Source organism: Toxorhynchites rutilus, chromosome 3, assembly GCF_029784135.1.
Source record: "Toxorhynchites rutilus septentrionalis strain SRP chromosome 3, ASM2978413v1, whole genome shotgun sequence".
Taxonomy (NCBI): Eukaryota; Metazoa; Arthropoda; class Insecta; order Diptera; family Culicidae; genus Toxorhynchites; species Toxorhynchites rutilus.
Genome location: NC_073746.1, coordinates 280,387,806 through 280,676,163, shown reverse-complemented (window position 1 = coordinate 280,676,163; position 288,358 = coordinate 280,387,806). Strand labels below are relative to the sequence as shown.

Below are 288,358 nucleotides of genomic sequence, written 5' to 3'. Positions count from 1 at the left end.
AGATGATTTTTGAACATTTACATTTGATGCGGGGTGATTTGGACTAGCAATTGTTAAACGGTTTTTTCGGTAGTATCGGGTCATTTTTCATTACCGATTTACCGGTAATTTTACAATCAATAACCGGTAATTTATGCCACAAATAATAACTGTATGCTGCTTTTAAATATTACTCGAGAATCAAAATAAGATCTAAAAAACCCGAACTTCAGTTCAAAAATCGCTGCTCGATCTGAAAACGAAACACAAGATGAGCTTCAACGATGAAGAACTGACAATAATAAAGGAATTATTTGATGTCCTCGAACCAATTCTGGACGCTGTTGGACTGCTATATCGGAAGAACTGCACTCTTTATGAAGCAGAAAGCCGTTTCGTATATGCGGATTTGTTCGAGTATATGAATAATCATTCTGTTCGTGGTCGTGACACAATTAATGATGATTTTGGCGTCTTTTATCAAACGTCACGGACTCCATTTATCAAGCAGGCATTTGAAATTGTTCGTGACTTGATGACATTTGACGATGACGGTATTGATTCAATAGCTGGACAACAGGAAGAAAAATCCACTGGACGATGCAGAACCTGCAGAAAAGTCATTAAAAGCCATTTGTTCAAGAAAATGGTTTATGTTAAAAAAAATTTTACCAGTAATGAATTATCATTACCGAATACCCGATTATTGAAATTTTGGCACGGTAATGCAATCCCTAATTTGGACCATCTCTGGGGTGATTTGGTCCAGTGTGTGTTCCATCGAACAAAAACATACTTATGATCATGTAAAGTAATTTGCGATAATATTACAATCAGTAACAGTGTTCTGGGATCGATATCAGGTGTCTTGGTCAGAATTGTGTGGGCTCCGAAATGCGTATTGTCAGTCCTACCCGCTATAACGATCTCGCCATACTCGTTCTTCCCACCATTCATATATACTCCTTTTAAAGCAACCCGACGAGCAAACCACGAGCTCGGTTTGACCTAAGACAAGACGTGACAACTGGCTTCTTACTCTTCTTTCTGCATTTTCGTCGACCAAGTGCTAGATAACAGGAAAGCGAAATGTGAAGGTTGCCAAATGTTATAAAATTTCGGAAGATTATTTTCCAAAGAAAAACATGTGTTCTTCGTATCATGTATTTTCTGAGCTGCACCATTTTTTTGGTGTTAATTCTTCAACCGAATGTCATATATTTCAAACAATAAGTACTTTCCTGTTATTTTGGTATGCAAAAAAATTAAATGTGAAGAGATGAAGAAAACTAGAAAACATAGATTTGATAGTAGGAGTATATGTTGAAATACATGAATTAAATTCATAGTTCATTTTATTTATCAAGAGATTTATGGGCCTTATCATTTACACTTCACGATGAAATCGAATGAACGACGCGCCATTAAATTTCGTTTCACGAGTTAAAGAAAAATATGGGTTTTCAGGTAGAATGAACCCTTTTCAAATAGAAATTATGAATAAAAATTAAATTTTCCGTATCAAATTAGTGTGAATGTGAATGTGAATGGAAAACTTTGCTTTCTTCATTTGGTAAAATAATCTCGTACAAAAATTGTATTTGAAGATAATTTTATATTATAATGATAAGTTTTAGTGAGAATATCGGAAAGTGTATAGAAAATAGGTCAAGTTAGGGTAAGAAAGACGTGCTTCAAGTAAATAAATAACGCCAAGTAAAAATTTTCATTCAGATTTTAGCAATTTAAAAGTGCCTTCGGACTGAGTAGTAAGACTTGTTAAAAACTAATTTCGTATCCAGATGTCGGCACCGTATCGTTGTTATTTGTTATTTGATCCTAATTTTATTGCTAACTGCTTTACTGTTGGAAAATAATTGAATGTTCTTCTCTGCTAGGCCGCTGCTATTATGCTATGCTAGATGGCAAGAGAATCACAAAAAGATGTAGTTGCAATGTTTTCCTCTCTTCAGGAACTGAGCACCGGACGTAACAGAAACGAAAATATACAAAGAATCCATAATAGAAATTTTATAATAGAATAATTTTGAATATATTTGGCAACACTGTGAAAATGTTGGAAATCTCATTTTTGTATATTTATCTTTGTCAATTGTTTTCCTCATCAACCAATCAGAAGCCGAGTTGCAAGTGGTCCGAGTTTGACAGAAGAAGTGGTCCGGAATCGGCCCCCTATTGTCATGTCTCGTCTCAGGGTTTGACAACTCATCTGAGCACATCAAACTAGAGATGGGCAAATCAGCTCATCATGGTGAGCGGCTCAGAGCCGTTCAGCTCATACAAGTGAGCTGCTCATTTGGAACAGCTCTTCAGCTCAGTTGAATTTTGCAGTTGTCCACACAATTGCATATGAAACGTAATCACCATGGGACATTGCATAGTGTGCATTTTTTTAATAGACGGAAAGCAAAAAATAAACGAATTTAATTCGTAATTGTACAAAAACTAAAACTGATATGAATTCTAATAATATAATATACAACAAATACTGAATGCTGAAATCCAACATAGAAGATGCTTAGGATATGCTGAACTTAAACAACAGAAAAACCAGCAGTAGCCAAATAGAATGCCTCCAGGAATATTGGCCGAGACAACGTTTTTTGAAAAAAAAAACCATCGAGATTTTTTTTTGCATCCGAGGATATAAAAATAAATCCACTAATAGGTGCAACGAGAAATAATTATTCGCGATCACAAAGGTAACAAAAGGACCAGTATCAATCATCAACATTTATGCCGGGTGGTTTTCTGAATTGTTTTGATTCAGCACGCGGAAATAAATGTATGTGTTTCCACAGTAATGTTTAAATAACAATGTAATATATTTAATTTATTTACAAGCATATAATAATGTGTATTATTTTGTTTGGCCATATAAGAAAAATTTAATGAAGTAACGAACGATTGAATATCTTCAAAACAAAAACCTTTTTTCCTATCTGGCATCTCTGCTAAAGCTAAAGTACGAAGAGGGATACACGAAAACAAACTGACGTCATGCCATGAAGCGCGGGAGACGAAAAATCCTTTCGCGTCTCGCAATTCACACTCTCTGCAGCTTTTGCGCTCCACAGCTATGCAGCTCAACAGCTCATCAGCTCAACAGCTCATCAGCTCAGCAGCTCAACAGCTCAATAGCTCATCAGCTCAACAGCTCAACAGCTCATCAGCTCAGCAGCTCATCAGCTCAACAGCTCATCAGCTCCAGCTCCGTAATGAGCTGATGAGCTGCGTTTTTTGATTGCGAGCCGATCCGAATCCGCTCACTATGATGAAGCGATTCGAATGAACAGCTCATGAGCGGATGGCACATCTCTACATCAAACGGAAAAGCATGGCTTCTCTCGTTTCCAGCCATAGCAGAGGTCAGATGTGGTTTCCGTGTCCCGGGGCAAAACAGCATACGGCAAGGAGCCCGGGTATTTACAAGAATCAAGACCAGAAATTTGTATTGAGATAATTTCGAATTGTGCATGGATCTTTTCTATGTTGTTCGAGCATTTTCAAACACTTTCGATGCTTGGTCAAAGAAAATCCGTCCTTGATTGCCAGCGTTGCTTTTTCAAGCTCCTCCTTCCAACGTTGTCTGTTCCCTCTTTTTTTGTAAATCCGCGGCATACGGAATAAATTAGACCAAAGAAAAGCTTGTCCATGTCACCCCACACAAAATGCAATTAATTTAATTCATTGTTGTCAAATTTACAGTTTCGCTGCATCAAATTGTTCCTATTATGTAGGCGACCAGAACTTTACTGCACAATACACGAAAAGTTTGTTTAATCAGCGAAAACCTTAAAACCACATTTGATCAACAAGTGTTGTTATTGATACCGAGGTTTTGTTTGGCACATCATAAAGGGTGTGTCACATCAAATTGCATCACGGAAAAAACGCTGTAGAATTATATCTTCAGCTTTCGCTTATAATCAGATAAGAGTGTATAGATCACGTTGGCCATGCTTCACTGTCAATTTTTCGTAAATTTGGAAAAATGTCGTCGAACGAAAAAGAGCGACGTGAAATAATCCTGTGCACTCTTTTCGAGAATCCGGAGTTGTCATATCGGGACATCTGTAAGATGCTGGGAATCGTCCAATCCACGGTCAGCAGAGTACTAAAACGATACTTCGAGAACCTAACCATCGACTGGAAGGTGAAGAACGGCAAAAATGGATGCTCCGTCAGTGAAAAAGATCACAAGCGCGTAGTTAAGCAGTTTAGACGTGATCCGAGAAGTTCGGTCCGGGATATCGCCAATAAGCTGAATTTGTCAAGTTCATTCGTCCAGCGGACCAAGCAGCGGGAGGGCCTGCGTACATACAAGGTTCAGAAGGCTCCTAACCGCGACGAAAGGCAAAACATGGTGGGGAAGACGCGAGCCCGGAAGCTGTACACCGAAATGCTGACGAAGCCGCATTGCCTGGTAATGGACGACGAAACCTACGTCAAAGCGGACTTTCGTCAGCTGCCGGGCCTGTTGTTCTTCTCCGCAGAGGACAAATTCAGCGTTCCGGAGGAGATTCGCAAGCAGAAACTATCCAAGTTTGCCAAAAAGTACATGGTGTGGCAAGCGATCTGCTCTTGCGGAAAGCGGAGCGCCCCCTTCGTGATGACCGGCACGGTAAACGGGCAGGTTTACCTTAAGGAGTGCCTACAGAAGCGCTTACTACCACTATTGAAGCAGCACGAGGGCCCGACCATCTTCTGGCCGGATCTCGCTTCGTGCCACTATTCAAAGGACGTGTTGGAGTGGTACTTCGTGCCAAAGGAAATGAACCCGCCCAACGCGCCGGAGCTTCGCCCAATAGGGAAATATTGGGTGATTATGAAGCAGGCCCTCCGGAAGAACCCAAAAGTTGTCAAATCGGAGGCGGACTGCAAGAGAAAATGGATTTCTGTTCAAAAAAAACTACAACCTGACGTTGTACAGAACCTTATGGACGGGGTAAAGAGGAAGGTGCGAGCCAAGACGGGTCTATGGTACTAGGTGAGGCCGTTTCGTCACTAAGTTGGTTAGGGAAGCGGTATATGAAAACAGTACGGAAGAAAGCAGAAGGGGAATTATTTGCTTGTAGCGTGAAAGAGACAGACTGATCACGAGCGAGCTTCGGCACTAGCGTATTCTGTTTTGTTTACAAATAAAGCACAGTAGACTTCCAAGATGGCTGAAGAGTGGTTTTAGCAAGTTGACCCACCTTAGGATATACTTCTAGGCGCCTTGGTACGAGCATACGGGCTTGGGCTCGAAGTATGAATAAAAAGAAAATGCCAAAAGTTGTTTAATAGTTTTTATTTTACTGTCTAAAATTTTCAAAAGGATCGGTCTACTGGGCGAATTTCTACAGCGTTTTTTTCGTGATGCAATTTGATGTGACACACCCTTTATTGTCTACCTATCCAAGTGATCTGTGAGGTTCGGTGAAAACAAACAAGACATGTCTGAAGAGATGGTGTATTATATTAAATGCGATAAAGAGGAGAAAGACCCGAAAAAAGTTATCGAGTGCACATATTGCCACAAATCCGTTCACTTCAAGTGCAATAACGTTAAAGGGAATGCCGTCCGAAAGCTACGAGAGCAACCCTATTATTGTTCTTTGGAATGCTGTGAATTCTACCAGCGGATAACTGCTAATGTTAATGCAGAATCACAGGTACTCAACGATCTACGGCAAGTTTTGACGGAGGTGCGAGAAATCAGAAGCGAGATGCAGTTGGTCAAGCAAACAATAGGTGAAGTTGAAAAATTCCAGAATTTCCTGTCGGAGAAGTTTGACACTCTGCTATCCGAACAGAAGGCTTTGAAGGTGGATTATAACCTGCTGAAAACCAACGTTCAATCGATATCAATGGATCAAAAATCATTGAGGGAGCGTGTCGTCCACCTAGAAGGAGAACTTGATCGGGTTAATCGAGCTGCGATCGCCAAAAATGCAATCATACTGGGGATTCCATCGAAAAGTGGCGAAAATATAACAGAAATAGTTCGGTCATTCGCTGCTAAACTTGGTTGCCATTTACCAGATGATGCAATTGTGGAAACTCGTCGATTAATAACGAAAAACTCTAATGCAATTGATGGCAAAGCAGCTCCAATTAGAGTATGTTTAAAGGATGATAAGATCAAGGAGGATCTGTTTGCAAAAAAGAAAATTCGTGGGCAGTTGCTCTCTTCTGACATGAATGAATCATTCTCTAACCCTGTAAGGAGAATAGTTTTGAGGGATGAGCTAACTTCGTTTGGAATGAAACTGTTGACCGAAGTCCGCGAACAAAAGGAACTTGCAGAGTGGAAGTTTATTTGGCCTGGTCGTTATGGAGCGGTTCTTGCAAAGCGTACTGAGAATTCGAAAGTTGCAGTTATACGAAACCGAGCTGACCTTGAAATGTTGGAGAAGAATGGATCGAAGAGACAACGGAACTTATCAGGGAATTTGAATAGTCCTTCCTCGCCTGCGGGACCATCTCCAAAACGCTAGTGTTAGGAATGGAATTTCGAATCGCCGTATACAAATTTCATTATTAAATATGTATTGTAATAAGAGCTATATTTGTATTGAAGATTGGATCAAAAATAAACATACTTATAATACAAATTCCTCATTTAGAATACTCCAGTTCAACATACGAGGGATCAATGAGCTGACTAAATTTGACAGCTTGAAAGAAATACTGCATAGATATGAAAATCGTATTGATGTTATCGTGTTGGGTGAAACCTGGCTTAAAGCTGACCGAACGAACCTGTACCAAATCGATGGATATAGAGGATTATTCTCTTGCCGAGACAGCTCTAACGGTGGACTAGCTGTGTTTGTGCACAATGAGCTAGATGTTGATGTGTGTAGAAATGTAACGATAGATGGATTTCATCACATACATTGTCGATTGAAATCACAGGGAAAGGCAACTAATTTGCATGCGGTCTATAGACCTCCTTCTTTTGATGCCAGAAAATTTTTGTATGAAATAGATAATATGGTCTCGGAATCAAACAGCGGCGATAGAAGTATTTTATGAACATCCCAACAAACATCACCTCTAATAACATAGTGTGTGAATATATGCGAATGTTAGAAACATACAATATACGGATAACTAACACGATTGTAACGAGGCCTATCAGTAACAATATATTAGATCGTGTAGCTTGCTCAGACACTTTAACTGAATCTGTTGTAAATGAAACTGTATTCACTGAGCTAAGCGATCATTGCCTGATTTGCACATCATTCAATATGACATGCCATACCTCAATAAAACTTCTGACGAAACGAATCGTTAACCATTCTCGCTTGGATGACCGATTTAGACAAACCATAGCAAATCTTCCACACAATTCATCTGCTAACGAAAAACTAACATATGTAATAAATGGATACAAAGCGAATTTAGAAGAATGCACAAAAACAGTCTCAGCTAAAGCCAAACTCAAAGGTTTCTGCCCCTGGATGTCGCTTGATTTATGGATGTTGATCAAAGTGAAGGATAATGCTCTTAAACGTAAACGTAGAAATCCGGACGACGTACATGCATCAGAGATACTAACACACGTTTCGAAGATGCTACAAGAAAGGAAAGTGAAAGCGAAGCGCGAATATTACGAACGGATATTGAGTGGTAATAATCAGAAAATGGTATGGAATCTCATTAACGACGTGACACGAAATAAGGACAATCACAATAAATTGATCACGTTACGTGACAGCACGCAAATAATAACGGATCCGAGTTACATTTGTACTAAGTTCAATGAATTCTTCTGCGATGTTGGACCTAGCCTTGCTTCCACGATCAATACTAATAGGAATATTAATAGATTTGAAACCATGCAACCACTACAGTCTTCGATGTTTCTAAGACCTACCTCTCTTAATGAGGTAATCGTTATAATCAACCAATTGGATTCTAAGAAAGCATCTGGACCAGACTCTATGCCAGTGTCATTCATCAAAAAACATCATGAGTTTTTCTCGTCACTGCTGGTAGACGTATTTAATGAAATTATCTATACTGGCCAATTCCCGGGCTGCCTTAAAATTGCTCGTGTAGTGCCCATCTATAAGTCAGGTGATCCGAAGAACATGAATAATTACAGACCTATATCCACATTATCTATAATGGATAAAATACTAGAAAAACTTATTGTGTTCAGGATTGTGGAATTCATCATTCATAATCGTATATTATACAACCACCAATATGGGTTTAGGCAAGGTTCTAGTACGTTGATTGCGTGTAATGAACTAGTTGAAGAGATTTATGAGGCTTTAGATAATAAAAAACATGTTGGAGCCTTATTCATCGATTTAAAAAAGGCTTTCGATACGGTGGATCATCAGCTACTTATTAAGAAGATGGGAGCATATGGTATGAGAGGGAATGTCGGGAATTTATTGGAAAGCTATCTTACAAACCGTTGTCAATTTGTAACATTTGGAGATTGCTGTAGCACGTTACGACACATCTCAACTGGAGTACCGCAAGGAAGCAATTTGGGCCCTATATTATTTTTGCTCTTCATTAACGACCTAGCAAAACTAAAGCTTCATTGCGACTCTTTGCTGATGACACCGCTGTCTTTTATCCCGGTACAGATACTGGAACTATCCGTAATCATATCAAAGAAGACCTGAAAACATTGTTGGAGTTCTTCAACGAAAATGTATTGTCCCTAAATCTAATGAAAACGAAGTACATGATGATACACAGTTCTAGGAGAAGTATTCCTGATCATACTCCGATCACGATTCATGGCCATGATTTGGAAGAAGTTTCTCAGTACGAGTTCTTAGGACTAACCTTAGATTACACTATGCGATGGACTGCACATATCAATTCTTTGAAAAGGAAAGTTGGCTCCTTGTGCGGTTTGTTACGGAAAATTTCACCGTTTATGCCACAATTATGCCTAAAAAACATGTATTTTGGATTAGTTCATTCCCGACTGCAGTATCTCGTGGCAAACTGGGGTTCTGCTAGCAAATCAAATCTGCGAGAGTTGCAAGTTCTACAAAACCGATGCTTAAAAGTTGTTCTGCGGAAACCGTTCTTGTATCCCACCGCTAACTTGTACTCAAACATAAATGATTCACTGCTTCCAATAAAAGCACTTCATGAATTGCAAATCTTGGAACAAATGCAAAAAATCATCAGTGACCCTTCATTACATCATAATACAGTTTTACGAAGAGGTAATTTGACACGAGTAACCAGACAAGCCGGAAATTTTGCTGTAATGAGATCAAACACGGAACTAGGGAAGAAAAGGTTTACCTATCTAGGAACCAAGCTGTACAACAACCTTACGGAACAGATAAAAAGTATTCGCCGTATTAAAACTTTCAAAGCCGTCGTTCGTACCAAACTGAAACAGAACGTTCTGAGATATATTTGACGCTCCTGGTCTTGTGAACTTCAATGGTTGTATTTTAAGGCATTCGACATCGTTTTCTCGATGTGAAATGCTTTTGTTCTACTCGAGTAATTCTTCCCGTGAACAACAATCTGTGATGTAGTATCCTGACGCAGCGATCAAGCGGGAAACTTAACGGTCCCTGGAGCAGCATCCCGACACCAAGCGGAAAATAGATTTTGTAAGGTATATGTCTGGCCGAAGCCAGTGATACTGCGCGCCTAATGTAGCCTAAACAGTTCTAGAACTCCCTCGATCATGCCTCGTCCACGCAATGTACATCATCCGTCAAAAACTTCAGTTCTGCCGGAGCACTTTTTCACGCGGACAACGAACACGATTGAAGACTTCCATCCTTGACCATGCCTCTTCTGTGCCGCTGTCACCGCCCAACCTGCAACTAGGTCATCTGCTGATGCATCTTCGTGATACAATCCCGTCCTCTATACGCCATGGACATCTGTCGGTTGTACTGCTTCCTGGCGCGAAGGCCAAGCGGAACTCCCATTTTTGCCAGGAAACACCTCAACTGCAATCACTTCCTGCTTATGAAAACCGCACATCCGTAGCTGTCAACCGATACGCCAAGTCATCCTCCCTCATTATCATCTTTTTGACCGACCATAGTCTCATAGTTTGTCATTTTAAACATAAATATTGGAAACAGTTGAATTTGTGTTATGAAGTAGTTTTTGAATTAACTATAAAATAGGATAGTGTGCTTCCTTTAAAGAGATTTGTTCTCACTGGAAGCGTATAATTTGTTGTAATCTAAATAAAGTGCTATTGAAATATTAAAAAAAAAACTTATATTTTATGACAACCAAAGTGCTTGCTTTGTTCATGCTACCGTTTCTCTCCACCTGGCAAATTTTACCAAAGTTTTTTTTTCGTTAGGTACATACGGTTCAAAAATGAAGGGAGATGACATTATAAAAAATCCAAGTTGAGCCATACTTTTCGAGATGAAGGGGTGGTCCAAGTCACCCCAACTTACCCTACTAAGAAACAGCGGGTTCTGATAATATAAATATATACCGTTCTGAATCATATTTCAGACAACATCATATTTCGGACACTTTGTTCTTATATCTTGAAATGCTTAATGCACTGATGATATAACTATAAAATTAATATCACAATTGCTTCTTTAGAGTAATCACTTGGTTTCACTATCATTTCACATTAGAACTACATTTGAATTATAACATAATCGGCAGAAATCTTACAACACTACTCATTATCGTTTGTGTTTGACGTTTCCTTAGCGTGAGCACGTAGAATTTACCCGTTCATAAATATATAAATTTCTCCCGTGTTTTATCAGTTCTCATCATCGTTGACAGTTTACTGTGATTGCTTGATAAGTGTTTCGCAGTTGACTATAAAATATAATCAAGTGTAATGTAATTTTCCTCCAAAAAATTACAAAATAAAGTGTCCGAAATTTGAATTCAATCTGTCCGAAATTTGATTTAGTGTCCGAAGTTTGATTCTTATTCGCTTCATTTGAAAATCATTTTATTCGATGATTTTTTTATGTTTTCAATCAAACAGGTACCAAAGTAGAAAGCCTAAAAGTATATTGAACTAATTTATTGAAAATATCAACCAAATAATACCTGTGCCTAAAGTTTAGATCTGTTTTCTGCATCAGATGCCTTAAGCGTCCGAAATATGATTCAGAACGGTATGTGACTGAAAAAAATCGCAAAGCAAATAATCGTAACAGAAATAAAAATGCATAACTAGAAATGCCTACTAGAAATATTCTCACGCGGAAAAAATGTCATGTATATAAATTCAACACGGAAAAAATGATTATAAATTATATCGCATTATATTTTAATTACAAATTTATTGTTTTGTAATGAAATTTATTCTGAAAAAACAGGAAGTGGGTTATATCTATGGTATAACCGCAAGGGTGACGTAGGACTATCGTTGATTTAGAGATCATTTGTATGAAGTTGAATCTGAATGAATGAATATTTGGAGAACTTCGAAAACGAGAGCGTTACGTTGGAGGCACAAGGTTTTATGCATCCAATATTGGATACGGAAATATCCTACTGATGGGGAAGAATAATCTTCAGAAGCTATCCTGTTGATTGCGATTGATTGAAAAATCACAAAACCTAATGTATTTGGTCACAGTGTTACATGGATAGAAAACATTAAAATAAACTCTTTCATATGAATGTAATTTTAAATTCCCAGAGGAACTGGCAGATTATTTTCAGTAACGATTAGATATTTCCACATTTTCCTCGATACTGGAAGCCCACCAGTGGTTAATGCTAACTCGATAACCATCTGTTAATAGCACTTGATTGAAACATATTTGGTCACAGTGTTACATGGATAGAAAACATTCAAATAAACTCTTTCACATGAATGTATTTTTAAATTCCTAGAGGAACTGGCAGATTATTTTCCGGATCTTTCTCGATCCAAACGGAAAGAATTCCGTGCGTGTATGTGTGTGTGTGTGTAGCGGCTGCTTCGAGATCTTCCCGGGGAACCGTTTGTAGCATCACTCTCCTCCTGATGGATTCCCTTCTGGCCTAAGGTGCACAAACAGGCTCTTGGTGACACCGTTCATCCGCGCTTTCATGATAAATGAAGAGCTTCACCACAACAGCGACAACATGCTCCAATCGCTGTTCAATTAGAACTGAGTGGATTTCCGAGCGGCGCTCGCTTATATACCGATTGGTGATTTCAATAGCCTATTTTGAAAGCAAATTTAGAACTATTGAAACAAGTTTTTGGATCAGAAAGTAACAAGTATAGAACGCGTAGACATTTTATCTTTCGAATGAAGTGTTTATCATACCATTTCGTTCAGTTGTTTAGGAGCTATTAACACTCAAAATCTCGGTCTCCGGCGTAACGCTTTCGTTTTCGAAACTTTGATTTTACACCCCGGTATAGAAATGAAAGACGTAGTCCTACGTCAAAAAAAATTATTAACCGCCGAGATTACCAGATCCATCCGCCAACCCGCCGTCTGAAGCAGCGGTCTCTCATAAACAAACATGTGTTCCAGTGATTATCCGGTTAGTTTAAAACCTAGGATACGATTCTTTAGTAAGCTTAAGCAAGCATCGAACGCCATACGTTTGCTTGGTACATTACGTTCACCCGGTTAACTTCTGTTTTAAAATATATCATTCATTGCAATTCAAAACTATAGTACCACGATCAGAAGAAATTTCCAAAATTATTGGTATTTTGGTTTGGACATTTAGCAATTTTTGGAAATGCTAGGTTAACCCTCCTTTACTCGCGCGCAAAGTAACTAACTCGTATGCGCGCGCATGGTATCACAGACCGTGCGTGTCTCTGTAATAGTGCTATTGTGTACTTTTTAGGCATTATTGGTGTTCATTCAAAGAAAGGATATAATTGAATGAAAAAAAAACTACAGGAAATATTTTTTCTTTACTTCATTCAGTTTTCATCGTCATTATATGCACCATCCTCAGCGCAAGTATAGGAGAGTTAATAAAAACATTGTACTTTTTTCTGTATGGCATTCATGCCCATGATGGTTTTCCACATCAAAATATTTTTAGCCTACTTGTGACAAAGCGCCTTTTTTCCCTCGTGTTATTTCTGTTGCTTTTGCGCTTGATCACGAACGTCACTCCACGGTGAAAACGAAATGATTTGTATGGAAGGTTATATGCACTTCACTTCGTTTTCACCATGAAGTGACGTTCGTGATCAGGCCCCTTATTTCCTTCGTGATTTTGTCCGGGAATCGAACTACTTTATGGTGTCGGACGTTATTTGCCGGTGATTTCTGTATGAATGAATGATGATAAATTAAAAAATAAGAAGCATCTTGATGTTTCGGTATGTTGTACGTGATTAATGAATACACAGATATGACACAAGTCAAATTTGTTAATTTTCCAACTAGGGGTTGTTCAAATATTAAGTAACAAAAGTTTCCAACTATTATTTATCCACGTAAAAAATGTTCCACGGTGTTTTTGCAAAGTGTTATTCCCATTTAGTTTGCATTATTAACCATAATCAGGATTGACAACTCTAATTTTTTTAAAAATCAGGAAAAATTGAATTAAAAATCAGGAAGAAATCAGGATAGCTAACATTGGGTTGTCCGGAAAGTTCGTCCGATTTTTGAGAAAACAAAAGCACGATTTTGAGAACCCAGAACATATTTGTTTTCTCGTATGTTTATTACAGAGTTGTAGTGTTCTATACATGTGAGTTTACAGTCCAGGACGACGCCTGGATCTCTAACTATTTTACATTTTTCTACATTTTGTTTTCCAAGTATATATATTCGATATATTTGGTTTATGCTGGCCATACAGTTGAAGTTTTTGTTATTGAAAGATTTTTTTCCCATACTTTGGAATGAATTTTTACTCACCAAATGAACAAAGCATACCAACAATGGGTAGAACTACAACTTTCAGGAAGGGCACCAAATCAGAAAACAGGTCACGTTTTTATGAAATAAAGTTAACGTTAATAACTATTTTCACTGTGGACGAACTCTCATGATTTGCATACCAATTGAATCGGAATTCTCTAAGATTTGTTTGATATACTATACATTACAGTTCTCTAATCTCTAAACGGTTTAAATTCATGAAAACTAGAAGAACTTCCTTTTTTTCCCATACATTTGTTCTGCCGATTTGTGTGCTGATCCTACCCGTATTTCGAATGCTCGAACTCGAACATTTCTTAACAGATCGGAAAGATGTTTGCATCAATTGATAGGAAATATTTCTACGCTTCTATCACAATTAATAAATTGAATAACTGTAAAATGTCAAGCGTTATCTAAACGCCCTAACTGCCAAGTTTTGATTGGCCCGATTTACGTTTTCCCCAACACAGACTTCAAAATCGAGGTACCTGTGGAAATTCGCTTTGCAAATATACATGCAAGTTGGGGGTATTTTTGTTCCCACCGAGCTGTGTTTCCCTAACACGGACTTCAAAATTAATGTGCCTGGGGGAATCCGCTTTACAAATACATGCAAGTCGGGGGTATTTTTGGTGTTAAGTATATTTGTTCTCGCTTGTCGTTGTGCAGACCGGAATGTGTTTCCCTAAAACATACTTTTAAACTGAGAAGCATGGGAAAATCGTCATTTCAGATACTAGAGGTAAATGAACTTTCGCGGTTCGAGAACTACGTTAACTTGAAATGTGTAATAATTTCAGAGAAAAATGTAAAATACAATCATTTGACAAAATTTTTCGTTCACATATTTTGGTAGTCCTAGGCATTATATCAAACGTAAAAGAAAGTGCATCAAATATATTTGTAACGAAGAACATAATCTATTACAAAAAATTTCGATGCATTCTAAAATAATATTCGAAATGGTAAACAAGTGGATTGCATAATTTAATTGCGTAGTTCTACGTCGAAAATATGCGGTCGTGTCCTAGATACAACCCCTTACAGTTTTTTTGTTTTTTTTTTAATTTTGATATTATTTTATTCGATAATAGATTCACCATTAAAGTTGATTCTACTTCGAATCTGGCGAGCAATTGTTGTATAACATCTTATTATATTGACTTCGAATTCAGAGAGCTTCTCTTAAGTAGTGTTACACTCTGAAACATATTCTTTCAATAATAACTTTGCGGCTATTCGTACATAGACATCATACAAGGTAATGTTGTTCCCCAAACTCAATCTCATCATTATTTTTAAAAATCGTCAGATATTCTGGTTTCATGAAATGTTCTAGCCCTATTCTGAACAGCCTAGAAACATTTGTATAGGATATAGCTGTGAAACATCTAAATTAGTAGATTTCAATAACATTTTGAAAGTGAAAAACTTCAAAGTTAGTAATTTTTAATGTGTTATTACTAATGTTATCCAAAAAAATCATATTGAATGTGATTGTTTCTATCAATTAAATTTAAGCTTTCTAACCGCTCTACAATTAAGATAGATAGAAGTTGGGTGTTTTGACACCCAACTTCTATCTATCTTAATTTCGCTGCAATATCGATATGAACAATTCCTGGTGAAAATTCAAGCAAAATCTTCAAAACTCAGTATATAATAGAGTCACATATAATCGAGTCTGTATATAATCGAAAAAAATATTTATCATGGAATAAAATTTTGTTCATTGTGCTAAATATTTTGATTTTCTTGGGTCCTCTAACTAGGAGTCGGAGTCGGAGTTGGTAATTTTTTCCCGACTCCGACTCCGGCTTCTAAAACGATGAAATTCGTTCCGACTCCGACACCGCCTGCTTAGCCCTGTCAATAAGCGAAGTACGTAGAAAAACTATTCCACGTACTTTGGTCAATAAGTTCGAATACCAAAGTAGAGATGGACAAATCAGCCCATCATGATGAGCGGCTCAGAGCCGTTCAGCTCAAACAAGAGAGCCGCTCATTTGGAACAGCTATTCAGCTCAGTTGAATTTTGCGGTTGTCCACACAATTGCATAACTACCATGGGACATTTTATAGTGTGCATTTTCATAATGGACGGAAAGCAGAAAAATAAACGAATTTAATATATAATTGTACACAAACAAAAACTAATATGAATTCTAATAATATGATATAAAACAAAAATTGAATGCTGCAATCCAACATAGAAGATGCTTAGGATATGCTGAACTTAAACAACAGAAAAACCAGCAGTAGCCAAATAAAATGCCTTCAGAAATATTGGCCGACACAACGTCTTTTGATAAAACTTCCGAGATATTTTTTGCATCCAAGTATATAAAAATAAATCCACTAATAGGCGCAACGAGAAATAATTCTTCGCGATTGTTACGGACGGAAATGTCAAATCAGGGCCGGTGGTAAAATTTGTTTACGATCTAGGGATAATAAAAGAAATATGTGTTTCCCTATCTCGAGCAACGGCGAGAATAGGAGAAACTGAATTATGAAACACATGTTTTCCCCGTATCTCGTATAGGAGCGAGAAAGGGAGAAAACAACTAGAAAATAGGTACTTAGAATGACGCAGGCAAAAAGAGATTGCCGGATAAGCAGGTAGAACACATGGCAGGAATAACTGAAATGACGCAGGCAAAAAGAGTTTGGCACCAAGGCAAAAGAGAAGTAATGAATACCCTTGCGCACCAACAGGCAGTTATTATTGTGATAAGATGTTCAGGTAGCTTATCGCTATGTGTGGTGAGGGTAGAATTAAGAACTGGGGAGATAGTTTTAGTATAAAAACTGTAGAAATCACAGAAATAAATTACTCTCGATTCGTCCACGGAAGAAGCGTTTTCTTTGTGAGTAGAATCCGAACCAGCTAGTCAAATTACTAGCATCTAGGGAATGTCAAAATTCATTCATTCAGACATTCCCTAGATTAACAGCGATGACAAAAGTAACAAAAAGACCATTATAAATAATTAGCATTTATACCGGGTTGTTTCTGATGTGTTTTGATTCACCACGCGGAAATAAGTTTATGTGTTTCAACAGTCATGTTTAAATAACAACATAATATAGTAATTTCATTTACAAGCATATAATAATGTTTATTATTTTGTTTGGTAACGAACGATTGAATATCTTCAAAACAAAAACCTTTTTCCTATCTGGCATCTCTGCTAAAGCTAAAGAAGAAGAGGGACACACGAAAACAAACTGACGTCATATCATAAAACGCGGGAGACGAAAAATTTCGCGTCTCAAAATTCACACTCTCTGCAGCTTTTGCGCTCCACAGCTATGCAGCTCAGCAGCTCATCCGCTCAGCTGCTCATCAGCTCAACAGCTCAGTAACTCATCAGCTCAACAGCTCATTAGCTCCGTAATGAGCTGATGAGCTGCGTTGTTTTGATTGCGAACCGATCCGAATCCGCTCACTATAATGAAGCGATTCGAATGAACAGCTCATGAGCGGATGGCACATCTCTATACCAAAGTACGTAGAAGGTAAACGAAATGTGTTACACACACACAAAGAAGTTAATATTAAAAAATTCTCAATTTGTTCAAAGCTCTGAAGTTTTTTAAATATTTCTTGATTTTAAAAGTTCTGAAAGTCATGAAAAATGACAAAACCGCAAGTCGAGCCGAAGATAAACACGATAGTGTTTATTCATTTTCATTTTTAAATTTATTCTTAGGCAATGGAGACGCGCATAAGGAACCGAGGTGACACAATCCCAGTAGAAAGTCGACCCGCCGTCGGAAGCGGCGCCCTCTCGTAAGCGAACCGGTTTTCCACCGTTGGCCCGGTTAGTTTGAAACATAGTATCCTTCAGTTAGGTCGGACGGCATACGTTTGACCGGTTTATTTTTGCTTTCAAATATGAATGGAATCGTTTATGAGTTACATTTTCCTCATTAAAAATTTCATTACGAAAAAATAAATTCACAATAGAAAAAAATTGCTTCAGTGGCGTTAACCCATAAGCACCGAAACTTCATATAGGAACCTACAGAAGTTATTGTCATTCTTCTCAGACGATATACAATCAACTTTACGAGTGAATTTTGCAGTTGCTTCCAAAATGTGTGACCTGAAAGCCCGGAAAGGACTAAGGGCTAAACTTTTCTAGCGTTTAAGAGAAAGAGAAAGCGACATGCGATTCGACTTGTGCTCAAATCAAGAATCAATTCGATCAATTTTGTAGACAAACGAAATTGTCAATCAATTCTTGTTCAAAGTAACAGAGTCGCAGCAAATGTTGCAAATTTCGGCCGGAACAGGAATCGGTCATCATTCTACTTACTTCTAGTGTCGGTCATGTTCAACAAAATCGGACTGACGCTTGCAAGAACATCACCCAAATCACGCCTTTTGCGTCCGGTTGTGGTTATTGGGTTAGGTGCTGGCGTTGTTTGAGGCAGGACAGTTATATTGTTGGGAGGTGGTGCTACACAACAAAAAAAAACAATATTTGAGTGATCGATTACTTGTACAATATTGATACTTGCATACCTTGCGTAGTACTGGTAGTGGTGCTTGTTGTGATAGAAGAAGTAGAGGTAGTAGTGGCCGGTGTCGTCGATGTAGTAGTGGTAGTAGTAGTAGTAGTAGTAGTGGTTGTTGTAGTCGTTGTAGTTGTAGTTGTTGGATCCGGAAGCTAAGAAAATAAGTCACACACTTGAGGTACAGTTGGAGGATTCATCGAGATATACTTACCTTGTCGAACGATGCAACCACCAGCGCTTCGATAGTGTATTCCTCGTTTTCTCTCGTGAAGTTGTCCAGCTTGGTGAACTCATCAGATGTTCCCAAATATTGACAATTGACAAACCAATACGTCCGGACGTAGGTTGCCTTGGCGAGCACCCGCTCATCGCTACCCGTTAGTGTAATCGTTTGGTTTAGTATCGTGGCGCTTGATACGTAATCTGTCTCCACAACAGAATTGTTCTGTGACAACTGTAGCCGTCCGTTAAGGAGACCTAGAAAAGATGGAAATCTATATAATGCCGGCATCAAAATTGCTGCCCGTAACTTACTGGTTAGATTGAACGCAACGGATTTTCTGGCTATCTCAACATATAATAAGTAGTAGTAGCGTCGCACAACTACCGTAGCAACGTAACTTCCAGCTTTGAGATCATTCCCGTACGTTACAGTCCAGTTGAAGGTGGGTTGTTTGCTTTCACCCTAAAAGATTAATGTTGCACATTAAATTTTAATCTGATTGAAGCGTTTCTCTGTTTCTCATAAGAGTATTAAAATTCAAATTTTCGTCATCATTTAAAAAAAAAGAACAGTTTCACTAGCAAACGGATATCACTCACTTACCATTTGTTTGTGCGGTGGATTCATATTGTCTGACCATTCCACTTCATAAAGGTCTTCCTTTGGTTTTCCGTCTATCAATATTGTGGCTTCAAATTCCACCGTTCCTCCCAAGACGACTGAACCGGAAGTTTTCAAATCGATAGCATACTCGCTTGCAGAAGCTGTTTATGGATATAAAAGTGAAACAAAGTTATTCCCAACACATATTGCCGATAAGAAATATGAAATCCAGTTGACTCACCCATTCGGTTTGCTATTGTCACAAACAGCAAATTCATCAACAGCCACAAACTCGCAGCTGACATGTTTCCCCACTTTTCTGTCTACGTAAGATTATAGATGTACTGCACAATTTATTAGAAAATCGACACAATCGGTCTCGCGAAGATATTTTCAATCACTATCGATGAATGACATGCACTTATTCCGGTCCTAATCCACTGATAAGCTTGTTTCCGAACCAAGCGACAGTCGGTCATTCAGGCTATGCTTATCTGTCCATTGGAACTATATCTTTCGGCGAACAGTTTCCCGGCACATACCCGAAATGCAATCCTCTTCACGAAATTGTATCGATAATCTTCGACATGATCTATTATTACCATCGGCTCAAAGACTATTCAAAGACCAAATTATGTATTCAGTATGTTTCTGTACAATTTATATTCATTTTCTATGTCACCACCGCGATTTCGTGTTTGGCAGCAGTTCCAATAATTAATGTAGTTCTGAACACACCGAACAATGTTGAAAAATGATGAAGCAAAGTGCAGATTTTCCCGTTTTCCTCCTTATTCGATCAAGAAACGCAATATATACATACGAAAGTCTCAGATATGGGGAACTGCGTGAACTGCAGAGGAGCACAGCACAAACAACACTGACATATGCACTACACCAGTGAACATACATCGGGGTGGAGTGTTAGGCAAAGTATATTTGTATTGGTAAACAAAAACTTGTGTCGTAATTAAATATATTGGAAAACATAATTGGCGATCTAACGCAAAACTTAAGGTGGCCGTACACTGTTTGCCCGGAGGTCAAACGTGTCAAACGTTACGTGTTGATATTTTTTGACAGATAAGGTTTGATTTGATATTTGTACAAACACTATTTTGTTTGCCACTCTTCAATTTTAAACAGTAGTAAACAATATCAAACACCGAACATGGAAAAAAATCAACTGAAATATCCAAGGTAACCTAACCATGTACCGACAGGTTCGCAGAACAGACTGAAAAAATATTGTAGGCATCCAATAATTGAATATTTGCTTGTCGTGTTTTGTGTAGAATATATTTGATCAGTACACGTTGACCAAATTTTATCTGTCAAAAAGAGTCAAATATTTGGCATCGGTCAAACAGTGTATGAGCACCCTTAAACGATCGGTGAGACATCTAGATTCTGTTTTTGAACTAAGAAAATGATGATAAGGTAACCTAAAATTGAAAAACAAATCACGTATGTTTTACTTCCGGACTTTCCAAGGTAGTTCTCACATGCAAGAACCATGCATTTTTCTACTTGTTTTTGATGGTGCTCTCGGATTTCCGTCTTTGATTCAACCATTGTCAACATTTATACAGTTTTCACTTCTGAAAGAAATAAAAAATAACATGTTATATATAAAAATGCGCTTGTGCTCCCGTGGCCGAGTGGTTAACGTCATAACTAACATGCCGGGTGTTCGGGTTCGATTCCCGTTCTGGTCGGGGGAATTTTTCGTCAAAGAAATTTCCTCCGACTTGCACTGTGATCACGCGTATTCTAGAGCTTGCCACTCAGAATGCATTGCAAGGCGTGTTATTTGGCATAGATATCTCAACTAAGTACTAATAAAAATGACGCAAGTAATACTACGTTGAGACGGCGAAGTTCCTCTAGGAACGTTAGTGCCATTGAAGAAGAAGAAGATATAAAAATGCGCAGAATTAAATTTCTTAAAAACTCATCGCGATCAATAATCTTTTATGATTAAAACATTGTAATTTATGGAAAAAACTACAAACCTTCCATAAGCTCACATGGCAAAATTTAAAACCATCAACACTTTCACCGCAGCGCCGCCTAGGTGTAGATCGCCAATCACGTTTCCTTGATATATTGGGCCAATGCTCACAAACTATAAAGATGTTTGTTTTTAATGGATCACAATTATATTGTGACTTATTTCTTTAAACAGGGAATAAGAAAATATTCTAATATTCAAACGTCGATAGCATTTTGTTTTGTTCCTCAAAATTAACGTCACAAGAAAAACTTTAAAGTTCAGAGCAGCATTTTCCAGGGCATTCATCTTGGGTCGATTCCATGATCATTTAACCCTTAGAGTACGTAGAGAGGGACTTTAGGTCCCCTAAGATTTGCTTTTCTTCAATAACTCAAACATTTTTCAGCCCATTTAGTAGTTACGAATCGGTTGAAAGTTAACATGCGAATTAGGTCTTTTAGATTTCTTCTTTTCAAAACCGGTTTAACTGTAAGATCAGCTCATGGAACTGTGGTTAAACTTGTCATAATAACACACTCTGTACTCTAAGGGTTAATTAAATAAATAAACTGATATTTGTCCAGAACTCAGCTGACAACGATCGTATGAAAGCCAACCGTTCCATTCGTCCGTCATTTGTAGGGACGAATGACCTACGTGTTAAGTGCGATTCACATACAATATCCACGTCACGTTCACGTCCCATCACGTCACGTTACGTCAGTTATTCTACCATGCAATTCTTATGAAAACATTCACATACACCGGAAACGTAACGACTCGTCAGCATACGTTCAACTAAAACGACCGACAGGATTCGTAGAAAAGAATAAAGTGCGATTCACATACAACTCCCACGTCACGTTCCCGTTCCATCACGTCACGTTGCGTTACTTATTCTTCCATGCAATTCTTATGGAAGCATTCACATACACCATCAAGTCGAAATTTCCGTTGCTGGTGTATGTGAATGTTTTCATAAGAATTGCATGGGATAATAATTGACGTAACGTGACGTGACGGGGCATGAACGTGACGTGGATGATGTATGTGAATCGCACTTAATTGAAAGAGAGAGACGGCTCTTTGGATTTTTGTCTGGGCTTTGTGTCTCGGCTTTCGTTTTTATTTTTGTTGTTGTAATCATTCGCAACTAGCTGAGGAAAATAATCTATATTTTGTTATTGTTGAATAAGGGTTGGAACTACCGGGTTTAAGTAAAAATTTAGAACTGATTCTAGGTATGCTGGTTTGAAAAAGGGCATTGCAATTTAAAATTCTTGTAGGTGGCGACACCATGAATAATAATAAATTAATCATTCGTTTGACATTTGACATGACGGTGCTAGTGCGAGCATTACCTGCATCTGTGAATTGATCGAGACGTTGACGGAACGTAGACGTTCTTTTCCGTAACGTTCTATGTGAATCGCACATTAAAATACTTTTGAAAAGCAAGAACAGGAACCAGTGTTACCACATTTCAAGAGGGGTTAGAAATCTTTCTCGTCTGTACTTTTTTTTCCAAAAATCTGTACCATCGAAAATATTCGTTATAGAAAAAAAAATCTATTTAAATAGCATGGAACAATACTCATTTATTTACCACAAATGCTACATTTACATTTGCAAGTCATTCTTGTGTTTGATGATGCTTATACATCGGTTTTCTGAATCTATACTGCATACTATCATTTGGTCGGAGTTCTGTCAAAACGAACCAAGCACCTAAAATATTATTTTGAGATATTTAAATTTGAAGTTGAGGCTCCCACTAATTGACTGTGTCTGATCAAATATATCATTTCATCGCTCACGTGTTACAAACAGGATGTCAAACATAATACTCCCTTTCATGCTGTAAGCATACATTTTCGTAAATTTCTGATTTAGAACCTGTAAAAAAATGAAAAAAAAAAACAATTTCGTTGCTGCTAGACACGCGAAACATCGTTTTGTTTGCAGCCAGAGCGAACCAAGGTCATACTAACAATTAACATAATATCAGTACATACATAACACACAGTATTTTGTAACGGCTCTGGACTAATTTCTTGAATGGTATATATATATATATATATATATATATATATATATATATATATATATATATTGACACACTTTTACTATTTTTGTGTCTTACTTGCCAGATCTCGACATCTCATTCCAGGAGCTGTCCGAAAAAGAAACATCTGGTAAAGATTCGGATCTGCCTTCTTGGAGAAAACGATCACAATCATCCGATGCCATATTGTGGGTTCATGGTTCGCTTTGGTTGAATGCAATTTCGTTTTTTCTAAAGTCTGCTACACAGAATTTTTGTTTTGGAGCAGTTGGCAATTGTCCGAATGACATGGTCATTCCACAGTTGATAGATTATTATTTTCTGCATGCAGTGGTGTAAGTAACTCAATTTTGAAAAAAGGCACTTGGTTCGTTATGGCTGAAGCCCGACCATTTTTAAACATTTTCGAGCGTCCACCACGATGTTTGATCAAATCTTTTGATTTAAAAATAACGTTCATCATTTCGTTACTGAGACGATTTCGAAGCTTATTTCTGTTTTGATAATCCCTCCCTCGACAGTTGCCGAGGAGTGAGGCAGAATGAGAACGTTACAAACACGGCATAGCGCCGAAAATACGAGCGAACCGTCAATTCTTTTTAGACATCCAATTTCTGTCCATGCTCGCCTTCTGAAACTGTGATTTCCTTACGGAGTAATTTTACCTTTATGATACGGAATTTATTCTCCAGATCTTGAATATTCTCATCGTAGAACCGTGGAAACGCTTCAAACACATTTTTCCTGAATAACGAATTCCTTAGTCCTTTTGGGCAACTGAATATATTCCATGTATATCCCTAAAAAATATATGTCCCTTAAAAAATGCTCTAGATAGTCAGTGATTTTCTCACATGCATAACTAGCACACAAAACCAGTGAATGACATTTGACGACTACTAGATCTGGTCAATTGATTTTTATCAAGGGCATTACGGAATTCGAAACCCCCATCATCACGGTTGAACCGTCCGATGCGAATCCTTTCAGACGATCCTTGTAAGAAATTCCGTCCTAATGGAACAGATCAATTATTGCATTGTAAAAACTTTTATGATCAGCCGCACCAAGCGATACTGCGGCGTTAAAGTCGACATGTACCTTAATGTTGCTTTGTTCAAATATAAGAAATTTCACATGCGGAAAAAATCTGTACTAATATGTTTTTTTTTCGAAAATCTGGAGTGCGCATTTCGAAACGAGTAACTCGTTTCGAGAAAATTCGAACTCAAATCGAATTGGTTTTAGTATAATGTATCTTTTTCAAGTTAATATTTTCAGTGTACTAGATTTAGAGCAAAATTTGTCTTGTAGAGAAATGTAAAATTGTTGGGTTCGTAAACAAAACTAAAGGTGGCAGGGTTGTCGTACGTGATCCACTTTTCATCACCAGTCACCATCTTCTTCAAAAATGGGTCGAGTTCGTTCCGTTTCAGCAGTGCATCGCAGGCGTTGATTCGGTCTAAAAGATTTTTTTTGCGCCAACTCTTGTGACACCCATACTTCCAGATTTTTTTGAATCCAATCTTCTGCAAATGGTTCCAAACGGTTTTATGGTCTATACCCAGTTCCTGGCCAATCGAGCGAGTGCTCACTACTTTGATGATTTCAACGATTTTATCGGTTTCCACGACGATTGGCTTACCAGTACGGGGTGTATCTTCGACAGCCACTACACCAGAACGAAATCGATCAAACCAACGCTGTGCTGTGCGATCCGTTACAGTATCGGGTCCATAAACTACACGAATTTTTTCGGCCGCCTTCGTTGCAGTTTTACCGTAAAACGTAAAATATGGCGAATTTCTTGCTTAGTGGACTCCATCTTTGACGCGCTATAACTTGAGACTGAAAAAAACAATCACAACACTGTCAAAACGACACTTGTAGCACAGATTGTCGTCTTTAAATAGCCGTATAGTATGACCCGATGCGATAAGTACAACACAAAACATGTTTAAATGTCACCGTCCCGTCAACTATTCTCTTGGACTTATTTTGCCGACGTCAAAGTTGCCGGTGATGGTGTATCTGAATGCTACCATACGATTTCCATGGGAGAATATTTTACATTTCATTCTTTTACGTTACTTCACGGTGACGGAACGTTGTATGTATAGCGCACTCAAGTTCTCGATTATGTTTTGATCTTTTATCAACTGATGATGACAAGATGACGTCACCCGAACTCGCGAATTCGATAAATTCCACAAAGCTTATTATGCCTACTATGTAACGATTTTGTATTAATTAATATTAATTAATAGTAATGATTTGATTTGAAGAAATATATTTCCAGTTTTTCTTCATTTCGGTTCCCGTCAAAAAAAAACTACCCAGCAAACATTAAATCGTATAATTTTGCACGTGCACGGTCTTACAAGAAATCCGAATAAATCATAATCGCATATAAATGATGATGATGATGATGACCCACCTCATACCCCTACAAAGGTTTGAACAGGTCGATTTATCTTATAGATAGTATGTATGTTTGCATAAAATTTAAGAGACCAGCATTATAAAGCAAAAACAAAAACAAACTGACTCTGTTGCAGGCATGAATTTCTATTAATCGAACATTATGAATTGGCGAAAACTGTAAAAAAACAATGTTTCTATCCGTATCGACATTGACATAATCATAGTCTCAACTTCAGATCCAAAGCTTTCACAAGGCCTGTCAAGAAAATTTCCAACCCGGGAAGATCCTTGACTGATTGGGAATTTAACCCAATATCTAAAAGTGTCAACTAAGAACATATTAGAGATCTGCCACTATTCAGAAATACTCGATATAACCATCTTATGATAAGATAGTTTACGACAATTCTGAATGAGCTATCCCCATTCCAGTTTCCACTTCAGACCCCATATAAAATTTCATTGTGTATCAGTATTCTGCCAGTGTTCACTATTAACATAGTCCAGACCTACCAAACGCGCGCGAGGCTCAAACTTTCGTAGACAACGCTCGTTATTATTTTTTACAATATACATTAACAACAAAGAAAAAAAACATCATCATCATCAGTACGAACATGGTAGTTTTACCTGTAAATGAATTTTGTAAATGTCAATCAATTATAAACATAAATAAGTTATTAAGCAAAAAATTCATGGAAACCTGTTTACAAAACAGATTTTACGTGTGAAATACACATTTTCTTAAACTCTGCCATTGTTGCCGCACGTTTTATTTCTCTGGGCATCGAATTGAAAAAAATTATACCTTTATACAACAACGAATTCTGTGACCTACTAAACATAAAGCCGGGTTCAGACGGTGCGAGTAAGCATACGAGTCGGTCTAGTCAGTTACTGCAGTACAGCTACTCACACCGTGTGAACACATCATGCCAGTTAGTGTCATGTGTGATTCGGCGTGCGAGCTACTTCAAATTTTTTTGAATTTACTCGCACTCGCATCCCTCAAAACGTCAAAAACAGAATTTAGCGCTCGAATCAGGGAGGCCAAATCTTTACATTGTCTTTACATGTCCCTATTTTTAAGATATTTGAAAATATGCGAAGATTATTATAGACTTGAAAATTATTGAAAAAACAAATAAAACCCTCATAGTTTCTAAGCGGAATCGTTGTTATTAAACGGTTTTATTTAGCTTGCCCTGTAATCTGTTTGTATGTTTGTAACATGTCCCACATTAGTAGAAATTTGACCCCCTTCTTGTTGACCGATTGATCTGAAATTTGGAACACACCTTTATCTCTGTAGTCATTACAAAACTGCGTATTTCATTATCTTGTAAATCCAAGATAGAGGCCGCTACAAAATGGCGGATCCCTTTCTTCCTCAAAACCTCATCAATGTGGGTTTTCCAAAACCCCATCAATATGGGTATCAAATGAAAGGGCTTGACTAGCAGAATACAGTTATTTAAGAAAAATGCAAATCCAAGATGGCTGCCACTACTAAATGGCGGACTACATAGTTTCCCAAAACTTCATTAATATGGGTGTTGGGGGGAAGCAAACTACGCCACTGATGACTTGATCTGAACCTGCGCATCCGGACGGTGCCACTCCATGACGCACCCAGACAATCATTGACAGCTAGCTGTCATCACTGTCATTCTGAAAACTTCTCTCGTACCACACATTCTTTGCTAATCACAAAAAAGGAGTAGAGATAGAACCCAAAATAAAGTTGAATTCCCAAATTGTTAAATAATTGAATCATCCTGTCGTGCTTTGAATTTAAAACGAGGAGATCAAATGTAGGTAAAACCTAATAATGTAAAGTTCTTGTTTAATTATTGTTTCTCTTAATAAATACAGCTTTGAGCTCGCTATACATTGATAAAAACGCGTGCTGAATAGAACCTCCGAAACCCCCGTAACAATGGGTATCAAATGAAAGGGATTGACTAGCAGAACACGGTTATTTGTGAAAAATGCAAATCCATCAAAATTCTACCAAATGGCGGACTACATATTATGTCAAAACACCATTAATATGGGTATCAAATGAAAGGGCTTGAATAGTAGATCACAGTAGATCATGAAAAATTAAAATCCAAGATGGCCGCAATCACAAAATAGCAATATACTTTATTAAACGGTTTTATTTAGCTTGAACTGTTCGTATGTATGTATGTATGTCTGTAGGATTGTCCCACAGTAATAGAAATTTGACCAATAGGAACTGACCGGATAGGAACTGCTGTCATTTTAAAACTGCTTATCTTGAAAAATCCAATTTGGCCTCCGCTCAAAATCGCTGATTCCATATCATCTCAAAAAAGACGGGTGGGTAATGTCGGGGACATAACCGGAGTGACGTAGGACTATACAAAGGGGACAGCTTTTGTTAAATATATATTTTAAATATATTGTTTTATTTTCTTCACCTACGTGAATACCTACCTATCTACCATGGATTAGTTTACTGTTTACTCTTTATGAATATGTTGATGGTTCTGAGAAGAACCTTTGGTGTTGTGTTTTTGTTATCACTCGATATCCCCATCTTGTTCGGCTAAACCTTCCTGTTTAGCGATTTGTTGTCACTCGCCACAGCTTTCACAGTTGGAAAATTTCTTCCCATCCAGCTTGTGACATATTTTACAGTAAATTACATTCAATGACACGTCGCATTACCAATACTCAGGGTCGGATTGGAGGTAATTTTAACCTGTAATTGAACATTTGCGATGACAGTGGTACAGTGTCGACTTTCAATGTGGGATCATAATTTGGATCTCTATGTTTACAAAAATGTCCAACTAAATAAGTCACATTACATGTCCGTCCAATTAGCTAAATGTCGAACTAATTATAGATTACTGTACTTTAAATCTGGAAACAATTTAAGAATTGGTGAAAATTGAATAATCAGGAAAGTCCCCAACTATCAATAAGCTCAGAACAACTGCCAAATTCACATACTCATCAGATCCTGGCAAACAAATTATGAAAACATCAATTTGTGTTTTATTATTATTTTGGATAATGTTTTAGAAAGCATTGAACTTTATTTCCTAAACTCTTTTTTGGAAGGTTTAATGGCCCTGAAAAGCGCCTTGTTTTATGGAATGGTTCCAATTTAGAAAACTTAGTACTCGTGGTTTTGAAAAAAACCATTTCGAACGCCCTCGAAGCCGCCTTGTCCTGGATTTGCCACCAAAGCAGTTTGTATAAAGAACAAACTTTTTTCTTGTGCTACCTGATGCCGTTTTGCGATTGCGTTTGCCACTCGCCACTCGCTGCAACTGCCTGTTGTCTTGATGTCCACCGAACCGAATGTGTTCTGTTCCGAATGCGGGTTTTCTTATCGTCGCGAGCAGCTTTGCCAGCTAACTCGATCACTTCGGCGGCCGAAACTATATAACGCCGGCTAGGTGGACTGGTACACTGGTACTAACGCGCTCGGCCTAGCTACCCTTGCGGGGAACTCCAGATCAACACGGTTCGAGCGGGATTTTGCCTTTCCCTTCACTTTTCCTCCTTTACCATGTCCAACCATGGCTGCTTGTGTTGGTTTGTTGATGTGAGGTGATGCGAAACGATGTGGTGTACGGTTCGGATGAGAATGATCGTTACGGCAGCGGAGAGGGGATTTTTAAGCTGACTGGCTGGCTCGAGAATTACGCATGTGTGAGACTGCGACCAATGTTTCCCTCATTTTTTTTCTTTTTCCTTTCCAATCGTGCTTCATTCTATTTCGCTGCTGCTCTGGTTGCCCGTTTTGGTCGGTACGATTTGAGGAGCACAAAATGGACCAATCAAAAATGGGCACATAGTGTATTTGGACAATGTTTGATATTTCACAATTATTCAATTATTTATCTTAAGAAAAATGAAATGTTATTCGTTATGATAGATGCGTAGATATATTTCCTATCAATTGATGCAAAAACCTTTGCGATCTATTGAGAAATGCTCGAGTTATAAGCGTTCCAAATCTTGCATTTTTTCCTACTTGTTCAGTGCCTAGATTTCCATTTCACCCCCTATATCTTCCGGTTAGACGTAGTCCTACGTCAAAAAAGGTTGATTGAGATATGTGTATCAAACCAACGAACTTGACTTGGAGAACACACTATGTATTTTCTGCAATCTACTCAATATCGGTATCAAATGAAATTTTTTGACTGATAGAATACAGTACAATGCCTTTATTGTAGAGAAATATTCTAATGAAACAGATAATGTACTAAAAACTAGAAAATAAAATGAGTAAACAAAAACTTTTTAAATTATAAAATCCATTCATTTTCATTATCCACAATTAGTGATTTCATCATATGTCCCACTATTTTATTTTAGTCTTATCAATGCCCTAGACTAATGAAGGAGAGGTGTGATAACTACTAACTGCAACTTGCCTAATTATTTTCTCTAGCTTTTAGTACATTATTATGTTTAATCACAAATAAACCGTTTAACTTAAAAAGTTTTTTTACTCATTTTATTTTGTTTTGCACGCTGGTGGGGCACGTTTTCTTTTTGAGATAGTTTTCTTGGGATTCTAAATATAAAATCATTATCGGGCACAATTTTCATTCGAAATTCACTCACAACTTCCAAAAAAAGTATTGTTCTAAAAAACAGAATACATATTCCATTTAAAAAAGTAGATTTTTATTCATTATTTTAGTTTTTGAGGCGTATTTATTCCTCCTGCAAATCTACTATCATTTTCATTTCACAAATTGGTACACGAAGCTGCTGTCAAGGCGAAATAATTCAAAATTTGAAAAATCTTTTAGACTGCCATTTGTAGCACTACATACTTTCGGAATTATTTTAGCTATGGATGCTTTCGAGATTCTAAAAAAATATCGACAATAATCTGAACGATATTCCAGAAGAAAGGTACAACATTTCTAGTTTCACTTATGTAGGTATAGCATCCCTCATGAGTGTATCTTGCGTTGTATTTGTGGAGCAATTAAATCCAACAGTTTTTTCACTTTTTCAGGTGTTATTCTCAACACTGCTCTGTACTCTCGGGGATCATCATCGTAGAGTTACTTCAATATTGTATTTGTTGCTCCTTTTTTTTGCATCCAATTCCTGGACCGAATCCTTTTTTCTTTCTGCTTTTTCCGGATAGTACCTTCAGTTCAAAGAAATTCAGCACAAAGTATTTTTAAACACGGCCAGTGTGTGTTTAGCGATAAAATTGTGTAATGATAAATTCAACTGAAAATCTAAGACGAAAACTGCCAATAAAGAAGTCGATTTCGGATCAATCATCTGACAAATTCGGATCTGATTGCTGTTTCTGACGATTTGATGGACATTTGAAAAACCGCCTGGCATCTCTGGAAAACCTGTGCCGTAGTATCTAGTTTCTTGCCAGCAGCTCACATTGTGTGAACGGACAAGGCGAGTCAACCATTTGTCAAGCGAGTTCACCGGGTCAGTAGCTGCTCATTGTGAAGCCAGCTACTAGCAACGTATAAATGGGCCTTAAAGTTTGGTGTTCTCACATCATTCGCGTTTCTTGTATTGTATCTATGAATAGTAATGTCTAAATTTTTCATTTATTCGATTATCGATTAATCGTTGGGGAATTTTTCAATATTCGATTCATTCGAATAATCGTCTTTCAATATTCGATTATTCGAGCGAATATTTTTTTCTTGTAATAATCACCCAGCAAACATTAAATCGTATAATTTTGCACGTGCCAAGTCTTACAAGAAATCCGAATAAATCATAATCGCATATGATATCAATCAAAGTATGTATCGTGTATATTTGAAATCGCATAAAATGTAAAAACTCGATTTTATATACCATTATCAAATTAAGTCGCATGTACATCATAAAATTGATGTTTATTATACCGATATAAACATCAATTTTATGATGTACATTGTCGTAAAATTTATTTAATCCGCATCATATGCGTATATTACGCTGATGCAGTTTATGTGTCGTATAAGCGTATAATTTAAATCGATTCAGTATTGTAGTAAATCGTGTTGCATGCTGAAGAAAATCATGAAACAGTAAATCATATTAAATTCTAATAAAGGACATATTACATCATATTGAAATATCAATGAAATGCTGATGCACTCGAAAGTTTTAACCGCTGTTGAATTAAATTGCAGATAGCCGCGCGAGATAGATGGTGGATGATAATCCAGACGACCGGAGTTCGAACCCATATCGGAGCAGTTTTCACCAAACATCAATCTGTGCCATTTTAAACATTCAATTCCACTCCCAACACAAGTCAATCAAACAATTATTATTTCTACAAACATAAATACACATATATAAAAATGGCGATTCGTGAGGCTATAATAAACATTTCACGAAAATATTTTGCGCCATTTGTTTTTTTCTCTATGTCTGTAATAAATCGTATATGAGTATGGCACAAGTCGCTATTATAGCCGGTCAAAGTTGCATATTCATCCAAACAAATTCGGTAAGCATTTGCCATGTATGTATATGGCCTCCACTTTTGCATGCATATGCCAGTTAGGCGCATTATATGCCAACCAAATTTTAGGGCATATGATGTTATATATACGCTTGTTATGCGATTTAATGTCTGCTGGGCACGTAACATGCCCAGCAAACATTAAATCGTTTTGCACGTACCAAGTCTTACAAGAAATCCGAATAAATCATAATCGCATATAATATCAATCAAAGTATGTATCGTGTATATTTGAAATCGCATAAAATGTAAAAACTCGATTTTATATACCATTATCAAATTAAGTCGCAATTCGGTATAATAAACATCAATTTTATTATGTACATTGTCGTAAAATATACTTAATCCGCATCATATGCGTATATTACGCTGATGCAGTTTATGTGTCGTATAAGCGTATAATTTAAATCGATTAAGTATTGTAGTAAATCGTGTTGCATGCTGAAGAAAATCATGAAACAGTAAATCATATTAGATCCTAATAAAGAACATATTACATCATATTGAAATATCAATGATATGCTGATGCACTTGAAAGTTTTAACCGCTGTTAAATTAAATTTCAGATAGCCGCGTGAGATTGCTGGTGGATGATAATGCAGACGACCGGAGTTCGAACCCACATCGGAGCAGTTTTCACCAAACATCAATCTGTGCCATTTTAAACATGCATATTCCACTCCCAACACAAGTCAATCAAACAATTATTATTTCTACAAACATAAATACTCATATATAAAAATGGCGGTTCGTGAGGCTATAATAAACATTTCACGAAAATATTCTGCGCCATTCGTTTTTTTTGTATGTCTGTAATAAATCGTATATGAGTATGGCAAAAGTCGTATTTGGTTCTTTGACAATTCATGAATATATTCATATTAGATCGCAATTCAATTCCAACATAATCGCTATTATAGCCGGTCAAAGTTGCATATTCATCCAAACAAATTCGGTAAGCATTTGCCATGTATGTATATGGCCTCCACTTTTGCATGCATATGCCAGTTAGGCGCATTATATGTCAACCAAATTCTAGGGCATATGATGTTATATATACGCTTGTTATGCGATTTAATGTTTGCTGGGTACAACTTACCCAGCAAATATTAAATCGTATAATTTTGCACGTGCCAAATCTTACAAGAAATCCGAATAAATCATAATCGCATATAATATCAATCAAAGTATGTGTCGTGTATATTTGAAATTGCATAAAATGTAAAAACTCGATTTCATATACCATTATCAAATTAAGTCGCTATTCGGTATAATAAACATCAATTTTATGATGTACATTGTCGTAAAATATATTCAATCCGCATCATATGCGTATCCCAGTAAACATTAAATCGTATAATTTTGCACGTGCCAAGTCTTACAAGAAATCCGAATAAATCATAATCGCATATAATATCAATCAAAGTATGTATCGTGTATATTTGGAATTGCATAAAATGTAAAAACTCGATTTTATATACCATTATCAAATTAAGTCGCAATTCGGTATAATAAACATCAATTTTATGATGTACATTGTCGTAAAATATATTTAATCCGCATCATATGCGTATATTACGCTGATGCAGTTTATGTGTCGTATAAGCGTATAATTTAAATCGATTAAGTATTGTAGTAAATCGTGTTGCATGCTGAAGAAAATCATGAAACAGTAAATCATATTGGATCCTAATAAAGAACATATTACATCATATTGAAATGTCAATGAAATGCTGATGCACTCGAAAGTTTAAACCGCTGTTGAATTAAATTTCAGATAACCGCACGAGAGGTGGATGATAATCCAGACGACCGGAGTTCGAACCCACATCGGAGCAGTTTTCACCAAACATCAATCTGTGCCATTTGAAACATTCATATTCCACTCCCAACACAAGTCAATCAAACAATTATTGTTGCTACAAACTTGCGATTGCTTGTTATGCGATTTAATGTTTGCTGGGTATACATAACAATTTTTTAAATTTGATATAGAAAACTAATTGGTAGTGTTTCTCGCATTTTTTGAACAACCCTAACACACAAGATATGACCGACCTCTGCATGACACTGTTTTCATAATGAATGAATATTTTCTTTTTCTTATGTACAGTATTTACTACGATCTTATGTAGAAACCGTTCCCAAATAGCTTACATATGTATACAAACAACTTCACCTGTACTCTCACATGCTAATCGCAAACATATTCATGTACACAATTCTCTCGATTCATGGCAAGTATTGGATTTGAATCTTATCATGCGACATGCGTGAGGCTGAAACTCGTTTTCCTCCAGTTGTAATCGCTGATTGTGATTGTACAAACGCAAATTCCTTTCATCCCGTGTATTCGCTTTAGCAACTTTTTAAATATATCGAGCTACGTGCCGATTTTTGTAATAAGTGTTGTGTGATAATTTTTTATATGATATGTCTCAGAATTTTTTCAAATCCACGCGCAAAATAATTGGTGCTGGTGTTAATTACAAGTAAAGTGATTGTGGCTGTTTCTGTAAAGTGTAAATTATTCACGTTTTCTTTCAGAGAGGTTCTGCGTATAACCAACGCCACCAAGCCAGAGAACCCTGTGATATTCTTCAAACCTATATCATCTCTTATCTCGACCGACGAGAACACAATCAAGGTCATTGCTGTCCTCTCGTCTCTGGTTTCGTTTGTTACTAATCATTGATACGGGTATGATTGCAGGTCCCAAAGGTTTTCGGAGCCATCAACTACGAAGCCGAACTGGGAGTCGTTATTGGAAAAAGCTGTAAAGATGTGACACCAGACCAGGCGCTAAGCTACGTGGCCGGCTATTGTCTGGCGTTAGATATGACTGGAATGGATTTTATTCTTGGAGCACGCCCGAAAGGTCTTCCGTGGTGTCTTGGCAAAGGATTCGACACCTCGACGCCCGTGAGCAGACTCATCACCCCCGAAGAAATCGGTAATCCAAGCGATGTGCGCGTGTGGTGTATGGTAAACGACCAGCTGAAGCAGGATGACTCCACAAGAAACCTTATATTCTCGGTGAGTCTTTGTACGCGATAACAATGACCAGATTGTATGCAATAAGTTGAATGTTTAACAAAGCTGTTTCTTGGTGTGTCCAACTCCAAGTGATACTTTAAACTTATAACTGTCGAAAATTTACGTCGCGCCTTATTACTGCCATAATGACCAACGAACTTAAAGTTTCGTGTTCGATTCCTGCCCTGAACCACTAATCACCAAAAACGATTCCTTACATTCTCTCGTTTTTTTCCTTATTCCCCAAAATGTGTCCAGCATTGTGGATCAGTAATTCTTGAACATTGGAGGCAAATTAATTTTTTCGTACTGTTGTTCGACAAAAAAGAGCACTTAACGAATTGTCGAAGCAAATTTTTTATATATCAATACCATTGTGAAGCCATTGTCATACTCAAGTGGAAAAATATAGAGGGTGGTGTCCAAAACGTAAGACGATTTTTTGACCCCCGAAAATCTTTCAAGTACATGAAATTAAAAAAATCGAAAAACTGTTTTCGATGCCAAATGAGTTTAAAATGTATAAAACGTCGAGATCTGGTGCTACCTCGAAAAAAAAAATTTAAGAGAAAATCGACCTTTTGGGACTTCAGTGGCTAAAAGATCAAACCATGTCATGTCTAAACCATGAGCTGAAATTTTGTATAGGTCATTAGGTCGTTATCATTGCTAAATTTTATTTTGTATTTTTTCGTGAATCTCTTCAAAGGAACTATGTTCCACTGGGATTTCACTGTTTCTTTGTCTGTAATTATACTCTCCGCGTTTTTTTTTTCAAATGATAGTAAGTGTCCACTACCAGTGGGCTCTGCCTAGGAGGGTATTAAAAAAAACTTTTAAGAGATCAAACATGTCAGTTACGTTAATGAAATACATTCACATTCGATTAATTTTATAGATCGTTAAAACGTTCATACACGCTTACAATACATTATATATGTTTCATTTAACACCCAAAATATTCACTAGAAAGAATTTATATGGCAATACAACGATCACCGGATCGACGGCGCCAGTGGTTGTATGGTTAGCGTAACAGCCTCACAATCCGATCGGCCTGGGTTCAATCCCAGCTGGCGTCGTTGGGATTTTCTGAGGCGAAAAATCTCTGGTTACGTCTTCCTTCGGAGCGGAAGTAAAAGAAGTTGGCCCGGCTCATGAGTTGTTGAGTCTGATAGGTAGGAACAGGTGGAGTCGCCTCCCTGATGTCGGTGATTGGCACTAAAGTGGCGGAAATAGGCCGACGAAAAATAAGCGAAGATAAAAAAAAAAAAACGATCACCGGATCAGCTAGTGAGTATATATGAAATTAGTGATGTCTAAATTTTTCATTTATTCGATTATCGATTAATCGTCAGGGCATTTTTCAATATTCGATTCATTCGAATAATTGTCTTTCAATCACGTATCATGTTGTCATTCGGGTCGCGAGGTCTATCAGGTTGTCGATGTTCCATTTTTGGAGAAAAAAAAGTTAAATAAAAAAATTATATGGCCTAATTCTTAACCTAAAAATGCATTAACCTTGAGAAAAATGCCTTCTTTCATTAATCGCGACTACAGTGACAATTATTCGATGTATTCATATTTTGATTTTAAATTATTCGATACAAAATTACTCGATTATAAGTTCAGATATTCGATCATTTGAATTAATCGAACGATTAACCTACGTCTCTATATGGAATGTTGGTAGGTTTAGTTTCAATGTTTGTCATCTTCGGCCGGTCTTTAAGTTTAGTTAAAACAAAATTGTTTAATATGGAATGCGCATTTGAAAAAAATTATGACTACTCCACAATAACTTTTAGCTCAATGACATCAAAATCCGTTCTTAGCAAAAATAGTAATTGACGTTAAAACTTTTTTCGAGTTATACTACCAATGGATAAAAAATTACTACTAAAAATTTATGTGCGCCTATCAATACTGGAAGAAGGGAATTTGTCTAAGTACAATCAGAATCTTGTGTATTTATTTACTTTTACTTCCAGATCCCAGAGCTGATTTCCTATACCTCTAAATACATGACGCTGGAGGAAAACGATTTGATACTAACCGGAACGCCAGCCGGTGCTGGTCCGGTGAAACATGGTGACGTAATCGAATGTGGACTAAGTGATATCGTGCAAATGAAATACCACGTTAAGGACGAGTAATTCCCATCTCCATTGGCGCTTCGTCAAAATAAGTGCCATTGTTGCATTGTTGTTGTTCTGTTATCTGATATTATGTTTTAAATTGATATAAATAAAATGATAGTCTGGCTACCAATCACAGTGAAGTAAAGAATGAATTGTTGGACACATTGAACTTCGTCTACCATACGAACTAGGTCCATTTATTGTCCTTCTCTGCAGTGTCCACTAACATTTCGTTTTCGGGGTTGACTTCAATACCGGAAGCTTCTGGCTTGGAAGTTGTTTTTCTGCTCGGATTTGGATACATAGCATCACTAGCGTATGCCAGATAACAATAACGAGAATCTAAAGATGGAAAATACTGTCGATAGCAAAGATAACCTTCAATAAGTCCTATCACGGATCCAACGACAACATCCTGCCAATGATGATGATAATCACATGTCCTACTGATCGCGACCATTGTGGCTGCAAGAAGTGGAACCACGGAGACAACCAATCGCCAAGCCTGCCCTCGACCTCGCTCGTTGAATACATTCAGCTTCCCGAACAGATACAACGAAATGAATCCAAGTGAGGCAAAGGCAACTGGGGAAGATAGAGGATTTTGTTGGAAAACTATCTTTGACAGTTCAGAACAAATTATCTTACCAGACGAATGCCCACTAGGGAAACTTTTTCGGCCCTCCATTATAGAATGGTGATCTCCACTGCACAACATATCCTCGTTCATCACACCGTCCGGGAAACAGCGCCAGAAAAAGTCTGGCCTAGGACGACCCACGGCTATCTTAATCGACTGGGTGATCACCCCATTCAAGGTACCGGCCAGTGAGATTCCCAGCCATGCACACTTGAAATCGGTGAGATCTCGTGTGTGGAAGAAGTACGTCACGAACACGAGCGCCGCAAAACCATACATCGAAGGATATAGTGCAATCAGAGGAACGTAGCTTTCCGTACGAGGGTTCCTGTAGAGCCACATCTCGTCAGGTTGTATTTTTCGAATAAATGGATCTTTCCATTCGAAGTACCTTAAGATAGGAAAAAGAAACGCATCAATACTCACCGAATTTTCATATAGTTATATGGTTTATAGTCATTGAATTGAATCACTTTTTTCAGTAGCAATGAAATGAACAATAAATGGTAGAGAAGAAAAGTGTTGACTATTAGAACACATTTGTTAAGCACGAGGAAGATCGATAGACTAAGTTTAGCCAAACCAAGAAGCATAAAAAAGCTATATAGGTATTCATTCAAGGTCAGAGATATTTAAACGTCAAATTATTCCTCCGGGATTGTTCTCAAAGATCATATATGTAAAGTCCTGTTTTGATTTTGTTTTTAAGGAATTAACCCGAAAGTCATTTCTGCTATTCATGAAATGGTATCTTTGGTTTCGATAACTATTCATTATGAAGTCGTTGTAGAAATTGAATAAAACGCGCTAACATGACGCTCACATATTTCATCTACAATTTAAAAAGTACATCCCAACTCACATGTAAACAGCGAAGAGCGCCAAACGTACCAGCGTCTCCTGGAAGAGATTAAGAGCGGGACAGTTTCGCGCAACTGTCGTTGAATGCCCATTTTTCGTCATCTTGGTAATCTGAATTATTCCTTACGAAATAGCAGCCACCACGTCATCGAAGCTTCGTCACTACGCCTCAGAGTTAGTTCCGCAAACAGCGACTCAAGCCTTTCGTTCGCGCTGTCTCACTGTTTCATTCTGAAAAATTATTGATCACAAATGATATGAACATTGTTTACTTTTTCGTAGCTATTGTCTTTTGCTACGAATATTAATATTTTCCTTACAACTTACTTCCAATGAACTTACGCTGTCAGTGAGCAGCAAGTACTGAATGGAGTTGAAACTGTGACCACCACTTGGCGACCTCAAACAGCTGATGCGATAGGATTATTAACTAATACATGCAAACCTGTTGCGCCAGACATAGGGGTGATCGTTTCTCAACAACCAATTGGTCCAATTTTTTCCGAATAAAGCCTGGTTTAGAGTTCCCGTGAACGTGAACTTGAACAGGTGGTGGAATAGTGCGATCATTTCACGGTGAACTACATTGCGAACAAACAACTCAAAAAATCGTGGTGAATAAAATGATTTTGTTCACGTTCACGTTCACGTTCATATGAAAAGTTCGGCAGTAAACGTGAAGTAAATAAACAGAGATCCGATTGAATGGAATTGTATCCATATCAAAATTACATTAAAAACTTGAAAATTGCTAAACATATCCTTTTACAGTTCACAGTTCACGGTGAAATAATTTTCAGAATACCTTGGGACATTCGAACGTGAACATGAACGGAGAAATATTTTGACGTCTATATTCACCACTGTTTTCACGTTCACGTTCACCGAAGTCGGTGAACTATGGTGAGTTCACCAACATCTCGATTCCACGGCGGAAATTCAGAATCGTTGTGAAATATTGAATTAACCCACTTTTATCAATATGATTGTGTTTAAACATGTTTTTCAACTAGAAAATGTTTCTTCCTATCGTGTCAAGATGTTTTCCTCGCGTTTTATATATGGACTGATGAGTTATTAACAAAAAAGTGTTTGCCATCGTTCACCTTCGCGGGAACTCTAAACCTACCTTAATACGGAAACATGCAGGAAGTGACATTCTTCCGTGATGAATTGAAATTTTCGGCCTACGTCCCATAAAAAGGATTTAAAGAGGCATACCATCAGAGTCCATACCAAGAAAGTTTCAAAATTACAGATCATTCTTGTAATGCGTGTTTGAAGATGTCATGGCGTGATCCATTGGGACATTGGATGTGAGAACATCCTCTAAATTCGCCCGACTCTAGTTCAATATACGATTTTTTCAGGACTATGCGTAATCTTATGTGGAATAGAAAATTCATATATGGACGATGGACTTCTATACGGATTATTTCAGCTTGCCATACTTTGGCATGTAACTTCGACGTTGCAGTTGGTAGTCAATGTGACTGCGGCTATGATATTTCCATGTGGAAATATTTTAATGTGGTATATCTTTACTTTAAAGTTAACGTTTTGTGTGTGTCGCACTTAAAGGCTTGTTTAGAATTCTCGTCAACGTGAACGTGAACGTGAACAAACTCTTTTTTGTTAATAATGCATCAGTCCATATATAAAACGCGAGGAAAACATCTTGAAACGACAGGAAGAAACATTTTCTAGTGAAAAACATATATGAACACAATTCATATTGATAAAAATGGATTCATTCAATATTTCACTACGATTCTGAATTTCCATCGTGGAATCGAGATGTTAGTGGATTCACCATAGTTTACCGACTTCGGCGAACGTGAACGTGAAAACAGTGTGTCGTATCCGTCCATTTCTTCTCTGAGCATCTCCTCGATGCACGTCAATCCGCCTTGAAAGTAGCCAAGAGAATCACGAACCTCTCGTTCGGACTTGTGCTGCTCACCGACATTCGTTTGCATCCGAATGCGAACGAGGGGCTCTGAAATGTTAGAATTACATAAATTTGCATTACATTTATGTAATTACAATTTACAGCGTTTATAGACGTGTATTTGAAACTCGTATATTAAAACATTCCGTTCACCTAATATTAATTTTCTCTTTATTTAAATCTTTTTTTTTTATACATCCAATTCCCATCCTCTACATTTCCCTTCTCCTCTACACTAATTTAAAACATTATACACAAATTTATCGTCGAACCTATCTGGTTTTCTGATATGATCCCTTTGACGTAGCGTTCTTCTAAGTAATGGTGGCTCATCTGTGCAGGATTGTGTTTCACCATCCAAAGTACTTTCATTTTCTTCATGATTACCGTTAGAATTTTCTCTTATTTCAAACGAATTTTTTTTGACATCGTGAACATTACGAGTGTATTGAGAGCCGTTTCCGTTGACAACAACAATTTTTGCGCCATCTCGAGCGATTACCTTAAAGCGCTCTCTGGAAAATGTCGGATCTGTTTTACATTTTCTATGTTGTGTAATCCGTACGATATCACCCATTCTGATAGCTGATTCCTTTGCTCCACGAGCTGAGTCGGCGTATTCTTTGCTATCTAATTTTGTTTCTGCATCCTTCTCACAAATATCAATACGATCAAGTTCCTCTCTTTGAAACCTGTTCCACAAGCTGGGAAAGGTGCCCCGATATTTCCATCCAACCATTAATTCGAACGGTGTTACACCTAATCGCGAATGAGCAATTATTGTGTTGTGATTGTGTACGTATTGACGCAACGCCGATCTCCAGCTACGTCCATCTAAGTTGGAAGCCGATACTGCTTTAATAACTCCCTGGTTTTTTTCACTCTCGCAGGTTTTTTTTCATTGCCATTATTCCAACGTGACCACTATGCGCTGACTGCATTGCTATCTCACGGAGGGACTTCGGTAAGACAGTTCTATTATCTTTAAAAATTAAACAGCCAAGGTCATGAAGATTTTTCTTTTGAGCTTCGAATTTGCGTATTTCTCTCGGCCATTCTCCACAATCTATGGTTAATTTTACCCTCTGTAACTCCTCATCAGCTTCAGAAGCCGCCTCGATTTCACTCCAGGTAATGCACATGCATCTACACTGAGAGAAATAATTAGTAAATATAACGAATTTTTTGGTAAATACTACCAATCTATAGTCATTTTCGACCGTACTAATAAACACATATGTCAAGCAGAACCATGATTCGGAAGCCCAATATCGGCTACATTTTCTCGCCGAAAATGCACGTATCAGAATTATATCCTTATTATACCTCCGTATTGCCTTATGGGAACAATGAAAATGGTTAATACGCGCTTTTCTCACCAATTTTCAGATATGACAATATCCAAGCTTACTAATGTTATCGAGTAAAATATACTAAACTCTGGTAGGGATGCGGGTTTGTTGACAATATGTACAAAAAATTTGTACATTCTACTAATTTTGCATTACCAAATGTATTTAGTAGTTTTCGACCGAGGATTTTTCTAAGGGTAGTATCGAGAGCATATAAAAAGTGATTATCGTCGTCATCTTCGAAAGAAACAGGTTCTCGTGCCTCATCTATCAGTCGAGAGAGTGTATCCGCTACATTTTGTTCGCCCGAGACCCTTGCCATAGTATAATTAAACGATTGGAGACGCAACATCCATGCCTCGTATCGAGAAACTGTACGTTTTCCGAGACGATGATTGTTATTAAAAATAAATTCTATAGCTTCGGCATCTGTTCTGATTATGAATGATCTGCTCAAGAGGTAGAACGAAAACCGCTCGACACCCCAAATTACAGCTGAAGCTTCTTTTTGTGCATGTGGATATCTCTGCTCTGTAGCGGTTAATGCCTTGGACGCACAGGCGATGATCCTTGGTAATTCCTCCTTATCGAATTGTACAAGTACTGCTCCCAGACCTATAGGTGAAGCGTCAACATAGAGTTCAATTCTATCCGTGGTGCTATAGTATCCTAGCTTCTTGATGTTATTTAGGGCTTCATTCTGTAGAAATTTAAATTCTCTCTCCTCAGCATTAGTCCTTTAAAATCTACCTGATTTAACTAGCGCACGTAGGTATTTTGATCTGTCTGCTCGATGAATAATAAATTTATCGGTAAACGTAACTAGTCCGAGAAAGCTTTTAACTTCAGAGCAACAGCTCGGTCTTCTAAAGTTTTTGATAGCACTTAGTTTTTCCTCTTCTACCATCCAGCCATTACCAGTCAACACGAATCCAAGAAATTTCACAGACCGACTACCGAATACACATTGGAATAATTCAACTTAACATTATGCTCTCGTAGTTTATGCAACACCTCCTTCAAATTTTCATCATGCTCGTGTTTCGTTTTCCCGTATACTAGGATGTCGTCCAAATAATTCCTTACGCCTGCCCTATTACTTAAAATTACCGTCTGCATTACCTCTTGAAACAGATCTGGTGCATTACAAAGACCAAACGGAAGCCTGGTGAAACGGAACATTCCGAATTCGGTGTAGAAATTCGTCAAATGTCGAGATTCCTTATCGAGTTCTATGTGAAAAAACGCGTTCGATAGATCAATCGTTGATAACCAAGTAGCTCCGTTTAGGTCAGCTAAGATTTTCTCCAAGGTTGGCATAGCAAAAGGTGTTCTATGAATATATCGATTTGGTCCTCTCAAGTCTATCACCAGGCGTATGTCGTCTTTCCCTTTAGGTACAATAATCATTGATGAACAAAACGATGTATCCGATGTAAAACAAGCTGTTGAATCCTCCGTTCGACTAGGTGTTTTACTGCCGGAGGCACATTTGTAAAAATATTTCTACAGGGTGGTTTTGATTTGTCATATACTATCTTGACCGGTGAAATGTTAAATTTGGGAAAGACTTCATTCTCTATAACAGCAATCTCGCCAGTTTTGTGAGTTATCCTTGATGCATTGGCGTCTTTTACTGGAACCTCTAATCCCAACATCAGCACACTGTACCTCATTGCTGTTGACCTACCCAATAAAGACCGAGTCTCTTTGACGACATAAAATTTTTCAATCAGAACTAGCCTGTCTTCTGATATGAAAAGATAAGCTTCAAATGTTGCCAACACATGAATTTTTCCAACTGAAGCATACGCTCTGAGTGGGTTGTCTGTTTCAGATTGCAAGTTGAACAATTTATTCATGTACTGTTCCTCCTTCTTCAATATGCAGAAATTATCCTCTGTCAGTGTGTTGACTTGAGCTCCTGAATCAATGAGAAAATTGCAAACCAGATTCGCTACTCTTGCTCTGATTACAGAACCGTCATTCGAACCCGAGATCGATGCAATCAAATAATCGTCTTGTTTCACATCACATTCAACCTGTTAAATAATGGAAATAAAATTGAAATTGACGCTGAGGGATTTCGAAGTCAATTATCAACTATATCAACTATCAACTTTTTTTTATTTGTATTTATTTCACTCCAAGTCTAATAACTTCAAGAAGAACAACAATATATAAAATAGTATGTAGAAGTAGAAGTTTTTATAATTATTCATCTTCTGAAATACTTACAGATTTTTTTATCTCTGGATCACCTCCCGTTTCCTCAATGGATGCAACTCGTTTTTGAATCTGATTTTCTTGTTAAGTTGAATAAAACACGACTTGGTTGAACAAATGAACAATTACGAAAGAGGTATATTTCTGATTATTCTAATGACATAAATAATCCTAGCTCACTACGACCATTTCCGTTTCTACAACAACACTCCTCCTAAACGGTTACGGTCAGTCCAATCAGCTTGGCTAACTTCTCCAGTCTAATGCGCTGCAATGGTTTTGTCATGAGGTCTGCTACCATATCTTCAGACGGGCAGTAGACACACTTCATCTCTTGCTTCTCTATCAGGTTTCGAGTAAAATGAAACTTCGTGGCTATGTGTTTCATCTTCCTCGTTAACTTCTCTCTCTCCATAATCTTCAGGCAACTTTGGTTGTCTTCATGGATGACTACTTGCTGCTCATCGTTCAGCTCTTGCAGCAGTAACTTCAACCACAGAGCTTCTTGTGCAGCCTCAGCCAGGGCGATGAACTCAGCTTCAGCGGTTGATAGGGCCACACAGGTTTGTTTACGACAAACCCAGCTCACCGTTCCTCCATTAACCTTGAAAGCGAATCCGCTGTGTGATTTTCGGTCATCTCGATTTTCAGCCCAGTCAGCATCTGAATAACCGATGATGGTTCCGGTTTCACCCTTCTTGCTCAAACGTAGCCGATAGTTGATCGTCCCCTTGAGATACCGCACCACGCGCTTGAGTTCATTCCAGTCCTCTTGGGTGGGATGATTTGTCTTCCTGCTCAAGATGGATACAGCAGTCGAAATGTCAGGTCGTGTGTTTACAGCTATATACAGGACCTTCCCAATCAGCTTCTGGTATTCGGTGTTGCTAGCTAGTGGGATCCCTTCGTTCTCGCTCTTGTAGTATCCTGGATCCAACGGAGTTTTTGCGATCTTGGCATCCGTCAGTCCGCTTGACTCCACAACTTCTCGAATATACTTCTGCTGGCTCAAGAAGTAGTCTCCGTGATGGTCCTTTTCGATTTCCATGCCCAGGTAATAACCGATATCACCCAGCTCGCTTATCTCGAACGACCTCTTGAGACTTCCAACAAGTGCTGCAATCATTTTCGGATCTTCACTCGCTATCACCAGGTCGTCAACGTATACGAGTATGTAACACCATCGTCCATTTCGCTGCTTCCGGTACAAACACGGATCGGATGTACATCGTTGAAACTGCTGCCGCTCCAACTCTTCATGCAGTCGTTGGTTCCATGCCCTCGCCGCTTGTTTCAACCCGTACAAGCTTCGGTTCAGCCGGCATACCTTGCGCTCGTTGCCTTGCTGTACGAATCCGCTTGGCTGGTCTTCTCCTCAAGATCGCCATTCAAGAATGCGGTCTTGACATCATACTGCTTCACGGCCATCTTCTTCTTCGCTGCGACTGCCATCAACGTGCGGAAAGTGGTTTGCTGAACTACCGGAGCGAACACTTCGTCGTAGTCCGATCCATACTGTTGGCTGAAACCTTGGGCAACCAAACGAGCCTTGAATCGAACCATATCTCCGTTGATGTCTCGCTTGAGCTTGTACACCCACTTGCATCCTACAGCTTTCCGTCCTGGAGGGAGATCAGCCAACGTCCAGGTCCTGTTGGCGTGAATCAACTCCAATTCCTCCGTCATAGCTTGCTTCCAGTTCTCAGCGTACGGCGAAGCCATCGCGTCCCTGTAGCTCTTCGGTTCATCCGATGCAGCCGATCCATGGTTCGAATCCAACGCCAAGCATTGATGGGGACCGTCGTCCTCATCACTGGAATCCTCGACGTCTCGCGGTTCATCGGATCTGACCTGTGGATTAGGATTGACGTGGAGACCTTTGCTCTGAACGTGAAAGTCTTTATACTTGCCTGGAAGTACGTGCTCCCTTCCACTGCGCCTCAACACCTGTGACCGAGGTGGATTTGAAAATTTTCGCGGAGGGAGCACAGTCACATCGTCAGAGTCAGTAGAGGTGTCATTGTCGTCTTCGTCTTCTGAGATTTCCTCTGCGGTTTCATATGCAGCCTCATCGAACTCTTGATCGGTAGGAACGGCCATCGATGGAACGCTTCCGAAGTCCACCGGAACCACAGTTCGTTGTTGGTTTGCTGGAAGTCCCTTTTCGCCGATGCACTCGTCGATGAAACACACCTCTCTGCTCTTCAGGAAGCACTTCGTCTTGAGATCATACAGACGGTAGCCTTTTGTCTCCTCCTCAAATCCAGTCAATATACACGGTCTCGACTTTGGATCCCATTTCTGTCGTTTCTGTTTGGGCACTTGCACCATGGCCTTCGTTCCAAATACCCTGACATGGGAAATGTCCGGTTTCCGTCCGCTCCAGACCTCTTCGGGAGTCAAGTCATGCCCACGAGTCGGAGATCGGTTCACGAGATAAACCGCCGCAGCCGTTTCCTCTGCCCAGAAGGATTTCGGAAGATTTCCTTGAACCGACCAAGGACCTCCTCTTCAGGTTTTGTCTTCAAGAAGTACACGAAAATCTTCCGAGATCGATCGTCTATGAATGTAACATAATAACGGCTTCCAGATGGTGACGATACCTCCATTGGTCCTGCTATATCTGAATGGATCACTTTCAGTAAGTCCTCTGCTCTCGATCCGCTCTTGCTAAACGGGATACGGGTCTGCTTCCCCATTGGACACACAGTGCAATCGCTACGGTTTTCGCTTGAAATTTGTATTCCGCTCGCAACGCCATTCGCCAGCTTCTTCACGCTGTTGTAGTTGAGATGCCCCATCCGCTTGTGCCAGGTTTCTACAGATGCACTGGCGGAGCTCAACATTGCTCGACCAGCTCTAGGACCAGCCTCTTCCAACTGCGCCAGCTTGAATAGATCATTCTCGATGACTCCGGTTGCCACCAGCTTACCTTGAGGATTATAGATCTCACAGCCACTGGATTCGAATACAACCTTGAAGCCCTTCTTCACAATCTGCACCACTGACAGAAGGTTTGTCGACAGATCAGGGATGAACTGCACATCGTGTACTGGAATCTCGGTTCCGATTTCCTGGCACGCTGGATGGAGAGTTGCCGTACCACAAGCTTCGATTCTCATTGTTTCTTTGTTGGCAGCAACTACGACTCCGTTTCCGCTACACACGTCTTCCAGAAGTTCCAGATCCGGTGTCATGTGGCGAGTCGCTCCCGAATTCAGGTACCACTGGTTCTTCTTTTGACCTTGAATCGTCGACAACACCGTGCAAAAAACATCTGCTTTTTTGCTTCCGTTTCCTAAATTCTCCGGGCAGAACTTCGCGATATGGCCAAACTTGCTGCATTTTCTACATTGCGGGCCTTTTGAATGTGCCGAGTTTTTCTTGCTTTTTCCGTTGCCTTGGGCGACTTCCGTTTTTGGTTTGAACTTACCCTTAGCAACGAACGCTGTTTTTTCACTTGGCAACAGCTCTTCCTGCAGCAAAATGGTCTTTATCGAATCCCCCGTTATCGCTGTTCCCGAGTTCTTCAGAGCCATGACCATGGGTTGATACCGCTCGGGAAGTCCAGCTAGCAGAAGAACACCTACAAACCGTTCCGGGATCGTGAATCCAATTTCGTTTAACTGGTGGCATGTCGACATCATCCTGTTCGCGTAGGCTTCCATGGTTCCGCAAGATTCCAGGTCGGTCCGGATCAGCTTGTAAAGCAGACCAACTTCCCGCGTCAGGCCACCTTCCTCGAACGCGTTGTTGAGCTTCGTCCAAGCTTCCCGAGCTGTTTTTGCGTCACGTACATGGTAAAAGTTTGCCGGTTCCAGGAACAGGATTATCTTCCCTCTGGCCTTGTTATCCTTGACGGGATCCACCGCTTCCAAACTTCCATCTTCCTTTTTTATCGGTTCGATAGCTTCCCAAAGGTCTTCAACCTCGAGATACGTTTGTACGGCGAATTTCCAAGTACTCCAGTTCTCTCTGCCGAACAGTCGTTCAATTCCGAGATTCGAATTGGCCATTTTCAACTTCGTACTGGGCCCAAAACCTCTTGTAAAGTAGAATAAAACACGTCTTGGTTGAACAAATGAACAATTACGAATGAGGTATATTTCTGATTATTCTAATGACATAAATAATCCTAGCTTACTACGACCATTTCCGTTTCTACAACAACAGATTTGTATGCGAGTCGTTGTCTTCCGCCGGTCTCTTCAATGTTTGAGCTTTGTTAGCATAACTGCATGCTCTTTAGAAATGTCCTATTTGGCCACAACCCCTGCAGTTTTTGTCTATGGAACTGCATTCAGAAGGCAAATGATAAGCACTGTTACATCTCCAGCATCTATTGACGAAAGTAGAATCCATTTGTCTTGTATCGTTCCTTGGTTGATCACTTCTTGGTCGTGTATAGCGAGTTCTATGAAAATTTCCCCTTTGATAAGGAAAGTTTGCGCGAGTTACAGTACGTTGGTAAGGATGTCCACGAGTAAACGAATTCAAAGGAACATCAGCGCGTACTGAAGCAATAACTGTACGATCAGAAACATCATGATTCTGCATGCAGAATTGCTCATTCATACGAATTGTTTCAATCTCCCGAACTTTATCGACTAAGTCAGTGAAACTTCCTTTACGATTTATCATTTTCAAAGCAGCTATGCGAACTTCCTTTGTTCTGGAGTGTTCCGATATGGTGCTTATAATTTCTTCGAACTCTTTCTCTCCACTAAAATTACACAATTTAGCGGTCGCTCCAACTCTTGAAATGAAGTTTAAATCAGATTCATCCGGTTTCTGTACCATCAGTGCCAATCTACGACGAAGTAACAAAATATCCGAGCTTGATCCAAAGTAAGTTTGAAGTCGATATAACGCATTTTCAAAAGGTTTTTCTTCAACGTTCGGTGCACCATCATCTGATTTTGTATTCCGGTAAATTTCCATCAGTCGTTGTCCAGCCTTGATTTTAAAAATTGTGAATTTTATCATCTCATCGTCAATACCAGCGAGTTTTAATGAGTCGTTAAGAAGCTCTTTCCATACTCAAAAGTATGTCTATGAATTTCATTTTCACCTTCAGGTGGTGCACATATTTATCGATGATATCGACAGTTGATGAATAGAAGACATGAATTTTGATTCATCATTATTATTTGTCATATCATCGTGTCGAGTACTAGAAGCTCGTAAGTTTGTATTGAATTCGGCACTGTTGCTCATGTCCACTGATGACAATTTATTCAAATCACTTTGTAGTGCATTCTTTTCCTTCTGCATGGATTTCAACTGTTCAAGCAGAATAGCATTATGAGCTCGCTCCTCCTCCAACTCCCTAGACAGAAGGGCAGTTTTATTTGATTTCTTCGATCGAGATGTTTTCAATTTTGTTTTGGCCCTGAAACAGAGAAGAACTGTCAGTTCAATTCCGATGAACTAATCTGTGATAAAATCACTTTCAACTTATTATCTCGTTATAAATAATTTTCACATTCGAAACATTAATGGCATTACTTACAACATAATTTTTTTTTACCACTTCACTGATCGCCATTTTTTTTCATAGGACTTATCACCCAATACAATTGTTTTCAGATGTATGGGATCAATCGCCCATACATATTTTTCATACATGGGACCTATCGCCCATTTATAAAATCCATTGGGACCTATCGCCAAATAAGTTTGTTTTCAGATGTATGGGACCTATCGCCCAATACATGTTTTTTTGAAATCATATGTTTCATGTATGGGACCTATCACCCATATATAAAATTCATTGGGACCTATCGCCCAATACATGTTTTTTTGAAATCATATGTTTCACGCATGGGACCTATCACCCATATATAAAATTCATTGGGACCTATCGCCCAATACATGTAAGTCTATCCAAGATGCAAGGGCCCTATTGCCCTAGATCTACGCCATTTTTTTTTTCACAAATCTAGTGTACAATATATTTTTTTTAATTAGTACGCGGCACCTATCGGCCAATGAAAATTAATTATTAAAACTGCATGGAATCTAACACCTAATGCATATGTTTTTTTCATAACTGCATAACACTTTTATCACTCACTGCTCCCTTTTTTTTACCTACGTTTTACCGAGCGTCTACTGCGCCATATCGTATCCGTCCATTTCTTCTCTGAGCATCTCCTCGATGCACGTCAATCCGCCTTGAAAGTAGCCAAGAGAATCACGAACCTCTCGTTCGGACTTGTGCTGCTCACCGACATTCGTTTGCATCCGAATGCGAACGAGGGGCTCTGAAATGTTAGAATTACATAAATTTGCATTACATTTATGTAATTACAATTTACAGCGTTTATAGACGTGTATTTGAAACTCGTATATTAAAACATTCTGTTCACCTAATATTTATTTTCTTTTTATTTAAATCTTTTTTTTATACATCCAATTCCCATCCTCTACACAGTGGTGAATATAGACGTCGAAATATTTCCCCGTTCATGTTCACGTTCGAATGTCCCAAACATTCTATTCACCAGGCTTTTTTGAGTTGTTTGTTCGCAATGTGGTTCACCGTGAAATGATCGTATTATTCCACCACCTGTTCAAGTTCATGTTTACGGGGACTCTAAACCAGCCTTAAGGATAAAAGTAAACAAGCTAAACTGATAAAAAAACGAACTAATGCCACTGAGACAAAGCCTTACTTTTTCTGGCGATATGTTCGGTCAATAGTAGGAATCATATCTATTATACTAAAATATCTTCGCAAAATCAAATGTCTCCACAGTATGACAAATGTCTTCAAACCTGGCATTTCTGCTTGGCAATCATGGATCATTCCGCGATGAAGACATTGAGCTTCGTTTACTAGTTTGGGGGAGAACTGAGCACGTTTTTAGAATTAAAATAATGAATGAAAATTAACTTTTCCGCATCAAATTAGTATTCTATTTGAACGAGAAACACTTTTTCTTTGCAGGTGGTGAACAAATCTCATACGAAAATTGTTTTTGAAGACAACTTTATATTATAATGAAAAGTTTCAGCAACAATGTTGGTTATGTATAGACAAATCCCAGCAAACATTACTTCGTATAATTTTGCACGTCTTACAAGAAATCCGAATAAATCATAATCGCATATATTATTAATCAAAGTATGTGTCGTGTATATTTGAAATCACATAAAATGTAAAAACTCGATTTTAAATACCATTATCAAATTAAGTCGCAATTCGGTATAATAAACATCAATTCTATGATGCACATCGTCGTAAAATATATTTAATCCGCATCATATGCGTATATTACGCTGATGCAGTTTGTGTGTCGTATAAGCGTATTATTTAAATCGATTCAGTACTGTAGTGAATCGTGTTGCATGCTGAAGAAAATCATGAAACAGTGAATCATATTAGAACCTAATAAAGAACATATTACATCATATTGAAATGTCAATGAAATGCTGATGCACTAGAAAGTTTTAACCGCTGTTGAATTAAATTTCAGATAGCCGCGCGAGATAGCTGGTGGATGATAATCCAGACGACCGGAGTTCGAACCCACATCGGAGCAGTTTTCACCAAACATCAATCTGTGCCATTTCAAACATTCATATTCCGCTCCCAACACGAGTCAATCAAACAATTATTATTTCTACAAACATAAATACTCATATATAAGAATGGCGATTCGTGGGGCTATAATAAACATTTCACGAAAATATTTTGCGCCATTTGTTGTTTTTTCTATGTCTGTAATAAATCGTATATGAGTATGTCAAAAGTCGTATTTGGTGCTTTGACAATTCATGAATATATTCATATTAGATCGCAATTTAATTTCAACAAAATCGCTATTATAGCCGGTCAAAGTTTCATATTCATCCAAACAAATTCGGTAAGCATTTGCCAAGTATGTATATGGCCTCCACTTTTGCATGCATATGCCAGTTAGGCGCATTATATGCCAACCAAATTTTAGGGCTCATGATGTTATATACCCAGCAAACATTAAATCGCATAACAAGCGTATATATAACATCATATGCCCTAAAATTTGGTTGGCATATAATGCGCCTAACTGGCATATGCATGCAAAAGTGGAGGCCATATACATACATGGCAAATGCTTACCGAATTTGTTTGGATGAATATGCAACTTTGACCGGCTATAATAGCGACTTGTGCCATACTCATATACGATTTATTACAGACATAGAAAAAAAAACAAATGGCGCAAAATATTTTCGTGAAATGTTTATTATAGCCTCACGAATCGCCATTTTTATATATGAGTATTTATGTTTGTAGAAATAATAATTGTTTGATTGACTCGTGTTGGGAGTGGAATTGAATGTTTAAAATGGCACAGATTGATGTTTGGTGAAAACTGCTCCGATATGGGTTCGAACTCCGGTCGTCTGGATTATCATCCACCAGCTATCTCGCGCGGCTATCTGCAATTTAATTCAACAGCGGTTAAAACTTTCGAGTGCATCAGCATTTCATTGACATTTCAATATGATGTAATATGTCCTTTATTAGGATCTAATATGATTTACTGTTTCATGATTTTCTTCAGCATGCAACACGATTTACTACAGTACTGAATCGATTTAAATTATACGCTTATACGACACACAAACTGCATCAGCATAATATACGCATATGATGCGGATTAAATATATTTTACGACAATGTACATCATAAAATTGATGTTTATTATACCGATATGCGACTTAATTTGATAATGGTATATAAAATCGAGTTTTTACATTTTATGCGATTTCAAATATACACGATACACACTTTGATTGATATTATATGCGATTATGATTTATTCGGATTTCTTGTAAGACTTGGCACGTGCAAAATTATACGATTTAATGTTTGCTGGGTATACGCTTGTTATATGATTTAATGTTTGCTGGGATGGTTAAATAAAAGTCAGAAATACGTATTTCAAGTAATTAAATTACATGATGTAAAAATTTTCATTTAAATTTTAACATATCAAAACTTTTTTTTTGTGTTCTATAATATGATATAGCTTAGCATGCGATGATTTTTTACGACTTTCGACGTGGATTATCACAACAAGAGTGCGTCAATCAACTTAATTTGACTTTTGGCGATGAAGCTCCATCAAAAACCACTGTGTATCGCTGGTATAGTGAATTCAATCGTGGTCGTAGTTCGCTGTCAAATGACCCAGCAAACATGAAGTCGTATGAATAGGTATAATTGGAGGCGATATACATACAACCAAGACACATTTTTTTTTATCCAGTTCATTTATTTGTAAGGCTCAATCGCATAAGCTTTGCGGAGCCGCTAATTCAAGGTTTGTTTATACAAAGTTTCAACTAATTTCTATGTTTAGTAGGATTCGACCGAATACTCGCGGTTTATTCGAGGTTAAAAGGGCAACATTTTTGTGGGACGGGTCAGGTTGGGGATATGGATATGAGGTATCGTTGTCTCAACCGAGGGTTGCCGCACGCACTGTAGCATTGTGCATAATGACCAGGGATAGCATCTGGTGTTCGACTAGCTGTCGAGGGTGGGCGACGGTGAGATGGGGGGACAAGACAAACAAACTAATAACGAAAAAGAAAAACACAAAAGCATTAAATACTTATACTAGACCGTTTCACAAACATATAGATCAACTGCATATAGCAGATGTCGCGAGTTCCCAACACGTCTCTAACAGGAACATAGGGTTGTCTTCCTTGGACCTCAAGGGCATTCAAAAGGTACTCTCTGGCTGCGTAATTATCCGTACATTGCCAAACTGCGTGATCGATGTCATCGTAACCGTTTCCACACCGACAGACGTTGCTTTGAACAAGATTTATTCTGTGGAGATGCACATCTAGCGAGTAGTGGTTGGACATAAGTCTACTCATTACACGAATGAAGTCACGACTTAAGTCCAAACCTTTGAACCACGCTCTCGAAGAAACCTTTGGAATAATTGAATATAACCACCGCCCAAGACTTCCAGTGTCCCAATCGGTTTGCCAACTCAAGAGGGAACTCTGACGCAGTAATTGGAAAAATTCATCGTATGAAATCTGTCTATCAAACAATTCGCCTTCCTGGGCACCCACCTTTGCGAGAGTGTCCGCCTTCTCATTGCCAGGAATTGAGCAATGAGAGGGGACCCAAACACAGGTTAACTTATAAGATCTTTCGATCAGTGCACTCATCTGCTGTCTCACTTTTGTGAGGAAATAAGATGGGTGCCTACTAGTTTTCATCGACTGGAGAGCCTCAAGCGAACTGAGACTATCCGAGAAAGTGAAGTAATGGTCTGCAGGCTTGTTGGAGATCATCCCCAATGCGAAGTCGATTGCTGCCAGCTCAGCAACATAAACGGAACAAGGTTCCTGCAGTTTACGGAAGGCGCTTGAATATTCATTGAAAACACCGAAGCCAGTGGATCCATTGAGGCGAGACCCATCAGTGAAGTTTCTTTGCATGCAATTGACTTTTTGGTACTTTCGGTTAAAAATACGGGGAATGAAAGTTGGTCGAAGCTGATCTGAAATCCCAAGTATTGCTTGTTTCATCGACAAATCGTATTCAATTGAGGAACTGCTGATGGTGAAGTGAGCACGGTCTGGAGTAAACGATGGAAGACAAATATCTGATGAAATATAGTGATGATAAATTCTCATAAACCGAGATTGTATATTTAGATGAAGCATTTTATCAAAGTTTTCAATCACAAGTGTGTTCGTGATACCGGATTTCACCAGTATTCTGAGAGAAAGTTCCCAGAATCGGTTCTGTAGAGGAGTTACTCCTGCCAGAACCTCGAGACTCATGTTATGCGTTGAGTGCATACAGCCGAGAGCTATACGCAGACAATGATATTGAATTCGTTCCAATTTTAGAAGGTGACTTTTAGCTGCTGAGAGAAAGCAGAAAGAGCCATACTCCAGAATAGATAGAATAGTTGTTTTATAAAGCGTTATGAGATCTCCCGGATGAGCTCCCCACCACGTGCCGCAAATCGAGCGGAGAAAGTTGACTCTTTTTGACATTTTTGCTTCAAATACGTAATGTGGGTATTCCAAGTGCATTTTGAATCAAACCAGACACCAAGGTACTTGAAGGTCAATGATTGGGTAATGTTTCTCCCCAAAAGCTTAAGTTGCAATTGGGCTGGGGACCGCTTTCGAGTAAACACTACCACTTCTGTTTTCTGCGGCGAGAATTCTATCCCTAAGTTCCTTGCCCAAGAAGACAAGTTATCTAGGGAATTTTGCAATGGTCTTTGCAAGTTTTCGGCATGGGGACCTCTGACGGAAACCACACCATCATCTGCAAGTTGTCTTAGCGTGCATTGTTGTGCCAAACTACTGTCAATATCTTTCACATAAAAATTATAAAGAAGGGGGCTGAGACATGAGCCTTGGGGTAGACCCATATAACTATTTCTGGAAGTTGTCAGCTGTCCAAGGGTGAAGTTCATTTGCTTTTCTGACAACAAATTGTACAAGAAGTTATTCAAAATTCCAGGAAGTCCACATCTGTTCAGATTGTCTGACAGAATTTCTATGGAAACTGAATCAAAAGCTCCCTTAATATCCAAGAATACTGAAGCCAGTTGCTCCTTGTGCGCAAAGGCCAGTTGAATATCTGTAGAAAGCAACGCTAGACAATCGTTTGTTCCTTTGCTCTTGCGAAACCCAAATTGTGTACTTGATAGCAAATTATTTGTCTCGATCCATTGATCGAGTCTTCGAAGGATCATTTTCTCCAGCAATTTTCTAATGCACGAGAGCATAGCAATCGGACGGTATGAGTTATGGTCAGACGCTGGTTTGCCAGGCTTTTGAATTGCTATCACTTTGACCTGTCTCCATTCGGGTGGCACAATATTGTTTTCTAGTAGAGTATTGAATAAGTCTAGCAAGCGTCTTTTCGCGATATCGGGAAGATTTTTTAGAAGAACGAATTTAATCATATCGCTTCCGGGTGAAGAGTTGTTCGATGAAAGAAGAGCCATAGAAAATTCCAGCATTGAGAATGGTCTGTCCAGAGGTCCACCGCTCGGAGACGTTTCTCGAAGAATATGTTGGGCTGGAACTGAGTCTGGACAGACCTTTTTAGCAAAATCGAATATCCATCGGTTATAGTATTCTTCACTCTCGTTGGTAGATGAGCGGTTACGCATGTTGCGAGCTACCCTCCACAAGGTGCGTATTGAGGTTTCACGAGAAAGACCTTCGATGAAATTGCGCCAGTAACCTCGTTTTTTTGCTTTAACTAATTGTTTCAGCTGTATTTCAAGCTTTGAATATTCCTCGAAGTGTGTGGATGTTCCATGTCTGCGAAAAGCTTTGAAAGCATCAGATTTTTTCAAATACAATTTTGTGCATTCATCGTCCCAGCCAGGAGTGGCTGGTTTTCTTTTAAATGAAGCACTTGGAACTTTTCTTTTTTGTGCTTCCAGTGAGCTTTTATACAATAAATCGACGAAGAATCGATATTCTTCCAATGGTGGAAGTATATCTATTGATTCGACACCGATTGTTACCGCCGTTGCAAATTTTTGCCAGTCGATGTTCCTTGTTAGATCAAATGGAACTCGAGATGGTTCAGTGGATTGCGGGCTACACTTGATTGATATATTGATTGGCAAGTGATCGCTGATAAATCGTAAAAAATAGCCGCCCTAGCGTCATCATAAAGATCGCCCCACCCAGTACCATGGGAGTTCATGTCACCCAAAATTAGAACTGGGGTTGAGAGAATCGAAATTAGATTCCAAAGTTGACTACGGCTAATGGAAGTATTCGGGGGAACGTATACTGAAGCTATGCAGAGTTCTTTATTCTTTGCAGTTATTTGACAAGCGACGATTTCGACGTCTGATAGAGCTGGGAGAGGAATTTTATAGAAAGAGTAGCACTTTTTGATCCCTAAAAGTACTCCTCCATAGGAATCATCTCTATCCAGGCGAATAATATTAAAATCGTGGAAGTTGAGTTCTGTGTCAGAAGAAAGCCATGTTTCGGAAAGAGCGAATATATCACAATCATAATTTTGAAGTAAAAATTTGAACGAGTCTAGTTTAGGCACTAGACTACGGCAGTTCCATTGTAGCACATTGATCATATCTTCTACTACGTTAGATGAATTATCCATCGAAAAATATGATTGATGCAAGGAGGGGCCATGAAGCAGTCAATTGCTTAAGATAAGACTTTAAAGATGGAAGCAAGGCAGAAATAAGGCTTCTGAGGGGGTCTTGAATTTTGAACGTGTTTAGTATGAAGTCCACAATGTCCGAAAAAGCTATCAATCCTCGATTAGACGCGAATTTTCTACGAGAAGAGCGAGGAGCAGCGTTTTTATTTCTCTCTTCTCTGGGTAATGACGTAAAATCCTTGCTGCAACCAGGAACTGGCTGAGAAGGAGCCTTCGGATTCGTTTTTTTGCTACTATTACCCTTGGAATTAGACAATCTTCCGAGGGTCATTTTAGCTTTCTTACGGTGCACCATTGGTGAAGAGAGCTTTCTTTTTGATGATTCATCCTTTATTGAAGATTCTGGTGCAGCCGAAGTATGACCCTCATCAGAATCAGAATCCGATTCTTGAGATGACAAAACCGAAAATTGGTTTTCATTTTGAGCGGCTGATGCGGTCTTTAGCATTTCAGCATAAGTCCGCTTGGAGCGTCCAGCGAGAGAACGCTTCACTTTATCGGAGTGCTGTTTGTACCTTGGGCACTCTTGTAGAGGGTGAGGATTCTCGCCACAGTGAATACATTTTTCCACTGTTTGAGTGCAAGAATCCTCACTATGTTTATCGCCACATTTGCCGCAACGAAATTTGTTGCCGCAGTGGCTAACCGAGTGTCCCAACTTTTTACATTTGGTATAATTATAAACCCGCGGTACAAACAGGCGCACTGGGAAAAAAACATTTTCTACTTTCACATAGTTTGGGAGAACAGAACCTGCGAAAGTAACTCGAAAAGAGTGCGAGGGCTTATAAACTTTTTTATTTTCTTCCAAAGATGCTGAATGCAGATTTCTAACATCCAGGATCTTTACAAGATCTCCAATCATCGAGTTTTTGAAGGAACCCGACGCTTGTTTTAGTTCATCGACACTCAGACTTGCGTCGGTTACTACGCCTTCTATCTCCACTTCTCGAGAAGGGATGTAGATGTGATACTCCCTGTTAAAAACTTCGTGGTCAACAATCTTGTTGGCCACATCAAAAGTCGGTGCTTCTACACGCAGTTTGTCCGGTCTCTCTTTATGTATCGAGACGCCCTTATAATTACATAGCAAATCTCTTGGAATATCAAGAGTTCTCAAAGCTTTTTCCTTGGGCCGAAAGAAAACAACTCATGGTGCCTTCGAGGACTGTTGATAATAACGCGTCCGCGCAACATTGGCATCAGCAGATGGCATAACGGTTGCGCAGACGGTGCGCAACCGCCTATGAAAACGAAAAAAAAAACTCGCACGCACACACACAACTCACACGCACACACTCGCGCAAAAACTCAACTTAGACTAAAAACTAACTTAAACTAAAAACTAGCTCAAATTAAAAATCTTCTTGAAAAGAAAACAATAATTTCGTAAAAAAAAAAATTTAATAAATAAAAACTCAATAAAAAAATTTAGTCTGATGAGTTCGAACAACTTGAACAACCCTATTCAGGGAGCTATACAACGCTGCACGCTACGGTATAAGCACAATAGCGAGACGGCAAAAACTATTCTATTGTACTTCTCTGTTTGATGTTTGGTGAAGATACAAATGTGACGCTCAATGGAACCAATTACCAGAACACCGGTCCAGCGTCGCTGGAGAGGTGCTGCTTCCTCGCTGTTCCGGATGCGTTGGCACTTAACTTGTCACCAATGGGCGAAAGAAAAAAAAAACAACAACCAAAAATCACTTTGGCGGAGGGGGAAAAAAAACTTTCCAGCTTCGATATTGTAGCGGAGGACGGACAATGTGTGTCCGTCTCTTGCAAATAATCGACGAGGAATCCAAGACACATTTGTATGATATATGATGCAGATAACTAGCATATACACACAAAAGTGGAGGCGATATACGTATATGCCATATTTTGTACGCATATAAAGCCGTATATAACGATATACGATGCTTTTTGGACCACTCAATCCATCGATGACATGGAAAATCGTGTTTTTGCATTTTATGCGATTTTAGACATATATGATCGATATTTTGATTGATATTTTATGCGATTGTGATTTGATACGAAATTATATGTGACTTATCATGTGCAAAGTTAAACGATTTAATGTTTGCTGGGGAGTTTCGTGAAGGTCGTCCAAAATCGACTGTAGTGCCAGAAAACATCGATGCTGTGCACGAAATGATTAAGAAAGATCGTAATGTAACCTATTGTGAGATTGAGGCATCACTAAGCATTAGTTCCACCAGCATATATGCGATTTTACATGAACACTTAGTTGTGCAAAAATTATGTTCACGTTGGATCCCACATAATTTGACAATCGCTCAAAAAAAAGGCTAATGTCGATTGGAATAAATGCTTTGACAATTGGTTTAAGCGCATGCAAAAGTGTATCGATCATCGTGGCGAGTACTTTGAAAAACAATAAAAATATATTCGCAGCTTAACTATTTGTTTTTGTTCCTATTCCCGAAATATAAATAGTGACCCTCGTACAACATCAAGTCACGTTATTTTTTGGCGTTCCCCTAAACTAGTAATGCCGGATTTACAATCATTCAGAGCAAATCGCGAAATTACCCATGACAGTGCGATAAAAGATAGAACTCTCCAAGCTTTGGCTGCGAAAATCGCGTTGCTTTGACATGAGACGCTACATACATCAGGCAGGTGGAACAAGATATGCTAGATGGGGGGAATGATATATCGAAATAAATGTTCAGCTTTATACATACGAACCGCTCCAATAAGTGAGAGCTAAGTCGATCAACTAATGCAAGCATATTGCTGCATAATCATAATTATTTTTACATATTTTTGTTAATAAAGGGTGTGTCACATCAAATTGCATCACCGAAAAAACGCTGTAGAAATTTAATTTTTAGGAATTATATCTTCAGCTTTCGCTTTAAAATCAGATAAAAGTGTACAGATCACGTTGGCCATGCTTCACTGTCAATTTTTCGTAAATTTGGAAAAATGTCGTCGAACGAAAAAGAGCGTCGTGAATTAATCCTGTGCACTCATTTCGAGAATCCGGAGTTGTCACATCGGGACATCGGTAAGATGCTGGAAATCGTCCAATCCACGGTCAGCAGAGTACTAAAACGATACTTCGAGAACCTAACCATCGACCGGAAGGTGAAGAACGGCAAAAATGGATGCTCCGTCAGTGAAAAAGATCACAAGCGCGTAGTTAAGCAATTTAGACGTGATCCGAGAAGTTCGGTCCGGGATGTCGCCAATAAGCTGAATTTGTCAAGTTCATTCGTCCAGCGGACCAAGCATCGGGAGGGCCTGCGTACATACAAGGTTCAGAAGGCTCCCAACCGCGACGAAAGGCAAAACATGGTGGGGAAGACGCGAGCCCGGAAGCTGTACACCGAAATGCTGACGAAGCCGCATTGCCGTAATGGACGACGAAACCTACGTCAAAGCGGACTTTCGTCAGCTGCCGGGCCTGTACTTCTTCTCCGCAGAGGACAAATTCAGCGTTCCGGAGGAGATTCGCATACAGAAACTATCCAAGTTTGCCAAAAAGTACATGGTGTGGCAAGCGATCTACTCTTGCGGAAAGCGGAGCGCCCCCTTCGTGATGACCGGCACGGTAAACGGGCAGGTTTACCTTAAGGAGTGCCTACAGAAGCGCTTACTACCACTATTGAAGCAGCACGAGGGCCCGACCATCTTCTGGCCGGATCTCGCTTCGTGCCACTATTCAAAGGACGTATTGGAGTGGTACGAAGCCAACGGGGTCACCTTCGTGCCAAAGGAAATGAACCCGCCCAACGCGCCGGAGCTTCGCCCAATAGAGAAATATTGGGCGATTATGAAGCAGGCCCTCCGGAAGAACCCAAAAGTTGTCAAATCGGAGGCGGACTTCAAGAGAAAATGGATTTCTGTTAAAAAAAAACTACAACCTGACGTTGTACAGAACCTTATGGACGGGGTAAAGAGGAAGGTACGAGCATACGGGCTTGGGCTCGAAGTATGAAAAATGGAAAATGCCAAAAGTTGTTTAATAGTTTTTATTTTACTGTCTAAAATTTTCAAGAGGATCGGTCTACTGGGCGAATTTCTACAGCGTTTTTTCCGTGATGCAATTTGATGTGATACACCCTTTATCCTATTGAGTTAGCTAGTTTTCCAATTATTAATTATCTGGATTACTTGCATACACACTTCTAACGATATAATTTTGTTCCACCAATCTAGTACGACCTTGTCCATATCAAAAATGGCAGTGTGATTAGAGGGATGCAGGTTTGACAGACTGATTATGACAGATTATCGCGCAATACCGCGCACCATTGTAAAGAGCTTCTCTGAAAAATGTCGCGCGTGAGTATATCGCAGGCGATTAAAAACCTGCATTGTAAAGGAAGCATTATGCTTCCTTTACAATGCAAGCTTTTAATCGCATACGATTTACTCACTCGCGATATTTTTCAGTGCAGCTCTTTACAATGGTGCGCGATATCGCGCGATAATCTGTCATAATCTGTCTGTCAAACCTGCACCCCTCTAATCATACTGCCATTATTTGTTATGGACAACGTTGATTAGATTGGTGGAACAAAATTATATCGCTAGACGTGTGAAAGCAAGTATTCCAGATAATAAATAATTGAAAAACTAGCTTATACAATAGGATATTAACAAAAATGTGTAAAAATAATTATGATTATGCATCAATACGTTTGTAATAGGTGGTCGACTTAGCTCTCACTTATTGGAGCGGTTCGTATGTATAAAGCTGAACATTCATTTCGATATATCATTCCTCTTATCTAGCATATCTTGTTCCACCTCTCTGATGTATGTAGCGTCTCCTGTCAAAGCAACGCGATTTTCGCAACAAAAGCTTGGAGAGTTCTATCTTTTTTCGCACTGTCATGGGTGATTTAGCGCTTTGCTCTGATTGGTTGGCGAATAAAAATCGTTATTAAAGAAAAAAAAATCGCGCTCAATGTGAATGATTGTAAATCTGGCATAAACGAAGCTCAATGACGTAAACGTGGATATCAAGAAAGAAAAAAGAAGGTTGTCATTGCAGAGTCTGGCAGCACTTACGGATGGTATAAATGCAGTACTAGTTCGTTGCAAATTTTCCACATCCTCTCGCTCGCAGCGACTCGTTCATTCTGTTTTCGGTTGTCGACTGGTTAACACGCGGTCCTTGATTTGTTTTATACATTTAACCAATTATAAAGAAGTGAAGCTCCGGTGAAGTGCTGATAATCGAGGTTTAAAGTTGCGTCTAGTGTGTTATATAACGCAAACAAATAAGTGTCCCAAGAAGAAAGTGGTGAAAATGGAAGTAGCTAAGCCAGAAGTTAACGGTACACCATTGCCACAACGTCAGCAGAACAATGCAAACCAGGGTCCCCAACCTGGTGGCGCAGCCCCAGCCAATCAGAATCAAGGAGGTGGCCCGCAAAATCAGCCCGGTGGAGGCAATAAACCGAATCAGAATATGAATAATCGCAATAATAACCAGAACAAGAATCGCGGAAATATGAATCGATTTGGAAATCGCAATAATCAACAGCAGGGTGGTAATCGTCAGAATAACCAGGATGGAAATAACGAAGGAAATCAGCAACAGCAGCATCAGCAACGTCCAGGAAATCAAGGCCATCAAGGAAATCGTGGAGGAAACAGAAACCGGAACCAAGGTGGCGATGTGAGTAGATTTTTCGGAATGAAAACTATTTTTCTTCGAAGGTGAAAAATGAGGCGGCATTTTTCAAGATGGCGGCTAATAGCGACACAGTAGTGGCATACACATACTTTTCAAAATGGTGTAGTTACGAAGTTTCAAATATTCGCCGCTCTAGAGAGTGCTGTCCTTTTAATTGATTTTTTTTTTTGTTAGATATTGTTCTATCGTTAATCTTGCAATACATTTGCACAAAGAGCAAATTAAAAAGTAGTTGTTGAAACACGTTGGCTTTGTCTTTCAAGCAATACTTGAATTACTGTCGCCATCTTGAACAATGACCGGGGGTTGGTCAGCTTCTGATCCTCAATATAATTCTGTGCAAAAAAAATTGTTGGGCAAGCTTTCCCCAAAAATTCAGATAATTTGCACGTAATTTCAAAGGATTTAAATTTTAATTCCCATAAAAAAACTCAAGAATGAGTAATGACTCATTTTGGCTTCTAATATTGAATACATCGAAAGCTACACCACTGTTCGTAAATGTGTATGGTAAACTATCATATATTTTATTTTCTATCAGTCTATTTCCATCAAAAAAGTGATAAAACTCGAGTCTAGTGGAAATAAGTAGTGATCAGCGATTATTCGCTCCAGTAGACATTAACTGCGATGAGAACAAATAAGGCATAAATTTTTCGTAATTAACGATACAAAATATTTTTGCAGGGTGATCAAGGCCAAGGCTTTGACCGACGCCGTAGCGGTCCGGGAGACCAATATTTCATCAATGAGAAACTGCGTATGCTTCAAGGACCGTTGATGGAAATCCCACCGATCGAGACCGAAGAAGTTAAGTTTTCTGGTCGTAATCGATTGTACATCGGTAATTTAACAAATGACGTGACCGAGGACGAGCTGACGGAGCTTTTCAGACCGTACGGTGACATTAGTGAGATTTTCATGAATAAAGAGAAAAACTATGCCTTCGTGCGTGTGGACTATTTTTCCAACGCCGAGAAAGCAAAGCGAGAGTTGGATGGAACTTCGCGCAAGAATCGCATTTTAAGAGTGCGTTTTGCTCCGAATGCAACGGCAATTCGCGTAAGGAATTTGACGCCATTCATAAGTAATGAGCTGCTTTATAAAGCCTTTGAAGTATTCGGACCTTTGGAGCGTGCTTCGGTGCAAATAGATGAGCGTGGAAAATCCACCGGAGAAGGTATCGTTGAGTTTAAGAACAAACCTGGCGCTATGTCAGCTCTACGATACTGTACGGAAAAATGCTATTTCTTGTGCTCTTCGTTGCGTCCATGTATTGTTGAGCCATATACTTATCAAGATGATACGGATGGATTGCCGGAGAAATCACTGAACAAAAAAATTCCCGACTTCCAAAAATCAAGACAGGTTTGTAGCGATATCAAGAATAATATCGTAACATTATATTAATAATTTCTTCATTGAGCAGCTTGGACCACGCTTCGCTGAACATGGTTCGTTCGAGCATGAGTATGGTCAGCGCTGGAAGCACATGCATGAGCTGTACAAGCAAAAGGCTGAAGCTCTAAAACGCGAAATGATCATGGAGGAGGAAAAATTGGAAGCTCAAATGGAATTCGCTCGGTACGAACACGAAACTGAGCAGCTGCGAGAACGTATGTTAAAATTACGATTATATTATTAGTTTGTGTGTGTTTTATTCGATCTTGCCAAAATCGAAACGTACTGTGTGTTTCCATAGCAGAAAAACAAAATTTAACCCATGTGTCTTATGGTTGTCCTCATCATCAGAACTAATATTTTAGTATTGTTAAGCTCATAGACTAGAGTCATTGTGATCGATTAAAAGTCTGACTTTTTATACCAAATCCAATACACTATCGCGTTGTTTCTTAGAACAAAACCTTCCAATCCATTAACTCGTCAATTGTTTCTGAAAATTGATTTTGCAGTCTTTAACTCGTTGTAGTAAAATTTAGGATATTTCGCTTATGGGGTCATCATTAACCAGAATTTTTTCGTACAAAATATAGAACTTCGCATGCGTGAACAAGATCGTGATCGTCAGAAGGCTGAATGGGAAATGAAGGAACGTCAAGCTTCGGAAGCTAAGCAGCGCAATGAGATCCAGATGAAGCACGATGTGGAAGAAATGCAGAACCGCATAAAACGAACTGACGACGAGCTTCACAGACGTCAACAGGAAAATAATCTTTTTATGCAGGTAGGTTGACGCGTTTTTTTTTTCAACACCGTCTTGAGTTTAAATGTGCTTTCAATTTATTATCTAGAACCAGCAAATGCACCTCCAAGATAACGATAACAACCGCCGACCGTTTGACATGATGAATCAGGGTGGTGGTGGCGGCGGCGGCGCTGGTGGTAACAACTTTGGTGGAATGGTAAGTCGATTCCTTCCCTTTTTTTATGATCGTTGCCTTGTGCGGCAAGCGAAGAAAGAGTTTCAAACAAATATGAGAGACCGAATCGCCCAATGTAGGCATATGTTCACGATTATTGTGAGTTTTTTTTTTTTGAATATGTTTTCCACATGTTTGAGAAGATTACGTCTTTCTGTACGTGTTTTCGTGCCACAGTAAAATCTTGAAATTCCGCGAAACCTAGACTTATCGCGTTCGTCTTCCAACTGCTTAATTCATTGTACTGTTACCTTCATTCAATTTCTCTCCATTTTCCGTTACAACCTACAGATGTGGGATTATATACTCTGAGCGTTATCACAACGCACTTTCGATTGATCATGTTTGATCCACATTTCACTAAGAAGCTATCGATATTAAAAGAGTCATGTTTGCAACGACCCACAAGCGCGCAAGTATGGCGAACATTTGCCCTAGCCACAATATTCGATCCACACTCGAAACTTGTAATATCTAATGGAAATGCTCCACACGCTGACATGTACTACATATAGCTCACATTTATTTCGGGCTACTGGTGGATCACGAATATGTCGCACTTGTTGAAGTCTGCTAGTTTCAATAAATTTTTAAATCCCAATACCAACAACCAAGAAACTCGTACGGTTGTAAAAACACAGAAAATATCGTTCTAACCTCCTTGCATACAATTCACAATTCTTTTCAATTATCTGGTTTTTTCTGATGCCGATAAAAGTGCGCTACACATAAAAAACGACGTAACCATCGTAAAGGAACGTAACTTCGCATATTTTCCCATGTAAATCGAACGGCTGTAATTCACAAACACACAATCAACGATAATAAACCCAATAATAAACATAATAAATTCATGAGAGTAGTTGACGCATCGTTAACATTGACGTTGTGTGTGCAGCGCACTAAACTCGAATAGCAGTGCCGTGTGTAATTGAATGAATGGTTGTTAGGATGTTTTTTAAACCGATCGGAAAAAAACCATCTTTTTCCGTTATTTTTTCTGTGAGTTAATGTCGGTGGCGATGGCAATTTTTTTGATCATCAAGGAAGATTTACAAAATTCATGGTCGTATTGTCGTTGCAAACATGTTCTTTGCAAAAAAAATCGATCACACTGTCACTCTCTTGACATATTCCTTTTTGAATGGAAAAGTGTGTATGGAAAGTTCATGAAATGAAGGAACCCATTCCGGTGGTAGCAATACGACGCCACCCATATATTCGATGACATATTTTTCGACAAACAGCACGATGATATCGCAACAATTGCTTATAAAATATGTCCGTTATGAGTACTGTGTACAATGTTCAATCTTATATGTATAAGCCTCTAAAACTGATCTAAAAGCCTCTAATATAATTGTTATTAAGAGAGGATGTTGTATATTTGTAAACTAGCAAGTAATGCGGAGTACTGTGACGAAAAACGTATGTATATAAGCACTAAGCACGACCTGTGCATAGCACATTATTCTCCGCTATAATTCTTGAGATCGTACTTGTCCCGTTGCATCCTATGGATGTTCTTAAATTGTACTTAACACATGAGAATGTGAACATTAGACGACGCTAAATGAGTGAATCAGAAAGTTTTGTGTAACCCCAATAAGATTTGTATAAGTGACGGAAAAGGTGTGCTCGCAACGATTCAAATGAGACGGAATGAAACCGCTTTTGATTGAGACAGCAAGTTCCATAGTAAACCTATAGGCCTTCCCGGACTTTGTCAGTGTAGCGCAGGATCATGCTATTTTTCTTTGGTAATGATTTTCACATTATTCTGACCACTGGTGTACACGATCTAGTAGATGGATAGTTTAATGATTTTTGTATTGATAAAACATAATTTTCATGCTGAAATATCTTTTTTTTTTCATGTTTGGATCTTATTTTTAGATCTTTATTGTGTTATCCGAGATTTTCGTTATTCGCAGTGACCTTGCCCGACTATTCCGCAAATAATCGGGGTTCTACTGTATTTCACTTTTGGCGGGTTCTTTCAACTGATAATGATGTCTCAGATAATGATAAAATAAAAAAAATCCGCCCATCGAAGCAAATGCCCATTATTGCTAGCGTGATATTTTTGATGACATAAATTTCTGCTCATGGGACGAAGAATATGAATTCAGATGAATATAGAAGAATATATTCATGATCTGATTTTCAACAGTCCAGTGAACTTGTCTTAACTTATTAACATAGGAATTATTTGCTTTTGATGAGTCGAAATGATGGAACTCCGCTTGTTATTTTTGGTACCAATATGAAAAAGACCGCTGTCCTCGAAATAACAAACGTGTAGATTGTTCACAGTCGATTTCTTTATGTTCGATAAACACAATACAACAATGGGATATTTACTATAGTTGGACTATCTCGGATGGCTCCTCTGATTATACTATTTCGCATGTATGAGATCAATTACGCTTTGAATGATTACAACATTATCTCTCGAATTCGTATGATGTGGAAATATATTCACAATTATAAAAAAATCCCTATAAAGAATGAATTGGCGTTATATGCGGTTATTTTTGTTCGACAGACAAGTGCCCTAGGAATTCACAGTTTTCTGAATGGAAATATACAAACATACAGAGCATATATTCTTGGGAATAAATCTGACCTAAACAAAATGATTCTTTTCCAGCATACTCATACGACATATTTAGATTGAAGCGATATCATCGATGCATTTTTCGTATCATTCCCCCCTCAATACTGCTTATGTCAGTACATTTATTGTGTATGCCTAATGGCGCAGAGCTGGTCTGATTTTGCTAGCGTCCGCAATTGTTTATCTTTCTTCTCGCAACCAGACAAAATCTACACGAAACGAACCGAATGTGTTGTGTCTAAAAAATAAGGCATTTCCGAAGACGATGCACACATGATGTTCTTTTTACACTCACACAAAACCCGCTAATCTTTAATTGAAATATTAAATCATAATTCCAATAGGAGATTCGTGACTATGAGCATGGTCAAAATAGACAGTCGCGCTTTAACGACGATGGCCAACAACAGAACAACCAGCAGGGAGGCGGAGGAGGACCTCAGCGCCAAGGCAATGCTTTCGGCGGCGGTGGTGGAAACAATCGTAACTGGATGAACAACAACAATGATCGTCGCAACAATGATGATTTCCAGAGCAAGCGAAGGCGTTTCTAAAGCGATGGCAAAATGGCGTGTATGCATCATGCACCTTGCTCTCAATCTATTATGCTAGAACGAAAACTTATGGGCCACAATGAGAACATAATGAACGTTTGATACAATGCATCAATTGTACCGATCGTATTTGCTTACTGTGTGCCCATCAATCTAATATCAATTTTGAAAAAGAGAAGAAAAAAATAGTTACGACGTATACTGATCACCAGGGGACCTAGGCTACTCGAAACCCTGTTTTCAACAATCTTTTGTTCTAGCAGTTTGTTGCAAAACATTATGCAGACTATTCGTAACTATCAGAATTGGGATTATTTTGACGCGATACATATTGTCAGGTGGGCAGTAAAATATTGATCCTTAACATCCTTTACTTTTTTAAAAGATACAAGCAGCAAATCTACATCTGATTTTTTACATAGTTCAAATTGAAGTCGATAGAGAGTATTTATGTAAACTGGCGCATAATCATTTAGATGGATCTTGAGATAAGTTTTAAGAATATTAGATTATGAGCATTTCGCATAATAGAGATGAGTACATATTCCTTTCATCTGGCCGGAGTAAGCTGATGACTTATTCCTGCAAATTGCACTGTACTAGAAGGAACAAAATATTTTTAATTGCTAATTTGAAACTTACCTGTAAGTTATTCGAACATTATATGTGTAATAATATAAATTATACTGATTGGAAACAATAGCACTTGCCTTTTTCTATGTTACAAAATTATTGTAGTATTGGGGAGAAATATATCGTTATTCATAATTGCCAAAAAACCCAGTTCCGAACAAGTTTTAGAGGAAGTTTTTCTTTCAGGAATCGATTATTAAAAAAAATCGTTCCAACAACCTTGCCACTCAATTTCGCAGATAATCGGGGTTCTAATGTATATCTTATGTTGTCTTCGGATTATGGTATCGTGCATACCTTTTTGAATTTCGCTTTCTTCTGTGCAAAAGCTGGTTATGTTGGGTTATTTTCGTGGGTCGTGTTTATTGGAGGAAATTTCTTCGTATTCATTGAAATGTTCAACTCTAATAAATGATTTTTAGGATACTAAGAGTTTCCCATTTGGTTTAGGAAGTCTATGGGATATACTTTTGTCAGAGATTCTCAAAATCATGTAGACATTCCCTAAAGTTTTTTTTTCAGAAGTTGGTCAGGGTACCTTTCTACTGCCTGTAGAGCGTTTTTTAACATCGATAACAGATGAAAGTAGGGGCAGCTATCTAGATGTGGTTAGATGTTCCAAGTATTCGTATTTGATCAATTTAGGCTTTATAAAATCGAGTATACACATATTTTATATTTTATTATAAACACTTTCAGCATCCTGCCCTGGCATTTGTCTTTAACTGAGTTTACACAGTGAATCGACCGATTTTTTTTTCAAAGAAGGCTAATTGACTTCAATTTGATATGTTAATCGTCAAAATAGGTTCAGTAGTTCAAAAGTGATGAATTTTTGAAAAAAAAGTCATTTTAGAAAAAGTGGAAAAAAGTTGATTTTTCGAATCACCCTTATAAAAAAAATTAGAAATATGGGTCTAATATTTTTCGATTATGAACAAAACTATCACTTTCCGCGAAAATCAAAGAACCACTATATCGGTTTGACATGGAATGGCTGATTTTGGGAGCTGTGTTAGCACAAGAATTGCTCCAAAATGAATAGCTTTTGAATTTTTCGCGCTAAAAAACAGGCATGTTGCTAGATATTAGAACTATTTAACCACAAAGCTAGAAGTGGTAAATTATTGTTAAAGTAAAAAAAAGGTTGGTGGCAATATAGTTGCTACTACCGTTAAAAGGGTAAAAATTGCCTTCGGGGCCTGCTAATTTAACCCTTTGCGGTCGGAATTATTATCCCGTGAAAAAGATCCTCTTGTTTTTCCACTCTATTTTTTTATTTACACCGAGTGCCGTTATCTTTTATCTATAGAAACTGCGTAGTAATTTGTGAACAAGTTCACTAGACATTAAAATTCGTTCAGAAAAATGTAAACTATTAAATATGGTTGGATAAAAGTATTTAGTATGATTCCTTGCTGTGGTGGCTGAGAGCAGACATACGATCGCAAAGGGTTAATAGATAGTAATTCGCCACCAGATTTTTACATTGCATATTCGTCATCGCGAATACAACTACAGCAGTTTACTACTGACGATTGCGATTCATACGCCACAATTTTCGTGCAAAACAAAGAATTTTTCCGCGAGTTTTTCAAACAGCATTGTACCGTTCTGAATCATAATCAGAAAACAGGTCTAAACTTTATGCACAGGTATTTGGTTGATATTTTAGATAAATTAGTTCAATATGCTTTTAAGCTTTCTACTTTGGTACCTATTTGATCGAAAACAAAAAAAAATCATCGAATAAAATGCTTTTCAAATGAAGCGAATAAAAATCAAACTTCGGACACTAAATCAAATTTCGGACAGATTGAATTCAAATTTCGGACACTTTATTTTGTAATTTTTTGAACGAAAATTACATTACACTTGATTATATTTTAAAGTCAACTGCGAAACACTTACCAGGCAATCACAATAAACTGTTAACTATGATGAGAACTGATGGAACACGGGAGAAATTTAAATATTGATGAATGGGTAAATTCTACGTGCTCACGCTGAGCCAACGTCAAACACAAACGATAGTGAGTAGTGTTGATAGATTTTTGTCGATTATGTTATAATTCAAATGTAGTTCTCATATGAAATGATAGTGAAACCAAGGGATTACACAAAGCAATTGTGATATTATTTTTATAGTTATATCATCAGTGCATCAAGCATTTCAAGATATTAGAACAAAGTGTCCGAAATATGATGTTGTTCGAAATATGATTCAGAACGGTAAATTAGATACAATTTCTATACTCCCATTGGGAACAGACAATAATGCTCTCAATTGTGTCACAGAAAAATAGAACGGTTGGTGTTTTATGATTAAGTGTTTTTTTCTAATCCGTTGGCAACAATAAAATATCTTGAAAAATTTAATTGATTCGTGATGACCACAATTGAAATAGAATCTAATGACCATGGGAAACTACTTTTACTTGCTATAATTCTTGTTCGGGAACCCTGGTACACAATAACAAATTATTCCCATAAAAGATAATACTCTATTTCGAAGATGAGTGACAAGGGAGGGATTTTTGCTGTGAAATGGCACCGATACTCACTTTCAGGTCATCGTGTTTCTTTTATTTTAAAAAGAAATCGCGTGAATGTTACGGATCCATCGAAAATAAGGCATCCATGAAACTTCAACGAATAAGAAGCATTCCATGAAACGTTCATGACGAAGAATTAGTTAGAGAGCCTGTCGAAAATACGACACATATGTTCCCGGGAAAGAGAAAGACACACTTCGGACATAATGTGGCCTGGACTAGCAGGCTAATTCTATGAATGTGAGAACTATCAAGGACGTATCCATCATCGCTGGACACGACGAATCATCTATATTAATGATAAACAGAGCTATTGTTCAACGGAAGCAAAGGTACTTATGATTTCCGTCCTCGAGTTCCTTCATACCACATATTTGCAAATGATGACCATTACCATGATTACCACAAATCTGCCTACACATCACTGGAAAATTCGCGACATGTAATGGAAGTACACAAACAACTATATTCACGATCATGTAGTACGGAAACCTCGGCCACAACTATTGTTGATTGATGCTTTTTCCGATCCGTAAAATGTAAGTGTGGGATGGAACTGGAATGAGGACACAAAGGAAGCGCTATCTTGAACGGATTCACACGAACTAAATCGATAAGGAACGCTGTCGGATAAATGGAACTTATCTCCAATTGATCCAAAACAAATACTGCTGTGTTGCAGTTTTTGGCTGAAAATCGCAATGTAATACCGTCAGTGTGGAACTACTTTGGACCCTTTTTTAGGTTAAACCACTTTAAGAAGTTATAAGCACACTATCAGTGGGTGGAACCTAGAACTAGCACTTTCAATTGTCTGAGATTGTCTGACAGTCAATAAACATGATTTAATAATGGTAAAAGGCACTAAATCAAATTGATTTTAAACGCGGCTATTGTCAGCTTCTCTACTCGAAAATCTTGGATGAGTTCAAATTGAGTTTAGCATTTTTATCAAACGAAACACCTTTGGAACTTTTGGATTTTTATTGCAATTCCTCGGATGTTTTAGGATTTCCACGGCACGATTTCACACTTAATAAAGCCATAAAGGCTAGTGGCCTTTAAAATTAACCGATGAGGTTCCCAAACTGTTGCATTCTTAGGCCTTTATCAAGAGGAACTCCACCATAATTTTGCAGTTTCTCGAGGCATTTCGACAGTTTCTTTCGCGAATTATTTGCGTTTCAATAGTTCGGAACATTTTTGAGCCTAGCAAAAAGAAAGTAACGGACGCATTAAAAAATAGACTAATTTCGGTGATGAAAAAAACCTACCCTAGCCATGACCGATGAAAATATAGATGTCGGCACGTTCTTCAACTGTTTCTCCGTTTTTACTACGATATTATTGAAATAGATCCTCCGATATCTTGCACTATATCTTGGCATAATGGGCCAAGGTCCGGCTGCGAGACACTTCTTGATAAAGGTGGCAACTCCTTGCAGGCACTTCGTGCTGTTAACTGTGAATGGAGACCGCAAGCTCCGAACGAGAGAACAGCGTCTTGGACATTCTCTTCTCGCTGATCGTCAGCCCAGGAAGGATCTTCTTCGTGGACATGGTGTGGGAGAAATATTTGACGTCATCGTTTCACCTCCTTGATGGCGGACGTAGAGTACCCTCTGCCAGTCGTTGTCGTCCAGCGTGAGGTAGGTTTTGTAATCCATTACGATCACGACGTCGCGCTTCGTCGGAAAGTTGTTTTTCACTAGCACCTTCAGCCGTGATTGCCTGCTGTTCAGACACGGCCGGCCTTGAATGATGCTTCCGTATAAAATGTTTATTTTGATCAGGTAATTCGTTTGGTTCACCTTCGGAAGGAAGCTGGTAGTACCAAAAATCTCGTGAATGTTACGGAACCAGCAGAAAATAAGGCATCCATGAAAATTCAACGAATAAAAATTTCATGAATCACGACAAAGGATAAGGTAGAGAGCAAATGTAGGATTCAAGCAAAAATGGTCCATTGATTTTTCGTAGGTTTTTTTTCATATACATTATAAATTAGTCTATTTTTTTATTCACACGTTAAACAAACATGACCTTGCAATATAAATATGGTTTACGAAAAAATTGTCCACCCTATTTTTTGTCCTACCGTAATTTATGAATTGGTGTTTAAGGAGCAAAGGTTTTCAAAGCGGCCCTTTGAAATACAATATAAAATGTATTGTAGTATTTCTGTTAGAAAACATTGAATAGCTAGTGTCCAAAACAGTCCCGCGTGTCAAAAGTAGCCCCACACGACGGTACTACACAAGTGTATGCTCATTCATGTTATGATCATTCTATCTCAATTCAATGGATATATTCTACTAATGACAATAATTTATTTTTCAGGTTCTTTGAACACAACCAGTAAATTGATTGTATCGACGATTAGAAACACTCGGCAGTATTTGTTTGTGTATGTGTGTGGTGTCTTCTCGTGTTGTGTTGGGTTATGAGTCGGTTATTAACGATGGTGTGTGTGAATTGGTCTGTTCGCTTGAAATTCCAAATGTTATTTATGGCCCGCATTAGAGTTGAATGTTGTGTAGATACGTGCTTGACCTATTCTGTTTAAAGTGTAATTTTTATAAGGTTACGAAAGGATTCATCAAAAACGCTTCTCCCAGTAATGAATTCTTAACATTTGTTAACATTCTTGTATTCCAGTTATGGATTTTTTGGTAGAACAATGAGACTTCGTTGTAATACTGTTTTTCCACGAAGAATTGATTTAGTAATAGAGCCTTCGATCTTAAAATTTTGACTTCAAAAATGAACATTTTTTCCATGTTTTCTCACAGTAACCACCATCTACACTTGGAATCAACACTTTTGTTTTGCTTTAGGCTCATTAGCATTTTCAACTGTAACAGAGCCGAGTTAAATTGTGTACATGTTCATCGTATCGATACATATGGTAAATTACACAATATCGCATTTTTCGATGTTAGTTGCGTGGACGTAGTAACTATAATAAACAAAAATGGTGAATTGAGGTGCCTGAGTTTTTTTTTGGTTAATTCAATTAGTATTATAGAAAGAGAACATTATCATTAGGCTTCCGCCGAATTCGGATAGCCGTGGCTTTTACTTAACACCCGCCATTGTACAGTGACCTCACCGCAGAACGCCAGTTTGTTTTGAGCAGTTTGCCGCTTTTCACCGTTTTTTTTTGCGTCATCAAGATGACCATATATCTCTCTATGTGGCGAAGCTTTGCGGTGTTGGGAGGTTTGTCGCCTTTGTTGATGAAAGCCAACAGATCTAAGTCCGTGAGCATCTCCGTATACAGCTTCCGGAATCGTTGTTTGGTCGTCGTGTTCTGCCTGTCGTTGCGATTCGATGTTTTGTTCTTCTTGTAGAACGACAGTCCAGCTCGTTTCGTGACTTGAAGCACTGTTGTATACGAAATTTCCTACTTATACCGGACGCTTCGAGAATGAGAGCTTGGAGCCACTTTTTTCGCCGTCGCTGCAGCTTCCAGCTTTCGATTTTCCCCCGATTCTGGATTCTTGACAGACGATAAACGTTCTCCGATCACTATTATCACGCTCATCACAGTTGATTTGGCTACATTCAAAATTTTTCTAACTTCTGGTGCGAGAAGCTTGGTTTTAGCAGATCAAGATAGAATCATACAGGCGCACATTCATAAAACGAGGAATGTTCAGGTCTTTCAAGCACACGCTAAAAAGAAATATGGAAATTTAAATTAACCAAATTTTGATATTCCCACACTTCAACTAAAATTATGAATTATTACTAGGCTTCCGTTGACAAATGGTTAACATTATAAATATCGTAAGGGGAGACACGGATTCGCTTCCAGTTCAATTTATTTTTTCATTAAATAAATTCCATTCCTACATGATACTCACGCGTGTTGAAGTTGCTCAGAATAGAATCAAGATGTGGCAAAGAAATCACAATCGAGCTCTAGCAGAAATAACGTGTTGAGACAGCTAGATTTTCCAAAGAACGCTGGTGTATAATTGAAGAATGAGAATTATGATAATGATTGCTATGTACAGTGTCGGACAAAACATTAAGACCACTGCTCAATCAAAAAAAAAAAAAAGAAAGTGATCCAATCCAGTGCTTCAATCCATTAATAATAATTTATTGGCACTGTTGGAAGAAATATATAACATCTGTGGTTAAAACAATACGCATTCATTAAAAAATCATTCTAAGGATACTCAACAACTAAAATGGCGCGACAAAAATTAAGACGAAAAATTAAGAAAAGTTAAGAGAATGCTAAAAAAATAACAAGAAAATTCATACCGTGAAATGCTTCAAAGGTTAGTACTAGGTCGTGTAACCTTTGTTACGCATCACTTCACGCACCCGATTCAGCATGGATTCCACCAGCTTCTGGCACGTGGTGACTCGGATGGCGTACCAACAAGTTTGGATCCTATCCCACAGTTGCTGATTATTGTTCGACTTGTCCGTGTACATCAACCTTTACACGATCTTCCATAAGTTCTCTATAGGGTTCAGATCCGGTGACTGCGCTGGCCACTCCATGACGTCGACATTGTTATCCTGGAACCACTTTTTGACGGTCTTGGCGGTGTGCTTCGGATCGTTATCCTGCATGAACTACAGGGGCATCTCCCACTCGGTGTGTAGTAGCATAACATCCCTTAGCATTTGGGCGTAGAGGTACTGATTCATGATCTTCATTCATGAAGCCAACCCAGTATCAGGAGAAACACCTCCACACCATAATGTCCTCTCCTCATGCTTGAATGTCTTCGTGGTATACTGTGGCATGCAAGCGCAGCCTATTGAGCGATGGTTGGTATTGGGCGGATGGAAGTTTTTCCGTCCGAGCCGATGAGGTTTACTTTCGTCTCATCCGACCACAGTATATTTCGACACTGCTTTTTCTTCTCCGGACCGATCCAATCGAAGTGGTCTTTCGCGAACTTCAACCGCGTCTTCAGATGCTCCTACCTACCCCCTACCCCCTATCTAATGAAACACCTCTCAATCACAGATATCTATCAATTATTATTGCTTATATTCTTATTGGTTCCACTGTGAGTCACTGTAAGTGTAAGCAAATAGTTTACTACTTATATATATTACCGTGAATCATAAAGAAAAGTAATGAATGTCCTCTTTTTGTATGTTTGTGGTAGAATGGGGTTTCGTTTCGTTTCTGCCGGCAGTTTTCTACCTCTATTTTTGTATACTCCAGTTCGTCAGCGTCAGCATCGAATGGATTAAAAGGGAAGACAGTTCGCATTGTATTTCAGCTATATCTGAAAGCACAACACAACTAATGAAAGGATGAGGTGAAGAAAAGCTTCTCTGTACTTGTGCATAATAATTCTCACTGTCTGAATTGAAATGGAAGAAGAATACACACATCAACTTGTCTGTGTGTAAAGTATGAACTAATTATCGAGGATATAAGTTTGTAACGGGACCACACAACCAGTGGGTACAAATAGCTGATGTCGAATTGACCACTTTGCTGAATGTCGTACTATCAACAAGATAAATAGGTAATTTATAACTAGTTATGTATTATCACTTTCTACCGTTCTATTACTATCTAACTTTATCGATTCTGACAGTTACAACGGAATAATTATATACCATGATTGGCTTCGTTACTCACATCAAATTAATAAAAATTATAGGAACAATATCAAATATACACTGCAACAATTTGATTCTTGTCTAATCTAGGCAAAACAAATCTATAAAGAATAATGAATGAAGACATTTACGGCATGCATATTTTGAAACGATAAATTGTTCGATCAACAATTTCTATGACGATTAATTGTCATGCGGCGATACTATTTGAATAACTGAAACATTTTCATCACTTTCATATGATCAAATGATGGAAACGCTTACCCAAAAATCAAGGAACAAGATATCCATGTGCATCAATAACTGACTCGTAATAAGTTAAGTTATGAATTTTGGGCACAATATGTGTGAACATTATTTAAATAGTTCAGTCAACAAAGTTTTGTCCCTTTCACGATTCAACGATAGATGTGAGCCCAAATTCGTTCATTTTTGAAATGATGGTTGGATTGATTCAGATGAAAACAACCGAATTATCAAATCTATATGTTAGGGTTGCCTTTAAATTCTTCAATTAAGAAAATGTGAAATTAGAACACATCAATGTGTTATCATTTCGCTTGTAAGTATAGAAATAAAAATCAATCAAACACAACACACTTCAAGCTGCACGGTCCTATTTTAGTCTCTACCCTAATGATCCCAGGTGTATTATTGGATCAGGATCGTGGCAACAACGGTCATCATGAGTCTTCTAAATCAAATGCTATTTTCGACATACTATTAATTCTGTCACGATACTTGTTAGTGCATTTGTCAGATGGATTATCGCTAGATACTTCGTTGTTGTAAATCAAACATACGCATCGTTAAACATGTGAAACGTTTTTGTCGAATATGCTATTCGTAAATAAACAAAATATTTGAAATATACTGATAACAAATTATGTATTTAGTAGCGGCTTTGTTCTAATTGGAAAAATATATGTGTTGGACATCGTACTAAATTCCGATAAGTCTAATTTCAGGCCATTTATTTATCCTATTCGTTTATTTTATTTACCCTTATTTGCATAACAGCTGTAACAGCTGTTGTTTATGTGTCCATTGTATTGAGATTCTCAAAGGCTGTTTTAATCATAGTACAAATAGTCCGATGTTTCAGAGCATTTGTGAAGTGATCGGATAGCGGCTAGATCACCGTCACTTGATGATAGACGCTTGAACGTAGCTATAATAAAAAACAAAGGTCAATTGAGAGCCCTGAGTTTTTAACTGATCGTTCGCTTAGTAAGCTGACGCGCAAACTATGTGAGAGTGTATTTTAACGATGATCATAAAGTTCGATATCAACGCCAACCTCTCAAGAATGAACGAATTGGATATTCTCCTATCCATTTCTGATGTAACCTTTAACACATCGAGTGTTAAAGAAAATTACCGAACTTTTAATTTCGTTGTCGGGACAAAAACTACATTTTTGCATTACAAATGAATTTAAATCATGTGGTTTGATATGAACAGTGTCAAATCGAATAATGTTTCAATTATGACATGAAATTAAATATTATCTATTTTCAACTTTTTGGTCTATAAGCTGAATTTGAAGTGTGGTTTTTGAAGAAGAGCAATGTAACATTTATGCCAACATATGGTTTCACATAAAGTATTTTGTGGAAAATAACAATTCTTTTTTACGGCATTATAGCAAATAAATAGAGAATTACATATGTCTAAATGTGTGATGAGATACCTTAGCCTCCTGTTACTTGAAAACAATATCTAGTCACATCGAATGTTGCTGCACATATCTGTATATGTTTCTCGTGCTAAGCGCGTTGATGTTTGACGCATTTTCTGCTAAGGATATCCAAATTTTGTTCTGTAACTCAAATAGACAAACTCTATAATGCCATCTGTTAGTTGCATAATGGAATGACCACTTCTAGAGAATTACTGGAATCATGTGAAATCCGATTGTGAATTAATGAATCAATCGCACAGTCGATTAGAAATACTTTTATTGTCTGTAATCAAAGTAAAATATAGATAAGGAGGTTGTGTTATGATTTTTCGTCGAAAACGAAGTCTACGCTCAAGAGAATATTTTCTAATATATTTTTGGTTCGTTCCAGGCGATGTCAAGGAATTTCTTTCAAAGGAAATCATCTAGAAAGGTAGCTAAATTAACACACTTTGCATTTTGATATTAATTCTTTTTTTTTCTTCATTTTCGCCTAGGTTTTCTGAAACAGTGTTGGATGACTGTGGGTGGTTGTACATTGCAAAGCCATATTAAACTACCTCAATGGAAACGCGAAGTAGAGAGATGTACATACAACATAACTGCAGAGTGATAACAGAACTATTTTCTTGCCTCGACAAATCAGGTGAGAGAATTCAGTTTCTGGTACCGGAAATGATCAAAGAATTTTTTTTCGATAGGAGACACTGATGCCACGACGGCTACGCTGTAGCACATGGACGATAAAGGTAATATTTGTTCTTTGTCGTTTCAAATTTTGTATTCAATTATTTTTCAATGTGATGATAAGCTGGTCCGTGTTTATGAATTTCTTTGATTATAATAGCAAACCACTACTGATATAATAGTAAACAAAAGTGTAAAGCTCATGGAAAAAAAAAATAATCGATTCGTTATTTAAATTTGTTTAAAAAAAGTTAATTCCTAACCTACGTTTCCACGTGTTTATTTTTCCGTGGTATTTACACAAACGTATTCTATGTGGTTGTTATGCATCATTGGTGAATTACAATATTGATTTGAGCTTTTTTCCCTTCATCCGCAGGAAGTTGACAATGGGAATTATTATCAATATCTGTCAATTCGTTGAAGAGGGAACACATTGTGCAATAAGCGGTCTAGGGTATTGTCACTTTTTTGTTATAGCTTAATCATACATCTGTGTTTCTTCTTGTTGATGATATTAATTGGTCCGTGTTGATGAATTTTGATTGATTATACTTTTCCAATTACTGAAAAATTGAAGAAATGCAAATATATGAAGAAAATTACAATTAATATATACATAGTTTACTCATGAACCTAATGTTTCCATCATATATGTTCTAGATGCTTTTGTGGACAAGGGAACAATTACATCGCTTAAGCGACGAATATCTGCAACAAGGTGCGTTTAGTATTCAAAATTATCCTTTTGTTGAACACATTTCTTGCACTATTCGCATGATGATAATAATTACCGATTGAGCATTCAAATGATAATAAAAATTCGGCTGCAAATAAACTTCTTGTTTATTTGTCTGACAACGAGTAGCGCTGCAATATGCTCAAATGATAATTGAGATAGTTGAAGCTCAACAGTTATTTTTCATCAATTTTACGTCGTAATAATTTGCAGATGCGACAGTGATGGAATATTTGGATGTGTCTTGAAAATGCTCAAAGCAACGTCATACACAACCTTCAATAGCTGCGCAGTTTGTTTGGAAGATATCATCATACACTGGAAATATGACGAAAGAAGAAGGTAACTATTATGATTTTCCCGTATAGGAAAATAGTCTTAAAATTATTATTGTGATGAAAATAATTGGTCCGTGTTGATGAATTTTATTTGAATATGTTTTTCTCCAATTACTGATCATTTTATGATAATTTAATAGTGTAATCAAAATAATTCTCGTTATTCTTCAAATGAACATATCTTTTCTTTATTCTAGCGATACGCATGATGACACTTCTTCGGTGAAACTGCAGTTTGAAGGTTTGTACAGTTTGCTTCATTGTCCTTAATGCAACATATTTTGCACTATTCGAATGATGCTAATAATTACCGATTGAGTATACAAATGATAATTACTATTTGGCTGCAAGTGAACCTGATGGTTCATTTGTCTGACAACGAATAGTGCAGGAATATGGTAAATTAACAAAAGAGAATATCATAAAATGTTTTGTTAACCAGTGCAATGTTTTTTTTATTTTTCAGAAAAATGGAGATCCTTTCCAGTGATATGAGAATTATTTCTATGGCAAAATGTGGAAGGTTGGTATGGTCAAAGAACGGGGACTGACAATGAACTTTCCTCTGAGGTGCAATTAAAGAAGTACTAACTTAAAGGATGTTTGTGCTCATTTCATTCAACGACAATAGTATTTTCAATTATTCCCGAGAATTATGTTGAATTCAAACATTTTTTCTCTATCATTAACCCTTTCATCCAAAACGTCGAACCACACCCGCGGCGATTATATTGGGCCAGAACCTACAACATCGAACCTCACTCGTGGTGTATCGATGTGAAATGATTACATAGCTTCGAGTGCATGATGGTCGTGGGAATGCTCGAACGATACCAGATACCTAGAGATTACTATTTTTAGTTAATTTTTTCTCAATTTTGGGTGAACTTTAAAAAAATGTGAATTGCTATCACAGGTCGGACTTGATAATATATATTCGACCATTTTTTTCAACAATTATTTTCAAATCCTATACATAATCGAATCTCAAGAAACCAATTTTTTCATTAATGTATGAATGTCAAACATCAATAGAAAAATAGCTTTTTTGTGATTCGATTATATATTGAATTCGAAAATTAACGTTGAAAGTGAAATTGCGATTATATATAATCGAGTCCGACCTGTTATTAAAACAAAAATGTATGTAGCAATGAATCGTTCGTTTTTATTGTTCAATTAGTTGCATTATACATGTATTTGCATATCATCACTTGGTCACTGTTAGGTACGTATGCCCAGCAAAGTGATGAAAGATTCGATTAGCTCATGTTTGGCCCGTGCTGTTGGGAATTAACCGTTTCGCTACGAGCGTCGTCTATAGGCAACATCCGCGCGACGACCTGTGTGTACGAGCGTCGTCTTTAGGCGACATGAAAGTCATACATATGCACATCGATCACACCAGCGCGATGTGCAGACTTTTCGGCGCAGTGCTCCATACGGAGCACACTGCCGTATTGAAAGGGTTAAATCGTAGGGAAAGGGGGTAATATTCCCAGTTTCTCATACCAAATTCGACCGATGAGAAGTCCATTGTTAGTCCCTAAAATCATTAATGTACAAAATAGCTGCCCTTTACTAATGATGACAATAATTACCGATTGATTATATAGGTGATAATAAAAATTTGGCTGCAAATGGGCCTATGGTTCATTTGTCTGATTACGTATAGTGCAGCGCATTTCAACTGCTATCTTATTCTGAACTAGTTATATATAAAAACAGATTCTAACCAATACTTATTCCTTTCCATTCACAGGGAAAATCTATTTGTCGGATCTCGGACAATCAATGTAGGTATAACTTATATAAACATAGAATAGTCCCCTCTATTCCACGCGTCGAATAGCTCAAACCACAGGGCATATTCCCGTATACACTTCACGGTAAAAACGAAATGAACTGTGTCTGCGATGATCACTTGCTCTACACTAAAGGTAAAAATTTTTAAACTCATGTACTTGTTATCAAAATATAGATATGATGATATTCTTTCAAAATCATGTCTTCTTTTCCCGACTGAACAAAACCGTGATAGAAAAAAAAAACAATCTGACAGTTCATCATCATAAAGATGATTATCTCATAGATTTCTTCAGCATTTAATGAATCTTTTTGTTCTACAGATCTTGAGCCGATTTTTGGGAACCATGATCCAACTGAGCGAACGTGTCAGATGAGGTTTGCATGATTTAAAAATTGATTTGGAAAACGAAGAACATTCCAGACCGCCAAAAAAGTTTGAAAATGAAGAATTGGAGGCTTTACTCGATCAAGATTGCAGATACACTTGGTGTAGTTCAGCAAACCATAAAAACCAACCATTTAAAAGCAATGGGAATGGTCCGAAAGATAGGACATTGGGTGCCGTATGAATTGAAGCAACGAGACGTCAAACTCCATTTTTTCATGCGCGAACAACTGCTCCAACGGCATAAAAGAAGGGTTTTTTTTTGCATCGAATCGTTACTGGCGATGAAAGGTGGGTTCATTACGACAACCCTAAACGTCGGGCAACGTATGGATACCCCATCCATGCATCAACATCGATGGCCACGCGGAATATTCACGGTCAGAAGGGTATGCTGTCTATTTGGTGGGACCAGCTGGATGTGGTGTACTATGAGTAGCTAAAACCGAATGAAACCACCTCTACCGACGACAATTGATGCGTTTGAGCCGTGCATTGAAGGAGATACGGCCACAATACAAGCAAAGACACGATAAAATTAGCCGACAAACCGCCCGATTATTTCAACAAATGGATTCGTGAATTGCCAGAAAGATGTGAAAAAGTTGTGACTAGCGATGGGCAATACTTTAAATATTAAATTTGTAACCATTTTTGCAGAATAAAGCAATAATTTTTGAAAAAAAACTTAGAAACTATTCTTATTGATAAAAAAAAATTAAAAAATCGTTTACGTTTGTCATTTGAAAGAAAATCATTGTGGGATGATACATGAGGTAAACCGTTCGTCCTGTTTTTAAAATCATATGTTGTAATAATTGTGATAGCCTTCGTGTACACACACCCTTATTCTACATTCCGCCGGATTTGCATTCCGATCGAAACCATCATTTCGTTCGAGTTATAATTTCGTATTTCCTATTTCGAACTTTTTGCCCATTTAATGTTGGAAGAGTAACAGATCGAACGAAATGCAAAAACAACTCGAACGGAATACAGAATAGAATTTTATCAAGTAGTTCGAAATATTTCGAATCTATCGAAATTTTATTGGTGCAGTGAAAAGCGCTCGCACTGAACCGAGCCTTCGCGAGTGTGACACCGTAACGAACAACAGCGAAATAGGCGATTTCGGCGCGTCGGTCGAAAATGTAAACGCCCAGGCAGCAACGAAAATGAAGCTCCCCCCGCTGGTGGTGAAAGCGGTCGCTCTTGACAAACTCATCAGCGAATTTGCATCGATGGGTGTTACAGCAGAGTACAAGCTGTGTGGCATAATTCAGCCTTTTTCCAAGCAGTTAACATTGTTTATTTTCCGTCTTCATAAGGGCTTCGTTGGTGCCTTTGAGAATGCATCAATGCATTAAACTGACGTTATGGCGAAGCAGACGTTAAGGTTGTGCACCAAAAAATTATTTGGGAAATACCAAGCATCTTGAATGTCTTACTGGAATGTTATAAGTTATTTGGGTTCGCGTGCCAGTCGCAAAACTGCATTCAACTAGGATTGCATTTGCGCTAATATTGATCATAATGAAGCATTGCTACTGTTTTCGAGGTTGTTATTAACAAAAAGAGTTTATTTCGCTTGTTTAGTCATCAAGAAAGTAAATGTTCTGGAATTTTGTATGTAACTTCCTCCACTAAGGGTGACAGCTGCGCTTCTCTCGAGCATGAGAAAGTAATGCATCTCTTCTCGAGGCCAGTAATATTAACAGAAGCGTTTCTTTTGAGAATAGCGCAAAATGATGAGAAGTGTTTATATTCCTTGTAGTTTCAAGCCACCAATGTATGGCTCTGTACGCATGCTATGGTGAACGCTTGGTTTACGTTGCACGAACGATACCTAGAGGTGCGATTCTTTTGAGGCAATACTATATAACATGTAACATGATATTTGATACTTGCAAGTGTTGTCATTGTTGTTGTTTCCATGCGGTAGAATAATATCCAAAGGTATAAACAAGCGACTTATATAAAATAACAGCGTAGTTCTACGTCAACAATGCGGTCGTGTCTTGGACACAACCTCCTATAATTTTCTTTGTTTCATATGCGTTTCTGAGCGAAACAAGCATAATTGCGTCCACATTATCCACTTCTCAAATCATTTCCATCCTTCCATCAAATTCTCTAAGTTGCGCACGACATAATTCAATAGCAAAAAGTTTCGACATACAACTAAAAGCACTAAACAGCCACGCGCAACAGAAAAGGAAAACTGTTCCATCGCAAAGTATGGAAACAGAAAGAAATCGAACAGTGAACGACGTGGATTTGAGTTATTTTCTTGGGAAAACTATTTTTGTACAATCCCTATCTACCGCACAAAAGTTTTTTGACGTAAGACTACGTCTTACATTAAGGGTGCCAAATCAGAAAACGACACGTTTTTATGAATTAAACTTAACGTTAATAACTATTTTTGCTGCGAACGGATTAACGATTTGCATACCAATCGAATCGGAAATTTTTGTTTTATTTGCTATACATTACAATCGCATAGTCTGTACATGACTTAAATTGATGAAAATTGGAAGCATTCCCATTTCCTCATACATTTGTTCTATCCATTTGTGTACTTTTCCGAACAGAGCTGTTATTAACGGGCAATTTATGCAGTCGCTAGAATAGAAACTAGATGTGGGCAAAACGGTTCACTTAAGTGAACTAGTTCTTTTGAGCACTTCACTCATCCTTTTGTACAGTGGAGGGATATGTCAAAGTAAGTATAAAAAGTGTGGGACGTTATGTAGGACTGTTAATTCATAAAATGCCGTTTAAATCATTATTCGTCCGATATTTGTTAGAAATAACTTGGCACAATAGTGAATCATACTTTGATTTTGTTTGAGTCGTTATTCATTATTTTCTGCATAAACTAGCATTGTACTGCTCTTTGCTTACGATGTATTGCAATAAATGCTATAGTAAAACGTCCCTAACCGCGAACATTCATCCCAAAATTATCGAGGACAATATGATATGATATAAAACATATTTCATATTAGCGATGCGAATTTTACTGTTTAACAAGACTGTTTAAATCTTTCCGCCTTCAACTATATTTTCTAATTGAGGTAGATTTGCATATCAACTTACTGAAATATTTACCCTGAACTCCAAATATAAAATTCAAATTTTATTTGATAAATAATTTAACAATCCAATTTAAAACCATCGTATCCTGAAATGTTGCGTTTTTTATGAAAGCGACAATACCGACATTTTATTTTTGTTGTTTCATGGAGCTATCGTTTGTTTCCATTCGTTAATTTGAGAACTATTTACTTTGCAGCACCATTCATCTATCACTCGTTCGTTTTCTTTTCTCTTATGCACCGCTTACCATACACAGTTCGTTCTGAACTGCATACACAGTTCATTCGGCGGTCATCGCACACAGTTCGTTCTGAACTGCATACGCATTTCGTTCTGAACTGTATACACTGGAGAAAACCATTAGTAAATGCAGCTACCAAATCTTTAGTAGTTGAAACATTGGTAAAATTTACACATGTTTTGTATATATTACCAAAATTCTGTAAAACTGATGTCAGATACAATTTACATCCCTACTAATGATTCGTAAATTTTACTTCATAGCATAAGTAATCTCTAGTATGTTCATAACTAGCAACTGTGTGTGCAATCGCCATTCCTCTAGTGGAAGAGAATCTTCTTCTTCTTTTTGGCTTTAAGAGGGTTTAAACTTTTCAGTTCATTCGCCTCTAGGTGGAAGAGAATCGATTCGGAGGTAAATGATGTTTTGTTATGATTCATTTTACCTAAATATTTTTCTTTTTTAGTTTCTAACCGCAGAAAACAATAACGAATGTTTTACGCGGCGTAAAACGAAAAGCTGATAAGTGTTAAGGAGCGAAATGTTTTTTGGGCAAACTAATCATTGGAGGCTAAAAACGACAGAACTCCACGTGCATTGCGATGACGACATTTGATTGATGCTCCGACTAATGTTTACTTTTTCCCTTCTTCCGTTTTCAACAGATCACAACCAGCTGCAGCAATGAATTGCTCCCCCTCGATCGACTCGTCGTCTCAGGAAACGATGGGTATCAGTATGGCAAAAATTACAATTCGGACAAAATCGACTCGGATGAGGAGCAGTAGCACCAGATCGTCTGTGCTGTTTCAGTTAGACACTGTCTGCAGCCAAAATTCTCACCAGCTGATGGACAATTTGTTCGAAAGTTCGATAGTTCCAATCACATCGCCACAACAATAACAACTACAGCGGGAAGCGTCCGCACTCGCTTATCACGGCTAGCAACAATCTAAAGCAGCTCTTTGCGATGGCACTCAGCGACGACTACCAACAGCAGCCCACAAACCCTACCATCAAAGCACGATTTCCGGAACATATCCGGTCGCTCAACAACAAAAAATTCGCGTCCGGGGGTTAACGGAGAGTCATTTTGTGTATAAAATTGCTCCAAAGTGATTTCGTCCGCTTCCTTGCTGGAACCGTCGGCGAAGATAACGGTACGAACGTGGTGTACGAGAACTATTTTAGGTAAATTTCGACTTTTTTGTGTAGTTAGATTTGTGAAAGATCTTATATATTATGAATAAGAATATTTTTCTTACAGCAGATCCGATGTTCCGCTGCACAACTGCGACACAGAAGATTCAAATCAATCGTCGATACAGCAGAAGAAAAAATCCACCTGCAACCTAGGCCCAAACCAAGTCAGCTGCCTCGATTGTCAATGCATGTTCCCCTCGGACAACTTCAGGAGACTGCTATCTCGTCGAATGAATTACTCATGACAGATTCTGCCGCGACCTCCAGATGAGATGTTAGAAAACAGAAAAGAAAGGTCCTCGATTCAAAGCTATAATGCGGCCGAGTGAAAAACATACAACATACATGCAGCTTCCATCGGGATTACCAGTGAAAATAGGTGAATATTCAATTATTTTCTAAATGTTTGCCGCACTGTTACACAACTCGTTCTATTTTGTAGAAATCAAGCTATTCCATGTGTTGAACGCGATTGTTGCATTTGGCAACGTATTCGCGATAGGGGCACCCGTGATCAACGTGAACCACATCAAGAAGAGCAAAGAGCGTACGACATGCATTATCGAGGATTTGTGTTTCGATGTCCCATCCGAGTATGTACGACCTGGTTCCGATTTCCATCTTCAAATCACCTTCGAAGTTGAGGATGAATTGATGTAATTTGCGATTCGGGTCGCGTAGCGAGAACGACGAGGTTGATATATGGGAAGCACTGAGAGTCCAACTGCCACTAACATCAAACTTCTACGAAGGCGATAAGTTGCGAAGGCTTGTATGTTTGTTTGTATTTTTACTCTCTATTGTTTGACATATGAATTTTTGGCGTGTTTGGATTCTTTTTAACGGTTAAGTTAATTCTATATTTTCTTTTCAATTTTTGACTGTGCATCTTTTTTTTTCATTTTCAGGTGAAAAACATCGTATAACGTATAACGAAACTCAATTTTTGTATTTCAACCATGTAGTTCTGCCTAAGCTGTAGAGGATGAGGATGCCCGAAAAAGCATGCTATTGAGTACTGTAATACAAAACTCACTCGTTAAAAGCCTACTGGAAAAGCTTTTCTATAATTAAATAAAGATAAAAATATTTCAACACAGCTTTTGAAATATATATTCAAAACATATTGTTAATATCCCTAATCCCAATTACAAATGAGAACCATCAATTTCACTTGTACCGATGGTGGGCCAACAAATCAGCCAACACTGAACGGACGAATCGATTTTGTTGGGTCGAAATTGAGCCAACACTGGACTTATAAACCGTAGTTTCGTTTGGCATTGGTGTCTACCAATTTTTTTTTCGTAGTTCGATGTACCAATGATTAGTAGGTTCGAAAACGACTAACGAATTGGTAATATTTACCAAAAAATTCGTCATATTTACTAAATATTTCTCTCAGTGTACATAGTTCAGTCAGCGGTCAGTTCGTTCTGAACTGTATTATCAGTTCATCGTTCACCGTACACAGTTCGTTCTGAACTGGGTATACAGTTCATATGAACTGTTGCCCAGCAAAAAAGAACGGCAGTTCGTTCACTCTTTTTGGCGAATTAGTTCTTTTGATCAGTTCATGAACGGTTTGCCCATCTCTAATAGAAACAACGAAGGGGGATAGCGAAAAGAGAATATATCACTCCACCAAGCTGTCGAAAGCGTATAAGTATTGCATCTCCTCTTAGAAAAATTCTCAGAATCTTTCTGTGCCCGAAACAGCAAAGGTCGCTTAGAGCCCCCAGATACTACAGACTTTCTATCAACCAACAGTTTGGACGGGCCGGCCTTCTGGTGCAAAAACCGACCCAACTGAATCGGCGTAATGTGCGCACATGCATACCTCTCCGTACTGATTAAGAAGCCGACCAAACTATCGGCCCACAAATCAGTCTGCAGTCGGCGGGGGCCCTCATTCTGCTCGTTTTTTTTATGTTTCCCCTCGAGCTGTGAACGCTCGCGAATATTTCCCTTGAAGTGCGTCTGGCATTGCAATTAACACAACCATCCGAGCCATGGCAAAGCAGGCGAAACAAGAGAAGAGTGCAAATGAGTTTAGGCCGCTTCTACACTGAGAGAAAAATTTAGTAAATATAACGAATTTTTTGGTACATGTTACCAATTCTCTAGTCATTTTCTACCCTACTAATCATTGGTAAATGTTACAAAAAAAGAATAGTAGGCACATATGTCAAACAAACTACAAATTTTTGGTCCAACATTGGTGCAATAACAGTGAAAATTTTGCTTCATATTTGTTAGAGGTAATCATCAGGGATAATGACAATATTTTTTAATAATTATTTTTAATTTAAAAAATTGTATTTGATTGCGTTTAATTCTACATACTTAGAATACATTATACTAATAACTTATTCTATAAACAACATCAATAATTCTCGTTGGAATCATTCTATAAACTGCGTACAAGAGGCAAATTTTAATCGCAGCCTCAACCACCTCAATTTCATGAGCATTTCCAAAGCAAGTTCCCGAGCAAGTTCCCGTTCCTCTTCCTGCTGCATCGCTCTGATTTGCATTAGCTGATTAGCAGAGTGACGGTAGAATTAGCACGTTTCATCCGTATTTTGTTCTCTCGTGTCCCTATGAAGAAAAGAAATACATATGTTAATGATATTAAATATGCAATAAATTATGTATGTTCACCTTATTTTTTTTACGGTCGATGATGTGTTGAAGAAAGATTCCAATCTTAGCGACAAACTCGCCGTTACCTTCAATCCCATAGCTTGGATGGTTTTTGGTAAACAAGTATTACGAGTCTGGGATCATGCCAACTGTAAAGACAAGGAAAAAGGTCAACAGTGTTGTAATGTATAGACTATAACTGATGTTTATCCTTGGCGGGAATATGAAAATAGTTCCCCGACCGAGGTGACTGACGTAATGATGTAAAAAAAACGAAAAAAACTTATCTCCGATTTGTTTATGATGAATGATTGTACTGCATATAATTTGAAGGCCAACTAAAAAAGAAAAAAATGGTATTAGGTCAATTATGTTAATATGGATCAAAATTTCTTGTGATATTTTCCCCGCCGAAAATATGAAAACAAATTCTCGGGGGAGATGAATACATAATTGAATTCAATAAAAACAAAGTGCTTACCTCCAAATCGCTTCGTCTCCAAAAGACAAATGGCGATTGCAAAGTGCGCACATCACAGTTGTTAGGTATGACAATAAAAACAAACTTACTAATGGTATGAAGTAAAATATACGAATTCCTGGTAGGAACATTCATTGCGTCTGACATCTTTTTTACGCAATTTTAGTAATATTTACAAAAAATGTGTATATTTTACCAATGTTTTTGCTACTAAAGATTTGGTAGCTGCTTTACTAAACTATTTCTCCAGTGTAGCCATCAGTGTTTGGCTTTGTATGCGTTGCTTGTTTTCGTTGCGCGTAACGTAGAACTTGTTCATTTCCTGTACATGTGCAGGGTTGCCAATAATATTTTTCAAAAAACTGGAAGATTGCTATTAAAAAAAACTGGAAGAAAACTGGATCCTGAAGAACCGTTTCATTTTAAGAAGATTGGCTATGATTTATATAAAATTATTTTTTTATCCATTTCAATGCTCAAGAAATAAAATTTTGTTTGAAGCTTCGTGTAGTAATTATATGGAGCTCATAAAACTGTAACTGTAATTACTGTGAAACGATATTTGAGGGACGGTTTTATTTGGGCAAAACTTGAAGAGTCTCGCATTTATCGCTTCATATCCATAAAATCGCTGATAGAAGATCGTCGCAAAACTGCGAATAGTTCGATACCTCAAAAAGATACGGATTAGCATAAGATACGAGGTAAAATACCAAAGAAAAATACCAAAAACAACTTCCCATAATTTTATTTCAATACTCAAATGAGCACATTCAATGCATAAACAACACTGCTCAAGCATTACTTTGATATTGAAATTATCAAGTTTTGGTATTGCGAAGCTGTTTCTCTCATTTTTTGGTATTATTGGTAATTTACATCTTATATAAGGCTTGTCCTAACCAAATTTCAGTTTGAAGCTCAAAATGAGGTATCCTTAAATATTATCTCTTATGGTAGATCAATTGGTCTGAACTTCAGAATGGTTTGGAGGACCTACAAGATCTGAAATTTATATAAATAGAAACAAAGTGTAACACATTGGGTAGGCTGTTAAATAAGATAGAGATTGAGTGATAGCTGTTTTTGAAGTAGTTTGATAAGTTTCCAGTATTCGGTTTGCTCTTCGTTTTATCATTTCTGACAAAACACCGACGAATTGAACGTAATGGGAAGAACCAAATAACAAACTCGCCTGTTGCAGAAGTCCATGAAATACATGAAACACGACTGAAAAACAGTATATTTCCACTACACGCACTCTGCGCGAACCATATTCAATTTGGAAATATAAGCAATACTGAGTTGACTATGTAAGAAAAGAGAGATCGATTCAAGGTCGAACGATAAATGTCAAGAAAAAAAACGCTCAAAGAATACGTAGGTAGAGGGAGAGATTATATTTATCATTGTTAATTTATTTTACATGAAATGGATAAAACTAGAGCACACATATCAAAAACTGGATAAAACTGGACGATCTGCCAAAAAACTGGAAGATTTTAGGGTTCAACTGGATGACTGGATCGAGAAAAAAAAACTGGAAGAATCCAGTTTAAACTGGAACATTGGCAACGCTGTACATGTGAATAGTGCACCTTCGATACTTTTAGTTGTCAATCGTATTTGCTCTCGTGCGCTTCGGCTCTGTTCTGATGCAACAAGCTCCTAGCTTTGTTCATGGGTTTGACCGAGAGTCGAGAAACGATTTTTCATAAACGGTCATTCTCACGATGTTTCATTTTTATCGCTGCAGCTGTGTGCATCTGTTAGACGCGTGTTTGATGCTTGTTGAATGGCGATGCACGGAAGATGCCTCTCGTCGAATACTCAGTGCAATGCATGCATTGATATAAAGAAACAAATTGCGACATACAGTCAATCGCAAAATTGAATATACATTCATCGTAAAATCGATCTATTTTACTCTCATGTAGTGATAAGAAAAAATAAAATGTTCACATTCATGTTTAAAATACAAACAAAAAATCTCCAATTAAAACGTGGCAAAATTGAGTATACAGTTCAAGTTTTTCTATAAAAGAAAATTGAAATCAGTTCAGAAATGTTAACAGATAACAAAAATCAATCCCCTAGTATTGATCTGGATTTTGATGGATGGATGGTTCATGATTTCCCCCGTAGATATTCAATAGTGTTCTAGTCCGGTGATTGCGGAGGTGTTTTTAGTTGATTGGGACATTATACACCAGGTATCTCCGCACGATGGGGTCAGTTTGCTTCGGGTCATTATTCTTTTGAAAGTAGTAATCACGAGGGAGAATTTCTGAACGGGAGACTGCAGGTAACGTTTCAGGAAGATCAATTCAGCAAATTTGTCCGTCACCGAATCCATAAAATCTATGGTTCCAGTTCCAGAAGCCACTAATGTACCATACATCGGGCCCTATTATAGGAATCGAATCGAGGATTCGATACAATCACTATCACTATCACACCGAGTCTAATCTGGAATTATAGAAATCGAGGAAAACAGCTCGATTCGTAACGGTGGGTTTAGACTAGTGATACATTCATGTGAAGAAATATGAGATTTATAGAAATCGCATCAACCGTTTACACTAGCGCGAACTTATATAATGAATATATTCATGTTTTGGGTGGATTTATTCACCTGAAGTAGAACTGCTTCCAACTTTAGTGATTTCTCACTAGTGAGGTTCAGGTTTCAGGTTTTGGTTAAGGGACTTCAACCCGATGGTCATTCGTCCCTGAGATTCTCACCAGTGAGAAATTCATACCTGAATTGATTCCATTAATAGAAGTTATATATTCCTCGACGAAGTGCATTATATATATTCTCACCCGTTTACATCTATTTTCGCGTGAATAAATCCATCTATAGCTATAGATCTCCCTAAAGCCGGGTTCAGACGGTGCGAGTAAGCATACGGGTCGGTCTAGTCAGTTACTGCAGTGCAGCTGCTCACACCGTGTGAACACATCTTGCCAGTTAGTGTCATGAGTAATCCGGCGTGCGAGCTACTTCAAAGTTTTTTTTATTTTACTCGCACTCGCATCCCACAAAACGTCAAAAACACCATTTAGCGTTCGAATCGGGGATGCCAAACGTAAAGAAATGTCTCCATTTTGAAGATATTAAAAAATATGCGAAGATATTAACAAACTCGAAAATCCTTGGAAAACAATTCAAACTTAGATTACCGATGTGAATACTCCTCGATTGAATGACAACGATAAAATAACGCGATTCCAAACAGGCCGATTAATCACTTCCATTGAAGTTAGCTGACGTATCGCTGTTTTCCAATTAATGAACGAGACCAAGCTGTTATAAACTAAGCTATGTTGAAAATCACATGCACGTATTTTCGAACAAGGAGACAGCAATAAATATTGATTTTCTATATTTCATTTTTTCTACTTTATGACAAACTTTTACTTTTTTCAGTTGACGTTTAACTTTTAAGAGATCAAACATGTCAGTTACGTTAATGAAATACATCAAGAAACATCATATAACCTTTCGTTCAAATCATTTAATTCGTTTTTTTAACGGTCACATTCGATTTTTTTTGAAGATCGTTAAAATATTCAAACACACTTACAATACATTAGTGTGTTTTATTCAACACCCAAAATATTCACTAGAAATAATTTATTTGGCAGAACAACGTTTGCCTGGTCAGCTAGTTATAGTATAAAGTTATCATCAGACACAATTTTCGTTCAAGATTCGCTCACTACTTGCATAAAATGTATTGTTCTATGAAACAGAACACATATTCGATTTGAAAAAGTTCATTTTCATTCATAAATTCAATTTTGACGCGTATTTATTCCACCTGTAAATGTACTATCATTTTCACTTTACAAATCGGCACAAGAAGCTGCTGTCAAGGCGAAATACGAAGAGACAATAGTCAGTGTGCATTCTGTTTGTTTGCATGTTTTTTCGTATTAGCAGTAGCAGTTAAAAGCAAAAAAATGGCGCAAAGATGGAAGGAATTCGGAACAAAATGAACACTATGTGGAATTATATAAAGAACAAACCATTTTGTGGAACTGTATGGATCCCAGTTATAAAAACAGATTTGCGTAAAGCCTCGCTTGAATACATTCGTTCTGAAGTGGGGTTATCGGATACGAAAGAAGTAAAATAAAAAATAAAAACATACGTTCTACATCCAACCAGGAGAAGTAAAAAGACGGGTGGGTAATGTCGGGGACATAACCGGAGTGACGTAGGACTATACAAAGGGGACAGCTTTTGTTAAATATATATTTTAAATATATTGTTTTATTTTCTTCTCCTACGTGAATACCTACCTATCTACCTGAAAAATGGATTAGTTTACTGTTTACTCTTCATGAATATGTTGATGGTTCTGAAAAGAACCTTTGGTGTTGTGTTTTTGTTATCACTAGATATTCCCATCTTGTTCGGTTAAACCTTCCTGTTTAGCTATTGCGTTTGCCACTCGCCACAGCTTTCACAGTTGGAAAATTTCTTCCCTGGATAGCTTGTGACATATTTTACAGTAAATTACATTCAATGGCACGTCGCATTACCACCACTCAGTATCGGATTGGAGGTAATTTTAACCTGTAATTGAACATTTGCGATGACAGTGGTACAGTGTCAACTTTCAATGTGGGGTCATAATTTGGACCCCGAACTCTATGTTTACAAAAATGTCCAACTAAATATGTCGCATTACAGGTCCGTCCAATTAGCTAAATGTCGAGATAAGTGTAAATTACTGTACTTTCAATCTAGAAGCAAAAAAAAATTTGTGTTTTATTATTATTTTGGATATTGTTTTAGAAAGCATTGAACTGTATTTCCTAAACTCTTTTTTTGAAGGTTTAATGGCCCTGAAAAGCGCCTTGTTTTATGGAATGGTTCCAATTTAGAAAACTTAGTACTCGTGGTTTTGAAAAAAACCATTTCGAACGCCCTCGATGCCGCCTTGTTCTGGATTTGCCACCAAAGCAGTTTGTATAAAGAACAAACTTTTTTCTTCTGCTACCTGATGCCGTTTTGCGATTGCGTTTACCACTCGCCACTCGCTGCAACAGCCTGTTGTCTTGATGTCCACCGAACCGAATGTGTTCTGTTCCGAATGCGGGTTTTCTTATCGTCGCGAGCAGCTTTGCCAGCTAACTCGATCACTTCGGCGGCCGAAACTATATAACGCCGGCTAGGTGGACTGGTGCACTGGTACTAACGCGCTCGGCCTAGCTACCCTTGCGGGGAACTCCAGATCAACACGGTTCGAGCGTTTCCCTTCACTTTTCCTCCTTTACCATGTCCAGACATGGCTGCTTGGGTTGGTTTGTTGATGTGTTGTGAAGGAAGGAAGGTATTGTATTATAGAGACTTTAAACTTTTTCAGTTCATTCGTCTCTAGCCTTGAGAAAGGCCCTTTGAAAACTCTACTCTATTCTACTCCAGCGCTACCACCTCCGCCCTCTTGCCTTGAGAAAGGCACTCGATCCCTCGCCGTCCAGCTCGTCCAGCAACGATGTTGTCCAGTCGGTGTCCACACAAATAATGATCGTTACGGATGCGGAGCGGGGATTTTTAAGCTGACTGGCTGGCTCGAGAATTACGCATGTGTGAGACTGCGACCAATGTTTCGTTCATTTTTTTCTTTTTCCTTTCCAATCGTGCTTCATTCTATTTCGCTGCTGCTCTGGTTGCCCGTTTTGGTCGGTACGATTTGAGGAGCACAAAATGGACCAATCAAAAATGGGTACATAGTGCATTTTGACAATGCTTGAAATTTCACAATTATTCAATTATTTATCTCAAGAAAAATGAAATGTTATTCGTTATGATAGATGCGTAGATATATTTCCAATCAATTGATGCAAAAACCTTTGCGATCTATTGAGAAATGCTCGAGTTATAAGCGATCCAAATCTTGCATTTTTTCCTACTTGTTCAGTGCCTAGATTTCCATTTCACCCCTTATATCTTCCGGTTAGACGTAGTCCTACGTCAAAAATTGAGAAGCAAACGAGGTGAATGTGGTACTGATGAGATCTATAAACTTTCCATCCAATGGTTCGATGCCATGGATTACATCATGAATATTATTCATCTGAAGGAAAAACAATCAATAAGTATTCTGGTAAGTTACAATACTATACATAACTATATTATTTTATACTATACTATACTATGCTGTACTATACTGCACTAAACTATACTACACTATATTATACTGTATTCTCTAATAAATAAATCATATTATTTTGCCAAGTAACCGCTCCCTCGCTATTAAAGTAATGTTTATATTTATCTCGCATTTTCTCTGCAATAGCCTTTGATCTATTATTCATCCGTACGGCTTTAATGAAAACGCATCATCACCTACTAAAACGCCATTTTCAGGCAATAGCATATTGTCAATTGAGCAGTCTACAATACACGCGGCCGTGAATGAACTGAAGGAACTGAATAATAATTTAACAGTGTCTGCCTCGAGTATGAGTAGAACCAGAAGATAAATGTGACGCAATTGGAAGACATGTTATAATGCAGCTCAGACAGTTATCTCCAATTGATAGAATTGATGCGACAGATGAAATACATGCAATTCATTCTAGATACCGTAAAAATGCCCTCTGCGTCAGTAGAATGCAATACACACATTCTGATCACGAATATACTGGAACATCACAGGCGACTGCAGATTTTCCGCCAGAATCACCCTAACGTCCTACATCTTCACAATCAAATCAACAGTCGCGAATACTATAACCAAGTCATGCAATATTATACTATTTTTAAGGATCATTTTTCATACAAATGAACTTAGATAATAAAAAAAAACTACTTACTTTAATAAAATCTTTTAGACTGAAATTTATAGCGTCACATACTTCCGGAATTATCTTAGCTATGGATGCTTTCGAAATTCTAAAAAATATCGACAATGATCTGAACGATATTTCAGAAGAAAGGTACACCAAAGTAATTTCTAATTTCACTATTGCAGGTATAGCATCCCTCATGAGTGTATCTTGACGTTGTATTTTTGGAGCAATTAAATCCAATAGTGTTTCCACTTGTTCTGGTGTTACTCTCAACACTGCTCTGTACTCCCGGGGATCATCATCGTAGAGTTCCTTCAGTATTGTATTTGTTACTCCTTTTTTTGCATCCACTTCCTGGCCCATATCTTTTTGCCTTTCTGCCTTTTCCGAATAGTACCTTCAGCTCGAAGTAATTCAGCACAAAGTATTTTTGTAACCGCTTTTGTCACGGTACGAACTACGGTCAGCCGTGTTTTTTTTGGACAACATTGTATACGGTATAAACTACGGTTGTGTAATCCGCGTTTATGGCATTGAGCTTCGTATTACGAAATGGAGGAGTAGACATGACAATATGGGTTTGCAGAGGAAATGAACACACTTTCAAAATAAAAATTATGAATGAAAATTATTTTTCCCAAATCAAATTAGAACTCTATGTAAATGAAAATCACTTTTGATTGCAAGTAGTGAAAAAATATCATACAAAAATTGTGTCTAAGGATAATTTTATATTATAATGGCAAGTTTTGGTGAGAATATCTAAGAATTCATTCAAAACAGTTTAAAAAACGGTCAGAACAACGTACTTCTAGTAAGTAAATAACGCCAAAAAAAAAAATTAATACAAATTTTAGCAATTTAAACACTGCCTTAAGGCCGAATAATCTGATAGAGAATAGTAGGTCTCATACAAACTAATGTATCCAGATGTCGACACCATTCCGCCGTCAACGCAAATAATAAATGCAATTAAAAACCTGAGATGAAAACTGCCAATAGAGATGTCGATTTCGGATCAATTATCTGTCAAATTCGGACCTGATTCCTGTTTCTCATTTGATGTACATTTGAAAAATCCCTGGTAAACCCGTGCTGTTGTATCTAGTTACATGCCAGCCACTCACACTGTATGAACAGACAAGGCGAGTCCACCGGGTCAGTAGCTGCTCCCTGTCAAGTCAGCTATTCGCAACGTATAAATGGGCCTTAAGACGGATTCAGACGGTGCGAGTAAGCATACGAGTCGGTCTAGTCAGTTACTGCAGTGCAGCTACTCACACCGTGGCAACATATCATGCCAGTTAGTGTCATGTGTAATCCGGCATGCGAGCTACTTCAAAGTTTTTTGAATTTACTCGCACTCGCATCCCTCAAAACGTTAAAAACAGAATTTAGCGTTCGAATCAGGGATGCCAAATGTAAAGAAATGTCTCTATTTTTAAGAAATTTGAAAATATGCGGAGATGTTTATAGACTTGAAAATTATTGGAAAAACAAATAAAACCCTCATAGTTTCTGAACAAAATCGTTGTTATTTTGTTATGCACGAATTCTTTTTGCGATAGTTTTCCTGAGAATCTCTAATATAGAATCTCTATCAGGCACATTTTTTTTATACAAAATTCACTCACAACTTACAAAGAAAGTATTGTTCATTAATTATTTTAATTTTTGACGCGTATTCATTCCACCTGCAAATCTAATATCATTTTTATTTCATAAATTGGTACAGGAGCTGCTGACAAGGCGAAATAAATAAAATTTTAAAAAATCTTTTAGATTGCCATTTATAGCATCACATACTTTCGGAATTATCTTAGCTATGGATGCTTTCGAGATTCTAAAAAATATTGACAACAATCTGAACGATATTCCAGAAGAAAAGCACATCAATGTCGTTTTTTAATTTCACTCTTGCAGGTATAGCATCCCTCATGAGTGTAACTTGGCGTTGTATTTTTGGACCAATGAAATCCAACAGTGTTTCCACTTATTCAGGTGTTTTTCTTAACACTGCTATGTACTCTAGAGGATCATCATCGTAGAGTTCCTTCAATATTTTATTTGTTGCTCTTTTTCCTTGCATCCAATTCCTGGCTCAAATCCTTTTGTTTTTCTGCTTTTTCGGATAGTACCTTCAGTTCGAAGAAATTCAGCACAAAGTATTTTTCTACGCGGTCAGCGTGTATTTCGCGATAAAATTGTGCAACTAAATAAAATAAATGCAACTGAAAACCTGAGACGAATACTGCCAATAGAGAAGTCGATTTCGGATCAATCATTTGTCAAATTCGAACCTGATTGCTGTTTCTGACTATTTGATGGACATTTGAAAAATCATCTGGCATCCCTGGTAAGCCAATGCAGTAGTATCTAGTTTCTCGTCAGCAGTTCACACTGTGTGAACGGTCAAGGCTAGTCAACCAATTATCAAGCGAGTTCACCGGCCCAGTAGCTGCTCACTGTCAAGTCAGCTACTAGCAACGTATAAATGGGTCTTTAAGGCTGGGCAATCAATTTCGTAGGGAAGTACGTAAAAACTCATTCCATAATATAAAAACAATGTATTGAAAAATCATTTTCTTCGTCCTTCACAAGCCTAAAATGGAATGCATCGAGCAAACAATATCGTAAAGGCACAGAAAACCAACTTTAAAAGAAACCCAGCATCCGTTTTCTTCAACATCCGCCTAAAGCTATTCAGTTTGTCTCTTTGTGGCGGAAAAGAACAAACAAACCCGGGATAACCATCCATGTGGATGCGAATTGTTTTTCCGAGGACTCTACACATGACAATGGGGCAAAACACACAGAAAACGACGGGAAAATTAAATAGGTCCACATGGATGGGTTTCACGGGAGAATTTGTGTGGACCGCGCGGAGCTGCTTTCGGTCAACTCGGCTCTGGTCGTTGCATTAGAGCGAGAGGAAAGCAAATAAACAATCAGTAGAGTCGGTATGAATCAGTTTCTGAATGCGCGCATGCAAGCAGAAATCTCTGAATGAAAGCGCTTCCTTGTGGTGTCACATTATCTGCTCTCGCGAGTGTGCGTTTATCGTCTAGCAGTGTATGCGTGTCGAGCGGGATAAGGCCCGTTGTGCGGCAAGTTGAAAAATCGGTGAGAGGAGCGTTTTTAGGTGCGTCGTCCTTGCGATGGTATCGTCCTATGTCTGCCTAGCTGTTGTGGGTGGGTGGATGGCTCCTAACAGTCGGAGACATTTGCTCTCTTAACTCTCCGCCTCACTCGCAGCTGGAAGCAACTGAGAGATCAACATTTTGACGTAGGACTACGTCTTTCATTTCTATACCGGGGTGTAAAATCGATGTTTCGAAAACGAAAGCGTTACGCCGGAGACCGAGATTTTGAGCGTTAATAGCTCTTAAACAACTGAACGAAATGGTATGATAAACACTTCATTCGAAAGATAAAATCTACGTCTACGCGTCATATACTTCTTACTTTTTCATCCAAAAACTTGTTTCAATAGTCTTAAAATTGCTTTCAAAAACAGGCTATTGAAATCACCAATCGGTATATAAGCGAGCGCCGCTCGTAAATCCACTCAGTTATGATTGAACAGCGATTGGAGCATGTTGTCGCTGTTGTTGTGAATCTAATTTCGTTTATCATGAAAGCGCTGATGAACGGTGTCACCAAGAGCCTGTTTGTGCACCTAAGGCCATCAGGGAATCCATCAGGAGGAGAGTGATGCCACGGTTCCGCTTGAAACATCGGAGCAGTCGCCACACACACATACACGCGCGGAACCCTCGTTGCGGAAAAATAATCTACCAGTTCCCCTGGGAATTGAAAAAAACATTCATGCGAAAGAGTTCATTTTAATGTTTTCTATCCATACAACACTGCAACCAAATACATTTGGTTTTGTGATTTTTCAATCAATCTCAATTAACAGGAAAGCTTCTGAATATTATTTTTCCCCATCAGTAGAAAAGTTTCGTATCCAATATATAATGCTGCGACCAAATACATTTCGTTTTGGATTTTTCAATCAAGTGCGATCAAAGGAAGACCACGGCTTTCGGCAATTTATTAGAGGTGCAATGAATCTTAAGGAATTCCCGCTCTACGCGCACTGGCAAACGATGTTTACTCAACAATTTCTCAAACGAGAAATGGGTGTTGTGAGAAAGGATTAGCGAACGCAATAACGACAAACGGGAGAAAGAGATGTTTGGAGGTTGAAGGAAATTGGCAGAAAACATCTTCATTTTATCTTTCGAAAAATGTGATTCATACCACTTCGTTTTGCCAGAAAGAGATTGTTGATGCTCAAAGGAGGAATCGAGTCCTCCGAGGAAATTAACCAGCGCAAATTAGAGAACACTATCGATTGCGGCACTCGTACACAAATAATTTTATAATGCAGTTTCATCAAAATGATTTCTTCGATATGGGGATATATTCACTACATCATGTCATATATTTCATATTCTTCATTATGAAATCCATATCCATGGCACCTATTGGTATCGAATTATCATCGACACCACGATTTTCGCTAAATGCTCCTTTCAGCTCGGCCTGTAAAAAACTTTTCTGAACTCTAAATCATCAAATTTGGAGCCCTGAAAAGGACCGTTGATTATATGCTAAGCTAATATAGTACGCTCTCCTCGGATACGATGGGCCAGCTGGATGTCCTTGGGCATGATGTGACGCGTTTTGCATGGATAGCACACAAATTGGTATCTTCGAATAGGCCTCCTGCAGCGTCATAACCACGGAACTTTGGAAACGCAAGTTGGTTTTGAAGACCTGAGTAATTCCAGCTCGTTAGTCTTTCGGTGGTAAGGCACCACGAAAGCAGCTCGGATAAGCGCACCAGCCGCAGGAAGCGCGAATAAGCCACATCGCTATCGACCGGGAACTTTGCGTGAAATTCGTCGCTATCAGAAGTCGACCGAATTGCTGATCCGCAAGCTACCTTTGCAGCATTTGGTTCGTAGAATTGCTCAGGACTTCAAACCCGACTTGCGTTTCCAAAGTTCCGTGGTTATGACGCTGCAGGAGGCATATTCGAAGATACCAATTTGTGTGCTATCCATGCAAAACGCGTCACATCATGCCCAAGGACATCTAGCTGGCCGATCGTATCCGAGAAGAGCGTGCTATATTAGCTTAGCATATAATCAACGGTCCTTTTTAGGGCTCCAAATTTGATGGTTTAGAGTTCGGAAAAGTTTTTTACAGGACGAGCTGAAAGGAGCATTTAACGAAAATCGTGTCGATGATAATTCGATACCGATAGGTGCCATGGATATGGATTTCATAATGAAGAATATGAAATATATGACATGATGTAGTAAATATATCCCCATATCGAAGAAATCATTTTGATGAAACTGTTTACCATTTTTCGTTTTTGATTGTTGGGAAAGGGCATTATTTTTGCTGAGTAAATTCCAAGAAAAAATCCATTCCTTCTTTGACCGTGATTCATTCTGCTTCGGATCAACGGAACAGTATGATAATCATTTCATACAAAAGATAAAGTGTCCAAGAGTTATATGATTGCTATTTATTGACTCGAAAAATTGGTTCAATAGCTTAATGATAGCTTCGAAAACAGGTTATTGAAATCATTCGTTTCCGTATGTAGCGCGCTCACTTGGAAACCCATTAATCTTATTAGAATGTGAGATGGGGAAGCTCACACTCACGTCTATGCATTATGCTGTACTCTTCCAATTAATTTCGTTTTTGCAGACCGAGCTGAAAAATTTTCAGTCGAGCTAACTCTCTTTTACAGTAATGCTTTTGAATCCGGACGGTTTTTAATCCGGACACTTTGCTTTACATTCAATATCATACCACAGCCACAACATTTTTTTCATATTGAATTTATGTGATTAATAGTTACTAATATAGTTACTGATAGTTACTTGATAGTTACTAATCAATCGCATTAATTCAACATGCACAAAATGTTGTGGCTGCGATATGATATTAAATGTAAAGCAAAGTGTCCAGATTCAAATACATTACTGTATACTTACTTCGATGTTATTCGTTTCTCTCTCAGGGTAAGCTACGAATATAATAAAGGTGGGGCGCACATTCGATACTTTTATGGTTTATAAAATGATGCTTCCTTTGCTTTCGTTCATTTCTTACTCTACTCTCGCACCGTGAGGACTCGTTTGTTTGGGACCAAGCAGACAGCTCGTTAGTCTTTCGGTGGTAAGGCACCACGAAAGCAGCTCGGATGAGCGCACCAGCCGCAGGAAGTGTGAAGAAGCCACATCGCTATCGACCGGGAACTTTGCGTGAAATTCGTCGCTATCAGAAGTTGACCGAATTACTGATCCGCAAGCTACCTTTGCAACATTTGGTTCGTAGAATTGCTCAGAACTTCGAAACTGACTTGCGCTTCCAAAGTTCCGCGGTTATGACGCTGCAGGAGGCCTATTCGAAGATACCAATTTGTGTGCAATCCACGCAAAACGCGTCACATCAAGCCCAAGGACATTCAGCTGGCCCGTCGAATCCAAGGAGAGCGTGCTATATTAGCTTAGCATTTAATCAACGGTCCTTTTCAGGGCTCCAAATTTGATGGATTAGAGTTCAGAAAAGTTTTTTGCAGGCCAAACTGAAAGGAGTATTTTTATTTGGATGTTATTCAGCATCGAGAAAATTCCGGAAAGATCTAATCGTTGCTGAAAAATAATCTGCCAGTTCCCCTGGTAATTGAAAAATACATTCATGCGAGTTTATTTAAATGTTTTATATCCATATAATACTGCGACCACATACATTTGGTTTTGTGATTTGTCAATCAAGTGCAGTTAGCAGGAAGGCTTCTGAAGATTATTCTTCAGAATAAGGTTTTTTGTATCCAATATTGGATGCATAAAACCTTGAGCTTCCAACGTAACGTTCTCGTTTTCGAATATTCATTTATTCATTCATTCAGAATGGATTTAGATTCAACTTCAAACAAATGATCTCTAAATCAACGATAGTCCTACGTCTCCCTTGCGGTTATACCATAGATATAACTCACTTCCTGTTTTTTTTTCTTCAAATTTATGCTGCCGGCGATGTCGTGAGCATTTGTTGAAAGGACACAGCTCTTTTTCGTGTGGGTGATAACTCATGTCGGTGATTTAGCAGTGCTGTCGGAGTACTAAGAGCTCTTTCTAGTGCGATTCGAACGCATTATAGCGAAATTGTTTGTTATGTTTCGTTCCTTTACGTTGATTTTACGTTGCATGCGTATCGCACTTTAGTGATCTTCAATTTTCGTTATCAGAAAGGACGCCAGTTTTTTACTCAGTTGCAATAAAACTTATTCAAACAATGTGTTTTTGTAAGTTTTCAATCTTTGTTCTGTTACCCATCAGCGGACAAGCTGTAATATCAAATATTCGTTTTACGAAAGGTGTTGGTGTAAATTTGATTTTTGACACTAAAGAAATCCCAATGTTCAAGAATTATTGGAATTATTATATTATTATTGTTATTATTATTAAACATCTTCCATTTTCCGTAAAGTACAAGTACAAGTACAAAATTTTGCAAGTACAACATGAAGTTGTATGGGTACAAACATAATTAACTTGTTTACATTATGCCTACATTGTACCTGACGTCAGGTATCTTTCAGGTCCATACCTCTGTATTTGTACAATGACTCAAACTCGTAATTGCAGATCTCTTTTCCCTTCTTCTGGAAGTCGAAAACAAGCTTTCAGAACATTCTATTTAGAAAAAGTCATAGTGTCATATGAGAGTTAAAAGGTTTGCTATCTGTTCTCAGAATAATGGTTTCTATTGCTCATAAAATGGTGAATGTATGTGCTAATGTATGAAAATTGACTCATACTCACATTCGTACGCTGGTTGAAATCTCAACTCGACTACGAAAGCGTTGACCACATTCCGAATTCCATCATTAGTGTGGTATCCCTTGTTCATTGCAACTATCTTTAGCTGTCTCTAGCCTTATCTACGATGTTTTTGGTGTTTTCGAAGGGAATATTTATCATTTTTTTCATCAAGCCCATACATGCACCCTCATACCATGCCTGCACCACCACCGTGTTTAAACGTTGCTTTCAGATCTTTTACGTTTAATTCATCGTTGGCTTCCTCCATACTGAACGATAACAAATGGAGCCAAAAATATTAAATTGGGACCCATCTACGGAAATAACACTTTACCATTAAGACATTGATGTGTTTCATGCTGATTGGAAAAATCAAATTAGAGTTTCTGATTTTTTTTTTGCTGAGAAACGGTTTGTCCCTCTGTGCTCCGGCATTCAAGTTGCCCTTCCTAGGCACATTTCAAAAACGCTTTTGTTTTGCTTAATTTGGTTTTAATCGATGGTGCAATTGATCAGAATGTTTACTTGAACATCCTGAAGGAAAATATGAAGCAAAGTGTCAACAAAATGGGATGGAATCGAGTATTCAGGTTTTGCCAAGACAATGACCCAGAGCTCAAATCATATAAAGTTCGCACATAGTTACGTTACAATTGCTCAAAAGTAGTTGATATTCCTCCACAATCTTCCGACATCATTCCCTGTAAAAAATTAGTGAATTTATCTGTGTAGGATATTCAGAAACCATCCAATTTCTAAAAATAACGATGATGCAAAAATTGATAAATACACCAAAAAATTCGTAGATACGGCTAAAGATAGTTGTAATGAACAAGGGATACTATACTAATGATGGAATTCGGAAATTGGTCAACGCCTTCGAAACCGAGTTGAGATTTCATCCACCGTACGAATATGAGTTTGAGTCAATTTTCATACATTAGCACATACATTCGCTATTTTTAGGAAAATGAAAACTATTATTCTGAAAACAGATACAGTGATAGACATTCGTTTAGCCGCACTTGAAAAAAAAATTGAAACACTTACAAAACAACTAGGAATGTTCTTTTGATCGGGATACTTATTTGCTGTAGTAGTAGTATATTTAAGTCAATTTTATTGAAAGGACGCGCGTCACAATCACACACACACAAGAAGGCATCGGTGGAAATAGACATTCAAACGTCGTTTTTTCCGAGACATATGTTTAACCGCAGGGCATAAAAATCAGGTTTTCACATAATCACCAAGCCTTTATCTGTGTTTTTTGAAAAATTACTTCGGAGTGTTCTATTTACAAGGTAAATATTAGATGTGCAACGTAAGAAGTTGGTCAGATTAGTGATTTACGTAGAATTTAAAGGAATGGCGAAAGGTATTCTATTGACGGAAGAGGGGCGGAAAATAATAAAGATATTCAGTGAACAAACATTTTCTAATCGCTCGATCGTAACAAAAATTGGTCTATCTGAGAAAGTGGTACGGAATTTCTTTAAATAGTACCAGAAATATGGGATATAACGACCAATAAATGGGAACACCAAAGCTACTTTGCGTCTTAAAGGTCGAATAAGACACGACGCAACCAGGAAACGATGACCGGCTGATACATTAAGGCAAAATCGGTTGTTCCAGTAACGAAGAGGCATATTGCGCGCATCTTGAATGGGTCACCAAACATCATGTGGAACAAAATTCGAGGGAAGCCGAAACTGACCGCCACCCATAAGCAGAACCATCTCATTTTCGCCCGGCAACACATGGAATGGAAACTAGAATGGAGAAATGTTGTATTTTCCGGCGAAAAAAGATCAATTTGGATGGTCCGGACTTTTACAGTTGCTATTGGTACAATTTAAGTAAACGGTATGTCGTGAGATCGAAGCGAAACTTTGGGGGCGGAAGTTTGACGGTGTGGGGAGTCGTTTCCTATCACAGTAAGCTTCTCATTTGTTTCATTTTCACCCGAATGAACTACGAAAAGTATCTTCAATTACTGGAGGACGTTTTGATTGGCCATATTGAGAATAACGCTACCGAGGATGTCGTTTTTTCAGCGGGATTATGCATAGATCCACGTTTCCAAGCAATCGAAGGCATGGTTTGCCGAGAAGGACATTCCGCTTCTTGAATGACCTGCTGGCAATCGATTGGAATCCCATAGAGAACCTATGGAGAATCTTGGCCGAGATGGTATATGCAAACGGATGACAATTTGACAACATTTCCAGTCTCAAGACAGTAATTCAGGAATGTTGGGCTATAATCAATATGGCAACACCTTAAAAGCTGTCTGACTCGATTTCAAATCGAGTTTTCAAAATGATCCGAAATGGAGGTGCACATACTACCGCACAAATTTTCTTTTATTGAAATTTTAGGATGCGGCTAAACGAATGTCCACCCTGATTCCACATATTTGAATTACTTAGAAAACAAAAAGTGAATTTATATTTTTTTTAGAATGAATTCGATGAAAATAAACAATAATCGTCTCTTATGAGCAAAACTGTACAAAGAATTGACTTATTTTGCAAAATATTGAGGAAAAATAGGCTGCGGCTAAACGAATGTCTACCACTGTAGCAAACCTTTTAACTCTCATATCACATTATGACTTCATCTAAATAGAATGTTCCGAAAACTTGTTTAAGACTTCCAAAAGAAGGTAAAAGAAGTCTGCAGTGACTCAAACTCGTAAACTCGTAGATCTATAAAGTCAAGTATCTTTAAGGTACCACTCTGAGAACAAAAAGTCGCTTTAATTAGTAAATATACGGCATTCACAAAACCAACGAAAATTATTGCTGTTATTTGCATTGTTGGCGGTGGAGAAATGTCAATGATCAAGAATTATTTCTTTCCGATTACCCGTTTCCCGTAACAAATATGATTGCTTTCCAAAGACATGTTAAATTATCAAAATTACTGTTCGATTTTTGGATGGGTTAAACTTGCTATATGTCTCATGAATAAAGCGAAATGTGAGAATTTTGATTCAAAGCACAAATGCTTGGAATTTACTCTACACGCTTCATCAAGGGGGAATTCCGGTCTGGAAGGTCGAAGAAATCGTTTATTTTTTAATTTTTGGGAAGCTTCTTCCCTCAGAAATGTTGTCCTCAAAGAATTTTTCGATATTTGATTTCGTTGGGAAGTTACAGCCAAGAGTATGAGGTCGATATCTCAGGATCTACGCGACCGATTTGAATTTCTTCTTATCAGCATGTAAAAATGGATTAAATTGAATAAAAAAGCATTACATACCCGTTTTGTTTTAAATATCTCACTTTTTCGGTTTTTTATGAGTTCTCAAAAAACTCAAAAAATTGACAAAATGGCGGTAATTTTGGTTGAAAATTTCCCAAAGTTTCAAAATATTCATTGGAATTCGTTCTGCGTCACTCCGTTGTTTCAAAAGTTTCACCACCAGCGAAGTACCGATTTTCAGACAGCATCTACGCATCCATCTGTCAACAGCGTAATAATTAATGTTCGTGAACCCAAAAAATGGAAAATACATATTCAAATATACCTTAAACAATAACCAAAATTAGAGATGAACCAGCCTTTGGCTGAAAATGTCTTTTAAAAAAAGAAAAAAAATAACCAAAATACCCGAACACTTCACTTTACTCCTAACATCCGAAAAAATCACGAAAATTCATTATTGTTCGACCTTCCAGACATGTGTCCCCCTCAAAGGAATTCTGATGAAGTGATGTCATTATACATGATTGTTTAAGGGTCATTCTAAGCTCATATGAAGTAGCGTACTGCATGCCTTCTTTACAAATCATACGAACTAGATTCCAACAAAGTTCATTTCGGAGAATCTTGCTTCTTGTCCCTTACTAGTATGCATAGCGGTATCGTATTATTAAAAACTAAACTAAACTAAACTGTTTAATACTCGCGTAAAAATGGTTAAACTGATCCTCCCAGCACTGTGATATTTTCATTATGTACTGTTCATTTTGAAAGATCTATACAGAGTGAGACGCTGAAGCAGAACTTGATGATGATTTTCTCTCAGCAACATAGAAGTAACTTTGAGAGCTTATTCTTCTTGAACTCTAAAAGTCCACGCTGACGCCATGAACCGGAACAAAAAGTAATCTGAGCGAGCAATGACTGGTGAATATGGAGGGTGAGGTAGACCCTCCCAATCCACACTTCCTAGATAATACTTAACAGATCCATGAACATGTGAAATAGCGTTGTCATGCTGTAAAATTATCTTGTCGTGTCTATCATTTATATTTCGGTTGTAATAGTATTAATTGCAATCGGTGCAATTCACCTTCGACAGCATGTGACAGCTCACTCTACTGGGCTCAACCATAAAATCGGCTGAAACAACGCGAAGGTCAAAAAGTGTGTTAGGAAGGCTTCCTATCTAAATGCATGGGAATCCATGTTCACTCAATCCGCTGAGCCGCCGCTTATGAATGAGATTGAAGCCCCAATTACATCGCAGCTATTCTATTTGACAAAGCAAATCATCAAATGATTTTACTTCTCTTCGACGAAGCTTTGTGGAATTAGTCGGACATCGTCCCGTAGATGGGCAGCATCGAGCCCGATACCGGTCGGTGTTTATAAGAACCAGAAGCGTTGTGTCCTGGCTCGTACCGCGTGTTGTTTGTGATGAAGATATTGAGACCTGACCGAATTTAGCTTCGTATCATTACGCAGAGGCAGCTCGGGATTGGTTGATAACCATAAAACAATCCCCCAGATGCGGCCAATCGAGTCATACGGTCCCAGTCGGTGTACGAAAATGGTTGGGAAGTCACCACAGTTCAACAACTCAAACCCCGTATCATCAGATGTGCCAAAAAAGTGGACCTCAAGGAGGTTCAGACCATAATGGCGAGGGTTCCGGGAATATTGAGGAAGATTGAAAATCAAGGTCCACTATCTGTCAAATTGTGTCCTACATCAAACGCACATTGTATGGACTTGTGAAAATGACGAATTGAATTGAAAAAAAAAGTTTTTATCAAACGTGTTTTCATTTAATCCCGCTACTTATAACTCATCCGTTACCATTTGTAATATCAAGGAATTCAAATAATCATCCTCGCAACTCGCAATAAGAGGTCTCCGATGGGGGTGCATGTTTGCTGGAGCAAATTGATTTTCATCGTTGAATAGATCGTGCCGCTCCGAAGGACTTCGACACCGTGACGCGAGATTTTTATATATTAGAAGGATATAAAAATAAAAAAATCTCATTAATAAAAAACAAAAGCCAATACAACAAAATTCATACTCAATTTTAACATAATAAATTTTCAGCAGTTGATGGTGACAGTGGTTTTGTTTTGCTTCGTACACCAGCACGCAGAAGACTACTACAAGGATCTGAAAGATAAACTTTTAGAAAACCTCGCCAATTGGGGGTGCTGCTTAGAATTCAAGCACAACAAAATGTGAGGATCGTGATTGCGATCGGTTCGAAGTGTTTTCACAAGTCGTCGATTTTGTTTGCAATAATTTTTTTTCTGACTATTATATTCATTTGCCACTTCTTAGAAACTGTCGTAAAAGGTGTCGGGAGCTTTGGTTTCATTCAGTTTCATCTCTTGCGAGAGTAACAGCTCAACTCTCAGAAGATTCGCAAAATATTTCACATACTCCAATAGGATTTTTTGCCGGGTGGTTTCCGTTTCAAGAATTCCTAAATAATTTGACTTGAACTTCGGGTTCAAAAAGGTTATTCGGATTTTACCCTAAGTAGTTGAAGTGACTTCCCAATCTAGCATATAAATATGCTCTTATGCGAGGTAATATCGGTCCTTGTCTAATTTCTATTTTATGCAGCAACATGCGAAATTAACTCGGATATACAGGAGAGGGCAGAACTTGTGATTTTTGCTGTGTCTCCAAACTATTTCAGAAGCTTAACGCACTGCTCCACTGTTGTGTCGTTAAATTAGTGAGGGTGTAGCCCCCTATTATAGTTTTTTGATTTGAAGAAAAGTAAGTGTGCGCTCTCTCAGAATATCATTCCCGAAGACAGTTCTATGTTTTTGGAATCTTGAATAAAAATAATTGACTGATAGGGTGATCAAATAGCTCAGAAATAAAACCGTGACACGGTGACACTTGCTTAAACAAGTATTAGGGGGTTATTCTGAGAGTCAAGTCGGTATGAGTGACATTTTTCCCTTCGGAGTTATATGACAATTCTCACCTAATTCTAAGAGTCGGGCGACTCGGAAGTACAAAGAGAAATAAAAGAGTTCATTGCACCTGGCATTTTTTGGATTACGCCGATTCTTAGAATACAAACACGTGCGCAAATTGACTGTCACGTCGTGAAGCGACTCTCGGAATAGACCCCTTATAGACGAATTTCATGCCAACTCGACTGGCCGTTGGCAGCACCATCTCAGATAGCAGTGAAACGTTGTGGGTGTAAAGACATGGGTCATTTAAGCAACTTTGCATACTTTAAATATTCCTAAAATAATTAGACTACTTTTTGGAAAAAGCCAATTTTTTTCTTATTTTTTTACAAAAATTTATAACTTAAAAACTATGATACCTACAAAATTCATGTCAAAGGATGAAATGTAGGAAATTGTTTTAATTTTCACAAAAAAATAATAAAAATTAAAAAAAAATCGTTGAAAAAGTCATTTTAAAAAATAAAAATTCATTTTTCTCAAAAACGTATTTTTTTAAAATTCCCTAAATATATTTATGATTAGCCCTTACAACTTCCAACAATACGTCCATACATCGGAAGATGGGCACTTTTACAGGGAAAAAGTCTTTTTACTTTTTTATATTTTCTTTGAAAAAATACAACTAATCCTAATTTTGTTTAAAGTCAAGATAGCGATATAGTGTATTCCAAAAAGTTTTTGATCTTATTAAAATATGGACTTTTGTTGAAGACATCAACTTTCTATTGTTATAGTTTTTGGAATATAAGTCATTTTTGTATGAAGACTCCTGAAAAAAATAATGTTTTGCTCGTAACATTTCTGTGTGTAAATTCTCACGTTTGACATGTTCTTGACATAGAAACGTGTCAAGAACATGTCAAACGTGAGAATTTACACACAGAATAGAGAAAAGTTAGCAGAGCATGTAAATTGCGATGATTTATTCATAAAAATGTTACGAATTAAACATTATTAGTATTTTTCCAAAGAATAAAATTAATAAGTTTTTGTTCGAAAAACTTTTTCCATGTAGCCCATCGTCCGATGTATGGAAAACTTGTTGAAAATTTTAAGGGCTATTTATATCTATTTTTTCAGAATTTTGAAAGCATGAGTTTTAAAGAAAAATGAATTTTAATTTTCAAAATATTTTTTTTTCAATGAAATTTTTTTCCGAAAAAATTCTTTGATAATTTTTAATGAAAACCTAAGTAATTTCCTACATTTCATTCCCTCACCAACTTTTTGTAGATCTTATAGTTTTTAGATTAAGATTTTTCGAAAAAAGGTTGAAAAAACTCAAAATTTAAAAAAAAATCTATCAGACCTACAAAGTTGTAGTCTAAGAAAGGAATGCAGGAAATTATTTTGGTTTGCATTAAAAATTATCAAAGGATTTTTTGGAAAAAAAATTCCATTCCATGACCATCAGCGAATTCAATTTTGTAATTAAACCACTCAAAATGCTTAATATCGAAGCCGCAAAAATTACATCCACACGCGGAATCATGTTTGATTTTAGGTTTTTGTTTCTCTATTCCACTTTTAATCAGTATTCATTGTCATAGGATGGTTCAAATATTCTAGTATATCATGTAGAAGGGGTTCCCATCAACAGAAATTTGAAATTCATAATGCAACTATACAAATCAACCACCTGTCCATCATACCCCCACTGTCCGTCTTACCCGCGGCTCCCTTAATAGAAAATAGTCATAAGTTCTTTCTAGTCGAATTAGTCATATTTTGTAAAACATCCGAAAGCAAACCATATACAGGTCGGACTCGATTATCCGGAAACTGAATTATCCGGAGTATTTTCAGTTTTGATTTTTTTTCATCAGAAATTATAGTAGTTTGTTAATATACTTTATAGATATGATTATATGAACAAAATTGAACGTTGCTAGGTAGAGGAGGGGGCTGGAATAGGGGTTGTTCCATGTTATCTCAAATTTACAAATGGGACTTCCTGGAAAATGTTGATGCCCTCGTAAAAATACACTATACAACATTTTAGCTCAATCGGACTTTATTCACTATTTTCGTAAAGACGCCAAAGTTTGAGTCTTCCGAAAACCATAAAATCATCCGAGGAGGGAGTGCATGAAATCGGAGTTTTGAAAAAAAGATGATGCTAAATGTCTTTAATTTTTTTTTATGAAATGTCGAGATCTACTGTCATCTCGATTTTGTTGTCATTTAAATCCAGAAATTAGATTTTTGATTATATCCCTTGGGTATTTTGCCGTTTTCAAAAAACTGAAACTTTGACGGCTGTGCGACACTAGTAAATAAAGCCCGATTGAGCTAAAATTTTGCATAGGTTTTTTGACGTAGGACTACGTCTTACATTAAGGGTCACGTTTTTATGAGATAAAATTAACGTTAACAACTATTTTTGCTGCGAACGGATATTAACGATTTGCATACCAATCGAATCTGAAATTTTCTAAGATTTGTTTGATATGCTATACATTACAATCCCGTTGTCCGTATATGGTTTAATTTGGTGAAAATTGGCAGCATTCCCATTTCCCCATACATTTGTTCTGTCCATTTGTGTGCTTACCCGAACAGAGCTGCCAATAACGGGCAACTTATGCAGCCGCTAGAATAGAAACAACGAAGGAAGATAGCGAAAAGAGAATATTTGCGAAGTAAACTCCACCATTGCATAGTACGTAAGCTGTCGCTAGCGTATGAGTATTGCATCTCCTCTGAGGAAAATTCTCAGAATCTTTCTGTGCCCGAAACAACAGAGGTCGCTTATTCTGCTCGTTTTGTGTTTTTTGTTTCCCCTCGAGCTGTGAACGCTAGCGAATATTTCACTTGAAGTGCATCTGGCATTGCAATTAACACATGCATCCGAGTTATTGATATAAAGAAACAAATTGGGGCATATGATCAATTAGTGTATTGTTCTCGCAAAGGCAAGAAAGAATCGTTACTTCTCGAAATGATTCTACAAAACCATGCAAGCCATTAAATTCTGTCAGGGTTCCCGGAACTTTTTACTAAAGAGTTATTTATGAAATTTCGACGTATTCGCAAATGAGGGGCTCAGAATGCAAGGGGTGTAAGTGACTTGATCCATTTCTCTTCGTTAACTTTTTCTTTGATTAATAACCAAACTGCAAAAACGTTCCAATTTGAGTTTGCTATAGAATCTGATAGAAGAGGTTCTGACCTACCTTCCACATTGTCAAATACAGCTGGGAATGAGTTTGCAGCTAAGTTATGACCAAAGGAGAGAGTCGATGTAGAGGAATCGATCAAATCACTTACACCCCTTTCATTCTAAGCCCCTCAAATAATATCCGAAATGATAAACCAAAAAAATAAAAAAAAACAATGCGTAGTCCTACGTTCTAAGCGGTCGTATCTCGGATACAACCCCTCGATTTTTTTCGCGGGAATCAACATTTTGCAGAAAGTTCCTTTCGAAAATTCGAAGGTCACTTCTTTTCCATACAGGAAAACCTGTTTTTGTACGGTTGCTTTTTGTGCGATTTCTCATTTGTGTGACTGTTAAGGTGCGATATTATTATTTGTTCGATTAGTTTGTGTGATTCAAGACCCGATGTCATAATAAAATCGCACAAAAAGAGTCGCACAAACAAGGAATCAAGCGAAAAGGGATCGCATAAAAACAGGTTTGCCTGTACATTCATTGGCACTCTAATGTTCATAATATGCAACATTAGCATTAGCATTAGCATTAGCATTGAGCTAGTTGCACAATATCGTAGGTCTAATGTTCATAATATGCAACAAAGCAAAAATTAATAAAATGTATAAAATATTTTTACGTAATTCTCGCAGCTTTCTTTCCAATGGCAATCCGTTTTCCTTAGTCTAAGCAATAACTTCTTCGATTCTACAAAAGGGTGTTTCATTTGAAACAGTTCTGTTTCATTTGTAGATCCGAAACTGATGGAGCATTCGCACCCTCGGCAGTCGAAAACTAACTTTCATCGTCTCAGAAATATGTGTTTGGATGCAAAATAAAGTTGACTATGTCATCGTCGTTCAGAGCCCCAAACTTTACGTCCTCGTCGCGCACGGTATTGTCCTGGTCAATTATTTTATGCAGAGTCGAAAGTATGCGTTCTTTTACAACCGACAACGGGATATCAACCTTTTCCATGACTTGACAATGGAATCAGCCGGTACTTCGTCCCAAGCCTCGGTTACCCAAAACACTGCATCACTAGTGTTGATATGCTTAACCATGTCACCGAACTCTCCTTGGCTCTTGGATGCCAAGCTTTTGCTCACGCATGAGATTTCGCTTGTAGTTGAACTTGACCATTTGAATAATATTTTGGTCCATGAGCTGCAACAAGGCGATGATTTTTTGTTAATTTTCAAAACATTACCCCTTCCTTCAGGGGGCGCTGGTCAATTTCTGGCTACGATACTGCAACATACAAAAAAATCAGTGCAAATCATAGACACGTATACCGACAGATTTTCTTTTAATTTTTTTATGATGCGATTTTCTGGAAAATTCGGTTAAAATATTTCGGTAAAAATAAATTCAACAATCCGGATAATCGAGTCCGACCTGTACATTTTTATTTTTTTATTTTGTAAAATCCGGCTGCCGTATTTTCGGTCATCCAACCATCCGGCTAGTTACAGCTACCAGTTATTGAATAAAAGCCATAAAATTCAGCGTATGTTACTCTTTACTCATTTATTTTAGTTTTTTTAGGAAGACAAAAAAAAAGCACAGATATTACATTTTTTCATTAACTTTGTTTGCTCTGCTCTTCCCATTATTGCATTATTCTGTTGGTTACTGTGGGAGTGACTATAAATGCAGAATCGTGATGAATAATTATCTGCAGTTTGAGTTACTTCAGTAAAATAGTAAAATGTTTTCCATGCTGAACCTCATATTGTGGATATAAATTTTCAATTTATGAAATTAAGCCTGGATTCTTTCTGCCACCACTGTCGCAATAGTACATTCCTGCGAGTATTAGTTCACTCCGAGACGAGAACTTGAAATTGTTTTAGTAGATTTCCTCCCATCACACGGCCACATCAAGAGTCGTAAATCGAAAGCTGTGCAAGCCTTTTCCAACGAGATTTGCGCATAGACAATATAGACAGCTCGACCGTATGACATCCTCCTTCCACCCACCGGAGCTCGAACGCTCTGGGGGAAGGAAAAACTCGCTCCCGCTCTGCATACACTGCCAGAGAAAGGATTAGATCTTGCTCCTCTCGCAATCGCTATTATTGTGTGTGTGCTCCGTTGGGGAGCGGTTTGCTCTATCGGATTGTGTGGTGAATGAAGAAAGACTCATGGGGTGGCCTCGACTGAGTCAAATCTGCTTCCCATCATCAGTCTGTCGTTGTGATTCCTGCCCGATGCTCATGAAAACGTGTCGAACCACGGCTCCGAGTCATACGGAAAAGTTATCCGTTCCAAGAACCGTCATTGGACAAAATCGCGGATTTGACTAGATTCAACTCGTATCGGTCGAACCATGACGGGGTCTTAGGAAGAGTTGTTTGTTGCGTTAACAAATTATCTGTAGCAATAAGTGCTACACAGATAGTGCGGTGTATAGATGGATGGTGTTGGCTCAAGTCGGGAGAGAACATCATGAACATTCAAGGACTTGTCGCTCCATTCCCTATTGGAGCCCAATGGATGGGATGGCTGACTGGTGATGAGGAGTAATTGAAAAAGGTTAGCAGAGAACTTGCGATACCATTCAAAATACAAGTTCGACAAGCTCATATTGGCCTCTACAAGTTTGCTTCTAGAAGTGAACTTAGTCTTCCCTAATTCTTCGCTAGAACACAATGGGGGGCGGTGGTTTTGAGTGGAACAACAAGAGGTGACTTGCATGTACTGTGAAGGAATTGAATTGAATTCCTCATTTGGCGATTTTTGTTGCTGACTTTTCACCTAAAGCTGAAACAATGTACGTGCTCGTGTGTGAATAAGTGAATGTAGTTGAATCGATGATTCGTCATTGTAGCAAAATGGTAAAACCCTCGCGTTTTTAAACAAACAAAAAGATAATGGAAGAAAAAATGTAGTTTAATATGGAGAATATTAAAATCGAAATATTCGATTTGAGGAAAAGTTGTGATGAGATGATCTGTGTGAGGAAAGGGCAGGAATAAAACGATTACTGAGAGGTACAAGTTGAACAAAAATCGTCCCTCCGAGAATTTTTCTATGTTTGGTGAGATTCACGGTGGGTGAAATGATTGGGTGGGTGGACGCATAGGTGTATGATTCAGAAAGAGAGGGAGAGAGTGAGACTAACTAGAGAAGAGAGTCAAGGGTGGTGAAAGGCTCGCCTTCAAACTTTCTCCAGACTAACGAGGAGGAGTGTTTTATGTTACACAATCATGTTTTGCTGCTGCTAGATGGGTTGTTCTGCCATAAGCAAACGTATTCAGCAATTTCGAGGGCCGTTAATATCATTTGACTAAAGCTAACGAAACTGGATTGCGTAAGGCTGTAAGGCTGCTCGCCGTTTTTCTTTTTTTTTGCATGCAATGTTGACGATTTAACCGACTGTTAAAATCACTGCGGTGATAGTGGGTGCAGTTTTTGAATCGACCTTTCGAGCAAATTTGATTGAAATTTCCTACGCCAATTCCCAACCCATCGGACAGTCCAACAAACATCGAAAAAAATGTGCCACCTCATTTGTAGCAGATTTCGTGAATATTCATCGTGTGATGAAAAAGAAGGGTTTTCCAGTCAAGAACATTTTTCTTTGTTCATACAACGACTCGACGGCCCACGAATTTAGTGGCGTGGTGTGATTCATGTTTTAGGGCCAAAAAATATTGCTGTATCCCTTGGCCTCATGCTATTTAAAGTGTTCCATTGCTGAACATTGATTTCGTGTGGACAGCCCTCGTTCGCCAAAGTATGAAGGCAGTGTCGATTCTCTCCCTGCCTCCTGTTTTTGGCCATTTGCCGATTTTTTTGTGATGTGTTGCAGTTCGGGCTATGCAGCTGATTCTCTGCTTTTTAACGATACCGGTATGGCTTGCCTCACACTCCTACGAGAATAGGACTGAAACCATATTGTATATAAATATTTAAGCGAATTTTAGTGGAAATTGGGTCGAAAATTAACCAATTAATAAAATGTTGTGACTTTGCGTAGTTTTTGCAGAAAAAAAAGTTTTTTTTGAACAGATGCACTTTTCAGCGCATTCACTTCCTCTGTTGTTTTATACCAGGGATTCTCAAACTATTTTGGGTAAGAGACCTCTTGTCCAGAATGAAGTGATACCATTGACCTCTACAGTCGAATGTATTAAAAAAATTCTTTATATTATACATACAAAATATTTATCAATTCAGAAACATTGCGGTTAGTGAGTAAACTTGACATCATTTTCTCATCAATAAATAGACATAGTATTCAGTAAGTAAATAGTAAATGTAAAGTGTGATTATTAATACAAAAACCTCCAAGGGGTTCGACCACTTTGATAATCCCTGTTTTAGACGATCGATCAAGATGATGTTCAATGTTAGATTGAATGTAGATTATTCCGTTGTGCAGGAAATTTTCCATCATTTTTGTGAACTTACGTGAATTGGTTCTTTGAAATCTCAACAAAGCTGATGATAATTCTAGCACGGCATATCGTGTTCCCTGTATTGTTTTTGGAGCTTATGTTATTCATTTACGTATAATGGATTCTACATCGCATTGATAGATTAGAACTTATTCACAATGTTTCGCCAATAAATAGCAGTTCTCCAAACTCTGGCGGCTCAAATTCTTCCTAAGTCTCGCTCCACCTGGTCCAATCACCTCGCTCGCTAGGCTCCTCTTCTTCTGTCTCCATTAGATTTGATGCGAATCCAATCTTGTCCCACCCAACGCACTTTCTGGATGCTGGGTTCGCCGTAGAGTTGCGCCAGTTCGTGATTCATCCTCCTTTTCCATACTACGTTTTTCTCTTCGAGCAACATCCATAGAGGACAACCGGTAGAATCAGGGCTTTGTACATGGTACACTTCGTACGTGGTCGGAGTTTGTTGAACTTCAGGGATTTGTGGATCCCATAGTGGGCAAGACTTCCGCTGATTATGCGTCTTCGAATTTAACGGCTGTAGTTGTTATCAGTTGTTATCAGCGAGCCAAGGTACATAAACTAGTCGACCACTTTGAGCTCGTCGCCATCGAATACAATGTGACTACCAAGAGAGATTCTGAGACGTTCAGCCCCTATTGCTAGTATGTATTTATTCATAGACACATTGATCCCGAGCCAAATTAGCCCTGGTTCGTGTTTTATTCGGGTATACAACTCCGCTACTTCCTGTTCTTCCTATTATGTCTACGTCATCAGCGAAGCAGATAAACTGACTGGATTTGTTGGAAATCATGCCCCGCATGGTAGAGCCCGCTTTCCGCATAACACCTTACAGCGTCACGTTCAAGAGCAGACAGGAGAGTCTCAAACGATTCCGACAGATCGCCTGTGATTTGCATAAATGAACCGCACACCGTTCATCGTTGCCTGAATCAGTCTTGTCAGCTTTCGGGGAAAGCCGTGCTCGTCCTAGATTTTCCATAGCTGTCATCGGTTAACTGTAGCATATGCGGTTTTGAAGTCGACGAAGATGTGGGGCGTAGAGACTTGATACTCGTGGCACTTCTGGAGGATCTGTCACAGTGGAAAAATCCGGTCCACCGTCGAGCAACCGGGCATGAATCCGGTCTGGTAAATACTCACAAATCTGCTTACTCTATAGCGATAGAAGGCGAAAGAGGATCTGGGATCGAATTTTATATGCACCATTCAGGATCGTGATTGCAGGGTAGTTCGCACAAGCCAACTTGTCGCCTTTTTTATAGATGGGCTAGATTAAATTTATTTTCCACTCCTCCGGTAGCTGTTCTGTGTCCGAAATTCGAGGGGATAACGTTGAATTGGTTCTTTCTGTAACAGATAATGTCCGGCCTATCCGGCCATCACTTGCTATACGGCCGGATACCGAGTAACGACATACTACTAAATAGGATAGGGGAAGTGGGGGCATAGTAAGAATAGTCACCGTAAGGAATATGCCTATTTTCAGCGTCCACATAGCGCTTGAATTCCCGTTTTTCGGAGAATATTAAAGTTCAACTAATTTTTGTTCAAGATAACAAACGGCTTTTACTATAAAAAGTTCAAAATAGTACATTTTTCACCATTAGAAAAAAAGGTGAAAAATTGACCTTTTTTTTGCGTGAACACTAGAGTGCCAATGTATGGGAAAAAAGTGACCTTCGAATTTTCAAAGGGAACTTGATGGTTAATGGGTTAACCCATTAGTGCCCAGCGTATGAAATTTAATACGCAAAAATGCCCGTTTTTGAAAAACTGTTTTTGATGAAACTAAAGTATTAAGCGCATTTTAAATGATACCACATGAAAATTTAAGAGTGTTTTTTGTGTCAGTGCCATTTTATCTGTCATTTTTGTTGTTTTGTTGTGTATTGAAGCTTGCGAAGTTTTCCGCAAAAGTCGCAAAGTAAACATAACCTACACCTGGGCAGTAATGGGTTAAAAATGTCGATTCCCACAAAAAAACTACCCTATGCAAAATGTCAGCTCAATCGGACTTCATTTACTAGTGTCGCACAGCCGTCAAAGTTTGAGTTTTTTGAAAATCGAAAAATCACCCAAAGGTGGGAGTAAAGTAAATCGGGGGTTCCGAAAAAAAAAGTTGATGCCAAATGTCTTCAAATTGCATGAGACGTCCAGATCTACTGTATTTTTTGTCAAAAATCGACACTCTGGGACTCGTTTTTTCTGAATAGTGGGAAAACGTATGGTTTTGGGTGCCAATCAGTGTTGAAAAATATATTTTCGGGCTAGGTTGCATCGAAAACGTGGATATTCCAAACGAAAATCAAAATGACAGAACCAGACAACCAGTGAATAGGAGCAAATGAACTTTTGTTCTTCAATATGTTTTGAAGTTTATTTTTCCACCCAGTGTCATTTTCGTCTGGATTATCAGAATTGAATCTCAATCAACACAGGCAAAAGGATGATTATGATATGTGATCCATCTGACCATCGAGTCTAGAAGTAATTGTTTATCAATGGCAATACAGCGTTTAGTGGTCGTTCACGGTTTTTTGTTTGTCACTATCTAAATGTTTTATGAGCCCTTGCTCCTTTGTGACCGGCGGATGCCGTGTTCGGAAATGTCAAATAAAATCCTGCGCGTTTTCTTGCAAAGTTCGTTTCATCGAGCACTGGCGTTTTTGTTCTCTGAATGGTTCAGCCTGACTAATTTGTTTTATTTTTGAATTTTGAATCAAATTCGCTGCCACAACGAATATCGTTTCGAATGTGATGAATATCAATTTGCTGCTTTTGATATTCAAAGTATAAATAACAGTGAAGTTATGAATCCCACTCAATGCCGCATTCATTCATTACAGCAAATTTGTTCATGAATCAGCGATATGAACAAAATGAACTCGTTTGTTATTGCCATCAATAAAATGAGGGCAGTGTGTTTCAAGTCATTTACATTCAAACAAAATCATATTCGTTACTCGTAAATATTTGGTTATATTCTAAATTTGAGTTTTTTGAAAACCGAAAAATCACCGAAAATTTGTTTTACGAGGTTTTCTTTACACGGATTTTGCAATTGATGCGGTTTTTTACCCGGATTTTTCAATACGGTTCTTTTACGAGATACCCCCGCGTAAAAAAAAATGAGTGTAAAGAAAATCGGGTTTTTTTTAAAATGTTAATGCCAAATGTCTTAGAATTGCATGAAATGTCGAGATTTACTGTTATCTCGAAAAAATTTCGTCAAAAATCGACTTTTCAGACAAGAAACGACCAACTGCCGAAAAGTAAATTTTTGACAAATCACCCTTGGGTGATTTTTCGGTTTTCAAAAAACTAAAATTTTAACGTCTGTGGCACTAGTAAATGAAGTCCGATTGAGCTAATATTTTGTAAAGAGTATTTTATCGTGTAAATCTACATTTCGCTGGAAGTCCCGCATGAAAAATCGATATGACGATTTTCATTGGCACCCAAAACCATACCATTCTGCTTCGTATTCCGAAGTCCAGAGTGTCGATTATTGACAAAAAAATGATTTCGAAATGACAGTAGATCTCGACGTTTCATGCAATTTGAAGACAGTTGGCATTAACTTTTTTTTTTCGAAAACCCCGATTTCCTTTACTCCCACCTAGGGTGATTTTTCTATTTTCAAAAAACCCAAACTTTGAAGGCTGTGCGACACTAGTACATGAAGTCCGATTGAGCTGATATTTTGCATAGGGTAGTTTTCGTGGGAATCAACACTTTTAATCAAGTTCCCTTTGGAAATTCGAGATGACCATTTTCATTGGCACTCTAGTGGTCACCTAGTGGGGGCAAAGTGGTCACATACCAAGCTAAACGGGATAGATTTATACGTTTTTTAGTCCAAATTTCTTCAAATCATATTTGATATAGTAGGTACACGTATGAAATGAGCTTGGCCTATTCACCTGGAATTTAAATTTAAATTTTCTCATGCATGCAAAAACGTAGTAAGAAACACATAACTTCCCGCATAATGAGACTTAGTTTAGTTGGAGTGACATATTTTTTCCAGGTTCAAAGCCACAAAAGGAACGTCTTCAAGAGCAGAATGAGATGAGGTATATCAGTCCTAGAAAACAAAACATTGTAAGTCGTTATTCACGCATGACACTTTTGCTCCCAACCATCAAGGTAATTCATATGCTAATTAATCGTTGAGATTAAACAAAATATCTGTTCCCCTCTCCCGGATATGTTAACAGTCGTCCAAATTGAAGGTTTGTTCAACATATCAGATTGAATAAACTAAATTTCAGGAGAAATTTCTTAGATACCATGCGCACAGAACTACGGTCGAATGGCTACCGAAAGAGCAATTCCTGTTTTTATTTATATATTGACATGCGCCATCTCTACTGAAGTACAGAGTGACCCAAAAGTCATTAAATTCTTCAAACATAAGGTGACTATCAATACGGCATCTATACTGCCCATGTTTGCATAGGAGACGTAATCAACAACACCATTAGTGTTAGTGGGCCTAGGAGATTTTGCGGATTATAACATATTGTTTCCATTTGGAAAACGCTTACGTCTATTTATGCGAACAATCAATCGTTCCAATGAACATTTCTTCGCATAGCTAGACTTAATCACCAGGTTGCTCTGTCTGTAGCGTTAGCATTTACATTTCCGATAAAGTCAAAACGTCTCCGTCGGTAGTTTCAGTTGTTATCGGATAAAATCAAAAAGGTTTGGAAGAGATTTAGTGAAATGTCTGGAACAGGTGCTCTTGATTTGTTGCGAGTTTTGAATAGTACTTTTTCCTGAATACTCTGGAATATAATAAGAACAGCAGGATCGTGTTTTTTCAATTAATTGAATTTGTAAAGGCAATCTGCAATGTTGGTAATTTTAGCAACATGATTCACCGATATCACGATCAATCACATAAAGATGTTGGAGTGAATTACACCAACGGTATGAGTAAAGGCTAATTATGTGAAATAATTCGATGTCGAATCCGAGGAGTTATAATGTAATATTATTTGATATTATTAATATAATTTCAATTTTACTACTGATCTGATTGTTTCATTATCTAATTGAAGATTTAAATGCAGAAATTAAGGTAATTACAACATTAAAAAACACAATTGCTTCTCTTTGTTTAACGCAGTGCAGTGTACAGAAAATAATAATTATATTAGCAACGTTTTAATGGTTTCTTATATTCATCTACACTGTGTTTAACAACTATAGAACGACTCATTTTTTCTAAGCTTCTAGAGATATGTAAGAGGTCGGTTGTATTTAAGTATATCGTGTAGGATGTAATAATTATCTCCATTTATAAGACCGGCCATTTAAATTTTATTGTTGTGTCCAGGAGCGAAACATTAAAACAAACTAAAATTCCAGTGTTTTATAACTATAGAACCAGGTGGAAAAACTCTCACTCCTTTACAAAATTAACACCAATTTAACGTGAATTACGATAAGTTTCTAATTCGTAGATCATCTTTTGTTCTCAATCAGTTCAAATAACCCATTCGGGGTGGTTTTGACCAAGCTGTGCCATGTTGTAGTGTGTATCTCGTTCTACGCAGAGCTCATTTAAGCTTTTCAAATCACTCATACTGCTTGTAATTTGCATCTACTGTTCGTACGATCATAAGTTTTTGATAGGGTTTTGATCTGTTAAACAAGCTGATCAGTCCAGAATCTGAAGCCCCTATTCATTACACCATGCCATGACCTTACAGATTTTATGAATTGATGCCAAATTACCCAATTATCACATTGTTTTTAATGCAAAAACAGCAGTAAATGATTCTGAAGTACTTCGTTGCACTTCTAACTGTTCATTCGTGTTGATGGTAAGCTATCTAAACCAGGCATTTTTGAGACAATTCTCCCCATCAATACACACTACAACATGGCACAGCTTGGTCAAAACCACCCCGAATGGGTTATTTGAACTGACTGAGAACTAAAGATGACCTACGAATTAGAAACTTATCGTAATTCATGTCAAATTGGTGTTAATTTTGTAAAGGAGTGAGGGTTTTCCATCTAACTCTATAGTTATGAAACACTAGAAATTTAGTTTTTTGAATGTTTCGCGCCTGGACACAACAATAAAATTCAATTGACCAGTCTTATAAATGGAGATAGTTATTACATCCTACACTATATACTTAAATTCAACCGAGTTCTTACATATCTCTGGAAACTCAGAAAAAATGAGTGGTTCTATAGTTGTGAACCGCATATATTTTTCCTGATTGTGTCAGCTTCGGGATAGTAGCAAGGATTAAATCCTCCAGAGAGCACTAATTTGTTTTTTCTGTTGGATTCACTTATTCCTGGTAGACACAAAAAGTATGTTCGGCTTGCATTATACCAGATATTTTCCTCGCGGGGAAATGTCATAATCCAGTTTGCTCCGGTTCAATCTCAACCGAGGTCGTTGAGATTTTTGAGGGCTCAAGTGATAGAAACAGAATGACGGCGGGATGTTTAATATGAGTACAGCATCGCCCAAAGTACTTTATATTTTTGACCCAGAAATCATCCTCGAACAATACCATTTAAAAGCTACCAACGAGTTGAGTAAACGAGAGCAGGAGAATCGATGCAATTATTCAAATGCAGTAATTTTTTGTTTCGCTTGGAAAAGACTGCGAAAAAAATGAAAATGAAGAAAAAAGAACTGCTTGCACCATATGTTCGCTGTCGGTCTAAATTAACAGGAACAGTTAAACTTTTTGCCTTCAGACACTCGCAAGATAAAAGCAGAAACGAAATCTTTCTTTTGAATAGTTAAAAGTCGAACAAAAGAATATTCCCAGAAACATTCTGAAGAGGATTTACGTAATAAAAGGGGCTCTCGGTGTATATTTAAGTAGGGCTAACATCGAGAACGGAAGCACTGTTCTTCAGGTATCCCAAACGACACTGATAACGGTGTATAATAGTGTGGTGTACGCAGGAGAAAAAGAAATCTATCAGAAAGGATTTATGTTCTCATGACAAACTTGGTCCGTATCATGCCAGCAGCTAATGCGTAATTGCAGAGCATTTATCGAGTATCTCGATAAATGTTTGACGTACAAATCTTTTCATGGTAATAATTTGATTCCATTTCATTTCGACTGAGTTGTTTATCTGGAGGAGCAAGCGGATATGAAGCGCTTATCAATGGTTCTGTGGATCTGTTCTATTAGATCGAAAAATCTTTAGATTTTTTTTATGCTGAACAGTAGAGCACATACTACACGCGATTGGATGATCCGCGCTGTGAAATATTCGTGTACGCGAGTTACACAGAAACATTTTTTTGTAATGCCAATTTTAACGTAAGGATCTACAATAGACGAATTTCATGCCAAATTAGGAGTTGGCAGCACCATCTCATATTGTAGTGAAACATTGTGGGTATAAAGACATTGGTCATTTAAGCATTTTTTGAAATATTAAGAAAAATGGACTATTTTTGGAAAAGGGCCAAAGTTTTTTTTCTTAATTTTTTACAAAAAAATATCTAGCTCAAAAACTATACGATCTGCAAAATTTCGCTCAATGAATAGAATGTAGGAAACTGTTTGAAACAAAAAATTAGAATACCAAAAAAAAAAAAATAAAAAAATACACTGATAAGTTAGCCCTACTTAAATATACAAGGTATTGATTTGCACTGAGAAAAAAATAATATATGAAACTCATCTTTCTCAAAAACCTATTTTTTTTAAATTTCCAAAAACATATGCATGGAAAACTCATGTCATCTATACATTGGAAGAGGGATACTTTTACGGTAAACAAGTTTTTCTAACAACAATTTTTTCATGTTTTCCTTGAAAAAATATAACTACAGGGAAACTTCGATATAACGTACCCTCGTTATAACGTACTCTCGGTATAACGTACATTTTACCTCGATATAACGTACAAATTTCCAAAGTGTAAAGGAAATTTTTTTTAAATATTTTTTTTCTGAAAAAAAACAATGAATTATCTCTATTGTGATGCTAAAACATGTTTTGTACCTTTAATCAATTTCGAGATACATATGGTTTTGTGATTCCGGATTCTAAATGAATCAAGCTTTAATCAACAGTACGAAGGGAAACATCATGAGAAAGACTGGCTTCGTCTTCTAATTGAATATATTCATTATCTTTACTAAAACAACAACACAATAATATACGTTTGTGAGTTCTTTATTATGCTTCGATACAACGTATATTTTTGAAAGTAAAATGTACGTTATATCGAAGTTACCCTGTAAGCCTAATTTTGTTTGAAGTCAAAATAGCGATGTACTGTATTCGACAAAGATTCAGATTTCATTAAAATATGGACTTTTTTCCAAGATTTGAAAAAAAAATCAGTGTAAATCTTGTTTCTTTTATTAATATTTAAACAATTTATTCTTTGAGGTCCCCTAAAGCGAACGTCGAAAATAACTGATGAGGTTGTTGCACATTGTAGTTCCATAGGCCCTCTTAGAATTTGTCCATGAGTGGCAGGCTCAGGATGCCAAATCTGGCCAAAACAGAATCGTGTTTATAAGGGAAAGATAGCAGGTGTTTTCAAAGGCACTCATTCACCTGAATTTCCTGGTTGTCACTCCCATTTGCAATGAAAATGCCACTGCTCAAGCCACAGGTACGGTTAACCTACCAAACCAGATTCTTATTAGCGAATTTCAACAGCTTTAAGTGTTTGAACATGTCTGCCACGTTTGAAGCCTCTGTAAAATTAACAAAGAAATAAAGAAGATTCTGACTAATCTCCTTTAATATCCCTTTCGTTATCAGTTGCAGATAACCCTTCAAATGTAAATAATCTATCACACTACGAATTTGGTATCCACCAGTTTTCGCAAAAGGCAGAGGACGTCTAATTTAATTGCTTGTCAAATCATGGGTCTTTTTATAGAGGTATATGTTCGCTTTCAGAGGTTCGAGGATGAGGCTGAGGCGTATCGAGAATAAACACTGTCTCAACGGTAGGGTTTCCTTTTTGGGATTTTCAAAACTACGCTCTCAAATTTTAAAATTGTATATTCGATGAAATTCGATCTTCACGCACGTATATTTCTGGATGCTATCTGTCGTTCTACTGATCGCAATTAAATCCTCTGTATTCACAACTGATCTGCCTAATTTGGGTGTGGATGTGTGTGCTGGACAGTATAACGGTTATGAACAGGGATGTTCAATTTGAGCCATATTTGGTCATCGAAGATTACTAATGTCTACATATAAATGCTAACAGTATAAAATTGGAGGTTGGCAACACTTTTTGATATGAAAATCGTCGGCACGTTTTTATTAGAAAATTATACCGGACAAAATAGAACAGTGACCCACTACAATGTCACGATCACCGACTTTTTTGTGACACTAGTGAGAGTCTCTTACTTGGAGGAGCTGCGGTTTACACAAGATGGTGCGACATGGAGTCCACAACTGATCTAATGAAAGGAACGATCGGCGAACGAACAATTTTGCATAATGGACCCGTGAACAGATCCTGCGATTCAACACCGTTGGAGTTTTTTGTGGGATTATGTGAAGTCTTTAGTCTACGCCAAAAACCACAGACGCTGCAAAAATGTGATGAAAATCAATGTTCAAATGAAAAAACAGCAAAATTTATAGCAGTTAACACCATCTACCTGGGTTTTTTTTTCAATTTAAAGTTTTATAAAGGCTACACACCCTGCACAAAATGCCTGCCGGAACGACTTGAATATTCAAATGATGTGAAATATCATATTCATGAAAATACAAGCTACAGCGTCTTCCTTGTATACATATAGGGAATTATTCATCCCACGCTTGAGTCTCAGCGAAAAAGGGGATTTGCTCGAGAAAATTGCAAGTTTTGTAGCGAATTATCAAAACAGGAATACTTAGATCAACTTATTTCCGTTTTTGGCAATGACGCCCATTCCTTTGCCATTATGAAGCTCTTACGTAGCTCCGTGAAGGCCATTCGTAATCAGTTTTTGTGTCGAGAAACATTGATACTGTACAAGAACAAATAATGCAATATCGTAATGTGACATACTGCTTTCAACTTAATTTAGGCAGCATCGTACGATGCAATTCAATTTATGCTAATGCAATTGCAAAGATGCAACGCTATGTTTAGAACCATGTTTAGCCAACGAAGGTGGCCCCCATAGTTGGCTAATTAAAAACAGGTGACCTAATTGTCGGAGCGAAATGTCGCATCATGAAAAAACAACCGAGATGACGGGATGCTTCAAACTCGGATCTGGCATGGGTTAGAATTTCGCCCCACTCTTTCGTTGGGCGTTAGTTGGCAATAATTGCGTTCGGGAATTTTCATTATTCAATTTGAAGAGTTCACAATACCAGGGAATGTCTGACAGCTAAGTCCCATGAGGTTGATAAATTAATTACAATGTGGTCACTTCGGCGAATTCCCAGCTATTGAGATAAAGGCTACGCGAATCATTTCCGCGAAAAAAGAATAACCACAAAATGGTTAAAATTATTTTAAAGTCGATTGTACAATAATAACCACCCGATGGATCGCTTCCCAGGGGGGGGGGGGGGGGTGTTGGGTGGTGCGTATATTGGCAGATAATTCAATATTTTTATAACTTTTTACTCATGTTGATGATAATGAAATCCATGTGTGTGTTTTGTATTGTATTTTTGACAAGGGGAACCAAAAAAGCCAGGACAGAAACCATCGAGGGTTTATTTTGGTCAGAGCGATGAATAGACATTCTCCTGATGCACCAAAAATACCCAAACTAGATATTTTGTAACCCAATACCACATCCGCTTTCAGGCCAGGAACTACTATCTCGTTAGCCAATTCGTGTTGTTCGAGAATACTTCTAATTGATTATTTATAGCCCGATGCGGCAGCTCATCCGATATCGTTTAGCCTGGATTAGTTTTTCTGTGTCATCCCACATTTGGGAGGTTTTAGTGTTCCATCCACAATATGGATAGAGAAGAGTCCTGCGGTTGCTATACGTTTTTGTCTCCAAAATTATTCGATGTTTTGTGGCCGGCAGTTAAAGCGCACAGAGTGCAATTATTCGCTAATTATAGGGACGTTGCCAGAGGATGAAAAGTGGGGGACACATCCATCCAATCTATCCGGGCTGTGCACTGATTTCCCATGTGTTGGGTCATCTTCGATAAAATCTCACCCATCGACCGGTACTTTGTGCACAAAAACGTGCCTGATGGGGCTTACAGCACGACCAAACTCCATCGCATAAAGACACACCGATATTCAAACACCCAACGGGGGGCTTTCGCGTTATTGTCTCTATAATTGATTAGTTCATAATAAATTGATTGATCCACAACGTGACCGAAATTGTTGATCGAAATAGGACACAGAGACACACAGTTGAACCATGCCCGGTGTAATGAGTGTATGCTATTTTCAGTAAGTGAACTCTCTAATTGCCGTCTGATTTGACATTCACGTGTGACACACTTGCAAGGTTTATGACTTTTTGTCTCTCAATCCATAGGTAGTTGTGGTTCTTATTCATTAAAATTGGTTGCTATGTGCCTGTATATTCAGAAATAATATTACGTTGGGGAAAAAGAAATCCATTATTTTTTCGGTAAATGGAAAAAAAATCTTTTGCTGTTCTGTGTTTGTTCGATGCAGTTGTGAGTAACAGGGTGTTAACAATGGATGTCAACAAAGAGAAAATCGGCACATATTACAGCTTTTCTTTGATAAAGGTGAAAATGCAAATCAAGCCGCTGATATTGTAGATGGTGTTTCTAGTGCCGATTCTGTAACAGCTAATTACGTGAAATTTTGGTTTTGTCGATTATGTTCAGTCATTTTTGATGTTAAAGGTGCTCGGACAGGCAGGCCCGTTGTTGAAAATGTCAATAAAATCACAAAAAAATCGAAGTAGATCGGCATGTTAGTAATCGTAGCATCGCCCAAGAGCTATAGATCGATCAAAAAAACAGTTTTAAACCATTTGCGCGAAGCTGGATTCACAAATAAGCTCGATGTTTGGATCCCACCAATTAACAACAAAAACACAGTGGATCGAAATTCCATCTCGCCAGTAGTGACTCGCCAGAAACTCCGGGAGGTTGGTTGGGAAGTTTTAATGCTTCCACCATATAGTCCGGAGCAGGTACAAAGCACCTTTCTCGCATTGTAGAGCTTCCTGAGTGATAAGAAATGGGAAACAAGAGAAGATTGTGAAAATCGATTACTAGAGTTTTTCGCCAATAAGGACAAGACTTCTATGAGAGAGGCATTATGAAAATTTCAAATTTTGTAAATCGAGAATATCTCTTACCGAGTTCGAATTTCATGTGTTGCAATTGCATATATTTAAGCGTTTCCGAAATGTTTGAAAATATGAAATGTTTGAAAATATCATGGCCGCAAACCAAAATAAAATAATTCTCTGAAATTATGCAACAAGCAAACCAAACAACTCGAAAAAAATATGATATTTGCACCGATAACTATCACTCGGTAGATGCTATCGGCTTGTTCGGTATCTATAATAGTAAAATAGAGGTAACGAGCAAAATTCTTATCGACTCGACTTCTATGATAGGACCCATCGGGTGTTGTGGGTAAAATTGTACTTTTACTCTTGATGCGGTCGATCCCAGGTCTGATTTTTTGACGTAGAACTCCGTCTTCCATTAGTTATGCCAAATCAGAAAACAGGTCACGTTTTTATGAAATAAAGTTAACGTTAATGACGATTTTTGCCACGAACGGATTTTGACGATTTACGTTCCAAACGAATCGGAAATTCTATAAGATTTGTTTTTTATGCTATATTTTACAATCTCCTGGTGTGTAAACGGTTTAAATTGACAAAAACTAGAAGCATTTCCATTTTAGCAAATTTAGCAAATTTAAGTTAGTTTTCACTGATAAGTTTGTCAGTAAGTTCTTGATTTGACAAGGGATTGCAACTGTGGACAATAAAACAATGGACGTCAAAATATATAGGAAAGTAGAGATGCCAACCTTCCTGATTTTTCAGGATTTCCCAGACTTTTTGGCACGCTCCCTGATATCCTGACAAACACTCAATTCTCCCTGATGTTTATGAAATGATCCTGATTTTTCCTGATTTTTTACTTTTTGGTTTATCAGGAAAAAAAACCATATAAATATACTGGGAGTTTTGCTGGTTGTGTATGAGAACTGTCATAATAGTCTACATTAAAAAGCTTTCCGGCTCGCGCTTATATAATGCTTACTCTTTCTTTCGATTATACTTTATCTGTTCGCATTTTCGAGAAAATGCGCTTGCGTCTATTTATGTGGACAATCAATCGTTTCAATGAATATTTGTCCGCATAGCTAGACGTAATCACCAGGTTGCTCTGTTTGTAGCGTTAGTATTTACAATTCCGATAATAGTCAAAACATCTCTGTCGGTAGTTTCAGTGGTTATCGGATAAAATCAAAAAGGTTTGGAAGAAATTAAGTGAAATGTCTGGAAAAGGTGCTCTTGATTTGTTGCGAGTCTATGATAGTACTTTTTTCCTGAAGAATACTCTGGGATATGATAAGAACAGCAGTTTCGTGTTGTTTCAATTAATTGAATTTGTAAAGGTAATCTGCAATGTTGATAATTTTAGCAATATGATTCACCGATATCACGATCAATCAATCGTATAAAGATGGTGGAGTGACTTACTCCAACGGTATGAGTAAATACTGAGTATGTGGAATAATTCAATGTTGAATCCGAGGAGTTATAATGCTAAAAACCAATATTATTTTTATTTTACTACTGATGTGATTGTTTCATTATCTATTTGAAGATCCAAAGTCATTATATGAGCAGCGTTTCAATGGTTTCTCATCTATTAGTAATAAGTAATAAAACACTATCGTGACCGGCATGTTCGGACTCTACAAAGAATGTGATTCAAATGTAGATTTAGCTTATAGCACATAATACTGACAATTGTTGATTTTCGAACGATGTATAAAAGCTGTATGGAACTACGTCTGTTATGCAGACAAACAGTGATTTTTCGGAAGCGTTTTTTCAAAATTACTCAAATGTTTTGGAACAAAAAATGTTTTTTTGCATGTTGAGCAAACGTATTACATTATGTAGAATGCGAAACAGCGAAAAAGTCGATTTTGTTAATTTTGTCGTTTACGTCTCCTATACAAACATGGGCAGTACATATGTTTAAAATCTCCGTTCATGTGCATCAGTTGAAACATGCTTACGTAAATCGTTATGACTTGTGCGTTTCATCTATGTATCGTTTTTTTTTAAAGCAAATCGTGGCGGGTGATGAAAACGGGTCATCCGACTGACCCGTTCTTCACCTGAAAAAAATTATGATCTGGCTCAGGTGGTATTGGAAAGGAATTCTGTATTGTAAGCTTCTACCAAGCAACCAGTCGATACATTCCCACAAATACTGTTCGCAACTGGATAAATTAGCTTCCATAATTAGATAATTATTAGAATTGTGAGGCTACCTGAAAGATTTTAGAACTTCCTGAATTGATTGCAAAAAAAAAACACTGTGCATATAAAATTCAAAAAATAATACTTTTGTTTTTTCAAAAATGGGTACGAACTTTCCGGACAACCCAATATGAGCTATCCTGATTTTCCCTGATTTTTTTTTCATTCTCCCTGATTTTTCGAAAAAATAGTTGGCAACCCTGTAGGAAAGAATGCTTGCAGAAACGTATGGTTTGACGTTCTCCATTTTTGAAAGGGTAAACTTCATAAAAAAAATTTCTGACCCGTTAACCGAAACAAAGCCAATCAAAACTTTGAGAACTGCGAGACTGTTGGGGGGGGGTGATTGACAATAAACTGTCATTCATTCCCCATGTACAGGAGGTGAAGCAGATCTCTAGGAACCGTTTGAATGTAGCAAAATTAATCGGTGATCGTTGCGGAAACAAACAGGAAAACAGGAAAAGCTTATTCTACGGCATCGGCATGTACCGCAGAGATGGAAAAAGGGCGATCAAGAAACTTGAACCGACATATGATGAAGCGATCCGGAACTGCACGGGAGCCATGAGAACGAATCCGATTCCATCTCTATTGGCGGAAACCGTATGGCTGTCTATGGAATTGGCTGCGGCTGTGGCGTCAGAAAATTGTGCCAACCCTCTGGCAGTTGGATCATTGCCCCGTGAATCCTACCCGACGGTTAGGAGGACAATGACGCTATACATATGGATCTGATCGGTAGAAAAGAATGAAGCAGGTTGTAGCGACTGGAGCGAAAAGAAGAATGAAGCGTATTGGCAGCCGGATGGATGCTGAGCTTTCACAGCCGAAACATATGGTATCTGATAGGCGCTACAAAGAACGGTAGAACCGAGTTAGCCAACGGTGATCTTCACTGATTTTTCAAGTAGCATGAGAGTGTTGGGACATGGAAGCCACCACCCATGGATCCAACGCGCGGAGGAATGTTGACACCAGGTCAACATCGAAAAATTTCTGGGTTCCTGGACATCCGGGATACCTGGCAATGAGAAAGTGGAAGAGTTGTCCGGTCCCGAGAGAGGATGTCGACCGGAGGATGAAGCGCCGAATCCGTCAGGTATGTGAGAGCTCACGGAAAAGAAGTGACCACATTATAAGGCATGTCAAATCAACGAGAATGCCATGGACGGACCGTGACAAACAGCAAGAACAGAGACTATTGAACACTTTACGGTGAAAACGAAATGATTTGTATGCAAGGTTATATGGGAAGTGGGGGCATAGTGGTCACCCTAAGGAATATGTCCATTTCCAGCGTCCACATATCGATTCTGATCCCGTTTCTCGAAGAATATTGTAGTTCAACTCATTGTCCTTGAAGATAGCAAACGGCTTTCACTATTAAAAATTAGTATTTACTATAAAAATAGTACACTTTTCATTATTAGAAAAAAGGTGAAAAAAGGTTTTTTGTAAAACATTTTGCCGATAAACTCGAAAAGCAATATGTTGATATGAATTTCCAAAATTATAATTGAAGTTCTTCTTAACATGTCCGTATTCCCCCTACCATCCCTACTTTAAAAAAACCTAAGACTTGTTAGCGTGTGTAAGTTATTGTTACCTAAACAAAACACCAACATAATGCAAAAGATATCAAAGTGCTGTCGCCGATTTGGCAACCTTACTTATACACCTAGGTTAAAAGCCTAGAATCAACTAAGTCGCATAGATAGTTTTCCAGAAGAAACACTGCATCGGAACAGGTTTCCATTCTAGTGAACTTCCGTTGTTTTTATACTGCATTTAAATACTATGGTCCTCCTCGGATTATGATCCGAGCAAATTACAGCATCAAGTGGGTAAAAATTCCAATCATACTAAAATAAAAGGCACATAATTCAAGTTATATATTATAAAATTCTTTCTCTTCTCTTCCACGCTTGGAGAACGAGAAAAGACAATCGCGTGGCCATTATCGGCTTCCGGCCAACAATGTGTCCTATTTTGCAAACCGACCACCATATGTCGTCAATCTAATGAGAGCACATTTCATTATTCATTCACAGGCATTCCGTCCACCGCCACCAACACCCTCCCATCATCGTCACATGCCGAAGGCTCTTCTGGCTTGCAGATATTAAAATATGTGCGTTGCAGCAGCAGTTCGGTAAGCGGTCCGAATAGTTGGCTGGCGGCGAAGAAACAACAGCCGCAATATGTGTGCCGCGGTCAATCAATCCGGAGAAAAACAGTAGCTGAGTGTGGAGCTGCCTTGTGGATGTTGGGCACGGAAGAGAAACAGCAAAAACAAAAACTAATATATAGAGAAAAACCGAGCTTTCTGGTGGTCCTCCCCCGCACACTCTCAAACGCAGCAGCCTGTCTGCGGGGAATTTTCTCGTAGTGTGTAGTTTTACTGCTATTTGTGATGTGCTTCTAGACTGCTAGGTGGAAGAAAGAAAATTGTGGAATTTTGCTTCCTCCGCATGGTGGAAGTGTTAGAGCCAAGAGAATATCATAAAATCAATAAAATAATCATAAAAGTGGAGATATTTACAGCTGATGGTGTGTGAGCAACAGCAAAAGCGTGAGTTTAGGAAAAGCCGAACCCAGAAGCTGCTCGTAGTCGGTCAGGTGACTAAAGTGACAAATCTGGTCTAGAGCGGTCATTTTCCACGGAATATTGGGTAATCCTGTGACACGTGAGAAATAGGGAGTGAGCGAAAAAACGCGCTTACGAACAGTGTGAGAGCCTTGGATAATGGCCAGGCGTAAATCGTGCAATCGTGCCGGAAATCAAACACACATTGGCAGAAGAAGCACAATCTCGCTAGTGTCCCTAACATCGACTTCGATTAGATTACCTCCGGTAGCAGTTTCCCTTGCGCTGTTGGCCGTGGTGTTAGAAAAGTGACAGAGAGTATGGAACAAAAAGGACCCATTGAACTCACTTTAATCAGAATTGGATTAAAACTTGCCCTCGGGAGCTACTGCGCGTTCCGGTCAGACGGCTAGTGTCAACGGTTTCTTATGCTCGGAGTGTTCGGAGTTTGAAGAAGAGACAAAACCGAGAAAGTGCCACCGTTTCGCGCTCGTTGTAGATTGCGGTGAACCAATAGCAGCAAAACAGCAGCAAGCGCCACCCGAGCGTAGCGTAGGGAAGTGAAAAGTGCCACAACAGATATCCCCGCTGTAATAAAATCAAACGTTAATTGCACTAATTAGGTGAGAAAGGGGGGAAGATTTTAGCTTCTCTGCTGCTTGCGACATACGCGTCTATGTGCTGCTGCGATGATAAGACCGAGAGCGAGCGAGGGTGGTTTTCCGTCGACTCGTGTTGTAACGCACGGCAGCTGCTGTCCTTGCTCCGGATACGGGTTGTTGGGATGATGAGTTTAATCGCTGGGATGGTTGTTTATGTAATGTTGACTCTCGTTAATTTCTAATGTTTGCAAAGTAGTGAAAATTTATGTCGAGAGGGATAAAATATTGAATAATTTTATCGGATTGTGTTTTTCGTGGGCTGTGGTTTTAACCGCAGAAACTGAAGGTTTGTTGGTGTGGTGATAAGTGAAAAAATCATTTTGGTGGTTCAGAAATCAATTTGTATTGAAAAGGTGCTTGGGATTCAGCTCTTCCCAGCCACGATCCTGGGCTCCAAAGCAGTTACCAGAGTTGACAACAGGTCTACAAATTCTCGATGGGGTCGAGGTCTGGGAGGTCTTTCCAGCGGTTTGATGCGAAAAGACCGGAAGGAAGACTTGGTTCTCTTGGCAGCATGTTTCGGGACGTTGTGCTGCTGAAAACCAAACTTCTCTTCAAGGCCCGACTGGATCAGCGCTACCTCTAGATCTTCTCGCAGGATGTTGATATAGGAATATGCCATCATTATCTCGTCGTTATGCGGTCTCCCACTTGACCTCACAAAAAACATCCACAGGTCAACACATTTCTTCCTCCATGCTTCACCGTATCTTGGATGTGGCACTCCTGAAACTCCTCATCCAGTTTCGGTTAAACAGCTCGAATTTTGATTCGTCTATCCAGAGAACTCTAGAACCCTAGGGTCTTATCAACATGCTCCTCAGCAAATTTAAGCTTTGGCATTGCAATTGTTCTTGGAAATCACCGCGTTCTCAATTATTCCCCAGGTGCTCCCATACAAATTAAACACAAATTTCTACATTACTCGAGAATTAATACAGCAAATGAAACCAAATTAGGCATATGGAGGTTTTAGGGTGCAATAAATGTTTCTATGGTAGTTAGACACTCCACCCCCCTCTCTAAGGGGAGGCTGCCATACAAATGAAACACAAATTTCTACATTACTCGAGAATTAATCAAGCAAATGCAACCAAATGAGGCATCTGGAGGTTTTAGGGTGCAATAAATGATTCTGTGGTGGTTAGATACTCCTACCCTCACTTAGGGGAGGGGGAGGGGTTGAGTATATACATATGCAATGGTATAGAAGGGAATACTCTAACGCCGAAAAATGGCAACTGTGTAATGTGCTAATTATATGTTGAACCAAAATTTGAATATGGAGGTTTTAGAAGCAGTACTAATTCTATGGTGGTTCGACTCACTTACCCCCTCTCTAAGAGCAATGGGGCTGCTATACAAATGAAACACAAACTTCTGCATAGCTCGAGAACTAATCAGGCAAATGGAGCCAAATTTGGGATGTGAGGGTTTTTGGGTACGAGAAATGTTTCTATGATGGTATGACCCTCCCTCCTCTGGAATGGAGAGGAGGTCCCATAAAAATAATACACATATTTCAACCAAACATATTCCAACCAAACATGACAATTGAAAATTTTCGGAAAACTCTGACGGAAAATGGGAAAATTCGAAAAATTCAATTCGCATACGTTCTACAATTACAAGCGTTGTAAGTCCATTTGATGTTTGCGCTAACGACATTGGTCTTCGTTCGAAAGTGGAAATGTATTTTAATGTGATATAACGCACTCTTATATCGTCTTCTATCTACATAAATGAAAATGGATCGCCGAATGTGTTGATAAGAGCAAAACTCGAGAAAGGACCCGATTTAGAGCTGTATATATTCTATCATATTTTCTGTATTTCATTCCATGTAACGGGGAAACATGTTATTTGCAAGTGGTTGAAAAATATCAGGTGTACAAGTATGGCTTTACAGTTTTTTTTTTATCAAAATGCATTCTTTAGAAACATAACAATTACTGCTATTTTGTTCAAAATATGTTCCATAGAAGGCCACAACCAGCAAGGGCCTAGGCCATGGATCAGAACCAATAATAATCTGAGGGAGCACCTTCTAGTTAATTTTTTCTAGATAATTCTTAACAGATCCATGAAATTATCTTGTCGCATCTATTCTTCCATTCCGATTGTTTTTCCTTCAGAGTTCCAACGTATCATTTGTGGGCAGTACCGTTCAACAGTGATGGTTTCAGACGGTAAGCGCTTCCAATCGTGTGCCTTGATTTTTTATATGGTGGCTCTCCATGTACCATCCAAATCAAAATAGTTGCTTGTGAATCGTTTAAATAACCTTGTACACACGCTTACCGATGCAACATCAAAAAGAGAACGAAGACTTTCAACTGCACTTTTCTTCCGAAAAAATAATGTAACAAAATTCCCTGCAAATAGCATTTTTTCAATACAAAATCCGATATTTTCAATGCGATAAATTTACAAATCAATTGAATGAAGCTGAAGTACACGTCTTTCAAATACATATGCTGCCAACTTCAACATATTCTGCAATGCGATCGAGTTTGAAATTCAATCGGTTTTCGCGATCCGAACGAAATCGACTTTTGCATTCTGAAATCTGTTCGACTCAAATCCAATCGATATGTGCAAAACTGGCAGCCTTGTCTTGAAGCAAACCAAACGTTAAAATCATTCATCTGTAAGCGTAATCTTTATTAAATTAGCAGGCCCGAAGGTGTTACTAAATTATTAAAGTTATTTTTCATAAATAGAACAAGCTCAATGTCGTCAATGTCGAATTGCGTGGCAAGATTGCTACATTTGCACAACTCGACTAAATTTGAGTCGAATGAATATGCTAAAGAGCAAAAGTATGCTGAAAAGCTTTTCGTTTGAGAGAATTCTGATTCGATTGGATTCTAGAATAACGGTGATTATACAGGGTATTTCAGTTTAAACGCTCACGCAACAAATTTGAATAATTTCCACAAAAGTGAACCGATTTTCAATAAAGCTTATTTTAGGACATTTTCGATGAGAACACCCCTTTTCTCGATAACACATTTTAACACTCCTATACTCGTGCATTGGTCTGTCAGACCGAGAAATCAAAAATTCGTTCATTTCTCAGAAAATATCAACACTACGACTTTGCGATTCTCTCTAGCTTCGTTATTCGTCGTTCGTAATCGTTTAGCGTATCGCATGTATTGATACAAAGGGGACGTGCGCCACTTTTTTAACACTTTCGGTCTGACACACCGACGCGAGTATAGGAGCAACTTTTTTGGACAAGAGCCTTTTTTCCATATTCTAGAATATTGTTGAATGAATTGTATAAATTAATGTTAGTGGCGTGGAATATTTATTCAATGTAATGCATAAGATCATTACCGGACTATTCTTATTTGATTTCAGTCCCTTTTGTAACTGGATTGAACGGAACCATATATTAACTCTTCGTCGTTAGATTAATACGTTCAAAAGCAAAATATAAATGTTTGACTTTCGTATAGTTATTCGATAAATATGATGGTCTTGCGAAAGAATTTCATTTGTAGAAGTAGAAGTTTACTTGTGAACAGTAAACTATAGACTAATCGATGGCTTATGGTAATTTTTAACAGTTACAATTTCGGGGATATTTTTGGACAAGTTCGACAAGAAAGACAAGTTCGACAAGAAAGCAGAAGTTCCTAGAAATCTTTTAATATCATCTTTTTATGCCCCATTTAAAAAAAAGCATTGATTCTTAGTTTACCAAGAATACAGAGACAAAGAATATTAGAAACATGCAAACTTTATATTCCCGAACCTTTATCATCTGGTAATTATCTAGAAGGTCATTATACATTTTTCTCTTTGATAAAAGAAATGTAAAAAATATGTTTGTTTCGAGCATGCAGTTATGCTATGTTCTGATTCTTACTCCAATGAAACCACAATCGATTAATACGTTTTTATGTTATGTTATAGCTCTTTGTACTTCCAAGAATTATATTCAGTTGCTCACTTTTAATCATTAACAGTGAAAAATTCAAATTTCGTTATTTGTGTTGGAGTATCAAAACCTACTCTGTTTTGAGGAGACTGAATTAGATGACTATTAAAACATAATAACGACGAAGAAAACATATTTTTTGGAGTGTTTTCATTCAATCATACCCTCTTCTTCAAAAAAATGCAAAAGTCTGAAAAATACACAATGGCTACATTACAGAGAAATTCAATTTTCGGTCTGTGACACCGTGCGCGAGTACACGTGTTATGATTTTGCACGCGAGTACAGGAGGGTTAAACGGTGAATAAAATTCTTCATGCACAACTCTAACATTACGACTTCGATGCTGTTGAAAATCCGAGTTATTTCTTCTTTAAGTTCCTCCAAATTTTGTGGCTTATTAACATAGCAACGGCCCTTCACGTACCCCTAGAGGAAGTAATCGACGACGAGAAATGTTGAAATTCTTACCATAAGAGGGCAAAGTTTCATTAAGGTTTCAGTTCTTGTAAATACACGTTCTTGTAAATTGTACATCTTGACACTAAAAACTATCCAATTAGACTGAACGAGTAGCCGAATATTATCGTTCCGAATTGGGGAATGCACTTTTACCATCGACGGAGCGAAAAAAAAAATCTAAGGAGCTATTCTATTTTTTTGTGTGAGCGTTTATTCTGAAAGGCCCTGTAAATCCATAAAGTTATACTTGTACACATAATGAAGCTTAGTTGATTATGTAAATAATTTGTTTTCATTACAATTTTCCGTCATCTACAAAACACGGGGGTCTTCGTAGCCACTTGGTTACGCGTTCGCTTACCAAGCGATCGATCGTGAGTTCAAACTCAGGGCCCTCAATTGACCATCTTTGTGTTGTTATAGAATAACTACGTCCACGCAATCATCATCAGCGATGGAAATTGATCCACGGTCGAAATAAGATCGATTCATCCATACAACTGCTCTGCTCTGCAAGACACATCGGGCTGCTGTTCTATAAATAACTCAACAATGATCAATATCAACTGTCTCCGCTGTCCGGTCTGCTGAACAATGGATGAACAGAAAGAATACCCTTACGCCTAAATGGCTACTACTGTGTAATTTACCATAATGTAATGGAACAGAAAACTTAACGCCTAAATGGCTACTACTAACTACCGTGTAATTTACAATTTATAGAAACATAAACATATGTACATGTACACGATTAAAACCCGGCTCTGTTACAGCTAAAATGCTAATGAGCCTAATAAATAAATAAATGAGATAAAAAAAATCTACAAAACACTTTTGCATATGTATGCTCAAATTGTTGATGACTTGGTGCATTGTTTTCGCTGAAATGACAACAATGATGGTTCGTATGTGTCATTCCAAATGAAATCGTCCTGAAAATGCAGAATAAAACATGTATTTTCGATTCGATTGAAAGTTTGTATTCCGTTTGGGTTGGGGGAAATATGAGTTTTACACAGCAATTGGAAATTCTTTAACTCAAGTGAAACTTTTCGTACCGAAATAGTGTCTCAGAAAGAGTTCTAGAGTATTGATGTTTAAACGCGAAAAAAATATACACTGAGAAAAAATTAGTTTTCTTTATTTACTTACCAAAAAAAAAACTTTAATTTGCAATATCATAAATATATATTTTTTATATTGCAAAATATAGAATATATATTTTTTATTTTTTTATGTAAAATAGAAGTCATGTAGAAAATTTAAAAAATCAGTCCAAGATGGTAAAACTATTTTTGACAAACTTTGTGGAACATCGATTTTTTTTTATGCATTTTTCAAACTTCGAATTTTTGTATGTTAACAATCATTTCTAGAAACAACACGTGTACCTAAACCTCCTGCTAACCCAGGTGCTCTTGACCTCTCGCTTTGCTCGAATTCACTATCGTTAGATTGCAAGTGGAATGTAATCCAGAACCCCAACGGTAGTGATCACTTGCCAATCAAAATTTCCATCACCATTGGGTCGAATTCTTCTGAATCTATAAACATGGCATATGACCTCACAAGACACATTGACTGGAAAAAATATGCGGACGCGATTGCTCTAGCCATCAATTCCAGAGATGGTTTGCCTCCATTGGAGGAGTATAACTTCATTTCTCGTTTGATCTATGACAGCGCGGTTCGCGCTGAAACGAAACCCATCCCAGGCTCCACTATTCGTCGAAGGCCTCCCAATCCATGGTGGGATGGCCAGTGTTCCAAGCTTTATCAGGATAAGTCGAACGCATTTAAAGCTTTTCGAAAACGTGGAACCATTGAGAATTTTCAAACGTATTTGGACCTTGAAAATCAATTTAAAAACTTGATCAAAGGGAAAAAACGTGCTTATTGGCGAAATTTCGTGGGAGGTTTGTGACGAGTAACGTCAATGAAAAAATTATGGAAAGTGGCTCGAAACATGAGAAATCGCTCTTCATCGAATGAAAGCGAAGAATATTCACATCGATGGATTTTTAAATTTGCACGGAAAGTTTGTCCCGATTCCGTTCCTGTGCAAAAAACTGTTCGAGATATACCACAAGATAGGTGCGACCTTGATTCCGAGTTTTCGATGGTAGAATTCTCTCTTGCTCTCCTTTATTGTAACAATTCGGCTCCAGGAACAGATAGAATTAAGTTCAACTTGTTGAAACACCTCCCTGATGTGGCGAAACATCGCTTGTTGAATTTATTCAATCGGTTTCTGGAGCATAATGTTGTTCCAGATGATTGGAGACAAGTGCGATTTATAGCTATTCAAAAACCCGGAAAACCCGCGTCCGACTTCAATTCGTACCGCCCAATAGCAATGCTGTCTTGTATACGGAAATTGTTGGAGAAAATGATCTTGTTTCGCCTTGATCGATGGGTTGAAACGAATGGCCTACTCTCAGATACACAATATGGGTTCCGCAGGGGCAAGGGGACGAATGATTGTCTTGCGTTGCTTTCTTCAGAAATTCAAATGGCTTACGCCGAAAAAAAACAAATGGCTTCAGTATTCTTGGACATAAAGGGGGCCTTTGATTCTGTTTCAATAGAGGTTTTGTTAGACAAATTACACTCTCGGGGTCTACCGCCTCTATTGAATAATATGTTATATAACTTGCTTTGTGAGAAACATTTGAATTTTTCTCACGGAGATTCGGCAGTAAGTCGGGTCTCTTACATGGGCCTCCCTCAGGGCTCATGTTTAATCCCCCTTTTGTACAACTTCTATGTAAGTGACATTGACAATTGCCTTACACAAAATTGCAGCTTAAGACAACTTGCAGATGATGGAGTAGTGTCTGTCGTAGGATCAAAAGAATCCGACCTGCAAGAACCCTTACAAGATACTTTGAATAATTTTTCAACCTGGGCCATTGGGCTAGGGATCGAATTCTCCACGGAGAAAACAGAGATGGTGTTTTTTTCTAGGAAGCATAGACCAGCAAAACCAAAGCTTCAACTTTTGGGTAAACCAATCACTCATGCTATGTCATTCAAGTATCTTGGGGTCTGGTTCGACTCCAAATGTACTTGGGGGGCCCATATTAGGTATCTGAGTAAAAAATGCCAACAAAGAATAAACTTTCTCCGTACAATTACCGGCACCTGGTAGGGAGCCCATCCCGAAGATCTTATAATGTTGTATCGAACAACTATTCTCTCAGTGATGGAGTATGGCAGTTTCTGTTTTCAATCAGCTGCCAAAACACACCTCATTAAACTCGAGCGAATTCAGTATATTTGTCTCCGTATCGCGTTGGGATGTATGCCCTCAACGCATACCATGAGTCTCGAGGTTTTGGCAGGCCTACTCCCACTAAAAGATCGCTTCAATTTATTATCTCTTCGGTTCTTCATCCGGTGTAAGGTCATGAACCCATTGGTGATCGGAAATTTTGAGCAGCTGATCGGGCTAAATTTTCATTCTGGATTCATGACTTCATATCATGAATTCATCTCCATGCAGGTTGATCCTTCTTCGTATATTCCCAACCGTGTTTGTTTTCCTGACTACATCAATTCCTCTGTACATTTTGATCTGTTCATGAAGGAGAAAATCCATGGAATTCCAGATAATCATCGATCGGGGATCGTTCTTACGATCTTCAATGCAAAATATGGGCGTATCAATTGTGATAATATGTACTTTACTGATGGGTCCTCTATGAATGAGTCCACAGGATTTGGAGTGTTCAACGAATTTTTTAGCACCTCCCACAGTCTTCAGAATCCTTGCTCAGTGTATATTGCTGAATTGGCAGCAATACACTGGGCGCTGGACAGCGTCGCCTCACGACCTGTTGAACACTATTACATTGTAACGGATAGTCTTAGCTCTGTCAAAGCTATCCGTTCAGTGAGGCCGGAAAAGCACTCGCCGTACTTCCTTGAGAGAATACGAGAAATTTTGAGTGCTTTAACCAGACGCTGTTATGTCATTACCTTTGTCTGGGTCCCTTCACATTGCTCAATTCCGGGTAATGAGAGGGCTGACTCATTGGCAAAGGTAGGTGCAATTGAAGGCGATATTTATCAGCGTCAAATCGCCTTCAATGAATTTTATTCTTTAGTCCGTAAAAATACCATCGTTAAATGGCAACGTAAGTGGAACGAAGATGAATTGGGTCGGTGGCTTCACTCGATTATCCCTAAGGTTAGCCTCAAACCATGGTTCAAAAGTCTGGACTTGAGTCGGGACTTTATTCGCACCTTCTCTCGACTCATGTCCAATCACTGTTCGTTAGACGCGCTACTCTTTCGTTTTAATCTTGCCGATGGCAATATCTGTGCTTGTGGCCAAGGTTGCCACGACATCGAACACGTTGTTTGGTCGTGCGAGGTGTATCTTGTTGCCAGATCGAATTTAGAAAACTCTCTTCGGGCCAGAGGAAGACAGCCCAATGTGCCGGTGAGAGATGTGTTGGCTCGGTTAGACCTTGTTTGGCTCCTTTAAACTTATGACTTTATACTGAGCCTGTAAAAATAAACGATTTAATAAAAAAAAAAATCATTTCTAGCCACAAGTTATGAATTCTGATATGATTAAAAACAAAAAAAAAGATCTTTATCAATCCCCTTCTAAATGTAGCCATTCTCGAGATCTTTAAAAAATATTTCTAATCTATAATTTATTCTAAATAGGCCCCTCTAATATGTTTGTCGTGTTATAACGTCATGTTCACGAAATTTTACAACTTTTCCAAATACATCGTTATGGCAAAACTATATGTCTAGGAGTTACGTTGAAAAACATTTGAAGCCATGGGGCTTAATACAAAACGTAGCGATATTGAAAAATCTTTTTTTTTATCTTAATACAAACTTTGAACATATTATTTGTGTTTAAATATTATTCGTTGAAAGATGTATCTAAAAGGACATTGCATCCCATTAACTTGAGTTTCTCAATTACTGACACGGTTAAGAAACATTTTTCAGATGAATGTTTTTTACCGTTTTTCTGAAACGGTCTACATTTAGAGGCGAATGAACTTCAAAGTTTAAAGCCTCTTAAAAACAAAGAAAGAAAGAAAGAAGGTCTACAACACGATAAAATTTTGTTGCATTTTATTATGATGGACTGTTATTCACTCTATAAGGAAGATTGTTCGACTGATGAACGATGTTTGAATCTGATTAACTTTATATACATATACAGAGGTACCTTAAAGATACCAGACTTTAGGTACAATCTAGACATAACGTAAACAAGTTAATTATTTTTGTACCCATAACGTCCGGTTTAATCAACGAGGTGTATTTGTGTTGTTGGGATTCCAATTCTACTTTGAAAACAGTTCATGTTTTGATTGTGTAGCACGAATAATAGTTTAAAAGTTTGTATTAAGATTTAAAAAAGATTTTTACAATATCGCTACGGTTTGTATTAATCCACATGTCTTCAAATGTTTTTTCACGTACCTCCTAAACATATGTTTTTATGATAATGATGTATTGGAAAATTTGTTGGAAATTATAAGCAAGTTCATACAATTTCATGAACAATGTGGTATAACACGACAAACATATTAAAAGAGCCTTTTCACTATTAAAAAAACAATAATTTAGAAGAAGGAGAATGATGATGAGCATTTTTGGTTTGCATCATAGCAGGATTCATAGTTTGTGGTTAAAAATGATTGTTAGCATTCAAAAATTCGAAGTTTCGAAAATTCATAAAAATTCGATGTTCCACAAAGTTCGTCAAAAATAGTTTTACCATCTTGGACTGATTTTTTAAATTTTCTGCATGACTTCAGTTTTATATAAAAAAGATTTAAAAAAAAGTATTTTAGATATTGCAAATCAAAGTTTTTTTTGCAAATAAAAAAAAGAGTATTGTTGCCCCTCTAGCCTCAAGTAAACCGCGAGTAATCGGTCGAATCCTACTAATCATAGATTTAAGTTAAATTTTTTTATAAACAAATCTTGAATTAGCGGTTCCGTAAAGCTTATGCGATTGAGCCTTACAAATAAATGAATTGAAAAAAAGAGTACTATTTTTTTTCTCAGTGTATATTTTTTTCACGTTTAAACGTCAATACTCTACAACTCTTTTTTTTTTCGGTACGACTCATAGTTTTTGAGATATAAATTAACAAATATTTCTCTTATTAACACTCCTATACTCGCGCGAAAGATCCTTATTTGTGTGCTCTGGACTGTGCGCGTCTATGTGATATTGCTATTGTGTATTTTTAAGTGTTATTGGTATTAATTCAAAGAAAAATATATAATTGAGTGAAAAAACTCTAGAAAATATTTTTTCTTCAACTTCATCCAGTTTTAATAAACATTTAATTGAGCCACCTCATTGATGCTCGGTCTGTCAGACCCATACTCGAATATAGGAAGGTAAAAATCGATACGCCTTTTTCAAAAGTTACACTCAAGTCAAAAAAATCCCAATTGCTGCCAGAAAAAATATTTCCTCCAACCCAAACGGAATACAAACTTCCATTCGAATCAAAAATACTCATGTTTTGTCATTTGTCGATTTCATTTCGAATTGCTTGTACTTGTTATTCTATGATATTTAAAGAATCGTCAAAAGTGGTAAATTTGAACGAAAGTGGAAGATGGGAACAGAAATTGAAAAATCGTAAGTGATTTCGCTGGCTGAGGAAATTTCTCCGACTTCGATATTAACGATTGTACGAGGCTTAATTTAGAAATTGGATTCACTGGTGGTTATATTTCGATGGTTAGGTTAAAATAGGAGCTATCTTACAAGTTCATATCTGAGTGGAACATTGTGGAATATTCAAATAATGGAGGATAATAATATTGGATGCATTTCTAACGTTCAATTGTCGATTACACTATACACCCGTTGCGGTCGTATTAAACTTTTATATGGGTGTCGGACTGGTCAGAATTAATTTCCTTTGCAATATCATCTATCGCTGCATGTATCATGTAAGATTGAGAAAGCTAAATAAGATCTTATATTCTATAATTCTCCATCGTGTATATGACACGAGAATAATAAATCTGACGAATCACCCTGCGGCTGAAAGTCTCTAGAATAAGGGCAAAGAACTTACAAGACATTCCAACTTTCACACCCCTATTCAAATCGTAGTTTAAAATAAAATTGGACTACTAACGTAGACGGTGCCGCCTCGTTTCATTCTTTTTACTATAACTGTTGTGTCCGATCGTAGCTATTCAGCATCGTGACTATCCTCTTATGTTTGTTCATACTGAGTACCGCTATCCATTATTCATAGAACCACTATTCTATCCTGGGGTAAATCCTTTTTTAGAACAGCCTTATGAAGGAGTGTGAAATTAAAAAAATAAGTGTCAAAAATGTTTCAATGAGAAACAAATGCGCAGAATTTGACCATAATCAGTGCATATATTTTTCCGAAGATCAATTTTCGTGAAATTGTTGTATACCTACATCAAGAACATTACTCAAAGGAAAACGACGAGAAAAAAAACCAGTGCGAGAGAAAATGAAATCCAGTAACGATTCAGAATAACAAGTCTGAGAAAATAGTCAAATAGCATATCCTCGAGTGAGTGTTTAGCTCAGCACAATCCGCTGGAAATGCTTCTACATAGGAACCAATGGAAAATCCTATGAAATATCTCCCAATAGCATGATAATGTATTGAATCAATAATTGAAGTGTTCTGTATATTTAGTTTGCTTTCAAGTAAAACTACCAAATTTGTAGATACTACTCCTTCTCTAGGTGATTCTTAGTCATCTTTCCTTTTCATAGAGAAGCACAACTCGATTGCAACTAAATTTTTCTTTTGTTATGACACATCCCGATAACCTGCATTAGCAAAAACCTTGTCGCAAGCGGAAAACACCTTCGTCGTTTTCTCTCTCTCTTTTTATGTTGATATTTCCTCTCCCACCCGCTTTCTCTCTCCCTCTCACTATTCTTACATGTCGACAACGAGTTATCATCACCCACACGTGTATCGAATATGCGCGTAAATGCTAGGATATCAAATCCGAGAGAAAGGCATCTCCGAGAAAGGACATTCCGACATATGAAAATGAGAAAGGGAGAGCGAGCGAGGAGAGGGAAATAGCATTCACGTTCCTAATGTAATGTTTTAGGCATATCTCTTTGAGTCTGCATTTAGTGAGCGAGAGCAGAAGAAAGGATCACGCTTTCACCAGTGTGGAGATGTATTGTTTGTGTTTCGTCCGTTCGTCCGTTGGTGTCGGTGCGAGTGGAGAAGCCAACATAAGCGAATAGTGGGGAGGCAAATTACATCCCACCCACCCAACTTATCAAAAACAACAACAGTGAAACCAACCGTGTTTTTATCATCCTCTGTGGTGTGGGTAAGACTGGAATTTTTCATAATAAAAATACAAAAACAAAATAGATGAAAGGTGCAGGATGAATGAAAATCACAAAGCTTTTGCTTCGCCTTAAACAGGTCCCCCAGTGTTAGGTGAAAAATAAAGTGAAAAATAATTCCCCTTTGCACGGTCGGGGCCAAGTGCCGGGTAAATTTTTTAGAACTTTTGTGCCTCACAAGGGATTTTTGGGTTCAGCTAGAGTTGGAATTTATTCCTGCATAAAGGAAACAGAGCGTGAGAAGTTTTAAATTTTTGAAATAGTTTGAAAAGCAAAGCTTTATGTGAATGACAATTATGATGTGAACAACAAAGAAGAAAGTAAATATCTTGGATAGGGATGTGGTGGACCACAGTCCTTTGTGCTGTGTTCGTTGTTGTTGTCGTTGTCTCAAAACAGTATTTAGACAGCGCCAGCAAAGTGGAAGAAATCGGGTGCAATCTGCTGAGTGGCCGCTGTACCAACCATGAGGAGTAGCAGCTCAGAGCTTCTGCTCGAGCAACAAGCAGAAGAACTACGCAAGAAGAAATTGCTGGAGCTAGCCGCTGCCAAGAAGGCGAAGAATGGTCCTGCTCCAAAACGAACGCTGCGTGAGAATGCCAGCTTCTACACTACTTCCGGATTGGCGTTTCTGTCGGTGACCGCCGGAGCGTCTCTGCTGTTTCTGGTTCCTCTATATGTCGATCCGGCGATATCAACGCTGGTCGGCGATTTTGTCGAGCGGCCCACAATGTGTGTTACGACGCGGCGAGAAGATATGACCGGGCTGTTCAACTGCTCGTGGAGTTCGTGTCGCGAAGGCTGCACCTCGGATGTGTTCAAGTGTACCCATATCTATGTGACGTTTATCGACGATCTGAACTTTACGTTCCCTTTCAATGCAACGCCCTCGGAGCTGTTCAACCTGACCGACATCGAACGGTCGGAGGAAGCGATTCTGCTGGTGAACATCAAAGGCTGTGGCTATCCGCCGACGGTTAAGTGTAAAAACTTCACCGAGATGTACGGCTTCGAGGGCGCCGTGTTTCCGTGCTATTACTCAAAACAGAACAAAACGGTCGTGATGACCTCCTACAACCGGGAGGACCAGGTGCAGACGATCATACACTTTTTCGTGGTTCCATTCATCGTAACGGTGATCTCGTCGGTGTTTCTCTGCATAATGCACTGTGATTGTAGGTGTAAGAAGGAACGACGACGACGGCATCGACATCGCCGGCCTAGAATAGAGAATCTCAGGTGAGTTTTTTCCTCTTTTGCGCATGTTTTTCCCCTGTTGGGTGTGAACCACTGCGACCATTATTTTGAACTAAATATTGTGGTATACTCCTTTTCAAACTACACCTCAAGCTTATCCACTATTGATGAAGGAGTAGACTGAAAGTTATAGCGAAATAGTTGCCAATCAGGAATAATCGGTTTGATAAAATTTATAATCCTGATCGGCGACGCAGACCAAATTTACTTGGGCTCCAGAATAGCTTTATCAAGGAGTTGAAGTTCGTGTCTTGTTAAAGCTCCGTAGTTACAGGGCAAATGTTCCGAGGTTTCGCTTTCGGCATTACAAAAGCGACAAATATCATCTTGTGCTAAACCCAGTGAATGTGCTGAAGTCTTTCTTGTTAAGGCTCAACAGTTGTTGAGTAATTTTAATACTCGGCGTAATAAATTTTTTGTCTGTTTAAGATTTTCAGCCATCTAATTGGCTGGCACTTCCCGGTCTTCCCATTTCTTCAGCTCACTTCTCAGCACACATTCAGAAAGTCCACAGAATTGTTCTGGACCAGTGAATAGTGAGTTTGAGCCGTTCCTGGAAAGATCATTTGCTCGCTCGTTGTCCTCTATACCGCAATGGCCAGGAATCCAGTACAGTTGTACCGAACTTTTCCGACTTAATTGCCGTAAAAGGGAAATGCATTCCCAGACAATTTTTGAAGAGCATTTAGAAGCATTTAGAGCTTTAAGTGCCGCTTTCCTGTCTGAGAATATGCAGCTGTTGGCATGTCTATATTTCCTTTTGAGGCAGACATTTAAACATTCTATTATTGCAGCTATTTCTGCCTGAAAAACTGTTGGCCAGTTTCCCATAGCCACAGAGATTTTTGTTCTGGGAGCATACACTCCGGCACCTGTTCTGATTCCCATTTTCGACCCATCAGGGTAGAACATGATTGAACCATTACGAACGTTGGGACCACCTTCATCCCATACTGAACGAGAATGTTCGAGATAATTGTTGTTTTTGAAAGATTTATGCTCAGACCTTCTGTGATACACCAAGATTGTGTAAAGTTTAAGGCCATCTGCATTCTTCTCGATATCACGTCGTCGAACTCGCCACGTACCCTTATGACTAGTTCATCGGCGAAGCTCACAACCTCGAATCCTTTTACCTCTAAGCGTATCAGAAGATCGTCAACTATAAGTGCGCATTTTACATAAAGCTAGATTTTTTTGGCTCCCGTGGCCGAGTGGTCACTGTGCGCTCGAAAAAACAGAGGCATTCAAATTTGGTGGGCTGAAAATTAATAAACTCACTTTTCATAGCCAGTCACGATTCACGATTCACATTGATTTTCGTGTGTGTGTGTGTGTGTGTGTGTGTATGTGGGAAAGTGTGTATATATGTGTGAGTATCATCACTGCTTGCAATCCTCATACCCACAAACACATGAAAACGAAAGTTACAAATCGTTCATTGTTTACATGAAAAAAAAATTCCGATGCCAAATGTCCTCAAATTGCATGAAACGCGACCTGAGTGGCATTGAATTTATGGAGAAAAAATTCATCATCGAATTTGAAGAACCGACCATAAACATTTGTTTTCTTGGCACAAAAATATAACTTGCGCAAAATTTCTGCTCAATCAGGCATGATTTAGGGGAGCCTCAAAGCACTCAAAGTTTTGATTTGACTAAGGTCGATTTTCGGTCAAAATTTTTTCTAGAGATAACACCAAATCTCGACGTTTTACGTAATTTGAAGACATTTGGCATCAACATATTTTTCTGAAAACCCCGATTTCATGGATACTGCCACTATATGCAAAAAGTTTCAAAACAATCGGAGAGGGTGGAGGCAGAGGCCGGCTGGAATTGCTCTAAATATAAAACTCGCTCATCGCCTATTACTCAAGTAAAGAACAAATATGTTTACAAACACACGTTGTATCCAAGCACACCTGAGAACATTCTACTTCAGAACAGCGACTGTCTCGCACTTTTAGTTTGCCATGTAATATTTAACAACTGAAGAAATGTGGCAGAACCATAAAAAACCAGCTAAATTCGAAAAGTGGTGTAACAAGATAGCAAATACGGTTACCAGCAGTACTGTGCAGAAAATGATGGGTGGTATCACACGAAGAGTTCGGAAATTCATCTGATTCATCGAACAGCTGACGAATAATTTTCATGTTTTTTCCCTTAAAGTTCATTAAAAACCCCATAAAATGATACCCTTCCCTTTATTTCTATGCTTTATTTTCCCGTTATTTCTATGCTGAGAACTGTCCTACTTTATACGACCAAATTCTAACTGAAACAGACTCCACAAATCAAAGTTGACACAGAAATTAAATTTAAGAAACAGTTTTTGACATAAAAAGTAAACCTTTGTAGATGATTTAAAAATTTTCGGTAGTGTATTTATTTTTTTCGCCACTGGCAAAACCTTCACGAATATACCTTGAATTCATTGACACAAAGAAATCTCGAACTAAATCAGGGGTTCATTCCATTAAATTGAGAACATATTCAAATTTGATGTTGGAAAAAAGTCGACATGTTCCACAGAGAATTGAGCGAAAATCGGAGGTTGATGCTATCGGCAGTTTATCTCACCCGGTGATGTAGGTCAGGACATCGATTTTTTTCATACCAATGCAACCCCTTTCCTTCTCCCGGACAACCAGATTTCGGAAGGTGAAGTCGTGCCAGCATCACCATTAAAGTTCGATTATCCATACGAAACGATTTTCTGTGCACTGCAGAATCAACCAGTGCTGCAGACAGCACTACCAGGTGGATGTGAGGGAGAGGTGGCGCAGTTCAGCCCAGTGTTACGACTATCAATCTGACCCTCGGCAGCAGTAGTAATAAGGGAGAAAAGTATAATATGCATTCACTAAATGAAAATGGATATATCTTGACGTCATTCTTCAAAAACAACGTGTGCACGTTGATAAGTTAATCAGAATTTAACTATAGCCGCTTATGTACTCCAGTTACTGTAAATCAAAAATTGTGGGAATTATTTTTTTACGTGGGACTACGTCTTTCAGTAATGGAACCCGAAAACAGGTTACATTTTCATGAAATAAAGTTAATGTTAATAACTACTTTCTCTGCGCTGATTTACATACCAATAGAATCGAAAATTCTCTAAGATTTGTTTAATATGCGGTACATAATGATTCCCTAATTAGTAAACGAATTAACGAAAATTAGAAGCATTCCCATATTCTCATACATTTGTTCTACCTATTTGTATGCTTATCCATCCTTGCTGTAAATAACTTATGAATAGGTGAATTACAATATCACTTCCCGTGTGGAGATTGTCGGGTGAACATTGTTTACCGGGTGACGTCGAGCGGGAATGAATTGTCTTTCTCAATACATGGAGAAGAGTTTCGGTTAAGTTTTTAACAAGGACCCTATTCAGGGCTAGAGACGAATGACCTTAAATAATTTAAAGCCTCTCTAATACAAAACAAGGAAGGAAGGAAGGTTACAAAATTCATACATCAATGCGAATCAAATGCAGCATTCGTTCTACAGACAATATGGAGATAGGAAATATTGCAATGCATTCGATATGTTAAATAAAAGCCAATTATAATATCACTTACCTTATTATTATCACCAAAACTTCTTGATTGCGCATCTTTTCTATGATACTTATTTTGTTTTCTTCCCACTTCAAATACGCACCCACACATGGTTCCTATCCGTAACTAAGTGTTGCTTCTCCATTCCTCGGTGAATCTTCTGCGTTTATTGATAATAATCTGGTGCGGTAAAGGGAATTAAGAACTATTCTTACACTTTTTTCGTCCTAGTGTATTTGTAGGGATTCGACATGTTACACTTCTCTTTATCTTTGTCACTTTTGTTCGATTATACTTTCTTTTTTTCTTCACTCGACTTTCGACTCTCGATGTTTCAATGTGAAATTCGTCACAAACAATCGCGTTTAGGAGCGTCTCACCAACACAATCCGTCCCATTCATCTGAAGTACACGAGTCCTGCTATCTTACAACACTCGTGACTCTTTCCCTACCCATTTCCACTATATACACACTTTTGTCACTTAAACAAAATTCGGTACTTATTTCACGCAAACTAAACGTGGTTCTAAATAATCACTTAGTGGGGTAGCGTGACTGGGTGACACCGGGGCGGGTTGCCCCTCCATAATACTTGATTTTCGTTTTTGAATGAAAAAAAAATATACTTATCTGAACAAGAAACGTATTTATTATAAAATTAGATAAGACGAACACGAAATCACAAAGTGTTCACGTGTTGGTCACTAGGACTGACAGTAACAAAATAAGAAAATAAATAAAATATGGTTTATTTGTGGATGTCGAAATATGACTCAAATAAAAACTTATCAAATAAATATCCTTGAGAGCTGAGACCAACATTGATATTGCACAAGTGCTTCTCGTGCGCTTTCGCTCTCTTGTTGCGCAGCAATAACGGTACGGGACTCGACGTATTAAACATGCCTGACCCATCGTTGACCGCAAATTTTTGATTAATTTCAACTCTGATAAGCCTTTAGCATTAGCATTGAGCAAGTTGCACAATATCGTAGGTGGTACGAATTCAATACTGTCAGGTTAGAAACTAGCCTCCATCCGTTGCTCATGATTGGTAATGTCTCTTAGATGAAGGCATGTTTTCTCCAACAGTTAAGAATTGTCCTGGCCACGTCCTTGCAACTGCTAAGGAAAGGGAAGGAATGTTAGTTCGACATTTACTTAAGAGAGATGCAGAGAACTCTACGACCTCTCATAAATGCCTCGGGAATTTAGGAATGTGTTAATAGGAAAGGTAAACCATAGGATACACTCAGGCGGTGTTACAGGCGTAGCTTGTTAATAACTATAACTATAACTATAACTATAACTATAACTATAACTATAACTATAACTATAACTATAACTATAACTATAACTATAACTATAACTATAACTATAACTATAACTATAACTATAACTATAACTATAACTATAACTATAACTATAACTATAACTATAACTATAACTATAACTATAACTATAACTATAACTATAACTATAACTATAACTATAACTATAACTATAACTATAACTATAACTATAACTATAACTATAACTATAACTATAACTATAACTATAACTATAACTATAACTATAACTATAACTATAACTATAACTATAACTATAACTATAACTATAACTATAACTATAACTATAACTATAACTATAACTATAACTATAACTATAACTATAACTATAACTATAACTATAACTATAACTATAACTATAACTATAACTATAACTATAACTATAACTATAACTATAACTATAACTATAACTATAACTATAACTATAACTATAACTATAACTATAACTATAACTATAACTATAACTATAACTATAACTATAACTATAACTATAACTATAACTATAACTATAACTATAACTATAACTTAATATTACAAATTTACTCCAGACTTCCGAATATCGTCACGTTAATTTCTGTGTAAAAAGAAGAAGATTTGGTTTGCAAAATGTTTATACACGTTTAATTGATAAAGAAGTAAGCCTGTGGGAGTGACATTGCTCTAGTTTTCTCTTCTCCCATAGGCACAAACCTCAATATCTAACATCTTAACGAACATTCAATTTTATAACATAGAACGATCTCACCAAATAATTTCACGAGTGCAGAATTCCATCTCCTCGATGCTCTCTAAGCAGGCGTCGAATATGCAACGCACACAAGGCTACGCACAGCAGTCGCTTGAAGCAGGAAAAAAATCTTCGACGGCTAAATGATTTTGTACTGTACTCGAACCGAACCGTACCCAGAAGCTGCTACACATTAATCCCACACATACACACAGTCGTTGAAAGCCGAAAAACGAATACCGAGCAAGGCGAACATGTATGAACCGGTTGAAAAATACGCGCCACATATGTATGATAACCGAAAATATCTGCATCTATAGAACAATCCTCAAACAAACATGATCCTGGGAATTTTGAAGAAATTCATATAGGTTCCACTGTACTTTTGTTAGAATTCACATTTCTTCCACACCGGATTTCAATCCAACGCACAATTAGGAAAAAAACAATTTCAACCGAAGTCAAACGTGTACTCGGAGAAAAACAAACGAGGAGCAATTCAGAACGCGTGTGCACACGAAGACTGCTCGAACGAGACTCCCATTTCAACTCTGATAAGCCTCTCCACAAAATGCCACAGAAACGGAAACACGGTTTGAAAACAACTTCAAATTCACTGTAAGATTTGAAACCGATTCTTGAAAGTCCTACTGCATGATGAATTGTAACACATCCGATGCAATCTCATTTTAGACATCATTAGAATTTCAGTGGCCTTCAAATGTCTACGGAGTATCGATATCTCTAGCAAAAGCTGCGTTTCTGAAACTTCGTAGTTGCCAGTTCGGCAAATCGACTTTTTCAGTTCGTTGTCAGGTGTAACATGTGTAGAGCTTGAATTTCAAAGCTTCAAAAATTTCGGCTTCTTCTTTAGACGATTTTAACCGATCTCATAATTCCCGATTGAAATGACCAATGCACTCCAACATTCTATCTTCCATCGTTGGACCGGGTCCGGAAGGTCTTTCGCCTGGTTTACTCATCTGATGAGGAATTCTCTTTTCAGTAGCAAATTTTTAATCGTTAGATTTTAACAAAACCTTCTTAATGGCCGTTTCCTTTCAACAGCAAAAAAAAAAAAATAACCAGTGCATTGAGTCTGAACAACTTATTCAGTATTTGAGTCGCACAATACTCCAGTGGCTGTGATCAGCTCATACATTGGTTTCATAGCATTATAATGAGCACTCCATCGAGTTTGCGACAATCTTTCAACAACGCTCAGAAACATTTTTCAGCGATCAGTTAAATATGCAGAAAGCGAGTAAAATATTAAACAGTTTTAAAAATGTCACACACTGTAGACTCGTAGCGAAATCATGTTGTCCTCATAAGTTGCCTACAAACTCTATGCATACGGATTTTTTGTTTTGCTTTCTCAACAAAACCTGAACTACTTCATTTGATCCTGACATGGTTGGAGCGGTCGATATCCTTCCAACGGGACTTCATGGAAATTAAACTCTGACCTTCCACTTGTTGAAGGATGTCGTTATTCAAATCTGCAGCTTATCCCACCCAAAACGAAAAAAACAGGAATGGGTTATATCTGTGATATAACCGCAAGGTTAACGTAGGATTACCATTGGCTTAATAATCATTTGTTTGAAGTTGCATCTATATCAATTCTCAATAAATGGATGAATGAATATTTTGTTTTCTTTTGGAATTGTCTTGCGATCTGTTCGAATACGAAATAATATTATTTCGCTTGTGGTCTCTTTCTGACGCTTGACACTAAAATCTTCAAGACAACCTTATTCAATCTTCCGTAAATCCGAAATATTTCCGAAATAAAATTTTCCCTGATATAAAAAAAAATCATCATGGGAACACCTAGTTAACTACCTAAATGTGTGCGAAATCGTATTTCATCCCTTGGGTGCATTCATTCTTCTTGAAAGGCGTTAACGTTCCCTGTGGAACTTTTGCCGTCTCAACGTATGCATTAACTAGCGTCATTTATTAATACTTAGTTGAGATTTCTTAAGCCAAATAACACGCCTTGAATGTATTCCGAGGGGCAAGCTCTAGAATACGCGTGACCACAGTGCAAGTCGAAGGAAATTTCTTTGACGATAGATCCCCCGGCCAGAACGGGAATCGAACCCGAACACCTGGCATGACAATGTGAGACGCTAACCACTCGGCCACGGGTGCTCTTGGGTGCATTCATAAGCAAACGATTTTGCATGTCCGTTCATCACGGCAGCAAAAGAGAAACGGACAGAGATTGACTTGCCGACGAATCATGTATCATGCATTAACTGCAGACCAATCGAGCCATCGCTATTTAGAATGATTTAAATAGTTTGCTTTCGAAGCAGTTTTGAGCTATTGAAACAAATTTTTATAACCAATAAGTAAACACACACATCTCTTAGATCTTTCATCTTTCGAAAAATGTTATTTCCATACCACTTCGTTCATCCGGTGGAGAGGTATACACGCTCAAAAACTTGTACTTCGAACGTAACACCCTCGTTTTCGATACTTTGAATTTACACCCCAGGACAGAAATGAATGCTGCAGTATGACGAAATAATAAAAAGCCAAGAAAATTCTATAACATGGACTTTTCCATAGTGACTTGTTTTGTTAGATAATACCATAAGTAATAACCGATTACTTTCCTTCAAAATCATGATTTTTTACGATATCATTTCTAATATACTTGTCATGGTCATGGGTGTCACCCCTCTAAGAGTGACACCCGGGGCGGACCGCCCCCTACGCCCCCACCCCCCTGCACTACGGCGCTGTAATTACTTAATGAGTGGGCGCCGCTATTCGCTTGGACAGCGGTCACCGCAGTCTTTCGGCACTAGTCAGAGTAAATAAACCTCACTCGCTTCAAATCTTCAGGATCAACCCCACGAGTATTGTTATCTTATTTACTATGTTATGAACTATAACAAAACAACTCGTGGTTGAGTTATACAGGAAATGCTAGCGTGCACTTCTCGATGGTGACTCAGTGCGCGATTTGTTGAATAACGGAATAGAAACAAACAAAAAATGTAAAACCTAAACATTAAACGTTACAGCAGAATGTTGTTGAATTGCCATTGGAATTTGGAAAACAAGGAAAATTGAACACGTGGAAACAAGGTAAACTAAATTTGAATGCGCATTGTGGCTACAAGTCCGAGTCCGTATCTGTACCCGGATTTGGTTAGGTGCATCGGTCGAATCCTCCAGAGTGGTCTATCGTCTTGTGGTTGCGTACCACTGTAGATCATCCTGGAGATCGTTGATCTTCGATAAGGAAGCTCGATTCCACGGCTGCCGTACGCTAGAAGCGGCCATACTCCACCATGGCTGCCTCAGTCATGAGATAAGTCCGAGTAGTCAGATGTTGAGATCAAATTGCTGGTTAACACAGAAGAGCAGAACATTCTTATTTCTGTTTCGATAACTCTATAAACCATTTCCTTTCCATATGTGTTTGATAGGTTGCTGTCTGAAATGACGACCGGAACGTTGGGTGGAATGTTAAAAGATCAGTTTAGATGACGATCATGTCTAAATAATTGATACAAACCGCAATTTTGATAAACCAGAATAAGAATAAAAACCATGCTGTACAGAAATGATGAAATTCTCATACTGAGAATTTTATCAGTGCCGATATTACGTTGGTTGTTATCACTCGCATACTAAACGTCAACTACAAACGTTCGATTTTCTATCGCATTGATTATGCTGTTCAGCATATCATTCATGGATACTGAAACAAAGAAAAAACAGTTTGATTTGCTAACAACGAAACAGGTTGCACGTAACCCATTAATGACCAAGCTGTGAACATTTTTTTCATGAAAACCGTTGGTATAATTTCGATTATTAGGGCTAAAGAAACCTCAATGTTCACAATTATTTTTTATCCAATCTTACTTTTTTTTGCAATCTGCACTTTTTCCACAAACACACAACACAAAGTAGTACAAACAAACCGCGAACAAAAATTCACTTTATTTAGCAAAATATACAACATCCATAAATACATGAATATACAAGCACAGGAGGATGAAAGTCTCTAGGGAAATACCTTACTTCATCCACCTAAGGTGAGATGTGTCCTTTCTTATTTTATAGAATTTTAACTTTTTGCCGGTAAGCTTTTTCTTCCAAAATAAAACTATTGCTTTTATTTTTATTGTGGAGAAATGTACATGCTCAAGATTTATTTTTTTTCGATAAGTTGTGCACAAATTACTTAACGCTAAAAATCTGGATTTTGGAACACCCCCCCCCCCTACGTAACGCCTTTTCCTATCTTTAATACAAAGTAAGTAACCTGTAAAAAGATTCACATTTTATTGTGTTTTGTTAAAGTCTGTACCAGATAGTATTTGGTAGAAACTAATGACAGTGTTTTGATTTGGAATGATTGTTTACTTAGTGGTAAAATTATCATCAAGTTTTATCCACACTTTGAAATGTTATCGAAGATTGAACGCGAGAGACATCAGAACAATCTGCACACTCACGTTAAAAACCCAACACGGTCAAGAGGAATGATCACCAAGGCTTTCTAATTTCCAAAATCACCAGTAAATACCGTGCTCCAACGTTACCGTGGAACCATTGGATCGCGCAAAGCAAACAAAAAACGTGGAAGTGGAACATATGACCGGAGCTTACGTTTGAAGATCGTCAGGGCAGTCTGAAATAACCCTGGAATCTCCGGACATGATCTGGCGAAAAGGTCCACTGCAGTGCACAGTACAGTCCAGATTTTGCCGTTCATTTGATCACACGAAGGTTCTAAGAAGTTCTGGCCCGACACAGCCAGCTACTATTACAGCCGGGATGTCGTAGAATGGTATAAGCAGAATAATATTGATTTTATTGAAAAAAAGTTGCATGGACCAAATTGTCCAGGTTTTCGTCCCATCGAAAAACATTGGACAATTGTCAAGCGTAAATTGAAGAAGTGTGGTAAAAGATGGCAGATACGGTTGACAACGCACTGTGTAGAAAATTATGAGAGGTATTTAGCGAAAAGCCCGAAAGTTCAAAGAAAAAGTAGAAGAATATTAAAAACACAGAAAAATATATTTTTAACAAAGAATTTGGAATTTTTGTACGGCCAAATTCTAAATGGACGTTATGTTTTCTTATTGAAATTGAAAAAACCATTCCGCACATATTTGTTATTCTGCCCTACAAAATTACACAAAATTAAATGAAATTGATGATAATTGGTAGCTTATTATTTAAGCTATCAAAACATGAAAAATTATAGAATTTGCTGTTCGGTTTATCGAATAGCTGTCCGTTAGTGGGTTAATTAGATGCGGCATATCTTGTTTTTGAGAGTATGATCTAGGGGATGATTGTCAAACATAACAAAGAGCAAGATAAAGAGACGTTTCGTGATAGAGAAGTAGAGTAAATCAGCTCACTCTCTTCCCCTTAAAATGTTTGTGAAACGAGTTTTTTTTTGTTTTCACCTGTACTCGCGCGCAAAATCATAACTCGTATACTCACGCATGGTGTCACAAACCGAAAGTTGAACTCTAGAAAATATTTTTCTTCGCTTTATTCAGTTTTAATACAGTGATAGACATTTGTTTAGCCGCACTTGAAAAAAAATTTGAAACACTTACAAAACAACTAGGAATGTTCTTTTTATCGGGATACTTATTTGCTGTAGTGATAGTATATTTAAGTCACTTTTATTGAAAGGACGTGCGTCACAATCGCACACACAAGGCGGCATCGGTGGATATATCCATTCAAACGTCGTTTTTCCCCGAGACATACTTTTAGCCGCAGAGCATAAAAATCGAGTTTTCGCATAATCACCAAGCCTTTATCTGTTTTTGAAAAAATACTTGGGAATATTCAATTTACAAGATAAATATTAGATGTGCAACGTAAGAAGTTGGTTAGATTAGTGATTTACGTAGAATTTAAAGGAATGGCGAAAGGTATTCTATTGACGGAAGAGGGGCGGAAAATAATAAAGATATTCAGTGAACAAAAGTTTTCTAATCGCTCGATCGTAACAAAAATTGGTCTATCTGAGAAAGTGGTACGGAATTTCTTTAAATAGTGCCAGAAATATGGGATATAACGACCAACAAATGGGAACACCAAAGTTACTTTGCGTCTTAAAGGTCGAATAAGACACGAAACAACCAGGAAACGATGTCCTGTTCATACATTAAGGCAGGATCGGTTGTTCCAGTAACGAAGAGGCATTTTACGCGCATCTTGAATGAGTCACCAAACATCATGTGGAAGCAATCTCAAGGGAAGCCGAAACTGACCGCCACCCATAAGCAGAACCATAACATGAAAACGTATTAATCGATTGAGGTTCCATTGGTGTAACAATCATAACATACCATAACTGCATGCTCGATTCAAACATTTTTTTTATTTCATGCAGTTGCAACGTGTTTTCGGGTCTTTTTTCCGACGAGCAGAATGTATATCGACCTTCCAGATAGTTACTAGATGATAAAGGTTCTGGAACATCAGGTTTTCATATTTATAATATTCTTTGTTTTTGTGTTCTTGGTAAACTTAGGATTGATGCTTGTTTTTATGGGACATTCAATGGGAATAAAAAAAGAATTTATCCCCGAAAAGTTCATAAGACTGTAAAGAATAACCATCAGTCACCGAACAGTTTCTCTTGCGCCCAATGTAGTGCCCAAATCGATTGATACAAAAATCTCATAAATCCATCATGAAATGACTGTAAATGTAAAAAGCAATATGTGTTTAAAATTGTACAATTTTCACCATGCGCTCGATTTTAGATTTTCAATTTGTATCCCAATAGGTTCCCGATAGAGTCTAAAAATTACTGATAGAAAATTATCCTGAGAGAAATGTAACCAAATGTTATTTTATTCTCGACAGACTTCGTACCACTCAATTTAATGCATCTGATCTACTGCTAGAGCATCTGAATCAGTTTTAACCGGCTTAACACAAGTGGAATATCATTTTTAAAAGGCATTTAATGGTAAAGGAGCTTGAATATAAATATAGGATATACAGTAGAATCCCGATTACTCGCAAAATACAGTTGTAAGGTCAATAAGGATAACGAAAACCACCAATACAAAAGAGCAAGAGTCTACTTCTCTCTGATAAACTCCGGGAAGACCTACCGAAGTACGATGTACAACGAACCTGTTCCTCGTAGTTTGTGCATACATTAGCATTGGCTGCTTTTATAAAAATAAAAATGAGTCGTCAAATGTGTTGCTAAGTGCAAGACTCGGTAACGGAGTTGTCGAAAAATTGGAAAATTAGAGGAAACAATTCACATATATTCTGCAATTACATTGTAGTAAGGAGTGTATCGAAAAGTAGTCTTGAACATTTTTGTCGTGCAATCAGAGCACGCTTTGTTTACATGTCAAAAATCGAAATAAAAGTCATTTAGTCGCGGTCATAACGTTGTTTTCGAAATGCCGCGGATTGATTTGGAAAAATTCTGCACAATTGGTGCACCGAAAAGGGTGTTACTCACCACAAAATAGCAATAAAATTCAAAGTTTGTCCAGAAAGTGTTAAACGAATCGTACATACATCAAAGAAGTTCCCAGAATGCTGCCGGAACCTCAATTTTATACCAAATCGATTGGAGAGAGTGTACCATTTGCGGATACGATTCTTGCGATAGAAAAATTCTGCCAAAAAGTGCTCGTTTGGCAAGCCATTTGCACGTGTGGCATGCGATCTTCAACTTGTTTCACAAAAGGGACTATAAATGCTCAAATTTATGTGGAAGAATGCTTGAAGAAGAGATTGCTTCCACTTTGTAGAAAGCACGAGATTCCCCCTCTATTCTGGCTGGATTTGAAATCGGCACATTATGCCAAATCCACTTAGCAATGGTTTTCGGAAAACAACATCATGTTCGTCGAAAAAGACCTCAACCCACCTAACTGTCCCCAGCTGCGGCCAATTGAACTTTACTGGGAAATTGTCAAGGCCAAGTTCAAGAAGGAAGGTACAGTGTCTAAATATATGTCAGAGTGCAAGAAGAATTGGTCTGCAGCGTCCAGAAAGTGCACAAAGACTGCTGTGCAGAATTTGATGAGTGGAGTTAAGGGGGGACCCCTGTCTTGAAGGTCGAAAAATATTAAATCTTAGTGATATTTTATCGATTCTCCAGATCGGGGTCTTAAATCTATGGTTCGATCATTTTTTAGAAATCAACAATAAGCTTGTTTTTTTTCATTTCATCGCTATGTAAACTTAATATTCTTGAATAAAATTCACTTTTGTAAATACTTTTTGAGCATTTTCAGTTTTATTTTGAAGTTTGAAAGTTTAAGACTACTTTTCGATACACTCCTTAGACATTGTTAGTTTGGTTGACATTCGCGATGAAGGAATTGAACACAATGAACGATAATTAAATTTTTCGTATCAAATATAATACATATTTGATATGTGATGAAGTGACATGTTTTTTTGCAAGTGATTGAAGAATCTTGAATGTGAATTGCGTCTGATAATGATTTTATATTATGATGACGATTTTCGGTCGATATATTAGAAAACTCATAGAAAAATGATTACGTATCCACGTGTTTCGAATAACATCAAGCAATAATTTTCATTCCATTATTAACGATTTGAAACTACATTCGGATTGAATCCACGAACGTTCACTTAGTACAAAATGGAAATGATCGAAACATATTAAGAAATCAATTTCGGGCGGGACGAAGTTCGCCGGATCATCTAGTTGAAAATAAAGAAAATGAATTGTTTGTGGGATTTGTGATCGCGAATTTTAAATTTAAAAAAAAATAATTTCGAACTCATAACTCGTGTAGAAATTATCTACAAACCATGTTCGTTCTTCATTGAATCCACAAGTTGAATGCAGAAGTCTTCAACTAGGCCAACATGTTTCCTTCTCCTGATATATCATCTAGATCAGCGGTACTCAACCTTCTTTTCATAGGGGTCCTAAATACGTGTTAGTTATGGTTCCGCGGCCCGCAAAGAAAAACAAAATAAATGAAGAAGGGTGATGTTCAAGACATGATCGCACTGCTAACATAGAACTACAAAATTATTACCGACGAGTACAAATATTGGAGAAATTTAATAATAAAATTCTTTGATATAAATATTTGATAGTAATAACAAGGGTCGACAAATGAATGCTTTTTTTGAAGCACGTAGCAATTTGAGTAGATTGTCAAAATAATTCAGTATGTACTGTTGATTGCTCGCTATCTAGAGTGCTGAAACTGGAATACTGAACTTCTTGAATATCTAAGTAGTTTTCCAGTATCTCCTAGCAAGATTACATCTTCAACGCAGAACGAACCATCTCAGCAGACGCAGAACATTAACAGAAAATCCGAACCGAACCTATTGTGTGATGGCTGCAGAAGCGAAAGCAATACCAACTCTCAAGGTTGAAAAATATTTTACGTCACTTTTAACCCGAAAACAATAACATCACGAAAGTTGAATGATCGATTGAAAAAATCACAAATCAGTCATTCACAATTTATCAGTCATCCGAGCAGCAAGGCTTTCCAAATAATATTTCTCAAGGCCGGGTTGTTTATGTTATTATTTTGAATTGGTCTTTTTCAAGGCTAGAGGTGAATAAACTGAGACAGCTTAAACCTTCTACAATTCGAAACAACATCATTACATCAATAAATCCAAACACACTCCTGAATTCACAGAAGCTCTCTTCAGGCAAACATAAATATTAAAAAGATTTAGAAAGAATGCATCGAACATTCTTAAATAACTCTTTAGTCGAAAGTATTAGTAGTCCTGAAAAGGACCGATGGGTTGTTTTGTACACGTAGCTGAAAATAGTTGATTCATTATTCATACTTGTTCTCGCGAGAACAATACACTCACTCAGAACAATACACGTAACACCTCAGAATGTATCGCGGTTCCTGGCGATTATATATTTGTCCCACACTACCGTTATATATTTGGTAACGCATAACTCATAAAATCAGTACAGTCTCCAGGATATGAAGACCGACGACGAACCTCCTATTTAATATTTTTCTCCTGCTTTGATTCCGCTCTACACTATGGTTGTTACTAGCTTATGACGAATTTCATGCCAACTCGTCTTAGGAGTTGGCAGCACCATTTCAGATAGAAGTGAAACTTTGTGATTGTAAAGACATGGGTCATTAAAGCAACTTTGCATACTTGAAATATTCGAATTATAATCAGATTACTTTGAGGAAAAGAATTTTTTTTTATCTTAATTTTTTACAAAAAATTATAACATGAAAACTATGATACCTACAAAATTCATGTAAAAGGATGAAATGTAGGAACTTATCTAAATTTTCACAAAAAAAAAACCAAAAATTTTTTGAAAAACATTTCGCTGACAAAAAAGTTACTTCAAAAATTAAAATTCATTTTTCACAAAAAGTTTTTTTTTTAATTCCGAATATATATATACTTTTTCGCACAAGTCGTCCATACATCGGAAGAAGGGCACTTTTACAGGGACAAAGCTCGAACAACAACTTTTTCATATTTTCTTTGAAGAAAATACAACTTATCCTAATTTTGTTTAAAGTCAAGATAGCGATATAGTGTATTGGACAAAGTTTTAGATCTTGTTAAAATATAAACTTTTGTCGAAGACATCAACTTTCTATCTTTTATAGTTTTTGGAATATAAGTCATTTTTGTATGAAGACTTCTGAAAAAATAATGTTTTGCTCGTATCATTTATTTGTCTAAATTCTCACATTTGACATGTTCTTGACATGTTTTTTGCAAGTGATTGAAGAATCTTGAATGTGAATTGCGTCTGATAATAATTTGATATTATGATGACGATTTTCGGTCGATATATTAGAAAACTCATAGAAAAATGATTACGTATCTACGTGTTTCGAATAACATCAAGCAATAATTTTCATTCCATTATTAACGATTTGAAACTACATTCGGATTGAATCCACGAACGTTCACTTAGTACAAAATGGAAATGATCGAAACATATTAAGAAATCAATTTCGGGCGGGACGAAGTTCGCCGGATCATCTAGTTGAAAATAAAGAAAATGAATTTTTTTGTGGGATTCGTGATCGCGGATTTTAAATTTAAAAAAAATAATTTCGAACTCATAACTCGTGTAGAAATTATCTACAAACCATGTTCGTTCTTCATTGAATCCACAAGTTGAATGCAGAAGTCTTCAGCTAGGCCAACATGTTTCCTTCTCCTGATATATCATCTAGATCAGCGGTACTCAACCTTCTTTTCATAGGGGTCATAAATACGTGTTAGTTATGGTTCCGCGGGCCGCAAAGAAAAACAAAATAAATGAAGAAGGGTGATGTTCAAGACATGATCGCACTGCTAACATAGAACTACAAAATTATTACCGACGAGTACAAATATTGGAGAAATTTAATAATAAAATTCTTTGATACAAATATTTGATAGTATTAACAAGGGTCGACAAATGAATGCTTTTTTTGAAGCACGTAGCAATTTGAGTAGATTGTCAAAATAATTCAGTATGTACTGTTGATTGCTCGCTATCTAGAGTGCTGAAACTGGAATACTGAACTTCTTGAATATCTAAGTAGTTTTCCAGTATCTCCTAGCAAAATTACATCTTCAACGCAGAACGAACCATCTCAGCAGACGCAGAACAGTAACAGAAAATCCGAACCGAACCTATTGTGTGATGGCTGCAGAAGCGAAAGCAATACCAACTCTCAAGGTTGAAAAATATTTTACGTCACTTTTAACCCGAAAACAATAACATCACGAAAGTTGAATGATCGATTGAAAAAATCACAAATCAGTCATTCACAATTTATCAGTCATCCGAGCAGCAAGGCTTTCCAAATAATATTTCTCAAGGCCGGGTTGTTTATGTTAGTATTTTGAATTGATCTTTTTCAAGGCTAGAGGTGAATAAACTGAGACAGCTTAAACCTTCTACAATTCGAAACAACATCATTACATCAATAAATCCAAACACACTCCTGAATTCACAGAAGCTCTCTTCAGGCAAACATAAATATTAAAAAGATTTTTAGAAAGAATGCATCGAACATTCTTAAATAACTCTTTAGTCGAAAGTATTAGTAGTCCTGAAAAGGACCGATGGGTTGTTTTGTACACGTAGCTGAAAATAGTTGATTCATTATTCATACTTGTTCTCGCGAGAACAATACACTCACTCAGAACAATACACGTAACACCTCAGAATGTATCGCGGTTCCTGGCGATTATATATTTGTCCCACACTACCGTTATATATTTGGTAACGCATAACTCATAAAATCAGTACAGTCTCCAGGATATGAAGACCGACGACGCTCCTCCTATTTAATATTTTTCTCCTGCTTTGATTCTCTACACTCTACACTTGTTACTAGCTTATGACGAATTTCATGCCAACTCGTCTTAGGAGTTGGCAGCACCATTTCAGATAGAAGTGAAACTTTGTGATTGTAAAGACATGGGTCATTAAAGCAACTTTGCATACTTTAAATATTCTAATTATAATCAGATTACTTTGAGGAAAAGAAATTTTTTTATCTTAATTTTTTACAAAAAATTATAACATGAAAACTATGATACCTACAAAATTCATGTAAAAGGATGAAATGTAGGAAATTATCTAAATTTTCACAAAAAAAAACCAAAAATTTTTTGAAAAACATTTCGCTGACAAAAAAGTTACTTCAAAAATTAAAATTCATTTTTCACAAAAAGTTTTTTTTTAAATTCCGAATATATATATATATATATATATATATATATATATATATATATATATATATATATATATATATATATATATATACTTTTTCGCACAAGTCGTCCATACATCGGAAGAAGGGCACTTTTACAGGGACAAAGCTCGAACAACAACTTTTTCATATTTTCTTTGAAGAAAATACAACTTATCCTAATTTTGTTTAAAGTCAAGATAGCGATATAGTGTATTCGACAAAGTTTTAGATCTTGTTAAAATATAAACTTTTGTCGAAGACATCAACTTTCTATCTTTTATAGTTTTTGGAATATAAGTCTTCTGAAAAAATAATGTTTTGCTCGTATCATTTATTTGTCTAAATTCTCACATTTGACATGTTCTTGACATGTTTCTGAATAGAGAATAGAACATTAATAGCATGTTTTCAAAGAAAAACATGAAAAAGTTGTTGTTCGAAAAACTTTTTCGAAAACTTGTTGGAAATTGGAAAAAAAATTGTATTTTTTTGTGAAAATTTAAACAATTTCCTACATTTCATCCTTTGGCATGAGATTTGTAGGTATCATAGTTTTTATGTTATAATTTCTTGTAAAAAATTAAGAAAAAAAATGGCTTTTCCAAAAAGTAGTTATTTTTCGAATATTTCAAGTATGCAAAGTTGCTTAAATAACCCATATCTTCACACCCACAACGTTTCACTGCTATCTGAAATGGTGCTGCCAACGGCCTGTCGAGTTGGCATGAAATTCGCCTTATTCTGAAGATGCATTCTGTGGCGAAAAAAAAAGTTCAACAGAGTAATAAAATAGAAACTGAGATTGACCAGGGCGAGCACAATATGTAGAGAACATTCGCTTACAGCCAACGACATGCATCGACAAATGTTGACTAAAATGGACTTTCAAGCAGTTACTCAGATTCATAGATATGTGTGATTTCAATAGTGTACTTTCGCAGAAGTTTTGAGATATTGAAACAATTTTTTGGGTCAATTATAAACAGCATTACTCATACACTGTTTGTCTTTCGAATGAAGTGACTGTTATACCACTTTGTACAACTGACAAAGAGGTATTAACGCTCGTAACTTTGCACCCCAAACGTAACGCTCTTGATTCAGAAATCTTAAACTTACACCCCAGTACATATTCAATTTTTTTTAGTACACGTAGTGGTGCCCCCATCGAACAAAATATTGTACCATACTTTGCGATATCTATCATTCATTCTTCATTAGAATCGAACAAAACCTTTGTGTTTGACATCAGCATTGAGAAAGACTGCTGTTTGATAGCTGGAGCGAGACGACTTGAATGATGATGATGATGATGATGATGATGTTTTGAATTATAGAGGCGTTCAAATTCATCAGTTAATTCGCCTCTAGTTTTGAAAAATACTAATTTGGAAAACTCAACTAAGTACTCGGCCTTGAGAAAGGTTATTCGAAAGACTCGCTGCCGTCTGGTCGCTAGATAGATGACTGACGAATTATGAATACTGTGTTTTGAAATCGCGAATGTTGTTTATACTCAATGAATAAAATACAATGAATAAAATACGGAGCTTAGATTGCAATATTATCTCTATCAACATTTCGAGCGACTAATTCACGCCTGTCTTATTAGCAGTGATATTTGAATATTGTATCTCCCTCATACATACTCGGCCAAACTTGTATAGTAGGATATTATCAGCATTGCTTCGAAGTATTGCATTTGTATTCTAGCTGGTTTCCGGAAATTCAAGGGCGCAGTGAGTGCGCGTTATACATTTCTCCCTCACTCATAATCCTTGTCCCAAAAACAGCGTAAACCTTTTTTTAATGGAAATCCACATAATACTCGCTTTGGATCATATAGAAAATCTGTATGTGCTCTCTGGCTCACTCAAAAGATGAAAACGTTCGAAGAAGCTCGAGTTTCCTTCTCCGCTTGTGTGCGTGGGATGCATCGCAATACTGCGAGTGTCATTGAAAGTGGTCGATGGGATGGAAATTGAAAAGCTCTTGCGCTGTCAGGGTAAAAACGAACATTGTTGACTGATGGATGTATTTAAAAAGGATGCTTGTGTTAACTTCCCACCTTACTACACTGGTTCACTCTTGCACGTTTCTGTGGATCGATGAAGAGACGCTTCCCGACGGCGTTGTTTTCGTTGTCGTTTGCGATCTGTTGACATACCGGACATGTTTTATGCTTGGGCATAAATGGGCCACTCTATATGGTCCACCACATGGATTTTGATGAGGCGTATTGTTATCTAGTGGCGTGCAGCTGCAGCAGTCCATTCCAAAGTCCTGACTATGTTGTGATTCTACGACGATGGTAGAACCCAGGGGAGCCGCATATTGTGCCTTCGTAGACAAAATTTGATTGCGGAAACACTTATTGCATTTTGATGCTTCATTACGTTTTGCAATTCGCATTCACTGGGAATGTCCTTCTTTTCTGGAATGTCATAAGGTTGTTCCGAGTGGCATTCCAACAAGCAGAAAAAGGTTGCTAACAGAAACGGTACCGTAGTTTTCCGGATGAATATGCAAAATAAGTATAGTGAATTTTATATAAAATTTGTTTATGGCTTAGATACCAGCCAAAATCCGTGTATGGCGAGAAAATGTACATACATTGCCATGAACTGGAAATTGCTGAGAGATTATATCATCTGTTGATTTACCTGCTTTATTGTTCCTGTAGTTTCTTGTGGCTGGTGAAATAAAGCTGCAAGTTTGCATTCGCAAACGCATGGTACGTTTTTTTACAATTCTGGGACATTATAAGCGTCAAAAAAAAATCTTAACTGTATGCTAGAGATGTGCCATCCGCTCATGAGCTGTTCCGAAAAATCGACTCTTTAAAGTCAGTTGACACGGAACAGCTCGCAAAAAACAGCTCTTCAGCTCACTTTGATAATGATGCACAAGGAAAAAGAGCTGTATAATTGCAGAGAATGTGTGAGCTGTAAGATTCAAATGAACTGTCCGCCTCTCGCTCTTCGTGTTATGACATCAGTTCAGTTTCATTTGTTCCTTGTCTTTTCAACTGTTATATTTGCGTTGACGGCATTGAGCTTTGTTTACCAGTTTAGGAGGCGCCAAAAATAATAATTGACTTTCAGGCAGAATGAACACGTTTTTAAAATAAAAATTATGAATGAAAATTAACTTATGTGTATCAAATTTTCAACTATTTCAACGAAAAACACTACGTTTACAGGCGGTGAAAAAAACTCCTAAGAAAATTGTTTTTGAAGACAACTTTATATTATAATAAAAACTAATAAATAAGTCGGAAATGTATAGACAAATGGTTAAACAACAGTCAGGAATACGTGTTTCAAGTAATTTAATAACATGGTGTGAAAAATTTCATTTAAATTTGAACATTTTAAAACTGGCTTCGTGTCTTCTAATCTGATAAAGATTACACTATCGAGTTTGGCATCCAAATTGAAAGTCGCCACCAGACGTCGACACTGACTACTGAGTTGAAGAGCTGTTCATAAAGAACAGCTCTTTTAGATGAGCTGCCCTAAAGATTTGCAATTTCGCTTGCACACTGAGCACATCCATCTCCTTAGAGGCTGCTGGTGTAGAATCGTCTGCCGTCTTTAGTGACGTATGATATTTCGTGTTATTTTGACCGGTTGTCTCAGAGTGCACATTGAGACAACCATCTCCCTTCTTATTTCGTCGAACATCGTTGCGTTCAGGTTCTGCTTCTAGCGATAGATCCATTTACTGAAGGTGGCCAGGTTGATCTTTGAAAACGACTTCCGATGTTGTGCCCAGTTAAGCTTGATGGTCGGTGGTAGTTTGACGAAAAGCTGATATAACAAAGCCACGTTGTAGTTATACTCTTCCAAACCGCATGATTTAAACGTAGCACAGAATTTCCTGCTCGCTCACCGCGAAATCCACTAGCGTTTTTGGACGGTCTTTCCTAATCGCTGGGAATATGCTTATTGTCGTGATTAGAGAATGCACAATGACTTCTGGTTGACCGTACAACATTCTCAGCGTATTTAAAACCCCTCGAACGTTTCCAAAATGCATCAGCCTGCACTTGACTGCTTCGTAGGCTTTCCCCTTCAAACAATCGAAGCAAGTTCTCCTCTTCTGTGAATCCACACATAGCTGTCGTACTATTGAGCATAGATAAGAAGATCCGGATTGCCGGAAAATGTAGGCAAGTCCCATGGAACAGGTTGCCGTGCTGCGATTCGAAAACTTGAAAGACTTGAGAGGCAATGAAGGCATGATCTGAGCTGCTCATCATGATGAGCTGGATTGCACGCCTCATACACTGTATGCTGCCTTAGTAGATTACTGTCTACAGTTGTTCTCTCATCTGAATATACGTACGAGGGTGCATTCTAGAAATTACACTGCGCTTTGCTGTTGGGTGGGAGCAGTGTTATGTATAGCCACAAAGAAATGGAAATCTTAAAATCAAAACCATTCATTTTCAATAAAATTTTAGTACAGAATCTTTGCTTAATTTTCTAGAAAACCATAAATGCCGTTGGTGTCAATCATTTGCATGCTAGTTTTATTCCCGGGTTCCCGGAAAAAATCACACCCGAAAACAACCGCTCAGAAAAGGGTAAGGTCACAAGTAGGCAAGCAAGAATTGATTGGTACTTTATAAAAAACACTTCCGCACGGTGAGATCTGTTTGGTTCGGGTGATTACCCTGTTAAAAGTAGTAAACACGAGAGAGACCAAATTTCTGCACGGGAGACTGCAGGTTATGTTTCAGGAGGTTACATTAAGCCATTTTGTCCATCGCCGACACAATAAACTCCATGGTCACAGTTCTAGAAGCCGCCATTATACCATACACCAGAAGACTGCCGCTGTCGTGTTTTAATGTGGGAAACAAATACTGAACCTGGAGCACCCATCCTGGTTTCCTCCCCACCATCTGTCTTCCATCCGATTCAAAGAGATTGGTTTTCGTCTCATCCGTAAAAAGGACTCCTTAGGTCAGTTTACATATGCCTTAGCAAACTCTAGTCGTTTTTTCATATTCACTTTTGAGATGGAAGACTTTTTACAGCCAACACGACCTCTCAGATTGTTCCTGTATGCTACTCTCCGATCAGTGTCTGCGCTGACAAGTACCAGCTACCAGCTACTTCGGGAGTCAATTTGGGATGTTTGTTTTAGGGGTTCTTCGAAATGTTCGTACAATTACCCGTTCATCATCAGAAGACAGGATCCGTTAGTGTCCTCTACCCGAGAGATTTTCCTTGGTTCCTTTTTTCACTTGTTTATGATTTTCTTTAATGTAGAGTGGGTTCTTCCGACAGCAGCTGCTATTTCCCGCAATGTATTTCCTCGACAAGTCTTACTTGTTACCATTGTACGTGTAACAATATCTATTTATTCCCTTTAACTTGCCATTTTCAAAACTCAGTGAAACACAGGCTCGATTCCTTATCCTCGTTCAAAGGGGACTTCGCCCTCATTACATTGACCTCAGAATAAATTTGGATAAACGAGTTATTTTTTCTGGGAAGCATTTATACCCATGAAGTTTTTCCCGCGCCACAATATTTCTAGCCTACTTGTGACATTACACTTTTTTTCTGAGCGGTTGTTTCGGTTGCAGTTGTTTCTGGGGCGATTCGGCCACGGTCACTTCATGACAATGCTCAGCCTCATGTTGCAAAATTTGTGAGAGAATGTTTGAAAACACTCAAACGGTGTTTTATCACGCCAGTCGTAATCTACCTCTGATTGTTGTTTGTTCCGAAGGGTGCATCACTATTCGACATCTTGCGAGTTATGAATGACATTTGACAACTGCTAAAGAGATGAAAAGGTGTAGTGTCTGTTAATAGGTAACACTTCTATTTATCGATTTATATGAAAAGTTAAGCTCAACTCATCAAAAGATCACCATTTTTCTGCGGAATTGAAACGCTTCCCAAAGACGGCAGGATGTAATTACTGGTGATGAACAGAACATTGAACCGTCAATTAACTTGTCGACTTACATAGCTGGTTAGTGCTAGCCGTGCTTGTCGATGCAAATTCTATCATATCATGGAGGTTTATTACCACAGAAACAAAACAAAAATGGGGAAGTGAGTGAGATCTCTGCTCGTGTCACAGCTGAAGCCAGACAGAAGGATACCTCGCATAAAAACATTATTCGTAATGAAATAACGACCGCTGTTCATTTATGTGGCCTTATACGTTAAAGTCACGAAAAGCAAACTACACACACACATGTAGGCGTACACAAAGCTAGATATCGGACTAGGGACGATAACAGTGAAACACAGGGGGTTGATAGGAGGCCTGGAGGTTGGTGTACAACAATCGGAAAAATGAAATCAATGATGAAGACTTGGCGGTTGTTTTCGGTCAACCCTTGCCACCAATATTCATATGTGTAGCGATGGTTTCCATGGCGGAAATGGTGAATTGTTACGGCATTTTCCTCCTCTTCATTCTCGATTGTGAAGGGTGGTAACCCTCCCGCCAGGGGAACGTTTTTGGGTCAAGATTGGGATCGTTTCGTTGGCATTTCGCGTGCAGACGATTATTGTAGGCCTCCGCTGGGCGTTCAGTCGTCACTTTTGCGTCACTTCACGGAATCCAGGTGAAAGTTTGTGGGTGAGAGCATAGCGTGGCAGTGCATAATTTTGCCACAATGACCCCCATACCTCCATCATGCCCTCATCATTTTTCCACATTAAGTGGATTGGAAATTATGCGTTGTCAGTACGGGTTGAACCTTTCAAAGTCGGCGAACTTACTTCAGGAAAGTGTTTGTGCATGCGGATCTGACCCATGCTGGAAAGGGAGAGTTCGTGCTCAAGTGATAATTTTGCACTGATTATGTGAACGATAGTGAGTTATAGGGGCCGTGTTTGCTGCACCTTCTCGAAGAGACGTAACATGCAAATTACATAAAATCACTTTTTATCGGTACACACGGGTTAAGGTTACGGGCACCATGTGTGTTCTGAAACTGTATAGGCGACATTAGGGGAGTACTCATTATATGCATGTCACGAGTGCATTTTCATCTTTGTCGTTTGATTCGTAAAAATCTTGTTTGCAACACTGTTGTAATCTAAAGATGACGATACGCGTTCGTCAGTTCGTTATAATGTTACCTTCGAGAAAGAAGATTGCTCTGTCAGCTCTGGCGAAGACTGATTGCAAGATTGAACTAATTTATTCAGATGCAGTAAACATCTTCCTTTATTATCACTGCAGGGAAAAGGCACAATGAAATAGTAATAGTAAAGTTGTAAAGGTGAAAAAGTACCAAAAATTGTCAAAAAAAAACATAAATATTCATTATTCATTAAAACGTTTTCCTTTCACCTTCAAGGTAAAGGCCGGAATAACACGACTATGCTAGCAGAAATCCAATCATCTAAATATTATAATCTGGAATCACCGCCTATTTCTCAGCAGCGCTACTACTGGCTCATTTAGAAATTTTTTGACATCAGTATGTTTATGTTTCACTTTTTCAACGGTGGAAGTCCGTCTTGTTTACCAAAGTTATTTATGATGGAATCCGAGAGAAGAAAATTGATTGAGAAGTGTCAAGCGCTGAAAATTCGGCTCGGTTAGTTATAACAATTGCAATCTCGTTTCCAGGAACACGCATAGAATCCGTCATCACGTCGTCCAATTTCCGATTTCGTGTTCTGGCCACTAAGTTTTGTTGAAGCTTATAATTTGTGTGCTGGACGGTTTGTTTGGTTTTTTGTAGGCTCCGGACGGTTCTTCTTTTTAAATTGTATTCCAGGGAAACATTAAGAGATGCTACACATGGTTGATCTGGACTCAACTATTTTAGGCAAGAGACCCAAATGGGTCTATATGATTGAGTACCCTTGGTACTCAATCATGGTATCGCGGGTCACAAGAAATGAATAATTAAAGAAGGGTAGTGTCCAAGACACGAACGCATTGTTAACTCAGGACATCTGAATTATAACCGGCGATGAACAAACATTATACAAATGCATTAATTAAACTCTTTAGAACAAATGAGAACCAGAACATTATTGAGAAGTGCTACCGAATGACAAGGGCCAATGAGTGAATGTCTTCACTGAGTGAGGAGTGCGAACGTTGCGCTAAGCAATAAAACGCCAATTTGGGCAGATTTTCAAATTAACTCTCAGAATAACCATGTACTGTTGATATCTTGCTGTCTAAAGCGACACTGAAACGCTGAACTTACTTAATATCGAAGTAGTTTTCTAATATCTCTTAGCAAAATTACATTTACAAAGTTCCAAAGAGCAAAAAAAACAACGCTTCAAAAATATTCAGAACGGCAATAGAAAACCCCAACCGAATTGGGTGTGTGGTGGAATGGTGGCGTCGACAGCAACCGCTTCGGAATAAATTTTCACCTGCATTTTTCCACCGAAGAACGCAGCTCTTATCGCTGAAAAATATCTTCTTCACATTCGGGTTGAGACGAGGTGCACTTTGCAGCCACTTTTAACCCGTAAATAATGCACGAATTCACGAAAATTTATTGATCGATCGGAAGTGGTCACCAATCAGTTGTTCACGATTTATCATTCATCCTGCTAGCGACCAGATGGCAGCGGTTGCGAAGCTTTCTAGATTGCCCTCCTCAAGGCCGAGTGTTTGGTTTAGTTTCCAAAATTGACCTATTTTCAAGGCCAGATGCGAATGAACTGAGAAAGTCTGAGAGTCTCAGGAAACCTCTATAATTCAAAACACCATCATCATTACATCATCATTCTCCTACATTTGTTTTTTTATTACATTTTGTAGAATCAGTTGAAGATTGAGTGATTCATGATTCATTCCTGCGAGAACGAGAACGCACGATTTACAGTGTCAGACGAAACATTAAGACCACTGCTGAAGTAGAAAGTGGCAAACTTTGAGAAAAAATAAACCAATCCAGTGCTTCAATTCATTTATAATAATTTTTTTGCATTGTTCGAAGAAATTTATAACATCTGTAGTTAAACAATAGTCATCCAATAAAAAATGCGATTGAAGCATACTTAGCAACTAAAATGACGCGACAAAAATTATGACCGGTTTTAAAATTCATGGTAAAAAATCAGAACAAGAAAATTCGTACCGTGAAATGCTTCTAGGGTTAGTACTTGGTCGTGTAACTTTTGTTACGCATCACTTCACGCACCTGGTTCGGCATGGATTCCTCCAGCTTCTGGCACGTGGAGACCGGAATGGCGTACCAACAACCTTGGATCCTATCCCACAGTTGCTGCTTATTCTTCGACTTCTCCGTGTACATCGACCTTTTCACGATCCCCCATAGGTTCTCTATAGGGTTCAGATCTGGTGACTGCGCTGGACACTCCATGACGTCGACTTTGTTATCCTGGAACTACTTTTTGACGGTCTTGGCGATCTTGGTTCGGATCGTTATCCTGTATGAACTGCCGTTTCAGGGGCATCTCCTTTTCGGCGTGTGGCAACATAAAATCCCTTAGGATTTGGTCGTAGAGGACTGATCCATGATCTTATCCACCCAGTACAGGGTGCCAACCCCGTACCAGGAGAAGCAACCCCACACCATAATGTTCTCTCCTCCATGCTTGAATGTCTCCGTGGTATATTGTGGCATGAAAGCGAAGCTTATGGGGCGATGGACCTAAGTTTTTCCGTCCCAGCCGATAAGGTTTACCTCGTCTCATCCGATCACAGTATATTTCGCCACTGCTTTTCCTTCTCCGGACCGATCCAATCGAAGTGGTCAGCATCGGGACCATCTGGGCGCTTTTACCGCCTAGCCCCTGCTCCACCAGCCGCCGCTGTACTGTCCGGGAACTCACGGACAAATCCGGTTCGTCCCGGATCCTTTTCGAGGCCTTGAAGGGATATTTCTTGGAGGCTAGCTTTATGGCAGAGTCATCCTTCGCTGCCGTTTTCCTTGGGCGTCCAGTCGTTTCGAGTTTTTTGCGGCCGTGGAGGGCATTAAATACGAAGGTTTTGGATCGTCCCAATTACTCTGCGATTTTGCGTTGGCTGCTGCCTGCCTTGGACATTTTGCGGATGACCAAATATTTCATGTATGGCCGCTGTGTTTCCGTGCGATTATGCGTGCGACCCATTTTTCGTTGACTGAAACTAGAACTTTACGTACTTCTTGTTTACATGATAAATACTTTCCAGGATCCGAAAAATACAAAATACTGAGAAACAATCAATTTTCTTTAAAAGTTTGTCGAAACAACACTCGAAACAGCCGGAACGAGAAACTGGTCCTAAATTTTGTCGCACTGGTTTTCAACTTTTTACAGCTTTCTTTCTTTCTTTGTTTTTAAGAGGCTTTAAACTTTGCAGTTCATTCGCCTCTAATTTTACAGCTATCAGTGCGTCTTGCTAAAACGGGTTACTTTGATTGCGTTAAACTTGCGGTTTTCAAAGTTGTTTTACTAGTGCTCGCCGTTAGGTTTCACATATACTATGATTGAATTGGCATTTAAAATTAATTTGATAAGGAAATAAGAGCGACAGAAATAACCGCAGAGAAAAAAGCGTAATGTCACAGCAGCCTACTAGAAATATTCTGACGCGGAAAAAACATCAAGGATATAAATGCCACACGGATAAAAGCGCAAGTTCCGTTTTGTTTCACATTCTTTGTGTGGACACCGACTGGACAACATCGTTGCTGGACGGGCTGGACGGCGAGGGATCGAGTGCCTTTCTCAAGGCAAGAGGGCGAAGGTGGTAGCGCTGGAGTAGAATAGAGTAGAGTTTTCAAAGGGCCTTTCTCAAGGCTAGAGACGAATGAACTGCAAAAGTTTAAAGTCTCTATAATACAATACCTACCTTCCTTCCTCCGCTTTGTTTTGTTCCGGTTCCGTTGTGTTTCTTGCGGAGCCCAAATTGTCTGTCAGTAAGCTATACAGTGATCAAATAGATAAACGGGAAACAATGATTTTCACAATACAATACACAATATTTTTCAAAACAGCATTAAATCGATCCGCTATTCCTTAATGATCTATTTCATCAAATTCTTTCTAAAAATCTAATGAAATTTGAACGAGAAAAGTGTCAGATGCCCGTCATCCGGTATCCCAGGTAATACACCTATCATCCAGATCTGGGCGACGGGGTGACGAACATGTTAATCTAACATTTCCAAAAATAGCATAATGTCTAAACCAAAATATATATAATTGTGGAAATTTCTTCAGATAATGGTACAATAGTTTTGATTTGCATTGAATGATATATTTCGAAACAAAAATTAACCGGGCAAACATAATGCACCAGGCAACCGTATGTCATCCTTACCGTTTCAAAATAACCATGCAGTCAGTGGAACACAGGTTTGCTTGCGAGAGACCGCTGCTTTCGACGGGGGCTCGGCAGCCGACTCGGATCGCGCCACCTCGGCAGCTTGGAGCCGCCTCGAATCCTTATTCTAGTAAATGGGAACATCCCCCATTACATGGACCACAACATAAATTTCACGCGACGAGATATCACGCGAATGAAATCACGACCTACATTCAATCCCTTAAACGAAGCTTTCGTCGAAACCTCACGATTATTCCTAAGGTTTCGACGAAAGCTTGGTTTAAGGGATTGAATGTAGGTCGTGATTTCATTCGCGTGATATCTCGGCTTATGTCCAATCACTACAACCTAAACGCGCATCTCTATCGCATTGGGCTCGCAGCAAACAATCTTTGTGATTGTGGCGATGGCTACCACGACATCGAGCATGTTGTCTGGTCGTGTATCCGGTTCCATGCTGCTCGCTCTCAGCTCTCTAGAGCACTGAGAGCAAAAGGCAGACAATCGGATATCCCCGTCCGGGATATCTTAGGTAGCCGTGATCCTGATCTTCTGCTTCATCTATACCTGTTCCTCAGAAACGCCGATGTCAACGTTTAATGATGTTTCCTTCGTTGTGTCCCTGTTTCATATCCCTCCTATCCGATCTATAAACTTTTACTTAGTCGCGGCAATACATACACACACTCTTTACAGATACACGGGCCAAAGGTTGTGCAGTCCACTGATCATTCAACAAGAGCCAAAGGTTGTACCGCTCATGACAACTCTACACGAACTGATGATTGCGCCGGCTAGTGACCATTCTATCCTGGATTCCTCGAGTCGAGAAAGACGTACCACGCTAGATATGGGGTACAGACTAGGGAGCGTTGCTGATTAATGGTCAGCTGCATCCCAATAGGAAGTAGCCCGTGTCGGGCACACGTATAGAGCATCGAAGACTGCAACATACCAATTATGAGAACACTTGTAATACTAACCTCGAGCCAACCGCGAGTAATCGGTTACATATTACTAACATAGTTGTAAGACAAAATTTGTCAAAATATTGGACTCCCGGCCCCGTCAGGCTAACGCCACATGTGCCTTAATAAAAAATATATTTTGGGAAAAAAAAAATAAATTTCATTACGAAAAATTAATTCATAATAATCAAAATTAATAATTTTTTCCGTGTGTCATTTATACTCATGATGTTGTTTTCGTTTCAGAATATTTCTAATAGACTGTTGTGGAATTACGCTTTTTTCTCTGCGGTTATTTCTATTGTTCTTTTTTCCTTCGCGATTTTTTTGTTTTCAAAGCAATGTTTGAGCCATGAAAAAAAGTTTTTGGGTCAATAAGAAAGAAACATCACTCACTACTTCCAACAATGGAAGAGAGGAGCTCTCTAAAAAAATCATACTAGAACCGACCAGGAGGAGTGCTATAGTAGAATGAGCTTCGTGATTCTAACTGAAGCAAGCTTTAAAATGTATATACTCTTATAGAGCGTAATGTACATGAAAACGGCCTGATATGTAATCACGATATGTATAGACTCGATTTTCATTAATGACGGAGGTTAATTTCCATAATAGCTGGAAAATATCCCTCCTGAAAGAATACAAAAAAAAGGCCCTTTGTCAAATGCTGTATAACGTAGCACAAACGTTATCGAAATCTAAATTTAGAAAAGAAGAAATGCGATATCATTGTGTTGCGTTTTTTTCTCTTCGTACAATGTAGCTAGAAAATGTAAATACACTGTACCGGAACCTGAAATAAAACATGTTCCGCTAGAATTCGTACAAATGGAAACAATTGGAACATCCTTCCCACCCATCACCCACCTTCGTTCACCGGAAACATTGATAAGCAATACCTGTCGTGGCGCGAATAAATCAATACGATTGTCACTATCCGTTACCACGGAAGCTTTCGATGACAGTCGCGGTCGATCAGTCTGTTGTTCGTTTCAACGCGAATGATTATTTGTGGGTATGCTACCATCGATATTGTACAATCGCACAGCGATAAACATAAACTTTCGTTGACAATTAATAGGAACTGTTTTCGCCTAATGCAATAGCACAATTCCAATGTATGTTTTCACAATAATGAACCAATAATTATAATTGAATGGTCCTCATTGTCAGTGCTAGTGTGAGGTGATTCTTTTTTGTGAGCTTCAAGCTTCCAAGCAGACTTTGCTGCTCTAAATCCCCTTCATTTAATCTTCATTAGAATTTTAAACCTCGGCATGCAGCCCACCCTAAAAGCGATCCATATTTTCCACCATCCCCACACCACCCGAAACATATACTGTGTGGAGAAACATTCGATCGAAAATTTCTTTCGCGAAGATTTGCGCTCTTTACGACCGTGTCATTATAATATTTCTTGTCATTTCCCGTGTTGTTCCCGTCGACGGCTTCGTCTTCGGCAGCCCGCTTCCACTTCCTTTGGGGGTTATCGGGTGCCCCAAGTGATAACGAAGCAGTTGTCCCATAACTCTGTCTGTCGTGAGATTGATGGTACGAGATTTAGCATATTATCTAAATATTGGAAACTTTGGATGGGGAAGAGGGAGAGCAGTCATCGAAAGTATGTAGGGTTGCCAAAATGGATAGGTAATGTTGAGAAACTTGTGTGTCGATTTTTTTTCACTGTAATATTATGAGGATGATAGAATTTGTAGTTGAGGATTTTTCGATAAACAGAGAAAACTAAAAAATTGTGCGTTTCAATAATTTCCCTATTACAGCGGATGACCACATTATTATACCAGGTGTATGCATATGAAGTCGATTTGTTTTCCATTTAAATACACGTTTATTATTGTTGAATGATTTAAAATATAGGCGAATCTAGCCAGAAAGTCGCATACGGATTCTCCGGGTGGTCTTCGGGCTTATCAATTCAAAAGGGGGAATAGGCTCTGTGTAGTGCACGAATCTGTGTGCTCGTACTGTTTAGTCCTGATCACAAGCCGGCCAATTCCTTCCCCATGTTCAACACCTGTAACGCTTCTAGAAGTATTCCTTATTTCCCTGAGTTCCACGGTCAATGGTCGGTGCTTGCAATTTTTCAAGCTGCTACCGATAGTTCGATATGTTGTCTTCTAATTGACCTCATTCGAGCGCCGTTTGTCGATGGACAATTCGGGCCACGTTGGCGCTCGGTGTAGACTGCGTTGGTCAAAACGGGACAGCTGGAAAATGTTATTTCCCGAGTTAGGAAAGCTTTCAGAATACAATTCACAGTTCACACTCAAGAGTTTTTCTCTCAGCTCAGTATTGATGCCGGCATTGGGGTACAAATAGAAAATCGAAAATCGAGCACATCGTGAAAATTGTCCAATTTCAAACGTTTATTGCTCAGTCATTTTATGATGGATTGATGAAATTTTTGCGTCAATCGATTTGGGCACTCCATAAAAATTTTTTATATTGAAGAAAATAATATATGTCATGAAAATAACTATCGAACAACTGAAACATCTCAACCACTATCCTAACGAAAATACCCACTTCTGATTGGTCGAAATTGACGACACATGCGGCGGGTCCCCAACAGAGACATCAAAACCAAGCTGTCTGGTGGAAATCAGCATTGCAAATACATGAAAGTAAGGGGTGTATTTAGTAATCCCCGATTTTTGAAATTAATCGTTCATCAGCTAATCGAATACTTTTCACCAGTTTGTTATTAGATACGATTAATCGCCCCAAATAATCGATTAATTGATTAATCGTCACACTGAGAGAATGAATTCGCTAGACTAATATTTCTCATTTGCTAGAAAGCCATCTGAAATCAAAAAAGTATTCATCCGGTCTGAAAATCAATTATTATCTTTTACGCTCCCCTAAACTCGTAAACGAAGCTCAATTCGCGTTGACGGCATTGAGTTCCGTTTACCAGTTAGGGGAGCGTCAAAGATTATGATTGATTTTCAGGATAAAACTACAGCAGCCGTACGTTTTTTTTCACTGGGTTTGGATCGATTAATCCACGTAAGGAGTATTTGCTCCCACCGAAATGTGTTCCCTAACAGAAACATTAAAACCAAGCTGCCTGGGGGAAGTCGACATTGCAAATACATGAAAGTATGGGAAACTTTTGTTCCTACAAAAAATGTATTCCCTAACAGAGACATCGAAACTAAACTGCCTGGGGGAAATGGACATTACAAATACATTAAAGTAAGGGGGACTATTGTTCCTACCGAAGTGTGTTCGCTAACAGAGAAATCAAAACCAAGCTGTCTGGTGGAAATCGGCATTGAAAATACATAAAAGTAGGGGGAGTATTTGCTCCTACCGAAATGTGTTCCCTAACAGAGACATCAAAACCAAGCTGCTTGGGGGAAGTCGACATTACAAATACATGAAAGTAAGAGGAGCTTTTGTTCCTACCGAAATGTATTCCCTAACAGAGACATTAAAACCAAGGTGCCTGGGGGAAATCGGCATTGCAAATAGATGCAAGTCGGGGGCATTTTTATATTGCAAGTAAGGTGAGTGATACGATTGATTCTAGCAAATAAAATTTAAATTTGGTACTTTAATGTTGGTTGCTTCGTGAAATTTCATATCAATGACCGTTCGTGTATTGTGAAAAGTTTAGCCTAAGTTTAAGTGTAAAATTGTATATGGTAGTAGTTGTGTTGAAAAAAGACTTGATATATGAAACAATTTATTTCAATTTTCATAAATAAAAACCAAAGTGTGTTCCCGCTCGAAAACGGGTCGTTTGGTTTAAGCTGTCTGTTTTGTTGTTTTCATTTTCACCCCAGGAAAGTTTATACGGCGAGAAAAATTAGAGATGTGAAGAAATATTAGAAAACGTAATTTCCCATATGCTCTACATATAGTATTAAGTGTTGTTAGTCCAAATGAAATGCGCATTGGGTTGAATAAACACTCAACAAGAAAGTAGAAGTTATAAAAGAAAATTACCTTTTCCATTTCAAACATGTTCTCTCATGTTTTTACTGATGAGAAAAATTGATAATTGTGTTCGCTATTGGTAATTATCTTATATTACATTGGTGAGTTTTTTTTTCAGAGGGCGGTTTTATATCGTTCTGCTTCGGTATCTTTTATCTGATACGCACCATCCAATGACTGTTTACCATCCTTCTGTCACCATCTTTCGGTAAACACTGGTGGAGTGAACAAACAATACCCAACAACCAAACAAAACGGTCCTTTTCAGGACCACCAAATCATTATCAAAGAGTTTAACGATGTAATTCTTCAAACATATCTAAAATCAACAGATAGCCTAACGGAATCCTACGTCAACTATGCGGTCGTGTCACGGACACAACCCTCCTGTGACTTTTTTGCGCCATCAGCCTTCACTCCTTCACGCCGTCATCGGAGATGTTGGAACTGTACGCATCTTAGCCCTACACGATATCCCAAACTTTTAGCAGTCGCCGCAGCAGCACTTCTCGTTCTGGGCATCAACCAAGTGCAGCAGAAGAACGTGCTCGTTAATGATCTTTACTGCATTATTTAACATGTGGAAAAGCTGCAACTTCAGGATCCTTCGGCGCGACAAAGGATCTGGATCGCGCAGGCAGCAGTGTGATCGCCTCTTCGAAAAGAAAGAATAGTTTCGAAGACGAGCTGTATGCAAGGATAAGGATGATGGAGAGTGTTTTGTATTATTGCTTCAAACGCGTACTTGATATTGTTTTTCGAGCGTTTTCAAATATAAAGCCGGAATCACAAGACCAGTTATATAACGGAATTAGTTAAATGTACAAAACAAGTCTTTATATCACAATGCAAATAATTTATGGTTCTTTTCAAATACGCTACAGTTTTGATGAATTAGCGTACTTTTCTTCGGACCTTTCTTCGTGGCCATTTAATTCCACGATCTCTTCATGTCTGCAGCATCCGAGTCACTTTGGCACCCTTCTTCAATTTCCGCTTGGCAATTGTCCAATATTTTTTGATCGGGAGGAATCGGGGACAACTGGGAGGATTAAGGTCATTTTCAATGTAATCGAATCTATTGTCACGGTACCACTGAAGCACTTCTCGACTGTAGTGACAGCTTGCAAAATCTGGACAAAACATTACCGAATTTTCACGAGCCTTAATAAACGGAAGGGGACGTTTCTGCAGGCACTCTTCCCTATACATTTTTTAAGTCCATTGTCTTGTTTGTGACGAGAACCATGGTTTTCTGTTCATAGCTGCAAATCCCGGGATAAATCAAGAACTTTCTGGAAAATTTATCAGCGAAAAGCCTTCTAGAATTTCAGGCCTAGGATCTGTCCAAAATTCATCTTCACGTATGTTCCGTTATCCATCAGCATATATCCTTCGTACTTCGTCAAAACATTGTTGTACAACTTTCGAGCGCGTCTTTTGGCCAGCCAGATTTTGCTTTAGCGTCCTGTTTGGTTGCTTGTAGGCACGGAAATTACGATAACCTTCTCGCCTACGGATTCTCCGAGTGGTACTTTCGATAGAGTTATACGAGAGTCACTATTTATATTTCGGGAATAGGAACAAAAACAAATAGTTAAGCTGCGAATATATTTTTATTGTTTCTCAAAGTACTTTGCGCTGAAACCAATTTTCAAAGCATTTATTCCAATCGACACGAGCCTTTTTTTTGAGCGATTGTCAAATTATGTGGGATCCAACGTGAACATAATTTTCGCACAACTAAGTGTTCATGTAAAATCGCATATATGCTGGTGGAACTAATGCTTAGGGATGCCTCAATCTCACAATAGGTTACATGACGATCTTGCTTAATCATTTCGTGCACAGCATCGATGTTTTCTGGCACTACAGTCGATTTTGGACGACCTTCACGAAACTCGTCGGACAGCGAACTACGACCACGATTGAATTCACTATACCAGCGATACACAATGGTTTTTGATGGAGCTTCATCGCCAAAAGTCAAATTAAGTTGATTGACGCACTCTTGTTGTGATAATCCACGTCGAAAGTCGTAAAAAATCATCGCACGAAAATGTTCACGATTCAGTTCCACTTTTATGCCGAGACCAAACTTTCAACTAAATATAAAATAAACAAATAGCGTCCGTATGACAAAATGTTCTGAGTACGTATATCGTCAAAAATGTCAAACTTTACGATGGAACCGTCAGATGGACTCACATGACATCAGTGTTGCCAATTCCCGAAATATAAATAGTGACCCTCATAGTAGTGTAGTATTAGAGTAGTCCGAGAGTATCGGGTTTGCCTTAATTGGTCTCAATACCTTCAACTCCAGCTTCCGATCGTAAATTCCACTACGACGCGTCCTCTGATACATCCGAATAAGAGATGTACGTTCACGGAAACGTTTCAGCATATCATACACTGCCGGTGAAACGGTGATATTTGTATCGTAGAAAAATACAGGTTTTCCAAACAATTTGCTATCAAAAATTTGCAGATACAGATACAGTGTTATATTATTTCTTAAATGGTTTCAATTTCACATTATTCTATAAAAAATGTATTAAAAATAGTTTAAAGGTGGGTGTTTTTGATATTAAATCAAATTTTTGAGCAAGTTTTTAACGGCGTATTTAATATGTTATTTTTCCTAGATATTTCATTACTACTTCGTCGAACATTATATTTTAATCAAACAATTGGATTTCGGGTTTTTATTTTAAAAACAGCAACCATACATCCTTAAAAACATGAATGATTTTACAGGGTGTATTTTATGTGTTCATCAGTGGAATATTTGACTCCACTTCCAGAGTAATATAATGTCTTAAGCAATCAAAAAGTCTATAGCTCAACTAATAGCAACGCTTTTTTCTTCCTTTTTCCAGCGATTCGTCGATATCGACACGGGTGGATATGCTGACGCCTGCGATCGAGGTGTACAAGCCACCCCTCTGACACAAAGACGACACCCTGGAGAGCAACCTCGGGAATCCATCGACCAGTAGCGATCTATGACGAGGTGCACTGTTGCTGACGGTACGCTTCTGCTGAGCAGTCGTCATCACCATCCTGCTGACTCTTCGAACATGTTCTGGCCATGGATGCATGCGTGTGGGGCATCTATTGGTAAGTTTTACTACTTCTCGGTCAATCATTTTGCCTGGGAAGCCGATGTCGAGCAAGCTGTGATATGATGAACGGTCTAGCGCCCTACATACTCAACACATGGCAACAGGCACTTCACGTATGCGGACGGGTGTTCCACACACACACACACACACACACACACACACACACACGTTAGTGTCGTAAACGTGTAACGAGATACAGCGCAACGCATGGGAAAGATACATTGTAAGCGAGAAAAAATATAATTTAAGTGAGCTAGTTATTGCCAAGTGTAAAACTATACGAGAGTATGCTCCTATTGCCACTTGGGTTTGCCTCGAAACTTGGGCCTCATCGCAGGACGATGAGGCTATCGGTTTCCTTGGCTCGTTCTGGTGGATTCAATGACGACGATGACGACGACGACGATGATGATGATGGTGATGGGGTCGACCCTGACATTTGCTCCAAACAATGTGTGGGATTGGAAGCACGGCAGGCAGGAAACTAGTTCGGTTGGCTGAGGACTTATTGTCGAGATATGGAGCAGTAATCATAATAATGAACATGAATACGAGGAAATGGAATGGTTGTTTGTGCGTAGGGTTTCCAGCCAACGTGAGGGAAGCAGCGTATGTTTTGTCACTCTCGAGCTGAGTTTTGTTTTTCTCATGAAATCGTTAGTGGGAAGCGGGTTCTCTAGTGGTTCAGATCCAGATACCCACAACGTTCCTTTACAAATTCATGTATGCGACAATGAATCCCCACGATGTTTGTCGACTTCTCACGCTGACTGACATTTCAGTAATCAAATACAAGCTTTATTCGGGTCACTGGCACCCTTACTGGCGCCGTCATCGTCATCATCGTCCCCGTCTCGGATGCTCAGAAGCTGCAAAGCGCAACTGGAAATGAACAGCTTTAATAAAAGTTGCGTACGGAGGCCATGTTGTTAGTTGTGCTTCAATTTGGGGGTTAGATTAAAAAAGCAGGCCAAGCTGGCGTAACGGAATCAATAGAAGCCGTGGGTGAGGAAAACTGCTGCAGTACCAGAGCAGAACTATAGATACTGTCTCTTTTGGGTGTCAAATTAAGCAACAAATCATTATTTATTAGGAATAAAACCAATTGAAAATAGTGAAAAAACAGTAATCATAGAAAAAAAAACCGGCAGAAATAAAGTCGTAAGAGAACTTTATATATAGACAGAGAAAAAGATGCTGAAGTTGAAAACATTTAACCCGTAGACAACTAGGATGGATGTAGATTAAGTAGGATTAAACAAGGTAACTAATATATGAGAACAGAAAATGACTACCAAGTAACGCATTATAGCTTACAAGAGTAAGTGACAACAAAAAAAAAGCAAACAAAAATATAAAAAAGTAAGCAAACTGAAAACCCCATTCTTTTAGCTATTTTTTTCTATCGTCGACATGTAGCGGGTGTAGTGTAGTGGGCGAATTAGGAACAATCGAAATTTTGCTTGCCTTGGACAGGGGAAGGGTCAGACAAAATTGAAGACAGCAATAATTATGTAGGATTGGCTTTCTAGCAACAAAATTCAATAACTTAACGATTAATTATTCGATTTCTGAATTACGGTTTTTGTGTATCGTTGAATGTGAAACCGTTTAGAGCCGTACTGTAAGATGCCAGTGTGGTTAGTTGCAATATTTTCTGTTAATTTCACGATGCAAACAATGTAATTGAGAGCCTTTACACTAGTAACTGCCAAAGCCACACACACAAACATTAGAAGAAGAAAAAACTAGGACAAGTGAAATGCATTACACATCAACTGGAATGTCGCTCACCGAGACAAAGAAACCACACAACGGGAGGCGAAGATTCGCGAGGAGCTACGTTGATTTTTTCAAGGATACGGGTCTAGGCGATATGTTTAGCATGAGTTTGAGAGGTTTGTATAATAATGCTGAACAAGGAGTGTAGGCTAGCAATCCTGTTATGTTTAACGTTTAGAGTTCAAAATCAACAATTGGACAGTAACATTTCGTAAATAATCGCTGAGATCAAGAATAACAGTGTAGTTTTGCGCGGTGGCGATATCCTAACCAAAGGGGTTTTACCAAGGTTCGATTACTGCTAGTTAAAAAAAAGACCAACAGTGCTGCGGTCACTTCGAAACTGTGCTCAACAGATTTTTAACCCTTCGAAACAAACCATAGGATGATGAACAGTTTACATACTTTAATGAGAAATCCAACATCTCACGCATGCCAACAAATGAGGTCCGAAGTCCATCCCAGAACGTCTCGCCCACCAAAATGAAGCGTACCATATCGGAAAACCTTGCCATAGCCAGACGAATCTTTTCACAAACGATCGAAATGAGATTTTTATATCCCTCACGAGTTAAAAGGGCATGCCCCTCAGGGGAGTGAAAACAATTATTATATCACGTGCGCTCGCGCTCGCTCTCATCATTTGTGTAGCACATCCTTTACGAGCGTGTGCCCCTCTGTGGAACCATCCGTTGTTCAATTCCGGTTCCCGTTGTGTGCTCGCTTGCCATACGCACACGCACGGGGCGATGGGACCAAGTTTGGTGATACTAAATGAATTTTATGAAATCAGTTCCTTGCCCTCCGTTAAAAACTTTTCAGGTTTCGTTAAAGCTTATAGATTCATATTTTGTGCGATGTTTCTTATTTTATGTGCTATTTATATATAGTGCGAGAAAAACCTATAAGCTATGGAGGCGAATGAACTGCAAAGTTTAAAGCCTCTTAAAAACAAAGAAACGAAACCTATAAGCGCATATACTTTTTTTGATTAGGCATGTGATCAAAATGTATGTGCGCAACATCTCCAAGTTTTTTTTGAGGAGTTTCAAGTCCATAACTCTGATTGATCGGTTCAAAATCTGACACAGAACATAATGACAGCGACAAAATAGTATCAATCTGATGCTCATCATTCGAAAACTTAAGGTGCCCTATTTTAACATGACATAAAATTTGAAATGTTCTATCAGCGGAACTAGAACATTTATTCAGGCATTTATCGAAATTGAAAACATTGGACAAGTGACATTGGAATATAGAATAGGTTTCATGACTTAGAGAAGTGTCTGATTCCCCAAAATATGAAAAAAAAAAAAGAAAAAGAAGCTTCTTAACTGCAATAATTTTTTGTTGAGTAACGTATACGTGATAATGTTTGCATCATTGAGCAATCTCTGTATACTTTTGTCGATTATTTCGATCTAAGAAAATCTTTGATGAAAATTAGTTTTTTAGTGTACAGTGTTGGAAATATAAAAGTAAATAGCATTACGTAAAGTACTATTTTATGATTTTTTTTTAAATTCACTGCAATTTGTATGCAAATTGTGCTTTGGGCCATTGTCCTGTTGGAAAATATAGCCTTTCTTATTCATTTTCCTGAGTGAGTTTTCCTCCAAGACCTTGACTTAGGATTCACTGGACATCTTTCCATCGATCTTCACAAGATTGTCCACCCCATTCCAGGAAAAAAAGCCCCACACAAGCAGTGATTCTCCTCCTTGTTTAACTGTTGCTTCAGTAAATTTGGATAACAGACGCTCAGACTTCAGGCAACGAGTTCGCTGACGTTTCTTCGTGTTTTTTAGCTCAAACTTACTCTCATCGGTCCAAACAATCTTCTTCTAAATGTCAGTAAGGCGGGAAGCATATTTCTTTGCGAAATCCAGGCGTTTTTTGGTATTAGCTTTCTGCAGTAATGGCTTTTTCTGTTTGAAGAAGCGCTGTAGACCTTATGTTGAGGCCCAACTCTTTTTTATGATTATCGAAATCACTCTGATCGAAATCTGCGATTGCACGATAGCTCACATTCGCTTTCACTTCGGAAACGATCAGTTTCCGAATTTCCATCGACATTTGGCCCTATATCTTATGTTTCTACCTTTCTCACGATACCGAAAATGAAGCTTGACGAACAAACAACACAATATTTTGGCAAATACGAGATCGAATGATCCAACCTTGTTTACCTTTTATTTTCCGACAGTATGCAGTAATAAGCAATGTAGTTGTATTTGTTGCATCAAGCTATGTCGACTACAGTGTTGCCACATTTTTATCTGTACCAGTTGAAAAATATTTCTCACCTGTACTTTTTCATCCAAAAATTTGTATATTGAAAATATTCGTAGTAGAGGAAAATCTTTTTTATTAGCATGCAAAAAAATCATTTATCCACTACGAATACTACATTTACATTTGCAAGTCATTCGTGTGTTTGATGATGCTTATACATATTTTTTTCTGAATCTAGATTGCATACTATCATTTATTGAAATTTCCGAGAAAAAATCGAACAAGAAAAAATCGCTCGACAGTTGCCGAAGAATGAGGCATAGTGAGAACGTTACAAACAAAGCGTCGAAGCACTGAAAATGCGAAATCAATTCTTTTTAGGCATACATTTTTGTCCACCTGAAACTGTGATTTACTTACGGAGTAATTTTATCTTTAGGGTATGAAATTAATTCTCCAGATCTTGTATATTCCCATTGTAGAACCCTGGAAACGCTTCTATCACAACGTTAATGTTTGTCAAATTGAGAAAAATTCTGGAATTTAACATTGCTGCAGCATTGAGCATCAAAATCGAATCCGTTTCTCAATTGCTTGATCAGCTCCACGAAAAAACTGCGACAAATATCCTTAAAAATGATCTGCCTTTCGCTGTCCATTATTCTGATAGTTTCTTTTGCTGCCATTCAAACTAGTTGCCGTATTTCATATAATCTTCAAGTTCAATAGCATTGGAAATTGAACAACGTAAGTTTCCTCGAATAATGAGAATGATCAAATAAAAATCCTTCAGCTCTTCATGTAGCATTCAACGATTCAATCTGTTTATCTTGGGCAAAACATACTCCAAAAAAAACCAACTGCGGCGTAAAAGCCGTCATGTACCTTCATGTTCAAATGTAAGAAATTTCACATGTGAAAACGTCTGTACCAATCTGTGCTTTTTGACGAAGATCTGTACCCTGTACCGTACAGAATCTGTACCAAAAATAACGAAAAAATCTGTACCTTTCCAGATAAATCTATACGTGTGGCAACCTGCCAGGCTGGATTATGTAGGGGTGGTCAAATCACCTACTTCATTAAGATTAATCGTTACAAGTAGCAAAATATACCAGTTGTTTACTTTTTTATTTCTAAGCACTAAGCATGGGACAAATCACGAATACGCTGCCACTTCGTCATTGTGCAACTGTCAAACTAAGGAAATCAGCTTCTTTTTACACTATGGATACGAATGTTGAATGCTGAGATTGAAATGCTCGCCAATTTGAGTGAAAAAACATCCGTTTTCGCCCACAGGGAAAAAAAATAGTTTAGAATATAGGAGGCGGGAGAATGTTGTACACTCACTTCGATTCTCGCGAGAAACACAAAGCCGATTTTTATTTTTCGGCGAGTAATGATTGCCGAAAAATGGTTTCGTTGAAAACATTGCATGGAAACATGCGTTGACATCGTATTTCATCTTGAAGTGAACATAAGATGGGTTAATATTTTACAATTCAGGCGCTGTCCAAATGCAGGTCGTTTAGACGCTGTCTAAACAGGCTAACGTTGGTAGAGGTAGCTCCGATTTTTCGCTCCATATTTTCAGTACCAAAATGAGAGACGAAAAAGCATTCTCGTTGAACTTCAGAGGGGGAGATTTTCTCATATCTCATTCTCTCTGAAAAAGAATTTTTGTTGAAAAGGAAGAGACGAAAATTCCAACATTTAACGACTCATCAAAAACTAGATTGATTGACTAAATAGAGGAGATGTGTCTAAAACGCGCCTGCCGGGCAATTTGACCCGCCTGATTTTCTCGTAAACCAGCAAGAATAGAAATGCAATGGATATAGGCAATCGTGCTAGTCAATGATAGAATCCTACCATTCAAGTTTTACATTTGTATGTTACTTTAAAAAAATAAGATAAATAATTTTCTTTGGAAGCGATTTTCGATGTAATTTTCTACATAATTTCTATAAGGTTTTTGTTGCTTGAAACCGATTCAGAGGCGATAACTGTGGGTCATATTCATTGAGTCGAGTTCCCAGTGAATATCTCAGACGAAGAAAATGGTAAGAAAGGATTCTTTTCTTTCTCAATTCGATATTTTCCGCATCAGCTTTACATCGGGCAGTATGACATACCCTCGATCGGGGCAATTTGCTCGCTTTTGGCCGTAAACATTCTCACGAGAGAAATAGCTTGTATGTGAGGGATACCAGATGATTTTTTTCAAATATCTCTGCATGGCACGAATAATGTCTTCAAATAAAATCATAATGAACAAAAATGAGCAAACCATCACGATATTTCAAAATCATGTTCGATAAATCACATAAACAATTATTTTCACTTACTTTGAAATGATCTCAGTATGTTTTCACAAAATTAAATGTCTTCAAAACGAAAACATGTCTTCACATCTGGCATCATTCTCAGAGAATGCAGGAAAACAAGAGCGCGGACTGGAGAATTAACGCACAATTACTAGGAGAACACGCTCACCGGAGGAACGGTTTCTTCTCTTCGCTGGTGGGCATGAAGGGAATAGATTGATGGAATCTCTCATTCATACAAACTGTTTCTCTGAGCTTTATAGTCTCTGAGAGAAACAACTCATGGGCATATTATACTTCTGCTGGGCCATTTAACACCGTATGATTGGAAATTTAGAATTTGGGCGCCTTACAAAATAAAATTCGTAGCACTTTTGTTATTGAGTATCTAAAATACAGAACGATTGCAAATAACTGAGGGTTAACTAATTTACGTACTGACGTAGTTGTTTCCTTAAATTTTAAGACCACGGTCAAAATAAATCCATTCTCGCATAGGGGGTGCATATTACACACTTCTCCTATACTTATCTAGCAGCTGAGCGAGAATTTCGATCTCTGGTTAAAAATATATAAAAACAAATCACCTTGTTGAAAACTAAGAGACGAATGAACTCTCTGAGTTTAAAGTCTCTTTAATTCAATACCGTTACCGTTGAAAACTACCATCACCATCGGGCACAATTTCGACAATACACTCTCAGTTGATTTTTGTTAGCACAGAAAAGATTATTATACCAATTTAATTACAGACAAAACAAAAACGATAACCAAACGCGGGGTTATATAGAAAATACATGAAATAGGCGGCCTAATTTGCGAGCGAGTGCAAAATTTGATTATGAATATTCAGCTGCTAGATTCCGGCCGCGCTAGATAGAGCAGTCACGTGGGACCCGTGGGGGCCTCGACTTTACTTCCTCTGGTGATGGCAGTTGGTCCTGTATCCGTTGGAAGGGTTAATCAGGCAAAACTGTTTTCAGGCTTCTATTGTTTTGGGAGCGAGATATAGGCCTCGTTCGGGTCGGATTTTCATCAGCACAATAATTAGCCCTGGTTTTTATGAAAGGCGCGTCCGCAGTATTTTTTGTTTGCATCCCCCGATTCGGCTGGTGCAAATTGTTGTTGTATAGTACTGGTTGCTTTCTCTCGCGTCGGTTGATAGGCGATTTTAGAGACCCGATTATGATTTTACTCTAATTACCCTGGGGCATCTGATTTTGATAGCACAACGAGCTTCGCAGCCCGCCGGATAATGGCGATGTTTATTATTTGAGGAGGGAATTACACTCAGTGAGATGGGTCACATGACGATGAATTAGAATTATTTTTGGGATGTTGAAAAGCTTCAGTGGAGGTACAGTTCCGAATTGGCACGCAGCTGGGCGCTCCGTACCCCAAACGAAAACCACAGTGATAAATCAGCATACAAACACACCACAACTAGACGATCGCAAATAGACAGGTCAACATCAAAGCTGAGCACTCATACAGGAGCAGCAGTTCGATACCGGATCCATTCCTACCTGGCGTGGGAGCGGCGATAATGAATGAAAAACGATTATCGTTTTTCTAGTCGAAAAATAAATAACTTGTGCATGACAATATTGAAATCAAATACTAATTGTAGGTATAATGTGAACGAAAAAAAACAACAACTAAACTAGAAACAATTAAATAGTCATGGACTACGGTTTATAGGGCGTGTGCAGGATAACCTGATAGTGTGTGTCTGAACTGAAACCAGTTGAGTTTGCGCAGGTGTCCGAGGAGACCGGGTAGGGTCACGGGTGGAAAACCCAACAGGGATAATGTAAATTATTGTAGTGTTCTGGATAGCCAATTTAACAAAACCCGCTCTAGTGGCGGCGTAAAAAACTGGTTAACCACTTTCAAACCTACATAAAGCTGTAAATCCCAGGTAGACATAGTCACATAAATAGAAACTTTTGCTATGCTGTGTAGCAAACGAATACAAAAAACCGAACGATACAACAGTCGTAAAAACAAACTAACCAATTAAAATAGTTGTGAACAATATCGTTATAGTTGTTGTGGTGGGGGAACAGCTGAATAAAACGCATCTCAACCACAACAAACGAGGTCAAATTAGCGATATAGAGTTGACAGGAGTGTCAGAGCAGCCATAATACAGGGTGAAACAGAAAGGCATACATCGTGGGCCTACCAAGCTAAATACCCCAATTTCACGACTTTACGTGAATCGAATTGTCTAAGTGAGTGAGAGTAATTTGATTTGAAAGGAAACGTTTGTTGTAAGTAGTAAATGGCACTACATCAGTTCATTACTAGAATTGTTTTTCTTTGATTTCACTCTTTCGTTTGTCAGCAAATTTTTTGTTGTTTTTTCAATACTTTTAATATCGAGCCAATTCGCATAATTCAAAATAAAGCTTTGTTTACGTCAGCGGTTAGAGGATAAGCGTGGTGGTTCAACGTCCGTGTTTACCAAGCGTGTCCATGATGATGGTGATAAGTGTAGAATTTGAAATGGTATCAAATGGATATTTGTTGAATACTTGACGTAGATCAGAAATGTCATGAATAATAATCAATTCTTTATGAGAAGCTCAGAAAACTGTTTTTGAATTTAAAAAAAATACAAATGTCTGTAGCAGGCAGAGTTAAAAAACCCATAATGATGAAGCTCTTCGGAAATTGCTGAAAATTTTGTGTGTGAAATAAACTCTAGATTCAAACAGTAAATCTTCAAAGGAGTCATGTTTCAAAAAGGCATGATCAGGGAAATCTCTGTTATGCTTCCCATCAGAATGATGATCCTCTAAGAACGGAACTAGAATCTTCTCCAGGCACTTCTCCTGGTACACCTTCTGGTTGATGTCAAGTCCGCTCGGCTTGTTAAACCAGGGCTTTGAAATCTCTTTGTCTGAGATTGCAATATACAGTATTACTTTCTTCTCAAACTTATGCTTGTATTTGTACTTCACCCCGGGGGGTGTGGATGCCTTGTCGTTGGTATAGTACCATTCGTCGTCCACCGGCACTGAGATTTGACGGTCCCTATCTGCTCGGCCGTGTACTCTAAGGACCTAGTCTTCTTCCGACAGACGATACCCTCGTGCTTGAAGGTTATGTGAATGTGGGAACAGGAGCATTTTTCAACCGGCGTCACGCAAACTCGTACCGTCCTCGTTGTCGAACAGCTTTTTCAGAGATTCCTTCTTCTTTTTCGTCATGATCTTCACCGGACGGCCACTCCCGGTCTTCCGCTCGACGTTCTGGGATGCCAGGATTCGGTACAAGTGCTCACCGGCACAATTTCGTCTCGAAAGTAGTCTACTGTAAAGTTTTTTCCTTGACTTTCCCGTGTTTCGAAGAACCGTTTCAACGGACTCTTGTTGTTTCGATGCTATCTTTGATTGAACTGACAGCACCCGAGCGAAAAGAAACGAGAATCCCGTTTCTAGGGGGCCCAGAGTGCAATTATCTCGGTGAGAAAAAAAACGCTCTTTACTTTTTTTACAGAAAGGTATTGAAATCATTCCATTTTTAATAGAACACCCGTTACCTCTTTGTTGACTGAACGAAGTGGTATGATAATCACTTCATTCGATAAATAAAAGGTGTACGAGTGATGTTTCTTGACCCAAAAAAGTATTCAATACACTGATTTTTTTTTTACGCGACTGATGCATGCGCGCAAAAAATAAAATCGCTTTAAAAAAATAGCCTAATTTCGAGCAAATTGCGTAAATATAAGAATCGCATAATTTCGAGAGCATCACGTAAAGAAAAATTACCTCATCATAGGCACGTGACAAGCGCCCACACTCGCAAAGGATCTCGCGCAAAATAAAATACGCACAAAAAATATCGCGTGAAAAAAAATCCTGAGTATTTTTGTTTTGAACGCAAACTATTGAAATCTCAAAAATCTATAAACATGGGTACCTGATTGAAATTCAATCTCAGTCATGGTTAGCCAGCGATTAATACAAGAAGCATGGTATTTATGGCATGTATGTGACTTTTGTATCCGCATGTATTTGTGCAGATCGAAATGTGAAATGAATCTAACACGTACGACAAAATCGAAGAACCTGACGAAGTCGTCGTTGCGGAAAAAAGTTACAGGAAGTTTGTGTCCGAGAAACTACCGCATGGTAGACGAAGGATTATGTTAGGGTTTTTGTTGCATGTTGATGTTGGATATGTTCTGTATAGATAACACAATTTTCCCTTCAAACCAATGGAACACGAAGCTAAATGCATCAACGCGAATTTCAATTGGATGAAAAACGGCTACTACGGCAGAACATACGGGAAATCATTTTTTCGCATTTTCCTTCAAAGTTCCAATTTATCTCGCCGTATAAACCACCCCCGGGTGAAGACGATCACAGCAAAACAAATAGCTTGAATCGGGCGATCCATTCTCGAGGGGCGAGCATACATTTAAGGCGGTTAATTTTAATATAAAAATATTGAAAACAATTAATCTGGCTTTAAAGATGTTGCCAGCAAAAATGCTACCAGATAGTGTTTGAGCCCCTGCAGACTGCAGACTTTTTATCGGCCGATAGTTTCGTCGAGTTGGCCTGCTAGTGCAAAAACCGACCCAACTGAATCGATGTGAACCCAGATTTTTTTTACCGCGGTTTTATATGAAGTTTTTTTTAAACGGATTTTCCAAATAACGTTATTTTCTTACGCGGAATTTCTTATTAATGTGGTTTTTTTACGCGGATTTTTCGATCAACGCAGTTTTTATGCGGTACCCGCGTAAACAAACTTCAAGAAAACGAATGGTTTTTTATTGATAAAATGTTTACTAAAAATAGGCGTTTCACAAGGAAACAGTAGCCGGCTAAATGTAAACACAAATATCTACGTCACTATACATTCTGTCCAATATTTACCGGGAATTTGTAATTTAAAATCATTTCGCTGAACATTTTTCAAAAAAAAAATTAACTACAGGGTGGGCCATTTAAAGTGGCAAGCATCTGGCAACCCCATAACTTTTGACAGAGATGTCAGATTAACAAATGTCATACCGCGTTGGAAGCGTCATTTCAGTACAATTTTAACCATGGAACAATACACACCTAAACAACGCGCTGAAATTGTTCAGCTGTACATTCAAAATAACTTCTCAATTGTGTTAACTAAACGTGCGTGGAAAAATAAAAATAAAGTTAAAACATCGCCGACACATCGCCGATATAATCGACATCGTCGATTATATGCCAAATTTATATTGTCTGGTAGTGTTGGTAATGCCAGTCATCTGTCCAGACAACGACCAAGACGTTTCGACGAGAATATTGATGCCGTTCGAGCCAGTGTTGCGGGAGCGTTATCGGACAATGATAACCGATTTTTTATTGCCATTTGTTCGTGAAAATGAATTGGACAATTACTGGTTTCAACAGGACGGCGCTACATGCCATACAGCGGCTGCCACGACCAAATTATTGCGCGAAATGTTCCCCGGAAGATTAATATCGAAAAACGGCGATTATGACTGGCCACCGAGATCACCTGATTTGACGCCTCCTGACTTTTTCATATGGGGATATTTCCAAGGTATACACTGGTAAACCAAGGACCCTGGCTGCGCTGAAAGACAATATCCGACAAGAAATTGCTGCCATATCGGCCGAAACATTGGGCAAAGTGATGGAAAATGCCAAAAAAAAGAGCACATTTTGCGGTCAAGGCCAGAGGCGGTCATTTACGAGATATCATAATCAAAAAGTAGTTAGAACAAATCTCCTTGGACCAAAATAAATGAATTTAAAAAAAAATTAAATTCCACTTCTTTACTTTGCTATTGCAAAAACAAATCCTTCCACTTTAAATGGCCCACCCTGTAGTACAGGGAAACTTTGATATAACGTACATTTCACTTTCAAAATTGTACGTCGTATCGAATTGTACGTCATATCGAAGCATAAGAATGAATTCAAAAATATGGCTCAGATTACTTTATTTTGTTGTTGTTTGAGTATGGTTAGTAAGAAATGGTGATAAACTAATAGATGAAGCCAACTTTTATTGTCATTTTTCCTTCATACAATTTATTGAATGTAAGGTAAATGAAGGTGAAGGTAAATAACTAAAAAATAAATTTGAAAAACACATTGAAACCAAAATCAATTCCATTTATCAAATCCAAAAAAAAGTGAAACATTTTTCTTTGAGAATTTTTGAGTTCAAGCAAACCAATTCATAGAAATGATAAATGGAAACATAACCTTCCCTAAAGATCCCTAAAGATGTTATCAGACCTTTTTTTCTACGTGCAATGTTATCCACGTTGATCTTTCACAAAGCACACTGCGCATTTAGAGATCAACTTGCTTTCATCGTCCTTAACCACAACATTTCCATTTAGGTTTTCATCTTCCAGACCAACTGATGCCGAAATTCGAAAAAATTCCTCATCCTCATCTTGTTCCAAGTGCAAGAGTGAATATCACCTAATGGGTTGAGCACTTGCTTAACGATTCTATTGTCTATTGGGATCTTGATTTCGGCGTCTTCTTCATCATTGGTTGGTTAATTCCCTTCGCAATGCTCTTCAGACTCTCTTGTAATACGGATCGGTTGGTGGAGTTGGGAGGCGAAACCTTTTAAATATGGCTCCATCACTCGTTCGTAGTTTCTCTGCTCTGTGAAATTCCGAGAGTTTATCGAGAACAAGAACGGCTTTGAGGATGGCTTAATCATACTTCAAAAATGTATCATCCGAGAGATTCTTTGTCGTAAATAGGCAGATCGTGAAGTTTATTAAAAATCCGATGATTGTTGAACTTTCTAATTAATATGCGCGGCACTTTTTAAAAATTTGGTCAAAAAAAAATCTCTTCAAAGAAAACCCCCTTTCGATTTGCAGTGCGATAATTTTTTTTTTTTTTTGAATTATTCATCATCAAAAACGAAGGGTTAATTCTTCATTCAAATAAAAATATAAGGAAAGGTCCTACGTAAACTGAACGTAACGTAATTGAATTTGCTATTGTACTGGTTAGCAAAATTTTTTGAAAATTCACAAAATTCCTGTAAAACCAGAAAGAAATCGATTTTTTATTTCTTCTCGATATTTTTGTCCACTACATTTACAAACACAAAAAAAAGCAAAATGTTCGTGAAATATTCCAAAAGTTTTAAAAAAGTTTTTGAAAGTTTAAGTTTGTATCATTAACTAAATAGAATATTTAGAAAGCTAGTTAGCTTTCAAACGTAGTGATAAAAATCTGCATGGGGGGGTACGATTACGAGTTTGAGTCACTGTATGTTGTCGATGGAATGACTTAAAAACATGAGCCGCTCTCGAATGCATTGAAGATTTTATTGCTATTGGTCAAAGATATTTTGAAAAATTTTGTGTTGCTAACACAATTTTCTGTCCCGAAACGTATAATCTAACCTTTCCATCAGAAAGTTTGACAGCCTAGAAGATTGTTATAACTCGGAAAGTTTTATCGTACAGAGGCTCCTTGTGATATGTTCTGTGGCTATGTAAATGAGCCGAAAACTAAACAGCAATCGACTGTGTGGATTTCTCAAAGTGAACCAAACCCTTCAAAAGTTGATCGCGCTCTTGCAAACTTCCAAACAAATGGTCGCCAGTTTATTACAGTTTACAGTATTACAGTATTATTAAAAAGGACTGTTCATGTGGCAAAAGTACACTTAGAGAAACGTAGATCAGTCAATACTGAGTGGTACACAAACATTTGTTTGCCAGATGTCTTCGGCCGAATGAGGATAACAACTCAAGACGACGAATCATTATTCATCATGACAATACGAGCTCTTACACATCGGCTCAAACAACCGATTATTTGACCGGTGAAGACTCTGATTTAATAAGTTATTCATCATACAGTCCTGATTTGACACCTAACGATTTTCTTTATGTGTCGAATAAACTATGTGGTCAACGATTCTCGATGCCCGATGCTTTTAAAACACATGTTTTGAAGGTACCATTTTCGAAGTAGCATGGATGCTTTAATAAAAGGTTTGAGCGAATACAGAAGGGTACTGTTCGTCATGGAGGAAGTATTCCAATACAGAATTACAATGCAGCCATTTTCAATGACATATTACCGTGTTTTTCTTACTATTAGCAAAATCTCCGGAACAACCCTCGTATACAAATAAATTAAACCTCAATAAGGATGATGTGACCATTTGTTTCATTTTATTAAAATGAAGATATGTCTAGAGCAACATGTCAAAAGGGTCTATCTTCTTTGATCGATTCTCTTCATCTACATTCTTTTTCATTAATACCGCATCGGTAAAAGTATTTCCTAATGTATTCAACGATAAGAAGTGTAAAAGGTAATCTAGTTTATCAAACTACGTAGCAAAATTGGAGCAAAATCTGTCTGAAAGGCCGTGGTTATCGAAAGAGGAAATCGCTGTAGAGAATCGACCAAAAGGAAGGGCCCTTTTGACATATTGCTCTAGATGTGTTCCCATTTGACATCTTTGTTTATATACATCGAAATGACAAAGAATAACATAGCAAACCACTTCAATGGCATTCGACTGTGACTCGAAATAACTAATTTTCCAGCAAACTTTGGATGCTATAAATCTTCGCTCTCATTTCGCGAAGATAATATAATACTGTATTTTGGTCTTAACATTTGTATTAGTTCAGTCGTTCTAAATTGTATACGAGTAATAAGATTTTACCACCTTTTTGGAACATTTTTGTTTATTGCTTATTCATTTTCGTCTAATCGTCGAAGCTGGTTTCTCCAAAACATCGAATCATGAATAACTCTCCGAACACCCTAAATTTACCACCAGTGCTCTGCACTATTTTAAATTTAGAAGACTTGAAACAATGTAAAGCCTTCCATGAAACAACTTCCATCTCCGTCAATCAATGTCAGTCGTATTCCGGTCTCGTTCTGGCGTGCGCCTTATTTAAGGACCCTAGGTTTGGAAGGCACGATTTGTTGCATCCCGGCTGCATATGAGCCGCTGGAATTACGACAACGCTCTTGACGGTGGGAACTTATGGGAACGGAGTTTCAAAAGGTTTAATTGCTGGTAGTTAAAACGACTGTGGACTGGAGGGGGCAATCGTATCTGCACGCAACACTTGTTGATGTTAGCGACACGAACAGCTGAAAAATTATTTCTCCCAGTTGGCATCTGTTGCGTACAGATGTGGCGGTGCTGAAAAAATCCTCACTGTTTTCAAGTCAATCTCCGTGAATGAACACGCAGTGCAAACTTTGTGCCAACTTTGCCAAAAACTTTCCAAATCTTTAATCTGATGTCACGCAGCACAACATATCGGCGCATTATATCTCAATCGAGCTGAGGTTGGAAAATACAATCTCCATCTTCCACTGGGAGTACGAAAGGACGTCCTTTCGTTCATTTTTTATTGGGGTTTCACGCCAACCCTCAAACCTGGCGGACAAACTTTAAATCTTCAAAAGTACCGTGCCTTTTGCTTTCCGTTCTACCTTCTTCATCAGCAGACGAATTAGGACGTCAAAGAATATTTATGTAAATTTCATACAAGTAGCTTACACACGCGAGCCGGTTCGTATACACATAGTCGGGCATTGAGTTTAAATTGCCAAATAATGATTTGCAAGTGTGAGCGAGTATTTGAGTGTGTGGGCAACTGTGTTGCGTCTGGTTCCATGCCAATTGCGGACGTGTATGCACGTCTCGTGTTTTCATTGTGCTCCGCCGGAACAACACGACCGAATGAGAAACCTCATTTTGAACGCCGAGAAGCTGACTGCTTCCTGCATTAGCATATAGATGTTGCTGCTTTGTTTAAAAGTCAATTTGCACTTGTTACGGACCAAACCAATGCGAATTTATGGAAAGCAGTTTAATTGTGGGATGTTCTTTGGTGAAATGACGATTAATCATCTAATGTTAGGAACTTCACGATATCAGAAGACAATCCAGAAAAATCTGATTTACCGCACATGGCTCAAAATATTTTCTTTAAATTAATCATTTAGGTTGCTCGTACAAAAATGCTTTAAAGATGTTTCTTTTTATACAATTTTAGCTATTCCGCCGTCCCTTTTCAGAAAGGTTGACGATTACCACCGCTAGGCCCACCAAGAGGCATTAATTTTTGATGACCAGCCATCGGCTACAGAGCACGGTTGACGTACACAAGCAGCGATGGGGAACGTATGCTTCTACAAGCTTTTTTTGTTCTCGAGTAATCGCTCCTACCCGACGAGACATCGTTTGACACAAGTCACCAAAAAAATCGATACCGTGGAAATCCGCATCTGGAAGCGGAACAACAATCAGTAGTGAATCGTCCAAAATCGGAGGCAAATTGGTGCAATCAATTTCCATTTGGATTGTATACTCCCTCCGTGAACGAGGACACGCGTTTGTTTTTCCTCATCCGAAAAATTGCTGTTTACTGAGTGCCGGGTCTCCGGCACACGGCCGGTCGCCCTCTCAGTTTCTGCTCACCCTAACGTGTCATTACCCATCTGTCACTGAACAGAGAAAGCAATCACATTAATAGTTTTAGCTTCCGGCAAACGTCACGAAAATTCCGAGAATGGATTTGCCTACTCCACGTGTGCGAGAGTTATGACCGACCGCCAGTTGTGGAAAAGGTCGAAGGGGCGCAGCAGACGAAAAATGTGTATCACTCGTTCAATTCAGCAAATAACACGCGAAGTTGTTGTTTTCCGACAATTTTTTTCGAGCAGTTAATGAACTAAGTAATTCGTTGATTCACTTCGACAATAGGCAATTCAACTGCCTAACGATTTCATCACTGTGTCCTTATTGCGGCTTAGGAGGAGGTGTTCTCACTGATTTGTTTGTTACTCGGAGTAGCGATGAGTGGAATCCGGTGAAAAGCGGACGAATTTTTGAAGTGAAATTAGTCGTATTAAAATCGACACGAAACGTGCAATTTGAACTTTTAGTCTGGTTGTAAGCATGAATATAATAACTCGCTGACCCAAGCTAGTGTTTTTGAGTACTTCATGAAATACGGTACAAATTATAATCAGAAGATATAGCTTCCTCAACACCGGTTCACGGTCATCTCTGTTGATTAGTCCAAAGTAGCAACGTTTGGAGTCGACACATACCAATATGTGTGGTCATGGTAAATTCTGAATTACCGGTAACCACAAGTCAGTAAGTTTTGAGAAACTAGAATAAAAGTTTATGAAAAGTTGCAGATTCTTAATTCTACAGAAGTATCTTGTGTTGAAACATATTTCAGTTTTTGTTTTGTGTATATATATATATATATATATATATATATATATATATATATATATATATATATATCGTCGTATATATATATATATATATATATATATATATATATATATATATATATATATATATGTGGCTAACTTCTGACTACCTAGCTCGTTCGCCATGCACAAAAACAGGTGGTAGTCACTTGGTGCAAGGTTCGGACTATACGGCGGATGCAAAAGAACCTTCCATCCGAGCTCTCGGAGCTTCTGGCGCGTCACCAAAGAAGTGTGTGGCCTGGCGTTGTCCTGATGGAAAACAATGCGGCCTCTGTTTATCAAAGATGACCTCTTCTTCATGAGTGCTCCGAATTGAGCGTTTGGCCATAGGGAAGCAGCTCATAATAGATTATTCCTTGACAATCCCACCAAACACACAGCAGAACCTTCCTGGCCGTTAATGAGGGCTTGGCCGTCTGAGCCGCTTCAGCGGGCTTCGACCATGACCGTTTGCGACCATGACCGTGGGTCACGTAAGTGACCCACTTTTCATCGCCAGTCACCATCCGCTTCAGAAACGGGTCGATTTTGTTGCGATTCAGCAGCGATTCACATGCGTCGATACGGTCAAAGATGTTTTTTTTGCGTCAACGTGTGTGGCCCCCATACATCGAGCTTCTTTGTGAATCCAAGCTTCTTCAAATGGTTAATAACGGTTCGATGACTTATCCCCAGCTCTTGGCCGATGCTACGGCTGCTACTATGCCGGTCTTTCTCGGCTAATTCAGCGGTTTTGTTGCAATTTTCGACGACAGGCCTTCCGGAGCGTGGCGCATCTTCGACGACCTCTACACCAGAACGAAAACGTTGAAACCATCGTTGTGCGGTGGAAATGGAAACTGTATCGGGTCCATAAACTGCACAAATTTTATTGGCAGCTTGAGATGCATTTTTGCCTTTGTCATAGTAGTACTGTAAAATATGTCGGATTTTCTCTTTATTTTGCTCCATATTTGTGACACTATAACTCACGAACGACTTAACCAAACAAAACACTGTCAAGGACTATATTATAGCGCAAAAATACCTTTCCAACAAGCTATAGTATGACTCGATACAATGAATATAACTAGAACTACGCGCTTAAAACGACACCTCGCGGAAATACCGCAGAACTTTTTTGACAGCCTAATATAAATGGATTTCGGTCTGTCTGTCTGTCTGTCTGATTCTTATGGACTCGGAAACTACTGAAAATCAACTTTTTTTTTCTTCATATTTCTGTAGTTTAGGCATTCAAGAATATACCCTAGATATGTCTTATCAAAAATCCTATTATTTACCGAGTTAGAGCCATTTTAGTGAATCGGTATCTAACCTGGTTCAGCCATAACAATGAACGTCAAACACGTTTTTCTCGAAACTATTTTTTCCAAACTGGCGTACACGATAGTTCTACTGATTCATGTCGAATTCATATGAATACAATCTGCATGCATCTCTCTATCGCATGAACCACTAAAAATGATAATTTTTGAATGTAACTATTTTTAAAAATCAGGAAACGTAAGATGTTTTAAACCACATTTTGTTTGTCAAACAGCCACCATTTTTTCGCAAAGGAATTTTTTGACTTGTCCGAGGTTCATTTGATAGCGGCATCTTTACTGATTCAGAATCTGTTAAATTTTGTTGTTTCAGAAAACCAGAAGAGCTGGAATCGTGTACGCCATGGCACAACTTTTTTGAACCCCCTCACTTAATCAGCTTGCAACTATTTAGCGGAAAATTTTAAAACGTGGCTTCGGAGTGAAATTGATCAATCGGTATTTGTCAAGATTTTCTAGTTTGATATGTATAAAAAATCATTTATTTCTTCACATGCGGTAATGTGAATGATAATTCAAGGGTTTGAGGATACAAAAACCTGTTATAATCTACCTAAAGGTGTGGTCATGCCTTTCCATAAGTTGATCCAAAAACTGATCTGCGGGTTATCCAGAGTTTTCCAGAGTTATTCGAGTTATTCTAATATGGCCAAAAATTCTTGAAATAATCACTAATGAACTAGTTTTGATAAACCAAGAAGTTCGATATGTCGTATGATTGGATTCGATTCTGGTTACTCGCGGTGCTTTTTTTTATTCTTTATTTTGTGAGACTTTTAGCCTCCTGGGCTGGTTTGTCTCAGTTTGTAAAATTGTTTTTTCTCACTTGTTTCAATAGTAATTTCAAGTATTTGATCACTAATTCAATGAGTGAATTGATATTTTTAGCGTCTATATATACTGTTTTGATGTGTTTAAAATATGTTTCGCTTCTTCTTCTTCTTCAATGGCACTAACGTTCCTAGAGGAACTTCGCCGTCTCAACGTAGTATTACTTGCGTCATTTTTATTAGTACTTAGTTGAGATTTCTATGCCAAATAACACGCCTTGAATGCATTCTGAGTGGCAGGTTCTAGAATACGCGTGATCACAGTGCAAGTTGGAGGAAATTTCTTGGACGAAAAATTCCCCCGACCAGAACGGGAATCGAACCCGAACACCCGGCATGTTAGTTATGACGCTAACCACTCGGCCAAGGGAGCACAATATGTTTCGCTACCATAGTTAAAAATTGAAACGTAAATGCTATTTAGAAAAATATCTATTTTCATGCAATTTAATAAGTAATGCGATGAGAGTTGTTGACAAAAAAATTGGTGGATTATATCTATGATATAACCGCAAGGTTGACGTGGGACTACCTTAGCTGAGCAATCATTTGTTTATATTGATTAAATTCTTGATTGATTGAAACAGTTTCCGAATTCAATTGAATTCAACATATTTGCTTTGTGAGTAAAAAGATTGAAAAAATGCAATATGAGGTTAATTTGATAATTTAATTTGATTTGATTGTGATAGATTATGTTCTTCGTTACAAGTAAATTTAATGACAGTCCTCTTTTAGTTTGGCGTGATGCTAAGGACAAAATATGTGAACGGAAGAATTATCAAACGATTTTATTTAAAATTTTTGCTGAAGTTTGCATCTCTCAAGTGTACGTACTTCTCGAACCGCGAATTTGCTTGAAACATGAAAGTTCATTCGCCTCTAGTGTCTGCACGATTTTCCCTGGCTCCTAAGTTTAGAAGGTCGTGGTAGGGAAACATATTCCAGTCTGCACAAAGGCAAGCGAGTACAAAAGTACTCGCAGTTTGCATTTATTTGCAAAGCCAATTTCCCCAGAAAGCTTGGATTTGGAGTCTGTGGTGGGGAAACACATTTCAACCGGAACAAAAATACCCCCAACTTGCATGAATTTGCAATGTCAAGTTCCCCACGCTACATGGGTTTGAAGTTTGTGTTAGGGAAACACATTTCAATCGGAACAAAAATACGACTTGCATGAATTTTCAATGCTGGTTTCCTTCAGGCACCTTGGTTTTGAAATATCTGTTAGAGAACACATTTCGGTGGGAACAAAAGCTCCTCCTACTTTCATCTGTTTGCAATGCCGATTTCTCCAACGCTGCTTGGGTTAGAAGTCTGTGTTAGGGAACATTTTTCGGCGAGAACAAAATTCCCCCTACTTTCATGTATTTGCAATGCCGATTTCCCCAAGGCTGCTTTTGTTTTCATTTATATTTTGATATACAACAGCTCTACCGAAGTACAGGATGACTCAAAAATCATGAAATTCGTCAAACATAAGGTAACTAACGTTTGCATTGAAAAAATGGACTTTTTTCGGATGGTGATAAAAAAACTAAGACAGATAAATTTGATAAATTTCCCATGGAATGTAATTATATTAGCTTACTTGCAAGAAACTATGGATGGGTTATAGCCATGATATAACCGCAAGGTTAACGTAGGCTACCGTTGACTTAGTAATCATTTGTTTTTTCAATTAGCAATAACCGCACCTCGGATGTTCCTCATTGGGTACGACATCATTGTTGCGCAGAGCTATCTTTTGTATGAATTGATTAAATTATTGATTAAACTAGTGAATGAATGATACAATTTACGAATTCAATTGCAAACAAATCTCAATTTAGGTCAATTCATGCATTATGGTAGTGGTTATCGCAGTAAATAGTTATCAACATTTTGCCTAATCATCAAATGGTATGCGTAGAAGTTGTACCCGCCTTTGTAGACCGTGTTAGCAAAACGAATTCCGGAGTATAAAAATGCATGGGCGTATAAAAGAACTGCCAAGATCTGCAATGCTGATTTTCTCAACTTACTGGTATTGGAATCTGTGTTGGGAAAAAACATTCCGGTTTGCAAAAATGCAAGCGAGTACAAAAGTACTCGCAGCTTGCATCTCATTTGCAAAGCCAATTTCCTACGCTCCATGGTTTTGAAATCCGTGTTAGGGATATACTCCGATTTGCAGAAACGCAAACGAGTAAAAAGTACCCACAACTTGCATCTATTTTGCAATGCCAGATTCCCCAGGCTCCATGGTTTTAAAATCCGTGTTAGGGAAACATTCCAATTTGCAAAAACGCAAACGAGTACAAAAGTACCCGCTGATCGTATCTATTTTGCCAGGCCGATTTTCCCAGGGTCCATGGTTTGGAAGTCTGTGTTAGGGAAACATTCCGATTTGCAAAAGCGCAAACGAGTACAAAGGTACCCGCTGATTGCATCTTATTTGCAATGCCAGTTTCCCCTAGCTCCATGGTTTTGAAATCTGTGTTAGGGAAACATTCCCATTTGTAAAAATCCCCTGGCTTAAACAGGAATACATTGAGAATACATGTGATTAGTATTAAGCTTCATTAACATTTCAAGTATATAAATTACTAATCATTTCCAACAGTTTTTAAACAATACGAAAATAACAATAAACCCATATAGACCAATACAATTTCAATGGAAGTTCTATTAACACTCCTGTACTCGCGCGAAAAATCGTAACTCGTGTACTCACAGACTGTGCACATCTCTGTTATATTGCTATTTTGTATTTTTAGGCGTCAGAGGTATTTATTCAAAGAAAAAATATATATGTGAATGAAAAAACCCCAGAAAATATTTTGCTCTTTAACTTCGTTCAGTTTTAATAGTCATTTAATTCAGCCACCTCATTCATTCTCGGTCTGTTAGACATATGCGTGAGTATAGGAAGGTTAAACACAATCTTCTTGACACACCGATTTCAAACAAATGTACCCGGCTCGATTCATATTTCTCATCGAGAATACTTAACTCTTTGACCTAATCCTGTATTGATATTGTAGCAAACTGAAAAACCACACGCTCGATTCATAGGTTGTGAACTTGGCCTTAATTCGGTTCGTGTGTTCCCTCAATCCGGCGATATTCCCCCACGAGAGCCCCAAGCTTCGGCAAAACATTCCTTTCCAACCCATACCCAGATTTGAAGGAACCCCCATTTGACCGATGAATAATTGATTTGTGAGTAGTTGCTCCCGCAGACCCGGAGCAAGGCTGGCAAGGTTGCCTACACCACCGGGCCAGTTTGGCAGCTCGTTAGGGTTAACCTTTCATCTTTTCGAAACTGCATTTAGGTTCGTTTCGTTCGTTCGTTCGTGTGTATGATTCTTCTGTTGGCTGTTGATGATTGGTGAAGGGATTCGATGTGAAAACGAATGGATGCTCAATAGTTGATCCGGTGTTTTGGCACCCTCTTAGAATCGGCTATTTCCGAACCCAGTTTCCAGCCATTCAGTGTTCAGTGATGAAAATTGTATATAGGAGCTCTCTAAAATATTTCGTTTATATGTATGTATTGTAAGGAATGCAATCACGAAAGTGCAAGCCGTCAGTCGATATTCCCTTGAGGTGCAAATGTGCCCAATGCAATTTGAAAAAGAACATTATACCATTATACCAATTGATTGTAATTTTTTGCAAAGAGCATTTCGCGCTTAGTGTGCATACAAACTCACACCTACCCTTTACATGGAGTACTAAAGAATTCGTGAGCAGACCGTATCGATTGGTAATTGTTCACGAGCATCACGTTCGGTCGCAAACAAAAATAGTTTGCTAATCGTGCAAACACTTCCACCACTTACCTGCTCTTCCGGTTGCCTGTGGAACTGGGGAAACTTTCAGCTCGGCACAAAATTTCCAATCTTCTCGAAACCAGGAACACTCGTGGCGTGTGGTTAGGGTCGGCAGTCGGCGGGTTGAAGTCACATATAGAAGTTTCCTTCACATGTATCAACAATTACCTGCAGCGATATCAGTCGCCGTGGTCAATGGAGCAGACCTCATGATGATTGTGTATACACATAAGTTGCTATCAAGTGGGAGGAAGACAAAAATTAAGCAAATTAGATGATAAAATTGATTGGAAACAGTAAATGATAAAAATAGCTGCTACCAACAATTAACACATTGCAAATCGAAAAACTCAGGCACGTGTCACGTGCATGAATAATCAATAATGAACATAATTAATGATAGAAAAGGGTTTGTTTTGTTTGGTAGCAGTACAAACAGGTTGAGTGACACTCCACTAGATCGTCCAAGTTGGGTATATAGAATTCAAATCGATCTGTCGATTAGTATCTAACCCAAAATTATATGAATCTATATTCCTGATACTGGTCCCAGATGCAGACTTCAAACTTCAAATTAGGTTTCAGAATTCACTCAGGCATAAGATAAGAATTCGAACTAAAATCTCGCATTCAGACTCCGAACTAGGAATTCTGATTTATTTTAAAACGCTACGCTACAACGCACACTTAGATAACACATATCGATATAGAAATTTCCAACTCAGATTCGACTGAGATCTTGAATCCAACTTTTGATTCGAATTTTAAATTTCAGAATTCAGACTTTTGAATTTCAGATTACAGACTCAGATTTCATATTTAGATTCCCTATGCTAGAGTTTAAATATCCAGATTATAAATTCAGTTGACAGATATGGATTGTTCGTTCAGATTACAAAATAATATATACAGATCTCAAATATCAATTTTTTAAAATTTGAATTTCGAATCCAATTTTTTAATGCTTTATTTGAGAGACTTTTAGCCTTCTTGGATGGTTCGTTTCTCTAGAAAATATAGCCGCAGCCTTATTCCCTTAATCGCGAATGGGAAGAAACAAAGATCTTCATTATAGATCCGCTGTTTGTTGCTCAAATTGCATTCGGCATTTTTCAGGCAGCAGAAAAGGGAATAGTTCTCGACCGGTCGCCGCCTAGGACATATCGGAAGCATCCGCATCGGGTAAACACATATGAAGTTTTCGATGTATTTTTTTACTTTTTTTCTGTATTATAGTAAATTTCAACACTTTGGCTGGTTCGTCACTTTATTTCCATTTCGGCAGAATGTCGGAAGCGAGAATTGAACTCGTGACCTTTAGTTTGTGCGGTACGGATGTTACCACTACGCCAGATCGCCTCTACGGTTGTGGACCTGTCATAGATCGTAGAGTGAACGAAGAGGCCCCCTGGCGAAGGCGTGTGACGCGTTTTAGTGACCGATGCTGGACAGGATTCGCCGCTCCCTCAAAGCTTCTACGTCCTTAAAGCTCTTCATGGAACCATTCATTTTCCGGAGGAACTGTCGCATCACCCACGGCACATTTCAATATGCCGTGAAGTCGGTTAACGGTTTGACGGTTAAAAAATAAACGAACACGAATCGTCGTAGGGCAGATAGCGACGAAACACAGGGCATAGCCGAGACTGCATGGTAAAAGTTCAGACATAATCCGCTGTGCGTTGTGGTAAGTCAACGATAATGTTTTCAAGAGGTTTTCTCTGGCCAGGCATGTCAATTCGGAGCCGTGGGTGATGCGACAGTTGATGATAGCTTTGGTTATCCATAAGCGAATCATTCGGTTGTTAATCTGGTTAGATATCGTCCTCGAAGGTGAATACGAACACTCCCTTCTGTAGTACCTGGAACAAACTGTTCATCGCCCTCAAGAAGAGGAAGCACCTGCATCTGGTGTTCCCAACTTTCACCTCGAAGGTCCGTTTTGTGGCGAGGTTTTTAGTAAAGCGCAGCAGGTTACCTTCTACTCACAATCTTCCAGTGTTTTCAGAACGTGTGGGTTCCAGGGTCGGTTATATGTCTTCTCTTAATCCAGGGCTACAATCTTCACATGCTGTCTCTTCTCATTGGTGGTATCGTTGTTTACAGTCTCAAACGATCTCAAGTACACGAACGCGTTCACCAACTCCGGTTTGTCATCGTCTACAATAATAGAAGGTGGGAGGCGTAGGTTCTCGTCTTTGGAGCCTCTTCCTTCCATGTACTCGGCTTTTGCCACATTCATCTCCAGGCCTATCAACCTCACCTAAACCATCACCTTGGCGTAATCCTCGGTGCGATTCGAAGGGACCCGAGAGTATTCCTGAAACTCGCACAAAGCACATCACTTACACCATGGTAGATCTGATAAGTCGAACTAAGTTATTACGGAACGTTATTGACGTAGGATTACGTCTTTCGGGAACACTTTGGGGTGTAAATTTAAGAACTCCGAATCGGTTAACAGATAACTATTAAAATCAACCGCATGTTCATTCTACCCCTGTCTCACCCGCACATCCACTACTGAACATTTTGCAATGCATGAATTAGTATTGTAATGGAATTTCGCGAAGCAACCAATATGTCGAATCATATTATGTTGTCATATTATGCGTAATTCGAAATTGGGCAATTTCAGCGTGAGTGTAACACTCTCTGGTAGCAGTTTTGCTGGAAATATCTTCAAAGCTGAAACAAATTATTTAAATCTTCGAATATTAAAACCGATCGCCAAAAATGTTTGTTCGTGCATCATTCGAAATCTAGGGTATTCTTCTGTCATCAGCGCAGTGGCGTTGAGTGAAGCTTTCGCCCCCGGGGGGAGGAGTTGGTTTACTTTAAAAACACAAATTCCCGATATATTTGAGAGAATTTAATAACCAGCAATCGAACTAAGCTGTCCTCTTCAGGGTCACCAGATTTTTATCAGAATGTTTGGTGATTGAAATTTTCAAACCTATCCACACTCAGTATGCAACAAATAGCCTAACATAATCCTACGTCAACTGTACAGTGGTGCCTCGGACACAACCCTCCTGTAACTTTTACGTTTTCTTTACGCCGATTAATGTGTGATGTGTGGATATATTATATTCTTGACATTTTTGCAGAGTTTGTCGGAGTGTAAATATCTGGTAATTGCTTGGCCAAATGTAATAGACAACGGGAGAAGATCTGGGAGGGTACCTTATAGGTGGCATTGATAAGCGTATGCCGCGTTAGTAATTGCAGTCTTACTTATCACCGTTTTTGTAGATCGAGTACACAATACCCTGCATCCAATCTTGTTAATTTTTTTAAATAAAAAGATGGAATCAGCGTTCTTATGTTTGGATTGTTCCCTACAAGTACTTCTTCAGGCATTGGGTCTAGAAATTGAATTAGATTGGGACGGTACAGTTTAGAACAAATTTTATTTACTGTGGTCTGGAAAGAAAAAATAACAACATTATCACTAGTATGTATTTTTGTACGTCAAAAGCAAAATAACAAGATATCTTAAAAGGCAGTAGATCATTGGCCCTAATTTATCGCTAATTTGACAGGACCTTCTGTAACCGGGACGAACATCATGCTTGTCCAACACATGGATATCCGATTGCATATTTTTCACTTTATGTTTTTAGCGAATTGACTCGAATAACTAGAATCCCACTGAAAATAGCCGCAGACTTTATCTCACCAATTGTACACGAACTTCCAAATATCACACAGACACTCTCTATTCACGCCATCAACAATTTTCGAAAACTTTACCTTAGAGAATTAAAAACATCTTCGCATAAAAATCCCAAAACCATCGAATCCGTTCACCTGTTTCGCAGATCGAGATACGAAAATGTTAAACGTCCCACTGATTGAACCGCGTTTGAAAAAAATACATTTGAACTAACTTACTAACGAGTGCATTTTCCCTCTCACTGAGACATTATTTTAACACACTTTGAGTGGATCTCAAGATTCTGAAAATGAAGAGAATAAAATCAAACGAATTTGGCCTTAGATTAGAAACAAAAACAAAGCAGCGCAGCACAAATTGATAACACACAACGCGTGAATTTTGGCAAAGCATGCTTTGGGGGATTTTTTTCAACACATTCAACACACACACATAAATTTATTAATCACGAATTGATCGTCGATTTGCGGCAAACGGTTCCCGGAATAAATCGCCACAGAAAACGACTGCAACAGAAACCACCGCTTATAAAATGTGTAGTAGGCTATAAATATTGTGGCGCGGTATTGTATTTCAAAACAAGAATTAACCGGGCAAACGTATCGCCCCAGGCAAACGTAACGCCCCGGGCAGACGTATACCGTCCGACGCTCGCTAGAGCTCGGTCGGACATTGCTAAAGGATCGTATCCTATGTTTCAAACTAACCGGGCAATCAGTGGATCCCAGGTTTGCGTGCGAGACACCGCCGCTTCCGACGGCGGGTCGGCGGTGGACTCGGATTGCGTCATCTTGGCGGCATGGGCCGCCTCGATTCCTTATCCTCGCCAAATGGGGACTTCGTCCCCATTACATTGTCCTCAGAATAAATTTCGAAAAACGAGAACAAGAGAATAAATTTATAATAGAAATGTGAGGCACATGATGTTTTTCCCGCGCCAAATATTTCTAGCCTACTACACTTTTTCTAAGCGGTTGTTTCTGTTGCAGTTGTTTACTGTGGCGATTTATTCCGGTCACCGCGGCAAACCACGATTGAGCGACAGGAATGCGTGACAGAAAGCGATGTGTGTTGAAATACGAACAATTTGTATACATTTTAGTACTAGGAACAACAGACATTTGTTAGCAGAAAGCAACATATATCAACTAAAGGTAAAACAAAACAACAAAATAAACACTCAAGCACAGCGAATTGAATTTGTAATTAAAAATACATACACACACAGTGCGAAGATTCATGTTATCAAGTAACAAACTATTGGGTGCAACAGGACTTCCCAGCTTCTCGAAAGGAAAATCAAACAAAACTGAAGATCATTAACCGGCTGCTAAGGGCGGTCGAAGCTGATTGAGTAATTTGACGCGCACAAAATTGATTTTTTTAAGGCCAACAACCGAGATGATAGCATTAGTTTGTTCATGTAAAGCGTTACACCGAGGACTTATTTGATCGAAGGGGTGTTTCACAAGAACAAAAAAGTTAGTCTTAGCGAAGCACTATTGCATCTCTGGAATTGATGGGTGACTGATTGATAGAAACAAAATGGCAGCAACCGCGGGATTGGTTGGTTGTTGCTAGAACAAGATTCGGAAGATTTTATGTGTAGGCAGAAAATAGCTTGAAGTGGTTACGCTAGGAAAAAAAATTATACCGTCGGAGAACACCAGTTGACATCATTACACTTAGTTGGCGAAGTACCACGACATGATTATGAATGTATATACAATTTAATCAAAATGAAAGAAGCCTCGAAAAACAGCAGAAGAACAGACATCAACAATGCCAATGTAGAAGATTGAACGAGGGCATTGTTAAGCGGGTTAGGACGCAGCATCTTAATAATGAGCAGAACATTGTAGATTGTAAGTAGCAGTGAAACAAATATACATAATTAGGTGCGAATAAGGCGAGCCATTGCCAAGAGACAAGCTACTGTACATTCACCGCGGAAAACAAACATTAAAGTCAGTAACCTTAACCGAAATAGTAGCTAAATTTCCACAACATCTAAAACAGAACAAATAAAAACACACAAACAAAAGGAATTGCGGCAGTAACCAACTTGTTTGAATACATAGCCTCTCCACCACACAGACATAAACAAACCCATACTATCCGCATATAGATGGAGAGAGGCAGTCGTTATTTTTCATATGTTTACTTTTTGTATAGAGAAAAAAACAGAATTATATAATTATATATGAAATTGTAACTAAGACGGAGGGACAGTCGGACAGACGTGAAAGAAAAAATAGAAAATAAATTAAATATAAAAAATTAATAATCCCATTGTTAGTAATTGATTCGAAAGAAATATCCATTCGTTCGAAGAATCCCCCAACTCTAATTCGGTTCTGGTGATTCGGCTGCAGGTCTAAGGCGTCGTGCACAAATTACGTAACGCATGTAGAGGGGGGAGGGGGGTCTAGGTTTTGTTACTTAATGTGACATAGGGAGAAGGGGGGGGGGCGAACGTGCTCGTTACGTAACATAATTCAATTTTTATTCCTCAATAAATTCAGCGCCCCTATATGCTTGAGCAGATAGCTTCGATTCTGGGGCCGAATGTGGTGTGTTTCCTGAGTCAAGATGATAAAGCACGTGTTGTATTGGGTTAATAGGTCAATAGGCAGGCACCGATTAATGCATCTCGAATATCGCGTTAATACGTACGTTGCAGTTTGTTCAGGAAGGCACTGTTCTTCAAATTCATGGGGTCGATTTAAAAAAAAACTGGCGATCTCCCTGAAATCGAAATTATTCGATATCGAAGATTTATTAACCCAGTAATCATAATTAATGTGGATGGAGGACCAGACGAGAACCCTCGTTTTAAAAAGGTCATAGATATGTATTTTCATCATTTTAATCAATTGAATCTTGATGCAATATTCTTTTATTACAAATGGTCCAGAACGCATGGCTTTCAACCGAGTTGAACGTCGGAAGGTTATTATTTCTAGAAGTTCTCTCTTGGATGAAAAACTCAAAACAATCCGAAACAGGAAGCGAAACATTTTGAGTATGCAGCGAAATCGTTAGATGTTCTAGCAATCGATGGATATCCCGTTAAAGCCTAATATATTAAGCCCGAAAACTCCCAAATTGAGAAAGTGGAATATGTAGGATATTTAGTCGAATGATTTTCCTCGTCACGTGAGAACATCCCAGTACTCTTTGCAAGTAGTCAAACGACAGGAACCGCTGCGTTGAAACAAGGAGTATTCACTGTTGGAATTTATACAAAGTTGTTTAGTCCCGATGGAAACCAAATATGGCTCAATCTGACCATTTCCGATCATATCTGTTATTCTGTCCGCATATCACACACCCGCATACAAGATTAGGCATCCCAATGCGAATTCAGCGCAGATGAGTTGATCTGAAACAGGACCCATCAGTAGAACGACAAACAGCATCCAAAATCATACGTGCATGAATTTTAAATTTAGTCAAATATATAGGGGAAGATGGCCCTGATCAGACCACTTAAATTGCAATTGCGTTCCGTTGATGTTAAACACATGAGGGAACGTGTTAAATAACTACGAAGCAAACACAGAGAGCTGGTTCAGGACCACCACAACTTTTTTTAACTAACGATATGCCGTTTACTTCAAGCATCAGGTAAATTCAATCTATATAACTTGTCTTGTCTAGTGCACCCGTGGCCGAGTGGTTAGCGTCTCACATTATCATGCCGGGTGTTCGGGTTCGATTCCCGTTCTGGTCGGGGGATTTTTCGTCGAAGAAATTTCCTCCGACTTGCACTGTGGTCACGCGTATTCACGAATTTGCCCCTCGGAATACATTCAAGGCGTGTTATTTGGCTTAAGAAATCTCAACTAAGTATTAACAAATGACGCTAGTTAATGCATACGTTGAGACGCAAAAGTTCCACAGGGAACGTTATCGCCATCCAAGAAGAAGAAGAACTTGTCTTGTCGAAATAATTTAGTATTGTAATGGTTCATCGTCTGAAAGAACATTTAACTCATTCTCAGTACTGGTTAAAAATCTATCTTTCCCTTTTTAAACATTGAAACCAGGTGGCCAAGAAGAGGTCGGTTCAAGACCATCGGGCAGATTAGGACTATTTTCCCCTATTCTTTAAATTTGAGAACGTTTTAAGTTCCTAAGAAAGCTACCCTTTTGTTTAACAGTGACAAATCTCGATGCTCGATTCAGTCTTCTGAAAAAAAAACAGTTATTTTTGTATAAATCAACATCAATTTATGTGGTTTTTTCTAGGAAGCATAGACCAGCAAAACCAAAGCTTCAACTTTTGGGTAAACCGATCACTCATGCTATGTCATTCAAGTATCTCGGGGTCTGGTTCGACTCCAAATGTACTTGGGGGGCCCATATTAGGTATCTGAGTAAAAAATGCCAACAAAGAATAAACTTTCTCCGTACAATTACCGGCACCTGGTGGGGAGCCCATCCCGAAGATCTTATAATGTTGTATAGAACAACTATTCTCTCAGTGATGGAGTATGGCAGTTTCTGTTTTCAATCAGCTGCCAAAACACACTTAATTAAACTCGAGCGAATTCAGTATCTTTGTCTCCGTATTGCGTTGGGATGTATGCCCTCAACGCATACCATGAGTCTCGAGGTTTTGGCAGGCCTACTCCCACTAAAAGATCGCTTCAATTTATTATCTCTTCGGTTCTTCATCCGGTGTAAGGTCATGAACCTATTGGTGATCGGAAATTTTGAGCGGCTGATCGAGCTAAATTTTCACTCCGGATTCATGAGTTCATATCTTGAATTCATCTCCATGCAGGTTGATTCTTCTTCGTATATTCCCAACCGTGTTTGTTTCCCTGACTACATCAATTCCTCTGTGCATTTTGATCTGTCCATGAAGCAAGATATCCATGGATATTCAGATTACCAACGATCGAGGATCGCTCCAACGATCTTCGATGAAAAATATAGGGGTATCAATTGTGATAATATGTACTTTACTGATGGGTCCACTATAAATGAGTCCACAGGATTTGGAGTGTTCAACGAATTTTTTAGCACCTCACACAGTCTTCAGAATCCTTGCTCAGTGTATATTGCTGAATTGGCAGCAATTCATTGGGCGCTGGACAGCGTCGCCTCACGACCTGTTGAACACTATTACATTGTAACGGATAGTCTTAGCTCTGTCGAAGCTATCCGTTCAGTGAGGCCGGAAAAGCACTCGCCGTACTTCCTTGAGAGAATACGAAAAATTTTGAGTGCTTTATCCAGACGCTGTTATGTCATTACCTTTGTGTGGGTCCCTTCTCATTGCTCAATTCCGGGTAATGAGAGGGCTGACTCATTAGCAAAGGTAGGTGCGATTGAAGGCGATATTTATCAGCGTCAAATCGCCTTCAATGAATTTTACTCTTTAGTCCGTAAAAATACCATCGCTAACTGGCAACGCAAATGGAACGAAGATGAATTGGGCCGGTGGCTTCACTCGATTATCCCTAAGGTTAGCCTCAAACCATGGTTCAAAAGTCTGGACTTGAGTCGGGACTTTATTCGCACCTTCTCCCGACTCATGTCCAATCACTGTTCGTTAGACGCGCTACTCTTTCGTTTCAATCTGGCCGGCAGCAATATCTGCGTTTGTGGCCGAGGTTACCACGACATCGAACACGTTGTTTGGTCGTGTGAGGTGTATCTTGTTGCCAGATCGAATTTAGAGAACTCCCTTCGGGCTAGAGGAAGGCAGCCCAATGTGCCGGTGAGAGATGTGTTGGCTCGGTTAGACCTTGATTACATGTCCCAAATATATGTTTTCCTTAAATCTATCGATGTTCGTGTGTGATTATCCTTATATCCTTATACCCTCCATTTCTTCCTTTGTGAGTAATTCCGCTTGCTATAAACAGAAGAATGAAATGTAAATTCACAACTGATGTACGAATAGATTTAAGAATTGAGTGTGTGTGATTATCAACATTGTAATAATTTCCTTATACCCCATCCTTTTCCTGAGAAAATGTCACCCTTTTAATCTCGAGTCCACCACGAGTAATCGGTTTCCCACATTACTAACCATAAATTTAAGAAAATTGTTCATATATATAGTTTTAAAAATATATTTAAGATTTCGGCTCCTTTAAACTTATGTAACTGAGCCTGTAAAAATAAACGAATTTATAAAAAAAAAAAAAAAAAACATCAATTTATAGCAGTTCCTGTTCCTCTCAGCCAAACACTAGATGGTTTGAAAGTACCAATCCCAACAGATGTAAGCATTGATTTTCTTTCTCTGTTTGTTAGAAATTCTATGAACTTGTCAAATTTAATTCGAATAAACTTAGATTCCGGTATGGACAGATTTTCTACGTTGATATTTTCATTATTTAATAAAATCTGAAATGTTATGAAAATGCTTCAAACGACTTTGATTTTGCGTTACGTAACATGAGGGGGAGGGGGTTTGTCCAAAAACCGCATTTTTAGCTTTACGTAATTTGTGCACGACGCCTAAGATCAGATATCAATTTTTGTAGTTTTTGATTGTAACTGGTTCGGGGTAAGTATATCGAAATTGTGTTATACATCCCTTTCCTTCTGGTTTATTTTTTACATACGACTACGTCTATCTTTATGGGTGCCAATTCAGATGTTTTTTGTCATGTTTTAATGAAAAGGTATCAACATTGGTAAATTGTTTGATATACTGTTTCAATTTTCGACAAGATGAACTATTCTCAGGGACATCTTAATCCTGTTGACGAATGTGGAAAATTTGTTCTGTGCATCACAAACAGGGTCATCAAAACTGTCAATATTTTGATTATATTACAAACTAGCTGACCCGGCAAACTTCGTCCCGCCCAACATTTGCTTTTTGTTATCAATACCTTCAAACATTCACGTTTTCTTACTATGAGCTTGATCATGGGTCCAATCGCAGAACTGTTCATTGATTGATCTTCTAATCGACTCCGTTGAATTTACCTTTCACTATGAAATTCCTAATATTTCTAACAAAACTCATCATTATAATATCAGATTATTTTCAGACAAAATTCTCGTTCAAGATTTTCCAACCACTTGCAAATAACATGTTTCTCCGTTACATGGAATAAATGTTTTATACAGAAAATATGATAGAATAAAGACAGCTCTAAATCGGACAATTCCTTCCTCGAGTTCTGCTTATATCAACACATTCGGCGATACATTTCTATTGGTATAGATAGATAGAAGAATATATAGGAGTGCGTTTCATCACATTAAAATCCATTTCCAGTTTCGAACAAAGATCGATTTCGCTAGAGCAAACATCAAATATCATAGAAACAACCCCTCAGAAAGGCGGGAAGAGTGTTGAACCACTTTAGAAATGTTTCTTGCCACCTAAACCCTCTACATGCCAAATTTGGTTCAGTTTGCTTGATTAGTTCTTGAATTATGCATAAATGTATGTTTCATTTGTATGGCATAATTTTCTTAAAACAATTTCTGAAAACAATAATGGACGAGAAAATTTGAAGCTACGAAAATCGCAGAGCAATTCACCTCCAGTTCGTTTTACTCTAAATAATAAAAATGTCACATGGTCCGATCTGATTTAACACCGATCAAATAATCGACATTTTTTGAAATTAGTTAATTCTGAGAAGACTGTTTGAGTCTGAGTTTGAGTATGAAAATGAAAAAAAAACAAATATGGTGAAATAAACACGACCAACTCAGTTGAATTTAGCAGCTAATGGTTTGAGATGATGTTCTCGTTGGCAACTGCAGCGAAGTGACTTATGCTACACCTACTCTATTCGCCCAGCTTGTGAGACTCAGCTTCCAGAAGATCATCAATGGCAACAGAAGATCTTGTTGTTCTTGAGAGATATCGGAATTCGGTCTACCTATCTTCAAGTTTCCTCACGTCAGACTTTTAATCCTAAACATCCATAATTCGGAAATCCACCCTAAACATCGGAAGCCAAGTCCTTAGTGCGACACTATAGGCAAGCTTTCTCAAAACACTTCCCAATCTATTCGCCCTGTCCTCAATATTCTTCGGGCAATCTACACTGGGTCCAAAAACACATTTATTACATTTCAGAAGCATTTATTCTAACCTAGGTTTTGTTTATCAATGTTGTTCCCTAATCATGGCGTTCATACATTGAACTTTTCGGCCGTCACGTATGCACACGGACATAAAACACAGATAATTTACTCATTTACTATACATTTACATTTACTATAGTTGTAATAGCTGTTATGCATGGCTGTCACGTCAAGAAAAATAGAAAATAGAAGTTCGATAAAGAGTAGGGGAAAAGGGGGGAATTTGGACCACTTATGGAAATCGCCTAATATTTCCAAACCAATACGGTCTAAATAAAAAATGTCATATTGTATACAGAGCTACACTTGTTTTCTCTCAATAAATAATGTATAATGATTATATAAAGCTTCAATCTACCAAATATATCATAAAATAAAAGAGATGATTTTTGGACATTAAAATTTGATGCGGGGTGGTTTGGACCGTCTGTGGGGTGCTTTGGTCCAGTGTGTGTTTCATCGAAAAAAACATATTTATGTTTATGTAAAGTATTTTGGGATAATGTTACAATCAGTAACAATGTTCTGGGATCGATACCAGGTGTCTTGGCCAGATTCCAGACCAGAAAAGTTGGATTGACACCATCTCGAATTCTGCATGAATCTTTTTACTGTTGGTGGAGCATTTTCAAACACTTTTGATGCTTGGTCAAAGAAAATCCGTTCTCGACGGCCTGCGTTGCTCTTTCAAGCTCCTCCTTCTTCCAACGTTGTCTCTCCATCCTCTTTTTGTAATTCAGTGTCCATGTCACCCCACACAACACGCAAAAATTAAAATACAATTAATTTCATTTATTGTTATCAAACTTACAGTTTCGCTACATCAAATTGTTCCTCTTCTGTAGGAGAACAGAACTGTACTGCACAATACATGAAAAGTTTCTTTAATAAGCGGGAAAAATCTTAAAACTACTATCGGGAAACTCACATTTGACGATCAAAGTGCTTGCTGTGTTTATGCTACCGTTTCCCTCTACTTGTGAAGTATTACCAAAGGTTTTTTACGTTAGGTACATACGGTTCAACAGTAGAAGGAAATGACATTATAAAAAAACCAAGTTGACCGTAATTTTTGAGATAAAGGGGTGGTCCAAATCACTCCGTGTTACCCTACGCGCGATGAACATATCGGAACATATCGCCAAGACTGGTCTCGGAGGAGGTCTTTCGGTTACCATCTTATGTTTCCCAAAGATAACCCTTTGTCGTCGCGATTAGATTTACATTGACCTCAGAATAAATTTCGAAAAACGAAAACGAGAAAATAAATTTATAATAGAAAGAGAAATGTTGAGATGATGTTTTCCCGCGTTACAACATTTCTAGCCTACTAGACTTTTTCTAAGCGGTTGTTCCTGTTGTAGTTGTTTACTGCGGGGGGATTTATTCCGGTCACGTTTCTGATCATAGTGTATGGTATCAATAAAGTTCCAGAATATGTAAGAAATTGTTGTCCAATCCATTGCTCATGTTACCAGGTGTATAAGTATGAAACCGAAATTCACACAATATAAACTATACAGGGAAACTTTGATATAACGTACCCTCGTTATAACGTACCCTCGATATAACGTCATTCGATATAACGTACATTTTACCTCGATACAACGTACACATTTCCAAATTGTAGAGGAATATTTTTTTTTATTTTTTTTTTTCTGATAGAACAATGAATTACCTGTATTGTGATGCTGAAACAAGTTTTGTACCTTCAATAAATCCCGAAATACAGCTGGTTTTGTAATACCGGATTCTAAATGAATCAAGCTTTAATCAACAGTACGAAGGAAAACATCATAAGAAAGGCTGGCTTCGTCTTCTGATTGAAGTTATTCATTAACTTTACTAAAACAGCAACACAATAATGTATTAAAGACTACGTTTGTGAGTACTTTATTATGCTTCGATATAACGTACAATTCGATACAACGTACAATTTTGAAAGTGAAATGTACGTTATATCGAAGTTTACCTGTACATGCTAATGTAAAAGGTTCAACGTCATATCGATTGTCATTTTTATGTTTTTGACATCTGTCAACAATATCCAATTGAAAATATCAGGAATTCCATTCAGTCACAAAGATTTTAAAAATGGGTGGGCTATATCTATGATGTAACCGCAAGGTTGACGTGGAACTACCGATGGCTTAAGAATCATTTGTTTGTATTGTATTGTTATTGATTGAATGAAACAATTTTCGAATTCAATTGGATCTAACATATTTGCTTTGTAGGTTAAGAGTTTGAACAAATGCCATGCATTGTAATAGATTATTTTTTTCGTTACAAATAAATCTGATGACCGTCCTTTTACGTTTGGTCTCCTCAGAAATTATTACATCTCTCATGTGTATATACTTCTCGAATAGCAAATTTGCCTAATTTGATGAACTCCAGGCACTCAGTTTCGATTTTGATATGCCCTTCAACGCATATTGTTGAATCAATTGACGTTATCGCACCAAATGGTGATTAGCATTTTGCCTAATCATCAAACGGAGTCATAAACACATTCCGGAGTGCAAAAAAAAAATGCGAGTACAGAGGTATCCCCGGCTTGCATAGATCAACAACTTCAACCTTTAGTACTCTTTATACTACAGAGACTTTAAACTTGAAAGTTCATTGTGCGATCGCACAAAAATGCATCAAAAATCTCGTGCGATATTTTTTGTGCGGTATTTGAAAAAATTTGAAGTCATCGGTCATTTATTTTTTTTTCCTATCTTTTATATGTATTTCAAAGGAACTGTGTCAGCTAATTCCCATCCTTATGTTTTGTTTGCTTCGAGGTGTCAATAGGAACTTATTGAAAGGAGCAAAGGGTTGATTTTATGATCTGCGCAAGTGAGTAGACCGCTTAATAAAGTGAAAAAAAGGAAATCAAATGTTGATCACGAATGGAATCATCAGGATTTGAGTTATTTTCTTAAGGAAACTTCTTTTATGCGGTCCCTATCCCATTTTATTCATTGTGATAGATGCGTAGAAATATTTCCTTCCAATTCATGCAAACATCCTTCCGATCTATAAGGAAATGTTCGAGTTAGCAGCTTTCAAAATCTTTCATTTTTTCCTGCATGTTCTGTGTTTAGGGTTTCATTTTACCCCCCATATATTCCGGTTAGGCGTAGACCCACGTAAAAATTGTGGATTTGTACCTACAAACTACAATATACGAACGATTTTTTGTTGTATTAATGTGAATTACAGCCTTTTGGCTGGTTCGTCACTCGGTCCTTCCCTTACGATGGAAGAATGTCGGGAGTTAAAATTCAGCTCGTGAACTGTAGCGTGTGTGGTACGGATGTCAACCACTACGCCAGATCGCCTCTATTGCGGACATGATTGATTTTTTGCTATAAACTGAACAAAATCCACTTCCGAATCGCATAGAATGTAATGGAAGTGAAAGGAAGACTGGAAACTTAAGGGGGGACCCCTGTCTGGAAGGTCGGAAAATAATGAATTTTCGTGAATTTTTTTAGTATGTTACGAATAAAGGGAAGTGTTCGGGTATTTTGGTTATTGTTTAGGTATATTTGGAGATATGTTTTCCATTTTTCGAGTGCACGAAAAATGATTATTACGCTGTTGAAAGCTGGATGCATGGATGCCTACTGAAAATTGATACCTTGCTGGTGGTATCGGTTCTGAAGCAACGGGGTGTCCTAGAACAAATTCCAATGAATATTTAGAAACTTTAGGACGATAGATACCTAAAGCTTTACATAGGGATTTTTTTAAAATCGAAAAACCACCAAAATGGCGGCCATTTTTGTTAGAAAATCGTTATTTTTCATGAAAAATCGCTGCTTAGAAGTTCACTTAAAATCGAAAAAATTAGGTATCAAAAAACGGCTATCGGCGCTTCAGATAATCCATTTTTAGATGCTGATAAAAAAAATTCAGCCAAATCGGTCGAATAGATGCTGAGATATCGATACCACCAGTTGAAAAAACATGGTTTCGAGAAAAAGCGTTTCGGAATTCGTACAGCAATACTATATCTCTTGAGGCGACTTCATACTTTTGGCTGTAACTTTCCAACGCAATCAAATATCGAAAAATCCTTTAAGGACGACATTTCCGAAGACAAAACGTTCCCAAAAATGCAAACAACAAAAATTCTTTTTTTGCGATTTCCTGACCGGGCTCCCCCCTTAAGACGAGCATGCTCTCAGCAAATTGGCGGTTCAAAAAGTATAAAAGTGCGAATTTCTATGAGAGTTACTTGAAACGTGGTAAACCATCGAGGATTTTTGAAGATGCTGGAAACCGATGAAACTGTTGAAAGAATAATAATGCTCGAATTCCACCGTGCTCTGCTCCAAAACGACCGGAATATCAGAAAAGGCAACATGAAGGTGATTTTTGTTGATGACAATGCCTCGTCGCATCGAGCAAGACCGGCCATGGAAACGACTGAGCTACTCCATTGGGATCAATGCGACTTATTCAGCAGACTCGGATTCTTATTATTTCCATTTATTGATGGGATACGCACTCGCTGAGCAACGCCTCAATTCCAATGGAAATGTGCGAAAATGGCTGTATGTCTGACTTGGTTGTCTTGGCTGAAAAAAAACAAAGAATTTATTTGTCGAGACCTTCCTAAATTCCATGAAGATGGGGAAACTGTGCAGCTTCCAATGGTTTTTACTTTGAGTGATTTATATAAAACTATTCGAGAACAATGAACGTGTTTATTTAATGAAAAATCCCGGTTTCAACATTTAAACACGTAAGTCAACTATATTTCAACCTGTCATATTTCAATGTACAATTTGTACTCTACAATAACAGGAGAGACAGCATACGCTCGGTGCTCGATTCACATTATGCTAGATACGAAAAAAAAATTAACTTGCTCGAACAACACGAAAAACAAACCCTTTTGTTAACATTTCTATAGATTTGTTCGTAATATTACATAGTCACGGCTACACAAGCTCGGGTGGCCGAAAATGATATACCGTTCATTTGCAGGTGACGGCGTTTTCAACGTGGGCATTTGCCTTCGAAGGCGTTTCATTTTCGTCGCATTTATAAAGGCATTAGTTACTCGGCTTCCGTGTTCCCGCCGTCGTAGCGCGGATAATCTGCCTAGTGGTGCATGTTTACTTCAAAGGAATCGCCACGTGGCACGGAAGATTGTACATTAATCACTTACTCGCTTCATGAAGTGATCACGAACGTGCTTTTACAGTACGCTAAGTATGAATCGACTAATAATTGACTTTGGTCGGTCATAATCTAAGGTTGGATTAATGCGACATTCTCTGTAGGCGACGAAGTTAAATTAACAATTAAATAATTACCCATTGTTGAAATCCTGTCATCACTCGAGCAGAACTCCGCTGGGGCCAGTCTTCCTTTTTTAGGGATTGCTGTTTCTTCCCTAATTACGAAGAACTTTGCACCACAACGCCATGCAGCAACTGGATAACGTTCCTCAATGAAACACATGGTCTCATATAGTATTCATGCTTGTCCGAGAATCACGAAAGGTTACTGTGACTTTGATCTGCCCCCTTCCACCGTGGGATGACCGCGATGACGCGATTTTTCAGGTTAAGTTCAACCTGGAGGGTGAAAGAGCGAGACAGTACAAAATCAAAAAAAAACTTTGCTTCATTAATTAACTGCGGAAAAGTTCGGGTGGCGTGAGCTGGCTGGTTATTTAATGGACGTTCGGTTTGGGCAAACCGCTGCACGTAACACTCTATCCAAACTCTGAAGAGGTTAGTACCATTTACTTGCACCTGCTACGTGGGAAGGCGAGTTTCAGCTGGGGACATTATGAATCAGATTTTCGCTTTAGGCACGCGAGTGGGAATCGATGGCATGAGTTGAACCTCGAACGGTACGAATTTGTGATGTGTTGCGGTCAAAAGGGATTCCCTGGCGGTTGACACGGGATAGTGGATGACTAACGGCTTAATCTTAATATGATATTTTTCGAGAGTCGTGGGAATTCATCTGCATGGAATGGGCAGTATCGTGACTTCACTGAATATTGTTGAACATACCAGCCATAAGTGGATAGTTCTAGTTAACGTAATAACTTAGCATCCACCAAAACACAGTAGATGGCCGAAGCGCAGTGAAGAGCTTTTTTAGTCAAGGTAATAATGAGGATTCTTCTGAATGACCGCTGAAAAGGCCACGGAGCCACGAATCTCCTTTCTATTTTTAAGGGGATATTCTTGTCTAGAAATTTGAAAAAAAAATATATCATTTGTTTTTCTTAATATTTCTGAAGTTTCATATTCAAGAATATACTCTAGAAAGACTTAACTTAAAACTTAACTTAAAACCCCATTATTTTCCGAGTTATAACCAGTTTAGGGATACAGTATCTAAACTAGTACTGCCTTGACATAAAACTTCAAACGTGTTTTACTCGACACTAGTTTTTTTTTTATCAAACTGGCGCACACGATATGTCAAGTTCCACCGATGGTAACACTGCATTCCCCATTTCGGCACGATAATATTCGACTACTCATTCAATCTGATCGGATGGTTTAGAGTGTCTAGATGTACAATTTACAATAACGTGTATTTTTAGTGAAATCGTATTACTCGAGCAACCGGAGCCTTAATGAAACTTTTGTCCTCTTATGGTAAAAATTTCTACATTTCTCGTCGTCGATTACTTCCTCTGGGGGTACGTGAAGGACCGTTGCTATGTTAATAAGCCACAAAATTTCGAGGAACTTAAAGAAGAAATAACTCGGATTTTCAACAGCATCGAAGTCGTAATGTTAGAGTTTTGCATGAAGAATTTTGTTCACCGTTTAAAACGCGTTATCGAAAAAAGGGATGGTCACATCGAAAATGTCCTAAAATAAGCTTCATTTTCGTTTTTTAAAAATAAAAATCGTTTCACTTTTGTAGAAGTTATTGAAATTTGTTGCGTGAGCGTTTAATCTGAAAGACCCTGTAAAAATATTCTTTGTTTTATTTGTTCAGAGCTCGCTCGCACTAGAATAACCCCATAAACGGATCAGACTGAATCGTTTTGAGTGCCTGCAGTGTTATGAATTTCGCGACATGAGAATGAGCATTGTGATAAAAACAACATAGCTTTATTTTATCTCTACTCGTTTTTCGATTGTTTTCTTGGAAACCTCAAACGAATTAGTTGTAGTCAATATAATTCGCCCATAATAGGGTTGCGATTTCAGGCTTCATCAGGACAAAGCAAGAAAACTCTTGCTCCCACCAGACATAGAGCATGTTCTTCTAGGCAATAATGTCCGATTTTTCGTTAATATTGAGATCCATAAACAGGTAAGGCATAGTATTTTTATCTTTTGTGGTAGTAATAGATTATCCTCTTCTCATCTCCAATCACAATCCACAATGGTCCAGGAGATGCATTTAAGGGGAAATTAGCATTTAGAGCTCGACAGTTGTTCTCTAGACAAAAACTGTCTTGGACAAAGTTGTTACTCATGATAGAACGCTCGTTTTTATGTTGTCAAAAATAGGGTGACCAAAATTTTCGGTGAAATAAAAAATCTAACTTTCTTGTCTTTATAGATAGAGGTAAACATAGTTCGACAATGTTGTAGCTCCAATTATTTGAGACATCTTTGTAGAACAAAGTTTTTTTTCTATTTCTTGAAATAACCGATATAACGCCTTTTTTATAAGTTACGTTAGCGTCACCATGGAAAAAACTGTTTTTTTGCTCAAGCTTTATATTTGAAATTTTACATGCAAACTGTCTCTGAAAGACTTTTAGAGCTTACTAATACAAACATTTTTCCAGCAGCAGTGTACATGATATCAACCAGAACCAGTAGCTTTAAGTTGTGTTCATATTATCGGAGTAATCACCGTGTCATCATTTACTCGTTCGATAGAAAAGCGACTTTTGGAGAAAGGTGAAGAGGAGATATACAGAATACAGAGTAGCGTTTGCATTAAAAATGGACTTTTTTCGGATGGTGATGAAAAAACCAATACAGATAATTGAGTTTGATCAATTTTCCATGGAAGGTAATTATATGTGCTTACTTGCAAAAATAATTTGACGCCCTTGCGAGCGGCCTTTCGGCAGTTAACCGGAAAATTCGCCATGGCGGACGAAAACATGCATGTAGGCATGCTTTCGAGTTCTTTCTTCGTTTTATTGATCAATTTCTTCTCTCTCAGTTTTCGCGACAAAATTGTTGGAGTAGATCTTAAGCTTTAAGTTTGCCCAGAAATTCTCGATGGGACGCAGCTGGGGGACGTTGGACGGGTTCGTCTACTTGAGTACCACATTGATATTCAGCCGTTCCATCTCTTCAAATAGTTCAAATAGTGGGCTGACCCCAGATCCGGCCAGAACACCGCGTCTTCTCCCTTATGGCATTTCTTGATGAACGACGCAACTTCCGGCAGGCATTTCGTACTATAAATTTCCCCGTTCACGGTCAGTCCGGAGCTAAAGAAGAGCGGCTTTGACATCCCCCTCTTGCTAATTGTCAGCCACAGCAGTACCTTCTTAGGTAACTTGGTGTGTGAAATAAACTTCATTTCGGAGCTCACTTCCTTCGTGGTGTATTTTACTTCCACCACGAAGGAAGTGCCCTGCCAGTCGTTGTCATCCAGGGTGAGACAGGTCTCGTCGTCCATCACCACCGCCACGTCGTGATTCGCCGGGAAAATCGACTTGACAATATTATTCAGCCTCTGCCGCTTCGTCATTGCCTGCAGCTCAGAGACCAGTGGACGGGACTTCCGCTTCTTCACATGTATGTCCATGTTCGCTAGATATTTTTTCACTGTTTGGTCGGTTGTACCGACCTCCCGGCCAAGTGCACGCAGCGATGTTGCCACTTTTCCCTCGATCTTCCTCTTCAGCATCCCTTCGAGCTTCTTGTCGCTTAGGGTCGTCGGCCGTCCGGAACCGGGCTTTCTTTCGATGCTCTGATTGTTGTTCGATAGTGTCAAGACGTTGTAAATGCCGGAATGGACGTATCTGGCGTCCACAAAGAGCCGCACGATGTCCGTTTTCGACCGTTCCTTGAACGCGCACACTTCAGAACGAAGTAGCTTCACTGTTTTCCTCATCACGGTTAGAGTTCGACTGATAGAGCTGTCAATTTTTTCTGCTGACTCATGGGTTACTATGGTTGATACTGCACGGGTAGTTCCGTCAGTGCGTGTGAAGGTAAACCCATGAAAATCGGCAACTTTTGTCCATTTTTTTGAATGCAAACGTTAAATAGAGACATATAACATATAACTTGAATCACTCACAGAAAAATCGTGTTAATTGCCTTGAATTTGGCTTTATTTGAAAGATAATTTTCCCCCATTTTTGATTAAATATGATTTTCGACGTGTTGGTGCCTCGGCAGGCTGAGGGGTAGTCCAATTTTCGATCACTTTCTGAAGCGATTGAGATCTTTTGTCAATGATAACATGGCGAATGGCTGAAGACATGCTTGAGCGATCGAATTCTCATTAAACCCTTGAAACAATTTTTCAAGTCAATAAGTAGCAATCGTATACTTCTTGGACATTTTAACTTTTGTATGAAATAATTATCATACTATTTCGTTCACCCGGAGCAAAATTATTAACGCTTGAAAAAAGAATGGATTCCTCCTCGGAATTACTCAGCAAAAATAATGTTTGCTTAAATTTTTTGTGTTTTCAAAGCTTTGAACTCACACCCCGGTGCAGAAATGAAAAACGTAGTCCTACGTCAAAACATTTTAACGCAACATTTTGAAAGAAATTGCGAATATTCGGAAAATTTATCTCTCAAATGAACGTAGCGTATGCACAGTGAAGCGAAACCATGGGTGGCCAAAGCGTTGTCCGCGGTCATCTGTCCCCCGTGTAGATATTCCTAATCGACCGCCAGCTGATCTAGGACAGTATTCAAATGCATTTAGTCAAATATTCTCTCACTTTTCGCCGTGTTTATTTCATAAGGTTTATATTGTTCTCAATGAAACATAGTAGCGAGAGTAGATTTCTACGTGCAAGTTTCTGTTATCATTTTTTTATTCAGATTGTTAGTTATGTGATTTTCAACCATCCAGTTGTTCAACTATAACATTTACTAAACCTAAAATTTATCACAATTATTGAACAATGTTTTCTTCAAGCATATCATTTCTAAAAAAACCAAATTGAGAATGCAGACAACAATAATACATCCGGTATAAAATATCGAAAAAGCATAAAAATACTTGGAGAAAACTTCACCTCTGAAGACGGCGAATTACAGAATGCAAATTTTAATGGAGCTTAGTGGTTTTTATTTTGAGAATTTGATAAGTATTGTGGAATAATTTTGTAAAGTATTGCTGTTCTTTCCATTTCTATATCAAAAATTATAGTCATAAATGGAACAGCAGTTCTCATGATTCAGAATGAATGGGAATTCAGAAGCTCCAGTGGTCGAGTGGTTAGCGTCCCACATTATCATGCCGGGGGTTCGGGTTCGATTCCCGTTCTGGCCGGGAGATTTTTCGCTAAAGAAATTCTTTCCGGCTTGCACTGTGGTCACGCGTATTCTAGAACTTGCCACTCTTGGTCATTTCCAAGGCATATTTTAGAAATACATTCTAAAATATGCCTTGGAAATGACTTATAAAAATTTTACCCATGACTGATCGAAAACAAATTTGGGATACAACTCATAACATAGCAATTCCGTATGATGATGAATGAAACAACAACTCTCGAGAAACAATCGATTTCATGCATTTTCTATGCTTAACAACTGACATAACTTTTTCTACTTTTTATATATTTCAAAACTTTTAGGGGTCAAATTGCTTCTTTGATTCCACATTATTTTCAGTTTTGTAAACCAAAAAGCTGTCGCTGGGACCCAGCTCCGGATTATACCGTTTTATATCGAAGTTCGTCGGGCCCGTATATAAAAATATATAAAAAATGTATTTGTAACGAAACGTTCAATGAGAAAAATGGTAACGACAACATGATTTCAATTCAAAATGCTAGCTTGAACTTCATTGAGACAAATATATTTTGGGGTAGGGTGAGTTGGACATACGGGGTGATTTGGACCACTCAGGTATCTCAAAATGTACGGCTCAACTTGGATTTTTTATAATGTCCATCTCCTTTTATTGTTGAACCGTATGTACCTAACGTAAAACAACATTGGTAAAATTCGACAGGTGGAAGGAAACGGCATGTAGCATGAACACAGCAAGCACATTGATTGCCAAAACATGTGAGTTTTCCGATCGTGGTTTTGAGGTTTTCCCGCTGATTAAACACACTTTTCGTGTATTGTGAAGTAAAGTTCTGTTCGCCTACAGAAGAGAAACAATTTGATGCAACGAAACTGTATGTTTGATAACAAAAATTAAATTAATTGCATTTTAATTTTTGCATGTTGTGTGGGGTGACATGAACACGTTTCTGTGGGGTGAATTGGTCCTACAGGTTTGAGGCTTTTTTTTGGTCTAATTGATTCCAGATGCTGCTGAATTACAAAAAGAGGTTGAGTAGACAATGTTGAAAGAAGGAGGAGCTTGAAAGAGCAACACAGACCATCAAGAACGGATTTTCTTTGAACAAGCATCGAAAGTGTTTGAAAATGCTCTGTACTGGCAATACAGTCCTGCAGACTTCAACTGTGTCACAGCAAGCTTTGTCAGAATATTCAAGAATCAATTAGAAAAAAATCCATTTTCAGACCGCGTTGCTTGAAGAAGGTTGTTCCGGATAACAGCGGTGAATTTTGAAGAGAACACCGCGAAGTAGTTATGCGATATTCAAATCGAGAAGAAGAAAAAACTAATGTAAGCATTTCAATTTGTACTAAGAATTGTATCAATTATTGTATCAATAAATGATTTTCAGCTTTGAGCAGTTGAGAAATCAATCGCTGCTCCAGGGACTTTTTTTTCACGTCCGAACATTCTCAAAGATTACTTTGATGGAGGATTTATGTGAACGTAAATGCGGAGCCTGCGCCCTTGGCGATGATCCCGATGTAGGAATGATTTCATGCCGTAAATGTGACGTGCCGTATCATCCGAAGTGTACCAATGTTCCACCAGGAGTTGCCATAAGTAAGTGGAAGTGCCACACATGCTTGACAGGTCTCCTGCTACTGTCAGATAGTATTTCTGCAGCAACTGGTGCTACGAAGAAGAAAAATTCCACAATTAAGCCAGATGACATTTTTGAAAAGCAGATGACATTTTTGAAAAGACACGTAGTAAAGTCACTGCTATCCTCGGGGGAGCCAAAAAGAATGAGCCGACGAGTGAGAAAGGTACAGATGATCGTACTACGCCGAAACGGAGTCCGGGTGTTCCAAAGCCAAATACCTTTGACAAGATGTCGATTAAGTCTACCACGAGCAGTGCTCGAGCTCGCGCACAACTAGCACTGCAGCGTTTGGAAGCCGAACAACGGTTGGAAAAGCGAAAATTGGAAGAGGAGCGACGACAATTGGATGAAGAAAAGGCTATGAGGAAGAAAGAACAGGCACTGCGGAAGAAAGAGCTTGATCTGCTAGAACAATCGTTGAAGGAGAAATACAATTTGGAAGAGCAGATTGCAGAAGAAGGAGATACCTTCAAGGGCTCGGTTGTGAGTAGAAGAGACTGGCGAAAAACGAAGGACTGGCTTGATAAACAACCAGCTGCGAAAGAAAATAGATTTTTTGAGAAAACCGGTGCCGAATAAAATGCTGCATACGGAGATCCTGAGGATGAAACTGTGACCGACGAAGAAAACACCGAAGATGACTCTTGGGTCCCAAGCCAAAATAATAGTGATATTGCATCATCGGCCGGAAAGGCTGACATACAACCACACCGAGAAGCACGTCGCCGAAATCCTCATATTTTTCATCCTGGAAATCCTCAGCATGTTGGGGCACACAAGCCACACGGGGCGGTGCCAAGTTCACATCAGTTGGCAGCCAGGCAAATCTGGCCGGAAAAGCTACCGATGTTTTCAGGTGACCCTGAGGAGTGGCCGATGTTCAACAGTAGCTTCGAAACCGGAAACACAGCGTGTGGTTTCACAGAGTTTGAGAACCTTATCCGGTTGCGAGAAAGCTTACAAGGACAAGCACGAGAAGCGGTGGTTACGAAATTAATGTTTCCTCACTGTGTACCGCAAATTATGGAGACGCTGCGTCGCTTATACGGAAGACCAGAGCTTCTGGTAAGAAATTTACTTGGTAAAGTCCGGCAACTGGAAGCGCCCAAGCCGAAGCGGTTGGACACTTTGATGAATTTTGGGATGGCTGTCCAGCAATTGTGCGAACATTTAGAGGCAGCTAATTTGCGTGGACATTTGTCAAACCCAATATTGCTTGAAGAGCTCATAGATAAGTTACTTGCATCCATAAAGCTGGATTGGGTCCGATACAAACGGAAGTTCGTTGAACCCTCGCTGAAGGAGTTTGGTAGGTTCATGGAGAGGCTGGTCGAGGACGCTAGTGAGGTTACTTCGCTTGTGAAGTAGTAAGAACCACAGAGTAAGGAACTGCGAGAAATTTGGACGAATGAGCTTGGATACACGTCTGCAAGCTGTGAAACAGTATAAACTATGTGAAACATGTCTTTATGATCACGGCACATGGAGATGCCGTTCAAGAATCCGCTGTAACGTTGAAAGTTGTCGCAAACGCCATCATCCATTACCTCACGAAATAACTGCAGTAGCTATTCGTGTGTTGCCCTCAGACTGTCATACACATGGGTACGGCAGACGGTCAATTTTGTTCCGAGTGGTCCCCGTAACGCTGTTCAATGGTAACCGTCGTTTGAATACATACGCCTTCCTCGACTAAGGCTCATCTTTGACTTTGATTGAATCAGAAATTACCAACAGCCTTGGAGTCGAAGGAGCCCCCGAACCGCTACAACTGAAATGGACGGCGAGTGTTGTCCGTGACGAAAATTCGTCGAAGCGTGTTAATATCCAGATTGCTGGACGTGATCTTCGAAATCGCTACACATTGAAAGTAGCCCATACTGTGGATGAACTAAAACTTCCCGGTCAAAGCCTGTCTGTCGAGGAACTGATATCACGTTACGAGCACCTACGAAATATGCCAGTTCAGTCATACTCTGAAGCTGTGCCAAGAGTTCTCGTAGGACTGGACAATATTGCAGTGAGATCACTTCTTGGGTGGGCAGTCTACGGGCCAAGTGAATCTAACGCGTCAGTGGAGAAATTCATAAATGTGCACTCGTGTGAATGCAATACGGATACGAAGCTGAATGAAATGATTCGTCAACAGTTCGTGTTCATGGATGAAGCAATTGCTCCTAGGTTTGCTTTACCGGAATCCGCTGAAAACAAACGAGCTCGTGAGTTACTGGAGAAAACGACGGTCTGGCAGAATGGGAGGTATGAAAAGCCTTCTGTGGAAAACTGATGACGTCAGCCTGCTAAATAGTCTCCCAATGGCGATGCGGAGACTGAGATGCTTGGAAGCAAAGCTATCAAAGAACCCCGAACTACGCGAAAATGTCCACCAGCAGATCCAGGAGTACGTGCGTAAAGACTATACCCATAAAGCTTCTACTCAGGAACTGAATGAAGCATATAGTCGGCGAGTATGGTATTTGCCGCTCAACGTAGTGCAGTACATCCGAGGAAACCGGGAAAGAAGCGACTTGTTTGGGACGCAGCGGCACAGGTCGACGGAATATCACTCAATTCTCAGCTGTTGAAAGGCCCCGATCAACTCGTATCACTTCCCTCGGTAATCTGCAAATTTAGAGAACGGCAAATCGGGTTCGGAGGCGACATAAAGGAAATGTTCCACCAAATCCGAATCAGATCGGTGGACAAACATTCCCAACGATTCCTATTCCGATTCGATACAACCACACCACCCGACGTATATATAATGGATGTGGCGACCTTCGGTGCAACGCGCACTGCTCGGCGCAGTACGTTCTACGAAAGAATGCTGATCGGCTTGCAGAGAAATATTCTGACGCGGTCGCAGCAGTGAAGTCCAAAATGTATATGGACGATTACTACGACAGCACCGATACCCCAAGAAGCAGGTGAGCGTGCTCTACAAGTTAAACATATCCACTCAAGTGCGGGCTTCGACATGCGCAATTGGGTGAGTAATTCATCTGAAGTGTTGCTGAGACTTGGTGAGCCTGTGGTCCAAAGTCCTCGAGAATTTGCCTACGAAGATGAAACAAAGTGGGAACAAGTACTGGGAATAACGTAGGATCCTATCCGCGATGTACTCTCGTTTTCCACCAATATTCGAGCGGAACTGATACCATATGTTGTAGGAAAGCAGCGTCCAACAAAGCGGATAGCCCTCCGCATCATCATGAGTTTGTTTGATCCATTGGGGTTACTCGCGCCTTTCACTATTCACGGTAGGATGCTAGTGCAAGATCTCTGGCGGAGTGGGCTGCAGTGGGACGAAGAGATGCAAAACGAGGACTTTGATAAATGGGTGCGCTGGACAAATTTGTTTCCCAAAATCAGTGAGTTGCAGATTCCTCGATGTTATTTTAATGGCGCTCGACCCACCACTTACAAGAAGGTGCAAGTGCACGTGTTCACCGATGCGAGTGACAAAGGCTACGGTTGTGCTGCATATTTTCGCTCCGAGAATGGAGAGGAGATCCGATGTGCTCTGGCGATATCGAAGGCCAAGGTGACTCCACTCAAGCAGCTATCAATTCCACAAATGGAGTTGGAGGGGGCAGTTTTGGGTGCAAGGCTTCTTCAAAATGTTCGAGTCAGCCATTCGTACGAGATTGGAGAATGCTTCCTATGGACAGATTCTACCACTGTGCTTGCCTGGATACGTTCGGACCACAAGAAGTACAAACAGTTCGTGGCTCATCGTATCGGTGAAATTTTGTCACTCACGCAGCCTGAATCGTGGCGCTGGGTTCCGTCGAAAGCGAATATAGCCGATAGTCTCACCAAATGGGGCAAGAACACTGAACCGGAGTCTAATAATGAATGGTTTGCGGGACCTTCCTTCCTGTATCTCCCTCAGAACCAATGGCCCCTTCAGCGAGCAGTTGTTGAAAACGTTTAAGAAGAGCTTCGTTCCTGTTATCAGTTACATCATATTTCGCTACCGATAGGAATAGTCGACGTTGAAAGAATTTCGAGATGGAACATTCTGCGACGAACGATGGCCTGCGTGTACAGATTTATGAACAACTGTCGGCGGCGAATCCAAGACTGCCGATAGAAGCACTAGAGGCAACGGAACTGCAGATACGATGTCTAAAACGTGTTGTTCCTATGATAAAAATTCCCCTCAAACAAGAAGAGTTTCAACGTGCTGAACAGTGGCTCTGGCAGATCGCGCAAGGCGATTGTTATCCAGACGGAATGAAAATACTCCTGCAAAACCGAGATGTACCGATAGAGATGAGATGATGCGTCGAAAAGAGCAGTCCGTTATACAAGATGTCCGCATTCGCAGATGAGTTTGGAGTCCTGCGAGTGGAAGGGAGAACCGAAGCTGCTACGTTTGCGCCGTTTGATGCACGTTTTCCAATAATATTGCCCAGGAATCATCCGATCACGTTTAAACTCCTTGACCACTATCATTGTCTTTTGGGGCATGCGAGTAGGGAGACGGTTGTCAACGAGATCCGTCAACGATACGATGTCCCTCAATTGCGTTCCGTGGTGGGTAAGGTGATGAAAGACTGTCAGCGATGTAAGGTGACGAAATACAAGCCACAGTTTCCGAGAATGGCTCCGTTACCTAAGCAGAGATTCCAGGCCATTTAGTTATGTTGGCGTAGATTATCTTGGACCACTAGATGTGACGGTTGGAAGGCGTAAGGAGAAGAGATACGTGGTCGTCTTCACGTGCATGGTTACTCGAGCCGTCCATCTAGATATTGCGTTCACTCTGTCGACGCAGTCCTGCGTGATGGCGATGAGACGATTCGTTTGCAAACGAGGATCACCTGTGGAAATATTTTCTGATAATGGCACCAACAAAGTTGGCTGCTGATGAGGCAGATTAACAACGAGTGCGCCGCAACGTTCACTGATTCCCACACCAAATCGTCGTTCAATCCACCGTCCGCGCCCCACATGGGCGGTGTGTGGGAACGCGTGGTGCGTAGTGTTAAAGAGGCTATGGAAGCTCTCGATGATGGTCGTACTCTCACCGACGAAGTTCTACAGACGGTTTTGGCCGAAGCAGAGGGTTTCATCAATGCTCGTCCTTTGACTTACATGCCTCAAACATCTGCTGATCGTGAAGCACTTACGCCGAACCACTTTATTTTCGGCAACTCGTCAGGAATTAACGAACCACTCAAAGAGATGGTTAACTTGGCTGAAACCTTGAGGGATAGCTACCAGCGTTCACAGAAATTGGCGAACGACCCATGGAAACGTTGGCTGGCAGAGTACTTTCCGACAATTAATAAACGAACGAAATGGTACCACGAGGTCAGATCTGTCAAAGTAGGAGATTTAGTATATGTTACGGAAAAGGACAGGAGAGGCTGGATCCGTGGCCGAATTGAAGAAGTAATTCCAGGAAGAGATGGTAGGGTGAGGCAAGCCGTAGTACAGACGGCCACCGGGAAACTTAAGCGACCAGTTGTAAAGTTGGTGTTGATGGAGGTATCGGAAAGTGGTGAATCCGGAAGACGGGACGAGTCTGGACCTGATCCACGGGGCGGGGGATGTTCTGGCAATACAACCCTGCAGACTTCAACTGTGTCACAGCAAGCGTTGTAACAAATGATTTCCAGCTTTGAGCAGTTGAGAAACCAATCGCTGCTCCAGGGACTTTTTTTCACGTCCGAACATACTCGAACAACAGTGAAAAGATCCATACAGAATACGAGATGGTCTCAATCCCATTTTTCTGGTCTGGAATATGTCCAAGACACCTGGTATCGATCCACTGTTACACTGTTACTGATTGTAACATTATCCCAAAATACTTCAAAAAATCAAATTGTAATATCCAAAAAACATTTCTTTTATTTTATGATATATTAGATAATTTGAAGTTTGATATAATGATTAAACATTATTGATTGAGAGAAAACAAGTGTAACTCAGTATACAATGTGAAATTTTTTATTAAGACCGTATTGGTTTGGAAATATTGGGCGATTTGCTTAGGGGTCCATCTCCATCTAAATCTCCAAATTCCCCCCATTTCCCCTACATGTTTTCGAAAAAAAATGTTGATGTCAAATGTCTTCACATTGTCGGAGGCGATTTGGCGTAGTGGTAACGTCCATACCTCTTACGCTAAAGATCAATCTATTTTCTTCCTGATCGCGCTCTATTCTCGTCCGGTCTGTACATACCTATCTATGGTACAGTGAACGAATCTTCTGTTCATTCCAAGGCGTCTGAAGATATGTCAAGGTGTAAAACCATCAGCGACAACAATATATCTGTGCCCGTTCACCTTCGCAAACAAAATGTAAAAAAAATCACATGGGTTCGACACTGTCATTTTGTACTATAATTATAACCCTTTCATTTGACATACAGATGGCAGCATTCGTACCATGTTAAGAGGTTATTAGCAATCCAACAAAACTGTGACCGAACTTTTTTGACACGGTGTAGGTACTTTTTTCGTGTTAAAACTTCAGCCGACAACAAATTGAAGGCGATGTTCTCTTTAATGTTTCTGCTCCACTTTCCAGACCAAAAGTCCTACCATATGTACCGGCCATAATAGATGCCCCAACACAGCCTAATGTCGAAAAATTGTGTTAGCAGAGCGTCGTCCTTCCAAGTATTCCCACCGGAGAGATTGTCCCATCTGTCATTTGGAATGTCCAATTAAAATCCAGCTCAGGTATACTTGTGATCTTACGACCACCGGGGGAGACCGACGGGGAAAGTCGATTTTGAACAATGAGTTTATATTGTCTCGCTGAGCATTATACACGCCACCAGAGTCGTCTGGTAAGACGGGAAGGGTGGGTCAGGGATCACTAATTGGAAACATATGATGCTTGGGGAACGTTTCCCATCCACATGAATGTGAACTGACTCCAAAAGTCACACCAAACAGACGGTTCAGGACATTTGTTCAGCGATGCATGCCAAACGATTATTATCGGATGTACGTATCCGTGTGTGTGTGTGTGTGTGTGTGTGTGTGTGTGTGTGTGTCTGTTCTCTTTCTATTCCCCGCAGCGACAGAAACCTCTGCTCTGACTCCGAAGGCGACGATAACGACGATAATGATGGCAGTTGGCGTATGACTAGATGACCAGCGTCGTTCTGGAGACACATTTGAGTGGGGAACGGTTGCAAACACAACGATATAGGGAGAGAGTTTTGGGGGGAGGATTGTTTAGAATGGATGGAACAAATTTTAATTATCAAAATTGTGATGGCTTTATTCGAGCTGGGACAGGGTGCGAATGGAGATGTTGGTTTTTGTTATCTTTTTTCGTGTACTGAGTTTTCTAGGGGGACTTCTTATTTCATGGGACATCGCTTCTGAGCTGTTAACGATGCTCGAATATACCCTTGGCGTAATTGATGTATATGAAATACCACTCTCGAATGGTGCTGAATTCACATGGGGAAATTCTTTTTTTGCGATTCAGCATTTCCCTCTGGCACTTAATTTTTAAGTCATAACAAAAAAAATATTGAGAATTGATCGTTTTTAATATTAATGCATTGGTCTATATTCCAGCAAAAAAAACTTGAGTTGTAACGACAGAGTTCCAGTTCCAGCTGTGTCGTGCGAACGGAACGCAATGCGACCTATTGTCTTCAACCTCACGAGATTGGTGGCGGCTATATACGAGGGTCGTCAATAAGGAGCCCTATTATATAAATCGAATCGAGTATTCGAGCAAAATCTCGTATTTCGGAGATCGAGATAATCTCGTACCGAGCTCGAATTTCATGTGTTGCGATTGCATATATTCTCTGAAGGATTGCGACAAGCAAACTAAACAACTCCCGATATGGCGGTTCTCAGATTTTCGTCAAAAGTGGTAATTTTGTTCTTTATCGTAGAACATTGGACCCGTATTTTTAATTTTTTCGTTAGGCTGCCCATTTCCATTTTAGTGTGGACGGAAAAATCATTTTTTCTGCTTTTTCCCAAAAATGACTTTCTTTTCAAAAAAATCATAACTTTTGTACCACTGAACCTATTTAGATGATCAACATATCAAAGTGAAGCTAATGAGCTAATGTTAAAAAATAATGAAGTTGCGAAAAAAAAGTATTTTATTTTCGTAATCATTGACTGTAGCCGTTTTTTATTGTATTCAAGGCTTTGGACTAGAGAGCGCTATATTTTTTTATATTCTTTGTTGAAAGTTGAGGATTTTTTACACAATATATCTTGATATCAGAGTGCTATTTTTTTCGTTTTGAGATATGATTTTTCAAGATAATCCGATGGTTCGAAAAAACAAATTTTCCCCCTTTTATCCACTACGAAAATTCATAACTTTTGAACTACTGGACCAATTCAGATGATCGACATATGAAATTGAAGCTTATGATTTAGTTTTCTTTGAAAAAATAAAACTTTTGCGAAAAATTAGGATTTTTGTTTCTGTAATTATTAATTGAATTAGTTTTTTTCGGTTAAAGATAGAGGGCGTTATATCCTTTTATATTTTTTCTGGTAAGCTGAGGAGTTTTTACATAATATATCTCGATACCAGAGATGCTATTTTTTGTTTTTGAGTTATTATTTTGCAAATTTAACATGTTTTAAGTCTTCGTCCAATATTCCTATGTGACTAGACTAGGCCTATGCGACTAGAATTATCTTAATGAAAGTGCAAGGCTTGCTCATTAGCTTCAATTTAATATGTCAGTCATCTAAATCGGTTCAGTAAAGGGTGTGTCACATCAAATTGCATCACGGAAAAAACGCTGTAGAAATTCGCCCAGTAGACCGATCCTTTTGAAAATTTTAGACAGTAAAATAAAAACTATTAAACAACTTTTGGCATTTTCTTTTTATTCATACTTCGAGCCCAAGCCCGTATGCTCGCACCTTCCTCTTTACCCCGTCAATAAGGTTCTGTACAACGTCAGGTTGTAGTTTTTTTTTGAACAGAAATCCATTTTCTCTTGAAGTCCGCCTCCGATTTGACAACTTTTGGGTTCTTCCGGAGGGCCTGCTTCATAATCGCCCAATATTTCTCTATTGGGCGAAGCTCCGGCGCGTTGGGCGGGTTCATTTCCTTTGGCACGAAGGTGACCCCATTGGCTTCGTACCACTCCAACACGTCCTTTGAATAGTGGCACGAAGCGAGATCCGGCCAGAAGATGGTCGGGCCCTCGTGCTGCTTCAATAGTGGTAGTAAGCGCTTCTGTAGGCACTCCCTAAGGTAAACCTGCCCGTTTACCGTGCCGGTCATCACGAAGGGGGCGCTCCGCTTTCCGCAAGAGCAGATCGCTTGCCACACCATGTACTTTTTGGCAAACTTGGATAGTTTCTGCTTGCGAATCTCCTCCGGAACGCTGAATTTGTCCTCTGCGGAGAAGAACAACAGGCCCGGCAGCTGACGAAAGTCCGCTTTGACGTAGGTTTCGTCGTTCATTACCAGGCAATGCGGCTTCGTCAGCATTTCGGTGTACAGCTTCCGGGCTCGCGTCTTCCCCACCATGTTTTGCCTTTCGTCGCGGTTAGGAGCCTTCTGAACCTTGTATGTACGCAGGCCCTCCCGCTGCTTGGTCCGCTGGACGAATGAACTTGACAAATTCAGCTTATTGGCGGCATCCCGGACCGAACTTCTCGGATCACGTCTAAACTGCTTAACTACGCGCTTGTGATCTTTTTCACTGACGGAGCATCCATTTTTGCCGTTCTTCACCTTCCGGTCGAAGGTTAGGTTCTCGAAGTATCGTTTTAGTACTCTGCTGACCGTGGATTGGACGATTCCCAGCATCTTACCGATGTCCCGATGCGACAACTCCGTATTCTCGAAATGAGTGCGCAGGATTAATTCACGACGCTCTTTTTCGTTCGACGACATTTTTCCAAATTTACGAAAAATTTACAGTGAAGCATGGCCAACGTGATCTATACACTCTTATCTGATTATAAGCGGAAGCTGAAGATATAATTCCTAAAAATTAAATTTCTACAGCGTTTTTTCCGTGATGTAATTTGATGAGACACACCCTTTAGTTCAAATGAATTTTTGAAAAATAATCCTTTCTAGATAACTGGGGAAAATGACTTTTCGGACCACAGGTTAACTTTGAAAAATCATATCTCAAAAACGAAGAAAAAAAAGCACATTAAAAATTATATCTAGATATGTTATGTAAAAAATCCTAAGGAGCGGAATTGTTTCCAAAGAGCCAAACGGTCAATTTTTCCCAAAAAACTCATAATTTTTGAAATTTAGTTTACTCAAATACAAAAAAAAATTGAAAATTTCACATTATGCAGAGTCAAACATGCCCTTTCGAACGTTTGCCCCAGAAATTGCCCCATTTTTGGGAAGAATATCAGTAACTTAGGATCAAAATATTAACAAGTTCTGCATCGCAAAATGGTTATCTTAGTATGTTCTAAAAGTAGTCCAAAGACAGTTTTCATGTAGAGTTAGAGGTAGAGCAAAAACATTGTTTTCATGAAGACCCTAATGCAACATAGAAAAAAGCGCTCAATCGGTTATATCGAATAATAGAAAAAAAAATTGTTAAATAAAGTTGATTAAAATAATTGGAGCTACACTATGGTCGAACTATTTTTACCTTTATAAGAGAGTTATATTTTTGATTCCACCTAAAGTTTTTGTCACACTATTTTTGATAATACTAAAATGGGCGTTCCATCATACGTAACAACTTTGTCGAAGACAGTTTTTGTCCAGATAATAACTGTCGTGCTCTAGATGTACATTTCCACCTAAATTCGTTCCCCGGAACATTGTGCAGAAACTTAACCTTTTTTTTTTCATAGAGACCACAAAAACGTGTTAGTCATGGTGTCGCGAGCCCCAAAAACATTTGAAAAATATAGGGGGTTGTCCATAAGTAACTCTGAAAAGGTCAGATTGTTTACGTGGTTTAGTAGAATAAGTTGAAAACCTTTGAATTTATTGATGATTCATTCTTGTCATCGCGAGAACAATGTACAAGTTGCCCACATGTTGCAATTTGTTTCCCTGTGTCAATATACGCATTGCACTAAGTATCCATCGCGAACGCTATCGCAGCGTTCACTTTCGCAGTTGACACCCACTCAATCGCAGGTGATTATAGGTTGTTTCATCAGCACCATGATTCCAGGTTTCTTAACCACTTCACCCATTCAAACAACAACAATATCTGCGTGGGATGTAAAAATACAGGAGCACTCTCCACCAGACGGCCTGCAAATCGAAACGGTGCCTCCACCGAACAAGAATGCTCCACGGTGTGCAATATCTATACTCCATCCTTCCATTTTTCCGTTGTATCGAGCAAACCCACTGTGTGTAACATCAGCATTTGGAAAGACTGATCACTATCTGGAGCGAGACTGTGATTTAATTGATGATATTTTAAATTATGGAGGCTTTAAACTGTCTCAGTTTATTGGCCTTCAGCCTTGAAAAAGACCAATTTGGGAAAAAAACTTATCTCGTGGCCATTTGGAAAGCTCTGCTGCAGCTGCCGTCAGGTCGCTAGCTGGATGATTGATTAATCGTGTATGCTGTGATTTCAAATCGCGAATGGCTTATTTAAAGGGTGGAGCGATCAAAATTTGGTCAACTTAAGTTTGACGACGTATTTCTTTAGAGTATACGTTTAAAAAACTTGAATACCGCTCATTTGTAGAAGTGTGCGTGTACAATGATTACTCATTTTTTATTTGAAAGTTTGCTCTTCAGTTTTCAAGCAAGGGAAGCAACGCTTGAAATTTTCTATCCAAGCGTCTCTTACGCGAACTTGTCAAAATTGTTAAATGTGGCCCATTCAACGGTAACGGTATTGAATTAAAGAGACTTTAAACTCAGAGAGTTCATTCGTCTCGCCCATTCAACGATAACGAACGTGATTAAGAATTTTAAAGCTCCAAATCACGACGACAGGACGAACACGACGTTCAAGCAACGATCCCGGAGGATTCATAAAGATTGTCATTAAGGACGATTAATCACGCACGTTAAATCAGACTTCAAATAGCTAGCGTGACCATTGCTCCACACAGCGACAGGAAGAGGAAAATCTTCAAGATCATGAAACTATTCAATTTCCCCTAAAAATATCTGATTCGACATCTGCGGCTGTAATATTTTCATCGCCACCGGGACCATAGAATGCCTGAAGAATCGTCTGCTGCCTTTCCTCAATGAACACGAAAAATTCTTTCAATTTTTGTTGGATTTGCTTCCCGCCAATAAGGAAACAATGCGATGGAATGATATGCTGAGAATAACGTGATGGTGATGCTCAAAGATCAAAATTCCCCCAACATTCAACAACAAGTAGGGCCTGTACCTGTGCCTGTGTTTACAAAAAATGCTCAGTATGTTTTAGGTGGTTAAGAACAGCCAGGTGTCTTAGGTATCTACCCAAACTTAAGCTAAATGCATGTGGATATGTTTTAGATTCAGAACATACGAAGGAACGGTAAACTCTGTGTAGTATATATTCTTACGCTACCTAATTTTAATTGCATTTGTTGCTAATTTTAACAGTGTTAGATAATTTCGTCGTAATGTATGCGAAAACGTCAAAAACAAATTCATTTGATGCAACACAATCACAAGCCATTAAGTCTCCTATTAATCATACGTATACGTATAAATGTGTATGCATTGTTTTTTCTGTCTCTAAGTTAAGTAAAGCAGCTTCTGCAATGTCAACAATGCAAGCTAGCTTTGTTGAAACCCTATTTCATACTACCGATATTAAAATAAGCGTTTCATTTGTTTTCATTTGTTTGTCATAATTGACGAGGCTTCGCTAGTTTATCTCTAGCGGTTTCCCCCCATATATGTCGAAGTTAATTGTTATATAGAACAGGAGAATACCCTAGAAACAAACCAGAATACTTAGGAAAACAGATGCCCACTTACACGAGGTTCAGTCTATATCTCTTAACGATATAGTCCTCCAGCCCCTAGGAATCTTTCAGTTTGCTAGCCTTCCTCTGTTCGTAAATCTGCTTGCGTAGTGCGTCGATTTGTGCCCGCTTCAGCGTTCCAGGAATCTTGAAGACGCTCTTCATAAATCGGTGGCAGTCCATTAGGGTGGTGTTGCTCTCTAGCGTCCGGAAGAGACCGATCAACGCTGAGATATCGTCCGTCGCGAGGATTTCCCGCCGCAGCCCCACGACGATGCTAATTCCGACTCGCAGCAGGACCTTGTTGCCCTCAAGGAACACGCAGTCCCATATCCGGAGGGCAGTCTCTGTGGGGACCACCTCCGCGTATACACAGATGAACCACTTGGTGGCTATCACAGCCCATGGCAGCCCTGCAATGGAAAACGACAACAAGATGTATAATGTTAATATTTGCTCTAGCAAAAACAAAAACCGTTTCATATCGTGTACTGAAACACAAAACCAGCAGTTTTTATAGTTTATTATTTATTTCGCCGTATTTTCTTAAAGCGAAAATATTGAAAATAATGTTAACTCATTAAGGGGGGACCCTACTCTGGAAGGTCGAAAAATAACGGAATTTCGTGAATATTTTTCGGATGTGGGGATAAAAATTGGGTGTTGGAACATTTTGGTGATTGGTTATATTTGAAGATGTTCTTTTTAAGTTTTTTGGTCAATATAGAACAAATCCACGCCAAATCAGCCAGCCGTTGACCCGACCCTCCTCGAATTTTTAATTTTTGTGCATATGGTGGCCGTCACCCAAAATCACAATTTTTATTACGACCGATTTTTCATAAAGGCGTATGTAGAAAAAATTATCTTAATCTTTAAATCGTAACTCGAAACAAGATGAAGAAATCGTAACTCGAAACAAGATGTCTGATTAAAATATTACGTACAACAAAATTGTTGGTAAATCATTGAACTATTTAGAAAAAAAACAATATTTTAAATACACTGCTAAAAAGTATTACTGAAAAATTTAATTTAATGTGAAAAACTTTTATATCCATAAAGACCCACCATTCGATATTTTTCTATCTATTGTTATTAGAAAACTCATTCAATTAAACAAATTTTGACATATTAGGCTGTCAAAAAAGTCCTGCGGTATTTCCGCGAGGTGTCGTTGTAAGCGCGTAGTTCTAGTTGTATTCATTGTATCGAGTCATACTATAGCTTGTTGGAAAGGTATTTTTGCGCGCTATAATATAGACAGTGTTCTGTTTGGTTAAGTCGTTCGTGAGTTATAGTGTCGCAAATATGGAGCAAAATAAAGAGAAAATCCGACATATTTTACAGTACTACTATGACAAAGGCAAAAATGCATCTCAAGCTGCCAATAAAATTTGTGCAGTTTATGGACCCGATACAGTTTCCATTTCCACCGCACAACGATGGTTTCAACGTTTTCGTTCTGGTGTAGAGGTCGTCGAAGATGCGCCACGCTCCGGAAGGCCTGTCGTCGAAAATTGCGACAAAATCGCTGAATTAGCCGAGAAAGACCGGCATAGTGGCAGCCGTAGCATCGGCCAAGAGCTGGGGATAAGTCATCAAACCGTTATTAACCATTTGAAGAAGCTTGGATTCACAAAGAAGCTCGATGTATGGGTGCCACACACGTTGACGCAAAAAACATCTTTTTGACCGTATCGACGCATGTGAATCGCTGCTGAATCGCAACAAAATCGACCCGTTTCTGAAGCGGATGGTGACTGGCGATGAAAAATGGGTCACTTACGACAACGTGAAGCGCAAACGGTTGGGTCGACGCCCGCTGAAGCGGCTCAGACGGTGGCCAAGCCCTCATTAACGGCCAGGAAGGTTCTGCTGTGTGTTTGGTGGGATTGTCAAGGAATAATCTATTATGAGCTGCTTCCCTATGGCCAAACGCTCAATTCGGACCTGTACTGCCAACAACTGGACCGCTTGAAGGTAGAACTCATGAAGAAGAGGCCATCTTTGATAAACAGAGGCCGCATTGTCTTCCATCAGGACAACGCCAGGCCACACACTTCTTTGGTGACGCGCCAGAAGCTCCGGGAGCTCGGATGGGAGGTTCTTTTGCATCCGCCGTATAGTCCGGACCTTGCACCAAGTGACTACCACCTGTTTTTGTCCATGGCGAACGAGGTAGGTAGTCAGAAGTTAGCCACAAAAGAGGCCTGTGAAAATTGGCTATCCGAGTTTTTTGTCAATAAGGAAGCGAGCTTCTATAACAGGGGTATTATGAAGTTGGAATCTCGTTGGGAACAAGTCATCGAACAAAACGGCGCATATTTGACTTAAAACAGATGATTGTAACTAATTTTATGAACAAATGAAAATTCAAAAAAAATACCGCAGGACTTTTTTGACAGCCTAATATAATGATGCGGTGTCGTACTCTTTAAAATAAAGATATATATATTTTTAAATATTGAAATTTCAATACTATGAGAAATTGTAACAATTTAATATATGATGTATAAATAAAATATGAAAAATGGAATCTATATGTGATTCTACATAAAAAAAACTATGGGTAAATTATAACTAAGAAATAACCGCAAGATTGATTAACATGTAAATTGAATGCATATTGTTCACTCGATTTTATCGACGTTATCGCAGCAAATTGTTATCAACATTCCGCCAAACGGTATACGTAGAAGTTCAGTGAGCTGAAGACTCCTTGGTTATGTCATCTGTGTTGGGGAAACTTATTCCGGTCTGCAAAAATGCATGCGAATAAAAAGGAACGCCCCTTGCATCTATTTTGCAACGCCGATTTTCCCAGACTCATTAGTTTTAGAGTTGTGTAAGGGCACACATTCCTAGTAAATGGCGAGAAATCCGGGTTATATCTATTCCCAAGGCTGGCAAACGTGACAGGACGACTCCCAAAGCGTATAGACCAATTTGTCTAACATCCGTCATCTTAAAAATGATGGGAAAGATCATTGATCTCCATATCAAATCATCATATTTAAACAGGAGACCATTGAACAAATTTCAATTTGCCTACCAAATAAATAAATTAACTGAAACAGCGCTTCACACGTTAATTTCAAAAATAGAGAAGTTTTTTGATGCTAAAGAAATCTCACTTACAACTTTTCTTGGTATTGAGGGAGCATTTGACAAAAAATCATTCAAAAACAGTCATAATTCCATTTACCAGAAAAAGAAAGCATAAGATTCCACCTCTTAGATTGGGAGGTGTACAATTAGAGCTTTCAAAACGAATCAAATATTTAGGTGTGCTTGACCAAAAACTAAATTGCAACGAATAACTGGAGTATGCAATATCTAAAGCCCAGACTGCGAGTCGTAGTAGTATAATATTTTCAGGAAAAATTGGGGACTAAAACCGGGAATGATTCACTGGATTTACTCGGCAGTTGTGCGACCCAGACTAACATATGCTTCGCTAGTGTGGTGGCCTAAAACTACACAAATATCAGGTCAGAAAAAGCTCAATAAACTACAACGTCTGGCATGCTTATCAATCACTGGTGCAGTGCCCAGCGCACCCTCCAGAGCCCTAGATGCTCTTTTATACCTTCTACCCTTCCACCAATATGTGCAACTTGAAGCGGAAAAAGGTGCTCTTAGGCTGAAACGTATAAAACATTTTCTAGAAAGGGATCTCACAGGGCATTTACAAATCCTGAAAGATTTTCAACCGAACACTATAGTAAGCATAAATGACTGGATGGAAACAAAGACTAACTTCAGTGTTCCCTCCAAAGTGATTGAATTCAATCGCAACTAATGGGAAGAAAGTGGTCCCAAAACTCGTCCAGGATCACTCGAGTTTTATACCGATGGATCTAAAATTGGTAAATCTACGGGAGCTGGGATTACTGGACCAGGAATCGACATGTCAATTCCAGCGGAACAGTGGCCTACAGTTTTTCAAGCACAATCTAACAATACAAGCTATTCTAACATGTACAAATATTTGTTTGGCTAGAAAATACACGTATGCCAAATTCTGTATCTTCTCAGAAAATTTCACATTATGCAGAGTCAAACATGCCCTTTCGAACGTTTGCCCCAGAAATTGCCCCATTTTTGGGAAGAATATCAGTAACTTAGGATCAAAATATTAACAAGTTCTGCATCGCAAAATGGTTATCTTAGTATGTTCTAAAAGTAGTCCAAAGACAGTTTTCATGTAGAGTTAGAGGTAGAGCAAAAACATTGTTTTCATGAAGACCCTAATGCAACATAGAAAAAAGCGCTCAATCGGTTATATCGAATAATAGAAAAAAAAATTGTTAAATAAAGTTGATTAAAATAATTGGAGCTACACTATGGTCGAACTATTTTTACCTTTATAAGAGAGTTATATTTTTGTTTTTGTCCAGATAATAACTGTCGTGCTCTAGATGTACATTTCCACCTAAATTCGTTCCCCGGAACATTGTGCAGAAACTTAACCTTTTTTTTTCATAGAGACCACAAAAACGTGTTAGTCATGGTGTCGCGAGCCCCAAAAACATTTGAAAAATATAGGGGGTTGTCCATAAGTAACTCTGAAAAGGTCAGATTGTTTACGTGGTTTAGTAGAATAAGTTGAAAACCTTTGAATTTATTGATGATTCATTCTTGTCATCGCGAGAACAATGTACAAGTTGCCCACATGTTGCAATTTGTTTCCCTGTGTCAATATACGCATTGCACTAAGTATCCATCGCGAACGCTATCGCAGCGTTCACTTTCGCAGTTGACACCCACTCAATCGCAGGTGATTATAGGTTGTTTCATCAGCACCATGATTCCAGGTTTCTTAACCACTTCACCCATTCAAACAACAACAATATCTGCGTGGGATGTAAAAATACAGGAGCACTCTCCACCAGACGGCCTGCAAATCGAAACGGTGCCTCCACCGAACAAGAATGCTCCACGGTGTGCAATATCTATACTCCATCCTTCCATTTTTCCGTTGTATCGAGCAAACCCACTGTGTGTAACATCAGCATTTGGAAAGACTGATCACTATCTGGAGCGAGACTGTGATTTAAATGATGATATTTTAAATTATGGAGGCTTTAAACTGTCTCAGTTTATTGGCCTTCAACCTTGAAAAAGACCAATTTGGGAAAAAAAACTTATCTCGTGGCCATTTGGAAAGCTCTGCTGCAGCTGCCGTCAGGTCGCTAGCTGGATGATTGATTAATCGTGTATGCTGTGATTTCAAATCGCGAATGGCTTATTTAAAGGGTGGAGCGATCAAAATTTGGTCAACTTAAGTTTGACGACGTATTTCTTTAGAGTATACGTTTAAAAAACTTGAATACCGCTCATTTGTAGAAGTGTGCGTGTACAATGATTACTCATTTTTTATTTGAAAGTTTGCTCTTCAGTTTTCAAGCAAGGGAAGCAACGCTTGAAATTTTCTATCCAAGCGTCTCTTACGCGAACTTGTCAAAATTGTTAAATGTGGCCCATTCAACGGTAACGGTATTGAATTAAAGAGACTTTAAACTCAGAGAGTTCATTCGTCTCGCCCATTCAACGATAACGAACGTGATTAAGAATTTTAAAACTCCAAATCACGACGACAGGACGAACACGACGTTCAAGCAACGATCCCGGAGGATTCATAAAGATTGTCATTAAGGACGATTAATCACGCACGTTAAATCAGACTTCAAATAGCTAGCGTGACCATTGCTCCACACAGCGACAGGAAGAGGAACATCTTCAAGATCATGAAACTATTCAATTTCCCCTAAAAATATCTGATTCGACATCTGCGGCTGTAATATTTTCATCGCCACCGGGACCATAGAATGCCTGAAGAATCGTCTGCTGCCTTTCCTCAATGAACACGAAAAATCCTTTCAATTTTTGTTGGATTTGCTTCCCGCCAATAAGGAAACAATGCGATGGAATGATATGCTGAGAATAACGTGATGGTGATGCTCAAAGATCAAAATTCCCCCAACATTCAACAACAAGTAGGGCCTGTACCTGTGCCTGTGTTTACAAAAAATGCTCAGTATGTTTTAGGTGGTTAAGAACAGCCAGGTGTCTTAGGTATCTACCCAAACTTAAGCTAAATGCATGTGGATATGTTTTAGATTCAGAACATACGAAGGAACGGTAAACTCTGTGTAGTATATATTCTTACGCTACCTAATTTTAATTGCATTTGTTGCTAATTTTAACAGTGTTAGATAATTTCGTCGTAATGTATGCGAAAACGTCAAAAACAAATTCATTTGATGCAACACAATCACAAGCCATTAAGTCTCCTATTAATCATACGTATACGTATAAATGTGTATGCATTGTTTTTTCTGTCTCTAAGTTAAGTAAAGCAGCTTCTGCAATGGCAACAATGCAAGCTAGCTTTGTTGAAACCCTATTTCATACTACCGATATTAAAATAAGCGTTTCATTTGTTTTCATTTGTTTGTCATAATTGACGAGGCTTCGCTAGTTTATCTCTAGCGGTTTCCCCCCATATATGTCGAAGTTAATTGTTATATAGAACAGGAGAATACCCTAGAAACAAACCAGAATACTTAGGAAAACAGATGCCCACTTACACGAGGTTCAGTCTATATCTCTTAACGATATAGTCCTCCAGCCCCTAGGAATCTTTCAGTTTGCTAGTCTTCCTCTGTTCGTAAATCTGCTTGCGTAGTGCGTCGATTTGTGCCCGCTTCAGCGTTCCAGGAATCTTGAAGACGCTCTTCATAAATCGGTGGCAGTCCATTAGGGTGGTGTTGCTCTCTAGCGTCCGGAAGAGACCGATCAACGCTGAGATATCGTCCGTCGCGAGGATTTCCCGCCGCAGCCCCACGACGATGCTTATTCCGACTCGCAGCAGGACCTTGTTGCCCTCAAGGAACACGCAGTCCCATATCCGGAGGGCAGTCTCTGTGGGGACCACTTCCGCGTATACACAGATGAACCACTTGGTGGCTATCACAGCCCATGGCAGCCCTGCAATGGAAAACGACAACAAGATGTATAATGTTAATATTTGCTCTAGCAAAAACAAAAACCGTTTCATATCGTGTACTGAAACACAAAACCAGCAGTTTTTATAGTTTATTATTTATTTCGCTGTATTTTCTTAAAGCGAAAATATTGAAAATAATGTTAACTCATTAAGGGGGGACCCTACTCTGGAAGGTCGAAAAATAACGGAATTTCGTGAATATTTTTCGGATGTGGGGATAAAAATTGGGTGTTGGAACATTTTGGTGATTGGTTATATTTGAAGATGTTCTTTTTTAGTTTTTTGGTCAATATAGAACAAATCCACGCCAAATCAGCCAGCCGTTGACCCGACCCTCCTCGAATTTTTAATTTTTGTGCATATGGTGGCCGTCACCCAAAATCACAATTTTTATTACGACCGATTTTTCATAAAGGCGTATGTAGAAAAAATTATCTTAATCTTTAAATCGTAACTCGAAACAAGATGAAGAAATCGTAACTCGAAACAAGATGTCTGATTAAAATATTACGTACAACAAAATTGTTGGTAAATCATTGAACTATTTAGAAAAAAAACAATATTTTAAATACACTGCTAAAAAGTATTACTGAAAAATTTAATTTAATGTGAAAAACTTTTATATCCATAAAGACCCACCATTCGATATTTTTCTATCTATTTTTATTAGAAAACTCATTCAATTAAACAAATTTTGACATATTAGGCTGTCAAAAAAGTCCTGCGGTATTTCCGCGAGGTGTCGTTGTAAGCGCGTAGTTCTAGTTGTATTCATTGTATCGAGTCATACTATAGCTTGTTGGAAAGGTATTTTTGCGCGCTATAATATAGACAGTGTTTTGTTTGGTTAAGTCGTTCGTGAGTTATAGTGTCGCAAATATGGAGCAAAATAAAGAGAAAATCCGACATATTTTACAGTACTACTATGACAAAGGCAAAAATGCATCTCAAGCTGCCAATAAAATTTGTGCAGTTTATGGACCCGATACAGTTTCCATTTCCACCGCACAACGATGGTTTCAACGTTTTCGTTCTGGTGTAGAGGTCGTCGAAGATGCGCCACGCTCCGGAAGGCCTGTCGTCGAAAATTGCGACAAAATCGCTGAATTAGCCGAGAAAGACCGGCATAGTAGCAGCCGTAGCATCGGCCAAGAGCTGGGGATAAGTCATCAAACCGTTATTAACCATTTGAAGAAGCTTGGATTCACAAAGAAGCTCGATGTATGGGTGCCACACACGTTGACGCAAAAAACATCTTTTTGACCGTATCGACGCATGTGAATCGCTGCTGAATCGCAACAAAATCGACCCGTTTCTGAAGCGGATGGTGACTGGCGATGAAAAATGGGTCACTTACGACAACGTGAAGCGCAAACGGTTGGGTCGACGCCCGCTGAAGCGGCTCAGACGGTGGCCAAGCCCTCATTAACGGCCAGGAAGGTTCTGCTGTGTGTTTGGTGGGATTGTCAAGGAATAATCTATTATGAGCTGCTTCCCTATGGCCAAACGCTCAATTCGGACCTGTACTGCCAACAACTGGACCGCTTGAAGGTAGAACTCATGAAGAAGAGGCCATCTTTGATAAACAGAGGCCGCATTGTCTTCCATCAGGACAACGCCAGGCCACACACTTCTTTGGTGACGCGCCAGAAGCTCCGGAAGCTCGGATGGGAGGTTCTTTTGCATCCGCCGTATAGTCCGGACCTTGCACCAAGTGACTACCACCTGTTTTTGTCCATGGCGAACGAGGTAGGTAGTCAGAAGTTAGCCACAAAAGAGGCCTGTGAAAATTGGCTATCCGAGTTTTTTGCCAATAAGGAAGCGAGCTTCTATAACAGGGGTATTATGAAGTTGGAATCTCGTTGGGAACAAGTCATCGAACAAAACGGCGCATATTTGACTTAAAACAGATGATTGTAACTAATTTTATGAACAAATGAAAATTCAAAAAAAATACCGCAGGACTTTTTTGACAGCCTAATATAATGATGCGGTGTCGTACTCTTTAAAATAAAGATATATATATTTTTAAATATTGAAATTTCAATACTATGAGAAATTGTAACAATTTAATATATGATGTATAAATAAAATATGAAAAATGGAATCTATATGTGATTCTACATAAAAAAAACTATGGGTAAATTATAACTAAGAAATAACCGCAAGATTGATTAACATGTAAATTGAATGCATATTGTTCACTCGATTTTATCGACGTTATCGCAGCAAATTGTTATCAACATTCCGCCAAACGGTATACGTAGAAGTTCAGTGAGCTGAAGACTCCTTGGTTATGTCATCTGTGTTGGGGAAACTTATTCCGGTCTGCAAAAATGCATGCGAATAAAAAGGAACGCCCCTTGCATCTATTTTGCAACGCCGATTTTCCCAGACTCATTAGTTTTAGAGTTGGGTAAGGGCACACATTCCTAGTAAATGGCGAGAAATCCGGGTTATATCTATTCCCAAGGCTGGCAAACGTGACAGGACGACTCCCAAAGCGTATAGACCAATTTGTCTAACATCCGTCATCTTAAAAATGATGGGAAAGATCATTGATCTCCATATCAAATCATCATATTTAAACAGGAGACCATTGAACAAATTTCAATTTGCCTACCAAATAAATAAATTAACTGAAACAGCGCTTCACACGTTAATTTCAAAAATAGAGAAGTTTTTTGATGCTAAAGAAATCTCACTTACAACTTTTCTTGGTATTGAGGGAGCATTTGACAATAAATCATTCAAAAACAGTCATAATTCCATTTACCAGAAAAAGAAAGCATAAGATTCCACCTCTTAGATTGGGAGGTGTACAATTAGAGCTTTCAAAACGAATCAAATATTTAGGTGTGCTTGACCAAAAACTAAATTGCAACGAATAACTGGAGTATGCAATATCTAAAGCCCAGACTGCGAGTCGTAGTAGTATAATATTTTCAGGAAAAATTGGGGACTAAAACCGGGAATGATTCACTGGATTTACTCGGCAGTTGTGCGACCCAGACTAACATATGCTTCGCTAGTGTGGTGGCCTAAAACTACACAAATATCAGGTCAGAAAAAGCTCAATAAACTACAACGTCTGGCATGCTTATCAATCACTGGTGCAGTGCCCAGCGCACCCTCCAGAGCCCTAGATGCTCTTTTATACCTTCTACCCTTCCACCAATATGTGCAACTTGAAGCGGAAAAAGGTGCTCTTAGGCTGAAACGTATAAAACATTTTCTAGAAAGGGATCTCACAGGGCATTTACAAATCCTGAAAGATTTTCAACCGAACACTATAGTAAGCATAAATGACTGGATGGAAACAAAGACTAACTTCAGTGTTCCCTCCAAAGTGATTGAATTCAATCGCAACTAATGGGAAGAAAGTGGTCCCAAAACTCGTCCAGGATCACTCGAGTTTTATACCGATGGATCTAAAATTGGTAAATCTACGGGAGCTGGGATTACTGGACCAGGAATCGACATGTCAATTCCAGCGGAACAGTGGCCTACAGTTCAAGCACAATCTAACAATACAAGCTATTCTAACATGTACAAATATTTGTTTGGCTAGAAAATACACGTATGCCAAATTCTGTATCTTCTCAGATAGCCAAGCAGCTCTTAATGCAGTAAAAGCACACACATGTCAATCAAAGCTCGGTATATTGACCGGGCACTGTCCAAGCAGGTATAACCTTAAAAAAATCGGAAAAGTGACAGATGATAACTGAAACTTCGGAACATGTACTGTGTCAATGCAGTACACTAATTCAGCGAAGACGGCGGATTCTTGGAAAGGGCATTCTTATGCCTAACGAGGTTCATTGAAGTCATACCTTCATGGGGGGATATGCAAAGTCCTGGTACGACTATCACTAATTCCCTGAGTGATGGATCGAACTGACACTGCATACATAGCAAACTGGAGTGCACTAAAATAGATCAACTAATGGTCGCAGTGGTACAATGCTCCTGCAGAAGAAGAGGGAAAAACACAGATTCCAGCGATCGTACATCAACCGCTGCGCAATCATAACTGGTGGATTTTTGAGCGGGCATACGTTCATATACAGATTTGTGTGATTTCAATAACCTGTTGTTTTCAAAGCAATTTTTAAGCTTTCGAAACAAGTTTTCGAGTCAATAACATTTTGTCTTTCGAATGAAGTGATTATCATACCACTCCGTTCAACCGTTCAAAACTTTGCACTCCAAGCGTCACACTCTCGTTGATTTTTCGAACCATCATAAATACAAAAACGAAGAAAAATGCTTCCCTGATTATGTATATTAAAAACCTCAACTTTCAAGAAAAGATATAATATGTCGATCATCTGAATCGACCCACTAGTTCAATAGTCTTGATTTTTGAAAAAAGAGGAAAAATTGATTTTTCGGACCACCCTAAAATGGAAAAAAAACACCCTAATTAAAAAATTAAAAAATACGGGTATAATATTTCGAATAATAATAAAAAAATCTAATTGACGTGACGAATGAATACAAGTCTGCCTCTTTACTTAACATGACTTCAATCCACCACTACTACTCCCCCTGACATAAATCTCGTTGCCCGCGTACACAATCTTATTTTAACGTCCATATAAAGTGAAACGAAAACTTGTCCGATGCGAAAGGGTAGTTACACCATTAACCAGTTAACTGTGACTGACGAGTATACTCGTCAAGGAGAAGTGGCAAAATTTTGAGTATGGTCGTTGGGTATACTCGACATATGTATAAATCAGTGACAATTAACTATTTAAAATGCAAATTGCAAATTTCAAGATGTTTAGAATCTTTTGAGACTATGCCGTAATAAAACAAACAAATAGAAAATATAAACAGTTTAAGATGGTGTCATGCGTCCCCGTATGCACTGGTTGAAAAAGTTTACCAGTCCAAAGTCCCATTATGTCTAATAACCTGTTTCGCTGAATATCACTCCACAGCAAGAATTTGAATTCATTGCATTTTTAGTTTAATACTAGCTGATCCGGCAAACTTCGTCTCGCCAAAAAATTATTTTTTGTTATCAATACCTCCAAACATTCACGTTTTCTTACAAAGCGTACGTTTATGGGTCCAATAGAGGCGAATGAACTGCAAAGTTTAAAGCCTCTTAAAAACAAAGAACCTCAATATTATGGGTCCAATCGCATAACTGTTCGTTGATTGATCTTCTGATCGACCCTTTGAAATTACCTTATACTATAAAATTGCTAGTACTTCTACCAAAACTCGACCATGTACATTTTGTTTATTGGCCCAAAAAAAATGACCTGAGCAATGTTTCAGCTCAATCGGACATGCTTTGGGGGTGCCTCAAAACGCTCAAAGTTTTGATTCTTTGCTTCTCGAGAATCTTCCAAGGGGGGATTGAAGCAAATTTGGAAAATCGATTTTTTTCTGGATACCAAATGATTCAAAAATGCATGAACGTCGAGATCTGGTGTCATCTCGAAAAAAAATTTTTGGTCGAAATTGGGAATTAGCCTGAGTGACCAAAAAATCAAAAATTTGAGTGCTTTGAGGCACCCCTAAATATTGCCCGATTGAGCTGAAAGGTAATTTTCTGGGCCAATAAACAAAATGTACATGACCGGTTCTTTGGATACGATAATATTGTTTTCCCATATTTTCATTGCTACTCAGAAGGTCGATTTTCAGCCAAATTTTTTTTCCAGATGATACCAGATCTCGACGTTTTATGCATTTTTAAGCCATTTGGCATCGAAAAAAAATCGAAATTCGATTTTCCAAATTTCCTTTACTCCTTGGAAAATTTTCGAGGATCAAAAAACCAAAACTTTGAGCGTTTTGAGGCACCTCTAAATCATGTCAGATTGAGCTGAAACTTTGCACAGGTCATTTTTTGGGCCAATAAATAAATTGTACATGGTCGGTTTTTGGAATTCGATGATGAAATTTTTTCCATATATCCATTGCAACCTTAATATAGATGTATGTAATGTATGCTCATGTTAACCAAAGAAGTAAATGTTAGTAAATAAAAATTTTCAATTTGATAAAATAAACCCATCTTTTTCATCCAATATCTTACAAGCGCAACTTACTCTGTGATTGACCAATTCCTCGTTATGGCTCGATTCTGGCGACACAAAACTGTGCGCACTTTTTAATGGAGACGAAACAGTTAACTAGTTAATGGATGAATCCATTGCTTACCAACCGTGAACTCAAACCAACGACTAAGACAGTTACCAGGTATGTTATAAAGGTCCATGCGTTAATATTAGTAAATAGCGTGCAAAATAACGTGCAATTTATGAGAATTGTGAAAAAACCGATTTATATCAACAAATTCACAAATTTGTCAGAGTTTCTGATCACAACACTGTACGCTATTTTATATGTGTGAGTAATTTTCGTTTGCGTATACGTGCAAAAAAAGCAATTCAGATGCAACACATCGATACAATTAAATTTCTTAAGTTCAAAAAATCTCCACCGCCACTTCTTCTTAAATGGCTCTAACGTTCCCAGAGGAACTGCGCCGTCTTAACGTAGGTATTCCCCCGACCAGAACGGGAATCGAACCCGAACCCCCGGCATGATAATGTGACGTTAACCACTCTGCCACGGGAGCACACATCCACCATTCACTTCTATTTGTCACGGTGCCTATGGCGATTTGACCTGAGAGATTTGACTGCTGGCTCATTATTACGTGTGTTTAGTTGGAGTCTTCGTTAGACAGACAGAATTTTTTTGTCAGTAGTGTGTGTCAATACAACCAGTTAACCAATTAATTTCAAACGAGTACCATAGATTGAAATAAACATCAAAATCTCATCATTGTTCCGGTATCATAAAACGTCGAGGACGAATGAGTCTGAGGTAAAGTTATCTTAGAAATAAAAACAAAAAATTTGCATTAATTTGTTAAACAAACTCCAACCATACTAACACATTTTCAACATTTGTTTTATTGAAAATATAAATGTAATTTAGAAATTCTCTGTCAAATGTCCGCCATTGCTGATCAAAAACAATGTCAACTTACGAAATATGATATACAGAAAATATAGCTATTTTATTACGACCAAAATAGTCACTTTTTAGTTAGCACGTTGTCACTCAAAAATCAATGTACGGATAAGCGATAAAAAAGCATTTTAAATTACAAACTCATTGACCACCCTGCAGCAGACGGACGGAAGTAAAGAAAACACTCACCTAGATCGGCAATATGCCTATGCACGTCAGGTACTCGTATTCTAATCAATTCGCTAAGCACATCGATATCGGTAATTAAGTTAACCATCTTTTTCGTGTGGTACATCGGAACAATGTTCTCCACCAGCACTTTCAGCAGCCAGAACGTTGACTCCTCGTTTTTCGTTACAATCAGTATCAGACCTACAGAGAGCGGAGAGCAGTAAATAAAAACCGCGCAGTCAACAATACGCAATAAGTTGAATCGCACCCACCGGCAATGTAGTTGAGCCCCTGGCAATAGCCGACGGACTTGTTGTGATGTGCATACGTTATCAGCACGTTGTACAGCCCCAGCTTGTACTCATCGAAATGAATGTTGTCCGGGAAGGTACGTGGGAGATCAATTTTTATTTGATCCGCTGAAACAAAACAAAATACAATTATATAGGATTTTTCCCAATGTGTTTCTGCTGCTATTGATACTCACCTATTTCTTGGTCATACTCGTATCGCAATAGAGTCTGGTAAAGAGTGGGGTCCTTCTGCTGCATCCAAGCTGCTCCAGAAGATTTCATCCACACTTCCTCCCGCATAGGTCCCGGAATGCCTTTACGAACGAAGCGTTTCAGCTTACGGGGATCACCGAGAATATTGCCGGTTTTCAGGAATTTGGTCCACTTGATGCTGCGAGTCGTTAACACGGTATAGTAGCTGGACATAATATTCTCGTACGACTGGTAGTCGAAGTCCGGTTCCCGCTTGAACCCATACTCGTCAACGTCACTGTGAATCAAATTATTTCATGGATTAAAAAAATATATTAAAAATCGCAGACTAGACATTAATTTTTTTTATTTTTACACTAGCTGATCCGGCGAACTTCGTCCCGCCCAACATTATTTTTTTGATATGAATTCTTTCTTTCAGAAAACTTTCACGTTTTCTTACTAAGCGAACGTTTGTGGGTTCAATCGCAGAACTCTCCATTTGATCTTCTAATTAGCAAAACTCTACCTCAGTACCCCAAACTTGTTCGACAGAAAGTTTGCTGGAGACATCTCCGCAGTGGCCTTATAGAATTTCAGGCCAGGAAGCTCTACTAATGTAGATCATTTAAATCGATAACATTGTTCAAAAGTTATGAATTTTTGCAAAAAGTCATTTTTGGGAAAAAGTGGAAAAAATCGATTTTCGAGAACGAGAATCGAGAACAATACATGATCGTGATAAGCGCAGCTGTCATCCTTAGTGGAGAAAGTTTTGCTACTGGCAAGCGAAACCAAATCACACACAAAATTCTAGAACGACATTTACTTTCTTGGTGACTAAATAAACGAAATCTCTATCTCTATATCCATAACCTCCAAAAGAATAACACTGCTTCATTATGATCAAGATTAGATTACAACCCTAGTTGAATGCAGTTTTGCGACCGGCACACGAGCCCAAATAAATTAATAACTTAATATAACTTATTGAACGACTTGGTATTCCCCAAAAATTTTTTTGGTGCACAACCTTGACAACTGCTTTACTATGGCGTCAGTTCAATGTATTGATGACAGAAAACAAACAATGTTAACTGCTTGGAAAAAGGCTGAATATTTTCCTCAGCAGAGATTCATTACTAATACCCTAGCGTAAATATTTCCCTCCCGCTATCTCCCCTCCTTGTTTATATGTATCATTAAAACCGCATAAGTTGCAACAGTAACTAATCGTCAATCATAGCATAAGATAATAAGCGATCGTTGCATCGCGACAGGATCAATGCACACGGGAGCATATACAAATGGGGTTTTAGCAAAGATGTACTATTCTTGCGTACGGGTTATGAAGCACGCACGTACGCACACAAATATCCATATACCGATGGCTTGAAGCAACTAAAAATACACACACTTATCCCCGCTTTACGCTCTTCTCAACAGAAGCCCTTCCTCATTAATATTTCCGGTCTCGATTAGCTTAGCCTTCATCCTTGTAGAGATGGGCAAATCAGCTCATCATGGTGAGCGGCTCAGAGCCGTTCAGCTCATACAAGTGAGCTGCTCATTTGGAACAGCTCTTCAGCGCAGTTGAATTTTGCAGTTGTCCACACAATTGCATATGAAACGTAATCACCATGGGACATTGCATAGTGTGCATTTTTTTAATAGACGAAAAGCAAAAAATAAACGAATTTAATTCGTAATTGTACAAAAACTAAAACTGATATGAATTCTAATAATATACAGTCAACTCTCCCTAACTCGATATCCAAAGGGACCATCGAGTTAGGGAGGTATCGAGATACAGAACATTTTTTCCTAATTTTTTTTATGTCTTAAATTGTCATATATTAGGGTAAGTGTCCCAATTATGGTATGAATTTGAATTTTTGATTCATTCCCTTAAAGTGAAAAAACACCTTTCTCATATAAAAAAAAATATTTTTTCCAGAATCTTTCAGGAGGTGATAGACGGTTATATTTCACGAAAAAAATCCTTCTACGCATATGTTAGAATTTCAACGATGACAGACTTATAGAACTTTTTCTTTGTTTCGGATTCTGTTGGCTCAAACTGACTCTACATTGAAAAGTATGCTACGTAATTCGATTTTGTTCGTTTCATTTGAAAGATGAGAAAATTTAGTACAGGATATAGTAGTGGAACATCTAAATTAGTGGATTAAAATAACATCTTTGAAGTGGAAAATTTAAGTTTTTTTTTATTTGTAATTATTAATTTTATCCTAAAAATTCATACTAAACTTGATTGTTTCTATCAATTAAATTAAGCTCTCTAACCTCTCTACAATTTGTTCTTTGACGCCCAACTTCTATCTCTCTTAATTTCGCTGCAATATCGATATAAACAATTCCTGATGAAGATTCAATCAAAATCTTCAAAAATCGCGATTTTTAATCCACTGTACTTATAAAAGCCACTTAAATTTCACCTTAATGCTGAAAGGTTAATTTTTTTTCTTGAAATTATTCATATTTGAATTATAAAAAAAAAACTTTTTTTTTCAAACTGTATACAATCGAGTCCTAAATTTTACATAATCGAATCATATATAATCGAGTTTGTATATAATCGAGTCCGACTTGCACGAGGCACTAGGTTAACAAAGAAAATATTGATTAAGTATGTTACTCAAACTGAATTGTAACGAGCACGCAGGAACTGTTCAATCACAAAGAAATGTTCGAATAGTTTCACAGGAACATTTTCAGTTGATTTCAATATTCCGGACATATTTTTCAGGTTTGATTTAACGTTCGAATTAACATCTCAATAGAACTACTATCTTCAGCGTTTTTCTCAGGTTTTTCAACACTTTCTAGTATATCGGTATCTGGCATCAGATCACAGCAAATCAAGTTTTGGTCCTTTTTGCACTAATTATTAAAAGACATTGAGCAATCGAACGGTATTGTACCGTCGACATCGCTCACGACACATTAATTATGCCAGCGGAATATCACTCCCGTCCATGTTGGTTGTGCTTTAAAGTTAGGATTTCCCAGTTTCTGGACAAATTCTCAAGCCATATCCCGAAGAATAGAAGATGGGTAAATTATTTTGTTTAGCTTGACAAGACAAAAATTCATTGACCACTCCAGCGGTTCTCTCGATTCTGACCAACCTTATATGCTTTTGGTCTAGATACAAATTTCCATTCCGATTCCATTTTTACTTTAGTTTGAGAAGTGTTGATACCGCACTTTGTGCAATACTGAAATTATTTGCAGCTTCAGACCCCTTCCGTCCATATTTTTCGACCTGCTCGATGATGCTCAAACCTTGCGCAATGGTTAGCGTTTTGATTGTTCGCTTGAAAGGTTTCTCGTGGTTTTCCATACTTGAAAAGAAATTGTTTGATGACACGAACACTCCGTCTTCACTTTCAAGGGCAATTGAAATCTGAGGTGATAACGCACAAAAACATGTACGCGAAAATCAATCGAGTTAGGGAGGTGAAAATCCATGGAAAAATAAATCAAAACACATCGAGTAAGAGAGGCATCGAGTTAGGGAGGTATCGTGTTATGGAGAGAAGAATGCTTGTAAAATCGAAGGTGCCATGAAATCCATCGAGTTAGGGAAAATATCGTGATACAGAACATCGAGTTAGGGAGAGTTGACTGTAATATACAACAAATACTGAATGCTGAAATCCAACATAGAAGATGCTTAGGATATGCTGAACTTAAACAACAGAAAAACCAGCAGTAGCCAAATAGAATGCCTCCAGGAATATTGGCCGAGACAACGTTTTTTGAAAAAAAACCATCGAGATTTTTTTTTGCATCCGAGGATATAAAAATAAATCCACTAATAGGTGCAACGAGAAATAATTATTCGCGATCACAAAGGTAACAAAAGGACCAGTATCAATCATCAACATTTATGCCGGGTGGTTTTCTAAATTGTTTTGATTCAGCACGCGGAAATAAATGTATGTGTTTCCACAGTAATGTTTAAATAACAATGTAATATATTAAATTTATTTACAAGCATATAATAATGTGTATTATTTTGTTTGGCCATATAAGAAAAAATTAATGAAGTAACGAACGATTGAATATCTTCAAAACAAAAACCTTTTTTTCTATCTGGCATCTCTGCTAAAGCTAAAGTACGAAGAGGGATACACGAAAACAAACTGACGTCATGCCATGAAGCGCGGGAGACGAAAAATCCTTTCGCGTCTCGCAATTCACACTCTCTGCAGCTTTTGCGCTCCACAGCTATGCAGCTCAACAGCTCAACAGCTCAACAGCTCAACAGCTCAACAGCTCAACAGCTCAACAGCTCTTCAGCTCAACAGTTCAACAGCTCAACAGCTCATCAGCTCAGCAGCTCATCAGCTCAACAGCTCGATAGCTCATCAGCTCAACAGCTCATCAGCTCAACAGCTCATCAGCTCAACAGCTCATCACCTCAGCAGCTCATCAGCTCAACAGCTCATCAGCTTCATCTCCGTAATGAGCTGATGAGCTGCGTTTTTTTTATTGCGAACCGATCCGAATCCGCTCACTATGATGAAGCGATTCGAATGAACAGCTCATGAGCGGATGGCACATCTCTACATCCTTGGTGGAGATAGTTTTGCTACTGTCATGCGAAACCAAATGACACACAAAATTCCAGAACAATTATTTTCTTGGTGAGCCGATGATATCCTAGTTTACTGATTCCCCACTTAATTATGTAGTTCTCAACCTTAATGGAATGGCGTCAGTTTGATGTAATGATTGCAATGTCGGAGACATCCGCGAATGAGAAATTTGGTCGCATCCACAGCTCAATCCGATACGAAGACATGTGATGACACAAAACAAGAAATAACAAGCGATGTAGAGGCGAATGAACTGCAAAGTTTAAAGCCTCTTAAAAACAAAGAAAGAAAGAAACAAGCGATATTCATTGCTTTGAACACAGAACGATACTGAAAGTTTGCCTTCCTTCCTTGCTTGAGACTTTATACTTCTTCAGTTCATTCGTCACTTACCTTCAGAAAGGCCCTTGGAAAACTTAACATTATTTATCATATAACTCCTTCACCCCCATTGTCTTGAGAAAGGCATTCGATCCCTCGCCGTCCAGCTCGCCCAGCAACGATGTTGGTCAGTCGATTTCTTCACGAAGAATGGAAGTTTGCCTCAGCGAGATCGACTGTTTATATTCTAGGCAAATATTCCCCTTCGTTCTTCTTCTTCTCCTTCGTTCACGGAGACTTTACATATTACGATTTCCGCTTCGTTGCTCGTCGATAAGTTTTTCGTTATTGACAGCTTTGTTCGGGAAGGCACAAAAATGAACAGAACAAATGTATGAGGAAATGGGAATGCTTCCAATTTTCATCAATTTAAACCATATACAGACTATGGGATTGTAATGTATAGCATATCAAACAAACCTTAGGGGATTTCCGATTCGTTTGGTGTATAAATCGTCAAAATCCGTTCGTGGCAAAAATTGATTGGAGAACACAAGAAAAATCTCACAGCTGGATGCGTAGTGCTGTCTGAAAATCGGTACCTTGTTGGTGGTATCGGTTCTGAAGCAACGGTGTGTCGTGTAACGAAATCCAATGAATATTTTGAAATTTCAGGACAATGCCTCAAGCGTTACATAAGGGTTATTGAAAATTCGAAAATTGCGAAAATGGTGGCCATTTTTGTTAGAAATGAGTTATTTTTATAGCTAACAGAACTGGCTGGTCCAGGTAATGCTACATCAAATATATGTCCTGCCGAAGCATCTGTGGATACTGCACCTCTCCTAAGTTGTATCAAACCATTACAGGTGAGGTTGGAATCCGTCTCCGATAATGGTTCCTCTAAAGCAGCAGGAGCAGCATCAATTCCCGAGCAGGATAGTAATCCACTCCGCGCAACACACTCCAGTAAGCTTGAAATCTATTACCAGAACGTGGGAGGTTTGCGTACAAAAATTGAGGATTTTTTTCTCGCAATCTGCGAATCACATTACGACATAATTGTGCTTACCGAAACTTGGCTCGACGAGAAGATATTCTCTTCTCAGCTTTTCGGTAATTCCTATAATGTGTACAGGAATGATCGTAACCATCTCAATAGCACGAAAATTCGCGGAGGAGGAGTGCTTATTGCCGTTTCAGTCTCACTAAACTGTTTTCTGGATAGAACTCAAGTTATTCATTCATTTACCCTAAAGTTGTCCGATTCAAACATAAGCATTGAGGTATTGCATCTACCACCAGATCGTAAGAATGATCAGGTCAGTATGAATGACCATATCGATTCTATCAGAGCCATTTTCTCCAATCTCAGAGTGCATGATCACGCACTCCTATTCGGGGACTATAATCAGTCGGGATTAGTATGGAACTCAACCAGTCCCGATTATCTTACTGTGAATGTTTTGGAATCGCATATTTCTTCTGCGTGTACTGTGCTGCTCGACGGTTTTAATTTGAATAATTTGAGACAAATCAACAAAATTCACAATAGATTAGGACGTTTTCTCGATCTAGTGTTGATTGGACAGTGCAAACTATCTGAAGCCGCTTACCCTCAATGACTCTAGTCATCCAGCCCTTTCAGTAGAGATTGAAGTGCTAATTCCTCCTATATTTGAAGAACTGCACTCAAACACTGTCGAACTAAACTACCGTAGAGCTAACTATGTAGCGTTGAATGAAGTTTTTCATCAAACAGATTGGACGTTTCTTGAACTATCAGCGAATGTGGACGATGCCGTCAGTCATTTTTCACAGTCGGTAAACGAAGCGGAACATGTTCCTGTTCGAAGACCTACTCCCAAACCGCCATGGGGGAATGCTCATCTACGACACCTAAAACGTATCAGATCAAGAACTCTTCGTTGGTATAGAAAAACCCGGTGTCCTTTTCGTAAGCAGGCATTCGTTTGCGCCAGCAACAGCTATCGCCTTTACAATCGGTATCTGTACAAACGATATTCTCTCCGCACACAAGACAACCTTCGAAGAAATCCTAAGCAGTTCTGGAATTTCGTGAACTCTAAACGCAAAGAAAACGGACTCCCTGCTGAAATGTTCCTAGATCATGATGTCGCTTCCTCCTCTTCTGAAAAATGCAGGCTTTTTGCCACCCACTTCAAGAGTGTATTTAACAGTTTTATCGCCTCCGCTGAACAAGCCGCAGCTGCATGTAGAAACACCACTATCAACGCATTTGAATTGAGAAATGTTGTTATCAACCAACAACAGGTTGAACGCGCCATCTCTAAAATGAAATTCTCATCAACTAGTCCGGATGGGATTCCGGCCTGCGTTTTAAAACATTGCTTGAGCTCACAGATTCGTCCTTTAACGCTACTCTTCAATATGTCGCTTCGTGAAGGTAAATTTCCTTCCAATTGGAAATTGTCGGTTATGTTCCCTGTTTATAAAAAAGGAAATAAGCAAAACATCGAAAACTATCGAGGTATTACATCGTTATGTGCATGCTCCAAAGTATTTGAGATTATCGTCAATGAAGTATTGTTTGTAAGTTGTAAAAATTACATAACAGCTGATCAACACGGCTTTTACCCCAAGCGATCTGTCTCGACAAATCTAGTGCAGTTTACATCATTCTGCTTGCGTAATCTAGATGCCGGATCACAAGTTGACGTGATATACACTGATCTCAAAGCAGCTTTCGATAGAGTCGATCATAAGATACTGCTTATAAAACTGGACAAGCTAGGAGTTTTGAATGACCTCATTAGATGGTTTAAATCATATCTCACGAATCGAAAACTATGTGTGCGAATTGGATCTGAGTCATCTGAATTTTTCACCAACATATCAGGTGTCCCGCAGGGGAGCAATCTAGGACCTCTTCTATTTTCTATTTTCATCAACGAGTTATCGAAACTACTGCCACCGGGATGTCGCCTTTTCTACGCGGATGATGTCAAAATATACCCAGCCATAAATCACATCCAAGATTGCTACACTCTACAACAATGGATCAATGAATTCGAAGAGTGGTGCACAAATAATTTATTGACTATCAGTATCCATAAATGCAACGCAATATCGTTTCATCGAAAATTGAACCCAATCATCCACAATTACAATATTTCTAACGAGCCTCTAGTGCGTGTTGATCAAATACGCGACTTGGGGATCATCCTTGACACAGGGTTGACTTTTCGCCCCCATTATGACAGCATAATTGCAAAGGCTAACCGACAACTAGGATTTATATTTAAAGTATCCAACGAATTCCGTGATCCACAATGTCTTCGGTCACTTTACTGTGTACTGGTGCGCTCCATTCTGGAATCAAATGCAATCGTGTGGTGCCCGTATCAGTTAAACTTTATAAGTAGATTCGAATCAATACAAAAAAAAATCATTAGATATGCGCTCCGTAGTCTTCCATGGCGAGACCCGTTGAATTTACCACCGTATAAAGAGCGATGTAGGCTCCTCGGGCTTGACACGTTGGAACGTAGGAGATATGTTGCCCAAGTTATGTTTGTCGCAAAAATACTTTTGGGCGATATTGACTCAGCGGAAATATTGACACAACTAAATATATATGCACCTATTAGAGCCCTTCGACAGCGAGACTTCCTGTTACTAGACGGTCGTCGTTCAGCATATGGTCAATACGACCCCATTCGATTTATGGCGACAAGATTCAACGAAGTCTATCAGATGTTCGATTTTAACTCTTCTGCTGCAGCATTCAATCGAAACCTATTAAATGGCAAACACCCAACATTGCAATACTGAAGAACCACCACGATCAGCAGCTTCACTGTATACATTTTATTATTTATGACTCTAATTCTATTATTATGATTTATGAGAATGTTTGTTTTCATGTTTTTTCTCTGTACTATGTGCTTAGTTATTGTTAATATTTTGTAGTAGGAATTATGAAAAGATATGAGGTTTTTATGCCCTTTTGTGTAAAACATCCAACAACTCAAAAGGGCTTTTCCTCATCTTATCGGTACATGTGATATCATTAAGGCAACTAGCCAGATGAGAAATAAATATATAAATAAATAAAATAAATGAAATAAATAAATATTTCATGAATATCACTGTTTAAAAGCTCATAAAAACTAAAAAAGAATGAGATTTAAAAAAACAGCTATGTAACGGTTTAGATCAGTAGATCAGTGGTGGCCAATCAACGGTCCGCTGGTCGCGTAAGTCGTGTTTTTTTTTATATTCAATCTAGGTTCAACCTGAAACGAAAATATGAGTCGAAACATTCATCAAAAATGGACAAGTTTTTCGCCACATCCAGTGCTGGAAAATTGGCTGAGTTAGGAGCGAAAATTGTTTGTTTGAAAGTTTGAAAGAACGAGCAGCCGACTATGTATTTTATTCAGTGATGATAGGTGAGAGAAAGATTTCGAGGTTACCGACAAATTGGCTTGCGTTTTTCCTATGGATGTAGGATTCGAGGATGTCTTGAAGGATATCGTCCAAACCATCAACGCATTGGATCATTGTGAGTTCCAATCTTCTTTTCTTTATTCTTTATTCTTTTTTTTCACTCGAAAACAAACTTAAGTTCAAACAACAAATGGGAAATTTTCATTTCACCCATTCTCTGACATTGAGAATTTCTCAAGTGTCGACAGCTAGGAAAAATGTTGATGCACTCCAATCGATTGATGCTGATTTTCCTCGCAGATTTTGATACTTCAAAGCACATGAAGGAATTCTCCAATTTTTTCTACCCCATTCAGTTTTGATGTTGTACATATCGTTGAAAACATGCAGATGGAACTCATTTAAACGCAATGTGATTTAGAGTTGCGTGACAAATTTGTAAACCATGATGTCTAGGATTTCTACTTCAGATTTGTTCCAGAAGCGCGATTTCCAGGAACAAATAAAACATGCTCATTTTATTACGTCTAGTTTAATCGTGATACCGTATTCATATTATCAAGTATAGCCATAATTCTGTCAGTGAAATCGCGACTGCTCTCAGCAGAGAAATTTGGAGCGAAGAAAAGTGGTAACACTGCAGTCGTGTAGTTCGATGTTCCCCTTCACTCTCACTAAGTTTCGTGGTCCCATCAGTATTTGTTCGGTTTCCTAGCAACGATAAAGTTCGGTCTTTACGAGAAGCGTGTGGCTATTGTCACGTTATTTAAGGGCGGGAAAACGTCAAAACAGATCTACGAGCTGCTCAAACCGTTTTCTATCAATGAAAGATTCGTGCTCCGTACACTACAATAGTACAAAGAAACAGCTGATGTGGACGATAGGCTGGACGTCCGAGATCGGTACGGCTGCACAATGTTATCTATGTTGTTCATGGACGCGTTCAAACGCAATCCATTTCGGAAACAAAATCGTTCATCAGTCGGAATGAGTCGGATAAATTAATTGGTGCGTACATCGATGGGTGAGTCATTTATTGACGCCCAGATTGAAGCGAAAATGTTTGGAACGATGCAAAAAAAACTCCTAGAACGGTTAAAAAACGATACTGGCAACAAACCTACCAGACTTAATCTCCGCAAATGATTGGCCATTAGTCAAACAGTTCTCATTACCAATCGTCAAAAAACTCTATCGAGAAGCCGCAGCGATTAACGATTGGCCTTAGCGTTTTCGACTCTGAGTGAAGAAGAGATGGTCGAATAATTTTGCAAAAATGTTAATTCTGGATATCTTTATACCTTCAATAAATGTTTTGGGTTTTTATCTCATTTTGTTCTCGAGTTATGAATTTTACAGGTATATAACTGAATGCTTCCTAATTTGAAATAAAAAGTGAGTCAAAAAAGTACCAGTTGAATACGTATGTTTTACATTTCATTAGGAACAGAAGTGAGAAAAAGTCATTGCGGCCCGCGGCTATAGTGAAAATTCTAATGCGGCCCGCACCATGTCTATACCTGGCCACCACTGCTTTAGATAATTCATTTTTACATGCTGATGAGAAAAGTCAGCCAAATCGGTCGAGAAGATCCTGAGATATCGATACCACCAGCTGAAAAAAACACGGTTTCGAGAAAAATGCGTTTAAAAATTCGTACTACTATATCCCTTGAGGTAACTTCATACTAACTAACTTTCTAACGAAACCAAATACAGCGCGTACTCGATTATATACAGTCTCCGATTTCGTTTCACTGTATATAATCGAATCCTGTATATAAACGAATCCTGTATATGATCGAGTCAATAAAATATATTTGTTTTATTCATTTTTTGTGCATATATTTTCCGTTTATTGAAATAAAGGATTTAATTTTTGATCTTATAGTCAGAAAGTGATAGATGATCATATTTGATGAAAAAAATCCTTCTACGCATATGTTCGAATTTCAACTATTTATTTGTTCCGGACTCTGTTGCCTCAAACTGGCTCTACACTAAGAAGTACGCTGCATAAGCCAATTATGTTGACTTCATTCGAAAGATGAGAAAATTTAGTATAGGATATAGTAGTAGAACATCTGAATTAGTGGATTTGAATAACTGTTTTGGAAGTGAAAATTTCAAAGTTAGTAATTTTGAATGTGTGATTTAAATTTTATCCCAAAAATTTCTATCAATCAAATTGAAGTTCTCAAACCACTATACAATTTGTTCTTTGACACCCAACTCCTATCTTTCTTAATTTCGCTGCAATATCAATATAAACAATTCCTGGTGAGAATTCAAGCAAAATCTTCAAAAACCACGATGTTTACCCCACTGTACATATAATAACCTTCACGTTCGAAGGTTACATTTTTTCTTGAAACAAATCATATTTGAAATGTAAAAAAATATTTTTTCCAAACTGTATATAATCGAGTCCAAAATTGTATATAATCGAATCACATGTAATCGAGTCCGACCTGTAGCGAAATATCCTTTTGAGACCAAATTTCTGAAGGTATAAGCTTTCCAAAAATGCAAAAAACAAAAATTCTATTTTTTCACCCTTCCAGACCGGGGTTCCCCCCTTCATCATTCAACACGGTTGAATGTCATTCGGAAAGTAAAATCTGTTTGCGCCCGGCTCGACTGCTCCGGAATAGCTTCATCGATGCACACATTGAGCGCATGCGCGGGACAGTTTTTCTTCATCGCCGACAGCACCGCGCACCGACGAGACACATATTGCGTCGCTAGTGTCACCTGTTCACATACATATAAAACGATATTCACGAAATCATTCATTCTGTTTTTACGCGTTATACAATAAACATAAAACAATACCAGTGTTTCTGACTCCAATTCTGCACTCCGGCCTTCCGAAGAAAGCTTCGCTCCATCGATATCTGGCTAGTAGACTGCTGTGAAAACCATTACCTGCCTTTTTCCAGGCAGAAAAAAGAGTATATTTCCTCACAGCCATTAGGTTTTCCATTTTACAGTCCACTGCCTTAGAGCTTATTAGCGGAATTTCATTTTTTTAAAGATTGTAAAAGATTTTAAAGATTGTAGAGCATTATTTGAATTCCCTGATTTTCAAGGTTTTTCCAGGTAGTCGACTCCCTGTTCAAAGACCCATAGGTTTTCTACACTGTATGTTCACATGATCATCCCAGCATAGCACCAAAGTTCGATGCTTTATCCACAAACTGTACCACATCTCCACCTATGAATAGTTCAGGAGCTCTCGGTGAAATCTTAATGTATACAGGACCATTCGTAAAGTTTTGTTGGATCATGATTTAAGGATGGGAATTTTTACATTTCTGGGAATTGTAGCCTTCTCCAAGCAAATAGACAACCCAACCGGAACCTCAAACAACAAACAGTGACCGGAACTGTACGACCATGTGCTGACAAAACGCATAGGATGTGTCTTAATCGACGATAAAACTTTTACAAAAGTAGATTTCAACCAATTCCCGGGGGTCACATTCAGTGTTGAAAACTATCATCATCGCTAAGCTCAAACGCATAGATTTTCGGGCTAGGTTGTATCGAAAACCTTGTAACTGGATTCATTCGACAGATGTGAAAAGCCGAATAAATCCAGTTACAACCTATATATTCCAAACGAAAATCATAGGGCCCTATTCCAGAAAACGAGACGAGCAGACGAGCAGAGCAGAGCGCTCGTCTCGTTTGTTTTCATATTCCGGAAGCCGAGCTCGACTAAAAACAGACGAGTAACTCGTCTGGTTCGACGACCGTTTTGCCGGGCTCGTCAATGAATCAATCGAATCGTCTAGTTTGTTTGATGTGTTTGTTCACCTTGTTGATTGAAAGCATCGGTATTCTTCTGCTCCGCCTTTATCTTCAAAAATGGTTTCACGGCTAAACTAGTATTGCATAAGCAATGTATGTTTTTAACTGCAACCATCAAATTCAATTCAGTAATTGAAAGATTTTACAGATTTTCAAATGGGCCTCTTCCAAACAACACAACCAAATGTAAGCATTGAACTCATATCCAGGGATGCTAGATGACTGTTTTGAATATATTAACACGGCACGAAAAGGGTTTTCACATATTGAAGGAAAATGAGTAATTCAAAACGAATTGCTCGTCTCGTTTTCTGGAATAGGGCCCATTATGACAGATCCAGACAACCAGTGAATATGAGCAAATGAACTTTTGTTCTTTAATATGTTTTGAATTTTATTTTTCCACCCAATGTCATTTTCATCTTGATTATTGAAGAAGTCAGAATTGAATTTCATTTTGGCCAAATGAATATCAGCTGTTGTTTACTTTCATCCTGAGGCTACTGTGTGCGTTTGGTTTTTATTTAGTTCGGACTTTTATTATACTGCTGCTTAAGTTCTTCTCAATCAAAAGCAAAAGGAAGATTATGATATGTACACCCTTATTCTTGTTAACGGCCGTATCTGCTTTCGTTCGAACGCTCTGATTCGAACACGTTCGGAGAAGGTATCATTGGTTTCGTTCGAACCTGGCTGAACGAATCCACTTTCGAATGTAAACACTGTTGGTGTTACCAGATGTGTTTCGAAATTTAAATCTTATCTAGGGAAGTTGAATTGTCAAATCGCTGCAAAGAATCAATGTCGCCGTCTGCAAAATAAATAGTTGTAAAGAAACAAAGAAAAACAAACGATGTATGTTTCACTTTGTTTTAAGTGCGATAGTTTTCAAAATTTTATTTGAATTGATAAAAGCTGTTCATCAGACAGTGAGAAATGAGTTTTCATTGATAGTTTTAGTTTTTGAAATGTGTATTTTTCCCGTCGCAGTTGTAATGAAGCAAAGATAAACAAACGATATGTGTTTCACTTTGTTTTAAGTGTGATTTTTATTTTATATTTTATTTGAATTAATAAAAACTGTTTATCGAATAGGGAGAAATCAAAGTTCATTGATAATTTTAGTTTTTGAAATGTGTATTTTTCCCGTCGCAGTTGTAATGAAGCAAAGATAAACAAACGATTTGTGTTTCACTTTATTCTAAGTGCGATTTTTGTTTTAAATTTTATTTGAATTGATAAAAGCTGTTCATCAGACCGTGAGAAATGAATTTTCATTGATAATTTCAGTTTTTGAAATGTGTATTTTCCCCGCTACAAAAGAGCGTTTGTTTTGTATGAAAGATTTCAAGAGGATTATATTTTTTTAAATCCGAATGTCACCAATGGTTTTGCCGATTGTACAAATTCGACTTCTTTACAGATCGTTGGTTTATTTCTTTTTCTAGATCCGTGTTGATAAATTGGTGGAAATCGAGTGACTTGCTTGTGCAGTTGAAATTGTTGTTCTCAAGGCAAAAGATGGATACTGTTATGCTGGGTTATGTCGCAATGATGGAAGACAACACCCCCTCTTTGAGAATGAGTAGAAGTAACCTTAGAAAGAAAACCAACATCATGAATTTATCAACAACACAGTAAGAATGATCAATTCTTAGAGCTAGATGATTTATTATAAGACATTTTAATTTTTGATTTTCAGATTCAAGAAGAACTTTCGTTTGAATAAAACAGCATTTCGATACATTGTACAAGAGATAAAAAATGAATTTCCACGTCAAAAGAAAGGCGGTCTATCGGTGACTGATAAACTTGCTGTCTGCTTGCGTTTTTTCGCAGAAGGGAGCTATCAACATGGTGCTAGCAAGGACTACGATGTGGCTATAGCCCAGTCAACGTTTTCCAAAGTTCTCGACGAGATGTTGATTATTTTGGAAAGGAAGATTTGCACCAAATGGATAAATTTCGAAATGACACAACAAGAAATGAGGGAAGCAAAGCGATTTTTTTATGAAAAATCGGGAATTCCGGGCGTTATTATGTGTGTAGATGGCACGCATGTTAAAATTATTCCGCCAATTGCAGACCGGAATCTATTTTATAATAGGAAAGGGTTCTATAGTCTGAATACTATGATAGTAAGTTGATTGTTATTTGAATTTTTCAATAATATCCTTTCTTGTTAAAAACGTAAATTTTTATACAGATATGTGATCACACCCAACGTATTCGATTCGTTGATGCAAGCTTCCAGGGGTCTAATCACGACTCTCATATTTGGAGTTTGAGTTCAGCAAGAGCACGTTTACAGGAAATGCATAGGAATGGTGACACAAATACCAAAATGCATAGGAATGGTGACACAAATACCAAAATTTTGGGTACTTTACAAGAATAACATTGATGTACATAATTTACAATCATTTTTCTGTTATTTTGCAGGTGATGCCGGTTATCCTTCCGAGCCGTGGTTGCTCACGCCTTATCGAGCTCCAGAACTAGAAAGTCCAGAAAGCGAATTTAACAGCAAGCATGTTTTAGCAAGGGGGATAATAGAGCGAACGATTGGAGTTCTAAAAAATCGATTTCGATGTATCCTTGGTGCTCGTCAGCTCCATTATACGCCTACCAAAGCGGCAAAAATTATCAGTGTTTGCTGTGCCCTGCACAATATATGTTTATATTTTAAGAACGACAATGATGAGGTTCAGTCAACTGAATAGATGTTTTAAAGTGTCGAATTCCTATATTCTAGATTTTATATACCCTTCATATATATGTTAAATATTTACAAATAAATATTTCCTTCACTGACGAAAACATTAATTTACATAGTATAGTTTAAAACACATTCAATTATATTTATTATCGTGAAATATTACATCGAAAAACGCATGATTTATTCAAGTTGAGGTAAATTCTATAGTTTTCCATCATTGCAGCATAACAGTATCCATTATTTGTCTTGAGAACTGATTCAAATCGTATAACTTGCATATTCTAAGTTGTATATAAAGTTGGATTAAATCACACTCGTTTGTAACGTGGATTAAATTATACATCGTATATATCTAAAATTGTATAAAATGGGAAAACCCGATTTTATTTATCATGATATGACTAAATCGTAATTCGATAAAACAAACATCGGTTTTATGATATTCTTGAATGGCGTTAACGTTCGCTGTGGAACTTTTGCCGTCTCAACGTATGCATTAACTAGGGTCATTCATTAATACTTGGTTGAGATTTCTATGCCGAATAACACGCCTTGAATGTACTCTGGAGTGGCAAGCTCTAGAATACGCGTGACCACAGCAAACCGGAAGAATTTTCTTTGACGAAAAATCCCCCGGCCAGAACGGGAATCGAACCCGAACACCCGGCATTATAGTATGGGATATATAAATAAATTTCTCAACCACTCTGCAGACTGCCTATTGGACTCAGGAGTGTGGGATTGGATCCACGTTTCATCCATTGTCACAAAACGTAGAACGAAGTCAACTCAATTTCGCTTCAACAATGCCAAACCGACTATTGAATCATCAACTCGCCGCTGTTTTTGTCAGCAAACGCGGCACCCACCAAAAACAATATTTGATCCAAATACAATGTTTTTCTGTTTTCATTTTCTATACGAATACTCAGGTAGAACTTAAACAACAGTAGCAACGATCCTGACCACCTACATTCTTGTACCAGCGCCATAACGTATCACATGTTGAAAACATTAACAAGTTGGACCACAAACATGCACCGAGTCACCAACTACCACCTAGTCAGTGACGTGATATCTCACATGTTGATGTTAGCATTACTTATTTAACGTGTGTTGTTGTTCATTGACTTGACCGATCTAGGACAATAGGCCACTTTGTTTAATATAAGTAGCATTGAAAAGTGAACTGTATCTTTATAGCTCAGACAGGAAATAAAAATGATTCTTAGTTTGTCAATCGAACTGTGTAGTTTTAACTCGATCAGGTTCGTCACTAATGCTATCAAAGCTTTGAACAATCAGAAAACCATAACGGCGACACGAATCAAAATGAAATCTTCAGCATCTTATTAAAAATTATAACAAACACTAGTACTTGTATATTTTATAAGACACTACAAAGAATCGATTTTTGGTACTCTGAAAGATTGGTGTTCGAATTTTATATTTATCAAAGCAATAAGTAGACCTTACATAAATGTAGTTTTGAAATTATGTATTTTTTATTTGCATGTGATAATTTCTCACGAAGGTACAACCTTATTTAAATTTTCGATATCGCACTTCTAATTTTTCGAGTAGTTTTTAACTATTACATTCGAAAATGTAATATATTCACATTACAATATATACTTTTAAAATTCATGTCATTAAATTACAACATAGCTTAGCATTCACATTACATTACATTCACATTTGTTTTAAAATCGAAATGTCTATTGTAGACGGCTTAATTCCATCTCAAGAATCCTTTTTTTAATTTTCAGTTTTTCCAGATTAATTCTCTCTAATTCCAGATTGTGCCTCTGATTTTCCATCAGCACATTGTTGATAGTTTCGTTTATGTTCTCTAACTGTTTCGAAATCTGTCTGTTATAATGAACCAAATCAGCAGTTTTTTTTTCAAAGCATTTTAGAATATTGGTGACCGAGTCATGAAACGTTGCTTGGTTTTGCACTTGTGTCTCCAGCAATGTGTGCATTGATGTCCTCCTCTTCTTCGATGTATGCGTCTCATTATTCTCATTGGCTCTATCCTCCGGAATTCGATTATCTTCAATCGACGCAGATTCCCCACTGTCATGAATTGATTGATTTGCGCTAGGTTCTAGCCCGAAACTGCAAGTGTCGGCTATGCCCTCAACTGCTGGAGCAAGTCCTGCAAGAACAACAACTCGTTCCTCCAGCGCAGTAAGTTCAATAAACTTACTAGGACCCCCACCTGTAGCAAATTGCTCGCGACGGTTGTGGGCTAGCTTGCGTTTCGTGTTCGATTTCCAATCGAACCAGACCTGCAAAAAAACTGGTTTAGAGAAACGAATATAAATACAGAACTTTGAATGTATCTACCTTTTTCCACGCAGTTGAATCTTTAGTTGGTGGCCCAAGACTGTTCAACTCGGCTGCCACAGAATTCCAGTAGGGAGAAGCATTGCATTTCGCGAAACCCTTCGCGATATCCGGCTGCTCTTCCAAGAGATCAACCAGTCGGCTGTATTGATCCTTGTTTGTGCTTTTGGATTTCGATGGTTTCGACCTAAACAGTCCGATGGGAATAAAATGATTAGGTTAAAATAAAAAAAAATGAATGGCTTAAAACATTGTTCACTTACATTGTTCTATCCAGGTTCTGTTTCGTCTAGGTTTTAGAGTTGAAATATTCTATTGGAAATGTCTTTCTTTCTGCTTCTACAGCAATTTTTCACTGTAATTCAAATAAACATTAAAGCACATCACATAGAATTTCAGAATTAAACATAAAAGAAAATGAACTTTTACATACCACATCACCTGAATAAACCACAAAAACGTAAACATCGATTGAATTTTCTTCTACGCTTCGTCTGATTCGCAACCCAACATTAACGTTTGACTGACAGGCGAAAAAACACTTTCGTACGAAAACAAGGATAGGACAATTCGTTCGAACGAACGATGTTCGAAAGTTCGAATGGATAGATTTCTTTCGTACGAAACCAAGGATACGAATGAGGCATACTTTCGAACGTTTTCTATTCGTACGAAAACAAGAATAAGGGTGGTAATTTATTCGACCATCGGGTCTAGAAGCAATTGTTTATCAATTGCAAATCACTTGACGGTAGCTACAACCACTCGTTGTATCCGTTCTGCATATGTCGTTGTTACCGTCTCGCCAAATAAAATCCTGTGCGATTTCTTGCAAAGTTCGTTTCATCGAACTCTGGCGATTTTGTTCTCTAGATGGTTCAGCCTGAATATTTTTTTTATTTTGAATTTTCACTCAAATTCACTATCAGAACGAATATCGTTTCGAATGTGATGAATATCAATTTGTTGCTTTTGATATTCAAAGTTTAAACAACAGCGAAGTTTCGAACCCCACTCAATGCCGCATTCGTTCATTATAGCAAATTGGTTCATTCATCAGAGATATGAACAAAATGAACTCGTTTGTTATTGTCATCAATATAATGAGGGCAGTGTGTTTCAAGCTGAAAAAAGTCATTCACACTGAAACAAAATCATATTCGTTACTCATGAATATTTGTTAATATTCTGAGACACGTCACGACTGGTCACATCTTACAAGGCTTCGGCAAGGTTCCCAGCAGATTTGTTAAAAAGAATCATAATTTCACAAGGAAATTTGCATTTTTGTGACGGATAAGACCATAAATTCGGAAGTATACAAAAACGCACTTCTCAACAAACGAATTTAATCCTTCATTGAGTTCCATGATGACCAGAAACATGTTGGGCAGGTCTAATCTTGCATCACAACAAAGACGTGCTACAATGGTACGACAAAGGAATCCAGTGCATTCCAAAAGAGCTGAATAGGATTGGGCGATCTCAGATCGATTCTTGGAAGATCGATCTTTTCCATTCCGTTTTCCGATTTTTTGGATCGATCTTTGGTACTCGAGAAAATCGATTTTATTGCTTTCGTTTTTTTCGATTTTTTCGATTTTTCTGTAGATTTGTTCAGTATACATCGTTTTTTATCTCACCAAAGGCCACTTAACATTTTTTTTAAACATGTTGTCAACATTTGGATTGCTCCTGTACAAATGCTGACAGAGATTGTTTTCTAGATCTGGCGCCAAAACTAGGAATCGGCTTTAACTAAATGGCAGATGCATGGCACGATTGGCTTTTGTGGGATCATTTTTAGCTGAGTTCTGGGCGGTTGTTGAATTTCTAATAATGCTTTTTCAACTAATTTCTTTAATAAAACAACTACCTGACGGCACTAGATGAATGCTCTGTGGCTATGATCTTTATGCTGAGAAACAAAACAAAATGCTTTTGATGTTTGAATAGAAATATGAAATTTGTATTTCCTGTTCAAAGAAAAAACGGCATTCATATAGAACAAGCAGATAAATCGAAAAAAAAGCTTTTAATTTATCAAAAATTGATTCGGCAAAGATCGATTCATTGGTACCGATTTAATTAGTGGATCGATCCCTACGCCGTTTGGAAAATCGATTTGATAAGATCGATCTTTTTATAAAGATCGCCCAATCCTAAAGCTGAATCCACCAGTTCCGTCTAATAGAGAAGTATTTTGCGATAATGAAGCGGAAGCTTAACATGAAAAGAGGAGTCACCAGCGATATTAATCAAATGAAGAATTGGTGGAACCGGCTGGTCAAGATCGTGACTGAAGGTGTGCGCTGGCTGATGAAAGGTATCAACAGTAAAGTAAGAAAATTTCTTCCAAATAACTATGAATGATTTGTTTCAGTTTTTCAATGAAATTTAAAATAATTTCTTTCGTTTCATCCTCGGAAAGTGTTTCGATTGAAGAATAATGAAATTGATACACGCATTCAAAAGTTATCTAGATAATCTAGGCTTCACTGTTGTTCACTCTGGAAGATTGTTGTGTCAATCTTCATAAAATAATCTCTCAATTGTTTTTTGACTGACTCGCGAAGTCAAAAAACAATTGAGAGATTATTTTACATTTGAATTTAAACTCGAAAAGACTATTGCAATATTAAAAAAAACAACATGGTTAACATTCATTGACCCCAACGTTATATATTTGGTTGTGCTATACCCAAACTACCAATTGAATACCTGTCGCGATAAAACTGAACACACGCATATGTAAATTGCGCCGTTCCGGTTTCAATTCGACACAAATGACTTAAACAGCAGGCAAACCGCATTCGATTCCATTGTTTAACGCGCCTTCGAACTTAAATGCACATACACAGATTACTGCCAAATTTAAAATCTCATTTCACAATCCATTGTACGAATACGCCATACGCATAAGCATGACTCACCTGAATTTAGACACCGCCATTCCTAGATTGCGCTCGGCACCCTCGTTGTCGCGACACTTCTGGTCGTTAGGCCAACGATAAATCTCAGATATTGTTGCACACCTTACCACCTCTCGCAAGCCTCACGCTGCAGCTGCAGCTAACTGCTGTTGTGTGTTACGACACAGTGGCGCTAATTTTATGCTCGCACAGACCGCTGGTTCCCAATTGTCACTGAACGTCTGGCCGGCCTGGTTTCATGCTGCCTAGTGCGCCCAATGTCTGGATTGAAAACTGTAAATTCCTCATCAACCACAGAACAATGCAATCCCGCCCGTGGCTGGCGGCTTTTCGCATTCACCGTATTGCTATGCTGGCCGACGAAATCGTCTTTCTCACATCTTCCACCGCCAACTGGTGAACCACCTTGCTCACAAATCAATTTAATTTACATACACTGACATACCGCACTATACCGTGTTTGTAATTTCGCGATTATTGTTATTACAGATTAGAATAGCGGAATCGCAACTGCTATCTGAGAGGAAGAAAAACAAACACTGAGTGTGAGGCAGCTGCTGGAAGACACGGTCGGATTCTCGCCTCCGCTAGCGATAAGCCTTCTACGGTAATCGAAGAATATTTTCCTTCTGCTCACTGACGGCGTGCGTGTGTGCAGCGCTGCAGCACACCGTCCTCCTCTCAATGGGGATAGTGGGAGTATTGTTTTTACTATTATGAAGCTCTTGCACTAGCAGCAGCAGCAACTCACATTTTTAACACATGATCAGCGGTCGCGAGAACGGAGTAGTAAATGTAAGAAAAGGATGGCAGCGGTTTGTTGTTGTTTTCACCATGGTGCCTATACTACTGGTGTGTCAATTCTCTTCTTGAAAGTACAGTGAAGCATCGATGATTGAATTTTGAAAATCTTTTCTATGACAAGGTATTCAAACGACAATTCATACATAGTTTATTTTAATCAGAAATTGGTTAATTTAACAATTTCTTCAATTATATTATGGATATTCTCAATTTTTTGGAAGAAACATTCAGGGAAATAATTGAATCGCGTTGAATTCCATTTTAAGTTTATTATTTGATTTGTTCCCCAACATTTCGCATAAACCGACGAAACCTGGGTAAGTTGTTTATTTTTTCAAGAAAATCAGATAATAATAAGATATACAAATGTGGTGCTTTGTTATGTAGGTTTAGTTCGTCCAACACACAAATAGCCACTCAAACTAATAGACCCCAGCAAACATTAAATCGAATAATTTTGCACGTGTCAGGTCTTAGAAGAAATCCGAATAAATCATAATCGCATATAATATCAATCAAAGTATGTATCGTGTATATTTGAAATCGCATAAAATGTAAAAACTCGATTTTATATACCATTATCAATTTAAGTCGCAATTTGGTATAATAAACATCAATTTTATGATGTACATTGTCGTAAAATATATTCAATCCGCATCATATGCGTATCCCAGTAAACCTTAAATCGTATAATTTTGCACGTGCCAAGTCTTACAAGAAATCCGAATAAATCATAATCGCATATAATATCAATCAAAGTATGTATCGTGTATATTTGGAATTGCATAAAATGTAAAAACTCGATTTTATATACCATTATCAAATTAAGTCGCAATTCGGTATAATAAACATCAATTGTATGATGTACATTGTCGTAAAATATATTTAATCCGCATCATATGCGTATATTACGCTGATGCAGTTTATGTGTCGTATAAGCGTATAATTTAAATCGATTAAGTATTGTAGTAAATCGTGTTGCATGCTGAAGAAAATCATGAAACAGTAAATCATATTGGATCCTAATAAAGAACATATTACATCATATTGAAATGTCAATGAAATGCTGATGCACTCGAAAGTTTTAACCGCTGTTGAATGAAATTTCAGATAGCTGCGCGAGAGGTGGATGATAATCCAGACGACCGGAGTTCGAACCCACATCGGAGCAGTTTTCACCAAACATCAATCTGTGCCATTTTAAACATTCATATTCCACTCCCAACACAAGTCAATCAAACAATTATTATTTCTACAAACATAAATAGTCATATAAAATAAATATTTCACGAAAATATTTTGCGCCATTTGTTTTTTTTTCTATGTCTGTAATAAATCGTATATGAGTGTGGCAAAAGTCGTATTTGGTGCTTTGACAATTCATGAATATATTCATATTAGATCGCAATTCAATTTCAACATAATCGCTATTATAGCCGGTCAAAGTTGAATATTTATCCAAACAAATTCGGTAAGCATTTGCCATGTATGTATATGGCCTCCTCTTTTGCATGCATATGCCAGTTAGGCGCATTATATGCCAAGCAAATTTTAGGATGATGTTATATATACGCTTGTTATGCGATTTAATGTTTGCTGGGTAGTCGGTGCATAATATCTGATGCCGTTCACTTTGCTCATCCACAAATGTATCATCCTATTAAGATTAGTTTACTTTTGCAAAGTATTTCCACGCCTGAGCATCAAAGAAACACTCTCAAGTTAATCTACCAACGATCTGTCTGTCCAACTTCGTAAATCTTGAGAAATATTGGATTGTTCGGCATATCCGTGCCAACTTTGGGGGCAAATCAAAATCATATTTTTCAAGATATACGAGTTTTTTTCATATTTATTTTACCTGTCCACGTGGACATTATCGAAACCACTTTCCTCTTCCTCCTCCCCCCCACTGTAAATAAGCGTGGACAGTTTCGTATTGCCTACTCTTCCTAAAGTTGTCCCACGTGGTATGTGGATAACCCCTGATTGGCTTGATAAACCGTTGATTGAGTGAATTTCGCCCGAGTTCTCCCACAAAGGCGGAACTGTCATAACTAAATTTGCTTATTTCAGCTTTGAAATTTCTGTTGCAACTCATCCATAAATATATATATATATATATATATATATATATATATATATATATATATATATATATATATATATATATATATATATATATATATATATATATATATATATATATATATATATATATATATATTCATATCTAAAAAACTATTTGGAACGGTATGTAAACCTTCGATATGTGAAGTGAAGACCGCTTATAGTTCTCCAAAATTTGAGGTAAAAGTCACTTCGTTGTGTTTTATTTTCTGCTTGG

General features: G+C 38.3%; 7 protein-coding genes, 2 long non-coding RNA genes and 2 other non-coding genes across 28 annotated transcripts in view; 7 read left to right on the top strand and 4 right to left on the bottom strand.

Moving 5' to 3' along the window:
• LOC129780592 (uncharacterized) overlaps positions 1–20,060 on the bottom strand; it is a 22,625-nt gene extending 2,565 nt beyond the window's left edge. The window contains exons 1-6 of the mRNA XM_055789020.1: positions 19,430–20,060; positions 19,189–19,349; positions 18,897–19,047; positions 18,574–18,839; positions 18,370–18,514; positions 18,161–18,304 (exon numbers count right to left, since the gene is read on the bottom strand). Of these exons, the coding sequence (XP_055644995.1) occupies positions 18,161–18,304; positions 18,370–18,514; positions 18,574–18,839; positions 18,897–19,047; positions 19,189–19,349; positions 19,430–19,493 (931 nt within the window). The 5' untranslated portion in view covers positions 19,494–20,060. The remainder of the gene's footprint in view (positions 1–18,160; positions 18,305–18,369; positions 18,515–18,573; positions 18,840–18,896; positions 19,048–19,188; positions 19,350–19,429) is intronic.
• A 14,374-nt stretch (positions 20,061–34,434) lies between these two features.
• On the top strand, positions 34,435–37,503 carry LOC129779133 (acylpyruvase FAHD1, mitochondrial). The gene is made up of 4 exons (XM_055786413.1): positions 34,435–34,667; positions 34,723–34,822; positions 34,888–35,211; positions 37,206–37,503. Exons 1-4 carry the CDS (start codon positions 34,609–34,611, stop codon positions 37,368–37,370), a joined length of 648 nt encoding a protein of 215 aa, XP_055642388.1. The 5' UTR covers positions 34,435–34,608; the 3' UTR covers positions 37,371–37,503.
• Positions 37,504–37,525: 22 nt separating this feature from the next.
• On the bottom strand, positions 37,526–39,279 carry LOC129779132 (phospholipid phosphatase 5). Of its 3 annotated transcripts, XM_055786412.1 has the most exons (5): positions 39,184–39,279; positions 38,984–39,087; positions 38,858–38,895; positions 38,004–38,386; positions 37,526–37,940 (listed from the first exon to the last, which is right to left on the bottom strand). In XM_055786412.1, coding segments are annotated over exons 3-5 (783 nt in total). In that variant the 5' UTR covers positions 38,860–38,895; positions 38,984–39,087; positions 39,184–39,279; the 3' UTR covers positions 37,526–37,542. The 3 variants fall into 3 exon arrangements, with proteins under 3 accessions (XP_055642387.1, XP_055642385.1, XP_055642386.1); XM_055786410.1 differs by having other exon boundaries at positions 38,858–39,087; XM_055786411.1 differs by having other exon boundaries at positions 38,858–39,087; positions 39,177–39,195.
• A 23,422-nt stretch (positions 39,280–62,701) lies between these two features.
• On the top strand, positions 62,702–81,317 carry LOC129780635 (hrp65 protein-like). Of its 2 annotated transcripts, XM_055789122.1 has the most exons (13): positions 62,702–63,257; positions 63,963–64,643; positions 64,705–64,891; positions 65,270–65,460; positions 65,528–65,638; positions 68,621–77,531; positions 79,704–79,745; positions 79,810–79,958; positions 80,014–80,061; positions 80,379–80,456; positions 80,663–80,720; positions 80,952–81,080; positions 81,274–81,317. In XM_055789122.1, the coding sequence occupies exons 1-6, from the start codon at positions 62,886–62,888 to the stop codon at positions 68,828–68,830; spliced, it is 1,752 nt and encodes a 583-aa protein (XP_055645097.1). In that variant the 5' UTR covers positions 62,702–62,885; the 3' UTR covers positions 68,831–77,531; positions 79,704–79,745; positions 79,810–79,958; positions 80,014–80,061; positions 80,379–80,456; positions 80,663–80,720; positions 80,952–81,080; positions 81,274–81,317. The 2 variants fall into 2 exon arrangements, with proteins under 2 accessions (XP_055645097.1, XP_055645098.1); XM_055789123.1 differs by lacking the exon at positions 68,621–77,531.
• Positions 80,505–80,574, top strand: LOC129781055 (small nucleolar RNA U18). The gene has a single exon (XR_008744085.1). It is a non-coding gene; the product is annotated as a small nucleolar RNA U18 (small nucleolar RNA).
• LOC129781056 (small nucleolar RNA U18) lies at positions 81,128–81,199 on the top strand. The gene has a single exon (XR_008744086.1). It is a non-coding gene; the product is annotated as a small nucleolar RNA U18 (small nucleolar RNA).
• A 5,716-nt stretch (positions 81,318–87,033) lies between the features above and the next one.
• LOC129780640 (uncharacterized) lies at positions 87,034–88,911 on the top strand. Its single transcript, XR_008743984.1, has 4 exons — positions 87,034–87,804; positions 87,881–88,195; positions 88,259–88,588; positions 88,725–88,911. It is a non-coding gene; the product is annotated as an uncharacterized LOC129780640 (long non-coding RNA).
• Positions 87,879–285,961, bottom strand: LOC129780636 (growth hormone-regulated TBC protein 1-A). 10 transcript variants are annotated; one of them, XR_008743980.1, is made up of 10 exons: positions 285,208–285,961; positions 264,007–264,302; positions 263,792–263,938; positions 263,538–263,720; positions 249,336–249,735; positions 229,632–229,895; positions 212,559–212,785; positions 180,391–180,462; positions 90,481–90,800; positions 87,879–90,417 (listed from the first exon to the last, which is right to left on the bottom strand). XR_008743980.1 is itself a non-coding variant. In XM_055789127.1 (6 exons), exons 1-5 carry the CDS (start codon positions 285,225–285,227, stop codon positions 249,380–249,382), a joined length of 1,002 nt encoding a protein of 333 aa, XP_055645102.1. In that variant the 5' UTR covers positions 285,228–285,961; the 3' UTR covers positions 228,587–228,887; positions 249,336–249,379. The 10 variants fall into 10 exon arrangements, 4 of the variants coding, with proteins under 4 accessions (XP_055645102.1, XP_055645101.1, XP_055645100.1 ...); XR_008743978.1 differs by lacking the exon at positions 180,391–180,462; XR_008743981.1 differs by lacking the exon at positions 180,391–180,462 and having other exon boundaries at positions 90,481–90,611.
• LOC129780637 (protein tipE) lies at positions 117,174–218,479 on the top strand. Of its 5 annotated transcripts, XM_055789129.1 has the most exons (5): positions 117,174–117,507; positions 123,433–123,478; positions 135,924–137,082; positions 149,660–151,148; positions 188,687–218,479. In XM_055789129.1, exons 4-5 carry the CDS (start codon positions 150,376–150,378, stop codon positions 188,754–188,756), a joined length of 843 nt encoding a protein of 280 aa, XP_055645104.1. In that variant the 5' UTR covers positions 117,174–117,507; positions 123,433–123,478; positions 135,924–137,082; positions 149,660–150,375; the 3' UTR covers positions 188,757–218,479. The 5 variants fall into 5 exon arrangements, with proteins under 5 accessions (XP_055645104.1, XP_055645106.1, XP_055645105.1 ...); XM_055789131.1 differs by lacking the exon at positions 123,433–123,478 and having other exon boundaries at positions 149,989–151,148; XM_055789130.1 differs by lacking the exon at positions 123,433–123,478 and having other exon boundaries at positions 149,675–151,148.
• LOC129780641 (uncharacterized) lies at positions 279,546–280,023 on the top strand. The gene is made up of 2 exons (XR_008743985.1): positions 279,546–279,584; positions 279,646–280,023. It is a non-coding gene; the product is annotated as an uncharacterized LOC129780641 (long non-coding RNA).
• LOC129780639 (uncharacterized) lies at positions 279,855–284,726 on the bottom strand. Of its 2 annotated transcripts, XM_055789134.1 has the most exons (4): positions 282,708–284,726; positions 282,538–282,629; positions 282,275–282,461; positions 279,855–282,216 (listed from the first exon to the last, which is right to left on the bottom strand). In XM_055789134.1, coding segments are annotated over exons 2-4 (765 nt in total). In that variant the 5' UTR covers positions 282,540–282,629; positions 282,708–284,726; the 3' UTR covers positions 279,855–281,640. The 2 variants fall into 2 exon arrangements, with proteins under 2 accessions (XP_055645109.1, XP_055645108.1); XM_055789133.1 differs by having other exon boundaries at positions 282,538–284,726.
• Positions 285,962–288,358: the final 2,397 nt, after the last annotated feature.

Excerpts from the sequence above, each read along its gene's own strand:
- LOC129779132 (XM_055786410.1), bottom strand. The coding sequence starts at position 38,958 with ATGACGAAAAATGGGCATTCAACGACAGTTGCGCGAAACTGTCCCGCT. Across the intron at positions 38,387-38,857 it reads GCGCTCTTCGCTGTTTACAT|GTACTTCGAATGGAAAGATC; the intron begins GTGAGTTGGGAT and ends TCCTATCTTAAG. Across the intron at positions 37,941-38,003 it reads CCCTAGTGGGCATTCGTCTG|TTGCCTTTGCCTCACTTGGA; the intron begins GTAAGATAATTT and ends TATCTTCCCCAG.
- LOC129780635 (XM_055789122.1), top strand. The coding sequence starts at position 62,886 with ATGGAAGTAGCTAAGCCAGAAGTTAACGGTACACCATTGCCACAACGT. Across the intron at positions 64,644-64,704 it reads ACTTCCAAAAATCAAGACAG|CTTGGACCACGCTTCGCTGA; the intron begins GTTTGTAGCGAT and ends TTCATTGAGCAG. Across the intron at positions 64,892-65,269 it reads AACTGAGCAGCTGCGAGAAC|AACTTCGCATGCGTGAACAA; the intron begins GTATGTTAAAAT and ends TACAAAATATAG.
- LOC129780636 (XM_055789127.1), bottom strand. The coding sequence starts at position 285,227 with ATGGCGGTGTCTAAATTCAG. Across the intron at positions 264,303-285,207 it reads ATGGCGGTGTCTAAATTCAG|TGACGTTGACGAGTATGGGT; the intron begins GTGAGTCATGCT and ends TTTGATTCACAG. Across the intron at positions 263,939-264,006 it reads CGAGTATGACCAAGAAATAG|CGGATCAAATAAAAATTGAT; the intron begins GTGAGTATCAAT and ends GTTTTGTTTCAG.
- LOC129779133 (XM_055786413.1), top strand. The coding sequence starts at position 34,609 with ATGTCTCAGAATTTTTTCAAATCCACGCGCAAAATAATTGGTGCTGGT. Across the intron at positions 34,668-34,722 it reads GGTGCTGGTGTTAATTACAA|AGAGGTTCTGCGTATAACCA; the intron begins GTAAAGTGATTG and ends GTTTTCTTTCAG. Across the intron at positions 35,212-37,205 it reads CAAGAAACCTTATATTCTCG|ATCCCAGAGCTGATTTCCTA; the intron begins GTGAGTCTTTGT and ends TTTTACTTCCAG.
- LOC129780639 (XM_055789133.1), bottom strand. Across the intron at positions 282,217-282,274 it reads ATTCAACTGCGTGGAAAAAG|GTCTGGTTCGATTGGAAATC; the intron begins GTAGATACATTC and ends GTTTTTTTGCAG.
- LOC129780637 (XM_055789131.1), top strand. The coding sequence starts at position 150,376 with ATGAGGAGTAGCAGCTCAGAGCTTCTGCTCGAGCAACAAGCAGAAGAA. Across the intron at positions 151,149-188,686 it reads CCTAGAATAGAGAATCTCAG|CGATTCGTCGATATCGACAC; the intron begins GTGAGTTTTTTC and ends TCCTTTTTCCAG.